This window comes from Zootoca vivipara, chromosome 7 (assembly GCF_963506605.1).
Source record: "Zootoca vivipara chromosome 7, rZooViv1.1, whole genome shotgun sequence".
Lineage (NCBI taxonomy): Eukaryota > Metazoa > Chordata > Lepidosauria > Squamata > Lacertidae > Zootoca > Zootoca vivipara.
In genome coordinates this window covers 95142010-95417321 of record NC_083282.1, presented here as the reverse complement: position 1 = coordinate 95417321, position 275312 = coordinate 95142010, and the positions used below count along the sequence as shown (strand labels likewise).

At 52.2% G+C, this 275312-nt stretch overlaps 17 protein-coding genes, 1 long non-coding RNA gene and 1 pseudogene across 24 annotated transcripts; 9 read left to right on the top strand and 10 right to left on the bottom strand.

Moving 5' to 3' along the window:
• Positions 1-15647: 15647 nt before the first annotated feature.
• Positions 15648-31674, bottom strand: MMP9 (matrix metallopeptidase 9). The gene is made up of 13 exons (XM_035123817.2): positions 31440-31674; positions 29437-29675; positions 28422-28570; positions 28166-28297; positions 27510-27683; positions 25864-26037; positions 24711-24884; positions 24346-24501; positions 23585-23846; positions 20697-20836; positions 18579-18729; positions 17573-17676; positions 15648-16216 (listed from the first exon to the last, which is right to left on the bottom strand). The coding sequence occupies exons 1-13, from the start codon at positions 31590-31592 to the stop codon at positions 16107-16109; spliced, it is 2118 nt and encodes a 705-aa protein (XP_034979708.1). The 5' UTR covers positions 31593-31674; the 3' UTR covers positions 15648-16106.
• A 3926-nt stretch (positions 31675-35600) lies between these two features.
• LOC132592513 (U6 spliceosomal RNA) lies at positions 35601-35692 on the top strand (annotated as a pseudogene).
• A 16635-nt stretch (positions 35693-52327) lies between these two features.
• On the bottom strand, positions 52328-58880 carry LOC118089519 (uncharacterized). Its single transcript, XR_004693121.2, has 2 exons — positions 58582-58880; positions 52328-57465 (listed from the first exon to the last, which is right to left on the bottom strand). It is a non-coding gene; the product is annotated as an uncharacterized LOC118089519 (long non-coding RNA).
• A 224-nt stretch (positions 58881-59104) lies between these two features.
• On the top strand, positions 59105-76514 carry ZNF335 (zinc finger protein 335). Of its 2 annotated transcripts, none has more exons than XM_035123861.2 (29): positions 59105-59214; positions 60876-60974; positions 61567-61781; positions 62147-62420; positions 62576-62653; positions 63013-63279; positions 64112-64252; positions 64345-64500; positions 66127-66376; positions 66493-66670; positions 67463-67575; positions 67844-67862; positions 68156-68272; positions 68602-68678; positions 68807-68967; positions 69620-69852; positions 69952-70045; positions 71182-71279; positions 71367-71578; positions 72319-72427; positions 72573-72938; positions 73372-73514; positions 73625-73767; positions 74527-74615; positions 74749-74829; positions 75169-75252; positions 75345-75410; positions 75582-75663; positions 75980-76514. In XM_035123861.2, exons 3-29 carry the CDS (start codon positions 61575-61577, stop codon positions 76096-76098), a joined length of 3957 nt encoding a protein of 1318 aa, XP_034979752.2. In that variant the 5' UTR covers positions 59105-59214; positions 60876-60974; positions 61567-61574; the 3' UTR covers positions 76099-76514. The 2 variants fall into 2 exon arrangements, with proteins under 2 accessions (XP_034979752.2, XP_060133418.1); XM_060277435.1 differs by having other exon boundaries at positions 69949-70045.
• Positions 76515-80662: 4148 nt separating this feature from the next.
• On the top strand, positions 80663-90792 carry LOC118089458 (ankyrin repeat domain-containing protein 65). The gene is made up of 10 exons (XM_060277506.1): positions 80663-80765; positions 81242-82370; positions 84603-84671; positions 84908-85009; positions 85524-85535; positions 87177-87261; positions 88161-88417; positions 89192-89264; positions 89522-89611; positions 90158-90792. Exons 2-10 carry the CDS (start codon positions 82323-82325, stop codon positions 90355-90357), a joined length of 936 nt encoding a protein of 311 aa, XP_060133489.1. The 5' UTR covers positions 80663-80765; positions 81242-82322; the 3' UTR covers positions 90358-90792.
• A 3471-nt stretch (positions 90793-94263) lies between these two features.
• Positions 94264-95184, top strand: LOC118088390 (iroquois-class homeodomain protein IRX-3-like). The gene has a single exon (XM_035122007.2). The coding sequence runs from the start codon at positions 94328-94330 to the stop codon at positions 94985-94987; it is 660 nt and encodes a 219-aa protein (XP_034977898.2). The 5' UTR covers positions 94264-94327; the 3' UTR covers positions 94988-95184.
• A 736-nt stretch (positions 95185-95920) lies between these two features.
• Positions 95921-100071, bottom strand: LOC118089525 (E3 ubiquitin-protein ligase RNF182-like). Its single transcript, XM_060277433.1, has one exon. The coding sequence runs from the start codon at positions 98757-98759 to the stop codon at positions 97992-97994; it is 768 nt and encodes a 255-aa protein (XP_060133416.1). The 5' UTR covers positions 98760-100071; the 3' UTR covers positions 95921-97991.
• A 622-nt stretch (positions 100072-100693) lies between these two features.
• Positions 100694-124829, bottom strand: PCIF1 (phosphorylated CTD interacting factor 1). Of its 4 annotated transcripts, none has more exons than XM_060277431.1 (17): positions 124700-124829; positions 123881-124061; positions 121169-121307; positions 118723-118847; positions 118354-118545; positions 117109-117236; positions 116810-116964; positions 116559-116706; positions 111743-111826; positions 111321-111420; positions 111043-111205; positions 110481-110653; positions 110288-110374; positions 109925-110109; positions 109620-109713; positions 109273-109448; positions 100695-107913 (listed from the first exon to the last, which is right to left on the bottom strand). In XM_060277431.1, the coding sequence occupies exons 3-17, from the start codon at positions 121290-121292 to the stop codon at positions 107670-107672; spliced, it is 2178 nt and encodes a 725-aa protein (XP_060133414.1). In that variant the 5' UTR covers positions 121293-121307; positions 123881-124061; positions 124700-124829; the 3' UTR covers positions 100695-107669. The 4 variants fall into 4 exon arrangements, with proteins under 4 accessions (XP_034979369.2, XP_034979368.2, XP_060133414.1 ...); XM_060277432.1 differs by having other exon boundaries at positions 123881-124056; XM_035123478.2 differs by lacking the exon at positions 123881-124061 and having other exon boundaries at positions 100694-107913.
• Positions 124830-135588: 10759 nt separating this feature from the next.
• PLTP (phospholipid transfer protein) lies at positions 135589-148202 on the top strand. The gene is made up of 16 exons (XM_035124000.2): positions 135589-135673; positions 138650-138777; positions 139041-139140; positions 139363-139491; positions 140732-140887; positions 141992-142055; positions 142231-142294; positions 143219-143310; positions 143750-143926; positions 144065-144124; positions 144794-144958; positions 146105-146172; positions 146268-146310; positions 146665-146728; positions 147324-147400; positions 147889-148202. Exons 2-16 carry the CDS (start codon positions 138663-138665, stop codon positions 147994-147996), a joined length of 1482 nt encoding a protein of 493 aa, XP_034979891.1. The 5' UTR covers positions 135589-135673; positions 138650-138662; the 3' UTR covers positions 147997-148202.
• Positions 148203-151450: 3248 nt separating this feature from the next.
• CTSA (cathepsin A) lies at positions 151451-160728 on the bottom strand. The gene is made up of 15 exons (XM_035123854.2): positions 160644-160728; positions 160235-160413; positions 160036-160150; positions 158290-158340; positions 157769-157855; positions 157501-157656; positions 156201-156292; positions 155625-155709; positions 155387-155478; positions 154653-154731; positions 154147-154295; positions 153948-154023; positions 153739-153828; positions 152182-152286; positions 151451-152066 (listed from the first exon to the last, which is right to left on the bottom strand). The coding sequence occupies exons 2-15, from the start codon at positions 160411-160413 to the stop codon at positions 151983-151985; spliced, it is 1440 nt and encodes a 479-aa protein (XP_034979745.2). The 5' UTR covers positions 160644-160728; the 3' UTR covers positions 151451-151982.
• A 6525-nt stretch (positions 160729-167253) lies between these two features.
• NEURL2 (neuralized E3 ubiquitin protein ligase 2) lies at positions 167254-174563 on the top strand. Its single transcript, XM_060277430.1, has 2 exons — positions 167254-167947; positions 173542-174563. Exons 1-2 carry the CDS (start codon positions 167260-167262, stop codon positions 173655-173657), a joined length of 804 nt encoding a protein of 267 aa, XP_060133413.1. The 5' UTR covers positions 167254-167259; the 3' UTR covers positions 173658-174563.
• A 1723-nt stretch (positions 174564-176286) lies between these two features.
• On the top strand, positions 176287-177226 carry SPATA25 (spermatogenesis associated 25). The gene has a single exon (XM_035123594.2). It carries the CDS (start codon positions 176438-176440, stop codon positions 177224-177226), a length of 789 nt encoding a protein of 262 aa, XP_034979485.2. The 5' UTR covers positions 176287-176437.
• On the bottom strand, positions 177184-181937 carry ZSWIM1 (zinc finger SWIM-type containing 1). Its single transcript, XM_035123593.2, has 2 exons — positions 181887-181937; positions 177184-179825 (listed from the first exon to the last, which is right to left on the bottom strand). The coding sequence occupies exon 2, from the start codon at positions 179682-179684 to the stop codon at positions 178149-178151; it is 1536 nt and encodes a 511-aa protein (XP_034979484.2). The 5' UTR covers positions 179685-179825; positions 181887-181937; the 3' UTR covers positions 177184-178148.
• Positions 181938-186025: 4088 nt separating this feature from the next.
• On the bottom strand, positions 186026-190023 carry ZSWIM3 (zinc finger SWIM-type containing 3). Its single transcript, XM_035124198.2, has 2 exons — positions 189332-190023; positions 186026-189046 (listed from the first exon to the last, which is right to left on the bottom strand). Exons 1-2 carry the CDS (start codon positions 189484-189486, stop codon positions 186913-186915), a joined length of 2289 nt encoding a protein of 762 aa, XP_034980089.2. The 5' UTR covers positions 189487-190023; the 3' UTR covers positions 186026-186912.
• A 258-nt stretch (positions 190024-190281) lies between these two features.
• On the top strand, positions 190282-194676 carry ACOT8 (acyl-CoA thioesterase 8). The gene is made up of 6 exons (XM_035123451.2): positions 190282-190462; positions 191478-191614; positions 192526-192751; positions 193466-193623; positions 194036-194227; positions 194351-194676. The coding sequence occupies exons 1-6, from the start codon at positions 190308-190310 to the stop codon at positions 194467-194469; spliced, it is 987 nt and encodes a 328-aa protein (XP_034979342.1). The 5' UTR covers positions 190282-190307; the 3' UTR covers positions 194470-194676.
• SNX21 (sorting nexin family member 21) lies at positions 193732-203554 on the bottom strand. 2 transcript variants are annotated; one of them, XM_035123452.2, is made up of 4 exons: positions 203448-203554; positions 198000-198292; positions 196730-196884; positions 193732-195881 (listed from the first exon to the last, which is right to left on the bottom strand). In XM_035123452.2, exons 2-4 carry the CDS (start codon positions 198265-198267, stop codon positions 195210-195212), a joined length of 1095 nt encoding a protein of 364 aa, XP_034979343.2. In that variant the 5' UTR covers positions 198268-198292; positions 203448-203554; the 3' UTR covers positions 193732-195209. The 2 variants fall into 2 exon arrangements, with proteins under 2 accessions (XP_034979343.2, XP_060133412.1); XM_060277429.1 differs by having other exon boundaries at positions 195731-195881; positions 196737-196884; positions 203448-203552.
• Positions 203555-211049: 7495 nt separating this feature from the next.
• TNNC2 (troponin C2, fast skeletal type) lies at positions 211050-217822 on the top strand. 2 transcript variants are annotated; one of them, XM_035122887.2, is made up of 6 exons: positions 211050-211178; positions 212606-212657; positions 214016-214159; positions 214267-214381; positions 216988-217124; positions 217535-217822. In XM_035122887.2, the coding sequence occupies exons 1-6, from the start codon at positions 211176-211178 to the stop codon at positions 217564-217566; spliced, it is 483 nt and encodes a 160-aa protein (XP_034978778.1). In that variant the 5' UTR covers positions 211050-211175; the 3' UTR covers positions 217567-217822. The 2 variants fall into 2 exon arrangements, with proteins under 2 accessions (XP_034978778.1, XP_034978777.1); XM_035122886.2 differs by having other exon boundaries at positions 211069-211187.
• A 1263-nt stretch (positions 217823-219085) lies between these two features.
• Positions 219086-224495, bottom strand: UBE2C (ubiquitin conjugating enzyme E2 C). The gene is made up of 6 exons (XM_035122885.2): positions 224336-224495; positions 223972-223999; positions 222784-222870; positions 220913-221117; positions 219883-219942; positions 219086-219320 (listed from the first exon to the last, which is right to left on the bottom strand). Exons 1-6 carry the CDS (start codon positions 224437-224439, stop codon positions 219262-219264), a joined length of 543 nt encoding a protein of 180 aa, XP_034978776.1. The 5' UTR covers positions 224440-224495; the 3' UTR covers positions 219086-219261.
• A 2168-nt stretch (positions 224496-226663) lies between these two features.
• DNTTIP1 (deoxynucleotidyltransferase terminal interacting protein 1) lies at positions 226664-235217 on the bottom strand. The gene is made up of 13 exons (XM_035123927.2): positions 235030-235217; positions 234843-234913; positions 233235-233331; positions 232836-232934; positions 231341-231409; positions 231062-231118; positions 230145-230206; positions 229563-229608; positions 229150-229208; positions 228676-228736; positions 227847-227918; positions 227240-227295; positions 226664-227022 (listed from the first exon to the last, which is right to left on the bottom strand). Exons 1-13 carry the CDS (start codon positions 235177-235179, stop codon positions 226884-226886), a joined length of 1038 nt encoding a protein of 345 aa, XP_034979818.1. The 5' UTR covers positions 235180-235217; the 3' UTR covers positions 226664-226883.
• Between the last annotated feature and the right edge of the window lie 40095 nt (positions 235218-275312).

Here is a 275312-nt window from a genome sequence, read left to right as displayed (position 1 = left end):
CAGGGCAGCAGAATGGCAAATATGGTTCAATATAAAAGAATATAAAGTGATGGTGTATGTTTTATTTCACATGGAGGCAAATGGGGTCTGAACTGGAGGTGACTGCCAGGAGCAAGACTTTTGGGTGACAGTGAGAGTGCAGTGGAGATCTGAGGCCACATGTAGCAGCTGGGGGAAAGACACATTCTACAGATCATGAGGCAAGGAATTGAAAATAAAAACTGTGGATATCACAATGGCTTTAACCAAATCTGTGGTGCAACCACCTTTGAAATACTGTGTGGAGTTTCTTGTTGACTCAACTCAAAAAGGATATACGTAGCAGAGTTGGAAATGGTTCAGAAGTGAGAGAGCAAGTCAGATGAGAGCAAGTTTCCTCTTTCCCCCAAGAGGAAAGGATGCAACATTTGGGACTTTTTAGAGTAGAGAAAGGGGGAGTAATAGGGGACAGGATAGGTGTGTATAAATCAGGCATCCCCAAACTGCGGCCCTCCAGATGTTTTGGATTACAACTCCCATGATCCCTAGCTGTCACAGTGGCCGGAGTGGACTACTTCAGAGTAACGACGCTACGCAGCTCTGCATTTTATTCTTTTATTGGTGCTGCGTATTTACAGTGCTCAAGTCATTGCTATTTACACGGAGTGATGTTGTCAGTCGGTTTCAGAACCTCCTAATGGCTTTTGGCGCGTCTTTCTCCAACACAAAAGCTTTGGCAGACCCATCCTCTTTCCCCTCCTCTTTCTGCGTAATTCCGGAGTTGGGGGGATGGGTCTCCCGCCCTTATTCGCCCCTTCCTGTCCCACCTGGGACCCTGGCTCCTCTACCTTGCCTGAGCCTCGGACACGACTTCCTGCTTCCCCACTGGAATCGGAACTCTCTCTGCTTCCCCCTGTGCTCGGGGATTGGCTTGAACTTAGGAGGGGAGGGACTTCGCGATATCCCCTGTCCCTCACACTAGCTAAGAAGACCAGTGTTCAGGGATGATGGGAATAGTAGTCCAAAACATCTGGAGGGCATCAGGGGATGCCTGGTATAAATGATGGGGAATGTGGAGAGAGAAAATTTTGTCTCCCTTTCTCACCGTGGACTCTCGTGAAAGTAGTGAAAGGTAGAAGATGGAGGGCAGACACCAAGGATTGTGCTCAGAAGTGAGTGAGCCCAACGATATCTCAAGGACCACAGATTCAGCACCTCTGATCTATATTCCACCATGCAAAACATCAGGAACATGAACATTTCCCAAACACGTTCAACCCCAACATTAAAAATGTCATTGGGAAGCAACCTATTTTAAGGAAAGAAATGGCGGGTTTGAAGAACTGCCCCCGTCCTTCAGCTGCCTTGGGAGGACTGGCACTTATGAATGATTCAAGGTGGAATCTGATAAATAATTTCCCTGAAGGAATTAGAGCCCGCCAGTCAGTCGTGTGAACCTGAGAAAGATGCACAGCTGAAAGGGACTTTGCGTCAGTGAGCCGTCGTTGGTGGTGATTACATGGGATTTTGTCGGTGTAAAAATTCCACACTCAAATTAGTGTGATATATAGATGTCATTTGCATATATCTGGGTCTATTTATTGCGCAGGCTGATGGTAGGCTCCTGCCCTGGGGATCTTGATCACAGCCAGACTCAGCCCTCAGGGCCCTGTGCCCTTATGGAGGGAGAAGCGGACACTGGAAGAGGGAAAATCTCTCAGCCCTGAGATCTCGTGATTTCTAAGTTTGTCTTTTCATTTGCCCATCCCATGTTCACATAGGACTGAAGTGCCAACTTTCTCATGCAGCGCCTGGTCCTTTGGAACAGATATTCAATCACTCCCAACCCCCCTCCCCCGGCCAGGCATCATGTCAAGTTTGGACTATGCGCTTCTGCAAGAGGTCCACCTCAGAGGAAGAGGCCTGCTCTTTCATTCATTGCTCGCCATGCTAGGCACATGGTGGCAAAACATGCCTGGGGAGCGCCTTTCCCAAGAGGTGCATCGTGCACCATGTATTTTGGGCCCGGGAATCTGCACAGTCTGAGAAAAACGGGTGTCAGGAGGCAACCTTTGCAAAAGACAGACAAAACCTTTGGCCACTAGAGGGAGCTCCGTGCCCGGCATTCCTCCACTAGGAATGAAATGCCACCTGTTTGGACCTCTTTGCCAAGCAAAAGTTGTTCCAAAGAAAACAGGGGAGGAAGCAGGAGATACAGGACTGGGGCGGGAGGCTGAGTGACAGTTTAATATTTATATCTCATTTTCCTGTAATAAACAAATAGTTATGGCTAATGATAATAATAATAATACAGTGGTACCTCTACTCACGAATCTAATGCCTTCCGAAGGCATTCGGAAAAATTGTAAGTCGAATCCCATAGGAATGCATTGGGAGAAAAAATTCGTAAGTCGAAGCAACCCTATCTAAAAATTCGTAAGTAGAAAAAATCCTATCTAAACCGCATCCAAGATGGCGGACGGAGCTCTGTTCGTAAGTAGAAACATTCGTAAGTAGAGTTATTCGTAAGTAGAGGTACCGCTGTACTTTTATTCTTTAGACCCCACTCATCTGGCTGGGTTTCCCCAGCCACCTACAGAAAAATAAGAGGGCAAAAACAAACCTAAGAAGAGCAAATCTATATACAGGTGTGCCTCAACTTACTAATTTAATCCGTTCCGAAGGCACCTTCGTAGGTCGAAAAATTCGTAAGTCGAAAAGCGCCATTGGAAACGCAATTTCCCATAGGAATGCATTGGAAACGGAAAAAATCGTAAGTCGAAGCAACCCTATCTAAAAATTCGTAAGTTGAAAAAAACCGCCACAGTTTCCGTTCGGATGTCAAGAAATTCGTAAGCGTGCGGCCATTTGCCCCATTCGTAAGTCAAAAAATTCAGTTGTCGAGTCGTCCGTAAGTCAAGGTACCACTGTATATAAAAATGTTCCCACTGAGTGCGCAGATGTAACAGCCTTTCACTGTAACCGCTGAACCGAATTGCATCAAATTAGGACAAAGCGTACCTTGCCCATCAGGGAGGGATCTGGCATAAATGTTTTCCAAAAAAGCACACCTTTCATACCTAAAATAATGATTAAACACAAAAAAAGTGGCGCGCAAATTATACATCACCAGCTAAAGCTCTGAAGGGTGGCGCCAAATAATGTCATCAACCGAGCAACTGAAACCACCAAGGCGGCCATTACCAGACAACCCACAGAGTCAGGCCGGGGCCAAGGAATGGAGATACAGGGCCGAGGCCTTGGGTCGCATTTAAATACTAGCCCAAGCCAAGGCTGACAGACTAGGCCTCACCTCTACTTTAAAGCCTACAAACTAGGGCTCTGCTCTACAGCCCTTTAAATACTATCCCGAATGGAGCCCTGGGTGGGGGGTGGGGGGAGGAGGGGCCCAAATAGGTCATGGGTTAACGTAGGATGGGGGGAGGGGGACAGGATACCTCATGGGACGCTACAGGATGGGAGTAAACACAAGGATGAGACAAAACCCGGGGGGGGGGGGAGAACACATAATCCAGGGGGAAACGGATACATCCTCCCCCTTTCCTGGGAAACATTGACCCTGAACATAGCTGTTCCTCTAGCGAGGAAGCCTATTCAGCATAAGGGAATTTCCCTTAAAAAAAGGGAGAACAGCAACACGTCATGGATGGTCACAGGGTGGGGGCAGCCACAGGGATAACCCACAGCAAGGTGTGGGAGGGTCAACTAGTATATTATAAAGTGTTAGCAATTAAAATACTAAGCAGAAACATCCTCGCTCCTAATTTGGAGGCATCTCTTAATGACTTTTTTACGCTGACAGGCCTATTCAGCAGTTTATAAACTTTTTAGGTGAGTCCGTCCTTTTTATGATCCTTCTGTATTGTTGTTATGTTTTTTTTTCTGTTTTCTGCATTTGTGGATCTCCCTGTGCAACACACTGATATTTTGTATGAGGAGCATAGCTGCCAAGTTTTCCCTTTTCTCGCGAGGAAGCCTATTCAGCATAAGGGAATTTCCCTTAAAAAAAGGGAGAACTTGGCAGCTATGATGAGGAGCAGTTTATAAATAACTGTGTAAATAAATATGAACCTATTGCAAGCCCACAGGGATACCTCGGGGTCCTAGTTCTGCAGAGGGCAGAGGTGGAGGGAGATGCCCCCCCCAGGAGGGCCACGACAGAGGCAAGGCTGGGTCTCCATGGGGCTGCAAAGCTCTTGGGTCTCCTTCCCGCAAGAGCCTTGCAGGGCTGCTACCCCTCAGGAAATGTGCCCTTCAAGTGCCCTCATCATTTGGGCAAGCAGCTATGAGAAAAGCAAATTCCATGGGCTGTATCCAGTTTTACTTCCAAGTAGACCCACAAGACGTTTAGACCATTCATTTTCTGGAGATGAAGACAACAGGGCAAGTACTTGCAGTCAGTGTGGACTTGCTGCCACTAGAGGGAGCCAGCCTCACTTCCTCAGTTCTCTGGGAGGCAGAATTCTGGTAGCTAAGGAGAATTTAGTAGGATTTCCCCCTGCGTGTTGTCTGTTTTTAATTCCACTTGATTTTTGACACAATTCTTAATGGCATTCTTAAAAGGAGGGGAGGGCTAGTCAATGGAAAAGCCATTCCTAACCAGCAGCAACAAATGTCAAGCTCAGAAGTCATTCTATGGTGGGATCTATTGTGATCTATCAGCACTGCCACGGTTTTTACACAAAGGTGAGTCAAAGGAAAACTGGTTACTCAGTACCTTGGGTAGGTGGATACCCTCTAGCCAAACCTGCCCCATATCTCCTGCTAATTGTTAAAACCAGGAATGGGGGGGGGGGGCAGTCGTCCCCACCACAGCCTCTAAGGCCAGAACAATGACCGTTGACACAGGCGCCAGACATCCACAACAGCAAAGAGGCTCAGAAAAGCAGTCTATGAAATTGAAGCAATAAGCAGATACCATGAACTGTACTGTTTCCTCTGACTATCCAATACAGAATCAAATAATTGCCAAAACTCAACGGTTTGACGGATTTCCTTGGTTCCAAAGGCTAATGACTCCTCTGGAAGAGGGGAATCCAGGGCTTCCCCTGCTTCCATAATCCCTTAAGCATAAAGCCACATATTCCTACCCCCTCCACAAGGTGTGAACTTAGCCACACAACAGGAGGCAGGAGGCAGTTAAGGGCAGCACTTACCCAGACAAGCCCATCGGGATTGCAGCTAGCGGGATGTGCAAATACTCCTATTGTTCTTTGGGGAAGAGGGTAGTTAAAAGGTGTCTGGAAGTGGGGTTAGTGACAGGGGTGGGTGATGGGCTCATGCCAAACAATCAGACTTTGTGACATATTTGTGATGTATTGATGATGCTGTTGAAAAAATGTATGGGAAATGGGGAGAGGTCTTAAAAGTTCCTGCAACCCCGTGCTTGGGGTTCCTGCTCTTTGTGCATTTGAACCTTGTTCAAATAAAGATCAGGTCAACTGACCACTGTTTGCTTCTTCTAACTTGGCTGGAGACTCCTCCTTTTGCTGACCAGAGAGACCCGCAGGGAGTGGCACCGGACAAGCTGGGCAGGGAGTAAATCCGCACACCAGGATTTTTCCTTATCACAATACAAGAGGAAAAGCAGAGATAGCACAGTAGGATTTGGGTCCTGCTCAGTGTTAGAAATTAGCCAGGCTCCAGGTGTGTTTTGCAACCACATGGAGATCTCTGGATGTCAGGTTAGTGACTGGGGAAAGCAAAATGCCACTTAGAAAAGGATCTTAAGTATTTTCCTTGAAGCTCCTGTAGAACTTGGTTGCCTTACATTGAGTCAGGCCATTGGACCACCTAACCCAGCATTTCCAGCACTAACTGGCAGCAGGCTCTGAGAGTATCAGGCACAGAGAACGGGAAGGGAGAGACCCATCTTTGTGCTGAAATCAAAAGTCTGTGTCTCGTCTTTCACACATGCAGGGGGGGGGGAGAGATGTAAAAATGCACATCCATGATACCCCCACCTCTTCTCCGCATTCTCCCCATACCTCTCTGTGTGTGGGAGGGGGGGGCTCTCTGCTTCCATCTCTTCTTTATCTCAGGATTGCAACATCTGGAGAAAGGCAGGAACTGGAACCCTGATCCTAGCCTAGTCATTCAATGGGGCATCGTCTCCATCACACCGCAGGCTGGAGAAAGCTCAGGGCTGGAAGGCATGGAGCCAGTTACTAAATTCAGCTCACTGGGAGATAAGGGCCAAGCGAAGGAGGGAGGGGCCTGGAGATAACCTTCAAAGGCACCCCAGCCCTGGATCAGTAGAGCCAGGCCCTCCCCTCGTGGAACAGATACGTCAGCTACCGGTATTTAATAGCATCACAGAAATGGGAGGATCAGCAGTGTTTGGCAGCTGAACCAGGATGCCCAAGCAAGTTTGAGTCCAGCTGTTCAGGATTCAGTCCAGACTGAGGTTTTTCTTTCAAATTGCAGGTGTTTGTTCCAAAGCTAGGAAGGGCTCCACTATCACACCAATTAGGGACCAATGTCAGGTTCTGCATTTAGGCAGGAAGAACCAAATGCACAAATATAAGATGGGGGGGGGCTGGCTTGATAGCAGTACATGTGAAAAGGATCTTAGTAGACCACAAGCTTAACACGAGTCAACAGTGTAATGCAACAGCAAAAAAAGCTAACACTATTCTAGCTGAGGCTCCAATACTTTGGCCACCTCATGAGAAGAGAAGAATCCTTGGGAAAAACCCTGATGTTGGGAAAGATGGAGGGCACTAGGAGAAGGGGACGACAGAGGACGAGATGGTTGGACAGTGTTCTCGAAGCTACGAACATGAGTTTGACCAAACTGCAGGAGGCAGTGCAAGACAGGAGTGCCTGGCGTGCTATGGTCCATGGGGTCACGAAGTCGGACACGACTAAACAACTAAACAACAACAACATTCTAGGCTGCATCAACAGAAGTCCAGTGTCCAGATCAAGGGAAGTCATAGTCCCACTCTCTTCTGCCTTGGTCAGACCACACCTGGAATACTGTGTCCAGTTCTGGGCACCACAGTTTAAGAAGGATGTTGAGAAGCTGGAATGTGTGCTGAGAAGGGAAACCAAGATGATAATGGGCCTGGAAACAAAGCCTTATGAGGAACAGTTGAAGGAGATGGACATGTTTAGCCTGGGAAAGAGGACACTGAGAGGCAATATGATAGCCACCTTCAAATATGTGAAGGGCTGTCACATGGAAAGAGGGAGCAAGCCTGTTTTCTCCTGCTCTGAGGGTAGGACTCAAACCAATGGCTTCAAGTTACAAGAAAGGAAGTTGAACTTTCTGAAAGTTACAAGATACTAGGAAGAACTTTGGACAGTGGAATGGTCTCCCTCGGGAGGTGGTGAACTCTCCTTCCTTGGAGATTATTTAGCAGAGGTTGGATGGTCATCTGCCAGGGATGCTTTAGTTGAGATTCCTTCACTGTAGGGGGTTGGACTAGATGACCACTGAGGGTTCCTTCCAACTCTATGCTACTATTATAATTAGTGCTATTTTATTGTGAAGTTGTGACCTTTTCTGCTCATGGTAGCATTAGGGCAGTGATGTATGGGTAAAGGTAAAGGACCCCTGGACGGTTAAGTCCAGTCAAAGGAGACTATGGGGTTGCGGCACTCATCTCGCTTTCAGGCCAGGGGAGCTGGCGTTCGTCCACAGACAGACTTCTGGGTCATGAAGCCAGCATGACTAAACTGCTACTGGTCCACGGAGGACCGTAATGAGTGCCAGAGCACATGGAAACACCGTTTACCTTCCCGCTGCAGGGATACCTATTTATCTACTTGCATTGGCATGCTTTCAGACTGCTAGGTTGGCAGAAGCTGGGACAGAGCAACGGGAGCTCACCCCGTCGTGGGGATTCAAACCGTCAACCTTCTGATCAGCAAGTCCAAGAGGCTCAGTGGTTTAGACCAGTGGTCCTCAACCTTGGGCCTCCAGATGTTTTGAGACTACAGTTCCCATCATCCCTGACCACTGGTCCTGCTAGCTAGGGATCATGGGAGTTGTAGGCAAAAAACATCTGGAGGCCCAAGGTTGAGGACCACTGGTTTAGACCACAGCACCACCTGCATGATCCCCCTTTCAATAGTGCTGCAAATGTGTGTGTTTTTTTTGGGGGGGGGGTGATACTCCTTCATCTCTAATCAGTAGCTTCCTTCTGAAATGCTGTACATTTTCATACTGGAAGTGTTCAGGGAAAGGGGGCCTGTCCTGTTTTCATTGAGCTAGAGCCATAGCTGCCAAGTTTTCACTTTTCTCGTGAGGAAGCCTATTCAGCATAAGGGAAAATCCCTGTAAAAAAGGGATAACTTGGCAGCTATGGCTAGAGCACGTGTCTGCCCCTCCAGATGTCAATAATGCTGGAATAATGGGGAAGCAATGCAGAACAATTACTAAAAATGAATGACGTGTGGACGGTTAGATACACCACAAAAGCACTATTGTTGCATCAGTGTTGCAGAACACACCAAAATAAAGCAAAAAACCCACCCACCAGTCTCTAGAAGGACCCCACACATGTGGCCAAGCAAATGCCCATTAGGGAAACCAGCGAGCAACTCTCTCTGCCTGCATTGTCCAGAAGCATCACTGCCGCCAATGTAGAGGGCAGAGCATAGTCGCCCTGGCGAGTAGCTATTGATAGCCCCTCCCTCCACCTCCTCCATGAATTCACCTAACCCTCTTTTCATAAAATCACAGGATTGTAGGGTTGGAAGGGACCCCAAGGGTTATTTAGTCCAACCCCCTGCAATGCAGGAATCACAGCTCAAGAATCCTTGACCACTGGCCATCTGCCCTTTTCTTAAAAACCTCCAGTGAAAGAGTGTCGACCACCTTCTGAGAGAGTCTGTTCTACCACTGAACAGCTCTTACCCTCAAACTGTTTTTAAGTATGTTTAGACAGAATCTCCTTTCTTGTAACTTGAAGCCGTGGGTTCGAGTCCTACCCTCTGGAGCGGCAGAAAACAAGCTTGTTCCCTCTTCCATGTGACTCTCCTTGAGATATTTGAAGATGGCTCTTTTCCAGGCTAAGCATTCCCAACTCCTTCATCTGCTCCTCATAAGGCTTAGTTCCCAGACCCTGGATCATCTTGGCCACCCTCTTCTGCACACCTTCCAGCTTCTCCATATCATCCTTAAATTGTGGCCTTTGGACCTGATCCAGCAACTGCAGGTCTCTTCGGATGCTCAGAAGCTGCCTTCACAAACCTTGTTTCCCCCCCCCAGATGTTTCAGACAGCATCTCCCAGGGGTCCCAGCACCCCACACCCCAACATCTGGGTGGGCAGTGGGCACCCAATTGGCGAAGGCTGTTCTAAAGCCATCTCGGCCAAAGGCCAGCCTCACACTTTAGGGCAGCAAATGCCCCAAGCCCCCTCCCTGCCCTCGTGACCCATAGTCAGATACCCCGAACTTGAGGAACGGCTTAGGGAGCTGGGTATGTTTAGCCTGGAGAAGAGAAGGTTAAGGGGTGATATGATAGCCATGTTCAAATAAAGAAAAGGGTGTCATATAGAAGAGGGTGAAAGGTTGTTTTCTGCTGCTCCAGAGAAGCGGACATGGAGCAATGGATTCAAACTACAAGAAGAAGATTCCACCTAAACATTAGGAAGAACTTCCTGACAGTAAGAGCTGTTCGGCAGTGGAATTTGCTACCAAAGAGTGTGGTGGAGTCTCCTTCTTTGGAGGTCTTTCAGCAGAGGCTTGACAGGCATATGTCAAGAATGCTTTGATGGTGTTTCCTGCTCGGCAGGGGGTTGGACTGGATGGCCCTTGTGGTCTCTTCCAACTCTACGATTTTATGATTCTATGCCTTTGCTCTGACCAATTTTACCTTCACGGTGGCATTCTGTGACTCTTCGCAATAACAAGGCTTGTGGTGTAATCAGAATACATGCTGCTAAAGCAGAGCTGATTGCTTAAAAGCAGAGACCCTTTGCAAGACCTCTGCCTCCCCCTTTTTTGAAGATTTCAAACTTTGCCTTGAGGTGCTAGGTGGCTAGTTCAGATCTATAGCTCAGCAGGCAGAAACTCAATTATCTGCCCGTCAGCTGAGGAGGAGAGGGGAATGTGTCAACAAAGGATGCTGCTGAAGAGAGGGCAGCATGGTGCTGTGGGCGGAGCGCTGGTCTTTAGCTGTAGGAAATCCGAGTTCAAAGGGAGCCTTTGCCATAAGTGGCATTGGAAATGTTGCTCTCTCTCTGTCTTTCCTACCTCATAGGGCTGTTGCAAGGCCAAAGTATGACGCCTAGCTCCTCAGGGATAGAATGTAAACTTCAATAAAAAAACCTCACTAAACACTTTGGAGCTTCTTGGCGGGTTCCAGAGCTCCCTGAGCCTGAGCAGCCAAGGGCCTCCTCCAGGCAGGTGCTGCTTGTTAGAATCATAGGATCGTGGAGTTGGAAGGGACCCCGAGGGTCATTTAGTCCAACCCCTGCAATGGAGGAATCTTTTCCCAACCTTGCCCTGAGCTAAAGAGTCTCCTGCTCTACCAAGCGAGCTGCCCCAGGTATTGTGCTTCCTGCTTCTTCAAGCAGTAGCCCTGAAACCTTTTGCAGGATGAATCCTTCACCCAGCCAGCCCAGAAGAGCAGGGGAGAGGGGGGAAAGGCAGGAGGCCCCAGAAGGGGGTAAATTACAGCTCACACCCCTCCACCCCAAGAAAGCCCAACCCCAGCATGTTCTTGGTCCTACAACACCAACAGCCACGACACACACAACACCTCTGAGCAGGTGCAGAGCGCACTCCCCGTCCCAGGCCTGAGCTGGCTAGACAGGGCCTTTGCAGACACCATCACCACACCTATTCAAGGAATGAACCACCAGGTCCTCCCCCCCCCTTCCCCAACTTAGCCCCTGCATTCCAGGGGGTTGGACTAGATGACCCTCGGATCCCCTTCCAACCCCCCCAACCCCCGTCCCCGCGCGTGCCTCCCTCCACCTTGCCCGCCAGCCAAGCAGCCACTTGCCCTTTCCTGGGGGAGAGAAGGTCGAGGCGGGGAAGTGCTGAAGCGGCTGCCTGGCTTGGATTTCCACGATCGATGCCGCGCCGGTAACGGGAGCCGGAAGCGCAGCCGGGACGGGCCAGCCAGCGCGGCGCGCAGGGGAGCCGGAGCAGGAGGAGAGGGGGCAGCAGCAACCCGGCCGCCTACAGATGTGGGGGCGCAGCTAGGGGGTCCGGCCAGCCCCCGCGTCCCGGAGGCGCTCCAATCTCTGCCGGCCACTACAAGCACCCGGAGCCTCCGCTGCCCGCCCCGTCGGGCTGCAGGGCTCGGCCGTGGGGGGCGTGTCCGTTTCCTCGCCGCGCGGCTCCGGGAAAGAGCGAGCCCGGTCGGGCACGGCGGTGGCGGCGGAGGCAGCCCCCTCTCTCCTCTCTGAGACAAAGCCAGCCTAGATGGATGGGGGGGGGGCCGCTGCCTCGTGGCGGGAAAGCCTCGCTCGACGGGCGACCCAGACGGCGTGCCTCCCTCCGTCCCGCCCGGCCCGGGGTTCAGCCCAAAGGCGGACCGGGGCCGGGTGGGGGGAGAGAAGCACCTGACCTGGCCCAGCGCCCTCCCCACTTTCCCTTCCCCCTCCCCTATACTTGGCCCGCCCTGGCGGGGGGCACACCAGCCCTCGAGAGTGGGGGGGCATAAGCTGCGCCTGTCCCCGCCCCGCCCGCTCTTCTTCCTCCCGCATTGGGGTTTAGGGAAGGGCACCTGGCCTGGCCCCCTCCCCAACTTGACCCGCCTGGTCGGGGGGGACACTAGCCCTTGGTGGTGGGGGGGGCTGAAGCAACCCCTCCTCCCTCCCTCCCTCCCTCCCTCCCTCCCTCCCTCCCTCGGCTTTTTTGCGGGGTTGGAGGCGGCGCGTCCTTACCTTGCCCGCTGTTGCTGCCCGGCGGCAGCGGCGGGGGGGCTTCTGCTCCTCCTCCCCCTCCGGTTGCTGCCGCGGTGCCCGGGCGCGGCTCCTCGCCGGCGGTGACCGTGAAGCGGCGGCTCATGGCCGGGCCGGGCTGGGCTGGGGGCTCGGCGCCGCTCCGCCACAAGTGCCTGCCTGTCCGGGGCGCCGAGGCGATGCTGCTCCCGCCGAGGGTGCGGATGCTCCGGCGGGCGGCGGCGGCGGCGGGCGCGGGGCTGCGCGGTCCTAGCGCCTCCTTGCTCCGCGGAGAAAGAGAGAGAAGGAGCGCGCGAGTGGAAGAGAGATGCTGTTGGGGAGAAGGCGAGCCTTTCGGCTGCGCCGGTGTACGTCACCAAGCACGCTCTTCACCTACGGAACTCACTGTCACGAGATGCGGCAGGGCGAAGCCAATTCTTGGGGTTGGGGAGCGAGCGGGGCAGACACCCTCACCCCTTGGATTGATTGATTGATTGATTGAGCTTATATGCCACCTTTTCCTCCGAGTAAGCTCGTGGCTCTCCCAACCGACAACCCTGTGAGGTGGGGGTAGGCTGAGAGAAGGCAGGACCCAAGATGACCAGTGAGAAGAATTTGAACCCTGGTTTCTCCCAGTCTGACCCTCTAACCCAGGGGTTGTCAACCTGCCCACTAGTGGGCGTTTCAGGATTCTAGGTGGGCAGTTGGGTTTCCAAGGCAGGAGCTGAATCCTCCATCCATCTTAAGGAAATTTTACCATCAAGAAAGATGAATTAGGGGGTGGTAGGTATAAAAAGGTTGACTACCCCTACTCTAACCACTACACCACACTGATTCTCAGTACCCCTTTTGCCAGGATAGAGAGAGGCTTGTGTTCAAATAGTTGCGTTTAAATAGCTTGCTACTTCGAATCATAGAATTCTACCCTTGGATGGGACCCCAAGGGACATCTAGTCCAGTTGCAGCTGTTTGCAGCTTTCACCATGGGACTTTTGCCAAGGGAAATGTGCCTAGGATTGCAGCCAAAAAAGGAGCACTAAAGTTCTCTGCTGGAGGCTATTCCATCATGCTGGCCCCACCACAGAGAAGGCCCTGTTCCTCCTACTCACCAGCACCGACTAACCAGAGGAAGGTGGGGAGCAGAAACTGGACTGTTTGGTGCCTAACTGTGAGGCCAGGAAGGGTCACGTAGCAGAAGGCATAGAGGGTGATTCTCAAGGGCAACGAGCAGCTCCTTGCTGCTAGAGCTGTCAGGCAGGCTTAGAGCCTCAGGAGGATTTCGAAGGGGCAGAGGAACCAGAGACCAAATAGCAAACATTATGGAGAAAGCTAGAGAGTTCCAGAAAAACGTCTACTTCTGCTTCATTGACTACGCAAAAGCCTTTGACTGTGTCGACCACAGCAAACTATGGCAAGTTCTTAAAGAAATGGGAGTGCCTGATCACCTCATCTGTCTCCTGAGAAATCTCTATGTGGGACAAGAAGCTACAGTTAGAACTGGATATGGAATAACTGATTGCTTCAAAATTGGGAAAGGAGTACGACAAGGCTGTATATTGTCTCCCTGCTTATTTAACTTATATGCAGAATTCATCATGCGAAAGGCTGGACTAGATGAATCCCAAGCCGGAATTAAGATTGCCGGAAGAAATATCAACAACCTCAGATATGCTGATGACACAACCTTGATGGCAGAAAGTGAAGAGGAATTAAAGAACCTTTTAATGAGGGTGAAAGAGGAGAGCGCAAAATGTGGTCTGAAGCTCAACATCAAAAAAACCAAGATCATGGCCACTGGTCCCATCACCTCCTGGCAAATAGAAAGGGCTCCATGATCATTGCAGATGGTGACATCAGTCACGAAATTAAAAGACGCTTATTCTTGGGAGAAAAGCAATGACAAACCTAGACAGCATCTTAAAAAGCAGAGACATCACCTTGCCGACAAAGGTCCGTATAGTTAAAGCTATGATTTTCCCAATAGTGATGTATGGAAGTGAGAGCTGGACCATAAAGAAGGCTGATCGCCAAAGAATTGATGCTTTTGAATTATGGTGCTGGAGGAGACTCTTGAGAGTCCCATGGACTGCAAGAAGATCAAACCTATCCATTCTTAAGGAAATCAGCCCTGAGTGCCCACTGGAAGGACAGATCGTGAAGCTGAGGCTCCAATACTTTGGCCACCTCATGAGAAGAGAAGACTCCCTGGAAAAGACCCTGATGTTGGGAAAGATGGAGGGCACAAGGAGAAGGGGACTCCCTGGAAAAGACCCTGATGTTGGGAAAGATGGAGGGCAGAAAGAGAAGGGGACTCCCTGGAAAAGACCCTGATGTTGGGAAAGATGGAGGGCACAAGGTGAAGGGGACTCCCTGGAAAAGACCCTGATGTTGGGAAAGATTGAGGGCACTGGGAGAAGGGGACGACAGAGGACGAGATGGTTGGACAGTGTTCTTGAAGCTACGAACATGAGTTTGACCAAACTGCGGGAGGCAGTGCAAGACAGGAGTGCCTGGCGTGCTCTGGTCCATGGGGTCACGAAGAGTCGGACACGACTAAACGACTAAACAACAACAACACTGCCTCACTGCTCACATAAAAACCCTACATTTGATTTTGTATGGTTGGGTGAAGTGTTGCATGTTTCAGAGCTGAGAAACTGAGGTGAGGCGGCTGCCTTTGCAGGAAAGGCCCCATGCTCTGTGGACATGGGCTTTCTACAGGATAAAGGACTCACTTTTGCTTCGATTGGTCAGAGCGACGGAACACTCTGCCCTGAGTCTATGGACAGATCAGTTGCAGAACACCAGCATCTTGCTATTTCTAAATGATCCATCCTTTTACAATGCATGGCATCCATTCATCTCCTGGATGAGATGAGACGATCAATTGAGACAGCCGCCTCCGACCCACGGAAGCATCTGCAGAGACTTATTGGATTAGAGACTTTAATAGGTATCATAAACTTGTTCTAAGTAATGGTTCTAATTTTAAGCTGGTTACACTTTCCTCCCATTAAATGATGGACTGGCTGCTACCGCTGTTGCTTATTGTATTTTAAATTATGTTTATTATATGTGAAAAAGCAATAAAATATATTCTGATAGGGTGGGGGCTGCTGGATCGGCCAAAGACTCCTTTAGTCCTGTTCTCATAGGGGCCAAGCAGATGCTCAGAAGGAAAAGAGGAGATTGAGAAGAGATAGGATCACCGTTTCCAGATATCTGAAGGGCTGCCACATGGAAGAGGGAACAAGATTGTTTTCTCCTCCATGACCCAAACTGACAGGTTCAAAGGAAAGAGAGTCCGACTAAATATCCGGAAGAACTTTCTGGCCTTAAGAGCTGTTCGACAGGGGAGCAGTCTCCCTGGGGAGGTGGTGGACTCTCCTTCCTTGGGGGTTTCTAAGCAGAGGTTGGATGGCCATCTGTCATGGATGCTTCAGTTGAGATTCCAGCATTGCAGGGGGTTGGAATTAAATGATCCTTGGGGTCCCTTCCAACTCTACCATTCTATGCTTCTATGATTTATTTACACACCCTGTCGGTTAGCAATAGGGAGTTCTTTGCTACCAGCCCACAGAACTGGAAGCTGAGGCAAGCAAGCAGGGCACTCGCCCTTATTCTGATAGGAAATGCTCTGCAGGGGGTTATAAATAAGGGGGGGAACCAGGAGATCTGCTGGCTAGCAGCATTTGCAGCACTGAGCTAGTGTTGCTTCCCAGATGTCCGGAGCCCCTTCCAGCCACACCCACCCACCCCAAATCCCACCCTTTGTACCACTTCATAAGCAGACAAGAGGCTCCAGGTAGAGTTCGAATTTATTATATGGAGTTTCATTTATTCGGAAAGTGCAAAATGTTGGAGGTCCCACAGGTGGCAGAGGTGGTGGGAGGGTTGAGGGCACCCTCCTTCTCTTCCCCAGGGGGGGGGTCTTTGCCACAAGTCCATGATCAAGCAACACACACACACACACACACGAGGCAGGGACCCTCTCTGTGCCAGCAGCCCGGCTGCCTGCACCCAGCGAGACTTTTGCAAGGCACCTGGCTCAGGCTGGCAGAAGGTCTGCGTGCCCCGGGAGCAGCACAGGGTGGCTGGAGAGTCCTCTTCATGCGGCAGTCGAGCAGGGCACCAGCATCTCCTGGGCACAGCCTCCCGGGTTGATCCGCGGGTCCAGGCTGGGGCGACAAAGCTGCTTGAGCGACTGCCCTAAAGTCCCACCGCAGCCACAGGAGGGTCCCAGCAGCCCTCTGGCAACCTTACTCTTCCGGGCATTTCAGCACCTCGTACTTCAGGTAGCCCACTCTGTCCACCTGGTAACGTGGGGTCATTCGCCAACAGAACGGTCCCCGGCAAAAGTGGTATTTTCCTGGAAGCGGGAAGGAAATTGGGGAGGATGGTTATCAAAGGCGTGCCAACGTCACCAGCAAAGGAGGCAATATGCCCAAAAGCTACCCAAGGAGGGGCAGCTGAACTCCTTGCCTACTGAGATCAGGCGGGCGCCTCCTCTATGATGTTTTTTCTGCACCTGCCCAGATGTTTAGAAAGTCAATGCGAGAGTTAATCTGTCTTTTAGACTATTGGTGTTGGTTTTTCTTCTTGACGATGTCATTGCTTTATCTTCATAAACCGCGTTGAGGTTTATTTTACAATCAAGCGGAGTTTAAATTTTATGAAATAAATGAATAAACGAGCAGGGAGTCGAGGGGAAGCTCTCAAACTGACTGGGGTAAAAGGTAAAGGTAAAGGTAAAGGACCTCTGGATGGTTAAGTCCAGTCAAAGGTGGCTATGGGGTTGAGGCGCTCATTTCATTTTCAGGCCGAGGGAGCTGGCGTTTGTCCACAGACAGCTTTCTGGGTCATGTGGCCAGCAGGACTAAACCACTTCTGGTGCAACGGGACAGTGTGACAGAAGCCAAAGCTCATGGAAATGCCATTTACCTTCCCACTGCAGTGGTACCTGTTTATCTACTTGCACTGGTGTGCTTTCGAACTGCTAGGTTGGCAGGAGCTGGGACAGAGCAACAGAGTCGTGGGGATTCGAACTGCCAACCTTTCAGTTGGTAAGCCCAAGAGGCTTAGTGGTTTAGACCACAGTGCCATCCGACTGGGGACAGAGCACTTGGAGGTAGAGCTCTACCCTTCGCCCTACTTCCCCTCCCCCCATGTTAATGGCACCCCCCACCCCAGAGCTGATATTTACCTTTCAGGGTTAAATATACAGATATTTGCCATGGGCACCCCTTTGCCTTCCACCACAGAACATTAACACCTGGTGGGGAGCATGAATTTAATCCCCCTCCCTCCCCCAGTGCCATGATTCCCATGGCTGCGTACAGAAATCCCAGCAAGGAGCCTCCAGCAGCTCGCCTTCTTTAGACCTAGAGCATAAAAGTTTGCTCTGAGCATTGATGGGAAGACAAAGGCTGGACCTTGGGCAGGGGCTCAGGTGAGTGGAGCAATTCCCACCCCCACCTAAAGAGGGAGCTCCTGCAAGGCCATTAAGGCCAGAGTCTACATACCGTAAGGTCAAGAGAGGCAGAGCATCTCAGCCTCTGAGCAGGGACACCAAGGCAAGCTCCGCAGAGCACAGTCTGGGAATTGGGGTGGTGGATTAGACTTGAATCCCCCTCCTGGCAGTGCCCTCCCCCACCCCAACCCCAACCCCCACCCCCCAGGTCAGATGCATTCTAAGCCCATGCCTGCCCCTCTTCACCCTCCTTACCTTTAAAGTGGAAGATATTCTCAGAGTCCAGTGGGACCCCAGGAAAGAGGCTGTCGGTGTAGTGAGGAGAGCCTTTATCCGCTCGCTCCGATTTCACATCCAGCCTGGAGGAGGAAAGCAAGACTCAGGATGGAAGGCTTTTCCCATGGTCCACCCCAGGCCTTCTTCTCCTCCCCCCCCAATGCCCTCTTCACAGGTCTGGTCAGTGCTGGGATGGGCACAGGGCCGTTTCAGTCCTGACAACACGGGGGCAGGAGGATGCCTGATGCCTCAAGGATGACCCATGTTGAGGCCAGAAATGTGCCTTCCCTATTTGTCACTGGCTTTGAAGATGATTGACTCAGTGGCAGGAAGATGGGTGCTTGTCGGGTGGAGCTGCTCATGCTATGGGGCAGGCAGTTTCCCCTTCTCCATGTTCTGGGCCTGGCAGAGAAGCAACCAGCTATTGTGCCCATCAAGTCAGAGCTGAGAAGGGGTGATTCCTCCCTGGCCAAGTCAAACTGCAGGACTGATGGTCCTGGAGAAGAACTGGCCTCTCTCTGATGATCAGGCGTCTGGAGACCTTATGAGGAGCAGTGGGGGGAGCAGTGGGGGGGGGAGTTAAGCCCCAGGGAGAGGACTCAGTCTGAGAGCTGATAGGACAGCCATCTTCAGATAGCCCAAGGGCTGTCGCATGGAAGAGGGACCAAGCTTGTTTTCTCTTGCTGCAGAGAATAAATGGATTCAAATGACAAGAAAGGAGATTCCCACTAAACATTAGGATGGACTTTCTGAGGTCAAGAGCTGTGATTCCTGCATTGCAGGGGACTGAACTAGATGACCTTTGGGGGACCTTCCCATTCTGTGTTCTCCACCAGCCCCTGTCGCTCTCTGATCCTGGCCCCCTGTGACCAGGATTACATCCCCAATGGGGGGAGAGGGGCCTGCAGGCAGAGGTCTGACCAGGTGCCCTCTTTCTGCTTTCTCTCCCCTGCCTTCTCCACTCCCCCAGGATCCTTGGTAGTACCTCCAGAAGTGCTCCCCACTGAAGAGGAGGAGTTTGCCTGGCTTCTCCTGCAGGGCCCCCACAATCTTTGGCACGTCACTCGGGATGCCCAGCTTCTCGATGTTCCGGGGTCCCAAGACTCTCGACTCCTGGTACACCCAGAAGTGCCGACCTGCAGAGGAGAAACAGCTTTTGCAACTTTCCGTGTTCACCCCTCGGCAGGTGTCACAGATGGCATGTTGGCTAGCAAGTCCCAGGCAGGGGACCGTATGAGGCCATATCCTCTGTGGCAGGAAGGAGAACAAGAGAGACACTTAATCTCTACTTCTTTCTGCCACTGCACACTCTTTTTCTGACCTGCGATGGGGGAAGACATTCCTGTGCTCTCCTCCAGAAAGCAATCTCCATTTTGAACTGGACTATGGGTGTTTGCAATGTTTAAGGATTCTTGCCAGCCTGATTTTCATCACTGTATCTGCTGGATCCTGGCAAGACCCTGATGTACGTAAACCTCACCTTTTTATTGTTTACTTATTTGTCTGAAAGTGATGTCTTTGTTAAGAGGGGAAAATAAAAAGGGAGAAGATAATCCGAATCTGCCCAAAGCATCCTTGGATATTATAAGTATTCTGGAAGATTATGCAATCTTGTCCTAATAGCTTTCAGAGGTAAGCTGCGCACAGGTGGTGATTTCAGCTCTGCTGAAATAGATCTTTGCATTCTCACACAAGGTGAGAAAGAGGAAGGATCATTCCTAGATCAAATATCCTCTTGCAGTCATCTAAATCCATCTAGTATGACCGTCAGACTCGTCCTGCTAGCAGGCATCTTGAGTCAGGTGAGAAGAGGACCAGCCACTCTGCCTCAAGAGCTTTCAAGGGGTCCCTTGTGGGCTTCAGCAAGTTCTCTGGGCAGCTTCTTGGGGGGAAGTGAGGGGAGCCACAGTGCTGCTGCTTCTCTCTGCCCAGGCAAATCGCCCACACATCACATTTTGAGCATGGAGCTATGCATAATAATAATAATAATAATAATAATAATAATAATAATAATAATAATAATAATGTGAGCTGAGAGGGTTAATAGCTCAGCAATCGTCCTGCCGCAGGGCCTCTGTGACGTGTCCATGTAAACAGGAAGTAGTACCTGTTGCTGTTGTATACTTTCTGTTATATGAGACTGTATGTTTGTTTTCTGTTCTGTTTGTGTCGCAGTTCCAGCCGAGGATGGAGTTGAACTCTCCTGGCTGTGAGCTGCCCTAAGCAATAAATCTCTTTGTTTTAATGAACAAGGGAGTGGACCTGAGTTATTTCACAGGCACGGAAAGGCATGGAGAGTCGGATAAAGTTTCCGCTGCTACGGACTGTTATCTGAACTCAGAAGGAAAAGTTTCTGGACGTTTTAGAAACAAGGCTGGACATTTGTGACGGAACGTACTGGGTGAGTATTTTTTGCAAGTGTCTGGAACACAGCTAAAGTTGTTCGTAGGCAGATAGATTCCTCTGCTATCCTTCTGTCTCACAAAGCTGTGTTATTGATAATTGCCAATTAGACAATTGGACAATCTAATGAATAATAATATATTTATTTATTTATACCCTGCCCACCTGGCTGGGTTTCACCAGCCACTCTGGGATGGCTCCCAATAGAATATTCAAAACACAATAAATACATCAAACATTAAAAGCTTTCCTAAACAGGGCCACCTTCAGATGTCTTCTGAAAGTCAGATAGTCTGATGGGAGGGTGTTCCACAGGGCAGGCACCACAACCGAGAAGGCCCTCTGCCTGGTTCCCTGTAACTTCACTTCTCACAGGGAGGGAACAGCCAGAAGGCCCTCGGAGCTGGACCTCAGTGTCCGGGCTGAACATTGGGGTGGAGACAGTCCTTGAGGTATACTGGGCGTTTGAAGCCGTTTAGGGCTTGAAAGGTCAGCACCAACACTTTGAATTGTGCTCGGAAACGTACTGGGAGCCAATGTGGGTCTTTCAGGACTGGTGTTTATGGCTAGTGTGGACTCATATACCACCCCACCCCACCCCCAAATCTTCTTTGCCCTTCATTTTTGACCCATTTCCACGCGCAGCCACGATGGTTCCCCAGAGCAGGTGTGGGGTGTGGAACTGGCGGAAGCCACTCACCAGAGAAGAAGTAGATTTTCTTTGTCTGTGCGTCCTGGATAGCAGCATCAATCACATCTGGGAGGGCCGGCCAGCTGTCCTGGATGCGGAATGGGCCCACAATGGCCCCTGTGCCGGACACTGGCTTCTTCCAGTATTGCCTGGGAAGGAGGGAAAGGTCTCTGTGAGCAGGGGCTGGAGCAGGCAGGGAGGGAAGGAAGGAGGGAGGCTCCATCCTGGCTCTCCAGCCTCCACCAGGTTTGGCCAGGTGTGGAGGAAGGCAGGTGGACTCCTGGGTTGGAGTTGGCAAGAGAGGAGAGCAACGGGGGCAGCCCTAGTCATAAGAGCCTAAGAAACCGGGAAACCCAAAAATTAATTAAAACCACGTATAGGAAAAAAGCGGAAGCATATCTATTAGGTATCCTAAATAGTGATATACCCCGAGATAAGGTAGACATATACTTATGTGCAACAACTGCGGCAAGGACGCTTATTGCAAAAACCTGGAAGGAACCAAGAATACCAACAAGAAGCGAATGGGTCGACAAACTTTGCGAATACCTAGAACTAGCAAAGCTAACAGATTTGATACACAATAAGTCCAGAGATAAGATCAGAAAACAGTGGGAGTGCCTCAATGATTATCTAAGGAATATGGGAGTGGGGAACAGAACTTGGCTGTGTTTAGAATAACTATACAGGATTGTTCATAAGAAATTTAGAGTGTTCACTTTTTTTCCCTTATAGTACTTGTGATAAGATGATAATGATTTAGGTTATGGGATCGGGATCAAGTACGAAGGTCAATGAGACTATGAGCGGTAATTAGAGGACGGTATAAGAAATATTGAAGGGTAAACTTCTGTGTATAGCGCGGCGGAAGTGTTAGAGGATGAAATGTATTTAGTTGAGATATGACTGTTGAATCAGTCTGAATCGCCTTTCTTTTCTTCTTTTTCTTTTTACTCTCTGTTCTTTTTTTCTCCCTCTCTTACGACTTTAGCTTCTTATTTCCTTTTTGTATTTTGTTGGCCTTTTTTTTCCTTTTTCTTTCTCTCTCTCTCTCTCTTTTTTTGTTCTTCTGTTTCTTTTTGTATTTTCCTTTCCTGAGATACTTTTTTAAACCTCTTCTATTATAACCAAAAAACATTTTAGGTTAGGCCTTAGCTGCTGTCTAGTTTGTCTATTACTCTTTTCTCTTCCTATCGAAGTTTCCTTATAATTGTCCTATTGGACTTTTAAATTCTGACAAGAAATTTGAATATAATATTAGCAATATAGCTTTATAGGTAGGAATGTAATGTGTAGGTAGGGCATGCTAGTGTAGGCAATTGATTTTCTGTTTATGTCTTGTATGACGAATGGCATGAATGTATGTGTATGTATCATTCTTTGTTTTATTCATGTGCAATAAAAATAAATTTAAAAAAAAGAGAGCCTAAGAACAGTGGAGGAGTCCTGCTGGGCCAGACCAAAGGGGGCCCATCTGGTCCAGCACCCAGTTCTTGCAGATGCCACAAGGAGGTTTTGAGCACAGGAGCAATTCTCCCTTCCTGTGGTTTCCAGCCACTGGGATTCAGAAGTATTGCTGCCTCCAACTGTGGGGGCAGGGCAGAGCCATCCTGACTAGCGGCCATTGATAGTCCTCTCCTCTTCCAGGAATTTGCCCAATTCTCTTTTAAAGCCATCCAAGTTGGCGGCCATCGCTGCCTCCTGTGGCAGGGAGTTCCGCAGTTTAACTATGAACTGCATGAAGAAGGACCTTCCCTGTCTCCGTCCTAAATCTTCCAATGTTCAGCTTCATTGGGGCACAAATGAAAACACTCATAAAACTCATTCTATATCATTTCCCAGAAAGCCTTTACCTCTTTATAAGTCAAATAGAAAATGTTGAAAAACACTTTTGTTAAAAAAAAAAAACAACCAGAAGCCTTTTTACTGGGTATTGTGGGTGAAGAGATACCAAGGGAAGATAAAAGGCTGTTTAAGTATGCAACAACTGCGGCAAGAATTCTTGTAGCCCAAAAATGGAAACAAGAAGAAGTACCAATGAAAGAAGAGGGGCAGATGAAGGTGATGGAAAAATCTGAAACTAGAATGATCAAGTATTCCAAAAGGACTGGAGCAAATTTACACAATACTGTATTTGAAAGATCATTGTAAGCAACTAACATCACTCCTTGGAAAAGACCCTGATGTTGGGAAAGATGGAGGGCACTAGGAGAAGGGGACGACAGAGGACGAGATGGTTGGACAGTGTTCTCGAAGCTACGAACATGAGTTTGACCAAACTGCGGGAGGCAGTGAAAGACAGGAGTGCCTGGCGTGCTCTGGTCCATGGGGTCACGAAGAGTCGGACACGGCTAAACGACTAAACAACAACATCACTAGCAGGGTTATCTGAAGACTTGTAAGGAGAATCCCCCCTTTATATTTATTTAAATTTTGAGGTATTTTGGAATGAGTGTAATTAGAATTGGAAAACGTACAAAAATTCAATGAGATGAAAGTTAATTTTGAAAGCCATGAGGCGGGAGGGAAGGAAGTGGACAGGCTCTAGAGAGCCAGGGCCGTAAAGTGGAGTGTTGTGATGTGAATGTATATTGTAAAATGGAAAATAAATAAAAATTATTTTAAAAAAGAAAACGCTCACAAAATGCCCACTTTTACCTGACAGCCCATCTCGCAATGAGTATGGCCCCTGAAGGGTCATCAGCCCCTCGCAATGCAGGAATCACAACTCATGAAGAGCAGAGCAGCCCTCTCTTCCTCCCTCCCTGGCTGAGTTTGGAAAGGTGCAGAGGGACACAAAGCCCGTGTGTGTGTCCCCCCCCCCCCGTGGGCTCACACAGCCCATTGCCCCATTCCAGCCCCTCCACTGCCCTCCTCCTCCTCCTCCTGCCACTCACCCGTCCTTGAAGAGGTGGAGCTCCTTCTTGATCTCGCTCACCCCGTCAAATTGAGCGACTTTGCAAGCTTCTCCGGAGCGGCCCCCGGGGGTGGTCTCCATGGGAGTGGTGGCCTCTGTGACTGTTGGGGTGGTCTCCGTGACATCCTCATCCGTGCTGGAGCCCTCATCATCGTATTCCTCGGTGGTTTGGTCAGGGTCCTCGGGGCTCTGAGTAGTAGTAGGGAGGGTGCCCGCCGTGGGTTGCACACCTGACCCTCTGCCTAGGAAGGAGTGGGAAGGGCAAAGCATTTTCAAGGGCATGGACCCATTGGAAAGACCAGATCATGCCAGGGGGATGTGCAGGGGAAGGTCAGGCCACAACAGGCACCCAGGCACCCCAGACAGATCTCCTCTATTTTATTGATTGCATGGTTTAGGATTGCCATATTTTGAAGAGCAAAAAAGAGGACACTATGACAGCCACTCAATGCAAGTGAATGCAATTTGTCTCCAATTTTACCCCTGAAAAAGAGGGCGTGTCCTGGAAAAAGAGGACACATGGCAACCCTACATTTGTTATCTACACCTTATAATCTGTTTTATTTATTTATCCACCATTCCTCCCAACCTCCAAGAAGAGGAGCTACTAAGGGGGAGCTGTGGGGCACAGGAAGGCTTTCCCTCTTGACATTCTGGGCCCCCTCCTGCCCACAGTGCCGTGGCACTGGCAGGGGGCTGAGCAGGGGACCCCAGCTAAAGGCGCCCCAGCACCCCACTCACCATAGAGGGACTGGATCCCAGCCACGTCATCGGAGTGCAGCTGGAAATCAGCCAGGTAGCTGTACATGGGATACATCAGGGCCTCCCGCACGTCGGAATGCTCCAGGCCCAGCGAATGCCCAAACTCGTGTGCAGCGACCAGGAAGATGCTGTACCCTGGAAGGCAGGAAGGAGATGCTGGGTGGGGGCTCTGCCTCTCCCTCCTCACTTCTCTGCCCCCCCCCAATTTGGCCCAGCATCAGAACCACCCGCACCCTCACACAGGCATCTGGCTGAACCACCTGAGAACCAGGTGCTGGACCCAAAGGGCCATTAGCCTCCTCCTCTCTCCAGGCTGGCTCATGCGCCAGAGGCTCCGGGGGTACCTTTGTCGGGGCAGAGGCCCCACTTCCTGTCGGTGTCGTAGTTGCCGGTGGTGGCGCACCAGAGTCGCCCGTCCTCACGCCCCTCGGAGGTGCAGCTGCTGTAGGTCTTGCCCAGGAAGACGAAGGGGAAGGCGCAGGGCTCGCCCTGGGAGTTCCCGCCAATCACGGCTGTGTCTGCAGGGAGACGGCCGGTGAGCGTTCTGACATGGTTGCCTTCCTTCCCTGTGGCAGGAAGGGACCCATAGGCAGCCCCACAGCTCAGCCCTGAGGGCAGCTGGCCCCGGGTTCAAGCCATTTTGCCAGACCCGCACCCAGAGTGGCTGGGGAACCCCAGCCAGATGGGCTGGGTATAAATAATAGAATTATTATTATTATTATTATTATTATTATTATTATTAAAGTTCAGTGTGACCCACATGGCCTGCTGGGATATGGGCCCAGCAGCTCCAGGACCCATCAGGGCCAAGGTTGTGATTTCTGCCTTCGGCGAGATGACCCGTGGGGACCCTGTCCAATTATATGAGCCTGAGGCTCTTTAGCTGCGATTGCCGCAAAAACATTCCTTTTCATCCAGGCCCTTGGCTAATTAAACAACCTACGTCCTTTTAAACTGGTGTGTGTGTGTGTGTGTGTGTGTGTGTGTGTGTGTGTTCTTGTTTCTGTTTGTTACAATGTTAGGCATTTTCCTCTTTTTGTATTGTAAACGCCCTTGTGATATTCAGATGAAGGGCAGTATAGAAATTTAATAAATGATAATGAATAAATAAATAAATAACACCATTTAGCTGCGGTTACAGGTAGGTAGCCGTGTTGGTCAGAGTCGAAGCAAAATAAAAAAATTCCTTCAGTAGCACCTTAAAGACCAACTAAGTTTATATTTTGGTATGAGCTTTCGTGTGCATGCACACTTCTTCAGATACCATTTAGCTGCGGTTTCTGCCTTGCAGGGGGCTGGACTAGATGAGCCCAGGGTGCCTCTTTCAACACTTCTGGGATTCTCTGGCTCAGCTCTGCAAGGAAGAGTGCCTCTGAGTGCATCCAGAGTGCCTTTCCCTAACCAGTGAGCCCCCCTGCCCTTAGGGACTAGTGACGGGTATATACAGACAGACCCAGCCCGTGGCACCCTTCTTAAAATGAAACTGCGTGCCTGTACCTCTGTTGGGGCAGAATCCGTACTTCTTGTCGCGGTCGAAGCTCTCTGTGGTGGCGCACCAGCGGTACCCATCGCTGCGCCCCTCGGTGGTGCAGCTGTCGTAGGACTTGCCCAGGAAGGTGAAGGGGAAGACGCACTTCTCCCCGTCTGCGTTGCCTCCGTAGGTGAAGAGCACTAGGCAGAGGCACGGAGAAAGGAGCGTCTTGAGCCGGCCAGGCTGGAGGAGGAGGGGCAGGCTTACATTTGGGGGCCCTGAAAGCTTGAACTGTTACCGGGGGGGGGGGCCTTTTGCAAGCAGCAACGAGGTCTGCAGAGCATGAATTCTCACAGTTAGAAAACGGAAAGGAGATGTAACCCCCAACCAAACTGGAGCGGCAATCGAAACCGTAGAGTCTGCAGATTAGCAAGGATTAGAAAAATTAAGGGATCGGACTGGACAAACATTTATGAGGGAATGGGACATGTACAGAAAGTATCTCAGGGAGCGCTGCAAAAATCTGAACTTGTTGGCAGGCCAGGAGTGACTTCTGTGGGAAAGTAGGGAATTGTAGACGCGTAAGAGAACTAAGATGTATTGCCATTGATAAAGGTAAGCATGACAAACTGAAAATACTAAGGACCCATGATGGGGTGATGGGAAGTCGCCATAGAAGATACCGGTATGTATAAAAAAAACAACTGTTGACTCTTTTCTTTTTGGAATCAATAAAGCATTAAAGCATAAATGGTCCATGGGGTCACGAAGAGTCGGACACGACTAAACGACTAAACAACAACAACACACACACACACACACACACACAGAGAGAGAGAGAGAGAGAGAGAGAGAGAGAGAGAGAGAGAGAGAGCCACCGTCATCTTCTTCAATGGGGTTGTTTACAACAACCTTTACAGCCTCTGAGCTACTGACTCTCAAGCATTGGGATTGTTGAAATATATGCCACACAAAAGATTGATCAAATTGATCTGAGCGAGTCAAATTGGGTCTACTATACCCACAGCATCTTAAAAAGCAGAAACATCACCTTGCCGACAAAGGTCCGTATAGTTAAAGCTATGTTTTTCCCAGTAGTGATGTATGGAAGTGAGAGCTGGACCATCAAGAAGGCTGATCGCCGAAGAATTGATGCTTTTGAATTATGGTGCTGGAGGAGACTCTTGAGATCAAACCTATCCATTCTAAAGGAAATCAGCCCTGAGTGCTCACTGGAAGGACAGATCCTGAAGCTGAGGCTCCAATACTTTGGCCACCTCATGAGAAGAGAAGACTCCCTGGAAAAGACCCTGATGTTGGGAAAGATGGAGGGCACTAGGAGAAGGGGACGACAGAGGACGAGATGGTTGGACAGTGTTCTCAAAGCTACGAACATGAGTTTGACCAAACTGCGGGAGGCAGTGCAAGACAGGAGTGCCTGGCGTGCTCTGGTCCATGGGGTCACGAAGAGTCGGACATGACTAAATGACTAAACCACAACAACAACATACCCACAATTTTTCAAGCAACGTGGAGTAAAGCCACTCCTGGGGCCCCTCTGGGATTAGGGGCCCTGAAGCTTCATTTGCTTCCTAGTAGATCCGCCCTTGGGGGGCCTCCAGCCCCTCTCACTCCTCCCCCCCCGGCCCCCCTTCCTTCCCTGGCCACTCACATTCACTGGGGCAGAATCCATACTTCTTGTCCTGCTCGAAGCTGGCGGTGGTGGAGCACCAGGGCAAGTTGTCCTCCCGCCCCTCGGTGGTGCAAGTAGAGTAGGACTTGCCCTCAAAGGTGAAGGGGAAGTGGCAGGTGGCTCCGTCGGCATTCCCAAAGCGGGTCTTCACCACTGCTCAGGAGAGGGAGAGAGGGCAGAAGCGGGTCAGGAGAGGGCAAGTCACCATGAGATCATAGAACAGCATATACAGCACAAATCCCCCACTGCATTCATATACTGTACAGTAACTATATTGGTTATTATCTTGTACAGGATAGAAATTCACGACTTTGTATTATGCATATATATTATGCAATCTCAGAGTTGTGGGTTCGAGTCCCACGTTAGGCAAAAGATTCCTGCATTGCAGGGGGTTGGAGCAGAGGACCCTCGTGGCACCTTCCCTTCCCACTCAGTTCTGTGATTCAACGATGAGATGAATAGCCCCGAGGGGACAGCCGCAAGGGCGTTTAAGCAGGCATCCGGTGGCCATTGGTCAGGGATCCTTTGACCGGGACTCCTGCACTGCAGGGGGTTGGTCTAGATGACCCCGGGGTCCCCTTCCAACCCAACAATTCTATGTGGGGAAGAGGGGAAAGCAGCGGCCCACTCACCAACGCCCGTGCCCAGGGTCCAGAACTCGTCGTCGTCAAAGTGGGCATCCCCACTGTAGCGGTCCTTGCCAGGTGGGAAGGCGTGTGCCAGGAGGCCGTCCTTGCCGTCGAAGGGATAGCCGTCTCCGTGCTCTGCGGGGGGAGACAGGCAAATCCGTGAAGGACAAGCAAGGGGTCTGAGAGGTGCCCTGCCCTGGGGAGGAGGAGGCAGTTTCCGGGGGGGGGGGTTCCTACGACCCCCGCAGGCAACGCTCACCTTCCGTCCCAAACATAATGAGGATGTCGGCGTCCCCGCTCTCCCGGCGCGTGAAGGTGAGGGGGGTCACATCGCTCCACACTTTGAAGGCCCTCGCAAAGGCGTCTTCGATGATGGAGGCGTCCACGTCGGGCGAGTAGTTCTGCACCCTGGGGAAGGCAGGCAGAGCAAAGTCAGGACCCACGGCCGCCCACGGCATTGCAGGCAGCGGCCCCCCAAGTCCCCCCCTTCCATAAACTCCTCCCCAGCGCCCGCTACCCTATTTTCAGAATAGCGGTTTGCATGACTCACGAAGGTGTGCGCGTTTGTCGTTTTACTATGTTGTGTATCTTGTGTTTTTATACTGTCAACCGCCCTCTTCGGAGGAAGGGCGGTTTATAAATTTAATCGATAAACAAATAACGCAATCAGATTCAAAACGGTAGCATTTAACTGCGCATTGGTTCAAAATGTTCAAAACATTTGTTCGAAACCAGTTAAAACTTTTGAGCTCCACTGCTGATGAACTTCATCCAGCCATACCAGCATAGTTGTCAAGTTCTCCCTTTTTTTAAGGGAAATTCCCTTTTGCTGAATAGGCTTCCTCGCGAGAAAAGGGAAAACTTGACAACTATGGATACCAGTTTCCAAGGGTACCAAGTGGAATAAAATATTGGTTGGGGGGAGATAAGCCCGGCCGCACATCACTCACAAGACGCGGCGGATGCAGACCCTAGGAATGGCAAATATTTTAGGGGGAGTTGGCTCCTAGGGTGGCACCGCCCACTTTGGGAACCAGGGAACGAGGGCAACCCCCGTCCCTTTCTTGCACAGGCTGAGCTCTTCCAGAGACGAGGCAAACGCGGAGTTCCGGCTCAGATCTGCGCAGAGGCGCAGCTGCCCTCGCCAAGGACCAGCCTGCTGCTGCTGCCCGCCAGTCCCTGGAAGAGGGACCCGACTTGCCTCTGCTATGCTTCTGTGCTGAGATTGAGAAAACAACCCTGGGGGGGGGGGAGTGGTCCCCTCCGGGACTCACCGGTAGGTGATGTCATTGTGGTCCCACTTGAGGTTTCCCTCGAAAGTCTGGAAGGTGCCCAGATCCGGCACCCCGCAGCGAGGAGCCCGGATAGCGTCCATGGTGGGGGCGTCCAGCCGCCCTGTCTCCGGCAGGCCCAGGCGCTTCTGCATCTTCTTGAGGGCAGAGTCCAGGGTGACCTGGCCGCCGCTGGACCCCGAGTTGGGGCCTTGCAAGTACCCGAAGCGTTGGAGGTAGAGCTGGGGGAGGAGGAAGGAAAGAGCTGTGAGCTGAGATTGTCTCGGAGGAGAGAGAGAGAGAGAAAGAGAGAAAGAGAGAAAGAGAGAGAGAGAAGACACACGCGCAAAAGCAGTCCAGAGACTGGGGCCACTTCTTAGAATCACAGAATCATAGGCTTGTAGGCTTGGGAGGGACCTCCAGGGCTCATCTAGTCCAACCCCCTGCAATGCTACTCTGTATCCGTTGATATTGAACTCATCCACTTCTAGCAGAACGTGTGGATCTCTTTCCCACTGGAGATGCTCCATGAGCAGAGCATTGCTAGAAAAATGCTCCATGCTCCCCGCCCCCGTAGTGTGGGAAGAGGCTGCTGCTGCTGCTGCTGCTGCTGAGCGTGTGAATGGGTCACTCAAGGAACAGCCTTGCGACCAGCGTCAAGATTTGTCTTAGTTAATGGCGATTTATTTAAAACTGCTCTCTCCCCAGACACACACATGCATATCTTGTAAGGATAGCCCTTTGGGCATCTTGAGGATGATTCAAAGTGGGCTGTGTCCCAGGAAAAGTTTCTTCTGCCACCCCATAGCTATTTGCCATTTGCCTCCCAGGCACCCTTCGTTGTTTCCACTGCTGCAAGCCGCTTGGCACAGCAGCTGCTCCCCTGGGATCAGTCGCCTCCCTGCAGGGGTGCATTTGTGTGTGAAGAAGACCCTTCCAGTAAGAAGGAGCTGCCCTTGCTGGGAGCAGTGGGGAGGGTGCTCAAGGATCCTCTCCCTCACCTAGGTTGCTCCTTTCCCTTCCTCTCCCACAACAAACACTCTGTGAGGTGAGTGAGGCTGAGAGACTTCAGAGAAGTGTGACTAGCCCAAGCTCCACCCAGCAGCTGCATGTGGAGGAGCGGGAACCCGAACCCGGTTCACCAGATTACGAGTCTGCCTCTCTTAACCACTACACCACGCTGGCTCTCTACACCACCACCACACTGGAAGAGAGCCCGAGGGTCATCTAGCCCAACCCCCTGCATTGCAGCAGTCACAGCTACCTTCACATTTACTTTGAAGCTAGCTGTCCTCTGGAACCCCTAAAAACTCCAGTTGGTGAGCCACTGGCAGGTGACTCAGAGAAACCCCATTACTGATAAAGAAAGAGGAACTGGGTGCAGCTGCCCAGATGCATGAAAGGCAAGTTTGCTTAAAACTACCAGGGACACACACACACACACACACGGATCCAGTCTTCCCTCCTCTCCTTTCCCCAGCATATTCCCCCATGATGCCCCCTGTGTTCAGCCAAACTGGTCCTGAGCCACATTTCTCTGCACCCCACCAGCTCCATGGTCTCACCAAGACTACTCCGTCAATCTCTTGGCCAGGGGGTGGGCAGGAATGCCTCATAAGGATCACAAAATTGCAGAGTTGAAAGGGGTCCCAAGGGTCATCTGTTCCAACCCGCTGCAATGCAGGAATCTTATGCCCAACGTGGGGCTCGAACCCACAACCCTGAGATTGCCAGTGCCAACTAAACTCTCCCCCTCACTCAGTTGGATCAGACCATCTAGTCCAGCATCCCTTGGCCAACCAGATGCCTGTCGGAAACCTGCAAGCAGGATCGGAGCACAAGAGCAGAATTCTCCCCTCCTGCAGTTTCCAGCAACTCTTGCCAGGGAGGTGGAGCAGAGCCTAAGGGAAGGCAGCCCTGTCTGGGTTCCTAATTGCCCCAAGCCAGAGCTGAGGTCCCGAGACTCATGCTAGGCGACCCCACTCCCAGGAAGCTCGAGAACTTACAGATGCCAGCTCCCGGTCCGAAGCGTTCTTGACCACATCCCCAGGGAAGGAGATGACCAGGGGGCCCTTGTTCTGGAGCGGAGCAGCCCGGCAGCTGCAATGCAGGGAGATCATCATCAGCCCAAAGAGGGAGGGAGCCAGGAAGGACCCCATGGCGAGTCAGCTGGGCGAGGATCTCTCTCTTTCTCTCTCTCTGCCTGTCTGCCCCTGTTCTCTGGCTCTGGCGACTGCTGCAGCAGAGAGCCCTGCCTGGGCCATTTATATTCTGTAATATGGCAGGTGGGGGGGGGAGGCGGAGAGAGGAAGGGGGTGACTCACCTTCTGCCCCAAGAGTCACTCACTCTGTTTTGGGCAGAGGAGGAAATGCAAAGCCAGGTCCTTGGTGGCCGGGGGGGGGGGGGGGGGGAGGGGGAGGGAGGGTTGCCACTTCCTGGGGTGTCTCAACAGTTTGTTTACTAAGCCCACAGGAAATGTGAAATCCATTGAGGAAAAGCAATGTGGTTTCTGGGGTGGGCGAGGAAATGTCTGGAAGGTGCCCGTCATTTGGGAGGGTGGGGGGCATGTGCCCTCCCTCACCCTGCTCAAGAGTCCCTGAACCCCTTTGCCTCCAGTGGATCCTGCCCTTCCAGAGGCCTGGAAACGATGCCTTGTGAGGAACGGCTTAGGGAGCTGGGTATGTTTAGCCTGGAGAAGAGAAGGTTAAGGGGTGATATGATAGCCATGTTCAAATATATGAAAGGATGTCATATGGAGGAGGGAGAAAGATTGTTTTCTGCTGCTCCAGAGAAGCGGACACGGAGCAATGGATTCAAACTTCAAGAAAGAAGATTCCACCTAAACATTAGGAAGAACTTCCTGACAGTAAGAGCTGTTCGCCAGTGGAATTTGCTGCCAAGGAGTGTGGTGGAGTCTCCTTCTTTGGAGGTCTTTAAGCAGAGGCTTGACAGCCATATGTCAGGAATGCTTTGATGGTGTTTCCTGCTTGGCAGGGGGTTGGACTGGATGGCCCTTGTGGTCTCTTCCAACTCTATGATTCTATGATTCTTCCTTCCACCGCATCCCAAAGGCTTGGTAAAAAAAGCCAAGTACTGTAATCAAACAATAAATCGCATCAGATGGGGGGGGGAGGCATCCCATAATAAGCGGCCTAACAGGAAGGGCCATAGTTCAGTGGTAGAGCCCCTGCTTGGAATGCAGAAGCCCCCAGATGCCATCCTTGGCAGCATCCCCAGGTAGGACTGGGGCATATCACTGAAACCCTGGAGAGCCCCTGCTGCCAGCCAGTGCAGGCAGCGCTGAGCCAGATGGAGCAAAGCAGCTTCCTGAATTCCTTACTTCAGCCGGGGGAGGTGTCCTCACCTGCCCTTCCAAGCAGGAAGGTGGAGCACCCTCTTTTCAGGGTGGGATGCTGCCTCACAAGGAACCCCCATGCTGCTCATGGCAACCCTTTTGGCAGGCTCCCTTGGGCCCCAGGAGAGCTGCCCTGCCCAGCCGTCATTTCTAGCAAGGCTGCCTCTGCTCTGCAGGGAGTCAGACCCATTGCCCATCCAGTTCAGTGTTTTCTCTACTTCAGGGATTCAGAGAATGGGCAATTCCAGCCCTACCAGCAGATAGGGCTGGAATTGTCCATTCTCTGAAACCTTTTCTCCCTCTTGGGAGAAAAGCAATGACAAACCTAGGCAGCATCTTAAAAAGCAGAGACATCACCTTGCCGACAAAGGTCCGTATAGTTAAAGCTATGGTTTTCCCAGTAGTGATGTATGGAAGTGAGAGCTGGACCATAAAGAAGGCTGATCGCCGAAGAATTGAGGCTTTTGAATTATGGTGCTGGAGGAGACTCTTGAGAGTCCCATGGACTGCAAGAAGATCAAACCTATCCATTCTTAAGGAAATCAGCCCTGAGTGCTCCCTGGAAGGACAGATCGTGAAGCTGAGGCTCCAATACTTTGGCCACCTCATGAGAAGAGAAGAATCCTTGGAAAAGACCCTGATGTTGGGAAAGATGGAGGGCACAAGGAGAAGGGGACGACAGAGGACGAGATGGTTGGACAGTGTTATTGAAGCTACGAACATGAGTCTAACGAAACTGCGGAAGGCAGTGCAAGACAGGAGTGCCTGGCGTGCTCTGGTCCTTGGGGTCACGAAGAGTCGGACATGACTAAACGACTAAACAACAACAACCAGCAGATGCCAGATATTGAGCCGCCTGAGATGTCACAGCACCAATAGGCATAGGCATGAGGGATGCATGGATAGAAACTTCTCTTGCACCCACGCAGGACCTGCTTCTTGGTCTTGCCGTGGGTCCTTTGAGCTGCGGATCTGGTCATGGAGACACAGAGCCATGTGCCCTGTCCTGGCATCTCCACAAACAGCCCAGCCACCCAGTCAAATTGTGAGTGGCATGAACAGCCTCCCCCTTTCCCTCCTCCTCCTTACAGGTATATAAGGAATAGTGACATAGCAGCACTCTGCACATGCTCAAGAGTCTCTCCCCACCAATGCCACAGAATGCATGCTCTGGAGCGGAAGGGGCTCGCGATACGTGGGCAAAGTTGGTGAGACACGCAGCTGAGCTCCTCTCCCATCAGGCCTTCCCTTTCATAGAATCACAGAACTGTGGATTTGGAAGGGATCCCCAAGGGTCCTCTAGCCCAACCCCCTGCAATGCAAGAACCCCTGGAGGATTCCCACCCAAAACCTGTGAGGAAGGAGAGTCCACCACCTTCCCAAGTCATCTGTTCCACTGTCAAACAGCTCTCAGAAAGCTTTAACCTAGAGTTCTTCTCTACCAGCAAGAGCTGCCTCGCAGGAGTGATGTGAGGAGACCAATGTGCCAGGGTGAAGCACTGCACTTTGGGGTCCAGCACTGGGCTGGGTCCGTCTGTGGTGGTGGGGGTTTTTCTGGACAAGAGAGCACCATTTTTACCTACGCCCAGGCTCACCCAAAGGTGCTTCGAGTGGCATGAAAGACATTGCTTGGCTTGTGGTGTCTCTGTCCCTTCAGGAAAGGTTCTTGGGGAGCCAAGGGTTGAGCTCTGAGGACAAGGAGCCATGGCCTGCACACATGTCTGTTGAAGGCGGTGGCAGGGGAGGGAGAGTAATCTGTGCTGGGAAACCCTCCCCCTCTTGCTTCACAGCACAAACCTGCAAGAGCAGCAGGAGGACAGAGTGTCCAAGGGAGGGAAGTGGTGTAATAGTAATAACAATAACAACAACAACAACAACAACAACAATAATAATAATAATAATAATAATAATAATAATAATAATAATAATAATTTTTATACCTCACCCTCCCCGGCCCTTAACATCAGGTATAAAAGCAATTGATTAAAATACAACTTAAAAACAGGATTAAAATACAACTTAAAATGCAGCCTCATTTCAGTGGAAGCCCAGAATCAAAACGGTTTTTGGGGGAGAAAACATCAAATCTTCGCCAAGGCCAACTATCCAGACTGGTCCTATATGGGCCAGGAAAAAAGCCATGGAAGTCCCCAAATAAGGGTTCCATCACAGAAGGAAAAGGAAAGAGGGGGAGGGGATCAGGCTGATTCCAAGTCAAAGGCCAGGCGGAACAACTCTGTCTTCCTGCGGAAAGAAATCAGATCCCGCAGGGCCCTGGTCTCATGAAACAGAGTGTTCCACCAGGGTGGAGCCAGTGTTGAAAAGGCCCTGGCCCTGGTAGAGGCTAATCTGACTTCTTTAGGACTTCTCTTCCCTGCTAATCCTGCATACCGGAACAAACCGGCAGATGCAGGCAGGCGGGCAGGCAGCCCCTAGCCCAGCCTCTCCCTGACGCCCTCCGGACCTCTGGGCCTGCAGCATCCTCCAGCCCTGGCCAGCAGGGGCATGGTGGGCACAGCAGGGGCAAAAGAGAGAGCCAGCCTGGTCTGGTGGTTGGAGTGCCAGAATTGGACCTGAGAGAGACCTGAAGCTCACTGGGGTGACCTTGGGCTGGCCAACCTCTTTTGGCCTAACCTACCTCACAGGGCTGTTGTGGGGATTAAATGAGTTGCAGGGGAACCACGGAGGCCACCTTGAGCTGGGATATAAATGTGATAAGCAAATATAATAAATAATAGCTGCTGTGATTCCTGCATTGCAGGGGTTGGACTAGAGGACCCTTGAGGGTCCCTTTCCAGATCTATGATTCTATGCTGCTTCGGCAGCACATCTACTGCAACTGGAATGACACAGAGAAGGCTAGCATGGAGGACATGCAAATTCACAAAGCATTCCATATTTTTATGTTCTTGGGGCTAGATCTGCAGATCCTACGGCTTTGCAGCCTTTGGTCAATTAACATCCTTCACCCTTTTAAATGTGTTTGTGGGAAGGGCCAGGGGAAGGAGGCTACTGCTTTGTCTGTGCTGTTCTTGTTTTTATCATGTATTTTGTGTTTTTATCTTGCATTTCTATGTTGTGACCCGCCCTGAGATGATGAAGGGTGCTATACAAATTCAATAACTAAAACAATCGTCGTTGTCATCATCTATGGAAACCTCTGGAACTGGCTCGATTTCCCCCTGTAACTTCCAAGAGCAAACTCTTCCCCAAGAATCAGCGAGGGAACCTTTGGACCGCACAGATGGAAGCTCCTGCTTCTGGCTGAGGCGGCCATGGATCCCAGAGGGTGCGTCTCTCTGTCAGCAGCGCAGAGCGGACTCCAAGAGCCCAGGCAGCATTCCTTGGCCCCCACGGAGCTGTTTTTGACAGCCATGCTTGTAGCAACAGGCTCCAAGGCCCCGAGATGGACTTCCCCTGCCCTCAGCCTAGACAGCGTGGGTGAGGCTCCTCCATGTGTCAGGGGGGGAATTCCCTTTTTTTTTAATAAAGCAATTTATTAGATTTTCAAATAAACACATTAAACAATAACAAAACATTCAACAACAAACACAACAATACACAACAAACACAAAATTTTCTTCTTTTAGCATCTATTCTACTATCTCATATTCACTATGCTCTGCCGAGCTTTGACCTCCCTCCCTCCCCTCATTCGGTTTTCTTATCCGCTCCTATCTCGCAGTTCCTTTACTTCCTCTACTTAAAGTCATTTTGTAGGATTTATTTCAATCCTGCAAGTGTCTTTAAACTTCTACAGTTCCTTTCCAACTAGTCCACAAATTTACTCCAGTCTTTTTGGAACCTTGTCTCTCCCTGGTTTCGGATCTTGCTAGTCAGTCTTGCTAGTTCCGCATAGTCCATCAATTTCGCCTGCCACTCCTCAATCGTCGGTAACGCCTGAGTTTTCCATTTGGGGGCTAACGAAATCCTAGCCACGGTTGCCGCATACAAAAGTAATACTTGGTCTTCTTTTACAATCTCCTGTCGTGTCAGGGGGGAATTCCCAAGGGGAAGGTGAGGGACACCTGAGAGAGATGCTGCCGGGGGCGTCTTTGCAACAGCATTGCATTCGGAAACATCAGTCCATGAATGTGTGTATTGTAACGAAACAGCAGGTGTTTTATTTCCAGTTTCTTTCCTTCAGTCGGGACACCCAAGAAAGATTTTTAGAAACTTCACTTATTAGCATTCCTAGGAGAGTTTCTGTGATCTAATGTTGTGCCTTTTAAGCACCTATTTGTCTGCATCCACTCAGCATGGGGAAAAGAGATTTGGAGAAATTCATGGAGGAGAGGGATAGCAATGGCTTCCGCTCTCTGCCTCCGCAGTGCGAGGCAGCAAGGCTCCTGTATGTCATTTGCTGCAAACCACAGGAGGACAGAGGGCATCAGAAAGGTTGTTTTCTGCTGCTCCAGAGAAGCGGACACGGAGCAATGGATTCAAACTACAAGAAAGAAGATTCCACCTAAACATTAGGAAGAACTTCCTGACAGTAAGAGCTGTTCGGCAGTGGAATTTGCTACCAAGGAGTGTGGTGGAGTCTCCTTCTTTGGAGGTCTTTAAGCAGAGGCTTGACAGGCATATGTCAAGAATGCTTTGATGGTGTTTCCTGCTCGGCAGGGGGTTGGACTGGATGGCCCTCGTGGTCTCTTCCAACTCTATGATTCTATGATTCTAGCTCAGCTTCTGTGAGAACAGGGCGTTGGACCAGATGGGTTTCCTTGGGCCTGATCCATCCAGGTTGGTGGCCGTCACTGCCTCGGGGGAGTGACTTTCAAAGTTCAACTATATTGGGAAATGATTCATAACGAATGAATTGAAAAAGATGTTTAAAAGTACTTCCCCCCCCCAAAAAAAACCCAGAGTCCTTTCTGTTGGGGATAATTAAGACTGAAATTCCCAGGTGTCAAAAAAGGTTATTTATGTATGCTGCAACCGCGGCCTGTGCTTTGTTAGCCCAAAAATGGAAAACGAGCAATGTCCCAACTAAAGAAGAATGGCAACTTAAACTGATGGAATATGCACAGCTTGCAGACGTAACATATACACTAAGGGAACAAGAAGAACATACATTGAGAGAAGATTGGGAAATAATTGTGTACAGCTGAAAACACTGGCAGCATTCAGATCAATTCAACGGTGTAGATAAGCTTTGATGGAGGCAAGAATGGAATACTGAATGGTCTAGTTTTTGCAAAATATGCAGGGATCATTGAGATGTAAAATGAACCATGGAAAGAGAAGAATGGAACTCATTGATATTTCAAGGATGTAAAAATGAGTGTTTTAAATTGTAAAACAGAAAATGTAATAAAAATTATATACAAAGTTCAGCATGAAAAAGTGCCTCCTTTTCTCCAGAGTTTCTTTCCCGGGTTGCCATTAGCAGTGCCGGCACCAACAACTACCTGTGCACGAAGGCCTGCTGCTTTGCGTTCACTCGGGGGCTTTGCAAAATCTCTCGTGTTCTCAAGAGAGTGTGGGATGAGAAGCCAGGCCTGACTCTGAGCTATTGAGACACCCTTTCGAAGGATTTCCACACTCACTTCCCACATGAGATCACTTGCAACCTCTCAAGCTCCTCAGAGTCTATATATGGTCCCAAAACCAAGGCCCATGGCCCAAGTCTTCTTTGTCACCCTGAGTCCCCTGGAATTAATCACCCTCCCCTGAGCCCCGGAACCACTTTTCTGTTGGGTGGAACAGCAGATGAGGACAGAGTCAGGGAGAGATGGCTGCAGGGGCCCGGTGGGTGGCTCTCTTGCAGACCCTTGCCGGCCGGGGCATGGACAACGTGAAGAATCAGGCCAGATTCATCACAAGCAGGTGATTCCATAAGGTCTCAAGCCACCCTAAGAACGGGCTCAGCCTTTCCTCTCCCCCCTCATGCCAGGTTGTGCATGAGTCTGCAGATTCCCACAGGCCGAAAAAGGGAAGAGGGCCCAAGAAATCAGCACCCACTGCCTCTTGAGTCACGGCAGCCAGTCTCTCTGACACATGGGTGTTCTCTGGGAATCCCCACCCTGCGCTGCTCCCTCTCCGTCTTTGCAGCAGCAGGACCCGTCGAATCCCAGCTGCTCTGGGAGCAGGAGAGGACATGAATGCAGTTGTGCAACAGCCCTTCTCTCCAGCATCAGGGCTGGTCCATTCTGAAACACCGGGCCATCACCCACCGCTTTGTACTGGGCTGGAGAAGGACTCTTAAAACCCTCACACACACACACCCCACACACACCCCACGGCTAGAGAGGTCTAGGCAAGGGTCCAAGAGGTTCTTTTGGGGTCCTCCTGCCACTTTCCCTGGGAAAACCAGGTGTTTTCTGCTGAATCAAAACAAACATCCATTGGGACAAAGAAATAACATCTCGGACCCATGACAAATGGAAATTTGGGGCAATACCATTTGGGGGGCAGCTCCAGTTTCAACATGCAGGAGGCAGTGAAGACGCCCCCTAGGTTGCAAAACCGCCATCATTTTATTTGTATGCCGCCTTTCCATAGTTAAAGCCACGCTCAAGGCGGCTAACAGCACAGCAAGATTTGCATAGTTACAAACATAACAAAAGTCAGAAGCAATAGAGAAAACGCAACAAAAAGTCCGCAGCCAAACTGAAACGATTTCCACATAGATAATAAGATACAAACATAAAGATACAAATAATAATAGCAATAACAAAACCAACACAAATGATCTCTGTGCTGCTGGTGGAGGGGAGAGATGTCAAGTTGCAAAAAGCCTTCACAAGCTATCAAAATTCATAGCACAGAGTAGGGCTGGGGTAGTCCAGTCCGTCCCAGTGGGCAGGAGAAGCTGAGGGATGCCAGCCAGAGGCGTAGCAAGGTCAGGTGGTACCTGGGATGGAAAGTTTTTTGTCATACGCACACACACATATTGACAGCTCAGGGTAGGCTTGGGAGTTGTGGGCGGGCAGCGCGCCAAATGTCACCCCCTCAGCAATGACACCCGGGGCAGTCAGCCCCCCGCCCCCTTCCTATGCCTCTGATCCCAGCATGGCATGTGTGTGTTTGTTCACTGTCAGCTCCCATGGGCCCCAGGCACTGTGACTGAGATTCAGAGCCCCCAAACCTGAGAGCCCCAGCCAGCCCTGAAACTGCAGTGAGGGAGGGGAAGGCTTCAGTCCTTCACATTGTGAGGAGGCCACAGACTCACAACCTGTGAGCCCGATATTCCCTATCCTTGCTCTTTCCCAATTGATTGATTGATTGATTGGCTCCCTGTATGTTTCTGAGGACCATTCCGTGTTGGTGCTGACCTTTAAAGCCCTAAACGGCCTCAGCTCAGTATACCTGAAGGAATGTCTCCACCTCCAAGGGTCTTCTGGTGCTTCCCTCACTGAGAAGCAGGCAGAGGGCCTTCTCGGTGGTGGCGCCCGCCCTGTGGAATGACCTCCCTACAGGTGACAAGGAGATGAGCAAGTATAAAACCTCTGAAGGCATCCCTTTATAGGGAGGCTTTGAATGTTGGACGTTTTATTATGTTTTTATATGTGTTGGAAGCTGTCCAGAGTGGCTGGGGAAACCCAGTGAGATGGGTTTTTATTTTTTTTTACAAATAACACAATTACATTTATAGCCCCTACTTCCTGCAAGGAGGTCAAGGTAGTGTGCAGAGTTCTCCTCCCTCCATTTTATCCTCCCAACAACCCTGTGAGGTAGGTTAGGCTGAGAGGGAGTGACTGGCCCAAGGTCACCCAGTGAGCTTCATGGCTCAGTTTGAACCCTAAGCATCTCTCTCCTCTGCCTCCCCAGCGCAGCATTCATCCTCTGCAAAGCCTGCCTCCTCCCCATTACAAAGTCTGCTCACACACTCTCAAGTCCCCCTGAAGCGTCTGCATGGATGGCTGAGACAGGGAAGGTTGTCTGTGTTGGAGGAGGACAGGAGCAGGCAAGGTGAGCCCTTCCCAAAAAAGGAGGCAGCTGCAGCAGCCCCCTCCTCCTGCTGCCCTCCAGAAACAGGACGGGGAGGGGCCAGCTCCCCCAGAAAGGACATGTTTGCCTCCCTCTGCAGTGGTCAGAACAAGAGGGGAATGAGGCCACCCAGGCCCTCTGGAGCACGGAAGGGCTCACCTACCTGGGGGAGGGGGGGCTGCCTTCCTGGCAGGCAGTGGGGTCCGTTTCCCAGCCAGGGCTGGGCTTGAGCCAAGAGCCAGAGGAAGTCAGCAGAATGTGAAGGTGACGCCAGCCCAGGATGAACATAGCTCCCGTTGCCACATCAAAGCCAGCCTGGGCCAGGAGCAGCTCGTGGGGCAGGAGCCCAGCTGAGGCGCCAGCTCAGCACCAGCCACAAACACAGAAGAGGCCGTGCCTGCCAGGATCCTTCCTCCAGCCTCCCCTTATTCCCAGGTCCAGTTTTCTGTGTCCTGTTTCCGACCTCTAGGAAGAGCCTAAGGAATAGGTGGGGATTGGTGCACCCACCGTGGGGCTGGTGATGTCAGCCTGGTGGGGGGGGGGGAAGGGGCAGCAGTGGACTCCTTCCCATTGCAGAGCAGTGGAGGCACGAGATGCTAACTGCCTACGGCCACAGCGAACCCACCATCGCTTCTGGGGAGAGAGGGAGGCTTCCTGCTTCCATGGATCCTGCCAGGCTTGGCTCTGCTCACAAGGATTCTGAAAGGTGACTTTGCCTCTCACACACCAGGTCATGGGCTCACACCCAGAGAGCCTGATATTCCCTATCTGTGCTCTAGCCCAGCCCCCTTACTGTCCCACTCCAGTGATAGTCCTCCTCAGGTCCACTGAATTGTTTCAGCTCCATCAGAGGCTCCTGGAACACCATCTAATTCCACCGTTTGAGATCAGTTTCAGATGCTGCAGTGTCAGGCTGCCAATCTGCCCACCAAGGCTCATAAAATGCCCTTCATCGCCTTGGAAGGAGCAGTGGTGAAGCTCCTCTTGAAGAATCATAGAATCATAGAATCATAGAATCATAGAGTTGGAAGAGACCCCAAGGGCCATCCAGTCCAACCCCCTGCCAAGCAGGAAACACCATCAAAGCATTCCTGACAGATGGCTGTCAAGCCTCTGCTTAAAGACCTCCAAAGAAGGAGACTCCACCACACTCCTTGGCAGCAAATTCCACTGCCGAACAGCTCTTACTGTCAGGAAGTTCTTCCTAATGTTTAGGTGGAATTTTCTTTCTTGTAGTTTGAATCCGTTGCTCCGTGTCCGCTTCTCTGGAGCAGCAGAAAACAACCTTTCTCCCTCCTTTATATGACATCCTTTTATATATTTGAACATGGTTATCATATCACCCCTTAACCTTCTCTTCTCCAGGCTAAACATACCCAGCTCCCTAAGCCGTTCCTCATAAGGCATCGTTTCCAGGCCTTTGACCATTTTGGTTGCCCTCTTCTGGACACGTTCCAGCTTATCAGTATCCTTCTTGAACTGTGGTGCCCAGAACTGGACACAATACTCCAGGTGAGGTCTGACCAGAGCAGAATACAGTGGTACTCTCTGGAGCGCTCTCTGGATCCATAAGTTCTCAGAAAACTGCTGTCCAGCCTCTAACATTCCCTTCCTGGATGAAGGGAGGTCAAGATATGCCTGGAGGAAGCAGGCAAGCTAGAGCCACTGCAATCTGGTTTCAGGTCCAGCCTTGGCCACGCTGGTTGATTGCCTTTCTTGGGAAACAGGGCGAGTGTTACCCTCTTGGTTCTCCTTGACCTCTCCGTGGCTTTTGGCACCATTGACCACAGACTCCTTCTGGAGCGACTCAGGGAGGTGGGAGCTGAAGGTCCAGTGTTACAGTGGTTCTGTTCCTACCTGTAGTTGCTAGCAGATAGTGCTAGGAAGCTGCTGCTCAGTCCCATGGCTTTTGAGTTGTGGGGTCCCACAGGGGTCTGTCCTGTCTCCTATGCCCTTCCGTATGAGAACACAGGGAACTGTCCTCCTTGGGTGGGGAGCACAGCACCACCAATATGCTAACAGCAAGCAGCTCTCCCTCTCCAGTCCACTAAGATCAGGAGAGGCTGTGAAGATGCTGAGCTGGTGTCTGGGAACAGGATGTAGGCACAGGAGCCTAAGGCTACTCCTGGATCCCAACTTGTCACTGGAGTCTCAAGTGGTTTCTGCGTCCAGAAGTGGCTTGTGCCCAGTTTAGGCTGGCTCACCAGCTCTTTCTGGACCTCCGCCTGTCCATGCTCTGGTGACCTCCCAGCTGGACTACTGTAATACGCTCTTGAAGACGGCCTGGAGGCTGTCACTAGTGCAGACAGCAGCCGCTCGGTTGGCAAACAGGGCTGCCTGATGCAACCGTGTGTCAAGAAGATTCCACCTAAACATTAGGAAGAACTTCCTGACAGTAAGAGCTGTCCGGCAGAGGAATTTGCTACCAAGGAGTGTGGTGGAGTCTCCTTCTTTGGAGGTCTTTAAGCAGAGGCTTGACAGCCATATGTCAAGAATGCTTTGATGGTGTTTCCTGCTTGGCAGGGGGTTGGACTGGGTGGCCCTTGTGGTCTCTTCCAACTCTACGATTCTATGATTCATTGGTTCTCAGAGCAATGGAGTGGCTAATTCAAGGCATTAGTAATAGCGTACACGGCTCATAAGGCTCCTTAAATGGCTTGGGACCCAAGTACTTGAAAACACAACTTCCCCAAAACCATCCATCTCAGACCGCAGGAGCAGCAAAAACAGGGGACTGCCTTTTGTTTGGCACTGACCTGCAACAGGCTTTTCTCAGAGGTGGTGCATTGGTGGAATGCCCTCCTTAGTGAGCCATGTCTCTTCCTCACTGCGAACTCCTGGGAGAAATTTAAAAACACACCTGTCTGCCCAGGGATGTGGTGGTTGAAAGTTCTGTCCCTGGCAACCCTGAAGTCGCCAAGTCTGAGAGCAGGTGACTGCTTTGAGGAGTCCTTAACTGTTTTTAAGCAATTTATTTGTAACTCTTTTCCAGAAGTTTTTGTGGCATTGTTCTAGGATCAACAAGTTTGGCACCCTGGGCTCCGTGGAGGAAAGTGCAGGATCTACGTTTAATGGAAGGGTCCTTCGGCTCAGCCCCTCGCAATGCAGGATGTCATATGGAGGATGTCATATGAAAGGATGTCATATAGAGGAGGGAGAAAGATTGTTTTCTGCTGCTCCAGAGAAGCGGACACGGAGCAATGGATTCAAACTACAAGAAAGAAGATTCTACCTAAACATTAGGAAGAACTTCCTGACAGTAAGAGCTGTTCGGCAGTGGAATTTGCTGCCAAGGAGTGTGGGTGGAGTCTCCTTCTTTGGAGGTCTTTAAGCAGAGGCTTGACAGGCATATGTCAAGAATGCTTTGATGGTGTTTCCTGCTCGGCAGGGGGTTGGACTGGATGGCCCTTGGGGTCTCTTCCAACTCTATGATTCTATGATTCTATGAGTCACAGCTAAGAACCCCAGGCACGAGTAAGACCTTGCAGCCCATCACATTGGCAAGGCTCTCACACATCATGAACAAAAAGCCTGAGGGGAGTCTCGGGGGCACTTTCCCAGACTCACAGAACCGTAGTTGGCGGGAACCCCAAGGGTCATCTAGCCCAACCCCCCGCAGTGCAGGAATCACAGCTCGAGAATCCTCGACTGCTGGCTTTCCAGTCACTGCTTAAAAATCTCCAAGGAGAGTCCACCGCCTTTCCAGGGAGTCCGTTCCACTGCCAGACAGCTCTCCACACCAGAAAGGCCTTCCTGGTGTTTAACATGCACCAACTCTTGCCACCTTCCGCAAGGGCAGGAGCAGGGAAAGGCTTGAGGATTGGGATGGGAGGCAGAGAGAGAGGGAGAGAGCTGCATGGCATGGCATAAAGCAGGAAAAGAGCTCGATGGGCATGGCTGGGCCTGGAGAGATGGAGGGACCATGGAAGAGAGGCAGTGCTGGGATTGCTGCAACAGCCCCGGGGGGTGAATTGGTTAGAGTAGACCAGGATCTGGGAAATGAGGGTCTGCATGCCCACTAGGTCAGCCGCTGCCTCTCACTCTAACCTACCTCGCAGGGTTGTTGTGAGGATAAAAGGAGGGGGAAAGAGAACCGTATAGGCCACCTTGAACTTCTTGGAGAGAAAAAGGTGGGATAGAAATGCAATAACATATATACACTATGCCCATGAGACAGAACTTGCTGCAGGCAGCATACAAATAAAATGGTGATGATGTTGATGGTAGGGGGGGGGGGGAGAAACCAATTCAACATTAACAGAATTAAAACTACACACGCATGAGTACACATTCTATTAAAACATACAAATCATTACAATAAAAACACCACAGTAAGAGCTGTTCGACTGGGATTTGCTACCAAGAAGTGTGGTGGAGTCTCCTTCTTTGGAGGTCTTTAAGCAGAGGCTTGACAGGCATATGTCAAGAATGCTTTGATGGTGTTTCCTGCTTGGCAGGGGGTTGGACTGGATGGCCCTTGTGGTCTCTTCCAACTCTATGATTCTATGATTCTATGAAAACTACACACACATGAGTACACGTTCTATTAAAACATACAAATCATTACAATAAAAACACCACAGCCCCAGCCTTTTCCTTAAAAGCAGTCCCTTCCCAAAGGCCTGTTGGAATAGGAGGTTCTTCACCTGTCGGCAAAAGGACAGCAAGGAGGGAGCCAGTCTATCTTCTCCAGGAAGGGAGTTCCAAAGTTGCCTGGGAGCAGCCACAACCAACTCGCCCTGGGCCCTTAGGTCAAGGCTGGGGAAATGATCAGGGCAAGCCTTTGGCAAGCTCCAAATGTTTCTGCCGCAGCTGATGGGAACTGCAGCTCAAAATATCTGCAGGGCCTCAGCTTGGTGAAGGCTGATGGGGGGCAAACCCTAGGAAAGGGTGGGGGCAACCAGGTCCTCAGGGCAGAGGCCAAAGGGCCAGGGGTCAGCCCCAGAGTAGCCAGGCCCCTCATTCCCAGCCAGCCCTGCAGCTCATGTGACCCAACCGCCCAGGCTCCGTGTCTCCAGCCCAGCCTTGTTGTTCTCGCTCGTTTTGCCACACTCGGCTGGTTTTTCTCCCCCTTTTGTAAACCAATCGGGCTGATGAATCAGCAACCCCTGAGATGTGCTGGAAGCCAGGAAACCTCAACGCTGGGGCTGCAGAAGGCCAAGGAGGAGCCTCCAGGGAAATAACAAAACCCCGAGAGCCTCTCGCTGGAGGTCAGGGAGAGGGCTTGGGGCAAGTTCCAGCCCATAGCTGCCAAGTTCTCCCTTTTTTTAAGGGAAATTCCCTTATGCTGAATAGGCTTCCTCGCGAGAAAAGGGAAAACTTGGCAGCTATGCTCCAGCCTCCAGCAGAAACCATGGGTACGAAGAGCATCTGCTAGAGCAGGTCAATGGCCCACCTAGTCCAGCATCTTCTTCGCACGGTGGATTTAGCCCTCCGTGGACCCTCTCCTCCTTCCAGAGCATCTCCTCCGCCCCGCATCTTGGGCTAAGTGGCCACTTCTGAGCCAGGAGGTGGCACATACCCTGGGCCACATCCTGACTGGCACACAGAGCTGAAAGACTGGCGAGAAGAGCCTCCCAACCCAGAGATATGGTGAACATCAGGGCCATCTTTGGCAGATGCAGCACCGAGTGCAAATATCAGATGCCTTCAGATGTCTGGTAGTTGTTTTTCTCTTTGACATCTGGTGGGTGCCACTACCAAGAAGGCCCTCTGCCTGGTTCCCTGTAACTTGGCTTCTTGCAGTGAGGGAACTGCCAGAAGGCCCTCAGCGCTGGACCTCAGTGTCCGGGCAGAACAATGGGGAGGAGATGCTCCACCCTTCAAGGAAGTCTCTGATCCCAAACCTCTGTTACCTTGCAGGACATCTTTGGGAGAAGAAAGGCCCAGGGGGTAAACCCTACTACACAAATCTGTAGCGGAGTCCCTAAGGTGGTTGGATGGCACCTCGTATGCCTCCCTCCGGCAACTCCTGCAGCCAAGCTGGTGCCAAGTGTATTGCTCTGCTTTCCTTTGGACCCCACCAGCGAGGTCGAGAGGGGGGTTTTGCCATCTGGGCAGCCCATGACCTCTCCACACTGCCAAGGCTGGCGCCCCAGAAAGATTACTTTGGTGCTGCTAACATAGCAAAAACAACACTGCGGGCAACAGTTAGTTAGAAGTTACCAGTCTCTGCATCCACAGCAGCTGCCATGATTCTCTCGTAGTTTCACAGAATCATAGAGTTGGAAGAGACCACAAGGGCCATCCAGTCCAACCCCCTGCCAAGCAGGAAACACCATCAAAGCATTCTTGACATATGCCTGTCAAGCCTCTGCTTAAAGACCTCCAAAGGAGGAGACTCCAACACACTTCTTGGCAGCAAATTCCACTGTCGAACAGCTCTTACTGTCAGGAGCTTACTGTTTGACTTCACCCCTGGAGGCACACTCCATTGTCTCTCAAGACAGACTGTTTTTTGATATTGTAGCGATCACAATGTATCTATATTGGTGTTGTGATTCTTGTGAGCTGCTTTGTTGTTGGAAAATCAGCCAGCGAGTATTAAATTGAATGAAAGCAATTCCTCTGAGGCAACCTAGCTTAGAGAAGCAAACTCAGCGGTTGGCCATTGTGAGAAGAGGATGTTGGACTAGATGGGCCCCTGGCCTGATCCAGCAGATGCTCTTCTGATGTTCTCAACACCCCCCTGACCAGATCATCTGAACCAGTCCCAAGGCCAACACTTTCTTCTTTGGACCAGATCAGTCCAGGGGAGAAGAGAGGGCACTTGGGGAACCAGATTAAGAATAGCACCATAAGCCCAGCAAGCCTCTCTCTCTGGTCAACAGATCTGGAACGGCCTCCAAGGGAAGGAAGCCCCCCTCCGCCCGCCTGTGTGACAAATGTCCCCTCTGAGCAATGTGTCCACTCCCTCCTCTCCGGAAGAGACCAGACAGGGGTGAAGCAACAGGGGTGAAGTAAGGCCCGTTTCTGGCACAGGCAGAGGCAGCTGCTTTGCTCAACCTCTGATGACACAGCTACTCCTGATGCAAGAGCCGCTTGCCCAGCCACATCCACAGAGCGCATGCCCACCCCCCCACCCCCCGCAGGCTCCTAGTAAGGAGGGCATGTTAGTGGGCAGGAGGAATGCCCACTCCCAAAGAAGCCTGGGCACCGGGCCAGGCAGAGGGGACCACAACCCCAGGCTCACTCTGCAGCCCTCTTGCAGGTGGAGAAAGGAGGGGAATCGTAGATTTATGGTTGGAAGGGGGGGTTGGACTAGATGACCCTTGTGGTCCCTTCAAACTCCAAAATTCTGATTCTATGTAGTCCAACTCCCTGCAACCGGAATCACAGCTAAAGAAGCCCTGGCAGATGCCCACCCAACCACTGTCTAAAAGCCTCCCAACGAGGAGAGTCATGAAGAGGCCCATTCCATTGTCAAACAGCTCTTACCCTCAGGAAGTTCTCCCTGATTTTTAGTCCAAAACAAGCTTGCTCCATCTTCCATGAGTCAGTTCTCATATCTCCCCCATCTCCTCTTTTCCAAGCTAAACATACCCAGCTCCTTCAACCATTCCTCATCAGGCTTGGTTCCCAGACCCTGGATCATCTCGTTCGCCCTCCTCTGCACACATCCCGGCTTGTCAACATCTAATCCCAGGTGGGGTCTGACGAAGGCAGAATAGAGCAGGACTACCGGTAGGACTTCCCTTGATCGGGACGCGATGCTTCTGTGGATGCAGCCTTTGAATAGCATTAGCTTTTTGGGGGCTGCTGCATCACAGTTGACTCATTCTAAGCTTTTGGTCCACCAATACCCCTAGATCCTTTTCACATGTACTGCTAGTAAGCCAGGTGTCCCCCATCCTATATTTGTGCATCTGGTTCTTCCTGCTGGAGTATAGAACCTTGCATTTGTCCCTATTGAAATTCATTTTGTTAGCTTGGGCCCAGTTCCCCAATCTGTTAAGGTCATTTTGAATTCTGATTCTATCAGCAAAAAGAGCCCTTTGGAGAAAGTCTATGTGTTACACACACACACAATCACAGCTAACCTGAAAGTTTCAATCTGTGGGGTGGGCCTCACCGGTCACCCTTGTCTTCAAAAGGTGAAATCCTGGTAAAGGGATCTGACAGGAAGTGATCACCTCTCCAAAGACAAGGTTTGGATCCTTGAAGAAGAGGGTCAATGAAGGGCATATGAGGAACTCTGTAACATCACAGGGAGAGGGAATGAGATCTCAACAGTTTCTCAAAATGCAGAAACATCATCCACTTAAAAATCCTGGCAGCAGATTTAAAGGTAAATAAGGACATGTGGGGAACTTTTTAACATTGCTGGGAGTGGAAAGGAAATAAGATGTGACAACAGTTTCTCAAGAACAGAAACATCATTCACTGAGATTCCTGGAAACAAGATTTAAATAAAAAGGGAAGGTTTTTTCTGAACACCATAATTTATCCCAAGGAATTCAACCACAGTGGCTGTTCTCACAAATGGCTTTGAAGATGTGGGGAAGGCATGGATATTGGGGGGGTGGGGTGGAGTTATCAGTAATCACTGGCTTTGAGTGAGAACAGTACTCCTAGTCTCTCTTCTTTGACAGTATAGATGTCACAGCACGACTGACCAACCCAAATATGCTGGGCATAAGCGTCAAATGCACTTTTCCTGAACCTCTTCTTCTTCTTTGGCGATCTCTCGTAGCCAAGTAAGATGGTCTTCCATAAACACGATTTTAACAATGGGTCCGTAAGTGACTGTGGAGGCCAATTCTGGATCCACACGTCCTTCCACAATGGGGACATTGGTTTCCAGGCGGGAGTTGATCTTGGTGTGGGATTTGCCAAGTGTGCCTTCTTCTTAGCACATTTCTCCCTTGCATCCCGAGATCGAGTTTCTTCAAAGCCCATGACACCTTTGGTAAAGGCTGTTCTCCAACTGGAGCACTCGCAGACCAACGTTTCCCAGTTGGCAGTGTTTATATTACATTTTTAAAGATTTGCCTTGAGACAGTCTTTAAACCTCTTTTGTTGACCACTAGCATTACGCTTTCTATTTTTAAGTTTTCACTACAAAGAGTAGTTGCTTTGTAAGACGATCAACAGGCATCAGCACAACATGACCAGTCCAACAAAGTTGATGTTGAAGAATCATTGCTTCAACACTGGTGATCTTTGCTTCTTCCAGTACACTGGCATTAGTTCACCTGTCTTCCCAAGTGATGTGTAAAAAATTTCGGAGACACCGTTGATGGAATCTTTCAAGGAGTTGGTCAATGTTTCACAAGCATATAGTAAGGTTAGTAATATAATAGCTTTGTAAACAAGCACTTTGGTTTCCCTGCGAATGTCCCGGTCCTCAAACACTGTGCACTTCAATCGGGAGAAAGCCGCACTCGCAGAGCTCAGGTGATGCTGGATTTCGGCATCAATGTTGGCCCTTGTGGAAAGGCAACTGCCTAGGTAGGAGAAGTGATCAACTTCCTGAACCTTTGAAGTATCTGGCTGACCCCTGCCTCTATCAGCTGCCCCCAGCCTGGTGCCCCCCCCCAAACCCTGGATTAGACAAATTCATGGAGGACTATTGATGGCCCCTAGCCAGGATGGCTCTGCTCTGCCTTCACACTGGAGGCAGCAATGCCTCTGAATGCCAGTTGCTGGAAACCATAGGAGGGGAGAGTTGCTCTTGTGCTTGAATCCTACCAGCGGGTTTCACTTTCAGGCATCTGGCTGGCCCCTGTGAGAACAAGAGGCTGGACTAGGTGGGCCTTTGGGTTGATGCAGCAGCCAGGCTCTTCTTGTTCGTGTTCTTATGTTCTTGAGCCAGGATTCCTGAAGGTGGGCCACTTCTGCCATCATATTATCATATCACTAGTATCATGAAGCCCGTTAAATTAACGGGTGCTAGAACATATGTGGACTACTTTGGGTCCTCCCTGCTGTGCTAGATTTCCACTTGCAGGGAGTTCTTTACGCAAGGGAGAACGAAAGCGGCCCAACCCATGTCTTTTAGAAACCGGAGAGCGCCAAAAACATAACATCAAAATCATCACAGAAAACAGAAAGAAATAGCAAAGCAGAGGCAAATAAGGGGGCCAAACAGCAATACTTTCAGAATCATAGAAAATGCAGCAAGCCTGTGGGAATTAAAACACCATTAACATGGGTACCGCTTATTTCCCTTGGCTCGTCTTCTAATTAAAAGCGAAACGCCTCAGCGAGCTACTAAAAACTACAACTCCCAGAATGCCAAGCGCTAGCTTCCGCGTTCTAAGCCCTTGTGGGTCCCTCCTTGCTTTGTGGGCGTTGTAGTTTCCCTTTCCCTTCCCCTCCTCCCAGCGTGGTATCTTAGAGACGGCCCTTTGCGGCTGGTTGCTGCAGTTTCTTGTCCCGCAAAGCCGGAAGCTGGAAGGGGGGCTCGTGTCGGGGTGGAGGGCAGGCTTGGCTTGGCATTGCCAGGGGCCGGGCCGTGGGCGGCTATGGGCGGCGGAGCCACCTGGCTGGAGGAGGCACGCGGAGGCGACGTGCATCTTGTGCTCCCTGAGAAGTGGGGACGGCGGTAGCCGGGGGGGGAGGCCGAGAGACGCTGACAAAAGCAGGAGGGTTGCCAACTGATCGGGAAGAGGAGCCGAGCGAGCTGCCTCAGCCTGTACGCCTTTGAGCGGCGTATTGTTCTGCAGAAATCAGCACGTGAAGGAACGCCCCATGTCCCCTTTGTTAAACGTGCGCATGAGAGTGTCCTGGGCACGCGAGCGAGATAATATCCAAGTGTCTCTGCGCTCCAAGTCCCAACGGCTGCCCGTGGGGCACATGCGCAGTAGCGCAAACCCACGGACACAGGGACTGTGTCCTATTATTATATAGGATTATTACCCAGACAGTGGGGAAAGTACCGGTATTAGCTTCAATACCTAAGGTGTTGTTAGATTTAAAATTAAGACTAATACAACAGAAAATAATATTTAGAGTTTATTGGACCCCTTTACGGTTGTATAAAAAAGGGTTAGCTAAGATAGCGGAGTGTTGGAAATGTGGCAAGGGCAATGCCTCTCTGAAACACATTTGTACAGTGTTCTTTACTTAAGTTCTGGGAGAAAGTGCTGGACTGTGTAACCATGACTGTGCAGAAAAAGTTAAATCTTTCAGCTGAGAATATTTTACTGAACTATACCACCTGCAGTATGGAAATTACCAACGGGACAATGGAAATTTTCCATTTTTCGTACCCTAATGGTGGCCAAGAAATTGATATTGAGGAATTGGAAAAATAAATATATGATACCCTTCAATCAATAGACTGACGATATTACATCACTGGCAATTTATGAGCGGACAGCTTACAGGCGCAGACTCTGTATGGATAAATATGGTAACATTTGGAATGAGTTAAACAATATGTAGTAGGCTATCAGCATTTACATAAGCACTAGGACAATAATACTATACCAATTTATACAAGGATGCATGGGAATATTGTTTATTCTTCTTGTTTTGCATATTTTCACTTTTATATGTACAGTATCTTTGTTGTTGTTTTTCTCCCTCACTTTTCCTTCTTTTTTCTGTTTCACTTTATTTCTTTTAACTGAAATCGCCTTAACAAAACATTTTATTTTAAAAAAAAATCCCCTTCCAGCATTTGATTTTGCCACCACACCAAGATGAGCTGTGCCACAAGTCCCAGAAGCCTCAGTGCTGCCTCCTGGTGGCCACCTCCTGCCTGATGACAGCACACCTTCAGGGTGGCTGGGGAGCATGTCGGTCTGAGATCCTGGGCAACTTTCACCACTGCAGATGCCACAGCCTAGGGCTCAAGGAAGACAAAAACAAGCATTTCTTCACACAAAGGGACCCTTCGACCCCCATAAAAATTCTTACCTTTGGAAAATGAGCTTTCAAGTACTCCTGGGGAGCAGGAGCAAGTGATGCTTGCTTGTTTTAATATTGGATTCTTTAAGAACAGGACTTCTGTTATGCCTTGCATAGAACAAAAGGTCCATTTGGGAGAGAAGAGAGCAGATTCAGCTGCATGGGTTCAAGAGAGGATTATTAGACAAACTGATGGCTCCTACCCATCACAGCTATGCTCTGCCCTCCACAGTTGAAGGCAGGGGTGCTTCTGAATACCACTTGCTGGAAACAAGTGGTAGGAGAGGGCTTTGGGGCATGACCCTTGCCCAACTGTTCAGCCACTGTGAAAACAGGATGCTGGACTAGACGGGCCACTGGCCTGGCCTGATCCAGCAGACTCTCCTTATCCTCTTCTGTTCATAGTGCTTGTCATGATGCAAAGCATTAAAGGTAAAGGGACCCCTGACCATTAGGTCCAGTCACGGACGACTCTGGGGTTGCGGCGCTCATCTCGCGTTATTGACCGAGGGAGCCGGCGTACAGCTTCCAGGTCATGTGGCCAGCATGACTAAGCCACTTCTGGCGAACCAGAGCAGCGCACGGAAACGCCGTTTACCTTCCCGCTGTAGTGGTACCTATTTATCTACTTGCACTTCGACGTGATTTCGAACTGCTAGGTTGGCAGGAGCTGGGACCAAGCAACGGGAGCTCACCCCCGTCGCGGGGATTCGAACTGCCGACCTTCTGATCGGCAAGCCCTAGGCTCAGTGGTTTAACCCACAGCGCCACCTGCGTCCAGCAAAGCATTACTGGACAGCAATGAGGAAGGAAACTTCATGAACATCCAGAGAGGCTACATGAAGACCAGACCATTCTGGATCACAGCCACAAACTCCCACCTATGGGCTGAAATAATCTTCTTCTTCTTTGGCAATCACTCGTAGCCGAGTATGATTGTCTTCCATAAACATGGTTTTAACAACAAGTCCGTAAGTGACTGTGGAGGCCAATTCTGGATCCACATGTCCTGCCACAGTGGGGACATTGGTTCCCAGGCAGGAGTTGATCACTGTGTGGATTTGCCAAGTGTGCCTTCCTCTTAGCACGTTTCACCCTTGCGTCCTGAGTTCGAGTGTCTTCAAAGCCCAGGACGCCTTTGGTAAAGGCTGTTCTCCAACTGGCAAACCCAGGCCTGCCGGATCCTTCTGCAATCCCAGCGGAACTGACCTTGGTCATTGGTTTCTTAATGCTATGAGCAAAAGGGTCTTTGAGAAACTTTGGTCACTCCTGGCCCTCCTGGAAATCAGTGAAGATGTCTCCAGAGCTTATGAACATGAAATGCAGAATTGCGTCCTGAATATGCAAAGCCAACTTTTCATTTCCAAGGCATTATCGCATTAGGGGAGGCATTTTCCCTCCCCCGCCCCCCCCCCTTTGAAAAAAAGGGGAAGAGGATTTAGGCAGATATTCAAACTTCAAATGGAGGATTATGCAGCAGATGCAAATATCATCTTCCACTGTGAAACAGGTAGCTGCAGGCACAAGATTAACAATATTAATAAAAGAGGAGGCAGATAAAATAATGAAATGCCGTCAGTGGAACTGGGGCTTGACAGGAATAATAGACCGTTTCCTGCCCAGAGGAGGCTCAGTCCGAAATCCAACGCAGGAGAGGCAGGGAAGAGGGACGGCAGGAGATGCTTGCAGGTCACCTGCTGGTTCTGTAGGGGTTTGCGGATTATGGGGCTGTTCCAAAGGCACTTTGGGAACAGGGGGCTTCTGAGGCAAGACTGGAAGCAGCAGAACGGAGCGTAGGAGGAACTTCTTGCAGGGGTTGAGCAGGAACCACCCTCTCTTCCTTCAGATGTCATTTGAAAACTTCTTTGTTCACATAGGCCTTCACAACAGGACTTTTAACTAGCCAGCAAAATAAAAAAATTCCTTCAGTAGCACCTTAAAGACCAACTAAGTTTTTATTTTGGTATGAGCTTTCGTGTGCATGCACATGAAAGCTCATACCAAAATAAAAACTTAGTTGGTCTTTAAGGTGCTACTGAAGGAATTTTTTTATTTTACTTCGACCCAGACCAACACGGCTACCTACCTGTAACCAGAACTAGCCAGCAATTATTGATATTTTAAAATGTTTTTATGGATCTTTTGTTGATTTTGTAAGTTGTACTTCATGCCCTTTGCTGTTGTTTAGTCGTTTAGTTGTGTCCGACTCTTCATGACCCCATGGACCAGAGCACGCCAGGCATTCCTGTCTTCCACTGCCTCCCGCAGTTTGGTCAAACTCATGTTCGTAGCTTCGAGAACACTGTCCAACCATCTTGTCCTCTGTCGTCCCCTTCTCCTAGTGCCCTCAATCTTTCCCAACATCAGGGTCTTTTCCAGGGAGTCTTCTCTTCTCATGAGGTGGCCAAAGTCTTGGAGCCTCAGCTTCAGGATCTGTCCTTCCAGTGAGCACTCAGGGCTGATTTCCTTCAGAATGGATAGGTTTGATCTTCTTGCAGTCCATGGGACTCTCAAGAGTCTCCTCCAGCACCAGAATTCAAGAGCATCAATCCTTCGGTAATCAGCCTTCTTTATGGTCCAGCTGTCACTTCCATACATCACTACTGGGAAAACCATAGCTTTAACTATACGGACCTTTGTCGGCAAGGTGATGTCTCTGCTTTTTAAGATGCTGATCTTCTCCAATTTTAAAAGATGATTTTGTTAAGGTGCTACACCCAATATGCCAGCAAGTTTGGAAAACTCAGCAATGGCCAGAGGATTGGAGATCAGTCTACATCCCAATCCCAACAACTAAACAACAACACAAGGAGAGACTACAATGCACAGCGCAGAAATCAAAACTATGGAACTCAATTCCACAGGAGGAAGTAATGGCCACCAACTTAAATGGCTTTAAAAGTGGATTAGACAAATTCACGGAGGAAGAGAGGGTTATTGATGGCCACTGGCCAGGATGGCTCTGCTCTGCCTCCACAGCTGGAGGCAGCAAGGCTTCCGAACAACAGTTGCTAGAAGCCACGGGCCTCCTCTGAGCAATAGCATTTGGTATAACTCTGAGTCCTAGCACTTTTGAGTTTTCAGAGCAAGACTTCAGCTGAACCCCAAAGGAACTAAATAAAAAAATTCCTTCCAGTAGCACCTTAGAGACCAACTAAGTTTGTTATTGGTATGAGCTTTCATGTGCATGCACACTTCTTCAGATATCTAACTTAGTTGGTCTCTAAGGTGCTACTGGAATGATTTTTTTTATTTCGTTTTGACTACGGCAGACCAACACGGCTACCTACCTGTACCCAAAGGAACTGTGCACAAATGTCTGCATTTTGAGACTGTTGGTTTTCATTCTCAGGTCACACAGTAGATAAACAGAATCCCCCTTCCCAAAATAATGTTATACCTCTGGCCATGCCAAGCCACCAAGAGCCTCTCCTGGATGTGGCTGCAATTGTTCCATCCACCTTTTTTGAGACACGGAACCTCTGTGCACTATGCAGAAGACTATAAGGTCCAAATATTGTGTCACTTTCTGACAGCATCTCTCCCATTTTATGGAAGCAAGTTAGTTATAAACACTCCAGCTCTTCTGCAGGCATTTTCTGGAGGGACCCTCTTCTCACTTCTCTGAGAAAGCACCCAAGGGGGTGTCATGCAATATCTCCCTGCCAGCCACCCAATCCTGAAGAAGTGCATTAAGTAACCCTTAGGTGACCAAACTACTCAAGACACACAACATTTCCAGCTCAACATGACAATCCTCTGGAGCACTCACAAGACAGGGAAGTGGTGGGTCTAAAACAGAGACCCTGGCAGAAATGGGGGGGGGCAGCAGAGACCCAAACTGAACACTCCAGACCTAACAGGTTTGGTGAGCTTCTGGCCTTTCTGCAGTTTCGAAAAAAGGGTCCGCAGCTTGAGGGTGAGGGAGGGGAGGAAGCAGCACAGCCAGGAAGTCCTGCAAGGTGTCGCTGTTTTCGCTGCCTTTAATCCCAAATTACTGTACTTTTCTGTGTGCAAGACAAGGCATTTTTAATTAAGAAACTAGCTGTATCCAGCCACGCGTTGCTGTGGCTCAGTCTGTAAAATGGAAAAGAAAAGAGAAAGCGTAAGTTTCTAACATGTTTAATTTCACAATGCTTGTGGGTATACAAAATTTTTTGTTGTTTTGCTTGCCAGATATACCGCCGAATCAAAGCATTTCCTATCTAACATCAGGAAATACAACTAATGCTTCCAAATGACGTCATTCGGCGCAGAAATCGTAACAGCTCAATTCATGCCAACTTTCAAAGTGAAAGGACAAATTTATCATAAAGCCGGCTCCCTGCTTCCGTTCCCAGATGGCTCTGGTGGTTCTCCAAGTTGAGGCAGTTTAATTTTTCCAGCGGCGTAAAGCATTGCTTTCATTTCTTCATTCAATTTCAGACCCTTGCAATGAGTACACACTTCACCCATAGTGCTGATGAGAACATGCTGGCTTAAACTATAATCATCAGCTGGGTTGTACTGGAATGCAAGGCAATTGTAATCCCGTGATTGGTGAGCACGGAGTCGTGTTTGATGCTGATCTGCTGTTTCTCGTTGACGTCTTTCAACCACTCTCAGTCTGTCGCGTTCATTCTGCTGATAACGAAGGCGATCTGAAGCTGCAGAACGCACTTGCCGTGCTCGCAACCGTGCATCCTCAAGTCTGGCTGCGTGTCGCTCTGGTGTTTCCTCAGCACGTATTTGAGCCATTCTTTGTCTCTTTTGCTCGTTCACTGATGCCCGTTCTTCCTTAGTTCGTTTTGCAATTACTCGTCGCGTTGCTTGCGCTTTGCGAGTACGGCGACCTAAGTTTGATCTTCTGCGAGACATTATTTTGATTAACTAAAGCAGATCGATTGCACTGAAAAAGAAGAAAGTAACTTATAACAAAAAACATATAAAATTGCAAAACAATAAAAAAGGGAAAAACATGAACTAAAAAACAAAGAAAAAAATACTAACAAAATATTTCAATTCAAATGCAGATCAATCGACAAAGCTCAATTTCACTGCCAATTGCACTGAAAAATAAGAAAAACAGTTTAAAAAAGAAATGAAAAACAATACAACAATAAAAAATAAACTATACAGTACTCACGAAATGAACAGCATGGTAAACGACACAGCTCAATTCCAACGCCATGCCACATGAAATAATTAAATCAAAATTAAAATAAATCAAAATCTATGAAAATTCAATTTAACAATGCAATCAGAAACATTGAAATGGAATCATAAAATTGTAAATTGTAAATGCATCGTAAATCAGAAACATTGAATAGGAATCCTTAAATATTTAGTATAGCGTGTGTTGCTTTTACAGTACATCCAACAGATGGTGCTGTTTTTCAAAAAAAGTACTGTATAAGAGTAGGTACAAAAACACGTGCGTATTCGAATGCAACGTTGTGTCAAAATTTCAAAGCAATTGGTGAAGAACTTTTTGGAGATTTAAAATTTTGAACAAATGAACAGTTACATTTTTATTTATATAGAGAAGATATAGATAGATTAGGTTAAAAATTGGGGGTCATCTTCTACATGGATAGTGCATGGGGTGGGGGGGGATGTGGGATTGGTTGGCGCTGTGAGTCAGAGATTGTCAGTGGCTATTGTGTGTGTTGCTGGTGGCTGCGGCAAGGGCTGGTGTTGATATGCTGTCGCTGCGGCAATCGGGTGGGTGATTGGTGGCGAGGGGAGACGATCTGTGGTTTATGCCACATGTGCAGCGTAGGTCAGGCGGGTGCTCAATTTCTTGCAATCCCCCCTAAAAAAAAGCTCAACAACTCAGGGCAATCTTTTTTTCTTAATTTTGAGTCCCCCAAAACAGGGGGCGTGTTATACACGAAGGTGTATTATACACGGGAAAAGACTCTTATGTCAGCAGTAGTGGAGATTTTTAAATCTAACGTAGAGAAATGCCGCTGCTTTGCAGGGGTTCTTCAGTCTGTTTTCTGGGAATCCTTACACACCGTACCTGAAGCTTTGGGGCGAGGGGGGTGACAGCGGCCTGGGTGCCTCAGAGGCAGAGCCAGCGAAGCCCCTGCTGCTCCCCGTTGCCCCTTCCAAAGGGGGCCACGCGGAAAGACTTCCAGGCCCAACGCCTGAGGCGAGCCATGCTGCCCAAGACGGGGGCTCCGGCTCCCCCGGGGAGGCTCCCCTTGGCCTGGCGCGCCGAGAACAGTCACCAGGCAGCGCGGCTCTGAGGGAGCGGAGACTCTTCCGCCCCGGCACGTGACACCGAGCGATCATGTGACGCGCGCCGCACGCCCTTACTTTCACCTCGCGCACTTACGTAAATGACGCCCTCAAAGCCTTCCGCGGAGAAAAAGTAGTCCCCCACGGGCCGCGAGATTTCCCCGAGAAAACGGCCGGCTTTATGCTTCCCCTGACGAGTGAGCAACCAGGCCCCGGGGGGAAGAAGCGGGAGCAGCGCCGCCGCCCGCCCGGCGCCGCCGCTCGCTCGGAAGTAGTCCCGGCGTCGGCCGGGGTCCGGCGGAAGAATCCCTCCGCCGGGCGAGGGAAGCGGCGATGGCGACTTGGCGGGTGCCGGGCCGGAGGGAGCCGGCGGCTGAGGGGCCACGGGGGTGTCTTGGAGAGGCCCCCGGAGGTAAGGAGGCTGCGGCGGCGCGGAGGGTCCCAACAGCCCTTTGGTCCGTCTCCGGGCGTCGGGCGAGGGGAGGGGGCCTTGCGCAAGATGGCGGCGGGAGGGCCGAGGTGGGGACGGGGGCTCAGGCAGCGCCGAGGGCAGCCTGCCTCGGACAAGGCCCCGCGGGAGGGAAGGAAGAGCGGCGGCAGCCGGAGCCAGAGCGGCGCGCGCACACTCCTCACCCCCCCCCCACGCACATTACGCGAGGGCGCTGGGCCAATGGGGGCGGGGAGCGTGCGCCGGGAGCGCCAATAGGAAGAGGGGAGGAGGGGGAGAGGAGGGGGGCGCCCTGGCCTCTCCAGGTGCATCGTGGGAGAATCTCCCCTTCCCTCCGCGATGGGCGACCCAGGAGCGGGTCCCAAGCAGCGGCTGCCTCCTCGTGGAATCATAGTTGCAAGGGACCCCCGAGGTCATCTAGTCCAACCCGCTGCAAAGCAGGAATCGGCAACATTTGTCCCTCCCCCCCCCCGCACAGCAGGGGGAATGATTGGCCTCCCAACTCCTGCTCAGGGCAAAAACCCTTCTCCGCCCTTGATCTGCTCCAGCCTCAAAGGCTGCCCTACACAACTTTGGTCTTTGCAACCAGCAATTCAGGGAGCCCAGCAAGGAGTGCTCTCGGATGCCTGCTTGCCTGGCTTCCTCCCCCATGGGGTGAATTGTGGGTTGCAAACCCCGACACTGTGCAGGGCAGCCTCCCAGATCCTAGTCTGATACTCTAACCACTATGCCACCACACCAATATGAGCAACTTAGGCGCTCAGCCATAGGAGCACCACTTTTCTTTCTACTTAGATCAAGCTGGACTCTGGGATTTCTGGACAAGCAATATTCCTCTGGCAGCTTGTTCAGTTTTCCATTAAATTTTAGTGGTTAAACTGGGCGGATGCAGAGCTGGGTGTCGGGGGTGGGGGGCAATAAGCAAACCAAGGCACAGGGTCACCCGGACTCCAAACCTAGTGCCTAGCAAGCTAAAGTTTTCCTGCCCAAAGGGACATGTAGGGTGACAAGCAGACTCTGGAGGTGGCAAAGTAATGAGATTGTCATTCAAACATTAGTTACTTTCCTGCTGCCAATATATCACATTAGAGATTAGGGGATACACCAGTTGCTTGCTTCTTTCATCTTTGGTTCCCTGATGGAACAAAGAACCTGGAATTTGGAGCACATCTTGTGTCTTTGAAGACATCCAGGTCAGAGATAAGCCCGATTGTATGAAGCTGTGTTGTGGAACGCAGGGAGAGCCCTGCAGCTGGATCCATGTAGCCCAGCATTTTGCTTTTAAAAGTGGCAGCCAGGTGCCCCAATGAGAAATCCTTCAAGCACAATGCAAGCTCAGCAGTCCTCTCTTGCACCTCAGAATGTCAGAAGAGCCCATCTCGTCCAGCATCCTCTTTGTGGCCAGGTAGATGCCTCTTCTGGGAGGCCCCACAGGCAGGATCTCTCCCTGCCCTTTGGATTCCCAGCAGCTGGTATTTAGAGTCATACAACATCTGATCCCAGGTCCCTCTGATCCAGCAATCATGACTAGTAGCCCCTGGTAGCTTTATTTTCCGTAGGTTTCTTTAAGTCCTCTTATTAAAGCCTTAGGTTTAGTGTCTCCCGTCTCCTCTCTCCTTGCCTAGTCTGAAATGCCCTCGATGTTGGTCGCTTTCTGGCTTCACTCAAGCACAGTTAGAGGAATTGTATCTGGCTCTGGCTGTAGTTGGGATATCCCCATTCAGGTATGTGCCACAAATATGTACCATGCGGCAGACAGGCAAGATAGTTCCTTGGCTTATCATAAGGGGGGCAAGATGGCACACCAAGGAGTGTTGAACTGGCTTGGGTGCTAGGTTTGCAAGAGAGCTTCAGAAATATGACTTGGAAAGAGCTGGCATGGATTAGCATTGATTCCAGTGGGAGCCAGTGTGGTGTAGTGGTTAAGAGCGGGTAATCTGGGGAACCGGGTTCGTGTCTCTGCTCCTCCACATGCAGCTGCTGGGTGACCTTGGGCTAGTCACACTTCTCCGAAGTCTCTCAGCCCCACCCACCTCACAGGGTGTCTGTTGTGGGGGAGGAAGGGAAAGGAGAATGTTAGCCGCTTTGAGACGCCTTCGGGTAGTGATAAAGCAGGGTATCAAATCCAAACTCTTCTTCTTCTTCCATTCCTGATTTTTTTTGCCGGGGAGGTCCTGTTGCCCGGGCTCTTTTGCAGAAGCTTCTGTTTCTGGTTCCACCTTTCACTGATGGGCAGCGTCAAGTGCCACATCCCAGTAGGGGGCGACTGAAGATTGGGGTTTCTTCCCACCATGACACACACCCTCTGCTTTCCAGGCTTGGCCATGGAAGCAGAAAATGAAGTGGAGAGCAGCAGCGACGCTGCCCCTCGGCTGGGACAGCAGGAGGAACCCTCCGAGAGCGGCCTTGGCATGGAGACCTCAGAGACCATGTCTGCAGACAGCAGCGATGCCGCCTCAGTGCCTGTCACCGTCTCGGAGGCAGATGAATCCGGGGTCGGCCAGAGCTCGGACAGTGGAGGGATCTCTTTGGTATGGACCAAGTCTCTCTTGCCTCTTTTGGGCCAGGTTTTTTGCCAGGGTGGGGGACACAGCAGGCCAGGCCCATTCCACAAGAGCGGGAGATAGCAAGTCTGACCTGGTAGAAGTCTCCTCCTGCCTTTCCTCATAGAATGATAGACTTGCCTTTATTTATTTGTGTAGAGTTGGAAAGGGACCCTTAGGGTCATCTAGTCCAACCCCCTGCAATGTAGGAATTGCAACTCAAGAGTCTCTGACAGATGGCCACCTCAACTGTTCTTCAAATCCTCCTATGAAGGAGTGCCCACCACGTTCCCCTCTCTGCCACCTCTGAGTCGAGTCCCAGGCTCTGTCTCTTCCCCCTCTCTGCCTCGCAGGCCGAAATACCGGAGAGCAGCTCCAGCACGGACGCCTTGCCCAGGGCCTACCTGCCGGACTCCTCCTCCATCGCGCCGTCCACCCTGGTCTCCAGCGTCTCCACTGTGAGCCAGTCCGCCCTGGTCTCCCAGTCTCCGCAGGGCCTCGTCCACTCCAGCATCCTCGCAGAAGGGGCTCCCATCGTCTCCAACTCCACGGCCTCCACCTCCTCGGATCTGAGTGCTGCCATTGACAAGATCATAGAGTCCACCATTGGGCCAGACATCATTCAGCGTGAGCAGGGAGAGGGCTGTGCGCAGGGAGTCCGTGATGGGAGGGTGCAGAGGGAGCAAATGGAAGTCGCTTCTCACAGCCATTTTGAGGAGGTGCTTCCAAATATGCCGTTGGGCACAGGAGCTGACGCTGGTCCTATTTATTCCCTGGTTCAGGCTGCATTGCTGTGACAAGTGAGGAGGATGGTGGGGCCCAAACCACCCAGTACCTCATCCTCCAGGGGCCAGATGATGGTAAGGAAAGGGTCTTAGTCATCCATTTCTTTGCCTTTCTAGCCCACCCTTTTCTCCAAGGAGCTGGAGGTGGTGTACGTGATTTTCCCTCTCCTCGTGTGATCCCCACAACAACCCTGTGAGGTTGGCCGAGGTGGGGGATTCAAACCGTCTCCCAGGTCGTATCCCGACACTCTAACCGCTGCACCTCACTGGCTCCAGCTGGTTGTGGTCTACCTGCCTCGCTTCCTTCCTCTCTGGCCGGGAGCAGAATGCGGAGGCAGCCTCAGCCTCTGCCGCTCGCGGACTGCCATGGCCTGAGGGCTCCCTCCTGGCCATCTCCCTTGACCTGGCGCCTACCCTCGCTCCCTCTGCCGCAGGGGCCCCTGTGATATCCCACATGGCCAGCTCTGCCCTGGCCCGCAGCTTGGCCGTCGAAGCCCTTGCGGACGGCCCCACCTCGACATGCGTGGAGCACCCCGGGCCTCTGGAGCCGCTGGACCAGTCGGAGGAGCCTGACCTGGAGAGCCTGGAGGAGCTGATGGAGGTGGTGGTGGTCCAGCAGTTCAAATGCAAGATGTGTCAGCACAAGAGCGCCTCCAAGAGGGTCCTCATCCAGCACATGAGGGAGCGCCACTTCCAGCCAGGTGAGTCGGGCTCGGCCAGGGCTCATCAAGCTCCAGGGGCGGAGTGGAGTTTTTGGAGCCGTTTGTAGAATCAGAGTTGGAAGGGACCCCAAGGGCAATGCAGGATTGGTGCACGAGGGCATGACATCGGCTCTTGCGCAGGCTGGCCAAGAGAACTCTGGCTCTGCACCACGAATGTATCAGCTTCTCTAGTTCGTGTGCAATCCACTTTAGCCATGGGGGGGGGCTAGGGTTAGCAATAGGAGAGGGAGGGGAGGTTCTGTGGCACAAACAGAAGTCCTCGTGTGGCCAGGGCAGCATAAGAACAGAAGAAGAGTCTGTCCGGATCAGGCCAATGGCCCATCTAGTCCAGCATCCTATTTTCACAGTGGCCAAACAGATGCCTCTTTTGGAAACCCACAAGCAGGATTTGAGCACAAGAGCATAACTATCCCTGCTGTGGTTTCCAGCAACTGGCATTCAGAGCAGAGCCATCCTGGCTAGGAGCCCTCGATAGACCCCCCCCCTCCTCCATGAGTTTGTCTAATCCTCTTTTAAAACCCTCCAAGGTGGTGGTCTTCACTGCCTCCTGTGGCAGGGAGTTCCATAGTTTAACTCTGCATGAGGAAAGACTTTATTTCATCCACCCAGAGTCTTCCAATGCTCGGTACTGTTGGGCATCCACAAGTTCTAGCGTCATGAGAGAGCGGGGGAAAGACCTTTCTCTCTCCAATTTCTCGAGACCGGGGAACCTTTTCTAAACTCTGCTGCTTGCAAGTCAAGCTGCTGTACGACGGGAGAGATGGGAGGAGCACAACATATGGACTGAATCGTGCTGTTTCCTCCCCTCTAGCGTCAGCCACCGGGGTGAAGAAAGGGCGCCCCCGGAAGGGGGCTCCTGTGCCCAAGGCCCCAGAAAAGAGGAAGGCAGAAGAAGCAGAGGAGGAGGAGGAAGACGACATTGTGGACGCAGGGGCTATCGATGACCCTGAAGGTATTTCTCACGCAAACCCTCCCCTGGCTCCGCTGCCCTCCCTTTCTCCCCCGCCCAGCTCACCTGGGCCTGCCTTTGCCACTCTTCCGCAGGGGACAGCGATTACAACCCAGCGGAGGACGAGCCCCGAGGGCGCCTGCCCAAGATCGGCAGCCGCCCTGTGCCCACGTCCAGCGAGGAGCGGCTGCGCCGGCGACCAGGACGGCCCCGCAAGTTCCCCTGCCTGGAGGTGGTCCCTCAGCCAGAGGGTAAGCAATGGTGGCGGAGCAGAAATGCACACAGAGGTGCGCTCCGAGGCGCAAGGTCGGCCCCACCGGCACAGCATGGCAGATTCTCCATTTTCCAAGTCATCGCCAAATTGAGGGCCAAAGTGAACTTCCAGTTGCTGTCTGCATATCAGAAACGGAGCTTTTCAGATTCGCCGGGGGATGCTTTGGCGCCCCGTTGGAATTCGGTGGGACTCCTCGCGAGCAAATGTGCGTTGTTGCAAATAAGTGTGATTCACAGTAGGGCCGTTTCTTCTACTCAGCTGCTGGTACGAGGTTGGCAGGGCTTGCTGCCTTTGAGGGAGCCTCGCTCAGATCCCCCTCTGCCCCCTGCGGGTCGAATCACGAGGGGAGCAAGGCAGTGGCACCAAGCAAAGACACGGAGAAGGTCCCCTGGAGCATCAGTTTGTTCCATCTCCCTGTCAGGTTGCATTTCCTGGTGCAGAAAGTATTGATCTGATGTGTAGAGAGATCTTTCCTATTCAGGAAGGTTCTGGAAGTTTCTCTGTGTGAAAGAAGCAAGCAGAAGGTTCCTGATGTTTGGATTATTCCTTCAGAGAAGCTGAGTACAGTTGGTGTAAACTAGTTCTGTTATGTCTTCTGTCAAGGTCAGGCTGACTATAATAATAAGGCCAGAAGGAGCCTGGGCTTCACTTTTTCTTTCTATCTCTTTTCCCTCTGGTATGATGTTTTGTACAGTATGTAGCATTAAAGTTTAGACTTATTGTAAGTTTAAGTTAAGTATGCTGCAACTGGATTTCTTATGGACAGGGCCAATCCTGAATGTATTGCAGGCTCCCTCAACCTCGGCCCTCCAGATGTTTTGAGACTACAGTTCCCATAATCCCTGCCCACTGGTCCTGCTAGCTAGGGATCATGGGAGTTGTAGGCCAAAAACATCTGGAGGGCCGAGGTTGAGGAAGCCTGATGTATTGGATTTCTAACCCTTATGCTCATTTGCCTTCAGTAGCAGTAAAGCTCTGCTGGATGAAATATTCATTGCCTCTGGTCTATTTTTGGGGGGAATCCTGCAGCTATACGTTGGATTTCGGCTCTGGATCAATAGGAGCAGAATTCAATGACACTCCCATGGGATAGCCCTTCACACATTTGGAGATGACTCCTCTGTCACCTGTCAGTCGTCTCTTCTCCAGGCTAAATAGTTCTCATCCTGTTTTTTTATGCTCTCTTTTCCTCCCCCTCGTCCAATTAGCACAATGCTGTTCCTGGATTGGCTATGCGCTTGCTGTGCCTTCAGGCCCCCTCCCCTTCCTTAGAATCATAGAATCGTAGAGTTGGAAGAGACCACAGGGGCCATCCAGTCCAACCCCCTGCCGAGCAGGAAACACCATCAAAGCATTCTTGACAGATGGCTGTCAAGCCTCTGCTTAAAGACCTCCAAAGAAGGAGACTCCACCACACTCCTTGGTAGCAAATTCCACTGCCGAACAGCTCTTACTGTCAGGAAGTTCTTCCTAATGTTTAGGTGGAATCTTCTTTCTTGTAGTTTGAATCCATTGCTCCGTGTCCGCTTCTCTGGAGCAGCAGAAAACAACCTTTCTCCCTCCTCTATATGAACTAAGATGGCTGGCTGTTTCCCTTGGGCAGGTGGCGACGCAGAGCCCGTGGTCTCATCCCAGGGCCTCCCCCAGGGTGACCCCCAAGGCCCCGAGGCGGCCAGCTCCTCGGATCAAGTGCCTGTTGGGGGCGAAAGCCACGTGGAGCCGGCCGTGAGCCAGTCCGACTCTGAAAACAGGGACCCCTCCTCCTGCGAGAAGCTGGAAGCGCTCCCCCGCCGGCGTGGCCGTCCCTCCCACCGCTTCCTGGGCAAGAAATACCGGAAGTACATCGGGCGAAGGTGATTGGTGGGGACAGCAGGTGGGGCTGGTTCTGTGGGCCACCTTGGGGCTCCCTGCAAGAGACCCTTGGGGCTGGGCTCTCTGCGCTGAGCGCCCCTGTGATTTCATGCCGCAGGTACTGCTACAAGTCGGCCAAGCCCTTGATGCGTCCCTACCTGTGCCGGATCTGCGGCTCCCGCTTCCTGACGCCTGAGGACCTGCGCTTCCACGTGAACTCGCACGAGGCCGGAGACCCCCAGCTCTTCCGCTGCCTGCAGTGTAGCTACCGCTCTCGGCGCTGGTCGTCCCTCAAGGTGAGCTGCTGGCCGCCTCCCTTCTCCCGAGCAGGTGGGAGGGAGACAAATAAATGGAGAGCAGGGGACATTTATGTGTTCATTTTCTCTTCCCCACCTGCCTGTGTCTTCTGTCAAGCGACCGTTAAGTTGCAGGTCTGCTGCATAGAAAAGATCTATTAAAACATACGAACAATCAGTTTGTACAATCAGAGCGTCACAGCGCAAGGCCTTTCTTTAAAAGCAATCTGTTCCCCAAAGCCGGTTGGAAGAAGAAAGCCTCTGTCTGCCGGTGGGAGCACAGCAAAGAGGGAGCCAGTATAACTCCTCTAGGCAGGCAGTTCCAAACATATATGAATATATATATTCATTTGAGGTAACAAAATATGATGCAGAACAAAAAATGAATTATAAAAACAGTTCTAACTTAAAAGATGAACTCCTTCGCATGGGGCAGCTCTGTGCTCGATATACCTTTATCTTTTTACCTATATAGAAGAAATGAAGTTATTTGCAGGGGCTACTTTAAAGTGCAATAAGAAATCACAAGTCAAAAGTGAAATATTTATTTCATAAAATCTGCTTTTAGTCTATTGCTCTTTTTAACTTCTCTAAAACTTTGGAGAATTATTGTTGTCAGTTTTTCTCGGTGATAAGTTTGTTAGCATACTGCCCTTCAGCTGAAAATCTCGGGGCTGTTCACGGCATCAAAATCCATTATGAGCACAATCAGGCGGGATATAAACTTTCTGAAATAAGCTAGATGGAAGTGCCTGGCGCTCTGCTCCTCCAGCCTCCTCCTTCCCCTTGCAGGAGCACATGTTCAACCACGTGGGGAGCAAGCCCTACAAGTGCGAGGAGTGCGACTACACCAGCGTCTACAGGAAGGACGTCATCCGCCACTCGGCCGTTCACAATCGCGACAAGTAGGTGCCGCATGGGGCCCCCGGCAGACCCAGGCGGGCACCAGAGGGGTGGCAGCGGCTCCTGCTGCAGCCCTCAGCGGGGCCTCCCCTCCCATGTCCGGGTCCCTGGGTGGCTGTCTGTCAGGGCGTCTTCTTCGGCTGAGATTCCTGCATTGCAGGGCATTGGGCTAGATGTCCCCTGAGGGTCCCTTCCTACTCTACGATTCTGTGATTTCTCGGTGGCCTCACCTGCTGCTTCTTTCCTTCCTTCCTTTGTTTTTGTTTTTAGAAAGAAGCGAGCTGACCCGGTGAGTGTCCTCCTTCGCCTCCACCTGACTCCTGCATTCGAATCTTTCTTGGTTCCCAAAAGGGGCGTTCCTTGCTGTGTGTGCCCTCGTGAACAACCCTGCGAGGGAGGCTGCTTCTCTTTGGGAACCGAGAGGGTGTGACTTGGGCAAAGCCACACACGGAGTCCAGAGCAGGACCAGGAGGGGAGCTTCAGCCCCAAAATCAAGGCCAGCTCTCTGCTTCTCATGGGGTGGGGGGGTCTCTCTCTCACCCGAGCCAGACAGTTCTGATACCTTAATCTCTCTCTGGGCAGCCCCCCAAGAGGAGTTCCTTCCCCTGCCCCGTCTGCAGCCGCGTCTACCCCATGCAGAAGAGGCTCACGCAGCACATGAAGACGCACAGCACTGAGAAGCCCCACATGTGTGACAAGGTGGGTGTCGAAGCGGGGGGGGGCTCTTCGGCTGATGCATTGTGCCTGGACATGGGGGGGGGCAGGGGGCGAGGCCACCCATAGGGGCGGGGCACATCGTGGGTCCTCTGAGGAGTCTGCCTGCCTCCTCCCACTCAGCCGCCCTACAGCTGGGGGGGGGAGGCAGTGGGCGGGCCATTTGGGCAGCACGGAGCCTGTGGGCGCCCAAGCCACTGCGTCACTCCCAGGACTGCCAGCCGGCATTTTGTTGGACCACCCCCCCCCCGCCCACCCCCTTCCTCTGCCCCTGCCCTGCCTTGCGTGACTTGAGCCCTTCCTCTCTCCTGCAGTGCGGGAAATCCTTCAAGAAGCGCTACACCTTCAAAATGCACCTGCTGACCCACATCCAGCCAGTGGCCAACCGCCGGTGAGCACCCCCTTGCGGGGTGGGGGGGGAGGAATAACGGGGAGCGCCAGCTGTGCACATATGCCGCCACCCCCCATAGGCCCACGGTGATGGCCGTCTCCTCCTCCCCCTCCCCTCCTCCCGGGCAGGTTCAAGTGTGAGTTCTGTGACCACGTGTGCGAGGACAAGAAGCTGCTCCTCAAGCACCAGCTGCTGCACATCCACGACAAGCCCTACCGCTGCAGCCTCTGCCCTTACGCCACCGTCCGCGAGGACTTCCTCCTCTCCCACATGGCTGTCAAGCACACAGGTGAGCAGCGCTCTCTCGCGCCATTGATCCAACTCGGCAAAGGGTCTCGGGCTCGCAAGATAAAAGCGCAAGGAAATAGTTAAGCCAGAAGCAACAAAGCCATAACACAAAAGGTATTGAAAAGGCTATGGAATATGAATCGGCCCAAGGCCTGGCTGAGGAGGAACATTTTCACCTGGCGCCTGCAGGCATAGAATGAAGGCACCAGGCAAACCTCAGACGGGGAGCCACTGCAGAAAAGGCCGCCCCCTGGACTTCACTTGGAGGAGGCACACAGAGAAGGGCAGAGGCAGATTGGGGGCAGCAGGACCAGCCCCCCACCCCCCTTGGCTGGCAGACAGCAGAGAGGACATTGCAGGAAGAGGGCTGGTGCTCGCTCTCCCCTCTTCCGGGGAGGGTTCTAAGCAGAGGTTGGACGGCTGTCCTCCAGAGATTCTTCGGCTGAGGTGGGACCCGGTGGCCCTCCTGCAATTCTGTGTTTAGGGCTGTTCAATGGATGTGAACAGTCCCGCTGGGCTTTTTTGGAATCTTGCCTCCCACAAAAAGGAAGGGGGGGGCCCAGACTCTCTCCCCTCCCCCGCTTTCCAAGCTGTCCCACCCCCCCAGCAAGACGGGCTCTGTCCTCACCCCACTGCTGCTGTCTTCCCTGCAGGCGGGAAGCCCTTTGCCTGCGAGTTCTGCCACTTCACCACCAAGCACAAGAAGAACCTGCGCCTCCACATCCAGTGCCGCCACGCGGAGAACTTTGAGGAGTGGGTGCAGCGGCACCCCGAGGAGCCCCCCAGCCGCCGCCGCCCCTTCTTCACCCTCCAGCAGATCGAGGAGCTGAAGCAGCAGCACAGCCAGGGCCAGGCGGCCGCGGAGGCAGCGCCTGCCAGCTCCCCCGTGAGTGCCCGGGCATCGCGCCCCCCCCCCTCTAATTTCTGCTGCCCCTTCCTTCCCACCAGCTCTGAGCTGACCTCGCCGCTTTCTCCCCTCCAGCAGGTTCCCTACCAACCTGCCCCAACCCCGCCTGCTCCAGAGCCCCCCATCCTCACGCAGGAGCCGCTGGAGGCAGCCACCATCATCTACGAGCCAGGTAGGGGCGGGCCCATCGAGTCCAGCATCCTCTTCTCACAGCGGCCAGCCAGGTGCCCCACTGAGAAACCCACAAGCAGGATCCGAGCACAAGAGCAGCCCTCTCCCCTCCTGTGGTTTCCAGCAACTGGAATTCAGAAGCAGATCATTGCCATCGTGGCTAGTAGCCAACAGTGGCCCTCCTCCTCCTCCATGAATTTGCCCAGTTCTCTTCCAAAGCCATCTAAGTTGGTGGCCGTCACTGCCTCCTGTGGGAGGGAGTTCCACAGTTTAACGCTGCACTGCATGAAGAAGGACTTATTCCCTTATTCCCCCCCCCCCACACACACACACATTTGGCTTCACTGGATGTCCACAAGTTCCAGTGTCACAAGAGAGGGAGGACAACTTTCCTCTATCCACTCTTTCCAAGCCTTGCAATGTTGCCTCTTACTTGCCATTCCCCAAAGCTAAAAGGTCCCAAATGCTGCAACATTTCTTCATAGGGGAGTCTGATTTTATTAGTCAACCAAATACCGGTTATAGCCAAAAACAAACATACAAAAAACACACAGGTCTGACTCCACCCCCTTGATAATGTGGGTGGCCCTTTTCTGAAAGCGTGTCCTGGAGCAGCAGGAGGGGGGAGAGAGAGAGAGAGCGCAGAAGGAACACTGCGGAGCTTTGAGCATCGGAGGACCCAGCACTAAAAGAGCTTTTAAGATCATTGCCTTGCTTGGAGGGAACTTGCAGGGTTTTAGCCAGCCTGCCTGCAACCGCATACAGTGGTACCTCGGCTTAAGAACAGTCTGGTTTAAGAACGATTTGGTTGACAAACTCCGCAAAACTGGAAATAGTGTCCCGGTTTGCAAGCTTGACCTTGGTCCAAGAACGGAAGCCGAACGGTGGAAGGGCACTGGCGGCAGGAGGCCTCATTAGGGAAAGCGCACCTCAGTTTAAGAACGGTTTTGGTTTAAGAACGGACTTCCAGAACGGATTAAGTTCGTGGTGGTGAGGTACCACTGTATTGTTTAAATTGCACCCATTGCAATTGTACTGTACTCAAGGAAGCAAACCCTCCCTCCCTCGTGGCTGGCTAAGGGCATAGAAATGTCCGGAGCCAGAGCCCAGCTGACCTCCCTCTTGCTTCCCCCGCAGACGTCGAAGGCTCTGCTGAGCTGGCCACCCAGACGGCGCTGGACCTCTTGCTGAACATGAGCAGCCAGCGGGACCTGCCTGCCAGCAGCACCCTGGAGGTGAGGCTGGGGACCCCTTCGCAAGCCCCAGCTCCCTGCTGGGCCCTTCCAGCTGTGACCCACGGCTGCTTTCTGCACCCCCTGCAGGTGGCCGTGGTGAAGGCCTCCGAGCCCCAGGCGCAGCCGGAGGAAGAGGAGGAGGAGGAAGAGGCCCAGACCAAGGTGCTGACGCTGCACGTCACAGAGGAAGCAGCCCTGGACGGCGCCGAGATCCAGCAAGTCACCATCCCCTTCAGCAGCACGGCGGAGTACAGCATCATTGCCCCAAGCGAGGAGGAGGCCACCAGCACACTCTACGGGTGAGAGCAGAGCAGAGAAGCCAGGCAGAAGGGAGCTGGCCACAGGGAGTCGATAGCGAGAGGCAGCGCGGTGCAGTGCTTAGAGCGCCAGGCTAGGACCTGGGAGACCAGGGTTGGAATCCCCCACTCACACGAAGCTCACACGCCACCTGGCAACTCAGCCAGATGGGCAGGGAATAAATATTTTGTTTCTTTATTTTCTTATTCTTTTGTTAATTACTTGGACCATTCGCAGCCTCTCAGCCTCACCTACCTCACAGGGTGGGTGTGGAGATTAAATGAGGGAGCTTTGAGCTTCTTGCAAGGAAGGTGAGAGATAGGAGGTGGGGCTTGTAGGGCCTTCTCAGACCAAGGCTCGCTCTGCCTTCCTGCTGCCCCCGTGGCTTCAGGGTTTTCTCTGGATCCGCGTGATTTGGAAAGGAAGAGATCTGGGGTAGCTGAAAGACCCCCCTCACCCCCCTGGGCTCGCTCTCCTGCCTCTCTAAGAGCCTGCAGGGTCAGGAAAGTGGCCCACCTGGGCCAGCATCCTGTTCTCGCAGAGGCCAACCAGATGCCCCCAGTGGGAAACCCACAAGCAGGATCCGAGCGCAAGAGCAGCCCTCTCCTCTCCTGGGGCCTCCAGCAACTGGCCTTCCGAAGCATCGCTGCCTCCGGCCGTGAAGACAGAGCCCGGCCCTCCTGGCTAGGTGCCGTCAATAGGCCTCTGCTCCTCCATGAGTTTCTCTGATGTCTCTTGGCAGGGAGGGGGAGAGTCCCAGCGAAGTCGTCCAGGCGGTGGTCAGGAGCTGCACCCTGAAGGATGCTACAACTCCCAGCAGCACTCCAGAGAGCCAGCAGCACACTGTGGAGGTGAGGAGGAGGAGGAGGAGGAGGAGGAGGAGGAGGAGGAGGAGGAGGAGGAAGGGGCCTGTCTGTCGCCCAGGGAGGAGGGAGGCAGGTCCAGGTCCAGGTCCAGGAAGTGCCGCTCTAACCAGCCTCCCTCCTGTCCCTGCAGATGAGTGGGGAGCGGCCAGAGGCCCAGTGCAGCGTCCCGTGGCCTCTGGTCCAGTGCCTGGCCTGGCCGGCCCACAAGGCCGTTTCTCTGGCCCCCGCAGATCAGGAACCGGCCCCCGGCAAGGGCAGGCCTCCCACCAGGCAGGGGGCACCTAAGCAGGCCTCTGGCAACGACACTTCCCCCAAGAAGCTGCCGGAAGCCGCGGCGGGCAAGGTTCCCTCGGCCAAGAAGTTCTCCTGCAAGATCTGCATGGCGACGTTTGCGGGCCGAGCGGAGATGGAGAGCCACAAGCGGGCCCATGTTGGACCCAGCGCCTTCAAGTGCCCCGACTGCCCCTTCACGGCAGCTCTGTGGCCCGACGTCCGGGTAGGTGGAAGGGGGTCCCTTGCAAATGGAGGTGGAGGGGGCAGAATGGCCAGGGGAGAGAGGCCTGGCACAACTGCCCCTCTCCCTGGGTGGCAAGGGGGAGACAGAAGGGGAGGCTGCAGTTGGAGAAGCCCCTGGGCTCCCAAGCTGAGAGGGTATGGGGTGTCACCCTCTGAGTCACCCTTCAACAAGGTCTGAGGGTCCCCACTCAGTGCCACTGGGAAGGAACTGTGCTCTGTGTGGGGTGTGGGGAGGGCTATTTCCTGGGGGGGGAAGAGGCTGGGCATGTGACTCATCCAAATTGTGGGGGTTGATTTACGGAGCTGCCCCATGGGAGGGCGAGGAGGAGGGGCCCCCGTGCTTCTCTCTCGGCTCCCTTCCTCCTCTGACCCGGTTTCTCCCTTCTCCCCCCCCCTCCCCACCCCCAAACCAGAGCCACATGGAGCAGCACGCCAGCCTCCGGCCCCACAAGTGCCAACACTGCAGCTTTGCCTCTAAGAACAAGAAGGACCTCCGGCGCCACACCCTGACGCACACCAACGAGAAGCCTTTCGCGTGCCACGTCTGTGGGCAGAGGTGGGCAAGGGGCGCTGCTGCTGCTGCCGCCAGCATTGGAAGGGGGGCATTTCCTTTCACACAGCAGAGCCACCTCCCCATCTCTCTCTTCACTGCTCTCTTCTCCGCAGGTTCAACCGCAATGGGCACCTGAAGTTCCACATGCAGAGACTGCACAGCACAGAAGGCGGGAAGCAGGTGGCTGAGCTGGCCCCCAGCGCCTCCCAGACCATCATCCTGAACAGCGACGACGAGGCCCTAGCCACACTGCAGAGTGAGCAGAGCAGAGACTCGGGCTCCCTTCCTCTCCCCGCTGCCCATCGGCCACGGGGCGGGCAAAGGGCATCTCTCTGCTCCTCTCGAGAGCCCCAAACTGGGGGCGGGAGGGGGAGGCAGAAGTGCAAAATGGCTCTCTGCACAGTCGAGACCAATGGTTCCCCAAGTGGGGTTACGTAGAGGGGCGCTAAGAGGCAAGGGGCCAGGTGGGAAGGGGGGGCTAGAGCCTTGATTAAAACACCTTTCCTGCGTTGTATTTAAAGTTTTACTGCTCTTTTCACTTGCAAGTGCATTTCCTTTGGCCACAAATGCAGGGGTTTAAAGTTCTGAGTTGTTGCAAGGTGGCCCATAATTGGCAACAGCTCTTGGTTTTCTTATAAATTAGGTGCTGTACACCTGTGGTAGGTGAGAGATTGCACCTGTCGGGCAAGCAGTTGCGTATGCGTTTCCTTCACCCTTACTTTGCCGTTAGTCAGAATGCATACAAATATTTTCCATGCAAGATTTTGGGTTTTTTGTGTTGCTTTCCAGGGGGCACCGGGGTGGGGGTGAGTTTGTGGAATCAAGGGGACGGTGACCCCCAAAAGGTTTGGGGAACTTGCAGCCTCTTGCATGTTGGAGACATTTGTGCCCCTGGGAAGACGGCCGTGGTGTGCCTTCCAACTGCACTCACCGGAGCGCTCTCTCTCTCTCTCTCTCTCTCTCTCTCTCTCTCTCTCTCTCTCTCTCTCTCTCTTCCCCCCCCCCATGCCAACAGCGACCCTGCAGTCCGGCCAGGAGAGGCTCCAGCAGGCCCTGGGGCAGGAGCGCATCCTCATGACGCAGGAGCAGAGCGTCCCCGGCCAGGTGAGGGGGGGCAAGCGGGCCAGAGTCCCGGGTCCCCTCCCTCCAGGCTTCTCCATCCCATGTGAATCTGGGTGTGGGGCGGCAGTGGAGGGTCTTCAGGCTCAGAGCTGAACCGCCTTGTGTCTCTCTTCAGGAGGATGCTGCCTACATCCAGGAGATCGTGACGACGGCAGACGGGCAGATGGTGCAGCACCTGGTGACGGCAGAGAACCAGGTAGGGAAGTGGCGATGGGAGCTGGCAGGAACTCAGAATGCCTTCAGGGTCTTCTTCATGCAGTGCGCAGCTAAACTGTGGAACACTCCTGCCGGATGCAGTGACGGCCAACAGCCTTTGAAAGGCTTCCATGAAATTTAGGAAGAAGAGGGCCCTCGATGAAATTGCTCTGCCTCCACGGAGGAGAGAGGGCTCTTGGTGTCGCATCCTGCTTGCAGGTTTTCCTTTGGAGCCTCCTGTTGGCATTGGCTGTGAGGAGAGGGTGCTGGGTCAGGTGGGGGCCCCTTGGCCTGATCCAGCAGACTCTTCAGACTCCTCTTGCTGTGCCTTCCCTCCCAGGTCCAGTACATCATCACCCAGGATGGCGTTCAGCACCTCCTGCCCCAGGAGTACGTGGTGCTGCCCGGGACGCATCACATCCAGGTGAGACCCAGTTGCCTGCCTGCCTGCCTGCCTGCCTGCCTTCCTCTCCCTGCCCCCTGCTCACCAGGTGAATCCGCATCTTGCTTTTCCAGGTGCAGGACGGCCAGATCACCCACATCCAGTACGAGCAAAGCGGTCAGTTCATGCAGGAGCCCCAGGTAGGAGAGGTGGGGCGTTTGGCAGGCCCTCTTCCCACTCCCTGTGTTTTTAGCAGGAGGGTTTGGAAGCTGATGGGCTTGGGCCCAGGGAAGGGGGCTGGGGTGTCTTTTTGGGGAGGGGCGATGGCTCCCAGGGCTGCTGCCCCACCCTGCCCGCTTCTGCCTCCGCAGATCCAGTATGTCCCCGTGTCGCCAGGACAGCAGCTCCTCACGCAAGCTCAGCTGGAGGCAGCAGCCCATTCGGCAGTGACAGGTGGGTACCGGGAGAGGGGGAAGGGGGGGCTGCACGGCCTCCGCCTCCACCTGCCTCTCTCAAATGTGGGTCCCCTGCTGCTGCTGCTGCTGCTGTTAAACTACAACTCATCCCAATCTAGCAGGACCAGGGGGCAGGGATGAGGGGAGCAAGAATGCCAATGGAGCCTGCTTAGTTTGCACAAGTTGCAGAATTTGGGCTGGGAGGGGGCACATTCAGCCTCTTGCTCAGCTGCCCCCTTCTGCCCCTGGTTTAACTGACCCCCCCCCAACACAGCTTCTTCTTACCTGTTTCCCACCCATCTCTTTCTCTCTAGCGGTGGCTGATGCCGCCATGGCCCAAGCGCAGGGCCCATTCAGCACAGACTGCGCAGCGGACCAGATCCACGAGCTCCAGCCGGGGGTCCACTATGACATCATCACATTGGCAGAGTAGCAAGGGGGACCTCGCCCTTCCCCTACCACCACCACCCCCCAAGCATGGACCTCCGCTTCCCCTTGGCTCTGTGGGGGACGAGAGGGGGCCTGGCTGTATTGGTGAACAGGATCAGCACCCTGTCTGGATTGTGCCTTCGCGCCACGACCAGGAACGCCGCGGGGCCCTGCGCTGCCAGGCTCAGTGTGCACTTGCCTCTTGGAAGGAGCTGCTTCCTGGGGCCTGGCAGGCCCAGCAGCCCCCACCTGCCTGCCTGCCCCCCGGCTGCCAGTAACTGAACTTGAAGCTGTGGGTGCTTGAGCACCAACTGTGGGCCTGTGGGGTGGGGTGGGGGTGCCTTCCCCCATGGTGTGGGGTGTTGCTTTGCTGGCCTTGACGGCGCTTCCCAATAAAGGCACAGGACTGCCTGGAAGCGAGATCTGTGTTGGCGCGGCCTCCCTCCTTCCTTTGTCTTTGCCACCTGCTCAGGTGACCTTGACTCTGGCCAGCCACAGCCCCCCTCCCTCTTCCCCCCACCCCTGGAATTAACCAACTGGTGAACAGGCCAAATCCCGTGTAACTCTCCCTCCAGTACAACCAGTGTCTCCCTGAGCCCGTCGCTTGGCAGTTGTTTACATGGGATTATAACAGCTAATCTGGGGCTTTAAGGAGGGCCATTTTTCATTATACTGATTATCTTCCGGGGGGGGGGGGATGCAGGGTGGCGACCCACCCAACTTCTGCAAGCAGCTTCTCATTCTCTCTTGCAGGAGGGGTGAGCAGGCTGCCAGGCAGGGTAAGAGTCTGTGAGAAAGGTCCCCATCTTCCTGCAAGCCCACAGCCTGGCCTCTCCTCCCTGTGGACTGAAGGGGCAAAGGGGTTTCAGATCAGGGAACCAAGCGGGGCAGAGTATGGCCCATTTCCCCCAGGAAGCTGGACAAGGGGCTTCATGTTCTGCTTGAGCGCCACGGGGAGGGTGCTGGTGCCCCCCAGGATCCTGGAAATGTAGGGCACCCCAGCTGTGGTTTCTGCCCGGCCAGTCGGCTCCAGCTGTGCCCTGGCATTAAAGCAGGTGCTGGGGGCCGGCAGCATTAGGCCCAGCTCCAGCTGTGTTGGGAGAAGCGGAGCTTGCGCCTAGATTACAGACCATTATCTAATAAAGCCAGATTGGCAGACAGCATGTTCATGATCACGGTGGTGGCACTGAGTCCTCTGGGGACAAGGTCATGGCCACCAGATGTGGAGGGTGGCGCAGCAGCCGCAGCCTCCAGGCAAGGCGAGGGTCGGGAGCTGCCACAGCCCCTTCCCAGGCCCCCTCCGAGACGTTGCATCCAGGTAAGCAGAGGGCAGAAGGATGCCCTTTCTGTGCTCAGCGGCCCTTTCTTGTGCCCGGTACCCTGTGGGCACCTGTGCCGGGGTGCAGAGGAGTGCGTTGTAAGGAAACTTGGGTTGGCTTTTACAGGTCCCTGGAGGTCCACTGTTGGTTAGAGACATAAATGGAAGATGGCAAGGGAGGAAGGCAAGCTGCTGACCTCCCTTGGTCTGTTGCAACAGTCTCCCCCAGAGCCCAGAACAAAAGCAGGCTGCAACACCCTGACAAGTCTGTCAATCAAGATGCCTGACAATACCCAACAATGGCTCTTCCCGGCCTGTCATCCCTTTGAAACAGGGAAGACCTTGCCTAAGGAATCCATTGTCAAAGACCTGCTTCATTCATACATGGATATCTGCTCTTTTCACTGGTCACTTAGGCCATTCAACAGCTATTGTTCAAGCTGGTTCAGAGAGGGCGACCTATCAGGGATTTCCTGCTGCGCAACTTGAGGGGGTCGCTGAGGTTGGCTGGGGCTAAACACGGCTGCTGTGTTGCCCTCAGCACTATTTCAGACATGGCTGCTTTGAAATGATTCCTTATATTTTTATACTGCTTTTCTTTCACATTAATTGCAAAGTGGCTTACAAACAATAGTAACTGATAGAGCATCACAAATCCACTTTTGAGCATACATTTTATTTATGACACCTTATAATTCTTACAAGAAGTGCCTGCAACCTTGTGGCTATTTATGGCCTCTTGTGCCCCTGGAGAGCTTGTGTGGCTGCGTGCGCCTTGAGGACTAGAAACTTGGAGGTGATGCACATTTTCTCCCTGCTGCATGCTCCAGCTCAGAGATGTGGGTTGAGTCCCTGCTGCTGCCTGATCGAGGGAGAGTCAGTCCCATTCAGAAAGGTTGAAAAAGGAAGAGGGGTGGAGCAGCTATGTCTGTGGGTGTGCAGGAGTAGTGAATGGCTGCTGGGTGAAGAGGCTTCCACCAAATCTTTCTTTTTTTAATTTTAAAAAGTTCTTTATTTCAATTATTAAAACATTACATGCCATAACATAACACTCAAAAGAAATATAACATAAAATAGTCTGAAAATATAGAGAAAATATCACAAAAAACATAACTTGATCTAATAATACATTAACATAACACAACACAACTCACAATATAACTCGAATAACTCAACTAACAACCAAACGTAAAGGAAATTAGAAACTTAAATAGCAAGAAGAAAGAGGAAAAGGAAAAAAAGCAGAGAAGAAAGAGAAAAAGAAGAGAGAGAAAAGGGGGGAAGGAAAAAAGAAAATTTTAAAAATACAGTTAAAGTTAAAATACTTCCGATTGACGACTAACTGCTTACTCTCTTTACACATTTAACTTGCTTTCTTCTTCCATTAATTTTTAAACCACCTAACATAGGTGGACCTTCTTCATTTATCTAATGAAGTTCCCTCTTTATACATTCTTTAATTTAAGCAGATCACCAAATTCGCTCTTATCCCTTCTTTTTTAAAATAATCCTCTAATGATTTCCATTCATTTTGGGTTTTCTGTTTGGGACTGTTTCTTCTGCCGGGTGCTGGAGGAGTCTGAGGAAGCCAGCTTGGGCCAAGAGGAAGGGCCTTGGCGTAGCTCTTGCAAAAGGTGGTCAGCCTTGTACACAGGAGAAGGTCCCGGGTCCCATCCCTGGAAAAGGTTCCTCTCTCAACCCCAGAGAGCCACGGCTGTGAAGACGGGTAAGGAACCCCTGAGCACAAATACCCTAAGTAGAGATGGCTGAATCAGGCCAGTGGCTCATGTATAAGGGACGCGGGTGGCGCTGTGGTCTAAACCACTGAGCCTCTTGGATTTGCTGATCAGAAGGTTGGTGGTTTGAATCCCCGGGCCAGGATGAGCTCCCGTTGCTCTGTCCCAGCTCCTGCCAACCTAGCAGTTCGAAAGCACACCAGCGCAAGTAGATAAATAGGTACCACTGCGGTAGGAAGGTAAGCGGCATTTCCATGCACTCTGGTTTCCATCACGGTGTCTCGTTGCGCCAGAAGCAGTTTAGTGATGCTGGCCACATGACCCGGAAAGCTGTCTGTGGACAAACGCTGGTTCCCTTGGCCTGAAAGCGAGATGAGCGCTGCAACCCCACAGTTGCCTTTGACTGGACTTAAACTGCCCAGGGATCCTTTACCTTAAGTGGCTCATGTAGCCCAGCCTGCTGTTGACACAATGGCCAACCAGATGCAAGCAGGATCCGAGCAGAAGCCCCTCCCTTTGCGTGGTTTCCAGCAACTGGCATTCAGAAGAATGGCTGCCTGTGACTGGAGGCAGAGCAGAGCCATCTCGCTCTCATCTTCTTTTAAAGCACTCTGCCTCCTGCAGCAGGGAGTTCCTCAGTTTATGCACTGAAGGAAGGACTTCTTTTTATCCGCCCTGAATCTTCCACCTTTCAGCTTCACTGGACGCTCAGGAGTTCTAGTGTTAGGAGAGAGGCAAGAAAACTTGCCTTGCGTAATTTTACAAACTTCTGAGCCTGCAGATCTTGCTGGACTAGTTCCCACCATTCCTGGCTCATGCCCCCCCGCCTCCCCCCTAGACTAAACGAGACTTAATGGGCCAGCGCTCTGAACTAGGTGTCTGGGCAGTTTCCTTTTCTCTTTACTTCCCCCCCCCCGCGCGCGCGCGCCCGCCCAGTAATGCCCGCCCAGCCCTCCTCTGTGAACCCCAGGGCGTGTAGGACTCTGCTTTCATGTCCTCCACCCAAGGCGCATGCAACCGGGTAGTGGGGGGGGGAGCTTTCCTTCCGGCTCAGGGTTCCCCCCCCCCCTGCGTGCGCTTTAGAAGCCCTTCAGGCGCGTTGGCTCTCCTGCGCCGTCCTTCTACTGGGATCTCCTCGGGGCAGCGACACCGGCACTTTCGTAGCCGGACGGTGCCCGGGAATGCGCTGGGTTCAAGCGGACACTTTCTCCTCGTCCCGCCCTTCACGGGTGGGTTGTGCCGCCGGGGTGTCCCCTCCAGCCCCGTCCCAGCTTCTCCAGGCCGGGGAGCCTTTGCGCAGGCGGGCCGCGGCCAGGAAAGGAGACCGGGAATGGAAAAGCCTCGCGCGCGCTCTCGTCCCGCCGCCCCGCCCTGGAGGCCGTCGGGGGTGGATTCGGGATTTCGCAACCGGCGGCACCGGGAGGAGGAGGAGGAGGAGGCTCCCGGGAGTTTGGAAGCGCCGCCTGCTGGGTCCTGTGGCGGATGCACCGCTCCGGAGTGACGCTCCTCCGGGAAGCGCCCCGACGGGCGGGGAAAAGGGCCGGGAAGTCGCCGCCACCCCGCCATCCTCCTCGTGTCCCTCGACGGAGGGACCTTCCCGGGAGCCGCCTTAAGCGGGTGCGTTACTCTTCTTAATATCCGGAGAGAGAGGGCAAATTGATTCGGCAGGGAGCCAAGCGGCGCGCCCCAGGCTCGTCGGCGCCGCTGTGGACCCGCTCCTCCTCCCGCGGCGAACAGCTGCCTGCTGAGACTGCCCGACGGGAGAGCAGCGCGGGGAGGGGGGCTTGGCACGCGGGACCGAAAGGCAGCGGCGGAAGATGGACGGGGCGAGCGCCCTGCCTGCCTGCGTCTTGTGCGCTCCGGCGCTGCGCCTCTTGCTGCGCTCCGCCCCAGAGCGGCATTAGGGCATAGCTGCCAAGTTATCCCTTTTTTTAAGGGATTTTCCCTTATGCTGAATAGGCTTCCTCGCGAGAAAAGGGAAAACTTGGCAGCTATGCATTAGGGGCGGTGAACGGGGTTCGGAAGCTGCCGGCCTGGGCTGGAGACGTGGGGTGGGGAAGGGGCTCGCTCCTTCACCTTCCCCCCCCCCTCAGTGCAGGGAAAGGAAACTGACTGAGTGCCTGGTGCCAAGTCAGAGGGCAGACCCCCACCTCTCCGGAGGGGCCCCAGATTTTTCCGACAGGGCCTCTTCCCCAGCCCTGCCTGGAAATGATTGAACCTCCTGCGTGAAAAGCATTCGGTCTACCCCTGAACTATGACTCTTACCCCAAAAAGTAAGCAAAGATTCTCGTCCTCATTATTCTGAGTAAAGGGTTGAAGCAATGGGAACATAAAACGCTGCCTTGTAGCAAGTCAGTCCTTTGTCTAATGACTGGCAGTGGGGGGTGGCAGGCAGGGGTCTCCCCCCTGGCCCTCCCTGGAGATGCTGCCATTGGGGGTTTAGCCCCAGGCCTCCTGCAAGCAGAGAGAGAGATGCTCTGCAGCTGAACCGTGGTGGCCCCTGCCCTCTTCCTCCGCTGCTGACAAAAACAGGATGCTGCACTAAATGAGGCGACTTCCTTCTCCCCCCCCCCCCCCGCCTTCTGATTATCCCATCCATGGTGCTTCATCCATGGCTCCTGATTCACACATGCACTTGTGAACCCTCTCAGCCTTCTTTCTATATTTTATTTAGCTCGTAAAGTCTGTACAATGCTCAATTGTGAAAGAAAAGCTCAAAGCAGTTCACAAGAAAATGATAAAATGATCAATAAGGGGGAAACCCCCAAAAAACAATAATTTAAAACTTTTGGAAAGTTAAAGCAGCCATAGACTAAAAAACAGATGAACCCCCGCATCAGTGGTCTAAGCACCTTGAGTTCCCAGATGCCACATTCTGACACAATTTGTTTACTTGTTTGTTTGTTTTGTATGACACCCTGATTAGGTAGAAATACCCACAATCCACAAATGAAGTTTTGAAATAAATGATTGTCAATACAAGGAAGAGAGCCAGGGGTCTTAACTGCACAGCAAATTTGTGCCAGGGGTCTTGTTTTGTTTTGCAGGAGAAGAGTCCTACTGTGGAGACTGTTCCAAAGTGGGAGGGTGGCACAGAAGACCAGCCCCCAGTGGGACACCTGTCCAGCCGTCCAGTTGCTGTGAGACTCCTGAGAGTCTCCGTGCCAGTGAGACATGTCCGCCCCTCAGATCCTGGTCACTGTCTGCGATGATGGGGCACCGGTAGGTTTCCTGGGGCCTCTGGTGCTGCTAGTCCTCAGGAACTGAAAGCGGGTAACTGGGGAAGGAGTTGCGGTGGGCTTGCCTCATAACACTGGATGAGGAAGAGCCTGGAGAAGAGAAGGTTAAGATGATAGCCATGTTCAAATATATAAAAGGATGCCATATAGAGGAGGGAGAAAGGTTGTTTTCTGCTGCTCCAGAGAAGCGGACACGGAGCAACGGATTCAAGCTACTAGAAAGAGAATTCCACCTAAACATTAGGAAGAACTTCCTGACAGTAAGAGCTGTTCGGAAGTGGGATTTGTTCCCAAGGAGTGTGGTGGAGTCTCCTTCTTTGGAGGTCTTTAAGCAGAGGCTTGATAGGCATATGTCAAGAATGCTTTAATGGTGTTTCCTGCTTGGCAGGGGGTTGGACTGGGTGGCCCTTGTGGTCTCTTCCAACTCTATGACAGTAAGAGCTGTTCAGCCAGTGTGGCCGAACAGCCACACTGGAGAGCCAGTGTGGTGTAGTGGTTAAGAGTGGTAGACTCATAATCTGGGGAACCGGGTTCGTGTCTCCGCTCCTCCACATGCAGCTGCTGGGTGACCTTGGGCTAGTCACACTTCTCTGAAGTCTCTCAGCCCCACTCACCTCACAGAGTGTTTGTTGTGGGTGAGGAAGGGAAAGGAGAATGTTAGCCGCTTTGAGACTCCTTAGGGTAGTGATAAAGCGGGATATCAAATCCAAACTCCTCCTCCTCCTCCTCCTCCTCCTCCTCCTCCTCCTCCTCCTCCTCCTCCTCCTCTTCCTCCTCTTCTTCTTCTTCTTCTTCTTCTTCTTCTTCTTCTTCTTCTTCTTCTTCTTCTTCTTCTTCTTCTTCTTCTTCTTCTTCTTCTTCTGCAGTGGAATTTGCTGCCAAGGAGTGTGGTGGAGTCTCCTTCTTTGGAGGTATTTAAGCAGAGGCTTGACAGCCATATGTCAAGAATGCTTTAATGGTGTTTCCTGCTTGGCAGGGGGTTGGACTGGATGGCCCTTGTGGTCTCTTCCAACTCTATGATTCTATGAGAATGGCCGCTTGCTCTGCCAAGACACTCACTAACTCAGAGGTTGCATGTTGCCAAAGCCCCCAAACTATAGAATGAATGGTAGAGTTGGAAGGGACACCAAGGGTCCTCTAGCCCAACCCCCTGCAATGCAGGCTTCTCAACTAAAGCATCCATGTGAGATGGCCATCCACCTTCTGCTGAAAAACCTCCAAGGAAGGAGAGTCCACCACCTTCCAAAGAAGTCTGTTCCACTGTCAAACAGCTCTTAAAGGTAAAGGGACCCCTGACCATTAGGTCCAGTCGCAGACAACTCTGGGGTTGTGGCGCTCATCTCGCTTTACTGGCCGAGGGAGCCAGCGTACAGCTTCCGGGTCCTGTGGCCAGCATGACTAAGCCGCTTCTGGTGAACCAGAGCAGCACACGGAAATGCCGTTTACCTTCCCGCCGGAGCGGTACCTATTTATCTACTTGTACTTTGAGGTGCTTTTGAACTGCTAGGTTGGCAGGAGCAGGGACCGAGCAACGGGAGCTCACTCCGTCGTGGGGATTCGAACCGCCGACCTTCTGATCGGCAAGCCCTGGGCTCTGTTGTTTAGACCACAGCACCACCTGCGTCCCACAGCTCTTACCATCTTCCTAATGTTTAGCCTGAATCTCCTTTCATGCAATTTGAATTGCTTGGTTCAAGTCCTGCCCTCCAGAGCAGGAGAAAGCAAGCCAGCTCCATCTCCCATGTGACAAATTCTGATGGAAACTCCAGGAGGAGAGAAGGCTGCTCTTGTGCTCAAGACCTGCTTGCAGGTGACCCTTTGGGTTGGCCACTGTATGAGAACGGAAGGGCCAAGGCCCTGCTCAGCGGGTGCTGGATTGGCCCCCTGCCCAGGGTCCCAGCCTGGAGAGAGGGAAAGCACCTGGCAGGCAGGCAGGAGGGTGCTCAGGACCAGGACTGAGCACCCCCTGGCCTTCAGCCCGCCTCTTTCCAGCTCAGCCCCTCTCATAAGCTCCTTAGCCGCTGGCGGCAATCACTTTCTCGTGTTAATAGGATCATGGCGGATCAGGGAGTCTGCCTCCACGCAGGGAGCAGGCGCAGGGCACCCACATCTGGGGCAGCACCTCTGGGCAGGGGAACTCTGTTTGGGGTGGTGGGGTGGATAGGTGGCAACTCAGCATCTGTGCCCCATTCCCTTGTCTCTTTCCCCCTTGCAGCCCGAGTTGGACCAAGATGCCACAGACGATGGAGGTGGCAGTGGCCCGAGGGTTTCCAGCCCAGAGGTGGTGAGTGATGGGGGCTGGTAACAGATGGGGCCAGAAAGGGTTCAGGTGCTGGGCGCAGTGTGGGGCTTCTGGGGAGAAGGCAGGGGACTCTGCGTGGGGCTGGTGGAGATCCTGCAAGGGGGGGGGACTATTGGATTAAGACAATGGCTTATGACCCAAATCCATAAAGGCAACACAGTCAAAACATACAGAAAACTTAAGAAATGAAGACTGAGAGAGGGTCTTTCTCCTTCCAGCTGGAGCCCCTGGAGAAGGAGTGGCTGCAGGCGGCAGCCGGGGGCCACGTGGCCACCCTCAGCCACCTGCTCCAGCAGGATCCCACCCTCGCCTCCAAGAAGGTAAGATTGCCCGGCGGCTGGACCCCTCAGATTCAATGCCCGACTTTGCCAGCCCAGGCTGGTTCCAAGGGAGGGAGAGCCGAGTGAGAGAGCAAGACTTGTGGCCGGCTGGCTCTCCCTGGCTGGACGTCCGGCTTCAGAGAGTCCAAAGGCCTGCAAGGAAGGGGCAGGTCTGCCCCGGGCATCCAGCGTCCCCTCCCTCTGCCAAGGAGGGCCTGCTGCTAGATTGGGGGGAGGATGAGGGTGCCAGATGCGGATTTAGGGCAGAGCGATCGGTGCGCTGGGTGCTGATCCCGGGGGGCACTGCAGGGCGTTGCAACTCTGCCGTAATGAACTGAGCAGAAGGGGAGATGCAGGGGTCAGGGGTCACTGAGTTTTGGCCTTGCACAGGGCACCCCAGTCCGCCTCTAGCATCGCCCTACATCTGAAGGGGCTCCCTAGTGCTTGCCACCCTCCCCATGCTGACTTGAGCCCCTCTTTTCTCTCCCTCCCGTGACCCTCCCGCTGCTTCCAGGATTTCACCTCGGTGAGTGTGACTGCTGCCCTTGATCTTGTACTCTGGGGCTCAGACCTAGCTTGAGGATTTTCCCACAACGGGCGTCTGGCTGGCTGTCCTGCCAAATGCAAGGTGGTGCTTTTAAAATGAGATTCAGACAAACACAAGCGAGTGAGGAGATGAAAGGTTTTGTTCTAAACAGCAAGCATCATATACATTACCAAGCAAGCACTTCGATCTGCCCCTGGGGAGCCCTCAGGAAGTGGCAAAGCGGCTCCCCCAGGTAGCCTTAGTTTGCACGGCCCTGCGATCGAATCAGTCCGGGCACGAGCTTCTAAGAACTATACCCAAACCATCCATTTTATAGATAGCTAACCTGTTCCTGCCAACCTAGCAGTTCGAAAGCACGTCAAAATGCAAGTAGATAAATAGGAAACGCTACAGCAGGAAGGTAAACGGCATTTCCGTGTGCTGCTCTGGTTTGCCAGAAGCGGCTTTGTCATGCTGGCCACATGACCTGGAAGCTGTACGCCGGCTCCCTCGGCCAATAATGCGAGATGAGCGCGCAACCCCAGAGTCGGTCACGACTGGACCTAATGGTCAGGGGTCCCTTTACCTTTACCTACCCTGTTAGCCTGCATGGCTTGCCTGACTGCCTACGACTAGGTGCTACTAGCTATGTACAGATTGTTTATTAGCCACCTCTCTCAATGCCTTCCTTTCTTCAAACAATGTCTAACATCAAATGAAGGTACCCAGCAATATCACTTCCTTCCCTTCTGACAGCTTAGGGCACTAAAAGGCTGTTCTTCAGCCATCAAAGAGCTAAACAAGAGATAGAGGGGGAAGCAAACAGAGGCAGGAAGGGAACCATGTTAGAGCGCTATCTCCTCGAAATACAATTATCTTCTGGATAGATTGCCCATACACTGGCCCCTGTGAGAACAGGATGCTGGACCAGGTGGGCCACTGGCCTGATCCTGCAGCCTCTTCTCGTGTTCTTCTTTGGGAGCCCAAGACTTCCGGGGGGGGGGGGCTGAGCCCACGCAAACAAAGCTTCAGAGAGAAGCAGCCGGGTCCTGGATCAGCCAGCCAACCCTCCCTCACCTGGAGAGTACAGAATCGGGTCAGTTGCCCCCCCAGCCATGTCTCACCTGGTCAGGAAGGGGGCTGAGGCTGCGAGCCTTCTGCTCTGCAAAGGGTTCAGCACCAGATGGGCTGCTAGAAATTCCCCTTGGGGGGGGTGAGCCTGGCAGACGGGGCCCCGTTCAAGCAGGTGCTCCCACCTGGAATGGGGTCTCCATTGCAGACTGGAGGGGGGGGGGCGCTTTGTGCTTTAATTCTAAGCCGTGTGGCTCTCGGCAGGGTCATGTTGGGGCAGAGTTCCTCCCTGGGCCTCCACATCTTCCTCCTCTCGGGGTCCTTTGTGGGAGGGGGGACCCAAGTCACCTTGCAATGTTTCTGCCCCCCCCCCTCCTGGTGCCACCTCACAGCCATCCCGGGGGGGATCCCTACTGCAGCCCTGGGTGCGTGAGTGCTGGCTGTTGGTGTGACACTCTGCACATGTTCAGAGGGCTTCTGGGTGCATCGTGTGGCTCTAACACTCCCTTCTCTCTGTTTCCCTCCCCCATTGCCAAATCTGCCGCCTTCTCCTCTCCCCACTCTGCTCAGGGGGTAAGTCTAGACCCAAGTGGGTCAGATTGCCTTGGCGTAGCTCTGGGGGGTCCCTGGGGGGGGGTCCCTTCTGCCTCAGGCTGTCTGTCCTCCTGATGGGCACCGTCTCTGAGACCCAGAGCCAATGCCACCCGCCTGCCTGGCACACTGCCCCTCTTTCTCTTTGGAGTGCTCTCTGCTTGTGACCCCCCACCCCACAGCCTCCCACCGTCTGGGGGGGGGGAGGTTCTCCCTGGGAACTGGAGTCTCTCCTGGGTGGGGATTTTAATGACTCTGCTTCTCTTCCACGGTTGCTGCTGCTGCCTGACCCGACGCAGTTTGTAAGTATTTGGTCCCAATTACTACGGTAATTTCCTCCCCTTACCCCTAAATGCCCCCTTCTCTTCCTTTTCTTCCCCAGAATCCTTCATCTCACACTGCAGATTTAAGCTATGGAACTCCCTCCCACTGGATTAAGTGTAGGCCACCTACCGATATGACACAAAGTGACAGGCATGCATAAATTTATTTGCATGCCACTTTCCATCGTTGGAAGCGTGCTCAAGGCGGCTTACAGGGGGCGGGGCGGAAATACAAAAACCGAAGAAGTAGTGTGGAACAATAAATAAAATATCAAAAAGTGCACAACCAAGTTAAACAATCTTCACATAAATCATAATAAGATCTAAAATAAAGATACAAAACAGCAACAACTGCCCCCCAGCAGAAAACCCCCAAGCCCAGCCCAAGGGTCTGCTTTTGCAGCTGGAGTCAGTCCAGGCCCCTTTTGCAGCTGGAGTCAGTCCAGGCCCCTGAAAAGGCCTGCAAGGCAGGGAGCTGCTCTTCCAGGTCTCCCAGCCAAAATTCATGGAGGAGGACCAGAAGGCTTTCAATGGCTCCTAGTGACAGTGGCTCTACAGGGGAGGGCCCTGCTTGTGGGATTCCCCTGACGGGCCCCTGGTTGGCTCCTGTGAGAAGAGGGTCCCGGGCCCTGATCCGGAGACTCTTCTGATGCTGCCCATTGCGACTGGGAGTGTGAAGCAAGCCTCCACCTTTCCTGCCCCTGGGGGGTTCAATGGGTGGGCAGAAGAAGGGCTCCCTTGCTCTTGCTTGGTGGGGGGAGGAAGAGAGGAAGGCTCCCCCCTGGTGACCCCACTGCACTCTCCCCCCAGACAGCCCTCCACTGGGCAGCAAAGCACGGCCAGGAGGAGCTGGTGACCCTCCTCCTGGGGGCCGGGGCCGACGTCAACATGCGAGCGGTGAGTCCCTTGCAGGGCTGGGAGAAGGGGGCTGCAAGGGGGGCTTGCCCCACAAATCCTGGGGAGAGAGGAGGCGTTGGGGGTGCTCGTAAATGGCCCCCTTTTTTCTCCTTCCATGCTGACCCCTCTGCATGAAGCATGTGAGTAGACCTTGTGAGCAGACAAGGGCACCACCACAGGTGGGGTTTTTTTGGGGGGGGGTCCTGCACCACCCAGGGCAGGAATCGCAGCTTCAGCGTGGAGCTGCTTCCCTTAACATGGGGGCTCAAGTGGGAGCAGGGTGGTGGGCACAACTGTTGCACAAAACCAGCCAGATGGGCGGGGGTATAAATATTATTATTATTATTTTCTTTCTTTCTTTCTTTCTTTCTTTCTTTCTTTCTTTCTTTCTTTCTTTCTTTCTTTCTTTCTTTCTTTCTTTCTTTCTTTCTATCCATCCTTCCTTCTCCTCCACCCCCAATTCCCCCTTTTCCTGCCCCTTTTCTCCTTGAACACACCCAGCGGGTGAGTATTCAGATGTGCTGGCCCTGTGGGTGCATCGCTTTGTGGGTGGGCAAGGCCCCCTCAAGTCGGGAGCAGAGCCTGCTGGAGGGTTTCTGGGGACCCCACGGTGGGAGGGTTTGGGTGGCGAGTGGGGCACCCCACTCCCCATAAAGTAGCAAGTCTCCATGCTGGTGAGGGGGCACAGGGCAAAACATGTTTTTTGGGTGGGTCTGGTAGCTCCAGAGTCAGATGCCTCAGGGCCTGTTCTTCCTCCTTCCGCCCCCCAACCAGGGCTACACCCCACTGCACATTGCAGCTCTACACGGCCACCGACGGCTGATGGAGTTGCTTATCTGGACCCACGGTGAGGATGGCATGCTCCCCCCCCCCACATCTACACCCCTCCCTCCCTGCCCTGCTGGTGCTGCTCCTGAGCCAAAGGAGCCAACCAGGGCCGGCCCTAAGGCAAGGCTGGGTGGCGCAATGTGGCAGGCCGCCGGGCCGCCAGGGGGGCGCCGGAGGGATCGTCGCACCACGGCGCCAGGGCGCCAGATATGCTTAAGAAGGCCCTGGGGCCAGCCTTCCTCCCCGATGGCACCTCAGCTCCCTGTCGCCCAGCAGGTGCCAACCAGGACATCCGTGATTACAGCGGTCGCCTGGCCAAGCACTACCTCTGCGTGGAGACCCCGGAGGGAGCCCCCACCCCACGCCGTAAGAACAGCGCACCCCCTTCTTGCCTTTACATGCACCTCCACAGGGAGGGCGGCCTGGGGGGGGCAGGTTCAGGACAGGCCAAAGGACGTGCCTGGTTAGACTGTGGAACTCCCTGCCACAGGAAGCAGGGATGGCCACCGACCTGGATGGCTTTGAAAGAGGATGGGACAAATTCACGGAGGAGGAGGAGGCAGTGATGGTCCTGCTTCCCAGCTGCCAAAAACTACAGCGGGGAGAGTGTGGCTCTTGTGCTCGGATCCTGCTTGTTGCCTTCCCATGTTCTGCTCCCTGTTTGCATGTGGAAAAGGGGAGAGGGGAGGGGACCACAAAAGGGGCACAAAAAGGGAGCCAGAGCCGGCTTGCAGCCCCCCACTCCATGCGGCAGCAAGAATCTGCCCTTCCCAGAGCTTCTAGGTTGTCTGGCGGAAGGGCCTATGGGGAGAGGGGAGTGACTGGGGTTGGACTAGATGACCCTTGGCTGTCCCTTCCAACTCTGCCACCTGTGTGAGTGTGGCCCCCGGGGGTCTGCTGGTGTCTCTCCAGAGCTGAGCCCGATGCGGGGGGAGCGGAGCAGGAACCGGAAGCTGGCCTGCCTCCTCCTGCCCAGGAGCAGCCACCTAGCCCAGCGGAGATGGGGCTCGGCCAACGACTTGGCAGAAGAGGAGGAAGAGGAGCCCCAGGAGACCCCCCAACGCCTGGCACCCCCAGGCAGCTACCGGGCCGTGCGCAAGTTCTCTCGCTAGACAGACAGACAGACAGACAGAAAGACAGAAAGAAAGAGGCCCCAGGACTCGACCAACCTCTCTCTGAGGGAGAGGCAGTGGTGGTGCAGTGGTTAGAGCATTGGACCAGGACCTGGGAGAGACCAGGGTTCCGGTCATTCCACTTGGCCATGAAGCTCCCAGAGTGACATTGGGGCCCAGTCACTGCCTCTCAGCCAAGCCTACCTCACAGGGAGAATGAGGCCAGGCACCTTGAGCTCTGTGCAGAAAATGTTGGGCTATAAATGGAGCAAATGTTTTGAATAACTTTTTATATACATTACAGCTGACAGGTGAAGAATCAGAAGCACTGGCGGAAGGGCCAGTGCTCTCTTTTCTTCTTCCTTTGTATTTGTTTTTATTTAATCAGTTTTTTACCTTTTGCATTCTAAAAAGATATTTTATCGTTGGTATTAATCTTTGTATAGCTCCTTTCAAGCTTTAATAAAATATATTGGGGGAAGAGAAAAGGGTGGGGTATGAATGCAACAGATAAATAAATGAAACCAGCCCCCAGCCCCTTCCTGAGCTGTGAAAAGCCGTAGACTTTGCCCCCCTGCCCCCTCCCTCCCTGGCAGCTAGGTGAGGGGGGTGGAAGAAAGGCCCACCTATTATTCCTGGAGGGTCCCATCCCTTAGTTGCGGCTCCTGCAACCTGGCTCATTCTTTTGGGATGCGGATGAGGACACCTAAGTGGCCAGCCAAGGACACTGTCTTACCAAAATAAAATTGTCTGACTAGTTTAACGATAGAATCCCCCATTCGATTCTAACCCTCACTGCGTCCAGGACCCCAAGGACTGGAAGGAACTCAGCGCATCATGCAGGCGGACCTGCCCAAACCTCCTTCGAAACCAGAAGCGACACAGTTGGGCCCCCAATGCAGCTGTTCCACCAATGAGGGAGTAGCACTCTGTGCATGCTCTTTAGCCAAGACTTTGAAGGGGAACCGCAGCCCAAGCGAGGTTCTCTGCCCACCTCTCCAGGCCTGGAGCACCCAGAGGTTTCCTAGCGCTTGGTTGTGGGGAAGGAGAGCAGCCCCCCACCCCAGTCCTGCTCTGGCTGTAACCAGGCATGAGCTCAGGCATGAGGGGGCTGCGACGGGGGTCCCCAAACCCCTCCCAGGATGTGTGCCAAAGGCAGCCGCTCTGGGCGAGTGAGAATCCGGCTTCTGGCACAAGGCTGGGCTCCTCCAACTGCAGCGTCCTGACGCTGCCCCTTTAAAGTAAGCTGTGCCCGTTGTCTGCTAATGCCCCTAATCAGCTGCCCTTCACCCCTCTGTCCCTATAAATCCCCCAAGCGCAGCATCTCCCGCCCCAGAGCCCCTCTGCCACAGCATGGCCTCGGCACCTTCCCAAGAGACACCTGCGGGCAGCGGGGATACGGAGGGCTTTTGGTGCCCCTTAGGGGCCCCGCCTGCCCCACTGCACCCCGTGCTGCCCCACCTGCCCTGCGCCTACCCTGCTCTCCCTTGCTACAGCCTGATGCAGCCACCGCCCCGTGGGCTCTTCACCCAGCCGGTAAGTGACTCCAGGGGGGGGGTCGGGGAGGGCAGCACTAGGAGTGGCGTGGGGGGGGTCCTGTGTTGCATTGAGGTGAGCCCCTGGGGGCTTGAAAGATGGGTGGGACTGGCTGGGCCAAGCACCTTCTCCAGGCGAGACTCTTCTCTCCCTCTCCCTCTCCCTCTCCTAGTCGCATGGGAGAAGGTGGAACTTTTGGCGCTGAAAAGCTTCCAGGACCACTCCGATCCGGTGTGCTTTGCTGCTTCCAGCAGTCCTCAGGCTAGTGACACACTTGCTTGAATCATAAAAGAATTCACTTGCCTTCCTCATCCTTATTTAACAGCGCCAGCAATCATCACACCCAAAGGCAGGGAGTCCCGCAGATTAACTGCCCACCAGACTTCTTTGGTTCTTTCAGGCAGCCACTGACACCAGATTCCCGGGGGGGGGGGCAAGGGTGAGGTCAGACGACCTCACGAGTTCCCTTCATAGAATCATAGAACGGTACAGTTGGAAGGGACCCCGAGGGGCATCTAATTCCAACCCCCTAAAATGCAGGAATCGCAACTAAAGCATCCATGATGGGTGGCCGTCCAACCTCTGCTTAGAAACCTCCAAAGATAGAGTCTACCACATGGGTAGGCAAACTAAGGCCCGGGGACTGGATCTGACCCAACCGCCTTCTAAATCCGGCCCAGGAATCAGCATGTTTTTACATGAGTAGAAGGTGTCCTGTATTTAAAATGCATCTCTGGGTTATTTGTGGGGCATAGGAATTTGTTCATTTCCCCCCAAAAAAATATAGTCCAGCCCCTCACAAGGTCTGAGGGACAGTGGACCGGCCCTCTGCTGAAAAAGGTTTGCCTACCACCTTCCAAGGGAGACCGCTCCTCTGTCAAATGGCTCTTTCATGTCATTTGAATCTGTTGTTCCTGGTCCTCCTTTTGTCAGCAGAAAAAAATCAAGCTTTCTCTGTCTTGCATGGAACAGCACTTCAGATATTTGGAGATGTCTCTTGTGTCTCCAGCTTCCAGCCGGGCGAGGGGGTGGAGGAACGGCCCAGTGGCCATTTGCCCGATGGCCCAGAGCAGCTTCTTTGCTTATACTAATTGCAATGCTTAACTGGTCCACTACCCAGGCAAAGGCAAGCTTGCTCTCATACCCTTTACCACACACACACACACACACACAGGGTCCGGAGAGCTGGAAGAGAGTATGGGCACCATCCAGACTGACCCAAATTTGTAACACCGCCCCCTCCCAAACCTCCCCATCCTGGCCTCCTCCAGAGATCTTCCTCATGAGTTCTTAGGGATGGGGAGGGAGACCTTCTGCATGCAGCACAGGTGTCCCGTTCCTGAGTCGTGCCTCTGTCTGGGATCCATGTTCTCTGTCCTAATTCTCTTTGTGCCAAGTTCCCCCCATTTGAGGGGCTGTAGGAGGAGGCAAGCGTTCACAGCCTGGCGCAATGGGCAGGCTGGCCTTGGGCTGCATGACAGGCACTCCTCTCTCCAGCCTGGAGATGTTTAAAAAATATCTGCAGAGCGGGAGTCTCTGTGGTGACTTCTCAACCAGAGACGGAAGGGGCCTTCTCTGGGAGGCAGGAGGAACGTTGGGATGGAACTAAAAATAGCAGCAGAAAACAAGAGGAGGCAGCCGAGCTGAAGAAGCAAAGCCCCTGGGGGACACGGTGCCCTCCTTTCGACCTCAGCTAAGGGGGCAGCACCATCCACAAAGCTCTGCCCGCCCCACTCAAGCAGGAGGTGGCCAGCGTGTGAATAACCGGAACTAACTCTGTCCCGGTAGAGTCAGGGTTGGTCCAGTGGTCAAAGCTGATGAAAGGACCCCGAGGTCACTGAGGGCAGCTGCAGCCCCTGGGACAAGGCTGGACCCAAGAGCACCCCAAATCCTTTAGGGGGAGTGGGATGCCCTCCAGGAGAGGTGGACCACCACTCAGGTGGGCAGAGAGAGCTTCCATTAATTTCCGTCATGCCACCTCTTATTCGCCTTTTCTCTATAATGTCCCAAACGCCACAACCTTTCTCTGCCTGCCTCTGCTTTCAGGGTGGACTAGGTTTCCATTGCATGGGCCACATTTAAAGCACACTTCAATTTAGGCTCTCTTTCTCCCGTGCAGGCTTCTGGCTGACGCTTCTGTCGTTGCCTCAGCCTGGGTCCAGGCCTGCGTCTTTCCTCCAGCAGGGACAAGTGTCCCGTTTTAAGTGGGGCGTCCCGGATCACAGAAGCCAGCCCTTTTTTCGGCTTGGATCCCGGAATGTCCTGTTTAAGACTGGCACCCTGGCGCGAGTCAAGAGCGTTGTGCTGATGAGCGCCAGAGTGAAGGGGGCAGGCAGGCAAGGGAGGGGCTGGGTGGGCAGTGGTCTTGGGCATGAGCAGGCGAGTGACAGGGGTGGCAGGATGGTGCGGGTGTCCCCCAAGTTGACCTCCCTAAATGTGGGGGAGTATGCAGGGAGCCGGAGCAGACCAGAGGCGCCAACATTTCCCAGAGTCGTTTGGGGGCTCTGCTGCTCACAGCCGCTCTTGCCTTTGTGTGCTCCAGGTCTCTGCCCCCTGCGAGATGCCTGGCGGACCCCCCCTGCTGTGGCCGGCGCCCTTGCTCTACTCGCCCCTCCTGCGGCCAGGCACCCCCGAGGACCCGTCGCGGGGCAAGGCGGCCGCTTCCCGGGAGAGCACGGCGGCCCTCAAGGCCTGGCTGGGCCAGCACCCCAAGAACCCCTACCCCAGCAAGGGCGAGAAGGTGCTGCTGGCCATCGTCAGCAGAATGAGCCTGACGCAGGTCTCCACCTGGTTTGCCAACGCCCGCCGGCGGCTCAAGAAGGAGAACCGGGCTTGCTGGGCTCCCCGGGCTCCGAAGGCCGAGGGAGAGGCTGAGGAGGAAGAGGAGGACAGTGAGGGAGAGGCCGGCGCAGAAAGAGCAGCACCCAGCACCCCTCCGCCCAGGACAAAGCTCCCCCAGAGTGGCTCTCCTTGGCTGAAGGCCGGGCAGTGGCAAGGCTTGCCTCCGTCTCCTCCGCCTGCCACCGCCAAGCCCAAGATCTGGTGTGTGGCTGAACTGGCCACCAGCACCCAGCCTGGCAGGGGGGCTCTTTGAGGAGCAGCAGGGCATCAAAATGGGGTGAGAGGAACACCCCTTTGTCCAGCTAGGGAAGGAGGAGCCCTGGAAAGGCTTGTCTGGTGGGGAAGCAGAAGATAAGAGCCGCTATTCTCAGTTGTTGTTCTTCACCTGTCCTTCAGCCTAAGGTCCCAGAGGGGCTTGCAAGAATTAAAACATCGTCTTAATACAGTTGGAAGTAGCTTGGATAGTTGACTCTCATTTGTTTTTTAAGCAGAGTTTGGGTGGCCACCTGCCAGGCATTTTTTAGCTGTGAGTCCTGCATGGCAGGAGGTTGCAATGGATAAACCCCTGGGATTCCTTGCAACTCTACAATCCTAGAATTATAGAAATAGAGGGGGTGCCAAGAGTCAACTAGTCCAACTCCTGCAATGCAGGAATCCTTGAGAGATGACTGACCAAACTCTACTTCTAAACCTGCAATGAAGGAGAATCCACCACCTTCCAAGAGAGCCCATTCCACTGCTGAACAACTTGTACCGTCAGAAAGTTTTTCCTCAGTTGGAATCTCTTTTGTTGCAATTTGGATTCCATCTTCCATGTGTCAGCCCTTGAGATATTTGAAGGTGGCTCTCATATCTCCTCTGTCTCCTCTTCTGCAGGCTAAACATGCCTAGCTCCTTTAGCTGTTCCTCATCAGGCTCGTTTTCTGGCCGGGGGTGGTGGGGGGTTAGATTCTGGAAAAGGTGCAAATTTAGAGGACCGAGTGGCACACTTTTTTGTCCTGAGGTGTGACGATGGAGGGGATCTGTTTCGACATTTTGCATCAGTGCTAAAAAAGTGCCCTGCACAGAGCAACTTGTGGGGTTAAACCAAAAGGGAGGGAGGGAAAATTTGCAGACATCCCTTGAGCAAAAGAAAGCCAGCTCTGCGTGGCCTCTACTGGATGAAAGGGTCATGGCAGTTCCAGGTTCCTCTAAGCCCTAAATCACCCTCCATTGTCCTGGCAATCCCCATTTAACTCTGGGAAGAAGCACTTCCTTTTTTGTTTATGTCCCAAAACTTTTCTGCATCCGCTTTCCCCACGCAACACAAGGCATCACTCGCCTTTTAAAACCCCAAGCGCTGTCCCTCATAGGGGAGTCTCTCCGCCCCCTTGATAATTTTGGCGGCCTTTTCCTGAACCTTTCCCAGCCCTTTTGAGGTGAGAGCGAACGGAACTGCACACTTTTTACTCCTAATGCAGTTGCACCATAGATTTGCAGAATGGCATTACAATACTGGCGAGTTTCATTTCATTTCATTTATTTCTGAACCAATGGAGGACACAGACAACAGGAGGTGCTGTTTTGCCAGTTTTTACCAGGCACCAGGACTTGCAAACCAAAATAAGCAGCTTTTCCTTTAACCCTTTGGTGAGTGTAACGAAACGAGTAGACCGGGACTTGGCACTGAGCACTCGGGGGGAGGAGGATGTGGTGAAGGCATGGGGTCTGACTCCCCTAGGTGGGCTACCCTTCCCCCCTTCAGGCTTGCCCCTTGAGCCCGCAGGTTGCTAAGCATGCTCTGCAGAATTTGCGGGGAGTGTCTCTGGCTTTTGAAATGACCTCCTCCCCTGTTTGTAAGAGGTCACCAGCCTCCCTGGACCCACTGGGTGTGGGGTGCTCCCCCCTCTGGGAAAATTGTCCATATGCAGGGGGTTGGACTAGTGGACCTTTTAGATGCCTTCCAACCATACAAGTCTAGGATTCTACGTCAAGGGGCTGGCAGGTTGCCACAGTAGGACATGCGTGGTGCAGTGGTTCGAGTGCTAGACTAGAATCCGGTAGAGACCAGGGTTCAAATCCTCACTTCGGCCATGAAGCTCACAGGGTGACCTTGGGGGGTCAGTCGCATTTCCTCTCAGCCTGACCTGCCTCACAGGGTGGTTGTGGGGATCAAGTGACGATGGGGTGGGAACCATATATGCCCCCTTGATCCCCTGGGAGGAAAAATGTGGCCCCTAAATGCAAGAAATAAAATAAAATAAATATATGAGATGCAGTAGCCAGCAGAAGACTGTTGGCTGTTCCCACATCACCCCCAGGCTCAGTTGCTCAGTGGTGTGGGGCCACATCCTGTCCCCCTGACAATCCCAGTTCCACTAGAGACACGTGGCAGAGGGACCCCCATGGTCCCCACCAACAAGGCAGCTGCTCAACAGGGCAGAATCTGTTTCCCAAAAGAGCGGCGGAGGCCTGCGGCCAGATCAAACAAAGGCGCCCCCCCCCCAGCTCAGCATCCTCAAAGCGTGCTCAGGAAGCTGAAAGGGCAACGCAGGGAGGAAATGGACTTCTTCTGCCCGGACAGGAACACTGCCCTGGCACATGGAGGTTCTACTTAGCCATGTGGCCAACAGCGACTGAAAGTCCCCTCCCTCCTCTTCCTCCTCCATGGAACTGTCTGCTCCTTGCTAAAGGGGGCCGATGAACAATAAATTTGAGCAACCTGCCAGCTATAAATCATCCGGCTGCCTCAATGTGGTTGTACTTGAGAACTCCTAATTTTGTCAGAATTAATCAGATTTGAAGATCTTATGATTTGTGGACCGAGACCTCCGACAAACATCTCCACAAGCATCTATGTTTGAAATTACGGCATTCTTGCCTTTGCAAGGAAATATATCTTTGGAGACAAATAAATTTCTCGAACAGCCAGGTTGCTAGTTCTCATGAAAGCTTGGCCAATCCTTCGCCATCCTAAGAGTCCATCGTTCATGTATGAAGAAGCACACCATCACCTTTCCAGCTCTGAAACACGGGATGGCTCTCTTCCGAGGCTGGCACTGCCCTTGGTTCGGTTGGCGACTGGACCGCAACCAGGCCGTTGCAGGGAGAGGAGGGCGATGCTGCTGAAATCTGCTTCCAGGAAGGTTGGTTGGAATGGCACGAGACTCGGGGAGGGCAGGGAGGGCGAGTTGTCTCTTGGGTGCTGGCAGGAGGCTCCGGGGTGGCTGGCATTGGCCCCTGCCCTCTGGATCTCCCCCTCTCCCCCACGGCCCGACTCAAGAAGGCAAGTCGAAGATCTCGTGGCAGAAGCACTGGCAGAGGCTGTAGAAGACGCAGAGGATGAGGGTGGAGGGCACGAGGCTCACAAGGACGATGCCCAGGTTGAGACGCTCCACCAGCAGGAGGTAGATGCCAAAGGGCAGAGAGCTGAAGTAGACCAGGCAGAGGACACCCACCAGGAAGCGGGGGAAGGCCCTCCACGTGGCGCAGAGCTGGCACTTGCCCAGGGGGCCGTAGCAGGGCAGCGAGGCCAGGCTGGGCGGGCGGTAGAGGCGCATGACGTCCAGGACCCCCACCCCCTCGGGGGCCGCCATGTCCTCGGGCACCTCCAGGAGGGTGATGACCAGGCAGTCCGAGGAGGAGCTGTGCCCGCCCTCCGCAAAGGGCTCCAGGACGCTGGGGCACAGCAGCACCTCCGGGGAAGGAGCCGCCCCCCCGCCCCTGGCGCCCCCTCCTTGCTTCCGGGCCCTCTCGCGGCAGCTGAGCAAAGCCAGGACCTGCCCGTCGTCCTGCAGGCGCCCCACGTCCCTGTCCGGCGGCAGGGGCATCTCCTGGCGGCAGAAGGGGCAGCTGAGGGTCCCGGGCGGCTCGCCCACCTCCACCATCTTGCGCAGGCAGCGGGTGCAGACGCGGTGGCGGCAGCTCAGCAGTTTGGGGCGGCGGCTGCGGCCGTCAAATCGCTCGTAGCAGATCTTGCACTCCATCTCGTGGGCGGCGAAGACCAGCGGCTGGGGGGCCCCCGCTTTGGCCTTGCCGGGGGACATGGCGGCCTTGGAGGAGGGGAGCCTGGCTGGGTTGGGGGGCAGAGAGAGCACAACACAAGAAGATTAGGAGAGCCCCGGTGGGTCAGGCCAATGCCCTGCCTTGTCCCTAAGAATCTAGATGCTATTCCCTGCCTTTTTCCCTGGTGAGACTCAGATAGACTGTCTCTGGGCTTGGAGGTTCCATTAAAGCATAAGACGAACCTGCTGCTTGCTGTGAATGCAGAAGGGCACAGGCTCAGCCCCTGGTGGTCCTAGCATCTCCAGGCAGGCATGGGGATGCCCTCTGCCTGAAACGCCGGAACGCTGCTGCCAGCCTGTGTCTGCAATACTACACTAGACTGCACAGTATAAAGCTGCTGCTGCCTGCATCTCTGTAAGACTTGGCAGGTCTCAGATTGTTGCCATTAACCCTTAGGTCTAGGAATTTTGCAGCATTATTATAGCAAAACATTACTTTTTTTTAAATGGAGGAAATGGCAGCATAAGATATTCTTTTAAAAAAAACACAAAACCCTTGCCCTGTGCCAGGGTGGCATAATAGTTACAGTGTCAGAGTAAGATCAGGGTTCAAATCCCCCATTTGGAAATGAAGCTCACTGGGTGACCTTGGGGGCCAGTCGCTACCTCAGCCTAACCTACCCCAGAGGGTTGTTGTGGGGATTAAACTAGGAGGCGGGGGGAGGGGGGCTGTGAGTCACCTTGACCTCCTTGGAGTAAAAGGTGGGCTGTCAATACACTACAATAAATAAATAAGAAGGGAAATGTCCTTTTTCTCCCCTTGAAGAAACTCTGGGAAGGTACACAAGTGGAAATATATTCTTTATTTCCCCCCGTTTTGTCTCTACTCCTGGGCCTTCCCATCGCTAGTTTGGCTGGGTCACATCCAGGCTCCTGCCTGGGCACCAGGCAGAGCGCTGTCTCAGGGGGCCGTAAGAAGAGCCTGCAGGATCAGGCCCCAGCAGGGGTCCATCTAGTCCCCAATCCTCTTCTCACTGGGCCCGGGGCCAACTAGATGGATTCCAATGCAAGCAGGATCCGAGCCCAAGAGCCGACGTTCTCCCCTCCTGTGGCTTCTTCCAGCAACTGGTATTCCGGCCTCCACTGTGGAGGCAGGCAGGGCAGAGCCATCCTGGCGAGGCGCCACCGAGAGCCCTCTCGTCTTCCTCCTCCTCCCTGAATCCGCCTAACCCCCTTGGAAAGGATGCTGAGCACCATGGCCTCCTCCGGCTGGGCGTCCAGCAATGGCAGGAATCCCCCCCCCGTCTTGGCTGGGCTGCTAAGCGGAACGCAGCTGGCCTCTGGGCGCGCGCGCGCAATTGCGCCCAGGCTGGCTGAGAAGCAGAGCGCCTCACCTGCTGGGGGGGGGAGCGCACCTGTGGCCCTCCAGACGGCATGGGCTCCAGCTCCCATCTCCTGCCCCAGCCAGCGCGCTCAGGAAGGGCCGAGCGCTGTTCAGAACAGAGCCCCCCCCCAAAAAAAACCCCACCATCCATGCAGCCCTGTGAGAAGCTTGCGGCCCTTCCTCCCAGGGTTGGGGGGGGGGTTCTCTCCTGCTTTGCCCCAGGCAGCCCGGGGTGGAGTCCTTCCTCGCCCCTCTCCTCCCGCAGAGTTCAAGGTAACTCATCCTCCCTCTCCCTACCTGGTGCGCGGAAGGGCGGGCGGGGGTCGTCCCGCCGGCCTCCCGGAGAGGCGCTGCCGGCTCCGGCTCCTGCTGCAGCCCCGGGGAGACGCTCGCGCCGGCCGCCGGCAGCCACCGCCTGGCCGTTGCCATGGCAACAGAGCCGGGATGCAGGAGGAGGAGATGGAGAGGATGTTGATGGCTGGTCAGGCTCAGGCGCCCTCCCCGCCTCCCCCACCCCGGATGTACGGCCTGATTCCACCCCCAGCTCCGCGGATATGCGGGGATCAAGGCATCCCCCCCCCACTCAGCAGCACAGCTGGGGTCCCGCCGACCTACCGCACCCCATCCTTTCCCCCAGAGGCCCCCGTTGCTTGGGGAGGGGAGAGGCGACGCAGAAGATGCGATCGCGGCCTTGGATGTCCCGCTTCGCCGTCGTGAGAATGATCAGGGCGCCATGGTGGCGATGCCCGCCGTTGCGCTCCTTCGGGCGTGGAGCGCCTGGGGGCCCTCGGGCCACTCTCTGCTTGCCCTACCTTTGGGTTGGTGCAGGAAATATTGCAGGTCGGGGGAGCGAGCCACGGGCACCCTCCTGATTCTGAGCGCCTCAGAGGAAAGGTAGGAGACCCTCTGAAAGGGGTTGGGTGGTAAGAGAGGATGCTTGAAGACGCCAGAGAAAATACTCCCCCCCCCCAAAAAAAAACACCCCAGCACCTTCTCTCATTATTATCCAAGATAGCACCCCCCTCTAATCTCTTGCCAATTATAGGGAGCACCTAAAGTTGCAAGCCTCGTGCTACTTACCTGGGATTGGGCCCCATTGAAGTCAACAGGACTTGCTTCCTATCAGACCTCTTTCAGATTGCACCATCAACCCACTGAAGCAAATAGTCATGGCAACTTACATCCACTGGTTTCTAGGTACAATAGGTACGGTACCACAATATATTTGTCTGTACCTACATACGCACACACAGAGAAAATCAAAATAGAGATATGTGGGTGATTTGATCTTGAGAGTCAGTGGGAAGTCGTGGCCAGGATGTTGGGTCAGGAAGACCAGAGTTGAAGTCCTCACTTGCGTCCTGAAGCTTCCTGGGTGACCTTGGCTGTTTCCCCCCCCCCAGCCCCCCCAGTCTCACAGCAGAGCCGGCCCACTTATTAGGCAGGGTGAAGCACCAGTCTCAGGCGGCAGAAGGGCATGAGGCGGCACCCCAGCTCTTGCCGAATGCAGGGGGGGCATTCCACCAGTGGCAGAAGGGGGTTCATGGGGCAACACATTTGTTTCAACTCAGGTAGCCAACAGGACAGGCCACCCCTGCTCACAGGGTTGTTGTGAGGAAAGGAAACTGGAGTGAGGATGCATGCAAGGAACCTTGGGTTCCTTGGAAGGGAATCAGAATGTAAATGGAGGAGAATAAAAGAACCAAACCAACAAACCAGGATCTTCTTGTGGGAGCCAATCTGTCAAGAAGTGCCCAAGAGAGATATAAAATTAAGGAAGGGTTCAGGGAGTTTTACTCAAAATGAAATTGAGAAGATGCCAGACTCAGGCTAGACAAGAGGGAGTCCTTCACATACTCAAGGAATTCACCACAGAGACGTAGCAAAGATGACTAGCTGCTTCTGGGCCTCCAAAGAAGGATTGCACAACTATCAGTCAACAACCATTAGCTTTCAGTGAAAATGGGGGAGAGGCAGGTCGTAGCTGACAAGGGAGCAAGGGAACAACAACCCTGCGAAGGTGGACAATGGCTCCCTCTCCATCCCCCATGTGCAAACCCATTGATGCGAGGACCCTTTGCAAAACAAAATCATTCTGCGCTTGCATCATTTCCCACTTGCGTCATTTCTTATTTTCCTAATTTATTCCAGTTTCTGGCATTTGGTATCCTTTGGTTAGTCATGGAGGAAGGATGCTCATTCCACCCCCCCCCCCCAGTATTATTCAGGAACTTCTCTGGCTCCTGAAGCTCCTGCAGGTTTTACCACCCATCTGACAGGTTTCTGCAGGCATACTAAGGGCTAGTAACTTGCTTTATAAATAAAATGGAAGCAGAGGTGCACATGAACTTGCATTTCTGCAGCCTATGGAATTAGGCCACACATATGCCCAGTCATCGTTGCATTCGGTTTACACCGTAGATAAAATGATTTCTGAAATATAGGTGATATAAGAACACAAAATTCTTATTTCCTATGTGGCCTGCAACCTCCACACCAAACAAAACTGGATGGTCCTTGGCTATTTATTTACCCAATTTATACTGCATTACACTTCGGGCACACTCTGTGCTCCTCCCCATTGTGGAACTGACTCCCTCAGAATCCGGTGGATTCTCCACCCTTGGAGGTTTTTCAGCAGAGGCTGGGGCCACTTGGTGGGGAATTCTTCAGCTGTGATGCCTGCATTGCAAGGGGTTGCGCTAGATGACCCTTGGGTGGCCTCAATCAATCCTAGGGGGAGGGGCAAGGGTGGCACAGGGAATGCGGAAGCTGGGCTCAGGCTCATCAGACACAGCCTTTGGCCATTCTCTCCCCCTCCAGGTTCTCATGAAGTCAGAATAAGCCCAGACCATCGCGATGTCTTTGGAGAAAGGATGCGATAAGCAATTCACACGAAGGCACAGCTGGGCAGACCAAGGTTGCGCTGGAAGTGCAGCAACCGTGGTCTGGACTGCTCTGTTCAAAATCATACCAGCGCGAGTAGATAAATAGGTATCGCTGTGGCGGGAAACTAAACGGCATTTCCCTGTGCTCTGGTTTCCATCATGGTGTCCCGTTGCGCCAGAAGAGGTTTAGTTCTGCTGACCACGTAACCCGGAAAGCTGTCTGTGGACAAACACCAGCTCCCCTCGGCCTGAAAGCGAGATGAGTGCAGCAACCCTGTAGTCGCCTTTGACTGGACTTAACCATTCTGCCTTGGTCAGGCCCCCGTCCTCAGAGTTTCGTGCCCACTTAGGATCATAGAATGGTAAGAGTTGAAAGGGACCCACTTCAGGGCACCACAATTTAACAAGTATATTGACACGCTGGAATGTGTGCAGAGGGCAACCAAAATGGTAAAGGGGTCCGGAAAGCATGCTCGATAAGGAACAGTCGAGGGAGGTGGGCATGTTGAGCCTGGAAGACACCGAGACATGATGTTCACCTTCAAGTATCTTCAGGGCTGCCACACAGAGGAAGCACCACCGCCATAAACTCAACAGGAAATTACTTCCCGCATCTTCATAAGACCTCATGGCTCCTTTCCACAACATCCCCACTTCCCACATGTGGAGCAAGCTTCCTCTCTTCTGCTCTGGAGGGGAGGACTCCAACCAATGTCTTCAAGTTACAAGAAAGGAGATTCCGCCTAACAACAGGAAGAACTTTCCGACAGTAAGAGCTGCTGGACAGTGGAATGGACTCCCTCGGAAGGTGGTTGACTCTCCTTCCTTGGAGGTTTCAAAGCTGAAGTTGGGTGGCATGCGTATTTGTGGTATGACAAAGGGGAAGTACTGGTACATGAAGGATTTTATAACCATTTAATTAGGAGATCACTTTTAAAAGATTGGGAAAGATATAAAGATCTATTGGAACAGAAGACCCCGCGGTGGCTGTCACCAATGGAAGCAACATCAATAAGAAAAGTAAACAAGAAATACTTTGGCCACCTCATGAGAAGAGAAGACTCCCTGGAAAAGACCCTGATGTTGGGAAAGATTGAGGGCACAAGGAGAAGGGGACGGCAGAGGACAAGATGGTTGGACAGTGTTCTCGAAGCTACGAACATGAGTTTGACCAAACTGCGGGAGGCAGTGCAAGACAGGAGTTCCTGGCGTGCTATGGTCCATGGGGTCACGAAGAGTCGGACATGACTAAACGACTAAACAACAACAACAAACAAGAAAGAAAAATGGCCTACATATAAAAGGTAAAGGGACCCCATACCATTCGGTCCAGTTGTGACCGACTCTGGGGTTGTGGCGCTCATCTCGCTTTACTGGCCGAGGGAGCCGGCGTACAGCTTCCAAGTCATGTGGCCAGCATGACAAAGCCGCTTCTGGCGAACCAGAGCAGTGCACGGAAATGCCGTTTACCTTCCCGCTGTAGCGGTACCTATTTATCTACTTGCACTTTGACGTGCTTTCAAATTGCTAGGTTGGCAGGAGCTGGGACCGAGCAACGGAAGCTCACCCCGTCACGGGGATTCAAACTGCCAACCTTATGATCGGCAAGCCCTAGGCTCAGTGGTTTAACCCACAGCGCCACCTGCATCCCAGCCTGCATATAGAGATCTTTTAATAGAAAACAGAAGGGAAATTAAAATTGAAAGAGCTTGAGGATATTCGAGAATATGTAAATGATTGTCTGCAGTGTTATCAATTAAATGAGATATTTAAAGAAGATAGTAAGAAAGGGTTTAGCTATACTTGATCCAGATTTCAAAGAGAAATTATTGATGATAACACAAAAACACTGAAGAAGATGTATAGTCTACTGTTAAGAGTGGGAAACCAGACAGAGAGGTTAAATGTGTAATGATTAAATGGGCTCAAGATTTAGGACATAACATACAAATGGAAGATTGGGAAAAGCAATGGAAAGTGAAGTTAAAATTCACTGATTGTATAGCTCTTAAAGAGAATTACATGAAAATGATGTATAGATGGTATATTATTCCTGTAAAAATGGCAAAAATGTATAGAATAAGCTCCAATAAGTGTTGGAAGTGTAAAGAGAAGGAAGGCATGTTTTATCACGTAGTGGACTTGTAAAGTACAGTAATCAAAAGCTATTGGGAAAAGATTTACAATGAAATGAAAAAATGTTTAAGATAACTTTTGTTAAAAGACCAGATTTCTTGCTAGGCATTACAGGCCAAGACTTGCCAAAAGAGTGGAAGAAACCATTCATGTACACTACAACAGCGGCTAGGATATTACTACTCCCAAAATAGAAAGACAACAACACTTCCAGTTTCGCTCGTCGGGAGTATGGCTGACCTTTACCATCTCTCCGACCCCCATGGGGGAATCTGGCGGCTGCTAGGGGAGTAAAGCAGCCTCCCCACCCACCCGGGATGACGGAAGGGGCCGCTGGCCCGCAGATGCCCCTTAACCCACCCCGATCTTTCAAGGGGTGGGGGCCTGGGCCGAGCAAACCACGGGGGCTGGAACTCCCGGAGGCCACCCTGTTCGAGCGCGATCTCCATAATTTAAGAGGAATAATTGGATTTAAATTTATGGACATGCTTCAAAAGACGGGGGAGAAGATACTGCCAGGAATTCCAGAAACACTGTAAAGAAGTAGACTCACTAGTAGGGTTTGACTAAAACTAAACACTTAAAATTGAGAAAATAAGCAAAAGGTTAAGAGGCAATAATTGGGAAAATAATATAGCATAAGATGTAATTTGGGGGAAATGATGTGAATGCAATAATATTTAGCTAAAAGATTACAAATTAAGGGAGAATAAAATAAGCAGAAGAAACGAATATTTAAATAACCAGAAGAGGAAGTTGAGGGAAATCAGGGGTGGGGGTGGGGGAGACTGGGATTTGCATATGGTTTTTTGTGATCATGATTATTTGTGTTGAATATAAAAATGTAAAACTTCATAAAAAATAAAGCAGAAGTTGGATGGCCACCTGTCTTGATGCTTTAGTTGAGATTCCCGCATTGCAGGGGGTTGGACTAAATGACCCTCAGAGGCGCTTCCAACTCTACGATTCTATGATACTATGACTACACCAAAGTGAAAGAGGTGGGATGGGAGGCTATAACCCCCCCCTGCCCTGAAGCACCTCTGGTGCAGCCAGGATTCTATTTCCAGCATTTGGGGGGGGGGGGCAAGGGTTCTTTCGTATCCGGGGAGCAGCTGGCTGAAAAGAAAAATTTGCCGCCTTGCAAAAACATGCCAAAAGTCAGGGCATGCCTTCAGAGGGAAGCACCCGACTGCTCTAGACTGTCACAAAGCCCAGGGCTTGACATTTGCTTTCAAATTATTTTTGCAGGCAACAAGTCTTCCGTCTAGCAATCTCCAAGCAGGGCTTGAGTGGCTGCCCACTAACAGGTTCCAATGGTTCAAGCAAAGAGCAAAACAAAACCTTCCCAAACTTATTGCTGCTGGATGCAGCTGCTGGAGAAGAAGCTGAGCAGAGGAGGAGACATTAGCAACCTTTGCATGTGAAAGAGACTGAAAGAGATCTTGTGTATTGAGCCACTTAGTTTGTTAGTGTCAGTTACACCAACATCCACACTCTTGTCTTTTCTACAAAATCAGCTGAGCAGGAGGAGCAGGAAGAAGATACGGCTTGCCCTCTCACCCAGTAGGCACAAGACACACCTTTTCCAAGCTTCCTGTGGTTTCAACTCTACAGGATCAGCACCTTGTGAGCTAACTTTCTCCAACTCAACCTAACATAGGAAAAGCAGCCAAGGCCTTGGGAGGGGGGGGGAGGGCACCGTGATGCTGGTTTTAATGTTCCTAAGAACTGGGAAACAAAATCAAAAATAGACTTTTCCTTTGCTCTTTTGATAAAAGTAATAAAATGGTTAGCACTGTTAAATTAAAATCCTTTAAAAAACACAAAACCCCTCTGCTGGTCTCCAAGAAAGCCCGGAGCCTCGGATAAAAACTGCGACGACTACAAAAATGGCAGCCAGGACCTCTGTACACACACAAAGGGGGGCGGGCCTCGCCCCACAGGTTACAGTAAACAGCTTCGGTGAAAACACGCAACTGGTACAGCTGGGGGAAAAGAGAGGGGAGGTGGCAGCATGGCCTTTTGGCGCACGGAGCCGCCACACGGACATGTATTTACAGTATAGACACACGGCTGGAGCAGTGCAAAGAACACCGCAGGGCATGGCGCCGCCAGCTTCCCTCCGTTCGTGCTCCTTTCCCCTCGCAAAGGCTGTCCACGTCCAGCTGCAGCACTGGGCCACCCCTTGGCCTCCAACATGGCAGGCCAGGCAGCCAGGCCCTCACCCCGCAGTCCGTCCCACCTGCTCCGGCTCCAGTGGGATCCGTGGGGGAGCTACAACATGGGCGGCAGGCACCTCCTCGCCCAGCGCACCTCAAGGTGGCCAGGAGCCGGTCCTGCTGCTGGGTGGAGCATACAGGGGCAGAGGAACGCCCCCCCCCAGGGAGGGAGGAGGAAGGGCCTGCAGGGCTGGAGAGGAAGGCAGAAGTTGTGGAGGAGCTGATCCCCCGCCTCCAGCAGTGTGGGGCCAGCCCCCTCCCCCTCCCTTGGGAGCACAGTCCTCTCCCACCACCGCTGCCCGACAGCCCAGCCATGAGTGCACTAGTTCGGGGTTGTCTCCCGGCTGGTGCTCTGGTCCTGAACTGTCTCTCTTTCCTTCTCTGAAGCTGAAGAGGAGGACGAGGAGGAGGAGGAGGCAGACGAAGTCAGGGTCCGCCCCGAGTGCTTATAGGCCGTGACGAGCTCCTGCAGTCGCTCTGCGCTGGGCTCCCACTTGGAGAAGCCAGAGTTGTTTTGCAGGAAGAGGACAGCAGTGTTGTGCACAGCTTTGTAGTACATCTCCTCCCTGGAACAGAAGACAGGCAGTAGTCAAAGGAGACTAGGGCCCACCCCAGGTCATAACGCAGCAAGGGAACAGGCAAACAGAGTTGGACTCCAGCTCCCATCAGCCCCGGCCAACAGAATCACAGATTCACTACTCTCCATTTTGCATGGAGAACATCCAGTTCAGTCCCTGAAACCTGCTGTGAAAGGGATCTCAGGTGACAAGGCTGGAGGAGAGAAGGTCAGACTTGGCAGGGGGCTCCTCCTTCTGTCGGTGGCCAACTGGCAGCAGCAGCCACCGCCTTCACCTCAGGGAAGAGAAGAGGTGCTGGGTGAAGCACCCCTGAAAAGAGCCCACATTTGCTATAACAGCCTGCAGCTTGGAAAGATGCTCAAAATCCCCTGCTCTCTGCTTTCTGTGGGTTAACCAGTTTCTGATCCACAAGCTGACTTTGCCTGGTATTCTATGACTTCTAAGCCCTGTTTAGGGAACTTTTTTAATGCATGATGTTTTATTGTGCTTTTAATTCTGTTGGGAGCCACCCAGAGTGGCTGGGGAATAAGTAAAATAATAATAATAATAATAATAATAATAATAATAATAATAACAACAACAACAACAACTATTAGCAAAGAGGCACTTGGTCAAGTTTCCTCAAAGTGCAAGTACACTATGCCAACTGGATCGCCTCTATTTACAGGCCTGTTGACAGTTTTGAACGATTCCAATAGCTTAGTGAGAGAAGACTTGCCCTTGGAGAAGTCATGCTCATTCTTCTTCAGCAAGGCTTGTTCTTCTGTATGCTTGGCAATTCTACCTTTAACGCTTTCCACCAGAACAGATGTAAAGCTAACTCGCCCCTAATTTACCAGATTGCCCCTTTGCAACCCCTTAAAAAAAGGTGTGTCACTGGTAACTCATTTGTCCTCAAGGGACAAGCTTCACAGTTGTTAGAAGAGCAGTGATTTCACACTTGAGTTAAGAACTCTCTGCCACCATCCAGATCTTGCCTCCGAACCCCCCTCCTGTGAAGGTTAGGTTCAGGCCCAGGAGTCTGGCCTGCAGATTCGGCAGAGAAGACGGGTGCAAAGAATGCTTCTCTGCGACCTACTTCTGCCCCCTTCAATGGCCTTTCTTCCGAAGGTCTGAACTGCCTCCCTGACGAGCCTCTTGCTACTAATGTATGTAAAGATTTTTCTTGTTGTTGGTCTTCTATGTTTTTAGCAATGTGCTTCTAGAATTCTTTTCAGATCCTCTACTTCCTGCTTGCGTTTCTTCTGCTAAAGAGATTGCATTCCTTTTTGTTCTCTGATCACTCACCCCATTTTGGTGACGGGGCAGGGGAGAAAAAAAGGGGCAGGTTTGGGATTCTCAGCTTACTTTTTGCAGACGTGCTGGGAGCCGCTGCGATACTCGTGGTCGAAGGCGGGCAGGATGAGCTGGTGGCGCTTGAAGCGGCTCTGCTCCATGCGCGTGAGGGCCGGGGTCGGAGGGTCCCGCCACTCTGGGATGAAGACGATGAAGGACAGGGGCTCATTGGAGGCCTCCAGCAGCTTCTAAGGCAGCGGAGAAGAACAAGCACCCTCAGCCTTGTGGGCAAGGGGCACTCTAGAAGGGGGAGGGAGAAAGGAAGACCCCTCCCAACAGTGAAGCCAGAAGGACAGACCAGGGAGGCAATGTGACCTTGTAGCAAAGGAACATCCCCAAGTGGGGAGGAGGGAGCGTACCTCAAAGTGGGACACCATGGCATCCATCAGCTCCTCACAGAATGGAGGGTTTGCCTCAAACGAGCCACTGATGGGGAAGAAATCCAGGCAGGGACTAAAGAAAAAAGATGCAGCAGGGCCAGTGAGGGAAGGGGAGGCAGAAAGAACTTAGGGGAAGGGATATCCTACCCCCCCAACCCACGCCCAAAGCCACGGGCAACCTCAGTCTAACACAGCAGGCAGGGGCCCGTTTGTCCTTCCTCCTCCTCCCCCTTAGGGCACCCCAAGCCTCTTTGGGCTCCTGCCAGCCCCCTCCTGGCACTCACCCCCTTGAGCCGAAGTAGCCGTCCGTGTCCAGAAAGGCCGAGCAATACTGCTTGAAGTAGCAGTTCAAGGGGGAGGCAAAGCACTCAAAGCTCACCCCAAAGAGCTTGTGCAGGGCTTCGAAGACGTGCACCGGGAGCGCCCCCTGCAGGCCGGTCCCCTCATAGAGCCCGGTGCCAAACATCATCTGGGGGGAGAACAAAGGAACATAGGAGAGGGTTAATTTCTGAATTGCCCTCTGTTGACTGATGCATATGAGCCCCACAAGATCACAGGGCCCGGTGGTCTTGCCAGGCTCAGAAGCATCTGCCCAAGGAAGCTCCTCAGCTGACGGCTCAGCCCAAGCTCAGCAGGGCAGGGCATACCTGGTATCTGCGGAGGAGGCACCACACTCTCGGCAGAAAGCGCTCCAAGGCTGAGTCGTCGATGCAGCTGTAGCGATAAAGCAGCCACTGAGGAAGAGCAGAGGGGGAGAAGGTGATGCCAGGATGCGAGAGGGTGGCCTGACCCTGGTCCTGCCCCCCCCAGTCTCTCTCTCCTCTCCCTGCTGCCACCTACCAGCTTGCTGAAGTAGCTGCGGCTGACTTTCACCATCTCTCCCTTGTAGCGGACGCACACCACGTTGTTCTCCACGTGGAAATCCACGTTCGGCAGCGGGGGGGAAGGGGCGGCCAGCCTCACTGGGTAGCAGTAGACGAGCCGCTCTTGCACCTCTGGAGTCTCTGCCTCCGCTGCCGGTTGAGAGGAGGAGTTAGTGCCACCCAGGCGACGCCCACGGGATGAGGGGCAGCTCCCACCCCAGTCCAAGTGCCCCTGACCCAGTTCCCCCCAACACAACAAGCGGCCGGGAGTCTGCAGCCTCAGTCAGGGCAAGCGGCTGACTGATTGATGACGGATTTGCTGTTATAGTTTATCCCACCAAGGAGTGCAAGGGGGCACACATGGCTCTCCCTCTCGTTACTTAACCCTCACAATAGCAACAGCCCTGCAAGGGAGGTCAGGTTAAGGGATTGCGACTGGCCCAAGGTGACCCAGTGAGCTTCAGGGCCAAGTACGGGATTTGAATCCAGCGCTCTTGACGACACCACCTGGGCTCACACTTCCTCTTGCTTGCGCCTACCAGAGATGTTGTGCTCCTTGAGGATGGCCAGGTGCTTCTCACGAATGCGCTTGACGTACTCCAGAGAGATGTGGTAGATCTTGCTGCAAATGCCCTCCACCGAGTCCTTGGCTGCCGCCGACACGTGGGGCCCACACTGCTTGCGCAGGTGCTCCAGGCGGTCCTGTGGGGGTGGGGTGGGGGGGCTGTTACACACGCTGGAGTGCCCCCAGGCGCAGACAGGGGGAGGGGGACACATATACACAGAGGGGGCTCTGCCCCTGCAAAAGGCAACAGACCATGTAGTCTTCCTTTGAGGCGGAGTGGTCCCGTCGCAGCCAGCTGAAGGTGTCCTCCACGTTCCACTTCACCACCTTCCTGCTGTCTGGGGAGGCACTCCTGCAGCACACAGGGGGCAACATGGCTGAACCCCATGGCCAATAGAGCACCTGACCCTTCTCCCCGCCTTTAAAACTGAACAAGGACTCAGCAACAGCTCTCGGTGCTCCGCCTTTTGGCTACCACACAGTTTCTAATTTCTAGCGAGAGGCCTGACTCTCCTTCCTTTAATCATGCTGCTTGCTTTCCTTAACCTGTGTGTGGCTGGACACACACACACACACAAAGCCTCGCCCATTTAGCACTGCCCCCACCCCCTCTTGCCCTCTTCAGCTTCATACTCCCCTAACGACAACAAGGACAGAAATGCCAACGCTCCCACCTGGACTCAATGAGCCTCTTTGCAGCCTCAGCGTATTTGAAGAGCAGCCGCTTGGCTTCCTCCCGGAACTTGATGCGGGACAATCTGCAGGACATGGAAGAAGGTGGAATCACAGAATTGTAGAGTTGGAAGAAACCCCGAGGTCATCTAGCCCAACCCCCTGCAATGCAGGAACAACAGCTTGTGCTGGTTTTCTAGGGCTTCTGCCTCTTGGATTTGGGTGACTGTCCAGGCTTGTGTGTGTGTTTGTTTCTGGCTGGTGACCTTGCAGTGACCTTCTGGTGAGTCAGGGGAGTCAGGTGATTAGCTGTGGGCGGAGCTAGTCAGTGCTTGGAGTGCAGCGACTGAGTTTGACCCATCTTTTAGATTTAGGGCAGCGAGTCTCACACATTTATTAGGGGGAGAGCCTAGGCTTCTTCTTCTCTCCCCCCCCCCCCGACTTCAAGCTTTTCAAGATGGAGGGGGAGGGAACAACTGTAGTCACTTGCAATTCCTGCGCAATGTTTGTTTTCTTGCCAAAGGATGTAGGCAGCTACACCTGCAGCAATTGCAAGTTGGTTGCCCTACTGGAAGGCAAGGTCCAGCAACTTCAGGCCCGTGTTTCTACACTCCAGAGAATCAAAGAGCTGGAGATTTTCTTGGATGCAGCAGAGCACACTGTCTGCACCAAGGAAGAGGAGACAGGGGACATCCCTGAGGAGGAGGTCAGTTCCCCAAGACAGCAGCCAGATGTATGGAGGAACGTGACTCATAGAAATAGAAGGCCCAGCGATCGCTCTGAGTGTTTAGAACTACACAATCGATTTGAAGTGCTTTCCCTTAACATGGAAGACGAGGAACAGACTCCATTTGAAGATCTCTCCCTTATCACAGTTGATCAGGAATATGAAGATGAGCAGCAAAGTCAGTCCTCCGGGAATATGCAGGTTACCTTGGAAGAGACAGCACATGGAAGAATCCCAACCAAGCCTATGAAGAGGCGTGTAGTGGTGATAGGGGATTCCCTACTGAGGGGTACAGAAGCAGTGATCTGTGGGCCTGACAAGATGTCTCGAGAGGTGTGCTGTCTCCCCGGGGCCAAGATCAAATGTAACAGATGTAACAGAACGGCTGCAAGGAATCATAAAACCCACTGACAAATACCCCTTCCTCTTGGTCCACGTGGGAACCAATGACACTGCAAGCCATAACCTCCAGAAGATCAAAAGTGATTATGAGGCTCTGGGCAGGAAGTTGAAGCAATTAAATGCACAAATTGTCATCTCATCTGTCCTCCCAGTTGAACGACATGGCACAGGGAAAGAGGGGAAAATAGGGGAAGTGAACAACTGGCTTTGCAAATGGTGGAAACAGGAATGGTTTGGATTCTTAGATCACGGTCTGCAGTTTCTTGAAGACGGACTTCTGGCAAGTGATGGGCTGCACCTCACAAGGGTTGGGAGGAATGTTTTTGCCATGAAACTCAAAAACCTCATCAGGAGGGCTTTAAACTGACTTTATGTGGGGGAGGGAGACAGTGGTCCTGAAGGTAGGAGTCTATCAAATGCTGAAGATGAACATCCAAATGTCAAGGACCAAATGGAGGAAACAGCACACAGACCTAGTGGCGGGAGGAAAATATCCTTAAATAAGAGACATGGGGGAATGATCAATGGTCTTCAATGTCTGTATACTAATGCACAGAGCATGGGAAATAAAAAAGATGAACTTGAGCTCTTGGTACAGCAAACTAAATACGGCATAATAGGCATCACTGAAACCTGGTGGGATGAGTCTCATGATTGGAATGTAGTAATAAGAGGGATACAATCTATTTCAGAGAAATAGACCAAACAGGAAAGGAGGAAGAGTAGCGTTATATGTCAAGGATGTGTATACCTGTGAAGAGATCCAGGATTTAAAACTTCAAAGCCAAGTTGAGTGTATCTGGGTATAATTAAGGGAGAGAAAAATAACAGTGATCTCATTGTGGGAGTTTACTATAGATCCCCAAGCCAAACTGAGGACACAGATGATGCCTTCCTGGAACTGATGGCCAAGCATTCAAAAGGAAGTGAGATAGTAGTAATGGAGGATTTCAACTATCCTGATATTTGTTGGATGTCAAACTCAGCCAAGAGCATAAGGTCGAACAGATTCCTCACTGGCCTTGCAGACAACTTCATTGTTCAGAAAGTGGGAGAAGCAACAAGAGGATCAGCCATTTTAGATCTGGTCCTAACCAATAGTGATGACCTGATTAGTGGGGTAGAAGTGGCAGGATCATTAGGTGGGAGTGACCATGCTCTTCTGGAGTTTATTATACAGCGGAAAGGAGCAACCAAGCATACTAAGACTCAAATCCTAGACTTTAAGAAAGCCGACTTCAGAAAACTTAAGAGAAACGCTGGGTGAAATCCCATGGACAGAAATACTAAAACGGAAGGGAATTCATGATGGTTGGGAGTTTGTTAAAAGGGAGATAAAGCACAACTTCAGGCAATACCAATGAGACAGAAACATGGAAGGTGCCTAAAGAAGCCAGGGTGGTTATTTAAAGAACTTTTAACTGAGTTAAGATTTAAAAGGGATATGTACCAAAAATGGAAAAAGGGGGAAATCACCAGAGAGGAATTCAAACAAATAGCCAGCACGTGTAGAGACAAAGTCAGAAAAGTTAAAGCACAGAATGAACCCAGGCTTGCTAGAGAGGTTAAAAGCAACAAAAAGGGCTTTTATGGGTATGTCCGTAGCAAAAGGAAGAACAAGGAAACGGGGTCACTTAGAGGAGAAGATGGTGAAATGCAAACAGGGGACAGAGAAAGGGCAGAACTCCTCAATACCTTCTTTGCCTCAGTCTTCTCCAAAAAAGAAAACAATGCCCGACCTGAAGAATATGGAGCAGATGATTCAGCAGGGGAAACACAGCCCAGAATAAGGAAGGAGGTAATACAAGAATACTTGGCTAATTTAGATGTATTCAAGTCTCCAGGGCCAGATGAACTACATCCAAGAGTATTAAAAGAACTGGCAGAGGTGATTTCAGAACCACTGGCAATAATATTTGTTAATTCCTGGAGAACAGGCGAAGTCCCAGCAGACTGGAGGAGGGCAAATGTTGTCCCTATTTTCAAAAAGGGGAAAAGAGAGGACCCAAACAATTACCGCCCAGTCAGCCTGACATCAATACCAGGAAAGATTCTGGAGCAGATCATTAAGCAAACAGTCTGTGAGCACCTAGAAAGGAACGCTGTGATCACGAAAAGTCAGCATGGGTTTCTGAAAAATAAGTCATGTCAGACTCTGATCACATTTTTTGACAGAATTACAAGCCTGGTAGATGAAGGGAATGCTGTGGATGTAGCCTATCTTGATTTCAGCAAGGCCTTTGACAAGGTGCCCCATGATATTCTCGTAATGAAGCTGGTAAAATGCGGGCTAAACAATGCTACCATTCAGTGGATTTGTAACTGGCTGACTGACCGAAGCCAAAGGGTGCTCATCAATGGCTCCTTCTCATCCTGGAGAGTAGTGACTAGTGGGGTGCCACAGGGTTCTGTCTTGGGCCCAGTTTTATTCAACATCTTTATCAATGACTTGGATGATGGGCTTGAGGGCATCCTGAGCAAGTTTGCAGACGACACCAAATTGCGAGGGGTGGCTAATACCCCAGAGGACAGGATCACACTGCAAAATGACCTTAACAGATTAGACAACTGGGCCAAAGCAAACAAGATGAATTTTAATAAGGAGAGATGTAAAGTACTACACTTCGGCAAAAAAAATGAAAGGCACAAATACAGGATGGGAGACACCTGGCTTGAGAGCAGTACATGTGAAAAGGATCTAAGAGTCCTGGTAGACCACAAACTTGACATGAATCAACAGTGTGATGCAGCAGCTCAAAAAGCCAATGCAATTCTGGGCTGCATCAATAGGAGTATAGCTTCTAGATCAAGGGAAGTGATAGTACCACTGTATTCTGCTCTGGTCAGACCTCGCCTGGAGTACTGTGTCCAGTTCTGGGCACCACAGTTCAAGAAGGATACTGACAAGCTGGAACATGTCCAGAGGAGGGCAACCAAAATGGTCAAAGGCCTGGAAACAATGCCTTATGAGGATTGGCTTAGGGAGCTGGGTATGTTTAGCCTGGAGAAGAGAAGGTTAAGGGGCGATATGATAGCCATGTTCAAATATATCAAAGGATGTCATATAGAGGAGGGTGAAAGGTTGTTTTCTGCTGCTCCAGAGAAGCGGACACGGAGCAATGGATTCAAACTACAAGAAAGAAGATTCCACCTAAACATTAGGAAGAACTTCCTGACAGTAAGAGCTGTTCGACAGTGGAATTTGCTGCCAAGGAGTGTGGTGGAGTCTCCTTCTTTGGAGGTCTTTAAGCAGAGGCTTGACAGGCATATGTCAAGAATGCTTTGACGGTGTTTCCTGCTTGGCAGGGAGTTGGACTGGATGGCCCTTGTGGTCTCTTCCAACTCTATGATTCTATGAGTCCCAGGCAGGGGGCCACCCAACCTCTGCGCAAAGACCTCCAAGGAAAGAGGGTCAATCAGAATCCAATCCCAGAGAGCCACTGAAGACAGAGGTAGGGAACCCCTGAGCACAAATGCCCTAAGTAGAGCCGACTGGATCAGGTCAATGGCCCACCTGGCCTGGCGGCCTCTTCTCATAAGGGCCCACTAGATGCAGGAGCTGAGCAAAACAGCAACTCTCCCCTCCTTCGATTTTCAGCAACTGGCATTTGCATCACCAAGAATTTGGAGGGGACTCCCAGGGACCCTCCTTCTCCCTCCCCCCTAGGAGCACCACCTGCCAGCAGTACCTGATGGGAATGTCATTCATGATTTCTCTGAACATGGAAGGAGACACGACCGGTTCACAGTTGCTCGGCAGCAAAGGATCCGTCCCTCTGTCCACCACTTTTCGCTCCAGCATCCAGCGGTTGAAGGATTCCCGCGGAGGTTCGATCCCTGGGGAGGGGAGGGAGGCAGGCTGTGGGCTCTGGGAAGAAGTGCCCAGCACGGAGCAGGCCTCTGCGGAAAAGGGGGCAGGAAGCTTGCAGGGAGAACTCACCCTCTCGCTGCTGGCAGAGCTCCCGGTAATGCTGGCGCAGCTTCAGCATCAGCTGGGACCGGAGGAGCTCCACTTCCGGGTGGGGGCTCAGCACCTCCGAGGGTGCCCTCTGCTTGATCACGGCGTTGGTCTGGATGTCCAAGTCCCAGTACACTCTGCAGCGGGGGGTGGGGGTGGGGACAGCAAGCCGTGAACTGCCTGGTCGCTGTGGGTGGAGCTCAGCAGCACCCAAGTCCCTTGCCCAAAGCCCACCTCCACGCCAGTCCCCTCTGGGGGCAGAGCAGGCAGACATGACTCACTCAGTGGGTCGCAAAAGAGCCGCCTGCTTGTCTTCAGGAGAGACACCAAACATCTTCAGCAGAGCCGCCCCAGGGGCATTGGAGGAGTTGGCCGTTGGCTGAGTTGGGGCGTTTGCCGGGACATCCACCTGGAAGTGAGAAATGCCAGGTCACGTTGGGAGAGGTGGCAGCGCCAAGGCCAGGCTGGCCAGGGCAACACCCATCTCTCCTCTTATTGCCGGGGACCAAACTCAATCAAAATCACTCCCTGAGATCTCTTGGTTCCTCCCACAAAGAATAAGATGTCCTCCCAAGCAGGACAATAAGGGAGCAGAAAGGGACCTGGCCAATTTGGATGCCAATAAGTATTAAGAAGAGGGGAGTTCACGCCAGGGGTGCCCAGTTCCCCCTGACTGCTACAACCCACAGGGAGACGTGTCTGCAGACAGCTGCTTCCTGCCAAGAAGTTGAACAGCCAGCCCGCCTGCCCGAGTTTCCGGGGAGAAGGTCACACCCATTTGGCCTGGTTCCCTCTGCTCTGAAAGTTTCTGCAAGAAACAGAAGCAGCCCTGCCGGCCACCAAGGGGAGAAACGCCGTTCAAGTTTCAGTTTGGCTGGTGTGGAAATGCTGCCAAAACCATTATCAGGAAGGCAGAAGTGCGGCCTGACCACAAAACTGGCAAGAACCGGTTTAGGAGGAGCCTAACGCAGAGTGTTAGAAGCATGAAAAACAGGCTCCAGGTAAGATGCAAGGAGGGATTTGCATGTACAGCAAAAAAGCTTGGCTTGAATAAGTGTTTTCATGGACTTGGAAGGCTGCATGAGGGGAGGTCCTGGGGTGTCAGAAGGGGGCTGCCGGGAGTATCAAGAGCCAGGATGATGCCCTTTTCCTTTATAGGCTGCGTGTTAATGGAGCCCTTGTGGACGCTGTCCGGTGATGCATTTCTGAAGAGAAGTCGGATCAAGGGGGAATCTCCTTTAAGGCTCTGTCCAGTGGTACCTCTGGTTTCATACTTCACCTGAAACCGTTCTTAACGTGAGGTACCACTTTAGCCAATGGGGCCTTCCGCTGCCGCTGTGCAATTTCTGTTCTCATCCTGAGGTCAAGTTCTTAACCCGAGGTACTACTTCCGGGTTTTTTAGCAGAGTCTGTAACCCACAGTGTTTGTAACCTGAAGTTTTTGTAACCCGAGGTACCACTGTACTAAATCCCCCAAGGCAATCTCCTCTCACACCTGGGGAGCCTTCGGTGCCCACCAGGCCTACCTTGGGCTTCTTCACGCTGTTGCCGCTGGGCTGAACCTCCTCAGAGAGTCTCCGCTTCCGCGTCTTGTTTTCAGAAGTTGTGGGAGCAGCGGCGGCGGCGGCAGCAGCGGCGGCGGCGGCAGCTGCAGCAGCCGCATCGCCAACTCCTCCTTCTGCGGGCATCGGGGTGGCGTTCAGGCCCAGAGGGTCAGACTAGAAAGCCCAGAAAGAGAATAGTTAGGCCGCCAGGAGCCCTCCACCCCCCACCCCATGCAGGTAGCTCTCCTTTCTCGAAACCCTCCGGGTGGCCAGGCCACCAAGCTGCCTGAAGCCTCCCGCTAGCTGTGGACTCCCTTCTCTGCCTGCTTGCTCGCTCGGCAGTCAACTCACAATGACGTCGTGCTGCCCCAAGAGCGGCATCTCCCAGAGCGACTGGTTGGTGAAGCGGTTGAAGAAGTACGGGCGGCTCTCCCGCTTGCTCCAGCACTTCTCCCAGCCGGCCTGCACCAGCTCATCTGAGGGACAGCACAAGAGCTGTTATCACTATGGTTATCTATTTATTTATACCCCGGGTCTCAAGGCTGCTTACAGAGAAAAAGCAAGAATCGCTAAAAACCAAAAAAAAGCAATAAACAAACAAGCTTCCTGTTTCCGGCGGTGAGAAATGGCTGACTCCCAGCCGTGCCAGTAATTCAGGGCTGCTATGGGGGTAATTAGCCCTGGCAGACTCCCCAGGGTGGGGGAGGACTGTCTCATAGACCCACAGATTGTCCACCATCAAGGTGCAAGCAGCAGGACTCTGGGTCCCAGAATACAACACGGCTGGCACTCTCAAAGCCACTCTCATAGCCAGAAATATCTGTTTGATAAAATCATTAGATTTGGACAATAAACAGACATAGTCTGGACCGAAGAAGACTGAGAAAAAAACCCTGCAGAACTGCACAGTCCCTGGTGTTTAAGCTCGGACTTAAAAGAGATTCCCATCATGGTGTTTGGGTTACGGAGGTGATCGGTACATTCTTTTTTCTTCTCAATACCTACAATTGTTTTTCTACGCCAAGCCTCTTTAAGAAACCTACTTTTTTTGAAAAGTACAGATGGACTCCTATTTATAATTGAGCATTCAATTGTACAACTTTACTTAGACATTGCAGTATTGCGGACAGTACGCTTAACATCAAACTACAGGCTTGGACAACAACCCGGCTTGGAATAACTTAACAACATGGGAGTTGCTGCGTCATTAAACTCTAAACGATAGACTTGGACAACAGCCTGGATTGGAAGATTGGAATGAAGTCAGGAAAAGCTGCACTGGCAAATAGACAGTTGGAAAAATACATTTTTACAAATAAAGCTGCATTTGATGGATGAAAGTATATATGATTTCTGACATGATTGAGAATCGTATGGCCAGGGACTGATAACTTTAAAGCGTTGAGATCAGAAAGTGGAACATATGAGAACAACAGAAAGAAGGCAGGAACGAAGATATTGGAGATATGCTTCAAGAGGTCCAGACTATGGGGAGCCCAATAATTTGGACTGTGATAAGGGTTTTTTTTATATTAGTTTATTTTAAATTTGATTATGATTATGGATATGTTAATTGGCTGTTGTTATTGGAAAACAAAAATGATTTTTAAAAAGCAATAAACAAAAAACAATTAAACATTAATAGAACTATATACGTGCATTAAATCTGTTTAAAACGTACAAATAATTGCGATAAAAACAGCATGGCACCGGGCCTTTCAATAAAAAGCTGGCAGACCCCCAAAGCCTGTTGGAACAAGGAGGTCTTTACCTCCCAGCAGAAGGACAGCAAAGAGGGAGCTGGTCTAGCTTCTCCAGGGAGGGAGTCCCAGAATCTTGGATCAGTCGCCACTGAGAAGCCCCCCCCCCCATGACCCCACCAAGGGGGACTGAGAGAAGGGGCCTCTCCTGAAGATCCTAGATCCCAGGCAGGTTCATAGGGGAGAATAAAGTCTTTCAGCTAGCCAGGACCAAAGCCATGTAGGGATTTATAGGTCATAATGAGCACTTTGAATTGTGCCTGGAAACAGGCCCGTGGTTCTGCTCTAGCAAGGGAGTCGTCTGCTCCCTATAATCAGCCCTGGTCAGCAATCTGGTTGCAGCTCTTTGAGCCAGTTGGAAATTTCTGAGCCCTTTTCAAAGGCAGCCCCACATGGAGTACATTATAGCAATCCAAAAGGGACGCCACAGAGGCATGTCTCACGGTGGCCAAATCAGGCACCTCAAGGAACGAGAGCAGCTGGCACCCTGCCTTCAACTGTGCACTCCTGGCTGCAGCACAAACCTGCACATCCATGATGAGGGCCCAGTCCTGGAGCATGCCCAAGCGGCGAAGCTGTGTCCTCAGGGGGAGTGCTACCCCATGCAGCACAGGCTGCATCCCTAGAGCTATGGGTCAGAAAGGCCTGACTGGGGGAGAGGGGGCTGGGCGCCCACATGCAGGCAGCTTCCTTCCTGCTTTCTGCCCCCCACTCCCCAACCCTGTGCCACGTAGGGCTCTCCTAACAGCCAACAAGAATCTGGCAAATCAGAGACCACTGTAAACAGGTGGAAACATGGGCAGGATTTTGATTTCACTTGTAGTGTAACAAGCATCATGGAAAATATGGATTGATATAAGAGAGTTTGGAGAAGATGCAGCATTTTATGATCAAAATGGAACTCCAGGGAAGGGGTGGGTGGAAGTCCCGAAATTCAAAGGAATCTCTTTATATGGATATGTAATTGATTTTCAAAAATAATTTTCTATTGTAAAAACCGAATGAAAATTAATTCAAAAACAAAACAAAACATGTACCTGGCAAATCCTGGACCTGCCAGACAGGTTTGGGGGAGCTGGGCTGGTTCTGGTGGGAGGTGCTGGGAGAGTGGCTCATCAGAGCAGCTTCTTCCCCAGAGCTGCCGTGGTTCTCATTGGCCATTTCTCAGCATTTGCACTGAAGGAGACAGAAGGAAACGCTGTCACAAAATGCCCTGTTCACACAACCACGAGTCCAGACCAGAAGAGCTCTTGCATGCACGGCCCTCTTGGGCCTGCCTGGCAAAACAGGCAGACACACCTGAGTTTTGGGGGTCCAAAGGCAAACCTCACATGCACCCCAAAGACAGGGAACACCAAAAAACCCACAAAAGCCTTTATTTGCCCAGACCCTGCAGACTGAGGTAGCTAAACTCTGGTCCTTTGGATGACGCTGGACTTCAGCTCCCATCAGCCCCAGCCAATGTGGCTGTTGCCCAGGGATGATGGGAAGTACATCTGGAGGGCCACAGGGTCATTCATGACCAATAGGGAAACTAGCACAAAGGTTAGGGGACACCCGTTATAGCTTCCGGGCTGCAAACCCACCTGCCTGTGAGCTGGCTATTTGCGCACAAGCCAGAATGAGAGACCAAGAGAGTGGCTGTAGGACACAAAGCCCCACACAATGAAGCGGGGGAGATCAAGAGAGGTGCCAGCCAGCCCTCCCCAAGCCATCTCCCTTGGGGATGCGCTTCCTGCCCATTCGCTCTCCACTACCAAATTTTGCTGGAGCAGGCGCTGTAGAGCCCTGCGTGCCACGCAAACCCTGACTCCGTTCCCTATTGTTAAGGCATCACCAAGATACCATCTTCTCCACAGAATCCTTTCTACTGAGTCCTGGGCTGGGGCCAACCAAATCTGGAGGCACACGGGGAAAGTGCTCTTGGAAGCCTTAAGAGCTTTTGATCGTTTTAAGCCATGCTCCAGGAACACCAGCCAGACTGTGCGCACACTGCAGGGCATGAGTGTGCATTGCAGGGCACGAGGGCAGGCGGGTGGGCTGTGTGCTGTCTGCATCTGCCTTGCCTGTATGACACTAGGCTCAGTCCGAGAGGGAGCAGGAGTCCCTCAAGGGAGGCCGCTTCTGCTGTCCAAACAGCATCCAAAAGAAAATGACTTAGTATGGCTACCAGCCTGGGCTTCCCTTTCAACTTGCTTGCTCTTGAAGCATGGTTGTAGCAGAACAGAATAAGAGTTCCACTACAGATCTCCAGGCACACTCAATAGCCCTGCTTGGTTGCACAAGACACCTGCTTGGGCAGCTAGGTGATGAGTCAACTTAAGAAGACACAGGCAAGCCCGTGTTGGGCGGGGGGGGGGGGTGAGCATCAGGCTACCTGCACCATTGGTGACCTTATCCTCTCTTGTTTGCCCCCTCCCGTCAACTCACTCAAAGTGTAACAATCAGAACAGAGCCTTGTGCATGAGGAGCTGAATGGGGGTGGCAAAGCTGCTGCAGAGTCCAACCCCCAGCAGCCTCAGGCAGCAAGGTCAACAATGGTCAGCAGTGACAGGAGCTGTGGCCAGAGGGCACCCTTGGACTACCGAAGCACATAGTAAGGTTTCGTCTGATCACATATCTAACGCCAACCATATTCCGCCAGCCAGCACTTTTTGTGCCCAAGTCTGTTATAGCCCTGGCCCCCAGAGGGAATTATGCCAACGGACATCCAGAAGCCCCTGCTCCTTTAGCCCCCAAAGGGATTAGCATAACTCTGTATTTAAAAACTTGCCTGGCAGACATAGGTGAAAAGGAACTGTATGTGGGCAAAGGAGTGTGGCAATAAAAGAGGGGCAAGGCTGGCACTCAGCCCTCCTTTGTGCTAATGGATGAAAGCCTCCCTCCACCCCCTGCACAGAAACGCAGCCGAGAAATGCAGCTCTCTATCCCTCCTCTGCTACACCCCAGCAAGCTAGAATGTGTTTATTTAGAAAGCTCGCAACTTTTGTGGGCTTATTCACAAGGCTGAATTGCCACCAGGGCACAGCTACCTAGTATTGTACATGGCCCATAGTATGGCAAGAGTCTGAAATGTTTTGAAACTCCAGGCCGTGCCCCCAAGGAGCTTACAGCTTAGACTCTGCGGAGGAGCCATTTGGAGTGTGGAAATGGCCACCGGAAACGGCAGCTCACTGGGTGGACCAGGCCCTTGGAGCCCCACCAGTCCAAGGAATGATTTGGGATACAGGATTCCTCCCAGAAACTGAGAAAACTGCTGTTTGGAAAGGGTGCTGGGGCCTTGAACTCCCAGCACCCTTCCCAAACTGGAGGGCCCAGAATTCCTTGGGAGAGGAAGCAAAGGCACCTTGACTTGTGTGTTGGGATGACTCTGTACACCAGGGGGAAATTGGTAAGAGGCTTTAGTTGGGGGCAGCAAATGCCTCTGAAGACCGGCTGCAGGGGGGGTGGTGGTCCCCAAAGCGGGGAGAGTGCTGCTTGTGGTGCTCAGCTGCCCCTTGTGGGGCATCTGGTTGGCCTAACCCTCAATTCCTTGCGCTAACAGCGGAGGGTATGGATCACGATCTGCCGGCAAGAAGGAAAAACAGAACACCGGAGGAGCTTCTCGAGGGTGCAGCACACAGCAGCGCCCCGTTTTAATGGGAGGGCAGCTGCCTGGGAGACACCGCAAACGAGACGCAAGGAAGGTCCATCCGGAGGCGGCGGCCAAGTGGGGCTGCAGAGCAGCAGCAGGAGGAGGAGATACCCACAGGGGGCGGCCTCGGCCAGGCACCAGAAGCTGCGACGACGGCGACGATCCTGGGCTGCTGCCTGGGGCCGGAGAGCAGGCGGACGAGCACCGGGCGGGCGGCTAGTGGCGGCTGGTGCGGGGCGCCGGGGCGAGGTCTCCTTGGGACTCCTTGGGCCCAGGGCCAGCGAGGCGCTGCTGCGCTGCAAGGCAAGAGGCGGCGGTGAGCCAGCGAGGGAGGAAGGGAGGGAGGAGGCGGCGGGGCTGGGCGGGCGAGGAGAAGCCATTGGCTCGGCGGCCCGCGGAGGGGGTGGATCCGGGGCTGGGCCGCCGAGCGCACGACGACTAGCGCAGCGCAGCAGCCAGGCAGAGGAAGGCAGGCAGGCAAGGAGGAAGGAGGAGCGGGAAGGGCGGCCGGCGGAGAAGCCCAGCCGGCGGGACGGAAGGCAGCGGAGCCGGCCCGGCGGTCGCTCGATCGGAGAGGCTCCTGCGTGGCGGCGGCGGCGGCGGCGGCGGCTCAGCGCTCCCTTCCCGGCCATGGCGGGCGAGAGAACCCGGAGCCCCCGACGCTCTACCGGCCGGGGCGCCTCGGAGTCCCCGCCAGGTGGCGCTGTCGCGCCTTCGCCCTCCGCCCAGATAAGGGAGGGGGAGTGAGCTGAACACCCACGCGCGCTCCCGCCCCTCTCGGGCGCGCGTTTCGTCTCCTTCCAAGATGGCGGCAGCGTCGCCCTCGGCGGCCCCTCCTGCCCCTCGGCCGCCGCCCCCTCACGCACGCGCTCTCGCCCCCCCCCCCTCGCGGACCCCAGCGCCGCCTCCCGGAGCCGCGCCGCGCCGCCCTCACCTTGGGCTTCGGCGCCGGGCTCGTGGGGGCCTCTCCGCTGTCCGCCGCCCTCCCGCCGCCGCCTCACCCGGGCAGCCGCGGCCGCCATCTTGTCTTCGGGACCCGCGGCGAGCGGCGCGCAGGCGCCGGACACACCCCGCCGGGAGCAGTGCGCACGCGCCGCTCGGGGGGCGCGGCGCGGCGGCGCAGGCGCACTTCAAGGCTGGCGGCGCAGGCGCGGGGTGGGAAGGAGGCGCAGTCCGTAGACGCGCTCTGGTTCGCTGTTGGTGGCGAGTTCGAATCCCGTCCGGGGTTGCGCAGCTCAGAAAATAATTTGATTTGCGAAAGAGATTGGGACGCGCCCCCCCCAAAGAGTGCGCCCATGGAGCTGCGGTGTTGACGGGGCCACAGCTCTGCCGATTGCATCAGCTGCTGTTGCAAATTCTGGGTCAAGTTCAAAGTGTTGCAACTGGTAGTTGAAGCCCTGAGCAGCTCGGAACGGTTTCCCTGCGAGCTGGCCTGAGCCACCACTGTCCCCTGAGCGCCTCCTTTTGCAGAAGGGGTTCCTTAATTCCCCTTATGCCTGGGCAAGAACTCGTCCTTTCAAGAATAATAGTAATGATAACAATAATAATTTATTATTTGTACCCCGCTCATCTGACTGGGTCATCCCAGCCACTCTGGGCGGCTTCCAACATACTGTATAATAATAATTTATTATTTATACCCCTAAACAGCAGCAGCAACTCCACTTTGGAACTCTCTGCCTCATGACACCAGACCAGACACTCCCTTCGATGCCTGCGAAAAACATTTTTGTTTAGACATGCCTGCCCAAATATTTACAAAGCTAATCCGAGTTTTAATCTGTTTTAGTCCAGTGTTATTTTAACTTTAGCTTTTAGTAAGCCTTACATTAATGTTGTTAGTTTTTCAAGGATCATTTTATGGTGTTTTTTTATAAACTGCATTGAGAGGGGCTTTTACCATTGATGTGTATAAATCTTATGAAATAATAAATAGATGAATACTGTATAGCTGAGCTTTTTCCTAGTGTTACCAGAAATTATGGAAAGGTGGGTTGGGTTATTTTTTTTGCTTTTTTCAGGGATCATTTTATGGGTCCCTCCCAATAAACTGCTTTGAGGGGGCTTTTTTTTACAATCAAAGAGGTGTGTACATTTTATGAAATAATAAATAGATAAAGATGGCCAAATGGCAGTTTCATTTCATTGGGGGCCCTGTTGATTTTAAAAAAAGGTGTTTCCTGCTTGGCAGGGGGTTGGACTGGATGGCCCTTGTGGTCTCTTCCAACTCTATGATTCTATGACCTTTTTATACGTGCATCTCCCTCAGTGTTCAGATGGGGCCATAAACATTTGCTGTGCAGAAGGAAATGCAGTGCAATAGGACATTTTTATGGAACCCTTTGAAGAAGCTGGTTCTGATACCCAAGAGTGTGAACTGTTTTTTCCTCCTCCGCCCTCAGAGGCAGGGCAGTCCCTTAGAAAAAAAAAAGGATTTGGAACTTGCTAACCAAAGCAAAAGTATGGGTGGCTTTTAAATGTTGCAACCCTGGTTGTCCTCGAGGAAAGAGCAGCTGCATGCGGACTGCAAGTTGGCAGAAAGAGCAGAGCTTCCACAGTCTGTTTATATTTGGGTCAGTAAACAGTCCAGGAGTCACTGAGCTCTTGGTTTCCGTTTATTGACGAAAAGAAATCAAGATGCAAGATATGGGCGTGAGTATCACGCAGAGCCTTCCCAGTACCCCCGCCATTGTCACGATAGCTTAAGGCAGGGTCAGGGGTCAACTTTTTCAGCAGGGGGCCGGTCCACTGTCCCTCAGACCTTGTGGGGGGGTCGGACTTTATTTTGAAAAAATAAATGAAATATGAACGAATTCCTATGCCCCACAAATAACCCAGAGATGTATATTAAATAAAAGCACACATTCTACTCATGTAAAAACACGCTGATTCCTGAACCGTCCGCGGGCCAGATTTAGAAAGCGATTGGCCCGGATCCTGCCCCTGCGCCTTAGTTTGCCTACCCATGGCTTGACCTTGCCCTGCGTTGGTCACCTCATGGTTGAATTCCTGCACTGCGCTCTTTGTGGGGCTACTCTTGGGGTCAATTCAGAGGCTGCAGCTGGTGCAGAATGCAACAGCTGGCATGTTGGAACGCTGTGATCACGAAAAGTCAGCATGGGTTTCTGAAAAATAAGTCATGTCAGACTAATCTGATCTCATTTTTTGACAGAATTACAAGCCTGGTAGATGAAGGGAATGCTGTGGATGTAGCCTATCTTGATTTCAGCAAGGCCTTTGACAAGGTGCCCCATGATATTCTTGTAAAGAAGCTGGTAAAATGTGGGCTAGACAATGCTACCATTCAGTGGATTTGTAGCTGGCTTACTGACCGAACCCAAAGGGTGCTCATCAATGGCTCCTTCTCATCCTGGAGAGTAGTGGCTAGTGGGGTGCCACAGGGTTCTGTCTTGGGCCCAGTCTTATTCAACATCTTTATCAATGACTTGGATGATGGGCTTGAGGACATCCTGAGCAAGTTTGCAGATGACACCAAATTGGGAGGGGTGGCTAATACCCCAGAGGACAGGATCACACTGCAAAATGACCTTAGAGCAAAATGACACGGAGCAATGGATTCAAACTACAAGAAAGAAGTTTCCACCTAAACATTAGGAAGAACGTCCTGACAGTAAGAGCTGTTCGGCAGTGGAATTTGCTGCCAAGAAGTGTGGTGGAGTCTCCTCCTTTGGAGGTCTTTAAGCAGAGGCTTGACAGCAATCTGTCAAGAATGCTTTGATGGTGTTTCCTGCTTGGCAGGGGGTTGGACTGGATGGCCCTTGTGGTCTCTTCCAACTCTACGATTCTATGTTGGGGGGGATTACCGCCAGCATAGTCTCTTTTGGCGATCACTTGTAGCCAAGTAAGATTGTCTTCTATGAACACGGTCTTAACAGTGAGTCCGTAAGTGACTGTGGAGGCCAATTTTGGATCCACACGTCCTTCCACAGTGGGGACATTGGTTTCCGGGTGGGAGTTGATCACGGTGTGGATTTGCCAAGTGTGCCTTCCTCTTAGCGCGTTTCTCCCTTGCATCCTGAGATCGAGTTTCTTCAAAGCCCATGACACCTTTGGTAAAGGCTGTTCTCCAACTGGAGCTCTCGCAGGCAAGTGTTTCCCAATTGTTGGTGTTTATACTACATTTTTAAAGATTTATTTGCCTTGAGAGAGTCTTTAAACCTCTTTTGTTGACCACCAGCATTACGCTTTCCATTTTTAAGTTCAGAATAGAGTAGTTTATTTGGAAGACGACTATCAGGCATCCGCACAACATGACCAGTCCAACGAAGTTGATGTTGAAGAATCATTGCTTCAACACTGGTGATCTTTGCTTCTTCCAGGACACTGATATTAGTTTGCCTGTCTTCCCAAGTGATGTGTAAAAAAAAATTGGAGACATTGTTGATGGGATATTTCAAGGCAGATATATAACTCCCTCCTTGCGGTATTTGCAATGGCTGTCAGTGCTCACTACATGTCAAGTAGTTCAAGTGCCTCTACAGCTCAGGACCTTGCCTTGTCCCTTACACATCACTGCAGTCGATGTCAGAAGCCCATTCCTTAGCAGGGCTTGTAGTGTAGCTGCCCCTGTTCCGTGGGGCCATCCACCGGCATCCACAGCCAGCAGTTTCGGGAAACAACTGAAGACATTTTTGTTCCAAAAGTTCTAGTTACAGGTAGGTAGCCGTGTTGGTCTGAGTTGAAGCAAAATAAAAAAATTCCTTCAGTAGCACCTTAAAGACCAACTAAGTTTTTATTTTGGTATGAGCTTTTGTGTGCATGCACAATTCTTCAGATACACTTGAAAAAGAAGTCAGTCCCTTATGCATATACAGAGGGTGGGGGTGGGGTGGGGGGAATGGGTGATGGGCTGATGGGAGTGGTAAACCTGTAGATGGCTGTTAACGACTGCTGATGACTGCAATAGGTCCTGCGGGGAAAAAGCAAGGGCTGAGGCGCTAAAGAAAGCTTGATCATGCATAATGAGATAAGAATCCAATGTCTTTGTTCATCCCAGGTGGCTCCATGGTTTTAAGCTTGGTAATGAGTTCCAATTCAGCAACTTCTCTTTCCAGTCTGTTCCTGAAATTTTTCTGTAATAAAACAGCTGCTTTGAGATCTTGTATAGAATGTCCTGGGAGATTGAAGTGTTCTTCTACTGGTTTCTCTGTCTTGTGGTTCCTGATGTCAGATTTATGTCCATTTATCCTTTGGCTTATGTATTGTTTGCATCTTACTTTATTTATAAAGGCGTTTATATATTGTATTGCTAAATCACAAAACATGTCAAAGCGGTTTACAAGTTTACAAAAAATAAAAGCATGAAAAAATAAAATAATTTAAAAGCAAAAGGGGTTTTGACTGGTTTTCGATGGATGCAAACTGCCTTAGGAGATAGGAGTTTAGAAGGAGATGAATGAATCTTTGGTCACCCCCCAGTAGTAATGAAGTTACTTTGGGAAGAGGGAGAAAATATTGACCCTTCTCAGCCTGCTGTTGCTGCTGCTGGACGCTGTCTTCTCCTGAGTCTGACCTACTGGCCCATCCAGCCCAGTATTGTCTTCTACATGGAGTGGCAGTTGCTCTCCAGGATTTCTTGCCCAGCCCTGTCTGGAGATGCCACGGCCCGGGAGCTGCGGTTGGCAGAGTGGAGGCTTTGCCCCTGAGCGGTGAGGGCCCTTCTTTTAAGGGGGCATTTTGAAAGCATCCAACTTTGGGGCTGCATCCCTCAGTGCGTGGCGCTCTGCAATCTTCTAAAGCTGTTTCCAAAAGAGCTACAACGGATGTGAGTTAGAAATGTCTTATTATTATTATTATTATTATTATTATTATTCCTTGTGGGTTTTGAAATTTGCTTGGGGCAGCCATGAGACAGAGAATCTGCTTAGCCCTCTGCCTAAACTCCATATCCCTAAATTGTATTTAATAATAATAATAATAATAATAATAATAATAATAATAATAGGAGTCCAGTATCTCTTCCACCCCACCATGGGGTGGAAATCGGCTGGCGGGGATTTTGATGGGGGAAATGGCTTCCATTAATTCCTCACTCTTTTGCTCTTGGCCTAGCGGCCTCATCCAAAACATTTCCTCCCTCCCTGTTACTGCATCCAAATGGCCACCAGGGACCCACCTGCATCAAATCTGGCTCAGTCTTGTGGTCAGAGCAAGGCTTTGCCCCTTACAGCCTGGTGAGAATGGGCTGTTCCCCCCACTGGCCCTCCCAGAGTGAGTCATTGCGCCCACAGCTATTTTGGTTTGCAAAGCCTCTCTCATCTCTGCCCTGCTGTGGTCCCTGGCTTGCCCTGGGCTCTCCTTTGCCTCCTGCATCTCTTCCAGCTGGAGGCTGTCTTGCAGAAGGGCAGCCCTCAAACGCTCCAGGCTTGGCCAGTAGTACTTTCCAGGGCGGGGGCCTCTGGCACGCTCAGCCTTGTCCAAACCATAGACCTCCTGGGCTAAATCTGCCACTGGCTGAGCAAAAGCCCAGAGGCAGAAAGGCCATTGAAAAGTTGGAGAGGACAAGAAGTAGTTTTGCTGCAGTGAAAACACAGTGGTGGGAATTTTTACTGTCTGTAATAAGCCGTTGGTGGCGATGGTGTATTTTTGCTTGTAATGAATTAGCAGCAGCGCTTTCCAAAGTGGGCAGTTGTGCCGCTGGTTGGTGGAGGAATTACTGGGGGGGGATGCTAAGTGGCAGGGAGGCCTATCAGACTTGGAAAAAACTCAAGCTCATCAGTTTCCTTGAATTAATTAAATTGCTTTCACTGGATTTTGAATTAACGTACAATTACTTCTTACTGTTTTGAATGTTATTGTCTTCCCTGGTGGGTCGTGCAAACCACTATTCTGAATAATGTTTTTAATAGGGTAGGGGACACTAGGGTTGAGTTTAACCAAGGAGGCGAGGCCAGATAAAGTTTGGGAATCCTTGAATGAGTTGAGCAGACAGTTCAGATGCACAGAAGCAAGCAATGTTAAAGATGTAAAAACCATACAATAAAAGTATCAATAACAATTTTAGAAAGCAAAGTGGCTAAAAGCATCAATAAGCCAATTGTGGGAGATGTGCTCTTAGGCACCTGCACAGGCCTGGAGAAATAGAAGTTTTCAGCAAACATTTAAAAGTTGGCACAGGAAAAAAAAATGAAAGGCACAAATACAGGATGGGTGACACCTGGCTTGAGAGCAGTACATGTGAAAAGGATCTAGGAGTCTTGGTAGACCACAAACTTGACATGAGTCAGCAATGTGATGCAGCAGCTAAAAAAGCCAATGCAATTCTGGGCTGCATCAATAGGAGTATAGCATCTAGATCAAGGGAAGTAATAGTACCACTGTATTCTGCTCTGGTCAGACCTCACCTGGAGTACTGTGTCCAGTTCTGGGCACCACAGTTCAAGAAGGATACTGACAAGCTGGAACGTGTCCAGAGGAGGGCAACCAAAATGGTCAAAGGCCTGGAAATGATGCCTTATGAGGAACGGCTTAGGGAGCTGGGTATGTTTAGCCTGGAGAAGAGAAGGTTAAGGGGTGATATGATAGCCATGTTCAAATATATGAAAGGATGTCATATGGAGGAGGGAGAAAGGTTGTTTTCTGCTGCTCCAGAGAAGCGGACACGGAGCAATGGATTCAAACTACAAGAAAGAAGATTCCACCTAAACATTAGGAAGAACTTCCTGACAGTAAGAGCTGTTTGACAGTGGGATTTGCTGCCAAGGAGTGTGGTGGAGTCTCCTTCTTTGGAGGTCTTTAAGCAGAGGCTTGACAGGCATATGTCAGGAATGCTTTGATGGTGTTTCCTGCTTGGCAGGGGGTTGGATGGGGTGGCCCTTGTGGTCTCTTCCAACTCTGTGATTCTATTATTCTATGTGATGGCTGAATCTCACAGGGGCCAGCCAGATGCCCACATGGGAAGCCCATAAGCAGGACCTGAGCACAAGAGCAACCATCTCCCCGCCCTGTGGTTTCCAGCAACTGGGAATATTCGGAAACATCGCTGCCTCTGACTGTGGAGAGAGAAGCATGGCCATCCTCTCCTCCTCCATTGTTTTGTCCAACCCTCTTTTAAACCCATCCAAATAAGCGGGCATCACTGCCTCCTGTTTCTCTTCAAAACTTAAGTGAAAGGAGCAGGAGAAGTAAAGTGGCAGGGAGGGGAACCTTATAAACTGCCAAACCCATCTCTCTCCTTTCAGAACAATACACCGTTCAAGAGCCCAGGAAGCCCAGGAAGCTGCCTTGCGTTGAGTTGGAGCAGTGGTCCCACCATTTCAGTATTGCCTGCCCCTCTCCCAGGTTTCAGGCAAAGGAGCCCCTTCCAGCCCCCACTGGAGATGCCGTTGGGGACTGGACCGGGGACCACCTGCCTGCAAACCCCACAAACTCTACGGCTGAAGAAAGCAAATGTCATTGTATAACAGCCTTTGCAAGAACAAATTCCAGGGTTGCTTATTAAAGTACTAGTAGAGATTAGCTGATTAGTTGTGGTCGGAGCTGCTGCCGGTCAGAGGCACAGAAAGGAAGAAGGGGCAACTGTTTTCCTGCTGCCATGGAGCCATAGTCCTAAACATGCTAAGAAAGGGATTCCCACCAGCATTAAACCTTCTTAACGTCCCCCCACCCACCCACCCACAGGCTCATTGCAAGTGTCACTGAGGGATGGGGCAGGGGACAAAGGCAACCCCATAGTGGGCAGGATGGAACTGGGACTAGGGACTGGGACTAGGGACGCTGCTCTTTCTTATTTTGTCCCTGGCTGCAAAAAACAAGAAAAAAAGAGAGAGAGGTGTAAGATAAGTCCTGCTGATTTCCCATGCCATCGCCGCCTCCGCCTGCCCTCGCTTCTGACAGTGAATCATACGGTAGGAAAGGTGTGTCGCTCCTGCAAGGACCTGTGCTGGCATTTGGGTGCCAAGAAGGAAGGCGGGCATCGGAGGCTGAGCCTGGGAGCATTTCGGAGGCACTGGATGCTCAGCACAGAAAACTCCAAAGTAGTATCTCTGGAATGCAGAGTCGCCCAGTGGTGCATTTCGCCCCAACCTCCAATCTGGGAGGGATGTTGGGGTTTTCTCGGAAGGTTAGCAGGGAAATGAGGAAGAAGCAGAACAGGGAGAGGTGCTCTTTTCTGTGCCTGGGGAGCTCGCCTGCTTTCTTGCTCTCATTCAATCCCCGCTCGGTCTGATTTGGAGATGATTGGAGTCAGAAAGATGCCTTGCAGTGCGGACCCTTCATGTTTCCCAGCCCAGTTTGCCCCCATGACATCTCCCTCCCTCCCTCCCTCCCTCTCAGGTGGACTATAATGCAGTGGTTATGCAGTGAATTTTTTCGTAGGGGGTCAGTTAGGGCCAGAGGCGCCAGCTTGCGAGGGCAATGGGGGGGGGATGTTGTGCCTGTGACGTTGCAGTCGTGAGCATCCCTCCTCCCTCTCTAAGCCGGCCAGAAGCTTCCCAGGCATTGGGAAGGAGGCGCCAGGCATTAATACTTTAATACTCTAATTTACCGGGAACATTTAGAGGCCTGGCCTAGTCCACAGACCACATGCCACTGCCATAATGGAATCAGCAAAGTCCCTCTTCAAACTCTCCTGCTCCATTTGCTTTGGCTAACTTGACAAGACCGATACCAGCCCAAACAGATCATGGGCACTGGCAGCACTGAACAGACACTTATTTTAAAAAGCAAAACATACTAGTTTTGCCCCTAAGGAAAGAGAGAGTCTTGGCCTCCATGAATTTGTCTGTCAATGGCAACTATTTGTTTGTTTGTGTGCACCTTTATCACCAAGGAACTTTATACGGTGTACAGTATGTGGTTCCTCCTCTCCACATTTAATCCTCACAACAACCTTGTGAGGTAGGCTAGGCTGAGGGGCAATGACAGGCCCCCAGTGAGCTTCGTGGCCAAGTGGGGATTTGACCCTATTCTCTGCGGACCTGAACCCAAGCCTGACACTCTAACCATGACGCCATGTTGGTTTCTAGAAGCAGATGGGCCATTGGCCTGATCCAGCAGGCTCTTCTTCAAGCCTTATGTGCTGACTTGCCGCTGGAAGGCAGAGAGCCGGCCCTTTGCGGGGTTCTTCCATGCAGGGAGACGTGCTTGCAGTCACATCAGAAGCCTGGGAGGCGACAGGAAGGAAGGCAGGGCTGCTTTGATAAGTGGTTTCAATGGCAGGAGGGAAGCAACCTGCTGTGGGGAAACACACAGGGCTCCCCCCCTCCAATGTGGCATTCATCAAAGTGCAGGAGGGCCAAGCCTAGCCAGAGGCGGGGGGGGGGGCACTGCTGAGGTCCCCCTCCTCCCCCAGCAGCAAAACCTGTGGGATCCAGCTTGGAAGCAGGAAAAGGGGTGGGTAGGCAGGAAGCACAGGGACTCAACCCACAAGGACCCTGGCCTTCAATGTCCTCTCTCAGGCCCACCCCAGAGGCCCAAGCTGTAGTCCAGCTCCTCCTAAATAACACCCTCTCCCACCTTGTGTCTGGAACTCCCCATGGCTCCAGGGACCCTTCAAGACCTGCCTCCCTCTGTGGGTCTGCCAGGTCACCTGGGGAGCTCAGCACCCTGGGGAGATGGGGCCAGGAGAGGAGCCTGCTGCTTTTGGAATCCCGATAAGGTTATGGACCCCATCAGGATGGCCGAGTCACACTGATGTCCCCATGTCTGAGCAGTTAGGCCATTCCAGCCCACAAAAGGAAACACAGCCAGCCCCAGCCTTGCAAGCCGACTCAGAAGGCAATTGAAGGGGAGGGAGGAAGGGAAAAAATGAAGGCAGGAATTGGGGTCCAAATGGTGCAAGCTGAACTGGAGAAGCTCAGTGGTTGACCCCGCAGGAGGCTCCGGGTTCAAGCACCTCCAGATTGGGAGGGCAAGAGAAAGACCCATGCCTAAATTCCTGTGGGTGGGGGCCTGATTCTCTGCCATGTGGCTTCCTGTGCTCTAAATGGTTGCCTCTTTGGGCTCTGCTTCTCCGGGCATCAAAAGTGAGACCCAGATTAGGTCCTGGAAGAGACCTGGGTTCAAATCCTCCCTCGGCCATGAAGCTCACTGGGTGTGACCTTGGCCGGCCACTGCCTCTCAGCCCAACCTACCTCACAGAGCTGTTGTGAGGAGGATTGAATGAGGAGAGGAAAAAGAATCATGTAGACGGCCTTGAATAAAAAGTTGGGGTAGGAATGCAAGAAGTACCGTAACTCATTTTTCTCACAGCAAATCTGGTTTATTTCTTTTGTCCAGACAAGGGCTCTCCTGATGGAGCCTTGGGGTGGGGCAGACTAAGGGCCAGTTCCCTGCTCCGTGGGCGAAGGTGGCTCAGTCTAACCCAGCTTACAGGGTTGTTGTGAAGATAACCCAGTCAGAGAAACCCCCAAGGCGCTTTGGGAAGGCAAGGGGCAAGAAGCTCATTGCTCAGCTCCAGTTCAAGCAGGCAGGAGGGCCAGGCGGTGGAAAGGAGGCCCTTCCGGGACCGAGAGGGCGAGGCGAGCTGCTGCCGCTGCCAGCCAGAGCTGACAACGCTGGCTTCCCAGCCGGTGGAGCGCCGCTCATTCTGGGGCGCCCTGGGAGCTACTTGGAAGCAGGCGCCGGTCCAGAGAGCCTCCAGGCCAGCTCCGCCGCTCCTCAAGGTGCGGCGAGGGATGCGCGCAGCAAGGCTCCTGTTCTGCACACCCCGGGGCGCCAACCCCGGAGCAACTGCGCCCCGTTCCCTCGCTTGCCTGCCTGCCTGCCTGCGCCGGCCCCGAGTGGCCTCGCCTCTCCCGCCTGGGCTGTCCCCTCCTCCGCTGGGGCGGGCGGAGAAGCGCCAGGAGGGAGTATAAAGGCGCCGGGCGGGCGCGCAAGCGGGCAAGCCGGGACCCTGGGCGAGGAGAGGCCGGAGCAGACGCCGCCGAGCGAGGAACCAGCGCAGCCGGCAAGTGCGCGGCGCCGCGCGGGGAGGAGGTGCCTCTCTCCCAGTTTGCAGAGAGGGAAGGGCTGGAGAGGGGGACCGCTTCTCCCACTTGCAGGACCCTCCTTGACCAGCCCCCCCCCGGGAAGCCCTGCTTTGGGTGGGGGGCAGGCGAGGACCCCTCGGCCACAGCTGGCCCTGCAAGCAAGCTCCCCTCTCTGTTTTCCGCCGAGATTCCGCTTGCGGGGGGTGGAAACATCGGCTTGGAAGAGACCACCCCCCCCCCGGTCTCCCCTCTCTCTGTCGCGCGCGCTGTGATGCACCGGGAGACTGCTGGCTTGGCCAGGGCTTGGTGGACAGACGGAGGGGAGTTAGCGGGCTTCGTCCGCAAGTCACGAGATATCTGCAGCGGGAGGGGGAGAAAGGAGCGTTGGGTCCCCGCCGCCCCCTTCACACGGTCGCGGGCAACACGTGTGTGGTGGGGGGGAGAGAACCTACCCTTCCCCGCGAGGAAGGAACAAAGCCCGGCGTCGCCCGCGAAGCCGCTGAAAGGGGGAAGCGCGGAGCCGGGGCTCGTGATGCGCGTCTGGCGAGGAGCCTCCGGGCGTCTGGAGCGGGCATGACCGGCCCAGACGTGCCCGCGATGGGGGGGGGGGAAGGAGGAGGCGGCGGAGGCGGCGGGTTTCCAGAGGCGCCTTCCCAGCAGGGGGCATGGAGAGGTGGGGGGGGGGCGTCAAGGAGGTGCGGGAGCCTGGCACCCCGCCCACAGCGCCCGAGGTCTCCCCGGTGCCTTTAGTCTCAGTGCTTTTAGTCCCGGCCGGCGAGGCTGCGCCCGATGCTCAGGCTAAGTGGAGGAGAAGAGAAGCGAGCCCGAAGGGAGCCGCTGGAAAACTCTGGCCCCAGCCTGACCTCAAACTCCTGATCTCCCAGCAGCTCGCCAGATCCCCCCCCCCCGCCATACACACAAAGGACAAGCATAAGAAAGAGGAACGAGGAGAGTCCGCAGGCTGGACTCCCCCCTCTGGGCCAGCGGCCAGATCTCCACAGCCCCGCTGGCCACACGTTTGCGTCCCTGGTGTGTATTGCCCGTCCTATGGAACTTAGGGGATAAGTGCTTCTGAACATGGAGGCTCTGCTCAGGAGTAGCAGCTGTTGGAGGAGGAGGAGGAGGAGGAGGAGGAGGAGGAGGCTTCCCCTTCCTTAGAAGAGACCAAGCACCAAGCTGCGGTTGGTGGGGTCCCGTCTAGAAGCTCTGGCTGGCCGGGGTCAAGAGAGCATCCTTCTTGCTTCCCAGCAAGGACCCCTCTGATCCTCACCCCACGAATTGGGTCTAGCCCAGGCATCCCCAAACTTCGGCCCTCCAGATGTTTTGGACTACAATTCCCATCTTCCCCAACCACTGGTCCTGTTAGCTAGGGATCATGGGAGTTGTAGGCCAAAACATCTGGAGGGCCGCAGTTTGGGGATGCCTGGTCTAGCCTCCTTTCAATCTTTAAAAAACTTAGAATTCTAGAACTGTGATGTTGGAGGGGACCCCAAGGGTCCTGTAGTTCAGCCCCTGCTGCAATGCAGGAGTGTGGACATCTGAAACCTCGCAAGCCACTGCCATGCTCTGAAGAAAACGCCCAGGGAGTCCCCCACCAGCTCTGACCCAAAGGCCTGTCTTCTCCAGCCCTCTCAGCTCTCAGCGTGGACCATCGGACAGGCGCTCTGGGAGGCTCACCAGGCACCTCTGGGTGAAAGGAGCTTTGTGTCTTTCTTCACCTGTCGACTGACTGGTGTCCATCCAGCACTTCACAAAAAATTGTTATAAAAACAAGGCTCCTCCTAGGGGAAGAGTAGGGTACAAAACCCTAGAACCCTAGAATGGTAGAGTCGGAAGGGACCCCCAAGGGTCATCCAGTCCAACCCTCTGCAATGCAGGAATCTCAGCTGAAGCCTCCATGATAGACGGCCATCCAACCTCTGCTTATAAACCTTCAAGGAAGGAGATAAATTCAATAAATAAATAATTTCAATAAATAAATCCTGTAAAAGTGTAATGCGTAAGACATAGAAACATGAAAATTACCAAGCCCCATAAAGAACATCATTCACATACCAGCCTTTAAGAACATGAGAAAAAAAGTTCTTTTTAAAATCAGGCACCTAAAAGAAGATAAAGTTGGCAGGAGAAGCACTTCAGTGGGGAGGTCATTTGACAGGCACAGACCCCCCCCCCCCGCCAAAAAGGTTCTTTCCCAAAGGGCCCCACCCCCAGCTTAGCATGGAGCCCCCAGAAAAGTCAGCTGAGGATCACAGCGCATGAGCAGGTGGGTGCGTGCGGGAGGTGGCGTTCTCTCAGGAATTGGGGACCCGGGTCATTCAGGGACTTTCACTTCCAGCTGAGGACCTTGAATTGGGCCCAGGAAGTTCTCGTCTTAGACTGGCACAGAGCCATTTGCATCCAAATTCGACCCCCCCCCCCTGCGCCGGGGAGGGGAGGTTTCTGTTGCTCTGCCTGTAATGTGGAGGAGGGTTTCCTCAGAAGACTCTGCGCAGTGAATAGTGCTCAAGATGGCCAAGTGCCCATCAGATCACTGGCCCTCAGCACTGTGGGTGGGACTTACGCCACTTCTGCGTCCCGCACAGCCCCTGGCACACATGCCTTGCGGGGGTGGAGAGATGGGGAAGGAGAGGGAGCTGCTGCCCACAGACCATAAGAACATAAGGGGAGCCCTACAGCTGGATCAGGCCAAAGAGGGTCCATCTAGTCCAGCCCCCTGTCCTCACAGTAGCCAATGCGAAACCCACAAGCAGGATTTGAGCACAAGGGAATGGATATTATTAAAGAATACGTGGCATGCATATTTGTGGTATGAAAAGGTTAAAGTACACAGAGCTTTCTTGAATCATGTTGTAAGAAAATCAAGTTTTGTCCAGTCCTGTGGGAGGGAGTTCCACAGTTTAACTCTGTGCCTCTGGGGCCAACGGCTTGCTCTCCTCCTCCACCTCTTGCAGGGCAAGTGCCACCATGGTCCTGTGCCACTCTCTCCTCTTCCTCCTCCTGCTGCCCTTCTTGGGCACAGCGGCTGCCGCTGCCACTCCAGGCTTGAAGATCAGGATCACAGCCAAGGGCTTGGACCTGGGTAAGGAGGCAGGGGAGGGGGGGGAGGGGAGGGGATCCTGCAAAGCAGTTCTCTTTTGGGTACCTGCCTGGTCCCCAGCACTGCTCCTGCCAAGGACACCTCTGGCCTTTGGGTCCTGCCCTGTTCTGCCTGCCAAAGGGGTCTTGGCGGGTCTCTTGGCCGGCATCTCCTGGCCCCAAGGGATATGGGTGGCTGCTTGACCACCCTCCTGGGTTTGCGGGGGGGAGCAGCTGGCGGTGACACCCCTGTGGGGGCTTTTGCAGTGAAGCAGGAGGGGCTCCGCTTTGTGGAGCAGGAGCTGGAGAACATCACCATCGCAGATTTCCACGGCAAGGAGGGCCAGTTCCACTACAACATCAGCAAGTGAGTTTGTTTTAGGGGGGGGCTGCCCCACAGGGGCTTTGCTTCCTAGCTTAGAACACGCTGTGCTTGGCCAGGGACCAATCACCCACCCTGGAATGGTGGCCATCGCTGCCTCCTGTGGCAGGGAGTTCCATAGTTTATTTGCATGCTGTAACTATGCAATTCAGTACCAGGGCCGCCTTCAGAGGCTGCGTCTCTCTCTCTCTCTCCCCCCCCCCCCAGGGTGAGAGTGACCCACCTCCACCTCTCTGCCTCCGACCTGCGCTTTGAGCCCAAACAGCACCTGACCTTCAACATCAACAACGGCTCCATCAGCCTGCGCTTCCGCCGCCAGCTGCTCTACTGGTTCTTGTGAGTCATCTCGCACTCCTCTCTCGCCCCAGTCCAAACAGGGAGCCTTGGAGGAGGCCGGCTTGGGGAGGGGGGCGTTACTAAGCCCCCAGGGAGCCAGCTCCTTCCCACCACAGGCAGAGGGTCTGTGCAAGGGAGCTGTGAGCCTGAAGTGGCAAGCCGCCTTGTTAACTGTGCTTCTTGCATTGCAAAGGGTTGGACTAGATGGCTCTTGGGGTGCCTTCCAGCTCTACAGTTCAATGATTCCACCTGGATAGCATGTATCGTGCATGGGAATGGGGTGAATAGGAATCCCTGTGACCCACATGTGTGGGGTAAATAACAAAAGAATTGTGTGGGTGCCTGGAATCAAAGTGCGGGGCTAAGCTCACCTTCCAGCAAGGGAGAGCCCCAAGTTGCAGAGTTTAAACTCGCCAAGTCAAGCAGCTCAGTGAAGCGAGAGGAATACTGTATAGGCTGCTTGCCTATCTTATTTAGTCTGTTTGCAAAGCACTCCCCTCTTTCGACCCCTTTGCAATGTACAGACCACACACTATTAAGTAAGTTTAAAATGCTTTACTTACAAAATGTTCCAAAAGTCAGATTAATGCATTTATCCAAGCAGTGGCAAAGAGAGCACAGGCAGAATACTTTTGGGCAGAAAATGCCGAAAGATCACTTCAAACGCATGGGCTCTAAGCTTGTTGTTTACTTAGGCATGTCTTCCTTGGTCAGTTATAAGGCACAGAGAGAGAGGGAGCAGGAAGAGAAGGCTTAACTTCCTCCCTTGTCAGAGAAGAGGAGGCGTGGTCTAGCTGAGTCTAGGAAAAGGACTCTGTAGTCTTAACCCCTTCGTGCACTAACTAGTATTTATGCATTATTATATTTGACTGCAATCTCCCACAGAAACCTCTGTCTAATGGGCCAATGGTGCCCTCCCACCCTGGTCCTCAGCGCTCTCTCTGCAGAGACCCTGGTGTGATCCTGGCACTGAAGGCTGGGCCTGGGCTTCCAAGTGCCCTGTGGTGGGCTCCCTTTGTGGCTGAATTGTGTGGCTGCTGGCTTATTATTATTATTATTATTATTATTATTATTATTATTATTATTATTATTATGCCCCACCCATCTGGCTGGGTTTCCCCAGCCACTCTGGGCGGCTTCCAGCAAAATAGGATGTCTTGGGGGTTGGCCTCCTGTGGGACGCAGGGAGAGTCGGCTTGCCCCCTCCCCCCATGCCTACTTTTAACCCTTTCCACCCCAGCTATGACATCGGCTCCATTAACACCTCAGCCGAGGGGGTCCACATCTACACTCAGCTGGAGCTCTCCAAGGACAACAGCGGCCGCCTCAAGATCTCCAACTTCAGCTGCAGTGCCTCCATTGCCCGCATGCATGCGGGATTCAGTGGCACGCTCAGGTACGCCTGGCAGAGGGTGCCCCCTGCTTGGCCCCTGACTCCTCCTTGGTTGCTGCTTTGGGGGAGCTGGGGGGGGCAGAGGAAGTCCCCAGGGGCACCCCTGAGCAGGGCTGGGAAATGTGGCAAGCTGCTTCAGGGACCAGGCTGGACTGCCAAACTGTGCTGGCAACTAAGTTGGCATCTCAGCGGCATGGTTGGAAGGGGCTAGCAGCGACAGAGGAGCCCATGGTCGCCTTTGATAGCTCTTTGCAACCTTCTTTTAAGGCTTCTAGGGTGGTGGCCATCCCTGCCTCCAGTGGGAGGGAGTTCCACAGTTTAACCAGATGCTGTGTGAAGGAGGACTTTCTATTATCTGTCCTGAGTCTTTTTCAGCATCCTTGAAGGTCCACAAAGCCTTGCGTTAGGAGATGCTGTGGCGGGGAGAGGCATTCTGGGACTTCCCCTTAAGAAAGGAACAAGGGCCTCCACCAGGGGGGGATTTGATTTAAATCAAATTGATTTAAATCACCAGTCAGTAAGACTTGATTTTAATCATTTCTTTTACAGAAAGACTCATTCTTGCTGGTATAACCTTAATATTTACAACCAGATGAAGGTTTCATTTTTTTAATAATAAATTTTCAGAGTAGTTTTTACAGTTATATCGGAAATTACTGATTTGGTTATACTGTTAGAGAAATACAAAGACAGGTATTTATGAAATTATTGTTTATATTTGGACAACTTTTCTGCTGTACTTTATTGGAAGGAGAAAAATAATCATTTCCTTAATAACAATCTAAACAATTTATTTAACTAAAACAATAACATTCTAGCATATGTATCCATGTTTGTTAACTGATGTGGTTAAACTTTTTTTTAAAAAAAAAAACTTAAGAGTTTTAGCACACATAGCAAACTTAAAACAAATCCTTATTTCCTGATGAATAGCCTTTGGACTGTAATGTAACTTAAACAGAAACCTATCTTTAGAAAGATTTTTCCTCCCAAAGCATTTTATTTTAAAAATTTGATTTAAATTTTTAAAATCCGATTATTATTTTTTAAACCCATTGAATTTTATCCACCCTGGGCTCCACTCTCACGCTTTTGCGTTCTCTCCAGAAAGGTGTATGAATTCCTTGGCACTTTCCTCACCACGGGGATGCGCTACCTTCTCAACCAGCAGGTAAGGACCACCAAGCCAGAGGTAGGTACCTTTGGCAGCCCCTCTCCCCTGGCAGGGGGCAGGAGGAGGTCTCCAAGAGGAGAGTGGGAGAGACCCCTCCCTTCCCTCCACGTTGCATTGGGGGCTGTTGCTTCCTGCTCCCCGCAGACCCCCCCATTCCCTTTCTCGCTTTCAGATCTGCCCTGTGCTGAACCACGCGGGGCTCGTGCTGCTCAACTCTCTGCTGGACACGGTGCCAGGTGAGGAAGGGCAAGGCAAGGTGACCCACACTCTGCCCCTGCCGCCTGCCTGCCTGTCAACTGAGCTCGAGGGTCTATAGTGGGGGGACGTAGGAGAAGGCCAATGGCCCATCGAGTCCAGCAGCCTGTTCGTACAGGGGCTGACAAGAGGCCTGTGGGAAGCCTGCAGGCAGGATTTGAACACAAAAGCAACTCTCCCCTCCTGCGATTCCCAGCAACTAGGGTTCAGAGGCATCTTCACTCTGACCGTGGAGGTGGAGCATATCCATGTGGCCAGGGACGTAGCCAGGATCAAAATTAGGGGGGGCAAGGGGCGGGGGCAAGGCACGGGGGGAGGGGCCACAGTGGGGCAAGGAAAGCCATGGTTGTTCAGGGGCGAGGGGGCGCCAGGATCAGCCCGAAATCGGGCTGCTCCGACCCCCTCCTCCCCCTCTGCGATCGCCGGGGCAGGTGGAGGGAAAGCTGGCTTTCCCTCCACCCGCCCCACAGCCAGCCAGGGAGAAGGGAGGCGTCCCTTCTAGCCGGCTGGCTGTGGGGCGGGTGGAGGGAAAGCCCCAGAGCCGCGCAAAGCGTTTGGCTGGCTTTCCCTCCACCCGCCCCACAGCCAGCCAGCTAGAAGGGACATCTCCCTTCTCCCTGGCTGGCTGTGGGGCGGGCGGAGGGAAAGCCAGCCAAACGCTTTGCGCGGCTCTGGGGCTTTCCCTCCACCCGCCCCACAGCCAGCCAGGGAGAACGTAGACAGCACCGGGTGGCGGCGGGCAGCGGGGCAGGCTGGCCACCAGCGGCCCTGCTTCTAGGGGGGGCAACTGCCCCCCTGCCTACGCCCATGCATGTGGCTGAGACAGGCAGGCAGGCAAGGGATGCTATGGCCATCAGCGGTGTGCGTTCTCTCTCTTTCATTCTCTCATTCTCCCTGCCCTGCAGTGCGGAACCCAGTGGACGACCATATTGGGATAGACTACTCCCTGCTGAAGAATCCCGTCGTCACGTCTGACACCATGGACCTGGATTTCGAGGTACCTTCTGCAGCAGAGCCCAGGGCTGGGGAACACTGGGTCTTGGGTGGGGGTCCTGGGCAGCGAAGATGACTGGAAACATGGGCTGAAGCAGCTGAACAGGCTGTGCCCAACCTCTGCCCGAGGGGGACAGGAGAAGTCTTGGTTCTCCGGGATGGATAGTAGGCAGAGCCCAAGGAACTGGGGATGGACGTGCGCTCTGGCTGCGCTTCCAGAAGAAGCCTTTGCCCATATTAAAATCCTAGAGGTTTGGTGGGGGGGAGGTATGCAGCTCGCGTCAGAAGGAGCAGCAAGATGCAGGCAAGGGATTGAATATTTGGGGAGTCAAAACCCACCCTGTGGTAGCAGCAGGCAGGTGTGCTTGGGGCATGGGCGACCTGCGAGCAGGTGGCTCCCGGCAGTTGGGTCTGACTGGGGTCGTCACCCCCCCCTCCCACAGGGCAAATTCTTCTATTTGGGGGAGGAGAACAAGACACTCCCCAATCTGGCCGTGGAGCCTGTCGTGCTGGAGACCGAGCGCATGGTGTACCTGGCCGTCTCCGAGTACTTCTTCGATTCCGGCCTCTTCTCCTACTTCCAGGCTGGTGTTCTGAGCATGGAGATTGCCGACGAAAAGGTTTGGTGGCCAGAGAAGCCATGGGGCTGGGGGTGGGGGTGGGGGGAAGAGATGGTCAAAAGCCGTGCCAAGCGGGCACAGGCCAGGGAACCCACAGCTGCTGCTCTGACCCACCGGGACGCTTCGCTCTCGTTCCAGGTGCCAAAGGATTTGGAGGTTCTGCTGAGAGCCACGTTTTTCGGGAGCATCGTCATGATGGTGAGTGGCAGCGGCAGGAAAGGAGCTTGCCCTGGGCCAGCTCCTTCCTTCCTTCATCCAGACTCCATGCTTCTCACCCTCCAGAGTGGCAGCAGGCAGAGCTCTGGGAGAGAAGCTGAGGTGTGGGCAAAGGGGCACAACAGAGGCTTCCATCTCTCTCTCTCTCTCTCTCTCTCTCTCTCTCTCTCTCTCTCTCTCTCTCTCTCTCTCTCTCTCTCTCTCTCTGTGTGTGTGTGTGTGTGAGAGAGAGAGAGAGAGAGAGAAAGAGAGAGAGAGAGATCTGATAGTCTCCCTCAGCTGGGTGGGCTCATGCACAAGCTAGGACTGTGCCCCCCCCCCAAGGGCTGAAGGAAACCCAGGGACTAGCCAAGTCCAGAGGGATGAGGGTCCCCAGCTGGAGAAGCCCATGGCACCTCCAAGCCCATTCCCTGGTCCTCCTTGGCTGAAATGAAAGCCCTTCTTCATGCAGTGCACAGCTAAACTGTGGAACTCCCTCCCACTGGAAGCAGCCTAGATGGCTCCTGAATCCCAGGAGGGGCAGGGGGCTCTTGCGTTCGAATCCTGCCTGCAGGTTTCCCATAGGCAACAGTTCAGCTATTGTGAGAGGAAGATTCTGCACTAGATTTGGCCTGATCCTGCAAACTCTCTGTATCGGATTCTCTGCTCCAGAACCCCTCCGTGGTGGATGCTCCTCTGATGCTGAGGCTCCGGGTCACTTCGCCGCCCAGCTGCGCCATCAAGGCCTCGGGGATGTCCATTTCCGTCACAGCCACCCTCAACATCTTCTTGGCCCCCGTGGATCAGCCCCTGGTCCAGCTTTCCAGTATGACCATGGTGAGTGGGGCAGGCGAGGCCAGAGGTTGGAGGTTGGTGAAAGCGGCCCCCACCAGGCACACAGCTCCTGGGGGTGCACAAAAACCAGACTGGGGGGTGTAGGGCATATATGTTTGTGGCAACATGCCACCACCGTTGCAGCAAGATAAAATGCAGGAGAAGCTTCCTCTCCTTCTCGCACCAAAACACAAGGAGGGGCAATTCTTTTGGGGAAACCCAGTCAGATGGGTGGGGTCAGGGCCGTCTTGAGCAGATCGCATGCCCTGGTGCTGAGGGGTGGAGATCGCTCCGCCGCCCACCCCGCCCTCGCAGGGCGCCCTCCTTAGCAGGCCAGTGCCCAGCTTACCAGCCCCTCGCCCTGGTGCACTGCGCCACCGGGGTTCTACGTAGAGCCGGCCCTGGGTGGGGTATAAATAAATAAATTTATTATTATTATTATGCCTTCCTTCTTGCCTCAACCTCTCTGTGGACCCGGGTCGCATAAAATGCTGTAATTTCTAATGCAGCTATTGCAGTAAAATGATTTTTTCAGGGGTGGTTGTGTGCTGATCCAGCTCTTTGCCAAGGGCACAAGGGACCCTCAGGGCATCTCTGGGTGAGGCCAGAACTACTTCTCCCCAGATTCCCTTGGGCTCACTCGGGTGTTTCCCCCCAGCTCAAAGGCGCCGCTGACTCACCTGCAGCGCCAGTTCTTGCATTGCTGTGGGTTAGACTAGATGGCCCCTGGGGTCCCTTCCAGCTCTGCAATTCTATGATTCCTCCTCCTCCTCCTCCTCCTCCTCCTCCTCCTCCTCCTCCTCCTCCTCCTCCTCCATCTCCTTGTGGCGTGGTTCACCTGTCATCTGCAGCTATTTCCACAGCAAGCTCCTTGCCTGTAAAGCCCAACTCTGGAACCCCAGAGGCTGGGAGGGCGGACTGTCAGGGACCGGGAGCAGTGCTGTTGAGGTGGGTCTGCTGTCATAGACTTAGGGCCGGGCCCTGAGGGTCCCAGTTCATGGTCAAAGAGCTCTTATATGAGGCTGTGACAGTTCTTGGCCACAAACCGCTGCTCCTGTCTCCGTTGGAAAGGCAAAGTGGCAGTTGCCCCCTTCCCAGGCAGGATTTCGGCCTCCTTTGAAAGTGACCTGCCCCTTGTCTCCTTTCCAGGAAGCTCGGCTGAGCGCAAAGGTGCTTTTGCGCAAGAAAGCTTTGCAGGTGCTGATGGATCTGAGAAGGTACTGGAAGATGTCATAGGGTGGGGAGAAGGGGCAGCCATGGCCCAGTACGGACGGCTGTCTCTCACTTCTTCCTCTCTCTTTACCTCGTTCAGGTTCCGGATCTACTCCAACCAGTCGGCGCTGGAATCCCTGGCCGTAAGTGCTGATGGCTGGGCCGGGGGGGGGGGAATTCCCCCCCGAGGTGGCCCCTGCCAATAGCCTGGGAAAGGCAAGGCAGAATGGGGATCGCCTCGCCTGCCTTGCTGCATGCCCAGGAGGGCTGGGGCGCCGATTCCCTGGAAAGAGCTCCCTGCTCCTGCCATCCTGAAGAGCCAGAGGGGAAACTCTCCTTCACTGGGGCTGTTTAAGCAGAGGCTGGGTGACCCCTTCCTTGTCAGGGACTCTTGAGTTGTGATTTCTGTGTTGTAGGGGTTGGGCTAGAGGACCCTTGGGGGTCCCTTCTGACCGTACGATTATTCTATGGCTCTCTCTCTCTCCCTCCCTCCCCAGCTGATCCCTCTGCAAGGGCCCCTGAAGACCCTTCTCCAGCTGACCATCATGCCCATCATCAACGGTAAGAGCCGTCCGGCCTGGAGGCGTCGCCTGGGAAAAGGAGACCCCTTGTTGTGCCGAGTCCCTTGACCTACTTCTGCATTTTGGAGATGATCCAGCCTCCGTCTGGCCACCGCAGCCAAGAACTAGAGCTTCCCTCTCTTCTCTGTTGTAGTGGGGCAGCAGGGGGTGGGATGGGATGGGACACAATGCTTAGTGGTCACTCTCTGCCCCCCCACCAGCTGTAGCTGGGTGGCAAGACCACCCCCCCATCATTTTTGGCCACGGGGGCCTCTGGGAGCCCAGAGACATCTCAAACTCCAGTCCTTCAGCACACAGCCAGCAACTGTTCCTTGGCCCCCGATTTCAGATCAAGCTAAACGTGAGAAAGGTCTGGATGGGGGGGGGGCAGGATCTAGCCCAGCACCCTTTTCTCACAGCGGCCAACCAGATGCCTGTGGGAAACCCGCAAGCAGGATCTGAGCCCAGGAGCCCTCTTCTCTCCTGGTATTTCAGAAGCATGGCTGCCCCCAACTGGGGAGGCAGAGCAGACCACCGAGAGCCCTCTCCTCTCCTCTCCTCCAGGAGTCTGGTCTCAGCTCTTCCTTTTCTTGCAGAGAGAACCAAGAAGGGGGTCCAGATCCCACTCCCTGAAGGCATGGATTTCATGAAGGAAGTGGTCACCTACCACAAGGTAGGCATAAGGATATAAGCAGGATCGGAGCCCTCCCCTCTTCCAGAGGCAGAGCCGAACCAGCTGCCTCCGTCATCAACAGCCTTTCTCCGCCATGCATTTGAGAGCCTCCTTTTGCCAAAAGAGCAAGAGTCCAGCTTCTCTGGCAGGATGCGGCCGTGCTGCTGCTACCTCCTCCGTTTCTTAGAAAGAACTTCCTGACATTAGAAAGAACTTCCTGACAGTAAGAGCTGTTCGGCAGTGGAATTTTCTACCAAGGAGTGTGGTGGAGTCTCCTCCTTTGGAGGTCTTTAAGCAGAGGCTTGACAGCCATCTGTCAGGAATGCTTTGATGGTGTTTCCTGCTTGGCAGGGGGTTGGACTGGATGGCCCTTGTGGTCTCTTCCAACTCTACGATTCTATGATTCTCTTTCCAGGAGCTCCACAGTCCAAGCTCCCATCCCGCCCCAACTTTGCCCACCTCTCTCTCTCTCTCTCCTTCCTTCGCAGGGCTACCTGACCATTGGCGCAGACCTCCATTTCTCCAAAGGCCTGAGAGAGGTGGTAGAGAAGTACAGGACCCCGCGGGGCCCATCGCCGACCTCCGTGGCTGCCTGAGGGGCTCCACCAGCAGCCCCCCCTCGCCCCCCTGAAGGGCAGAGTGCCTGCCAGCCCTGGTTTGCCCTCCGCCCTCCGCCAGCTCACGGCAGGACCAAGCAGGCAGCAGCATCACCAGCAGGGCAGGACAAGGCGGCGGCCGCAGCTGCTGCTTCTGCTTTGGGAAACTGAACCAATAAAACAGGTCAAAACCACTTGCCTTTTGCCACCTGCCTGCTGTCTTCTGTGGGGACCGGGCTGCTCCATTCCCAGTGCGCCAGTCTGTGGAGGCGCTTTGCCCGCTCTGTGGCTCAGCCCGGGACTACTGCTGAGGGCCTTGTGCCAAGGGGCGGCATCTTGCAAGAAGGCGCCAGGCCTCGAGGGGGGCTTTGCCACACAGCAGGCAGTCTGGCCCAAACAGCGTAGCAACATCCTGGGGGGTTGAATTCCCCTCTGGAAAGGCAAAGCCACAGAGATGGATAGTCCTTATTATTTCCCTATGTGGGTCAATATGCAGGGGAGAAAGTCAGTCCCCAGTGGAAGGAAAAGCAGCCCCCCCCCATGCCCACAGCCCTTTAACACTGCTGCCGCCGCTACCCACTTGGCAGCTGCACAGCCCAGCGCATCACCTGCACCATCATGGTGTAAGTTACGACGACCCTAGAAGGTAGGCCAGTATTATGATCTCCATACTACAGATGGGGGCAGTGAGCCTGAGAGAATGTGGCTCCCCCAAGACCACCCAAGGAGGACTTTGAAACGAGTTTCGGCGCAGCAGCAGAGTCAGCCCTCTCTGAAGTGGGGGAAGGACTTCTCCTGGGATGGGAAGCAGGAAGACAAGACAGATTTCCTTCCATAAACAGGTCTTAGAATCCAAATCCTTGTCTACTTCGGCAGATGGATTCCTTTTCCAGAGCCCTTTTCAGAGCTGCAGAGTCCGCCTGTGCGTCCAGACCTTACATACCAGCCTCCCCCCCCCCACCCCCTAATATTCTGGGCTGCCATCCCCATCAGACCCAGCCGGGGGGGGGGTCAGGGATGCTGGGGGTGGTAACCCAGAAGATTGGCAAGGGAAAGACTGGCGAACGCTGGCTGCTTATTTTTAAAATTCCCTTCCTCGTTAATCCTGGCTTGGAGATTTGATGGTCACAACCCAACGTGGCCGTGGGCTTTATTGCTGTCAAGGGAGCCACGGGAATCTGCTTTGTGCCAAGTCAGACAATGGGCCATCTAGCTCAGCCACTGACCCAGGCCGGCAGCAGCAGGAGCCGCCCTAAGGCCTCCCTGGCAAAACCAGGAATGGCACTTTAGACCTTATGAACGCTGGACCTCTTCTGCCGCAGGGCCCCCCCTAGCCCCCCCCCAAGGGCAGACTCCTCACTCCACAGGAGGAAGTGGGCCTGCCAGACCGAGCTGTGATTTAATGGGGAATAAACAAGCATTTCTAAGTTCAGGCACCTGGAACTCTGCAGGGTTATGGCTTGCTTGCAGAAACGGGTGATTTCTGCAAACTTAACATCACTTACTTACCAATGGATTCAAGTTATAAGGGAAGAGATTCTGACTAAACATCAGGAAGAACTTTCCGTCGGTAGCAGCTTTTCAAAAGAGGACCAGACTTTCTGGGAAGGAGGTGGTCTCTCCTTCACTGGGGGGCTTTAAAGAGAGGCTGAGGGGCTATCTGTCAGAGCTTCTATAGCGGAGATTCCTGTGTTGCAGTGGGGGCTGGATTAGATGACACTTAGGAGTCCCTTCCTAACTCTACACTTCTCTGATTAAATTGCACTATTAGTACCTTAAGTAGCAGTGATCACCCCAACAATTTAGAGATTCACTTCTTTCTTTAAGCTGTTACTATGGCCTTATAAAAAAATTACTTCAGTAGTACCTTAAAGACCAACTAAATTTTTATTTTGGTATGAGCTTTCGTGTGCATGCACACTTCGTCAGATACACTGAAACAGAAGCAACAAGACCCTTATATATATTCAGAGGGTGGGTGGTGGTGGGAATGGGTGATGGGCTGATAGGAGTTGTAAACCTGTTGATGGCTGTTAACGACTGCTGTTAACGACTGCTGATTACTGCAATAGGTCCTGCGGGGGGGGGGGGGGGACAAGGGCTGAGGCTAAAGAAAGCTTGATCATGCATAATGAGATAAGAATCCTATGTCTTTATTCATCCCAGGTGGCTCCGTGGTTTTAAGCTTGGTAATGATTTCCATTTCAGCAATTTCTCTTTCCAGTCTGTTTCTGAAATTTTTTTTACAGAAAAGAGAAATTGCTGAAATGGAAATCATTATGCATGATCAAGCTTTCTTTAGCCTCAGCCCTTGTCCCCCCCCCCCCCCGCAGGACCTATTGCAGTAATCACCAGTCGTTAACAGCCATCAACAGGTTTACCACTCTTACAGCCCATCACCCATTCCCATGACAGAAACCCCACCCTCTGAATATATATATAAGGGTCTGGTTGCTTCTGTTTCCAGTGTATCTGAAGAAGTGTGCATGCACACGAAAGCTCATACCAAAATAAAAACTTAGTTGGTCTTTAAGGTGCTACTGAAGGAATTTTTTTATTTTGCTTCGACTCAGACCAACACGGCTACCTACCTGTAACTAGAACTATGGCCTTAGACATGTAGTGGAAGACTTTTGATGTGTGGCTAAAAAATGAAGCTGTTTCATTTCTGAGATTCAACATTTGGTGAATGACCCTAAAGTGTGTTGAGAGGGCAAAGCCGGAAGGTAGGCAGATTCACTGCATTGGATTCAGGATGCCAGGCATTTCCCAGGGCTTGTGGACAGATGAGATTGGGAGACAGGTAGCTGGTGCAAATGCTCCGCCCTCCCAGGGAAAAGATACACCTGCAGCCACCTCTGGGGAGATGCATGCTTGAGCATGCCAGCCCCACCCAAGGCAGCTATTGGAAGGCAAAGCTGGGGAGCCGGGTGGCTGCCTGGCGGCCAGAGCTCAGGGGAAGCTGGCCCAACCTGCCCCGGCTACAAAAGCCATCCCATAATGAGCCTCGGCTGAGTCATCACCTCCTCCAGCATCTGGAAATGGCCAAGGAGCAAGAAGAGAAGGAAGAGAAAGCACATGAATGCGCTTCCTCCTGTTGTGTTTTCGACTAAAGCCACTTAAAAACAGCATTGCCACAGAGGCCTGTAGGAAACCCGCAAGCAGGATCCGACCGCAAGAGAAATCTCCCTTCCTTTGGTTTCGAGCAAGCGGTATTCAGAAGCATTGCTGGCTCCAGCCGTGGGGACGGGGCTTGGCTATCATTGCTGGCAGCCGTCAAGAGCAGGATCTGCCATTTGGGGCAGGGAAAAGAAGGGCAGCCTCTAGCCCCCATCCCTCCCCCCAAAACGCAGAGCAAGAGAGCACCAGGGGGGAGGAAAACGGGAGAGAAGCCGCAGAGCCAGGTGAGCCCCCACCCCCCGGGGCTCCCCCAGAGACAGACGCAGAACTCCAGTCCCCTTAGAAAAATAGTTTTAATCGTGGGCCCCGGCCCAGAGCCGTGAGGGTGCAGCCCAGGAGTGGCTTTTCTTTCACCAGTGATTCGGATCCATTCGTCAAGACTGACCGAGAACTAAGGCTGAGAGAAGTGGTCCCGTTAGGGGTGCAAGGGGGGGGGGGAGAGGGAGGCAGCTCTCCTCCTCCTCCTCCTCCTCCTCAAAGGCAGTGCAAAAACCCTACAGGCAGTGCTGGGGAGGGGAGGGGAGGGGAGGGGAGGGAAGGGAAGGGCTGCCCCAAGAGCAGAGGAGGAGGAGGAGGAGGGAGTCCCTTGTGGAATCTCCCCAACCACCAGGGCAGCCTGGAAGTCCAGGAGAGCGGCCTGCAGGGCGGAGGGTCGGGAGAGTCCTTGTGCCTCCCCAGCGCCTGGCAACGGAGGGCAAGCGGCCCTGTGGGAGGTCCCAGCTGCCATCTTGGCACAGCAGGTGTGGGCGAAAGGGCCCATCGCGCACGGAGGACGCAGTTCCCCTCGGAGGCAGAAGGCTAGAGGGCTAGAAGGGCTGCCCCGTGATGAAGCGCTGGAACATGTTGAAGGCGGGTCTTGGGCGGTCCGAAGGCACCATGTGACCCGCTCCCTGTGGATCAGAGATGGGAGAAGACAGCAGGGTTAGGGGTGGCCGAGGGTTTCCAGGGGGCAGAAATGATGCCCTGGCCAGGAGTCCAGCCACAGACACACCCGGAACCAGTTACCTTGACGGTGAGGAAGGAGATGTTGGTGTATTCCTTCACGAAGCCACCAATCTGGTCCTGCCCGTTCTCATCGGTGTAGATCCAGGGCCGTCGGGCCACTTGCAACTGCCAAGCAGAGACCCTGTTCTTAGAACCAGAAGGGACCCCCAGGGAGCATCTAGTCCAACCCCCTGCTATAAAATCCTCCAGGGAGGAGAGTCCGAGGACTCTAACCTGAGGGAGTCCGCTCTCAAAGAGAAAAACAACTACCAGATTTTTAGAAGACATCTGAAGGCAGCCCTGTTCAGGGAGGCTTTTAATGTTTAATAGATTATTGTATTTTATTTTTCTGTTGGAAGCCGCCCAGAGTGGCTGGGGAAACCCAGCCAGATGGGCGGGGTATAAATAATAAATTATTATTATTATTACTATTACTACTGTCTCAGGTGGGGGTTAGGAGAGGTTCTTGCCAGCTTCCTGGTGGTGCTGAGGTTAAATTACAACCACCCGGCTTCCTCCAAACATGCAAGAAGGGGCTCAGCATTTCGCTGCTCACTTCTGCTGTGTCGGAAAGCAGAAGCGAAAGAGAAAACGTGGAACAGAAAGCAAGTGCAAAGCCTCTGGACCCTTCGCCCCTGGAAACAGGCTGGGCCTAGAGCAACACTTGAATGTTTGGGTTAACAGGAGGAAAGAGGAACAAAGTATTCCCCCCACAAATATGGAAGATGGCAGCCCCCAACTTTCCAGGTTCTTCCATTCCTGGTTTCCCAATTTGGCTCCATAAGAACCTGAGAAGAGCCTGCTGGATCAGACCAACAGGGGGTCCACCCAGTCCAGCACCCTGTCCTCACTGTGGGAAATAGGTGCCAGCTATAGGGGGCCCTGGGGGCCCAGGCACCCACAGCGCGGGGGGGGGGAGTCACCTTGGAGGCGCGAGGCCTCGGAGATCACGCCCAAGGCCCTGCCAGGCCTCAGAAGCACCGCTGGGCACCGTGAAGTCATGGCGTCACATTCTGGCGCGGGTGCCACTGAGCACCCATCATCTGGGGCCAAGTGGGTGTCCCTGCTGTGGGGAAGCAGCAAAAGCAGGATCCAAGCCCAAGAGGACTCTCCCACTCCTGGGGTTTCCAGCGTCTGGGATTCAGAAGCATGGCTGCCTCCTTCCTCCATGAATGTGTCAAACCCTCGTTTCAAGCCATCCAGGTTGGTGGCCTCCCCTGCCTCCTGTGGCAATGAGTTCCACAGTGTGACAAGGCACTGTGCGAAGGACATCGTGGTTCATCGCAGAAGCGGCTGAGGCATATTCTGGGAGGCAGACACATGACTCTGCCTCAGTCCAACCCAGTCCCCAGGCAGCAGTAGCCAGACATCACCCCCCCCAAAAAAACCTCCAGAAGGACAGGGAGTTCACACCAAGGGGACGCCAGCACTGCAAACTGGCTCCCTCCTTTTCTGGAGGAAAGGGGTCCTGCTCTGCTCCCCCTCCCAAAAGACGGCAGGAGCTGAAAGGCACAGGGGTCCGTGGGTGGTGACCTCCTCCAAGCAGACCTCCCCCCACCGGCTCCTGGCTCAACCCACCTTCTGGCGCAAGGAGTCCACGAACCACTCGTCCCCCAGAAAGTTGCAGGCCATGTCTACGTCCCCGTTGTAGAGCAGGATGCGGTATTTCTGCGGGAGGGCCAGTCTGGAGTTAGTGGAGCCCAAGGGTGCCCCTCTGGGGCAGCCCACCCACATCTCCCCCCAGGTCCCAACAGGGGGGGGGGCTCCCTCCACCTCCTCACACTCACCATGGTGCCGAGCAGCTTCAGGTACTGGTCGTTCATCGTCATGTAGATGCGCTTGTAACCACGGCTGACGGGGAAGCTGGAAGGGGCCGGGGGGGGGGGGGAGAAGCGTTAGGAGGGGTGGTCAAGGCCTCCCTCTCCCCTAGAGGCCACCTTTGTCTGTGTCCGTCCCCCCGTTCCCCCCCCCCCAGTCCTCTCTCACCTGCACATCTGCCATTCCGGGGCATTGTCCACAATGTGCAAGGCCTTGCGCACCTGGGGGTCGTTCATGTAGGCGGTGGGGGATGAGGTGTTGATGCAGGGGGGGTCAAGGCGAGCCTTGTTACTTGCGACCGGCAATGTGAGCAGGAACTTGGGGGGGGGGGGGAGAGAGACACACACATTTCAAAAGAAGGATGCTGAAGGGGCCAGGAGCTGCTCTGGTTGCTAGAAGCAGCCTTGTGACACCCCCCCACCCCGGCCAAGACGACACAAGTCTTTCCATGCTCAGGTTTGCTAGGCCACGGAAGGAAGCAATGGCTGAGGGAGGGGGGCAATTTCATGGGGGTAAGGGAGACAGGTGTCCTCTCACAAGTCACCCTCCCCCCCCAAAAAAAGTTCTCTCTCTTCTGGGTCTGCCCAACTGGAAAGCATTGGGCTGGGCCTGTTGCCCCCTCCGCGATGCCAAGCAGAATTGGAGATGGAATCGTGCCCCCCCCCTGCTCTCACCTCCCTCCAAGAGGAACGAAGCGGCTGCCGAATGAAGTTGTTGCCCAGGTCGTAGCTGACCAGCACCCCATCATTGTACCTGGAAGCCAAAGAAGTGTCCCACTTAGAGTCACCTCACTGGAGAGCCGGAAGGGTCCCCAATGGTCATCTAGCCCAACCCCCTGCCACACAGGGACCCCAGCTGAAGAATCTCGGAGCTTCAGCTCTTGCTTGTCATTCCGGCACCTCCTGCCACTCTCACCCACCCAGGGCAGGGCAGCGGGCGCTGAAGTTGGGTGTGGCCGCGTGGCTGCTTAGAATGCTGACCTTTAAAGCCCTAAACAGCCTCGGTACCCTGTATACCTGAAGGAGCGTCTCCACCCCCCATCGTTCAGCCCAGACACTGAGATCCAGCACCGAGGGCCTTCTGGCGGTTCCCTCACTGTGAGAAGCAAAGCTACAGAGAACCAGGCAGAGGGCCTTCTTGGTAGTGGCACCCGCCCTGTGGAACGCCCTCCCAGCAGATGTCAAGGAAATAAGCAGCTATCCTATTTTTAAAAGACATCTGAAGGCAGCCCTGTTTAGGGAAGTTTAAAATATTTAATGCTGTATCCGTTTAACATTCAATTGGGAGCCGCCCAGAGTGGCTGGGGAGCCAGAGGGGCAGGGTACAAATAAATAATAATAATAATAATAGAATGCAGTCCCCCCCCCCAATCTCACTGGGGAGCGAACCTGCCAGGAGCCGAGCCTACCTGTAGCTTCCAGGCACTCCGCCAGCACATGGGGCATACAGGTTGTAGATGTTGAGGCCGGACTCGTCCACAATACGGATCACCTCCGCCATCTGCAATGAGATGAGGGGAAATGCAAGGACCCAGCCAGGAGAATATGGAGAGGGGGGGGCAGCCCCACTCCTCTGCCCAGGCAGTGCCCCACAAGTGGGTTTGGGGGCAGGGGGGGGGATGCCCTGGCCAGCCGCCCTCCACTCACCCCAAGAGTGCAGTTCAGGTTCTTGTTGTCGTGGAAGTTGCACTTCCCACCAGAGCAACACGAGGCCTGCAAGTCCGACCAGAGCCTGCAGGAAGAGGGAGGACCAGAACCATCGTCACACCAAAACCCTGGGCTTTGCCACGGCCCCCACCAGCCAAAGCAGACCCCTGTTTTCCCCCTCCCCTCCCCTCCCCACTGCCCATCTTCCCCCATCAAAAAACAAAAACACGAACCATAAGCTGTTGTCCTCCCAGTATCACATATTCGCATCGCACATTCGTCACGACTAAAACGTTCCGAGTGTGCTCTTATCTCTGCACTCAGGAAATTAATTGCTGAGCTAGCCTCTCCAAAGATCTGTTTGTGCAGCAGGCAATGGGAAATCGCTCCCACGTTCCCCAGTGTAAGAAACAAGAGGGATGCCACTCAGCCTGGTCTTTTGGAAGTTCCTTTTGCAACTCTTGCGTGGCAGGCAAGTCTTCTGATAAGGCTACATCCCCATTGAACAGTAAATCAATGGCTGCCGGTCTTCTGCGCTAAGGACGCAGCCCCCCCCCCAAGCCGGCAGATTCTCACCTGCTCCCCAAGAGGCCGTGGTAGTAGGCAAAGTAAACCAGGGAGTTGTCGTTGGTCTCATAGCAGGAAAGCCCGTTGCCCACTGCGATTCCCTGGAAAACATAGGCACGGCCCCGTCAGCGAGGAAGCCAGAAGGGGCTGCCGTCACAAAACGAAGCACATTTCTCTTACATTTGGAAAGCTGAGCTCTCCTTTGGTGGCAAAACATCAACAGAGAGCTTAGAGTGTTAAAACCACATTCACAGAATTCTAGAATTGTAGCGCTGGAAGGGAGCTGAGGGTCATCTAGTCCAACCCCCTGGAAAATGGTCCCCCAACCTCTGTTTATAAACCTCCAGGGCAGGAGAGTCCACTGTCTTCCCAGGGAGTCCGTCCCACTGCCCAACAACTCTTCCCATCAGAAAGCTCTTCTTGCCCTCCAGAGCAGGAGAAAACAAGCTTGCTCCCGGGGCTGTTGTGAAAAGGAGCCACAAGGTCTTAGGAAGACGAGTGAAGCAATTTCCTGCCGAGTTTCTGGCCCTGATGCTTCTTCCTTCTGTGCCTGAGATGTCCCTTTTTGCTTGGCCAATCAGGCTGTTGCTTAGTTACCTGATGGCAACTCTGCCTTCTTTGTGACTTAATTTCCACAGACGTGTCAAGCTAAGGTGAGAAAATGCCTCTGCGATTTACAGGCCCCACTTTTTGTGGCTGCTGAAGCTCTGACCTACCGGTAGCAAAAGCTGCCTTAAACATCACAACCCTTGCGGTGAACTGAACCACCCAGAGATTCCACTAGGTACCCTTGAATGCCAGCGGTCTGAGAGTCAAACCTTTGTGCACTTTTCTCCATCCTCTTCCCCAAAGATTGGATTGGAAGGGACCCCCCAGGGTCATCTAGCCCAACCCCCTGCAATGCAGGGATCTCAGCTCAAGCATCCATGACAGATGGCCATCCAAACTCTGCTTAGAAACCTCCAAGGAAGGAGAGGCCGCCACCTTCCAAGGGAGTCTGTTCTTGTTCCTCTGGAAGGAGCTGCCAGCTGAGACTGGATTTCCGCCCCTGCTGGTTCCTTTGGAGCTCCCGGGACAGGTGACCCAGGCGGCCTCCGAGGAGCCTCTTCATGCGGCTGCCACCCACGACTCTTTCGAGCGTAGGCTCAGCGCCAGGATCTTGAAATCCTCCAGAGCAGGTGAGTGGCAGCCGCCTCCTTTCTCAAGCAGAGGTTGCAGAGGCACCGATCCCCAGCCCAGCCCTTCTCTCCAGCACCTTGGTGGTCCTCCTCCTCCTCCTAGCACCCTAGAGGACCCCGCAGACACACACCTTCAAGTTGAGGCTGGGGTCCTGCATGACCCACTGCGCCAGCGTGGGGACGTAGATCCCTCCGTAGCTCTCCCCGGTGAGGAAGAGGTCTTTGCTGCTGTATTCCGGGTAGAGGCGCAAGAACTCCTTCAAGGCCAGGTAGTTCACTCGAGCCACCTGCCGTGGGGGGGGGGCGAGGAGAGGCAAAGTGAGCACACAGCAGGCAAAGGAAGGGAAGCCCCCAGAGCCCACCTCCCAGTCCCCCGTCCCCCCCCCCCACCGTACACACCTCGGTGTCGTTGGTCCGGTAGTCTTGGCTATCAGAGTAGGAGTAGCCCACCCCAACCGGGGCCTCCAAGTACAGGATGTGTGCCAGCTGCAAGAGACAATGACAGCAAGTCACTTTTCACCCACAAGGGGGCGACATAGACCTGGTGCTGCCCTCAAGCGCTTGGGTTTCATTCACTTCATTGCATCTGTACCCCACCTTTTTCCTCCACGGAGATCAAGGCAGTGTCCATGATTCTCCCCCCCCCCCTCCTCATTTTATTCCCACCAACAACCCTGTGAGGTAGGCACTGACTGGTCACAGCCAATGGGCCAAGAGGGGATTCGAACTCTGGTCTGCCAGATCCTGTTCCGACACTCCAACCGCTACACCAGACTGGCTCGCTCTCTAGCTGTCCAGAGGCAGGAGACGGTACCCTTTGCTACGACTGCCCTTTCAGAATTTAACACCCTTCTATTTTGATTCCCAACAAGCATTTCTTAGGGACCCCCTTGATGGAGAGGAGAGGAAGGAGGCCTCACCTTGTTCCAGGCATAGTCGTTGTATCCCAGAGTGGCTCCATCAGGCTGAATCTGCCGAGGGAAGGAGGGAGGGAGGGAGAAGCGGCTGTTATTGCGACACAAGGCAAGGGGATTCCCTCTCCTGTGACCCAAATCGCAGCAGGTCCTTGTTTCAAGGCTCTGGGCAGAGCAGGCCTGGGCACATCAGGAGGCAGCCAGCCTCACGGTGAGAAAGTTCACACATTCGGGTTTCGAATCTGAGTCACCCCGTGGTGCATCATCCCAATTAACTTCCAATTTAGATTATTTGTTTTGCAGAGGGAGCTGACAGGCCATGAGTTGCGATGAGCGATACTGGGAAACAACTGCACTTCCAAGCTATCAAGAGATTATCATCCTCGTCACAAGGAGGGTGGCTGATCTCATAAATGCTGGTTGAGTTCTCGTCGCCCACGGCCGGCATGCAGCATCCCACCCTGAAAGGCTAGGCCAATTGTGGCATCAACCTCAAAGATGCAGGCATGGCCACAAACGTGGACAGCTTTAAAAGAGGATTAGACAAATTCATAAGAGGTGAAATAAAAAAATTCCTTCAGTAGCACCTTAAAGACCAACTAAGTTGATATTTTGGTATGAGCTTCCGTGTGCATGCACACTTCTTCAGATCACTTCTTCAGAAGAAGTGTGCATGCACACGAAAGCTCATACCAAAATATCAACTTAGTTGGTCTTTAAGGTGCTACTGAAGGAATTTTTTTATTTTGCTTCGACTCAGACCAACACGGCTACCTACCTGTCATAAGAGGTGAATAAGGCTAGCAATGGCTACTAGTCAGGATAGCTACACAGAATCTCCCCTGTGTGTTTCAAATGAGCCTGCCTGAAACCATCCAGGGATCCTTGGATCTGGACTGTTTTAACACATTATTACCCCACTCTGTAGAATTCAATCCGTTATATTCTAGCTGTACAATCACTAGAACATTCAGGAACCCAAATGCTTTTTCTGTGCAGCCTGAGCAGGATCAGTCCCCATTCAGAGAAAGAGGTCGGAATAGGCCAATATATTGGTGCACTGTCTCTGGATCAAGCGACTTTTCTTTTTTCGGTTCTCAAAGTTCTTAACCTAGCTCAAGAGTTTCCTCTGAACTAGCCGGATGTTTAACTGAGAATTGCAAGTCAGTCCATCCTTAGAGCCGCCTTGGTCCCAAATGGCAACTAGACATTCCGTTGGGGCAATAGCCACTTGGGGCCAACTTATATACCGGTATATCAGATGCTGGAAGCTGCAGGAGGAGAGAGGCCGTGTTGCACTCTGACCCTGCTTGCGGGCTTCTCAAGCCCCTGGGAAAACAGGATGCTGGGTTCTGGGGCCCCTTTGGCCTGATCCAGCTGAACGCTTCTAAATTATTGCTATCGACTGTATCAAATCCATATGCTGCTGTTCTCCCCCCGTCCCCCCAAAGGAGCGCAAGGCAGCAAGCACACCTCCAAAAGCAATTCCAATATGAATGCAGAATTCCCTGCCTCGCTCTCTCCCGCCTTGGCATGGCGAGTGCCAAGAGCAGGCACCCCCAAACTGCAGCCCTCCAGATGTTTTGGCCTACAACTCCCATGATCCCTAGCTAACAGGACCAGTGGTCGGGGAAGATGGGAATTGTAGTCCAAAACATCTGGAGGGCCAAAGTTTGGGGATGCCACTTGCTCCAGGGGAAAGGGATCTCCTGGCACACCAGATTCCCCCCCCCATCCGTCCTGGATACTGACCCTGAAGGGCCCATGCTCCGTCAGGAGGCCTGCGATGGAGCTGCAGCCGGGCCCGCCGTTCAGCCACAGCACCAGCGGCTTGTCCCTGGCGCCGTTGCCCTGCGCCTCGACGAACCTGCAAGCGAGGCGGACGGAGGGTGAGCATCCCCAAGGGTCCGAGGTGCCCTGAGCGAGCCCCCCCCCTCCCCGCAACACCTACCAGTAGTGCAGGTGCTTGTCGCTCTCGGCGTCCAGGTAGCCCGAGTAGTGCTTGAAGGCGGGCTGCTTGGCCAGCCCCGGCAGGTAGGTGACCTCGTGCCCGGCGGGCGCCGCTTGGGCAGCGCAGCAGAATAGCAGCAGCAGCAGCAGCAGCGGAGAAGCAGGAAGAAGAGCCATCATCTGCAAGCGGAGAGAGAGAGGCGCCCCGTCAGACTCAGAGCGCGCCCGGGAGCCGGGACTCGGCACGCCCCGCCCGGGCTGCGCGCAAGGACCCCGCCGCGCCTGCTGCAAGGGCAGCCGGGCCGAGCTCCTCGAGGGCATCCAGCCTGACCCTCCCTCCCACCCTGCCTGCCCCCCTCACTCCCGCGCCCCCGCTTGCCGTGGCTTGACGCCAGCAGCAGAAGCAGCACCTGCAGCAGCGCAGCTCCGGCGGCTCAACTGGGGGAGCGCGCGCGTGACCCGCGCTCATATGGCCCAGGCGGGTCACCTGACGACCGGGAAGAGAGGGGCGGGGCCCCAGGGACAGGCGGCCAATCGGAACCACGCCGCACCCCCCTCCCCGTCTCTCTCTCTCTCCCCCCCCCGTCGCGGGGCCGTATTCACTCGACCCGCCGCGCACTCGACACCGTATTTCCTGCGCGGATCAGCGCGCGCCAGAAACAGGACTTATTATTACTATTATTATTATTATTATCAGTGTTTTTTCTGGGGGGACGCAGGGGGACGCATACCCTTAAACATTATGTAAATCATTGTACTTTTGTCCATTTACTGTAATATTATTATTTACAACATAGTCCACAACAACTCATACAGTACTTACAAACAAACCCACCACCCTTGACAATTTAATTATCAAAATTAAACTCCTCTCCCCCTACGCAAAGAAAACATAACATAAAAATAAAAGGCTTCCTTTATCCTGTAGATGGCCTGCTTATTTACTTCTTGTATACTGTTTCTTTTATATGTGATTATTACAATTTTTCCTAATTAGGACTTTAAAAACTTCAGTCTCCTGTATCCCCCCGATTTGAACTGTAAAATGATGATTTTGTTGACTCAAATTGAAAGCATCCCTAAACATTTTTAAAGAAAAATTACTATTACTATTATTATTAATTCAACTTACACGCCACCCTATATCCAGAGGTCTCAGGGCGATCACAACATATAAAATCAAACCGAAAGCAGTAACCCAGTGTTGGCCAAACTCCGCCCTCCAGCTGTTTTGGGACTACTGTTTTGGCCCCTTAGAGACCTTCTTTGGGGAGCACGCCAGTCACCTCAATTGACTTTAGCTGTCTGAGAGCAGATAGAACAGGCATCCCCAAACTTCGGCCCTCTGGGTGTTTTGGACTACAATTCCCATCATCCCTGACCACTGGTCCTGTTAGCTAGGGATCATGGTAGTTGTAGGCCAAAACATCTGGAGGGCCGCAGTTTGGGGATGCCTGAGATCATAAAATCATAGAATCGTAGAATCATAGAGTTGGAAGAGACCACAAGGGCCATCCAGTCCAACCCCCTGCCAAGCAGGAAACACCATCAAAGCATTCTTGACATATGCCTGTCAAGCCTCTGCTTAAAGACCTCCAAAGAAGGAGACTCCACCACACTCCTTGGCAGCAAATTCCACTGCCGAACAGCTCTTACTGTCAGGAAGTTCTTCCTAATGTTTAGGTGGAATTTTCTTTCTTGTAGTTTGAATCCGTTGCTCCGTGTCCGCTTCTCTGGAGCAGAAGAAAACAATCTTTCTCCCTCCTCAATATGACATCCTTTTATATATTTGAACACGGCTATCATATCACCCCTTAACCTTCTCTTCTCCAGGCTAAACATACCCAGCTCCCTAAGCCGTTCCTCATAAGGCATCGTTTCCAGGCCCTTGACCATTTTCGTTGCCCTCTTCTGGACACGTTCCAGCTTGTCAATATCCTTCTTGAACTGTGGTGCCCAGAACTGGACACAGTACTCCAGGTGAGGTCTGACCAGAGCAGAATACAGTGGTACTATCACTTCCCTTGATCTAGATGCTATACTCCTATTGATGCAGCCCAGAATTGCATTGGCTTTTTGAGCTGCTGCATCACACTGTTGACTCATGTCAAGTTTGTGGTCTACCAAGACTCCTAGATCCTTTTCACATGTATTGCTCTCAAGCCAGAAGGTAGCTTTTTAGGGAAGGATGTTTGCAGGTTTAAACCCCAAGTGTGACGTCTGTTTCCCCTTTGGGTCACAAGCAGCTGATCCCTGTTGTGCAAGCTTCACCCTCCAGATGCAAATGTCGCCATTTCAGGAGCCTCTTCTCCACCCACACAAGAAGCACCTGCTGTTCTTTTTCTTTGGAAGAGTCACTTCCTCATTTGGGCACAGAACTAAAGTCACAAGGTCCCCCAGTGTGTCAGCAGCAAAATTGGAGGGGGGGGGGGACAAGGGATTGTGATGGGGAGACAGACTGGCCATGCCAGTTGGGGTGGCCAAAGGCTTGCTGGGCAAATGGCCCATTTCCTCAGGCCATCTGCTGAAGGGATGCTCTTTACCATCCTGACAAAGCCTCTCCGTTTATCGGGTTCCACAGCACTCTTTGCCCCCACACTCTGAATCATCCATGGCTGATTCTGGGGAGAGCGGCTCATGGACTGCTCACTGAGCAGCTGATGCGCCACAGAACTGTAGAGCATCAGAAGAGCCTGCTGGATCAGGCCGGGGGCCCATTCAGTCCAGCACCCTGTTCTCTTCTCCCCCCCCCCCCGAAAACAAAACAAAACTTCTGACTAGTCCCTTCCTTGGTTCCATTGTTTATCAACATATTGCATGTCCATTATACAGTAAAGTTATAAACCATAGAATTACTTATTGTGCATTCAAAATTAAATTAAAAGCAGTATTAAAACTGTAATGTATTAACCTGAGTACATTGCTTCTGAATATATGCAATAAAGTCCTTCCAATCTTCCTTAAATTCGTTACTGCCTCTTCCTCTTTGTTTCATTGTCAATTTTGCCATTTCAGCATATTCCATCCATTTAACTTGCCATTAAATTTAATCTTCTTTAACTGGGACACCTTCTTCCCTCCAATGTTGTGCTAATAATGTTTGTGCAGCATAGTTGCATAAATAAATAAACAAATTATTTAATGATCTTGGTAAATCCATTCCTGTAATACCTAGTAGAAAAGCTTCTGTTTTTTTTTTAACAAAAGTTTTTTTAAACTGTTGTGTATGGCTTTGCCCAAAAGCCATCACTAATGCAGCTATGGGCATAACGACCCTCCATAGCTAGCAAGCCCGGGAGATAATGGCGTCCAGCAGACTCCCCTGCATTTGCTCTGCTGGCCCCCCTTCTTCTGGGCTCCCAGTAGAGCAGAGTATCTTCACAGAAATTCCTGCACAGCGGACATGTGGTCCGCAGGAGGAATAAGGCAAGGAAACGTTCTTCTAATCTAAGAAGCGTTTATTTACAAAGCAGTAAATATCTCATTCCGGAGAAAGACACGACATTGTGCTTCTCTGTTCGTGGCAAAAACGAAACCAATACAGTTCACAAACAGACAGTGAACACAGACGCTCCCCAGTTTCACAGGACACACTTCCTCAGAGCAGTTACCCCATAAGCTCTGGTTTACACCACATCACATAAACATCTTCTTCATTTCATTATAAATCATTTCCCACAGCAACATGTTCTCACAGGGGCCAACCAGGTGTCTATTATCAGAAGCCCGCAAACAGGATCCGAGGACCAGAGCGACTCTCCCCTCCTGTGGTTTCCAGCAGCTGCTGTTCAGAAGCATGGCTGCCTCCAACACGGCTAGTGGCAAGTGATAGCTGTTAGCCACCGGCCTCTGCCAGGGTAGGGGTGAGAGAATTATAGTTGGAAGGGACACCCCGGGGGTCATCTAGTCCAGCCCCCTGCAATGCAGGAAATGCAGCTAAAGACTACCTGACAGGTGGCCATGCCACCTCTGCTTTAAAAGCTCTGCTTAGAAAGACCCCAGCGGCCCGGCCTTCATGCAGCTCATCATCCAACAGGAACAGCTGTTGCAGCTTCAGAGTCGGAGCCTGGTCTGGAACCGGGCTGGAGCTGTGAGCTCTTCAGTAGCCACTGGGGTGGGACAAGCACAGCCAGGCCTGTCATCCCCCCCCCTGCCGAGCCCCTCCCTGCAGACCCACTTCAGGTCCCAGCTAAACCTTTGCCAGGGGGCAGGAGGCTGAAGAAAGGCAGGCAGGCAGGTTCCCTCCCTCCCTCAGAGAGCTGGAAGGGAACCCCAAGGCAGGGCTGCCATATTGCAAAGAGTGAAAATCCGGAAACACAAGGGTTGCTGGGCTTTTTAAAGTTTTGCCCAAAGTTGTTGAGCTTCCTTTGCCAGATCTAAATAAGGAAGACAGGTTTTTGAGCTGTTTTTAAGGAAATACGCCAAAATCCGGCCAGACACTGTTTCTGGTGGCTGAATCCCAGAAATGTGGGGGAAAGTCCTTTCGTAGGGCAACCAATCCTCAAGGGACATCTAGTCCACCCCCCTGCAATGCCAGAACCACAGCGAAAGCATCCCTGACGAATGGCCACCCGACCCCTGCTTAAAAACCAGGGAGATGGAGACCCCCACCTCTTGTTAAACTTGTGGTCTCCAAAGACACCCCCCCCAACAAAATCTTTTCTACTACTTGAAACAGGTGCCCCCCTCCCTGTATTTGTGCATCAAAGGATTCCTGAGTGCAGAACCTGAGCTTTGATTGTCCCTATCGAAACTCATTTTGTTCATTTTAGTCTTCCCTCCCTCCCCATAGCTCTTCAGGCAGCACGATAAGCTGGGCTTTGGCGAGGAACTCCGAGGGAGGAGGACGGAGGGTCCCTTGCAAGCCAGACTCTCCTCTGTGTGTTCCTGCTATGAGTCTCCCACAAGCCGACCACCGGAAGCCCCCGCCCTCCTGCAGCCATTGCTGCGGAGCTCACGGTCACCAAACAGAAGGTTTGTGGCTGCCAGGAGACCCAGAAACAGTTCCAAGAAACTCTGGTTAATGCCACGGGCTGCTCCTGCAAGTGTGCCCCTCTCCCCTCCTGCAACTGCGGCTGCTTTTATTCTTTCGTTCATTTATGAGCAACTTCCTGGGGTGCACCTCTGGGCAATGTGGCAATTGCTGCATCACCGGCTGGCTGCCCGGCTTGCCCCAAGGCAACCTCATCGCGCCTGGCAAGTTCCTTGGCAGTGCAAAGTACTTCTGCAAAGCAATGGATTCAAACTTCAAGAAAGAAGATTCCACCTAAACATTAGGAAGAACTTCCTGACAGTAAGAGCTGTTCGGCAGTGGAATTTGCTACCAAGGAGTGTGGTAGAGTCTCCTTCTTTGGAGGTCTTTAAGCAGAGGCTTGACAGGCATATGTCAAGAATGCTTTGATGGTGTTTCCTGCTTGGCAGGGGGTTGGACTGGATGGCCCTTGTGGTCTCTTCCAACTCTATGATTCTATGATTCTCGGCTGAAGTTCATGGAGAGCTGGAAGGGAGCCAACGCCTCATCAAGTCCAACCACCGGCAGCGCAGGAATCGCAGCTCATTACGCTGGCAGATTTTTTTCACACACAATTATTTTTCTGAGCCTCTCTTGCTTGTGTATCCTCACAACCAAATGGTGCATTAGGAATAAGACTTTGGAGCCCCCCCCCCGGTTGGATCAGTCCAAAACTCCTGCCTGTGCTTCCCTGAAGCCCACAATAAAGGCAACAAGCTCTCCCCGTCGTAGCTTCCAAGCAAGTGGATTCGCTGATAGACTGCCCCAGAACATGGAAGTTCTGTATAGCTGCCATGGCTAGCTGCTGTTACATCAGCAGAGTCTTCTGGATCAGGCCAACGGCCCATCTAGCCCAACATCCTGTTCTCACAGGGGCCAAGCAGGTGTCCAAAGGGAAACCCACAAGCAGGATCCGAGCCCAAGAGCCTTCTCTCCTTCTGCTGTTTCCTGGAGTTAGTATTCAAAAGCCTTGCTGCCTCTGGCCATGGAGGCAGGAGCAGAGCCATCCTGGCCAGGAGCCCTGGATAGCCTCTCCTCCAGGAATTTTAGCCAATCCTCTTTCAAAGCCACCAAGGTTGGTGGGCGTCACTGCCACCTGCAAGAGGGAGTTCCGTATTTACAGGAGGAGGTGCTCCTGAAACTTCAGCTGGTGTAGAATTCGGCAGCCAGTTGAAGCATAAAGCACCAATCTTTGTCCGACAGCACCAGTTACTTTCCAGGCCCAATTCAAAGTGCTGCTCTTGACTTATAAAGCCTTAAACAGCTCAGGATATGATCCTTCCCCAGACCCTGAGATCATCCTCCGAGGCCCTTCGTTGTGGGTCTCCTTCACGAGAGGTCCAGGGGGTGGCATCATGAGAACGGGCCTTTTCTGCAGTGGCTCCTTGCTTGGGCAATGCTCTCCCCAGGGAGTCCTGCCTGGTGCCTTCATTACATCTCTTTAGGTGCCAGGCAGAAACATCCCTCTTTTCTCAGGCCTTAGGCTGATTAAACCATCTATAGCTTTTTAAGGAGGGAGTAGGTGGCTGTTTTTGTTTGTTATTATGTTACACATTTCTGTGGTTTTTCATACTGTCAACCGCCCTGTGATCCTCGGATCGAAGGGCGGTATACAAATCTAACTACGGTAATTCATTAAATGAATAAAATCTGCTCCGTGTTGATCCTCCCCCCTCTACCACCATTAATTTGTCTGTCCCCCTCCACCCCATCTAAGCTAGTGCCCATTAGCTGCCGTCCATCAAATAATTATATGTTGGGGGAAGCGACCTGGCATTGCCCACACTCAAAAGGAGCACATTACCCTCCGTTGTGCCACCCTGATGCCCAGGGCTTCCATTCTGTAGCAGGCCAGGCTGCCCTTTCCTTGCAACTCCCAGGGCATTAGGACCTGGCTGGCTCCTATCAGCCCACGCCGTTCCCTATTTGGAGACTTCAAGTACCCTGGTGACAGCAGCTGTCCTGACTCGGAGCCCCCTTAAAATAGCCTCAGTCTGCCTGCGAGAAGCCCAGGGATGAGTGCTGCAGGCCACCCGCCCACCCGCTTCCACCGAATCCACGGGGTCAATGTCTGCATCGACCCTTCGGGCACCCAGGCCACCCGCGTGGAGAGCTTTGCCAATGGCGTCTGCTTCAGCCGGGAGCCCCTGGCGCCTGGGCAGATCTTCCTGGTGGAGATCGAGGAGAAGGAGCTGGGCTGGTGTGGCCACCTGCGGGTGGGGCTGACCGCCCATGACCCTCGCAGCCTGGAGATCGTGCCCGAGTACACCCTGCCAGACCTGGTCAACCTGGGCAACAGCTGGGTGTTTGCCATCACCCGCAACCACAACCGGGTCACCCAGGACACTGCCGGGGCAGAGGCCTCCGCCCGGGTGAGGGGCTTCCTCTCTGACCCCTACTTGCTCATCGAGACGGTCAGGATCCCTCGGGACAAGCTGGTGGGTCGCAGCAGGCCAGGCCGCTACAGCCACCTCCTGGACGACCTGTACAGGACCAACGTTCTCCCTGCCACCGCCCGGAGGAGCAGGATCGGGGTGCTGTACGCCCCGCAGCCGGACGGGACAGCCGACATGCACATTGTCATCAACGGCGAGGACATGGGTCCCAGCGCCAGGGGCCTCCCGGCCTCCCGGCCCCTTTACGCCGTGGTCGACATCTTTGCTTCCACCAAGAGCGTCCGCCTCATCCAGGTGGAATACGGATGTAGGTATTCCCAGCTCCTAACTGGCCTGGCCCCCAGACCATGGGGCAAAGGGCCGTAGCTCAAAGGTGGAGCAGCCTCAGTTCAACCCCTCTTCCCCCCCCATGGCAGCCTCTCCTGGAGAGGTATCCTGGAGAGGCACTGCTGCCAGTCAGTGTAGGCCGTACTAAGCCAGACAGACCAATGGGGAGACTGCAAGGCAGCTTCTTAGGGAGATCAGAGCTGGTGGATGGCATTGTCATAAGAAGGGAGACTTTATGGAGGTTCAGATCCTGATGGTCCCAAAGCAACAGCTGGGTGGGAGAGGGAGAGAGGAGGAGGCCAAGCCCAGAGAAGCAGGCAGCCGGCTGATGGGTCATCTTAGGAAGGGGGGGGGCATGAACAGGGAAAGGGAGCCTTGCCCCAAAGGGGTCTGCGGCTGATAGGAGATAAAGAGGCAGGAAGAGAGGGAGGTTGAACATTGTCCATACAAATAAGGCACTTTGAAGAGCGCCTGGCAGGAGAATCCTAGAATTGTGGAGTTGGAAGGGGTCCCAAGGGGTCATCTGGTCCCCCCCCCCCGCCATGCAGGAATCACAGCAGGTTGGTATAGCATAGTGGCAGGAACGAGATGGAGCAATAACTCTCGATGTTCCGGGTGCGATTCTTGTCCCTGGGAGACCTAAGCCCCTGCTCCCTCAGTCCCACACCATGCAAATAATATTGATTTAATTGCCAAAGCTATTCTAAGTATTATGAGAAGACGACAAAGCGCCTTGAACACTCTGAAACACGCTGTCTGAACGTCGAGCACAATCGCTTGGGAGCAGAGGAGACCCGGAGGAAGTGGAGCCATGGAGGCAGGAATCCAGGAGGGAGCCTGACCAAGAGGATCGCAGAATCCTAGGGTAGGGAGGGACCCCAAAGGGTCTTCTAGCCCAGCCCCCTGCAAGGCAGGAAGCACGGCTAAAGAGCGCCAACAACTGTTGCCGCCAGAAAGATCTTCATAAGGAGTAGTCAGGCTCTCCTTTCTCGTAATCTGAATCCAGGGCTAAGGGAGATCCAGGAGGTGTTACTGGCTGCATTATCTGTTGGCAAACAGAGCAGGGGTATAATTAGCAAGCATCCCGCGCTCGCTGCTCTGTTCAGTCCCATGTGCGCAAGGGATCTATTTTTAGGGAGGGTTTGTTTTCTCTGCTGCGCTGCCAAAGCCCTTGCCCATTTGCCTCCCTGCCTTTGTGGCCAGTGGTTCTCCCTCCTGGGCAAGGAGGAACGTGGTGGGCTGGGTCCTGGGTGCGAGGTTCAGGGAGGCCATGGAATGCAGCCGCCCCACGGGGCTTTTCAGGGAGAGGGGCCAGCAAGGGATCCCTTCCTCCTCTTGATGGACTTCTCTCTCTGTCTTCGATAGGAAGCAGGAGGAGTCTCCAGACTTGGGTTTGTGGGCTGCAGAGGCCAGTCGCCCCCCGCCCCCCCTGTGAGCCTTGCCGTGCTTAGCTGTACGTGGCAGCCAGTAGTTAACCTATGGAATGCCCTTCCACAGGAGGCAGTGATAGCCATCAACCTAGATGGTTTTCAAGGAGGATTGGACCAATTTATAGAAGAAAATAAAGCTACTGGTGGCTCCCAGCCACAGTGGGAGGCAGCAATGTTCCTGTGCCTGAATCCTTAGCATTTCTCTGCTCAGCGACTGTGAGAACTGGATGCTGGGCCAGGCGGGCCATGAGCCTGATCCAGTACCCTCTTCCTAAGGAGGCTTGTTGTGATAGCAGAACCTCCATGCCCAGGGACAGTCTATCTCTGAACACCAGATTATGGGGAACAACCATTGGGGAACGCTTTTGTACTCGTGGGCTTCCCTTTGGATCTCTGTGAGGCTGGGATGCTGGACTAGATGGGTCACTGGCCTGATCCAGCAGGCTCTTCTGGCGTTAACAGACCATAGCATGTTAAAAAGAGAGTGAGCCCTGCAGAGGGAAGCTGTGGAAGGGCCAGGCACGAGGGCCCATCATCTGTGCTGCAGAGAAAGCTTAGCTCCACTTCCTCCAGGTTTCGGCCATTCCATGCCCAAGGCCCAATCGAGGAGGTCCTTGGCTGGCTTTGCCAGCTGTGCCCCATGAAGCTGCAAAGAAAGATGAGCTGGGATGTGTGGAAACCCTCCGTCTGTTGCAATGCAAGACCTTCCTTGGCCAGAAAGGACCCTTTCCTTCTCTATCCGACATTCACACAGAGGGGATGCGAGGCAAAAGGCGCTTTCAGCGCCATGTGTGGGAACAATGGGAGGCTCCGCAGATTTGCTGGAACCAGGGAATATAGAATCACAGAATCAGAGCTGCAGAGTTGGAAGGGATCCCCCGGGGTCATCCAGACCAACCCCCAGCCATGCAGGAATCACAGGAATAACAAGCCCCACCCAACCTCTGCTTAAAAACCCTCAAGGAGAGCACATCACCTTCCGAGGAACTTGGAGCGTTTCCTTTCCGCCTTTTATGGTAGTTTTAAAAATATATCTGGAGGTTATATTTCTTCTTCACATGGGGAAGTCAAAAAACTGAGTCTGCCTTTCCGAGCATCTCTTTCTCAAGTTAAATATCTGATGCCTCTTAGCAACAATGTTCTGCTGCAGCGCAGCTTCCTTTGGGCAAGGAGTTTCACCAAAACACGCTGAGAACTGTGTCTAGGTCCACAGAGGCCTCTCTTTTTTTTGTCTCTGGGGTGCCATGCTGTGAACGAACCTCCTTGGAGAGGTGTGCCAATTTCCTCTTTGGCCTTTGCAGTGGAAAGTTGAAAACACCTGCATGCAAATTCCTCCCCTCTCCGCTTCCTGATAACCTGGGAAAGGCATGCAAGCGGTATTAAGCAGATGTCAAGGAAATAAGCAGCTATTCTGTTTTTAAAAGACCTCTGAAGGCAGCCCTCTTTAGGGAAGTTTTCAATATTTAATGCTGTATTGTTTTTAACAATCGATTGGGAGCCGCCCAGAGTGGCTGGGGAGACTCAGCCAGATGGGTGGGATACAAATAGTAGTAGTAGTAGTAGTAATAATAATAATAATTAATAATAGGCAGGGTTGATGCCCACCTCAGTTCAGCCCCCCCCCCACCTCTGGATGAGACCTGTCCAAACAAGAAGGCTTCTGTGGCTGTAGAGACCAATATGGGAGAGACATGTTTTGTTGCAGCTGGGGCAAAGGAAGACGTCCAGTTGTGCTGCTACAGATGCACCAGGGCTCCCCCCCCCTGCACTCCTCCCAGCGGTCATTCCTCCTCTGCTCCCTGCTATGAATGTCCGCCTCCAGTCATCTGCAAAGGATTCCCACACACTGACTGGGGTTGATGTTGCCAGCCTTCGTGTCACAATTGATCCAGCAGACTCTTCTCATGTCCTCATGGTAACCAAACTACAGAGTCTTGCATTGCCATAGGACTCAGCTCGCACTTCAAAAGCACTCCAAGTATATTAGCAGAGTGACAGGCCGCTTGGTATTTTTCAGTCTTCAAGGAGCCTTTAGGGCGTTGAAAGGGAGGCAGCGGCGTTGGCAAAACAAACCCGGTTGTTGTGTTAGTAACATGGAAGTTATGTCTGGAAGCACCAGGGGGTGAAGAGAGATGCTGCCTCTGACAGGGAGCCAAAGGGAGGTTTTCACCCAAGGTGTGAGCACAGCTTGTCTTTGGCATGTACATACTGGCAAAGTGGGTGAGGAATGAAGGGGGAAGTTGGTTCCCCATGCCAAAGTGGCAGCAATTGTTCTGAATCCCAGTGGCTGGAAACCCCAGGAAGGAAGAGAGTTGCTCTTGTGCTCAGATCTTGTTTGCTGGTTTCCCAAAGAGGCATCTGGTGGGCCACTGTGAGGACAGGATGCGGGACTAGATGGGCAATTGGCCTGATCCAGCAGGCTCTGCCTTTGTTCAGGGAATGGATCTGAGGGAAGGTGCCAAGTGGGCTGCACGATGCACAACAGCAACTGCCTTTGGCAACTCTGTCCGGGATGTTTTAGCCCTGATTGCCGTCTTCCCTAAATACGTCACAGGAATGCAATTGATAGGAAGTGTCCCAAAGCACGGCAGGAGAGAAGGCGCTGGCCTGGGATGATGCTCAAGGCCCTTCTCTGAAATGTCAGCAAGGTCAGGCTGTGTCACTCAGAAGCCTGTTTCTGCAAAGGTGGCTTGATTTTCCAAGGACAAACCTGCAAAACAAAGCAAAGAAGGCAGGGAGCTGCCTGCCAAGAACAAATGCTGGTTTGGCAGGTGAAGGGGCCCACAAGCTCCAAGCAGCCTCCCCTCCAAGTTCCAGAATGACACCTCCCCTCCAATTTCTCCCAAGGTTTGTGACATCTTGTGAGTAATTTCGTTGTTCCCGCAAGGGGACAATGACAATAAAGATATCTTATCTTCCAGCCCAGGGTAGCCCTAGTGGCCACAGAGCTCTGCCTTATGACGCACACCTTCCATTCAGATAAGCTGAAAGGAGAAAGGGGTGCAGAGTAGCAGCCAGGAAGGGGATTCCCCTCTGGAGAACAGCTGCATGTCCGGAGGGCCACTGCAGAACAGGGAGAGGGTCCGTCAGAAAGCCAGCTCTGTCATTGCATCTGCCGGACAGGCCTTGCCTCACACTGCTCAGTTCTGATCTTCATGGACTTGGAGCATCCTGGCAAGTTCTGGCGCTGTCACTGCATGTTGAGTGACAAATGTTCTCATTCTTGGATTGGCCCAAGAATGCTCACTGCATGCTCACTGAAGGAGCCCAAGCAAGAGATTTAGGACAGGAATCTGCTGCAAGAACGAGGCCCAGAAATGCTGCCAAGGTGAATCCGTTGGGCGAAAGGCCAGGCAAACCACCGAGGCAGAGGAAATCTCATTACAAACAGGCAGATAGGAAGAGGAATGATGTCCTCACATTGCCCTGCAAGGGTGCAGTCAAAAGGGGGCTTCTATCCCCTCTTGGGTCACTTGGGGGATTTGCAGATGGAGACTTGCAAGGGAAGGAGGTCTTGCCAGGAGAGCAAATTGGGGCACACCCATTAAGATGTGTTGCCAGGCTGAACTACCTGCCTTTCCAAACAACAGCATTGCAGCAGCCCAGGCCCAGCAGCTGCTCCTCTGCCCTTCGTGGGAGCTGGCAAGGCAGCCAGGCTCTTTGATGGTGCTCCTTCCTCCTCATGTGCAAGGAGGAAACATGTCACTCCCACCGAGCCTCAGCTGGAAGGTCTATCCAGAGCTGCAGGGATGCTCCCTCCTGGCTGATGCCCCAGCCTAGGAGGACTTCTAAGGGCTCTCGCAACAGCCAGCGTCCCCTTGAGCTGTTCAGGCATTGAGGGAGCTCTTTCATCAGTGTCATCGAATGATCAATTGTAGAGTTGGATTGGGCCCCTTGCAAGGCAAGAATCGCAGAATCCCTGACAGAGGGCCATCCAACCTGTTTTAAATGCCTCCACTGAAGGATAGTCCACCACCTTCTGAGGTCCTCCATTCCACAGTGGAACCGCTCTTACCTACAGGAGGTTTCTTGTCTTGCTAGGGCTGGGGTGCGTGCTCTCTCCAGACAAGAGGAACGGCTCCCAATCCTCATGCTGAGGTTGTCTCACAGCCAAGTCCCCTTCTTTCTCTTCTTCTCCTCCCAGTCCCCTCCCTGCAGACCCTCTGCCGGCTGGCCATCCAGAAGCATGTTGTCCACCGGCTAGACATAGATGGGCTCGACCTCCCTCCATCGCTGAAGAACTTCTGCAAATACGAGTGAAGTGACCAAGGCTTCTTCTTCGCCTGCACGAGTTGCCCACCCAAGAGACTTGATGGAGAGTCCGCAAGAACAAGCCGAGAGCAGTGAAGCCGCATTTCGTCCTTGCTCTGTCCCCCGAATGCCAGCCTTATGGGCCTCCCTTCCCATGTAGCCGCCGGGGCAGCCACGTATATGGCGAGAGACTCCACCACCACCAGCCCTCCAAACAACAGCAGGACCTTGAAAGAGCAGGAACAGTCCAAGGGAAGATTTGATTTTCAGATGTAGCGGTGAACTGGAAGCACCAGCCCACTGCCCTGTTTCGAGGTATATTGGGAACTACAGAATATGCTCTGACAGACAGCCTACGCGGAAAGAGATTTTAAATGTTTTTTTTAAAGATCACTAGGAGATTCTGCTTACTTCGAACGTGCCAAGAATGTTTCTGCAGGAAAAATTCAGCCTTGAGCGAGTTTGGTAAGCGAGGAAGTGCCCTATTTTTCTCGCTGATCCAGCTCTCGGAACATAGGCATGCTTTCCCTCCGAGAAGGTGACTTAACTTCTACACACGTATAAAGCTAAGGCGAGGGAGCAGCTCTACACAAGCATGTTGTTCTGACCCGACATCACTGTAATGTCAAAACAAAATTTAAAAAATCCTTCCAGTAGCACCTCTTAGAGACCAACTAAGGTGCTACTGGAAGGATTTTTAAATTTTTTTTTAACTGCTTCAGACCAACCCGGCTACCTACCTGTAACTATCACTGTAATGTGTTTACAGGAGAAATGCACTAGGTAGACCTTTCTGTGACGTGAACTCCAAGGCCCAGAGGATGTCGCTGGTGTGGGGAAAGGGTGGCAACACAGCACACTAGGCTTCATGGAAGTCATGCCAGTTTAATAAAAGCTGCCTTAGAACAGCAACAAGTCCTGGGTGTGTCCATTTCCTGCAGCCTCAGCTCCCTTTCTCTCCTGGTTATGCAGCAGGTGAGGGAGGCTTGGTTTTATTGCCCCGATACTGCAGTGCATAAATGGCAGCCTAAATGGCAATGAAACAATCAAGGGGGGTGGAGAACGGCTTCAGTGTTTGGGACTTTTTAGTTTAGAGAAAACGCAGGGAAGAGGCATCGTGCATGAAGAAAAGGAGAGAAAGGTTTCTCCCCATCTCGGCTAACACTAGAATCTGCGAGCATCCCATGAAGATTCAGGACTGGGAAAATAAATAATTTCTTCACACAGCACATAACCTATGGAACTCACTCCCACAGGAGGCAGCGATGCTTCTGAATGCCAGCTGCTGGAAACCGCAAGAGGGGAGAGTTGCTCTTGTGCTCGGATCCTGCTTCCGGGATTCCCATAATGGGCACCTGGTCGGCTGCTGTGAGAACAGGAGGCTGGACTTGATGGGCCCTTGGCCTGATCCAGCAGGCTCTCCTGATGTACTTATGGGGGGCAATGTGGGGGGCCGGAAGAGGCTTAGCAACCTGCCCGCTTCACCAGACTCCCCCCTCCCTCTGCCATTGAGCCAAGGGGTCCCAACTCCTTGGAGCAGTCGAGGGGCAAGGCTGCCCAGGGGCTCTGTGTGAGGTAAGGGCCCAGCCCTGTGATGCTGGTTCTAGAATGGAGAGAGTTCAGGACAGGCACAGCACTGAGGCAACCACAGCAGGCACAGGCCAGCTCTCAGCGGACACCATGTCCTATTATGGGATGGGGAAACCTTCCACAAGCTTCTTTTCATCTCCAAGTCCAGGTAACGGCTCCCCTTTCGTCCCCCGAGGAGGTTTGTGCAGACAACCCCCTGCTCTGGGAGGCCCCTGCCCTCAAGCTCCAATGGGACCGGGTCCCCCAAGCAGAACAAAATGCCTGTGATGAAGAGGGTTGCTTACTCAAGTTGCCAGTTAGTTGTACCATGGAAAATGCAGAGTCCCACTTCCAGCCCCCTTGCCCCCTCCTCTCCCCCCACCCCTTCAGAAGCAGTGCTCCTTGCCTGGGCAGCCCCCTCCCCACAACCCTCATGTGTCCTGCACAAACCGCATTTCGTCTGGGACAGAAGCACAGCTTGAACAAATCTTCCTCTACTTCCACCCGTGTGTTCCCCACCCCCTGAATTGGTGTGTGGAGGGAGCTCTTCATGCCACCCCAGAGATGGGTGGCTGTCCTCTTAGACTCACAGAAGTAGAGTTGGAAGGGACTCCCAATGGTCACCTGCTCCACCCCCCCACCCCCCACAATGCAGGAATCACAGCCCAATAATCCCTGGCAGGTGGACAGGGATGAAAACCTCCAATGGACAAGAGTCCACCACCTTCTGAGGTGGTCCATTCCGCTGCCAAACACCTCTTTGACAAGGCCAGAGAACAGGTCCCAGCGCTACAGGGATGAGGCCCCGAGGGAGAGGCAGGCCGGGGGGGGGTGCAGCTGATATGGGCCACACGGAACCATCTTCTAAGCTCTCTGGTTGCTTCTGGGGTGGAGTGGGAAGCAGGGAACCCATGGAATGAAAATTACAGCTCGATTCTCGCTCCAGTTTATCTTCCTCTTGGGAAATAGATTACTCAGCACCAGGAGGCAGTGAGTGTGTGGGCAAGGGAAATTGGTATCGAGGGCATGGAAGGAATTTAGCAACCTCAATTCACCCCGCCTTCAATTTAGCCTGAGAACCAGAGCCCCCAAGTTGTCCTCCTCACACCCCCTCCTGCCAATCCACCTCTGCAAAGTGCCACAGACACTCCAATTGGTGCCCCCCCCCAACACACACGCCTTTCTTTTGGACAGGAGAATCCGGCAGCAGAGAGGTCGAAATGGCACCGAGTGGCCCGTCGAGCCTCTACCCTGGCATGCCGAGGGAGACCCCGGCTTTGGGGAGCCTCTCCTCTGCCATCGGGCTCCTGAGGAGGAAGCTGCAAGCCAAGCAGGGGGCTCCACACCAGCTCAGCGGCCCCCAGCTGCTTCTGGATCCGGACGCCAAGCCACCTTGTGGAGGAGGAGCCTGCCAGTCCCCGGGCACACCTGGGCAAGGGGCGCCAGAAAGGTGGGAGCCACATCGAGGCCTCTGCTGCAGGAAGCTGTGCCCTCAGGGGCCGGACCGGGAATACCCCGCCGAGCAGACAGGCGACCGGTGGCTCTTCCTCTCCTCTGTGCCGCCCCCGCCCCCGCCCCCTCTCCCTCTCAGCCAGCCACCCAAGGACTTTGCCAGCAGCTCCGGGGGAGACTTTGCGCTGGCCAGGTGGGGATTCTTGCCCAGCGGGGTCTTCCTGATGTCGGCCAAGCTGGGCAAGGACAGAGAGGCCCAGCCACCGCTGCCCCTGCCCCCCAACATCTGCATCCTGACGCTGGCCATGATGATCGCAGGCATTCCCACGGTCCCCGTGCCGGGCGTGCGGGAGGAAGACATGGTCCACGCTGCCCAGTGCTTTGTGGCAGAGAACCTGGAGCCTGGCAACGGCCAAGTGGAGGCAGCACAGAGGAGGAGGAGGAGGTGGGATGCGATGCAGCGCCTGGGGCCTTCCTGCAAGAGAGGGGACAAGCAGAGGAAGAGGGCCACCCACAGGAGCCTCCTGCCTCTGTTCCTGGCGCAGCTGGAGAAGTGAGAGCGGGGGGCGGGGGCGGGGAGAAACACTTAATTCTGCTTTGAAAAGTCAACATAAAGGGTTTGTGAAAAGCAAGGCTCTTTGCTTATGTCTGTGCTTCCGCTTCTGTAAGCAGGTTGTTGGCCAGATCCCCTCCCCAAGCCTCCAAACACCTGTCTGGACTGTACCCCAGGCAGCCCTTCATTCCCATTCCCACACCTCCCAGCCAGGCTCCTTGGGACCAAGCGGAAGGTATAGCCCAGCTCTCCGCCTAACAGCCCAAACTGCAGCTGCTTCCTGGAGCTCTTGCCACCAGAGTTTCCAGTCTGACACAACGCCCACAGAGCGCTTCCACTGAACCCGGTACAGTACCATCCGCCTGGCAGAGCCCCAGCAGAGGAGCCTTGCCCTGTTTCCTAATTAGATTTCGAATGGTATTTCAAGGCTGGTCTTGAGAAACGGCAAACAGGAAAGACTTGTTTATTGACGACCTTGCCTTTACGAAAGAGAAGTCCTGCTCTTGCTGGGAGCAAGGGGCTCCGTTTCAATAATCAAGGGGGGGGGAGGGAGAGGAAAAAAGGACTCAGGGGACACACCTGGCCCCCTTTGACATGGAGAACCAACTGACTTAGAGGAATAGCAATGCAGAGAGACGAGGGGGTGGACTTCACAGGTCTGTAGGTCATGCCAGGCCCCCCCTGAGTTGCCAGCAAAGTCTCAAACAAGAGTACAGGTTTGCAGTTGTGTGCAGAAATCTTGGGCTGCTCATCAAAGCTCCCCCCACAAAGGAGGAGCCCCACAGACACTCGGAGCGGAATGAAATGTAAACCTCAAGTCTCCGGCACTTCTGAGGAGAGCCCTGCCAGGAGGCTGCTCCTGCAGACCAGCAAGGGGCAAGAAGCCGAGCCCAAGGCTCTGCTCCCAGGAGCGCCCCTGAGCTCAGTTACAACTTCACCTGCACGTAAGGCCCAATCCAGCTGTCGGCCAGCTCGCGGAGGGTGCTGTACCTGCGATCAAACTCCTCGTGACTGCACTGGCTCAGAAGCCGGCTGATCTCTGCAGTGAGAAACGACACCGCCAGGTACTTGTCCAACAACTCGTCCCACGAGCAACTCAGGACCTCCAGCAGCCCGTCAGCGCTGCTCTGTCCCTCTTGGGTGACACTGTTCCCCTTGTGCCACCGCGCTGGGATGTTGCCGGGCTCGAAATCCTTCCCTTCGGAGTTCAGCACAGCCAGGACGTGCCGGCAGGGCAGCTGGAAGGTCTGGCTGAAGTGGCACGGGCAGCTGCTGAGGCCCTTGTGGCGCACGGTCTGGGCGTCTTCCAGGATCTGCATGCTGGCAGTCTCTCCGTTGTCCCCCATCAGCTGCACAGAGCTCTGGACAACCGCAAACTCGTTCAAGCACAGCCTGGCCGCCGGCTCTGTGCAAATATCGCTCAAGGACTGCTTGATCCGCTCCTCAGCCTCTCTGGAAGTCACCTCTGCCGCCGCCTCGCGGGCTGGCTCTTCAGCAGCAACCCCTGCCGCCGGCTTCAGGGGAGTCGGCGTGGCGGTCGGAGCAGAATCCCTTGGAAGCAGATGCCTCTGAGAGTCTGCAGCAGAGGAGTGAAGAACCGGCAGGTTCTGGGTGGAGGAGGAGCCGTTCTCACTGAGCAAAGGGCCTGGGCCTGGCGCAGACTCCGTGCAGCTCTTCTGGGCACCCTTCTGGTAAGTCTTTGCTATTTTGGTGATGCAGGATTCCAGGGAGGGCCGTACGCAGAAGATCTGGCTTAAGCTGTGCGTGACCACCTCCAGGTCTTTGAAATACTGGCTGCACTGGCCCCAGGTCCGCCAGCGGTGAAAGGCCCAGATCTTCTCATTGAGCAGCCACTCCTTGTGGGGCTGGGGCAAGCAGCTTGGCTTCACAAAGCCACGCAGGATGGTGTACAGCTTCCTCAAGTTGCTCTCGCTGGGGGCGCACATGGTGGTCCTCAAGGCGCTCAGGACCAGCCTTTCCGTGTGGACTTCCAGGGAGGGATCCTGCTGGATCTTGTACTGCAAGTGTTTGCATATGTGGAAGGCAGACAGCTGGATGTCCACAGAGGGGAAGGCTTCTGACAGCGCCGGCACCCACCGGAAGTGCGGCTCAATGAGGAAGGTCTTGATCTGCTTCCATTCGGGGTTGAAGGCCTTGAAGGTGCGGTACATTTGAGCCAGGCCTTCCGCCGACTCCTTGGCGGGGACTGCGAAGTGGATCACTCTGGTCATCTCCCCTTCCAGCTGCATGAAAGGCTGGTCCACCATGAAGGTGTAGAGGGCCTTGCCCCTTGGGTTGAGGGTTCGATGAATGAGCACCACCTCAGGGTGGTGTAAGAAGACATCCCTCATTTGGCTGGTCTGAAAGCTGATAGAGTCCAGCTGGGAGATGATGTCTACTTGGTAAGCCACCAGCAAGCCACAGTCAAAGCTCAAGAGCTGTTTGACAGTTTCCAGGGCCATCGCTCCCCAGGGGCGGGGTGGCCTCTCTTCTTGAACGTCTGCCTTGGAGAGCTTTTCCCAGGGATGCCTGCCAGGGAAAGAGTTCGAGTTTCTGCTGCTCTTACACCGGGGTCAAGAGTGACCAAGCTTCGTCTGAAGGACCTAGAGTGAAAGAAAAGGGTGAAGCCAAGTCAGTTCTCCCGATTGGTGGTTCTGTTTTGGTGTGTAAAGGGACCTTCTAATGAGATCCAGAAGGTGACAAATTCAACATTTTTAACCCACCAAAGAGTGAAGATGCTGTACCAGTAGCAATGGAAAAGGCACATTGTGTGGTTTTTTAAATGAAGTCTGTTGTGTTTCCCATCCTTTTTTAAAAAATGTATTTTTAGAGTCAAGCTTCACATCTATATTTTTCAGTGTGTTCTACAAACGCAGCTTACAAAGAGTTTTGGTTTACGCAATTATTACTATTATTATCATTATCATCATTATTACACAAGGCAGTTGGAGCTGACAAAAAACCACAGAGAGCCAGGAGAAGGCCCAGTTAGGTCAACTTGTTCTCCCAATGACATCAGAGGCAAGGAGGTGCAATGGGAAGGTGGAGAAAATGTCACCAGAGCCTCATCTATTTCTCCTGCTGAAATACAAAGCTGCTTAGGCAGTCCCTTCAGTTGGGCTATGTTTTTGTTTATTTGCAGGGCTAAGTGTTTTTTTATTTTACATATACGAACGTTTGGGAGCCATACAGAAGAGCACGTACCCTCTTGCACAGAAATTGCACAAAACAGTGGCATCAGCCCAACAGAGGACTCCTCTCTTTCTGGAGGGTCATTCATACGACTGTATTCTTCTACGAAGGAGCACCACACAGGATTTGACTGTCTGGGTGCATCTCTACCAAGAGCCTCAAGAGATGCCATTTGTCCTGGCTGAGCTGCCACACATCCTCCTGCGCCACAAACTGCAGCCAAGCGCCTTCTGCCGTGACACAAGGGCAATGCACACAAGGGGCTTTGCTGCAGCCCAGTGGGAAGAGTGGGTGTGCACGAGACCCTGCCTTTGACCCCAGGGAGGGCTGGGTGGGGATAAAGGCCCCCTGGAAGGCCAGCTTCCTAGGCTCCTACTTAGAACATTATCTTTACTACTCTCTGAATTTGTCTGTGGCTTTATCTTGCCCAGGACAAGCCAAAGCAACTTAGGATGCACTGTATGACTGACCGGCCAGGCCAATGCTGCTGCCACAGAGGCAATAAAAACAAGGGGGGGGGGGAAACCGGGTGGGTGGGGTGTTTTTAAGCTGCTGCCCTTTCCTCTTGGCTTTAATGTCTCGAGGTGAGCAGAGGAGGAAGGGCTGCAGGGAGGAACACAGAGAGGAGGAGGAGAATAAGAAGGAAGAAGCAGAGGGAGGAGGAGGAGAAGAAAGAGGGCCTTATGAGGAACGGCTTAGGGAGCTGGGTATGTTTAGCCTGGAGAAGAGAAGGTTAAGGGGTGATATGATAGCCATGTTCAAATATATGAAAGGATGTCATATGGAGGAGGGAGAAAGATTGTTTTCTGCTGCTCCAGAGAAGCGGACACAGAGCAATGGATTCAAACTACAAGAAAGAAGATTCCACCTAAACATTAGGAAGAACTTCCTGACAGTAAGAGCTGTTCGGCAGTGGAATTTGCTACCAAGGAGTGTGGTGGAGTCTCCTTCTTTGGAGGTCTTTAAGCAGAGGCTTGACAGGCATATGTCAGGAATGCTTTGATGGTGTTTCCTGCTTGGCAGGGGGTTGGACTGGATGGCCCTCGTGGTCTCTTCCAACTCTATGATTCTATGATTCTATGATTCTAAGAAGCAGAGGGAGGAGAGGAAGCAGAGGAGGAGGAGGAGGAGGAAGAGGAAGAAGGAAGCAGAGGAATAAGAAGGAAGAAGCAGCAGAAGGAGAAGAAGAAAAAGAAGAAGGAAGGAGGAGGAGGAGAAACAGCAGCAGCAGCTCCCTGGCGCATCTTCCTCCGCCCGTCCTTCTCCTTCCCCGGCTGCAACGGAGCCTGTTTCTCTCTCTCCGGCCTCTGCAGGCGCCTTTGCGAGAGATGCGTCCCTCGGGCCCCGAAGGTGGGCTTCGAGCGCCAAGAAGAAGCGCCTCGGCTCGGGAGGCCCACTCGCTCGGCCGGCGGGAGGGACACGGGGGCGACCCCCCCCACACACAAGACCCCCGCCCCCGCGCCCCGCCTCACCGTCCCCGGGCGCCGCCATCTTGCCGCCTCCTCCTCCTCCGTCGCTCTCGCCAGGCCCCGCCCCTCGCCTCGCCACCAATAGCAGGAGGGAAGCGCGCCGTGGCGCGGTCGCCAAGGAAACGCGTGACGTTCAGGGGAAGAGGGGCGGGCCCTGAGTGCTCACGTGACCCTCCCGCGATTCCCGCCCCTGGCTGTCGCGCGGCTATGGCCCGGCAGAGGGCGCTGCGTCGGTTTTCTTTCTTGAAGGGGCATCGCGCCCTCCGGCCGGAGAGCTCAGGGCGGCTCCCAGCAGAAAGATGCCAGGTGCGAAAGGCCTGAGCGAAGCAGGGGGGAAAGCAAGCCGCGCATGCAAGGGGGGTGTTATAAGAATTTAAGGTCTCAAATACATAAATTAAATGTTCATAAATTTACAAGGCAAACACAGAAGTACCGGTATGTACTAGTTACAGGTAGTGTGCACGCACACGAAAGCTCATACCTATGACAAACTTAGTTGGTCTCTAAGGCATAGCTGCCAAGTTTTCCCTTTCTTGCGAGGAAGCCTATTCAGCATAAGGGAAAATCCCTGTAAAAAAGGGATAACTTGGCAGCTATGCTCTAAGGTGCGACTGGAAGGAATTTTTTTATTTTTTATTTGACATAAGTACGTAAACCACGTGTCTGAAATAGTACAAGAACAATCCTGAAACCATTTTGACTTTCCCAAATTGACTTCAAATGTTTCTCTGCAAGGAGGAAGCAAATGGGAAATCCCCTCCCTTGTCTTTTGCTTACCTGTCTTTAGGGCGTATTTGTGTATGAATAGGGTCAGCCTGTGACCTGGATTCAAGAATTAAAGTATTTACCTTCACAAAAGAATAGCCAGATTGCCCATGTAATGTAATCAGTGACCATTGTCAGGTATCCTGGCAGACAGGAATTTTGTTGTAAACCGCCTCCTTCTGTGATATATGTATGGTGTTTTGAGGGTGGTCTTGAGCTACAGGGTGGGCAATTTCAAAAGTCTATATAAAGGCTTGCACGCCATTGTTTTGGGTTCCTTCTCCCTCCTGCGTGTGGTGAGTGAGCACCCTGTTGCAACAGTTTAATAAAGATAAGGCTTACTAGCGGCTTTGCTTCTCAATATTCTCTGGTTGGCCTCTTATTATTTTCTCCTAACAATAGCAACCCACTTAAGGACTCTATACAGGCTCTTGGATATTCACACCTACAACCTGAGTGTAGGATGGAGGGGCTCACAGCATTGACCCCCCCCCCCGCCCAGCAGATCTGCCCTCTCCAGGACTCGCAGCTTTGGCTCCGGCACAGACCAAGCTGGTCTCTGGGTCTCCCATAACTCTCTCTGGCTCTTGCTTTCCTACCTAGCAGCCAGGTGAGATGGGGGGGGAGGACAGCCCCCCCTTCTTCAGAGTCACGCCATGGACCCCCAGGACGAAGCTGCGATTTGCGGAGCACAATTCAGGCACCTCTGGCATGTGGCTGTCCAGGATTTCAGATGGGTTGGAGGGGGGCGTGTTTGTCTCCCAGCCCTATGTCCAGATGCTGTGGGTTCCTTTGGGAGGGGAATACATTAGACCAGAGGTCCCCAGACTTACCGGGCTTCGGGCCGGTGCCCGCCGCGCCGGCTGCGCGGCGGGCCGGAGGGTAGGGGAGTGCGCGCCCGTGCGCATGCGCACACGTTCACGGTCGGCAGAAAATCGCCGAAAATCGCTTGTGCGCATGTGTATGGGCCTCCCCCGACCCGGAAGTGCATCGGAAATGACCTCTTCTGGGTCGGGAGAGGCCCATACGCATGCGCACAAAGGATTTTCGGCGATTTTTTGCCGATTTTGAAGATCGCCGTGCGCCGTAAGAGCGGGCGGCGGCAGCGGGCGGCGGGGGTCGTCGCGGGCCGGATTGGGAGGCCAATTGGGCCGCATCCGGCCCGGGGGCCGTAGTTTGGGGGCCCTGCATTAGACAAATAACACTGAACCAGGCACCCTCTGCGTGAAAAGCCTGTGCTCTGCCAACCATCCATAGCCCTTCGCCAGTAAGGCGGAAATGTTCTGGAATGTGTGCAGAGGAGGGCGACCAAGGTGATCCAGGGTCTGGAAACCACGCCTGATGAGGAACCGTCGAGGCAGTTGGATGGGCTTAGGCTAGAGAAGAGATGACTGAGGGGAGATGTGGTAGCCACTTTCAAAGGCCTTGAGGGCTGTCACATGGAAGAGGGGGCACGATCGATTGGTATAAGGGGCAACCTCTAAAAGTCCAGGAGGCTAGAAATTAGCAAGTGAGATGTCCAGAACTGAAGTCCCAAGAAGGGCTTAACTGCTGCTGAGCAGAGAGGAAGGCTCTCGGCACAAGGTGTGAGGACAGTCTCCTCTTTTCACTTGCCTATTCTCTTCAGGCGTTCCTTCATGAAAGAGGGGGCTCCTGTATTTCCCCACACCTCTGCTCTACATTGGGTGCCCCACCCATCTCCCCCTAGCAAACACAAGTGGAAACCCAAGGTGGGTGGGAGAAATACAGCTTCTAAAGGTGCAATTCAGAGCAGAGAAGTATTGTGTACCAAAACACATTCTCATCACCCTCTCCCCAAACCTTTTCCATCCTTCTGGCAAATCAAACGCCGCCGGGTTTGCACGCACTAATTTAGGCCTTTAACTGGACTGTGAGACTTAAACAAAAAGCCTTTGCTCTGTTGCACCAGCTTTCTGAACTAACTACCTTCCCAAAAGGCACACAGAGAAAAAGTGCACTTCACAAACTCACTTTTGGAGTTCTGCTCGGAGTTTTGGCTTCAAGGATATCCTGGCCACCTGGTCTTTTGTATCGCTTTTTAACGGCCAACAGAGAGGAGAGAATTGAAACACAAAATATGCATATTTATGGTACGATAAGAAAAAAACACATAAAGGATTTACGAACCATGTGATAAGAAGATCGCTGTTTGAAGTATGGGAAATAAATAAATTGCTGTTAGAGACTAAGACCCCATGGTAGATTTCACCAGTGGAGGTATTTACAGTAAAAAAGGTCAATATGGAAGGGGAGAGACCAACATATGAAAAAATCTTAAGTAAATCAGAACAAGGATGGAAATTGAAAACGTATGAAGAAATCAAAGACTCTCTGACTAGTTGGTTGCAATACTATCAAATAAATGATATATTCTCAAAAGATAAAAAGATAGGTTTTGAGGATAAAAGGTCCAAATTCCATATAGAGCTGTTAGAAGGCAAAACAAAATTATTGTCCAAAATGTATGATCTGTTGTTAGAATGGTATACAAAAGATGAATTGACAAAAGAGGTGATGATTAAATGGGCAAAAGATTTTGGGCATAATATTGAATATGATATGTGGTTGAAACTATGGAATCAAATATTAAAATTTACCGCATGTACCGCCTTGAAAGAGAATATCTGGAAGATGATATATAGATGGTATTTAACTCCAGTAAAACTATCTAAAATGTATAGGATGGGTAATAGAATGTGCTGGAAATGTAAGGAGAAGGAAGGAGATTTTTATCATATGTGGTGGAAATGCGATAAAGTGAAAGAATTTTGGGAAATGATATATAATGAATTGAAGATTTTTAAATATACTTTCCCTAAAAAACCTGAATCATTCTTGCTAGGAATGATAGGTCAAGAAATTAATAAAGAGGACAATGTATTATTTCTGTATGCAACAACCGCGGCAAGAACATTATTAGCCCAAAAATGGAAGACGCAGGACTTACCGACGATTGGAGAGTGGCAGACAAAGATGACGGATTATGCAGAATTAGCGAGACTGACTAGCGGGATTCGGAACCAGGGGGAAGCAAGGTTCCTAAAAGATTGGAGTAAATATGTGGACTATATGGAAAAGAACTGTAGAAGTTTAAAAACTCTTGCAGGGTTGAAATAAATCCTGCGAATTGACTTTAAAGGGAAGACATAAAGGAACTGCGGGATAAGCTCGGATTAGAAAACCTATTGAGGGGAGGGAGGGAAGTCAAGCTCGGCGGAGCTTGGTAAACAGAGGATAGTGAGAAAGGTCAAAAGAGTAATGTATGTTATTGTGAAGTTTTGAATGCTTGTATGTTTTGGTTGGATGTTTATAAATGTGTGTTAATTGGAAAACCTAATAAATTGTTTTTTTTTAAAAAAGAGAATTGAAACACAAGGCAAACTGAAAAGTACATTCAGGTACCAAAGGAGGACGGTCAGACTTTTATTTCCAACAATAAATTTGGTCTAAGTACATAGCAGCAAAACTAGTCCCTGCTGGGAGAGGCTTCAGGAGAAACAAAGAATGCAACAACTCAGCATCGCCTTTCCCTGCCGCTGAAGCCAGGCGGGGGGGGGGGCCAGCCTCCACCCCAGGAGCATTACAGTAAAAATACAGGTAGAACCAAGACAGCAATTCTTTGCATGCATCAGGTCCAGAGAGTCTTGTCACGTTGAAGCAGCCAAACACAAACACCCCTGGAAGGCGGGCTCTCCTTCCTCAGAGGTCTTTCTGCAGGGGTTGGGTGGCCATCTGCCCTGGAGTAGAGATTCCTGAATAGCAGGAGGTAGGAGGTGATGACCCTCAGGAATCCTTCCAACTCTGCAATCCTATGAAATGACCTGCGTTAAAGAAGGAAAAAGAAGGGAGATGGCAAAAAGGAAAGAGACATGTGAGTCAAGAGCGACGGACGAAGGTTTGGCAAGAAAGATGCCCTGGAGAAGGCCCCCCGTGTGAAGGAGACCTTCCCTGATTGTCAAGCCTGCAGCCGTGCGCTGCAGAACCTGGAGAATGTGTGTGTGCGTCAGAGTCAGTCAACAGGGACCTTTCTTACATACAGGTCAGGAGGAACGGTTGTGCCCGCCACCTGCATGCCAAGTCCTTATAAGGAGCAGCCACCAAGGGAGGACCAGAAGAGAGTCTGCTTTATTGCTGCAAAGCTGAATAGCAACCCTGAGTTTCTTTAGCTGGAAAAAACCACGGTGGGCTTGGAGCACAGTCAAGGTTGCCTCCAGCTGCTCACGACACCACGCTGGCGTGGATTTCAAGCCAGGGAAGTCTGGACATCTTCAACGGCAGGGCCTGGCGTTTCTGAAGTCACCTCAACTTCCTCCATCTCTTCCTTTTTCACCCAGAGCAAGGGGAGGTCCCCTACGTTCCGGACGTTGAGGGGCTTCTTCCCCGGCACCTCCCCGCCCTGCAGCTCGCAACACTTAGTCCAAATGTTCACAATCATCTTGAGGGTGGAGGTGCGCTCCTCCAGCTCCTCCCCCTCGCTCTGCAGCAAGAGGTTCCCAAGTTCCTTGCTGAGAGACTGGATCTTGTCCCCCTGCTCCCCTGAGGCCGCCCCCACTGCCCCCAGCGGGCCTGTGGAGTGCTCTGTAAACTCGAGAAGGTTCTCCCCCAAGATGGAAAGGTGCTGGTATTCCTTCTGCCAGCGCTTGCCCACCATGGCTTCCCCCACCACCTCCCGCTTGGCCAGCAGCATGGACAGGATGTGCCGGCAGGGCAGCTGGTAGCGGCAGTGGAAGTAGCAGCTGCAGCTCTTGCCGTCCCTGCTGACCTGGTGGGTGTCCTCCAGCAGCTGCACCGTGGTGCTGTACCTGGCGCAGCTCAGGAGCTGGACGGACTTCTGCACCACATCCCACTCGTTCAGACACAGCTGGTAGGCCACGTCCGTGCAGCTGTCCCGCAGGGCCGCCAGCATGTTTTCAACAGGCTTGGCTGGGCTGTATTTGGTGACCTTCGGAGGCTCCTCTTCTGCGTCCCCAGGCAATGGCTGCTGCTGCTGCTGCTGCTGTGCGTTCCTGGAGCTGCGCCTCTGCTGCTGTGTGGTCCTGGAGCTGAGTCTCTGCTGCTGTGCGGTCCTGAAGCTGCGTCTCACGGCGGGTCGGGCCAGGACTTTCAGCTCCTGCATGAGGCCGCTGCGGCTATCCTCCAGGCTTGAGAGGCCCTGGGTCAGAGTCTCCAGGCCTTTGGTGTTGAAGCAGTCGGCGTACTCCACAAAGCGAAGGATGCTGGTCTCCAGCGACAGCTGGGTGCCAAAAAGGTGGGACAGCTTTTGAGTGACGAGGTCCAAGCTGTCGATGTAGGTGTTGCAGGAATGGAGGCCCTTTTTGGCGTGCATGTACCAGAGCATCTCGCAGGAGAACCAGTTAGTCTGCAGGTACTTGTACAAGTCCTGGTCCACCAGGTGCCTCACCTGCTGGGACAACGCGTCCAGGTTCGAGGTGGAGGTGGAGAAGACAGCTTCCCTCAGGGCCAGCTTGAAGTTGTGCTTGAAGGAGAAAGAAGCATGGGACTCCTTCAGCTTCTTTTCCAGGAGCAGCACGGTGTGGTAGACGGAGAGGAGGACCTGTGCCGAAGGGAAGAGCTCCTGCAGACTGGCCCGGTGGAGGAAGGACACGTCCATGAAGACCACCTTGACCTTCTGCCACTCAGGATTGAACTCCTTGAAGACGGAGAACATCTTCCGTGTGTTCTCCTGCGTGTCCTCCTTCAAGATGGCAAGGTGGACCAACTTCCCCACCCTCTCCTTGCTCTCCACGAGGAACGCGTACAGGATGTGGCCCCTCTTGCTCTGCATCCGGTGTAGCAGAAGGCTCTCGGGGAACTTAACAAAGAGGCTCCTCATCTTGCTGGTCTGGAAGTTCAGCCTCTCCAGGTCCTGGTCGCTGCCAACGCTGATGGAGGCCAAGGAGCCCCTATCCACCCGCAAGACGTTTTTCATCACTTCGGCGACTTGGAGGAAAGCAGAGTTGGAGGAGCCATCTTCCCCTGCCTGAGGAACCTCGGCTTCCTTGCGAGGGGAAGGCGGGAGGAGTGGAGGCTCGTCAGAGTCCACTTCAACCTCCACGCTCACGTCGCTGTCCCTTTCACAGGCTTCTACCTCCAAAGGCTCCTCCCTGTGCAGCTTAGCTGGGGGGCTGCCGCGAGCTCTGGGGGGGCCAGGCAGCTTCGTTGCCATCCTGGTCCCAGGTGGGGCATGATCATCGGAGCTGATCATGGAAGCCTTGGACTCTGTGTGGATGTGGTTGCCATTCAGCTCGCTGATCACCAGCCGGTCTATTTCCTCGTTGTATTGCAGGACGAAATACGCCGGGCACAAGCTGGCTTGCTGCTTCCTCTTCTTGCTGGAGTCTCTCGATTGGGCGCAGCCAAACTTCACCTGCATAAACCTGGTGAATGGAAGAAGAAAGGGGATGTCAAGGGGGCCAGGCATTGCCCCGGCAGCTTAACTAATGGGATTATCAGGAGAATCCGTGAGATAATGCCACGGTTCCCTGAGATTATCGTTCTAGGATTATTGTAAGTGATTAGCGGTAGAATAAATCTACTGGACCATCAGACCAAACCCTCATAACTGCAACAGAAGTCCTATCCAAAGGTCTCTTTGATGTGGGAATCCTGAAAACGGCAGCCCCCCCACCCCGCCCGAGAGGCTGAAGCGCAGGCATCCTTACGTGACGTCCTCGCGGATGCTGGTCCCGTTCTTGCGGTTGTGGAACCGGATGGAGACGCAGCTCCTCAAGCCGTACTGGAGCCGGTTCTCCTTCTTGTAGGTGCTGAAGCACTCCCGGAAGTCCTCGTAGTTCTTGAAGCAGGAGCCAAGCTCCATGGCTGGTGAGGGCGCCCCCAAAGGGTCAGGATGCTACCCAGAGGCCTGGAGGAGCATCCCTGCACTGGAGCATCTCCCGTAGCTGCCCTTCAGGATAACTGGGGGGTGTAGGGTTGGGGAGAAGGGAGCCCCCTCCTGAGGCCCCTTTCCCAACCCCCCCCAAAGGGAAGACCGTAATGGTTTCGAATGGGGTGGGTGGGTGGGCTTAACCCCTTTCTGCCTGGAAACTCCGAAATCCACCCAGTCTCACCCAAAAGGGATAATGATTTCTTTTTTTCGTGTGGGGAGAGGTGAAAGAATGTTTTGGGGGGAGGGGGGCTTAACCCCTTCCTGCCTGGCCTCCCTCTACCGTGAGCGTGTGGCGCATTAACCCTTCCCGCGCCAGAGCCCCTCTCCCTCTGCTTTTCCCTTCTCCGCTCTCCCGGCCGAGCCACCCCCCCGCTCCGCCCCGCTCTCTCTCCCCACGGCTCCTTCCTTCCACGGCCGCCCTGCAGAAGGAGACCCACTTCGCCCGGCGGCATCCCACAGGGGAGATCCACCAATCAGGGGCCGCGCCGCCGGATGGGCAGCCGCTCGGCCAACGGGGAGGCGGGGCTTCCTTCCACGATACCAGGGACCGGCGAGCGGATTGGCCAGTGGCGAGGCAGGCCCCGCCTCCGCCTCCGGAGAGGAAGCTTCCGGTTTCTGGAAGCCGCGTCAGGAAGCGAGTGAGCAGGGCGACCGCCTTGCCCCCGCAGCCAATGGGAGAGAGCGAGGGAGAGAGCGCTTCCGGCCTCGGCCGCGCGGACTTCCGGCTGTCTCCTGTCACGTGACGGTTCAACATGGCGTCGCCTGCAGACACCGGCCGGCCCGGGGCTCCCGAGCGGAAGGCGAAGGGCGAGGGAGGCGGGGAGGAGGCCTCGCAGGAGGGCGACCTGCGCAGCGTCTTGGTCACGAGCCTCCTCAACCTGGAGCCGCTGGACCTGGACCTCTTTCGGTCAGTGGGGGCGAAGGAGGGCGGCCTGGGGGGGGGAGCGACACAGGCCGGGCCTTTCCGAGAAACTGCCCTCTGTTCGTGTTGGGGGATGTGGACCTAGAATCTCGGAATTGTAGGGGTGGAAGGGACCCCCCCAGGGTCATCTAGCGCAACCCCCTGCGATGCAGGAATCTCAGCTGAAGCATCCCTGGCAGGGGGCCATCCAACCTCTGTTTCAAAACCAATAATAATAATAATAATAATAATAATAATTTATTTTTACCCCGCCCATCAGGCTGAGCTATTGTATTGAGATCTCAATCTTCTCTTCTCCAGGTTTCTGGAAGGTTTCTTCCCGTCTTTCAGCACCAAATGGCACTGAAGCTGTTATGTTTTTGGTTGTTTGGTTTAAAAAAAGCCTCCCTTTAAATTTTTATCTGCAATTAGGATCATAAGACAGCTGCTTATTGGTGCTTCTGCCTGATCCAGCAGCCAGGCTGTACAGCATTATCCCACAGCATTAAGAAAAAAACAAAGGCAACAATGTAATAAAAGTCTCGCTGATGGATTCATATCTGTCTTGCAAACAAATGAAACAACAATGGTCACCTCACACAAAGTGGCAGAGCCCAAGTATGTCTCTGATGGGTGACAACTTGAGTGGGTGGCTTTACCCTTTGAAAGACAGGCCCTTGGGTTTGGAATAACACAAGAAACAAAATGGGCTCTTTTGCTTCACCATCTTTTCTGAAAACAAGCCAAGCTTCATACTGGGAATTGCTTTTGGGAGAAATTCAAATGTCCTGGGCCCTGACCCCAGATAGCTGTGAGAGTGGGCTACAAGGTTCTGATTTGCAGTGCAGAGAACAAGAACTATGTGGGCCTGACATGACTTCATGCTATCCACCTTGTCCCCACAGGCCACCCCATAGAATGCTAAAAACAAAGAAATAAATAAAGAAAAAACAGGAATCAGGGCAGACAGAATGGTGCCATTTTTGGGGGGAATAACCTCACTTTGTTGTCTTTCTCCTAGTGGGAGGCACTACTGGGTGCCAGTCACACAGAGACTCTTCGGTGGGCAGATAGTGGGCCAGGCCTTGGTGGCAGCTGCAAAGGCTGTGAGTGAGGATGTACAAGTCCATTCGTTGCATTGCTACTTCGTAAGAGCAGGTAACGACAGGTTCTGGGAAAGGAGGGGGTGGAAAGGGTGGAGTTCTTGAACAGCACTTTATAAGCAGACCCTGGTAAGCTGCAGAACTGTCAAGAGGTGATGACTCACACAACCACACCCAAAGTGTTGCCAGTGGCCAGGTAAAGATCCAAAGGAAGTTCACAGGCAAGGTTTGATGGACGGAGATGGCCTTTTGTGGCTACTGGGCCTCCACATCTAATCACCCAAGGGAGGCTGTTTCTGGTCACACAGATTCCACTGCTGGAGTAGATGGGCCAATGGCCTGATCCAGCAGACTCTTCTTACATTCTTAGCTCTATTCTCTCTCCTTTCAGCATCCCCCCAAAAACCAGTAAATACAGTTACTCAATGTAGCTGTGATTCCTCAGTGCAGCATCTAAGTACTACCGTACCTACTTTTTTTTTTTTGCCTTAAGCCTGCTGCTTTTAGTGGATGATGGCTTGTGTGTTGTTGGCCACTGGGGGATGCTCCTGCTTCTCCTCCAGGTCCATACAGGCCACATCTTAGCAGGCAGAGTGTCCCAGGAAGCTGCAACAGCAGCTGTAAGGGTGGTGGCATCAGACCCAGTTCATCACCACTTTTGGCCTGACGGGGACTGAAAACAACAGAGGGAGGAAATCCTGCGCCTTGTCCCCTTCCACTTCAGAAGCTGCTGCTGCTCCCACCAGCTCAGCATTGCCCACCCCCAATTCACTGTCATGCTCCTACTGTTATTCCGGGCCACAGCCCAGAAGCTACCTGAGAACTCTTGATCTCTGGGAGGGGGGGGGGAGATAGAGAAGAAACCAAGAGAGCGTGTGCTTGCTCACATAGCAGCCATGATGCTCCCCTCGCTCTCCCTTTCCTGGGGCGGCAAGTGAGCTGACCGAAGGCTCTTCCTGGTTCCAGGGGACCCCACGGTGCCGGTTCTGTACCAGGTGGAGCGCACTCGCACAGGGAGGAGCTTCTCGGTGCGGTCGGTCAAGGCCATCCAGCATGGGAAGCCAATCCTCATTTGCCAGGCCTCCTTCCAGCAGGACCAGGCCAGTCCTGTCAAGCACCAGTTCCACATGCCGGACGTGCCCCTTCCAGAGGAGCTGCTGACCCAGGAAGAGCTCATCCAGAAGTACCTGCAGTGAGTGGCCAGGGGTCCCCTTCCTCACCCTTGGCCCCCCAGCTGGCCCAGGGAGCCTCTGGGGCTGGAACTGACCCACCCAGCTGTGATGTGGGGAAAGTGTGTCTTCCAGGAGGGCAATGGGTTTACCTGGGGCAGGTGCGCTAATGGGCTTAGCTCTGCGTTTGCTTGCAGTTTGAACTCTCTTCTGGCTCTGCTGCAGCTCCAGCAGACTTGGGTTGACCAGGCTAGTTTATGGAACTCCCTCCCACAAGAGGCACTGGTGGCCACCAACTTCGATGGTCTTAAAAGAGGATTAGGAAGTGAGGGCTGAGGATGGCGACCAGCCAGGATGGAAACTGCAGGAGGGGAGAGGGCTCTGCCTCTAGCCCATGACAGCTTCTACCCAGTGCCGGAACTCACCATAAATGCCTCCCTTGTTCTCTTGTAATGGCATCCACTTGAGAGGTGCTGGAATGGAGTTCTAGTGAGTTCCGGCTGGGGAAAAAAGCCCTGCTTGGTTGGTATGCCTGGCTGAGCAAGTGAGAATGAGGCCCAACATTCCAGGAGCCAGACCCTCCCCGCCCCCTTTTCCTCCATACCCTCCTGATGGTCCACCCCTGGACATTGGCCAGGCTGCCTGGGACCAGTGGGCAAAGGCTCCCTGTTCGCCTGCTTTGGCGCCCCCTTCTGCTCCCAGCCTGCTCACTGCTCGTGTCTGCTCTTTTTTCAAAGGGACCCAAATCTTCTGGACAGGTACAGGCAAGGACTCAACAAGATGCTGGCCCAAGAAGTTCCCATTGAGATTAAGCCAGTGAACCCCCCAGACTTCTTCCACCGGAGGCCGCAGGAACCCAAGCAGCTCTTGTGGGTGAGAGCCAGGGGCCACATAGGTAAGCTCTTTGGCGCCTGCCCCCCCCCTTCCCTCGGTTAGCATCCCAGGGATTGGTCTGAGGCCCAGAAAAGTCCTCTAAATCAAGTATCAATGTGAATCTGCATCCTTTCGCTTGAATCAGTATTCAATTTATTTCTTTTACAGAACCTTAAAAAGAAAAAAACAAACACACATTTTGGGGGAAGGATGTGTGGAACAAGCAGGCTCCTGCCCTGGAGCTCTAGAGCTTTGTCTCTGGACAGAGGAACTTGCTTTGGGAGATCGTTTGGGTCTTTCAAGTTGCGCCTCCTCCTCTCCAGCTCATACAGGGGCCGCTGGCACCCCTCTTAGCCCCTCAGCAGGCTCTCTGCTACCCGCCCCCTGCGCCTTGCTCTCTCCTCCGTGTCTTGCATGTTTCGTCTGTTTTCCAGGCGAATGTGACATGAAGCTGCATTGCTGTGTGGCCGCCTACATCTCGGATTACGCTTTCCTGCGGACGGCCCTCTTCCCCCACCAGCACTACAGGGTCAGCTTCCTGGCCTCCCTGGACCACTCCATGTGGTTCCACGCCCCCTTCAGGGCCGACCACTGGATGCTCTATGAGTGCGAGAGCCCCTGGGCAGGTAGGTGCCAGGTAGGGAGAGTGGGTGGGCTGTGCGGGGAGAAGAGACACCTGAGGGCTGTTCTGCGTCACAGCAGACAGTCCTCAGCCACCGCCCTCCTCCTCTTCTCTCTCTGACACGCAGGGGGGTCCCGGGCCCTCGTGCACGGGCGCTTGTGGCGCAGGGACGGCGTCTTGGCTGCCAGCTGCGCCCAGGAAGGCGTCATCCGCGTGAAGGAGCAGCCCTCCAGCAGCAAGCTGTAGCGAGGAAGAGAGCAGCCCTCGTTCACCTGGGCAGGACCTGGAACAGCAGCAGCTCTTGAGCCAGATGGAAGCCAGCTGGTCTGGGCGGCTTTTGCACAGAGACCCACAAACAGAAGCACTCCTTTTTATTGGGTGAAGGGAGTTACAAGACTGGCCCTTGGCTTTCCCTTTCACTAATAAAGGGGCGGCAGCCCCTCCCTCCAAGGCTCTGGTCTCCTGAGGCTGCAAGGGGAGGGAGGGACCTGGTTTCCACCCCATTTCCCTTTGACGCCCTGCCCCATTGCAAGAGGCGGGAGCAGGCAGCCCCTCTTTCCAGGAAACTGCTCCCAAAGCTTCCCTTTTTCAGCTTCGGGGCTGGAACCTCAGCTCCCCTCTCCCCAGTAGGCTGGAACTCCCAACTAGCAGCAACAGCAGCACCCACCTCTGGAGACCCCCAGGCTTCCACTTGGGGCGGGAGCTGTACCCCTCTGCCTACCGGAACAGCTATTAGTGTCAGACAAACATGGCAGGTAGATGCTACTATCCCTTTTTCCCATCAGGCATTCAAGTATTACAAAGGAGTCCCTTTCAGAAGCCAGGGAGGCATCTAATTCCTCTACGGAGCCCCAAATAAACAGCCCCAGCAGCTGTTCCTCGCAGGGGCAGGGTGGTCCTTGGGAGGGACAACAGTCCGATTTCTGCCTGGGCTGCTCCCCTCCCATTTCCCATCCCACGATCCAAAGTGAAGCCAGTTGGCCTCCTCAGGGCAGGGGCTGTTTGATGAGCAGTTCCTTCAGTGTGGGCGGGTGCATCTCCGCCCCGCCAGCCTCCTGCAGTCGCTGCAGCCGGGCCTCGGCCTGGCGCTTGTCCCTGCCCAGCACCCAGGAGAGGCGGATGTGGGCCTGCAGGAAGGGGGCCAGCAGAGGGTGACTGTCCTGGGCCTCCAGGAGACACAGGGCCCGTTCGCAGGCAGCGTGCGCCTCCCCGGCCTGGCCAAGCTCCTGGTGGCAGACAGCCAGGCCGGCCAGCGTCAGCAGGAAGTGGCCCGAGCGGCAGGCGCCCAGCCTCTCCTGCAGCTGGTGGGCGTTGGCCCAGGCTGCCAGGGCCTCTGGGTACCTCCCGGAGCACGTCAGGCACTGCGCCGCCTGCAGGTCGCGCAGGAAGAAGAACTCCAGGTAGTCGGCCGAGCGTCGGATCTCCGGCAGCGAATGCAGGTGGGACAGGAACTGCTCGAAGGCGCGGCTGCGCTTGGCGATGGTCTCGGCCGCAAAGTTGCGCCGAAGCCGCTTCCGGGGGAAGGAGACGCCCGCCATGTCGCCGCAGAAGTGCCGGCGCAGGTGCCGGTTCAGCCGCTCGAAGTCAGAGTAGCGGCGGGAGATGCAGGCAGGCGCCTTGTCGAACTGCCCCGCGCGGATCAAGTAGACGGTGTAGAGCTGTGGGACGGGACAGGGGCAGTGGTGAGGGGCTGCCCGGAAAGGGGCACAATCCCGTAACCCTCTCCCCACCCCGCAGCAAGACAAACAGGGAGGCATGCCCCTCTCCCTGGCTTCCCGCTGCGTGAGCCTACCTCCCCCCTTCCGCAGACAGATCCCCAAGCAGCAAGGGGGGGGGGTGAGAAATCCAGGCAGGGAAAGTTACCTGAGGCTCTTCTGCCCAAACCGTGGCAGCACAAGGAAAAAGAGAAAATAGTCAGGGCTAGGCACCCTACAAGACACCCCCACCCTCCCAATAAGGCATGGTGGGTGCAAGAAGAGGCAACTCCAGTCTTCCTTAGAATAATAATAACAACAACAACAATTTATTTATTTATACCCTGCTCTGGGTAACTCTGGGCGGCTCCCAACAGAATATTAAAAACACGATAAAACGTCACACATTAAAAGCTCCCCTAAACAGGGCTGCCTTCAGATATCTTCTAAAAGTCAGATAGTTGTTTATTTCCCTGACATCTGATGGGAGAGTGTTCCACAGGGCGGGTGCCACCACCAAAAAGACAGAGGAGGGTGGGGCAGGCAAAGTCTGACCGCCCCCTTTTTTCTCCTGGTTATAGAGTTGGAACTGCCTCGGGCAGGGGGGACCCCAAGAACACCTGTACATGGGCATTTGGCTGTCTTAAGGCCAGGAGAGGCAGCTTCTCTCTCTCAAATATCTCCCCCCCGCCCCCAGCCTGCTAGATGTTGGGCCCTTCTCCCTTCTTGTTTTTGCTGCCCCTCCAATCCCAGGTTCTTTCCCAGGCTGGGGGGAGGGTTTCCTTCCTTGGGCCCCCCCCCATCTCACTCACCACGTACTTGGAGTTCCGCTCGCTGACCACGTTGGCGCTGGTGACCTCGAACAGGAGGCGCTGGGGCACGAAGCTGCCCCGCGATTTCCTCCAGAGCTCCTGCAGCTGCCGGGTGAGCAGGTTGCTGCCCCTGCGCTCCGTCGGGGGGCTGTGCTCTGCAGCGGGGGGGGGGGGGCAGAAAAGGAAGAAAGCAGATGTCAAGCTCTGGGAGGGGGGGGGGTCCCTGCTTCCTGGTCTGCCGGAGCTCAAGCTAAAGTCCTGTTTCTGGCTTGGAGAAGAGCTTGGACCAAACACAGAAAAAGAACCTGCAGGATCAGGCCATCTCCTTCTTACAGTGGCCAATCAGATGCCCATTAGAGGAAGCCCACAAGCAGGATCTGAGCACAAGAGCCACACTCTCCACACCTGAGGTTTCCAGCAACTGGGATTCAGAAGCAATTCTTTCTCTGACCGTGGAGGCAGAGCAGAGCTATTGTGGCTAGTTGCCAGCCCTCTCCTCCTCCCTGAATTTGTCTAATCCACTTTTAAAGCCACACAAGTGCTAGTGTTGTGAGAGAGGAAGGCAAACACTTCTATATCTTTCCCAGCGGACACGGAGCAATGGATTCAAACTTCAAGGAAGAAGATTCCACCTAAACATTAGGAAGAACTTCCTGACAGTAAGAGCTGTTCGGCAGTGGAATTTGCTGCCAAGGAGTGTGGGTGGAGTCTCCTTCTTTGGAGGTCTTTAAGCAGAGGCTTGACAGGCATATGTCAAGAATGCTTTGATGGTGTTTCCTGCTTGGCAGGGGGTTGGACTGGATGGCCCTTGTGGTCTCTTCCAACTCTATGATTCTATGATATCAACTTTCCCTGCTCTGCATCATTTCCATAAACTTCCGTCATGTGACCTCTTGCCTTTTCTCTAAAAAGCCCCTTCCCCCGGGATCCTCTTGCTTGCCCGGCCCTTCTCTACAGCATCCTTTGGGGGCGAGGCGACCAGAACTGGACCCAGTGTTCCGCAGCATTGCGCCTGTGAGTGATCGTCCTGCCAAGTGGGCTAATTGCTTCTGAAGGTGCTGAGACGTGGCTGGCACCACGGGGCAGGCGCTGCCCCCTTTGCCCTCCTCTCTCCTGACTCGACACACTTGTGAGGAATGGGAGAGGGTGCCGGCAGTTCCTTAACCGCAAGCCCCTGCCCAATGTACTCTCCTATGCTGTTCAGGGGCCACCTGCACACTGACCATGTGCCCGCAAACCACCCTATCTGCTGCCGGCTCCAGGGCCCTACCTGCGTCCTCCGTGTCTTCGCCCAGCAGGTCCGGCTCTGGGGGCTGCGCTTGCCCAGCCACGCCAATGTCCTCATCCTCCTCTTCCTCCTCATCGTTGCTGGTGAAGCTCAGCGTCCCGCTGAGCCGCGTGGAGAGGCCCTCAGTGTCATCCTCCAGCTCGGAGCTTTCTGGGAACTCTTCCGCTTCCGAGCTGCAGCCGGCTAACCCGTCCCGCTCGCCCTCTCCGGTCAGTGCATGCCTCAGGCGGTGCAGGATGCGGGAGGCCATGGAGATGCTGGGGGGAGGGGGAGCCCTGCAGGGAAGAAGAGGCAGTTAGGTCACTCTCAGCAGGCCTCCCCCCCCCTCTACGCCATGGGGCAGGGATTTCCCCAGTGGAGCCCAGTTTCTCTGCCTCCGCCTTTAGCACTTCCTTATATATATTAATGGCTTCTCGACAAACACACAAAGTGAAAATGTAACAGAAAGATAACGAAGATTTGAACCCATAAAGCACCACACCCCAAAAGGACAAAGTATCAAAGACCCAGCACAGCTTCAAAGGGGGATAGTAAAAGTATTGACACGTACAAAGATTCCCTTCACAAATAACAGAGATTCATAAAAACAAAAGCATTCTCTGCCTGCGAGTTCCATCATTATTGGGAATGAAGGTTCTGCATAGTCCTAAATGAGCCAGACATTTGCATGTACTGATGGCACTGAGCTTCCACATGCTGCAACATCTCTGTAAGAAATAAGACCTTGCCATACATTTTACAAACTGTGATCCAAACTCTGCCTTTTAGATACTCAAGGAGGACAGTTTGCCAAACTCTTGAACACCAGCAATCCAAACTATTAAGATTAAAAGTCTTCCCAGCCTGCTGTTAAGAGATGGGAAATAAGTACTTTTGGAATCCCGTTCTGTTTCCATATGCAGGCTCCAAAGCGCCAGGTGGAAAGATGGGAGTAATAGTTTGTTTAGTTATCCAAGAGAACTTGGCAAACACCTCTTTCCAAAATTCAGCCACGTTTGAGCAGCTCCGCCACATGTGCTTCTAGGTACCAACTACACGGCTGCCCCTCCAACACAGTGAAGACGCACCTGGATGCACAAAGCGGAGAAATTGTGGAGTAAAGGCACCAGCCGTGGACTAACTTCAGAGACAGCTCTCCAGGTTGAGCTGACAAACACCTGGATGGAGTCTTGGCACTTCCTTTGTGACCCACGTCGGCCCTCTTGCTCTCTGGGCCTGGAGGCTGCTGTGGTGGCCAGCAACTAAGGACGAACCCTAACAGATTCCTCAAACTGCCCCCACAAAGCTTAAGAGGCGCCCTTTATGCAGGAAAAGACAGCACAAAATCTCAAAATAAACATATTGAGTATAAACGCTTGCTAAGGGAAGATTGAAACTGCTTTTGTCTTGGGACAAAATTTAGTTCAATTGATTCCACAAAACTGACGAACTTGATCCAGGGAGATCAGCTTTTCAAAGTCTGACAGAGATTAAGAGTCTTAGATTCCACACTGAGTAACGACTTCACTGTTCGGTAAATTCTTAATGTGGTGGATGGCCTTGATAAAGGGATCACAGGTTTAAAGTCTCTTAGCAGGCAGGCATCTTAAACCACCACCTCCAGTGCCTGCTCCCTCGCCTCTTGGCCCCCCTAGGTAACCCTACAGCCCCCCCCAGCAGGCAGTATTGTCCACTTTGGGAGCCAGTGACCTATAGGAAACGGCTGAGTGAGTCATCTGGAGGTTTGATGGGCTGCAGTGTCACCAAGCAGCTCTACCTCGTGTTTCTGCCGTTAAGCCAGGGAGGTGATAGAAGTTCAGAACAAGAAGTTTCTGGAGCTGTTTGGGGATGGATGACCGGGATGGATGTGGGCGGGGAAACCCATTGATGTGGGTGCACTGACCTGGATGGAGTTGTGGAGTTGCATGGGGGGGGGTGTTACATGGTTTGGGGGTGGTCCTGGATTTGTCACTCTCAGGGCAGGAATCAGTGGCCAGGGGTGCTTTTTTACCAGCTTCTGGAGAAAACAGGTCTCTCTCCATGATACCTGCTCTGTCTGCATCCAGGCTGGGTGGCTGTAACACAGGGCTAGGCAGACTTCTGGCTTGTTGGATCTGCTCCGTGGTTTTGCTGGAACTCCACAATCCAACCACCAGAGCCAGCTGCAAAAAGGTCTCTCGGGGAATGGATCCCGTTAGCTACTGTTCTCCATAAGCCATGCACTGGAATTATCTGCGCAGAGAATTGCAGATCTTGCACCTGATTATAGAATCATAGGGTTGGAAGAGACCACAAGGGCCATCCAGTCCAACCCCCTGCCAAGCAGGAAACACCATCAAAGCATTCTTGACATATGGCTGTCAAGCCTCTGCTTAAAGACCTCCAAAGAAGGAGACTCCACCACACTCCTTGGTAGCAAATTCCACTGCCGAACAGCTCTTACTGTCAAGAAGTTCTTCCTAATGTTTAGGTGGAATCTTCTTTCTTGTAGTTTGAATCCATTGCTCCGTGTCCGCTTCTCTGGAGCAGCAGAAAACAACCTTTCACCCTCTTCTATATGAGATCCTTTTATATATTTGAACATGGCTATCATATCACCCCTTAACCTTCTCTTCTCCAGGCTAAACATGCCCAGCTCCCTAATATTCGGAATGCAAAACTCAAGACAAGGCAGCCAGTTAGCACCCATAATTTACGGGAAAGAAACATGGGGTGAAAAGTGAATGGCCCTCATATAGTTTTTACTTGCTATGCTTATATTATTAGAAGTCAGTTAATCCCTCAAAGGTCCACCAGCAGATCCTGATTGACCTTGTGCCCACTCCAGACACTACGATGCCCACTCTGCCTTGGAAGACAGTTTGGAAACACCAACTTCACAGATTCATCAAATCTCAGAATTGCAGAGCTGGAAGGGACCCCCAAGGGTCATCTAGTCCAATCCAGGAATATGGCAGCGAGTGCTGCTTGGGGCCAAGCGCCCCACCAATTCTGTAAAGTTACATGGGCTGCCTCCTTCGTTTGGGGACCCAGTTCAATGCTCAAATTTTGGCTTCTAAAGCCCTAACTGAGAGGTGAGGATCCTGCGGCCCTGCAGATGTTCTTTGGGCTCCCGCTCCCATCAACCCCAGCCAACATCTGGAGGGCTGCCGATGTCCCCTGTCCCACTCTGTGCCCTCTACAAGCCTGACTGGGCTTTGGCATTTGGCCAAGGAGGTCCTGTGCTCTGGCCTGCCTGTAGAAGAAAGAAAGCTGCCAGATGCCAGGGTCAGGGTCTGCGTGTGGCAGCGGCTGCCCTGCACTTAATGGTGCTCTTGTGCACCCCACCCCCCACCCCAGCCTTATTTTGGAAGTTTTTGACAAGAATATGCAAACCGTTTTCATTTCACTCCTCTCTGCCTTAACTGCTGCTTTATTAATAATGGCTGTTGATTGCTGCTCCATTTTAAGGGGGTTTCACGTGGTCTTAACTGGACAATTGCTTAATTTTAAATATTTTGTTACCGTTGTGTTTCTCATGGTGCCTTGTGCACTGTTTTGGAGGGGCAACTGTGCCCTAAAAAGTGGTTTCGAAAGCCCAACGCAGGCATGAAGCTCACCTGGGGCACCAGTTGCTGCCTCTCAGCCTGACCCGCCTCACAGGGTTGTTGCGGGGATTAAACAGGTAAGAGGGGAGGACCACGCACACACACACCCTTGAGCTCCTTGGAGATATAAATGCAATGCAACACAATGAAACAAGAAGGTGACTCTTTAGTTTGTGGGGCTTTTCATATATATATATATATATAATTTTCATTATACTTTCTGCTTGACAATTTAAAATACTCATTTTTACATCCTTAAGATATGAATGACATCTTCTCTTTCCATGGTTCATTTTACGTATTGTAAACTAAAGCATTCAGTATTTCCTTATAGCATCCATCAAAACTTATTTACACTGTTGAATTTCTCTTAATCCTGCCCGTGAGGTTGTGGGGCTTTTCTGCGCCTTCTTTTGAAAGCCAGAGAGAGGGTCACTCTGCAGAGGGTACAGGCTGGATGCAGAAGGGAGGGAGGGTACAGTGGACAATTGGCAGATGAAGCTGATAGAATTTATGGAACTGTCTGAACTAACTGCGAGGGTCCGAGATCGGGGAGAAGAGACGGTGGAAGAAGATTGGAATAAATTTAAGATTTATTTGGAGAAATATAAGATAAAAAATGGACAATAAGGGAAGTGGTAATACAAAGACGCTGAAGAAGCATTTGGATTTAGTAAGAAGGAAATAAGTTATAATTGTAAAACAATGATCGAAAAAATCTATTATAACTATATTAGAAGAAGAAATGGATTAAGAAATAGAGTGCTATAATAGAAATAAATAGAAATGTGGAAGGGGGGAAGGAGGAAGTCAACAGTGTAAGATATCCATTGGATAAATTGTTAAAGAATTTTTTTCTTTTTTCATGTTTTTTGTTTTTCTAGTTTTCTTTTTTCTTTTTTAGGTTTTTGTGTATTTTTTTGTATTTTCTGTATTCTTTTCTTTTTTTGTATTTGTTATAAAATTAATAAAAATATATTATAAAAAAAACAGGAGGGAGGAAGGAAGGAAGAAAGAAAGGGGCAGCCTGGAGAGAAGAGGGAGCAGCTGCAAGCCAGAGCCAGCCTGGGGCATCGTGCCTGGCATGGGAGAATGCCCGCCCCATGCACACCCAGCGAGGAAGAGCAAAACAAGGCCTGCGCTCAGCACCCTCCCATCCCCAGAGGTTTCGTGGTTCTTGTCCCAAGGGAGCAGCTGGACACTGAGCACCCACAGGGGCAACCTGGGGCCTCGACGTGATGCCAAGGTGCCTCAGCCCCAGGGCACCCGCAGGTGAAGGCGAAGCAGGAACACCCGGCTCTTCCAGCCCGCCTTTCCATAGTTAAAACAATGCTCAAGGCGGCTTGCAACGTGACAAGATTTAAATAATTACAAACATAGAAGTCATACGCAATAAATAAAACACATAAATGCCTAGCCCATTTTGCTCTGGGGCGGCAGGCAACCCCCGCCCCACTTTCTTTGAGGGCAGCTCAGGCATTGCCAAAGGCGCAGGGGCGCAGGCCTGCCCCGGACACCCTCCGCCCCAGAGAGCGCGTGCGGTTAGTAGGCAGGGGGCACTCTGCACATGCTCCGGGGCACCTTTCGCGCAGCCCCACCCATTGCAGGCCAGAGCCGCGGCCCCGTCCGGGAAAAGGTCCGGGGGCTTGGCGGGCGAGAACTCCCGAGGGCGCGCGGGCGGCGAGGAAGATTGCGCGCAACGGGATTCGCGCTCTGCACATGCCCCGAGGAAGCGCGTTGCAGTTCGCCCCGCCGCAGATTATTAAACCCGGTTTGGGGGCCCAGGCTGGGGAACCCCCGCCCGGTCCCCCCAGGCTCTTGGCGAGCGGGGGGCGGATCGGGCAGCTCCCCGGGCGCCGCTCACCTGGAGGCAAAGGCGGACTAGGGGCGCCGGCGTCTCCGTCCTCCTCCTTCTCCTCCTCCTCCTCCTGCGATGGCCGCTCGGGCTGCGGCGGCTCCTCCTCCTCCTCCTCCTGGCTCTCGGTGGCCGGCCTCTCCCTCTTCTCCCCCCGCGCGCTGGGAAGGAAGCGCCGCCCCCGCCGAGCTGCCCAGCCGGGAGCCGGGAGAGGCGTCCGCCCCGACGGGCTCCCCCTGCAGCCTTTCCCGGGGCGCCCCTTGGAGACGGCGCAGCGACGGGGGGGGGCTTCCCTCGGGGCGCAAAAACCCCCAGAACCGCCCGGAGATTTGCGGAGGGAGGAGGGCGTAGTAGCGCAAATGCAACAAAGGAATGAAATGGCACGGAGCTGCTGCAGGGTTGGAAGCGCACAGGCGCCAATTCGCTGGGTGCCCCGAGCGAGCCCCCACAAGATTCCCCACGAAGGGGCCGGGCACCCACAAATTCCAGTGCCAGCAGGGCCAGGCACGCTGCCTGAGCAGCCTGGCACCCACGGCCCCGGGGCCAAGCTGGCGCTCCTGATTCGAAGGAACCCCCGGGGGTCATGAACAGGGCTCGAGATGCATTTGCACACCTTCCGTAACTTACCTGCCTTTTCTCCCCAAGATTACTCACTCTCTTGTGACGCCTGAAAAATAGAAGCAGAAGCTTCCTTATGGCTGGAGGCGCCCTGGATGGAGGGCAGGGCAGGAAGCTGTCGTCCACAAAAACCTACGCAGCAATAAATGGTTTTTTCGAAGTGCCCTAAATCTTGGATTGTTTTTCTCTAAATTTATGCATCTTATTGCATTTATATGCCATCTTTTTCTCCAAGGAGATCCAGGAGGGTCTCCCCCTCCTCCTTGAATCCTCACAATAACCCTGTGAAGTAGCAAAAATAAATAAAAATTCTTCAGATACCAATAAGTGTGCATGCACACGAAAGGTCATACCAAAATAAAAACTTAGTTGGTCTTTAAGGTGCTACTGAAGGAATTTTTTTATTTTGCTTCGACTCAGACCAACACGGCTACCTACCTGTACCTGTGAAGTAAGTTAGGCTGAAAGGGAGGAATAATAATTATTTATCATTTATATACCCCACCCATCTGGCTGGGTTTCCAGCAAAATAATTAAATACAATGTTTCATCAAATTTAAAAAAGCTTCATGGTCAGGTGGAGGCTCAAACCCTGGTCTGACGCTCTAACCACTACACCACGTTGCCTCACCAGACTTCAACGGGGTACCTCCCTTTCTCCTGTGTACCCCAGCCAACCTCTATAAATAATATTGTGCTTGGAGAAATAGTTTTTCTCCTCCCAACATTTGAACTTGTGGCCACCCAATGAAGCTGACCTTTGGAAGATTCAGGACAGAGAAAAGAAAGTACAGTGGTACCTCGGTTTATGAACACAATTGGTTCCAGAAGACTGTTCATAAACTGAAGCGAACTTTCCCATTGAAAGTAATGGAAAGTGGATTAATCCGTTCTAGATGGGTCCGCGGCGTTCGTAAACCGAAAATTCGTAAACCGAGGTTCCACTGTAATTGTTCACACAGCTCCTAGTTAACCCATGAAACTCCCTTCCATAGGAGGCATTGATGGCCAACTTGATGGCTTAAAAGAGAACTGGACAAATTCACAGAGGAGGATCAGGCTGCCTAGTGGCTACTAGCAAGGGGAGCTCTTTTCTCCCTTCCCTTCCAGTTGCCGTGTGCACCTTGAATAACAGTTCAGGTCCTGCTTTCGGCTTCCCATAGACGCAGAGTTGGCTGCTGTGAGAACAGAGGGCTGGCTAGAAGGGACTTTGGCCTGATCCAGCAGGCTCTTACACTCGTAAATGACAATGATCTGACTCGCCTCGTACAACTTCCTTTGTGAATGTTGTGGTTCGCTGTTGGTTAAACAACCGTGTCCCTGAGTGGCCTCCTCCTGCCTCCACCTTGTCTTGTCAGGTGTCGCTCAGGTGGTTCCTCCTTCCCACCTTAACTTCTGCCTCCTTTTTGGCTGCTTGTGGAAAGGGTAGAAACTCCTTGAGAGAATATTTGGGGCAATAGGGGTTCAAGGGACTCATGAAAACCAGTGCACGTTAAAAGGTTCTCGGGTGCCATAGAATCATAGAGTTGGAAGAGACCACAAGGGCCATCCAGTCCAACCCCCTGCCAAGCAGGAAACACCATCAAAGCATTCTTGACATATGCCTGTCAAGCCTCTGCTTAAAGACCTCCAAAGAAGGAGACTCCACCACACTCCTTGGCAGCAAATTCCACTGTCGAACAGCTCTTACTGTCAGGAAGTTCTTCCTAATGTTTAAGTGGAATCTTCTTTCTTGAAGTTTGAATCCATTGCTCCATGTCTGCTTCTCTGGAGCAGCAGAAAACAACCTTTCTCCCTCCTCCATATGTCATCCTTTCATATATTTGAACATGGCTATCATATCACCCCTTAACCTTCTCTTCTCCAGGCTAAATATCCCCACCTCCCTAAGCAGTTCCTCATAAGGCATCGTTTCCAGGCCTTTGACCATTTTGGTTGCCCTCCTCTGGACACGTTCCAGTTTGTCAGTATCCTTATTGAACTGTGGTGCCCAGAACTGGACACAGTATTCTAGGTGAGGTCTGACCAGAGCAGAATACAGTGGTACTATTACTTCCCTAGATCTAGATGCTATACTCCTATTGATGCAGCCCAGAATGCATTGACTATTTTAGCTGCTGCATCACAGTGTTGACTCATGTCAAGTTTGTGGTCTACCAAGACTCCTAGATCCTTTTCACACGTACTGCTCTCAAGCCAGGTGTCACCCATCCTGTATTTGTGCCTTTCATTTTTTTTTTTTGCCCAAGTGTAGTACCTTACATTTCTCCTTGTTAAAATTCATCTTGTTTGCTTTGGCCCAGTTGTCTAATCTGTTAAGGTCATTTGGAAGTGTGATCCTGTCCTCTGGGGTATTAGCCACCGCTCCCAATTTGGTGTCGTCTGCAAACTTGCTCAGGATGCCCTTCAAGAAGCGTCTGCCTGCAGATGAGCCTCCATCTGAAGCAGGTGGAGGGGGCGCAGACTTACAGTAGAAGCAGCCCCACGAAGGCCATCTTGCCAAGGGCTCCTCAAACCTGGAGTTGGCCCTGTGGAAAAGGGTGTCTCCATTTCCCATAAAGTCCTCCCCCCCCCTCAATCTTTCTGTGCTGAATAAGGGGATAGAGGGGCTCCTCTTTGCAGAAAGGTTGCCGTTTGGGACTACTGTATTTTGTTTAGGGAAAGGGTGAGCAAGAGGCCACATGATAGAAGTTTCAAATTCCTGCTGTGGATAGAGGGAAGTTTTCCTCCCTCTCTCCTCACACTGGAACTGAGGGGCACCCAGTGAATGTCCAGAGATTCAGGACAGAGAAAAGAAATGGGACTTCTTCACGCAGCACAGAGCTAAACTGTGGAATTTGCTTCCACAAGCAAGTGGTCATGGCCACCAACTTGGATGGCTTTAAAAGAGGATTAGGCAAATTCATTGGTGGGGGGGGGGAGGGCTCTTGAGGGCTCCTGGCCAGGATGGCTCTGTTTTGCCTCCCCAGTTGGTGAGCTGGAAACTGCAGGAAAGGAGAGGGATCTTGTGCTCAATTCCACCGTGAGAACGAGGATGCAGCCAGGAGCTTCTAACATTCTTACATAACTGCAAAACTCCTCATATTGGAGAGACAATATAGAATCGTAGAGTTGGAAGGGACCCCTAAGGGTCCTCTAGTCCAACCCCCTGCAATGCAGGAATCTCAGCTGAAGCATCCATGATGGATGGCCATCCAACCTCTGCTTAAAAACCTCCCAGGAAGGAAGGAAGGAGGGGTGTTTCCAGCTCCCCTCCCCCGCTGCCCTTAGAAGCCTTGCAAAAGCTGCAGGAGAGGGACTCTGAGTAACATGTTGGGAGGGGATGTCTCCAGGCCAAGGGGGAACTGTCAAGCTCCCTTGTTACTTTTGTTACTGGATGCTGAACGTTGTTTATGAAATCTTGTTATATTTATAGTTCTGAAATGTTGTTCCCCCCCATGTTATTATATTTGCTATTGAGTTGTTTTGATATGTCATTAGGAAATTCTTTTTGCACCGTTTGGTGTTGAAATGCATTTCAGTTTTCTTTGCTGCATGCCTCTTTGAGCATTACTTTTTTGCGCATGGAAAAGTAGCAAAGAAATGAAATAAGTATTACCGTATTTTTCTGTGTATAACTTGCCCCCGTATATAAGACGCCCCCTATTTTTTGGGACTCAAACTTAAGAAAGTGCACTGCCCTATCCGTGTATAAAATGACCCCTTATTTTAAACTTCCAAAATTTAGGAAAAAATAGTGTCTTATACACGGAAAAATACGGTATATGCATGGCTGCACTTTGACAAGAGCATCTCGCCTGCGTATGGGAAGAACTCTGAGCTATGTGCAAGTTCCGGTTATGGAAACATAATGTTCCCTGCACATTCTGATCTGATTTCCCTCATGCACAAGAGAAGAGCCCTTCTGCGAGGCCAAGGACCCACCTTCTTCATCAAACTTGCCTGACTGCCTAATTTCCTTTGGCGTTTGTCACTGGGCCAGCCTGGCTTGTTCAAAACATACCTGCAGCCTGCCAAGGAGGTCAGGGGGTGTGGCCCAAATTCCAGGCAATAGGAAGATTTCTTCCTTCCTGTGGAAAAGAAGGGGTGAGGAACAGCTTGGGGCGTGTGCAATAAGGTGGGGCGTGAGCAATGCACAGTAAGAGAGCGGGGGATCAACTCCCTGTGGAAGATTCCTTTCCTCCTGTGGAGTATCCCTTTAAAACAGGGTCCCTAAACTAAGGCCCGGGGGGCCGGATGTAGCCCAATCGCCTTCTCAATCCGGCCCGCGGACGGTCCAGGAATCAGCATGTTTTTACATGAGTAGAATGTGTCCTTTTATTTAAAATGCATCTCTGGGTTATTTATGGGGCCTGCCTGGTGTTTTTACATGAGTAGAATGTGTAGGTCATAGGAATTAATTCATTCATTCCCCCCCCCAAAAAAAATAGTCCGGCCCCCCACAAGGTCTGAGGGACAGTGGACCGGCCCCCTGCTGAAAAAGTTTGCTGACCCCTGCCTTTAAAACAAGAACAACTGCACCGCCCCACAGGTAATTTCTTTTCCAGGAGGAGGATGAGCCATTGGAGAGCACTCTTTGGGTTACAATTATTGATTATTATTGATTAGATTTGCATACCGCCCTTCATGGGCATAGCCAAGCGGGGCAGCTTCCTCCCCATCAAGTAAAACAATAGAAATACTGAACTAACTGACTGGTCACGGCGGTTCTGCCCCCCAGCAACAAAAGTCCTCTCCCCCCTCCAAAAAAAATATCCTGGCTATGCCCATTCCGCCCTTTATCCAAAGTTCCCAGGGCAGATCACAACAGAATTTTTTTTTTAAAAAAAATGAGAACACAAAATACATAATAAGACGAAAACAAACCAATACCCCCCCTTCCCACAAACATATTTTAAAGGGCATGGATTGCTAATCAGCCAAGCACCGCTTAGTTGAAGAAGTCGAGCTGAGCGTCATCTGCATACTGCTGACAACCCTATGGATTGACCTCTCTTCCTCTCTAACTCTGCCATAGCTGCAGGCAGGCTGCACTCAGAAACACGTTTGGCCTGCATCCTAATATAGGTTAAGCTAAGGAAGTTCAAGGAAGAAGAGTTAGCCTCCTCCCAGCGCCCAATACCACTGTGTCCGGGAGGACCCAAGAGCTATTTGATAGTGGAACGGACTCCCTCAGAAGGTGGTGGGCTCTCCTGGGTTGAATTATAGAACTGTAGAGCTGGAAGGGACCCAAGGGTCATCTAGTCCAACCCCGTGATTCAGGAACCAAACCTTCACTTGAGGTTTTTAAGCAGAGGTTGGATGGCCATCCATCAGGGGATTCTTTAGCAGTGACACCTGCATTGCAGAGGGTTGGGCTGGATGATCCTTGGAGCCCCTTCCAACTCTACAGTTCTATGCCCCTCCGAAGAAGCTTTCGGTCGTCCCAGGTGCCTTCAAGGTGGAGGAGAGGACGGGAAACTTTCCTCCTGTGAATTTACTTCAGCAAACTTTTGCGAGGAGCCACATGGGGTAGCTGCCACTGCTTTGACACTTGAGCCCACTGCAATGTGGGGGGCTGCTCTGGGGCACATGGCAGGAACCAGGGGCAGGGGAGGTGGCATTTCCAGAATACAAGGCCTGCACTTGCCAGTCCTGAAAGGGGTGGGGGATCAAACACCTTTCCAAGCCAACAAGTGAATCCCCTTCTTGTGTCAGTACCTTGCAACTCTGCCAGGTCCCTTTCTTGTGCCTTCAATCTGGTGTGGATTCAAGGTGTATTGGGGGGGGGAGAGACTAGACCCCCCTGCCACTTCTCTGCCTTATTTAGGAAGCTGCTCTGCTGGCCTCCTCAGCAGCTTTCCTTAGGAATGTCTATTAATAGGGGAAGCGGACGGGGGGGGGGGAGGGCAGCCAGCTGCTCCCTTCCGTCAGGAGAGGACCATGAGAAGTCTATAACATGATGCACAGTCTGGAGAAATGGGGCAGAGGAAAGCTTTTCTCCCTCTCTCCCATGGAGCTGAATGGTGGACAGATGAAAGGAAGGGCTTCTTCGTGCAGCACGGAAATTAAACTGTGGAACTCCTTGCTGCAGGATGCAGTGGTGACCACCAGGCTGGATGGCTTTAAAAGAGGATCCCTATTGCTGGAAGCCACAGGAGGGGAGAGGGCTCTTAGGCTTGGATCCTGCTTGCTGGTTTCCCATCATAGCCATCTTTAACATTGTGGGGACAGGATGCCGGACTGGGGGGGGGGGGCTCTGGCTCTTCTGATATTCCGATGTGTGTGGCCAGTGACTTTCCATGGACTGAGGCTGAGGAGTTTGGGAAGGAGAGCGAAAGGGTCCAGCAGATAGATTCCTTGCTCTCCAGCCTTTGGCTTGGCCTATTTCACACACGACTTCCCTCAGAGACGTGGAGGAAACGGGATCCCTTTATAAGCAAGCGACAGCAGGGGCGCCTCCACTGCTTGGGTGCCCAGCAGCTTAGCAAAAGAACAAGGGTGCTCTGGGCAGGCCTGGGGGGGGGGGAGCCCCACTCCCAGAACATGTCATTCCTCCACTCAGATGGGCCAGGCTGGGTTTCAAGACTTCCCAACCCTTCCTCCAGCCTCAATATATGGGATGTTTGTGTCTGGAGAGGGGGGGGGCAGGAGGAGGACACCCACTGCTTTGTCCCTGCTATTTTTAACCCCCTGCTGGCCTGGGGCAGGTGTGCTCAGCGGACGGGCATGTACAGTCTGTGGGCAGCCTGCCTCCAGCTCCTTATCCTTCTCTCGGGGAGGTGTTGGGTTTCTCCCCCCAGGGCACCCAGACCCTCCCTGCCTCCTCCTCCTCCTTCAGCCTCCCCTGCTGCTGAGGATGGACGTAGCCAGGAGTGGCTTGGCTAAATTTGGCTAAAATGCCCCCCCGGCCAATGAGCAGGCAGGGAGGGAGGCGATTGGCTGTCTGGAGAACCGCCTCCCGGCAGCGTCCAACCACGAAGGCCTGGGCAAGGCCCCGCCCAGCGGGCAGAGTACAAAAGGCCCTGCCAGGAGCCGCAGAGAAGCTTTCTGCCGTCGTCCGCCGGGGAGTGGAGCGGAGCGGACGCGCCACCGGGTCTCTTTCTCTCTGTGGGTTGCTGTGGGGTCTTTCCTGCCAACATGGTAAGCATGGTAAGACATGGGCACGTGTGCCCATTTTTGACGGCGGCGCCCAGGACGGTGGGAGACTCATCTCCTCCCGGGATGCCGGACCGGGCCGCGGATCGTGCGCAGGTGGTGAGATGGACTGGTTGTTCGCGCGTCCGATGGGACAGGCCGGCGCCGGGGCTCATGACCAGCACAGATCGCGGCAGGAGACGTGGCCAGGACACAAGCACGGCTCCCGGAGGAGCTGCCCTGTGTGGGGCCGAAGGGCAGGAGTGGCCCTTGGGCTGAGGCTGCAGGGGAGACTGGTGGGGCTGGGCGGGGGCAAGGCAAAAGGCAGAGGGCGGGGATGGGGTCTTCTCATGGAAAGAGAGGGCGGAGAGGTCAACCGTGGCTCGGGGTGTTGGGGGAGTAGGGCGGTTTTTGCTGGAAGAGAGATGGGGGCAAATGGGGAATCTCCTTGGATCTGGGCGGGTGGGGGGCTGCCCAGGGGGTCATTGCACCCTTCGCAAAGCCTGGCCAAGGACATGAAGGATGGAGCCGGATGGCCGTGGAGAAAGCCAAGCCGCCCCAGGAACCCTGCCTGCCTGCCTGCCTGTCGGCCGCTGAGCTACAAGACCCGGCTCGAAGGAGTAACCCAATCTGCCAGCCAACAGGTGCTGGAGCAGCTGGCTGGCGGCCTGCTGAGCACCCTAGAAGGAGGCACCCGGCAGGCGCTGCTAAGAATAGCATCCCTCCGTCAAGGACCGCCATCCTCTCCTCTGGCCAGCCACTGTGGGCCCCGTGAGGTCCCTCTCTCTCAGGTCCCAGGAATCCTGGCGAAGTCCAAAGAAGCCTGGGGCTGCTGCGCAACTCTGGGCCAAAGCTGGCTGCCTCTGCAAGATGGACCTTAGGAACCTGCAAGCTGGGACCCACGCAGGGGCTGCTCAGGGACGGATTCTGCCAGCCTTGGTGGAGATGTGCCGCCCAGCCTCTCGAGAGCAAGGGATGCTCTTGCGGAATCGGAAGGGACCCCCGGGGTCGTCCAGTCGAACCCTGCCGCAATGCAGGAGCCACAACAGGAATCCCAGCGCTCCTCCTGCCCACTGCCCCAAGACCCTGGCACTCGCAACCCCGGTCGCAGGGGGCTGGGTTCTGTGAATCCCCTTCTGCTGCACCACCTGCAGAATGCCAGGCGGAGCAAGCCGAGGCCAAGGCGGGGTTGGAGCTCCAGTGGCTAGCAGTCCCCTTTCTGGTGATGCCAAGAGAAGGGGCTTTTCGTGGGCTGGGGAAAGAAAGTCTCGGGAGAGAAGCAACCACCTGAGGAGGAGGTGGCAGAAGCAGCAGCAGCAGTGGCAATGGCAGAGGGGAATGCAGGTAGCCGGGGGTGGGGAGGGCATCCCTGGGCATGGCCCCGGCTGGGCCTGACTCTGCTCCCTTGGTGACTTCCTCCCCTTGCCTTGCAGACGGACCAGCAGGCGGAAGCCCGGTCCTTCCTCACTGAGGAAATGATCGCGGGTGAGTTGAGGGGCATCCTCGGGGGGCACCCGGTTGGGCACAGCAGGCACCCTGACTCGGCCGAGGGGCAAAGTGGCCATTTTGGATGTGGGCCAACTAGGGAGGAAGGCGGGGTAACCACAAAACGTCATAAGCTAATATTTTATTTGCTGGCACCCTGAGAGGCAGTGTGGTATAGTGGTTAGGGTGTTGGATGAGGACAGTCTTGAAGCTCCCTGGGTGTGGTCTTGGGAGCCAGTCACTGCCTCTCAGCTTAACCTACCTCACAGGTTTAGTTACAGGTAGGTAGCCGTGTTGGTCTGCCGTAGTCGAAACAAAATAAAAAAAAAATTCCCTTCTGGTAGCACCTTAGAGACCAACTAAGTTTGTCATTGGTATGAGCTTTCGTGTGCATGCACACTTTATTTTGTTTCGACTACCTCACGGGGTTGTTGTGGAGATAAAAGTGGGAGGCGAAGCCATTTATACCCTCTAGAGCTCTTTGCAAGAATAGTAAGAATATCCATGCCCTGCCCAGCCATTCCACAAGTGGCTTGGGTGGCTTAGAGGCTTAACAGATTCCATGACTGGAGCTTGTACAAAGCCAGGTGGGTGGGTGAGTGGGTGGGTGGGTGGGTGGGGGAGGCACCCCCTCTTCTAGCACCCAAAATATTGCCCAGCCCCTCCAAAATTGACCCCTCTATTGCACCCAAGCAACCATCTTCCTCTCACTCTGGTGGCTCCTGAATCTCCAGCTGCACACACAGAAGGGGAACGCCTGGAATCGGGGAGGTCCAGGGCAGAGGGGCGATTACTTCTGCCGCCTGCAGTTCTGACCGTGTTTAGCAGTTTGTCCCCCCCCCCTAGACCTCCCCTGGCCAAGGACTCCCTACTACCTCTGCGTGTGAGTTGTGTGAGGTTTGAAGCATTATCACTTGGGGAGGGGTTGCCCCAGGAAGGCCTTCTCCATTCCAATCTGCCTGAGCACAGCAGGGATTGTGTGCATGCATGCATTTGGGGGGGGGTTGTTTTGGGGTCCTCCCACACCAAGGAGCTGCTACCACCTGCAGAAGCTCCATGAGGTTTTCCATAGAATGACAGCTTCAGGTGAAAAAGGAGAGGGGCCTGTGTTGTGGGCAGATGGTTTTTCTATTATTCTTTTTAGCCCGTTGGCAAGCCCATTCCCCCCTCCCCTCCTTTGGCCCTTTAGAAAGAATGAAACCAGCTAGAATTGTAGTCAGAAGGGACCCTAGCGGTCATCCATCCCAGCCTCCTGCCACTCAGGGCTTGCGGGATCTGGGAAACCTCTGAGTTGACTTGGCTCTGGTTCCTGCCAGGCTCATCCCCTAGCCCCCCCCCCTACTCTCTCTCTCCTGCAGAGTTCAAAGCCGCCTTTGACATGTTTGACGCGGATGGGGGCGGCGACATCAGCACCAAGGAGTTGGGCACCGTCATGAGGATGCTGGGCCAGACGCCCACCAAAGAGGAGCTGGACGCCATCATAGAGGAGGTGGATGAGGATGGTGAGGAGGGCCTGCATCTTGGGTGGGGGGCGGGCTGGGATGAAGGGAGGCTGGGAGGGGGCTGGAGGGGGCAACCCTCACCCTTGTCCCGGGGACCCTCCCTGCAGGCAGCGGAACCATCGACTTCGAGGAGTTCTTGGTCATGATGGTGCGCCAGATGAAAGAGGATGCCAAGGGAAAAAGCGAGGAGGAGCTGGCTGAGTGCTTCCGCATCTTTGACAGGTGAGGCTGACAAGGGGAGGGGGGGTCAGCAGAAGCCCCTCCTGCCTGGAGGAGGGTTTGTTTTAAGGCTGAACAGCTGGGGGCAATGTTCAGATCACACACAGAGATACTTATGCTCTGCCAAGAGTCTCGACGGGACCCCCATTCAAAGCTCCTTATGGCAGCTGGACTGGTATCGAGCCACAGAACTATAGAACTGCAAGGGTCCCCCAAAGGTCCTCTAGTCCAACCTCCAGCAGCGCAGGAATCACAGCTAAGGCATCCATGGGCAGGTGACCACCCGACCTCTGCGCGAAACCCTCCAGCAAAGGAGTCTGCTCCACTGTCAAACGGCACTTACTGTCAAAACAAATGTGTGGTGTGTAGAGTGTCAGATGAGGACCCGGGAGACCAGGGTTCAAATCCTCCCCCCACTCCACTGGCATTCCTACCCAAAGCCGAAAAAGAGAGTGATTTGCAGTTGTCGCAGAAGCTGCCTCTTCTTCTGTTACCTGGAGGCTAATTCTGTCCAGTCTCCTTTTTCACCTCCTGGCAAACATGGGCAGCTTTTGAGGAAGGAGGAGCCTGAGGTAGGCAAATGCCAGGCACAAAGGATCGGGGCACCTCCTGGCCCTGCAAAGGCAGAGGAGTTGGCTGAGCTAAGTGGGGGCCTCCTTAGCACTTCAGCAACCGTGAACTTCAGGCGGCTTCAGGTGTACCTGGCTGCCCAGACACCATCTCCCTTCTCCGCTTGGACCCTGCCCAGCTGGTGCCAGGCTTGGAAGAGAAGGGGGTCACCAACCCTGGAGTGCTTGTGTGGAATCAGAAGGCCACATGCAGACTCATCCTGACACACCAGCGGGGAGTCTTCCCTCACCACCAGTCTGCCACAGGCCAACCCATGAAAACACACACACTGGGATTCCATTGAGAAGTGGGGCAGGGGGCACCTGCCCGGTTCCACCCCACATGCTGGTTGTGGAGCCAACAAACCAGCTGAATCTAGACAAGACGGAGGCTCTGTGGGTGATCGGCTCTCCGATCTGGGCGCTGGTGGGGCATCTTGTTCTAGACGGGGTGGCACTGCCCTCAAAGGAGTGGGCATGTACTTTGGGGGTGCATCTTGAATCGCCTATGGCACGTGGCCTCTGCCCCATTGATCTTTGCCCTGCTGACTTCAGGGCTTGCTCTTGCAATGCCCTCTGCCGGAGAATATCAACTCTGAGAACAATTGCACCCATTGCCTCTTGTCTTCTGGGCCCGTTTCAGGGCGTTAAGGCTGAAGGAACACCTCTTCCCACACCAAGATCAGCAGGAGGTGCTCTGCTAGGGACTCTTTATTGCCTTTCAAAGACACGGAGCAATGGATTCAAACTACAAGAAAGAAGCTTCCACCTAAACATTAGGAAGAACTTCCCGACAGTAAGAGCTGTCAGACAGTGGGATTTGCTGCCAAGGAGTGTGGTGGAGTCTCCTTCTTTGGAGGTCTTTAAGCAGAGGCTTGACAGGCATATGTCAAGAATCCTTTGATGGCGTTTCCTGCTTGGCAGGGGGTTGGACTGGATGGCCCTTGTGGTCTCTTCCAACTCTATGATCCTTCTCTGGTCTTCCCAACTTTAAGCATTGGAGAGCAGAGAAGCTGTACCCCCTTAGAAGACAATGCCTGCTCACAGAAACCACGTCCCCACAGCTGTTCCCAGAATTGGAAGGGACTCCTTAAACAAGGAGAAATGTAAAGTACTACACTTGGGCAAAAAAAAAAAATTAAAGGCACAAATACAGGATGGGAGACACCTGGCTTGAGAGCAGTACATGTGAAAAGGATCTAGGAGTCCTGGTAGACCACAAACTTGACATGAGTCAGCAGTGTGATGCAGCAGCTAAAAAAGCCAATGCAATTCTGGGCTGCATCAATAGGAGTATAGCATCTAGATCAAGGGAAGCAATAGTACCACTGTATTCTGCTCTGGTCAGACCTCACCTGGAGTACTGTGTCCAGTTCTGGGCACCACAGTTCAAGAAGGATACTGACAAGCTGGAACATGTCCAGAAGAGGGCAACCAAAATGGTCAAAGGCCTGGAAACGATGCCTTACGAGGAATGGCTTAGGGAGCTGGGTATGTTTAGCCTGGAGAAGAGAAGGTTAAGGGGTGATATGATAGCCATGTTCAAATATATAAGAGGAGGAGGGAGAAAGGTTGTTTTCTGCTGCTCCAGAGAAGCGGACACGGAGCAATGGATTCAAACTACAAGAAAGAAGATTCCACCTGAACATTAGGAAGAACTTCCTGACAGTAAGAGCTGTTCGGCAGTGGAATTTGCTACCAAGGAGTGTGGTGGAGTCTCCTTCTTTGGAGGTCTTTAAGCAGAGGCTTGACAGGCATATGTCAAGAATGCTTTGATGGTGTTTCCTGCTCAGCAGGGGGTTGGACTGGATGGCCCTTGTGGTCTCTTCCAACTCTAGGATTCTATTACCCAGCAGGTCACCTGCACCCGTTTCAGCCTCCCAATAGCCTCCTTTAAACTGGGGTGCCCAGACCTGGTTCTGATCAGACTGCAGTGATGGGTTTAAATCAGGAGCTTAGTGCTGCCCCCTCAACACTTCTCCTCCCCCTACCCAAAAACAGGAATGGCGATGGCTTCCTGGATGCAGAGGAGCTGGTTGAGATCTTCCGGATATCTGGAGAGTCTGTCACTGACGAAGAGATTGAGGAGCTCATGAAGGACGGCGACAAAAACAACGATGGCCGGATCGACTTTGACGGTGAGTGGATGAGCCAAGCCTTTCTTTGGAGCTGGAGAGGCAGTTCTGTGACCCTTCCACCAGCCCCACAGGCTCCCTGTCCCACTGGGCAGGGCCCTCAAGGCACACAGCCTCCCCGCTCAAGCGGTATATGAATTTTATATACAAACAAGTAAATCAGTTCTCAGCTTCCATGGAAATAGGCTTCCCTCTTCCTTCCCGGATTTTGGCAGCTGTCGATTCCGGGCTCTTGATGACCTGGCCAGAATCCTTCATCTGGGGGCAGGGGTTTAGAGCCACAGCCAGCCCCAATCTGGGCAAGGTTGCTGCCCCCTCAAGATCCTGCTGCTTAGGCCTGTGGTGTGTGGAGTCAGGGCTCCTTGGCCCCCTCCTGCTTCAGGACTGACCTGTTTTCTGTCTCCCCCCTACAGAGTTCCTGAAGATGATGGAGGGTGTGCAGTAAAGCGACTCAATACATTCCTGCAAAGTTGAGGGCCGCTGCCAGCCGCCAAGCCGGCCCCCTCTTGCCTCTGCTCCAGCCGCCAAGCCTCGCCTTTTGAGCTGCCCCCACCCCTCCAGTCCTGTTCCAGCCTGCTGCTCCAACACAGCTCAGAGACTCGTTTTGGCTCTGCTTTGGGGGGGGCCCACCGACCCCCAAGCCTGTGATGCTCTATTTATAGCACTCAACACGTCAATAAAGAGCAAAGGACTGGAGCTGAGCATCGTCTGCAGTGCGGACCCGACCCAGACTCTGGGAGGGGTGTGAGGTGGATGGGAACAGAGGGTGGGGGCCTCTGGGTGTGGGTGGACCACGAATCCCCCCACCCCCCACATTGCAGGGGTTGGGCTAGATGGCCCTTGAGGTCCCTTTCAAACTGACCTGGCTGGCTCCTGGCAATGAGGGGAGCTGGGCCAGAGGGGGCCACAGAACCCTCTCCCCTCTGGCCCAAATAAGCCCCCTGGAGGGGCTTGTAAATCAGGCAACCAGAAATGGGAGGGGTGGAGTCCTTTGGTGGGGCAGGGCATAGAGAGATCTTTTCCTGGCGTTTAGAACAGGCAGCTGCACACCGTGGGGCAGAGCTCCACTTCCGCAAGAGAGACGGTCCGTTGGTACCAAAGACAAATCAAGGTTCTCCTTTGGTCAGTGCTGCAAAGCAAAGGCTGTTAGCACAATGTCATAGCCATGCAGAAGACTCTAAGCAGGCAGAGGAGGTCTCAGCTGAAGGCTCGAAAAAGGCGAGAGAGAAAAGAAGGCCAGTTTGCTTCAGAAAAGCAACATTCAGGACCAACAACAGGATGGACCCTCATTGGAGGTTTTTAAACAGCGGTTGTTGTGGCCATCGGCTAGGGATTCATTACAGGGGGTGGGGCTAGAGCAGGCACCCCCAAGCTCGGCCCTCCAGATGTCTTGAGACTACAACTCCCATGATCCCTAGCTAACAGGACCAGTGGTCAGGGATGATGGGAATTGTAGTCCCAAAACATCTGGAGGGCCAAGCTTGGGGATGCCTGGGCTAGAGGATGACCTTGGGGGTTCCTTCCTAAGCCTTCTCCCAGCACATCACCAGCTCCTGGAATTCAAAACTGCAAGAGCTGGCTGCCTCCTCAAAGTAACTAGTTCGGGGGGGGGGGAGTAGGAGATCCGGCAGGGCTCTCCCTTAGGTGGCCTCAAGAACCCTTAACAAGCCCCCATTTTTTATTATTACTATTTATTAAATTTGTTAGTCGCTTTATCTTGGCCAAGGCCACTCTCCTGGCTGCCTACAAAACTTCCTCCCCAAGCCAGCAACCCACGTCCGGGCTCCCACATGCAAAATGGGGTGTGCTCCCCGCGGCCCAGTGGCCAGCCCCCTCTTGCGGCGTCCGTAGGGAGAGGTGCTCTGAGCTGACCCCCACACCTCTGGGTTTCAATATAGGGGCCCAGGCGAGCAGCAGAAGCAGAGCAGGAACCAGGCCTCCGTTTAGAAAAAAAAACCCCAAAACGAAAACAGGTTTATTTATACATTAATCCACAGGACAAAATGCCAAATAAATTTAAAAACAAGTCTATAATACAGTGTGACATTCACAGAGAAAGCGCTGCAAAGACAGACATACCACCAGGGTGGAGAGACGGAAGACAGAAATGGGGCGGGGGGGGAGGAGGGAAGGGGGGTCTTCAGGTATCCTGGTTCTTCATATGCTTTGCATAGGATTCGTGAAGGTACTTCTTGTAGGCTGTGGGGGGAAGAGACATGGAAAGGCAGGTCAGGAGGAGGCGGTGGCGGCTGGGGCTTCTGAATGGCTGCTGCCTCCTGAGCAACAGCACCCCCCCCCAAAAAAACCACAAGACACCCCCTTCCCTCCCCCAGGCCATGTCAAATGGGACTGCAATAGCAGTTGGTGGCTGGAGGAAGAGACACACACACCCCCCCCTGGAGGAAGAAACACACACAAAGGACCCAGCGCTGTGGCTTTGATTCCTCCTCCATAGCCCCCCCCCATCCCTTCTGTTGAAGCAACATCCAAGGACTCAAGCGGGGGGCTTCCTTGGGCCTCCAAACTGCCCCCGACACTCCCTCCGGCCCCCCAGTCTCAAGTGTCTCCACCTCCACGTTCCAGAGGACTGTCCCCTGGGCGGGCTGTGTAAAACCTCTGCACATGCTCCAAGGCACGGATCCTCGCAGCATCCTCTGGGGCTCAAAACGAGGTGACTTCAGAGAGTGGGGAGGAGAGAAAAAGAGATCCAGAGAGGACCCCCCCCCCCCCGAATGCATAATCTGAATCTCGAGACTCTCACCTGTCTGGTCCTTCCAGAGCTCTGCAGCTTCCGTGTTCAGCGGACTCTCGACGTTTGGCTCTGAGGGGAAAGATTTGCTGTCAGGGCAGGGGCTGCGGTTGGCAAAGGCCCAAGACTGACTGGGTGTGTGTGTGTGGGGTCCTTTAACTGCACCCCCTATGCTACAAATACAAGCCAGGGGACTCTTCCCAGCCCATAAACACACATCAGCTCCCAGGGCAGAAGTTGCAGCCAGGAAGATCTTCTGAGCACAGCCCCAGGAATTATAAGAAGATTCCACCTGGGCTGCATCAATAGGAGTATAGCATCTAGACCAAGGGAAGTAATAGTAATATAGAGGAGGGTGAAAGGTTGTTTTCTGCTGCTCCAGAGAAGAGGACACGGAGCAATGGATTCAAACTACAAGAAAGAAGATTCCACCTAAACATTAGGAAGAACTTCCTGACAGTAAGAGCTGTTCGGCAGTGGAATTTGCTACCAAGGAGTGTGGTGGAGTCTCCTTCTTTGGAGGTCTTTAAGCAGAGGCTTGACAGGCATATGTCAAGAATGCTTTGATGGTGTTTCCTGCTTGGCAGGGGGTTGGACTGGATGGCCCTTGTGGTCTCTTCCAACTCTATGATTCTATTCTGGGTGGGAGACAAAGGAGGGGCCGTGGGGGCGAACAGATGCAGGTTTTCATAGAAACGAAAAGCCGGAAGGGATCCCCAAGGGTCATCTAGCCCAACCCCCTGCAATGCATGAATTGTGGCTAAATCAGTTTTGGGTCTTCAGTGCCGCCATTGAAGGAAAAAATGAATGAGGTGTGGAGAACGGCTTTCATGGTGGAACAAGCAAGAAAGATCATGCAAGCCCACCTTGAATTCTCAGGACAAGACCGGGTCGGAGTTCTTCAGGCAGAGCAGCAAGCTAGTGCCAGTTGTTTCACTGGGGCTGGAGGGGCCTGGCTGGACCCCAGGCCAGGCTAGGAGTTGGAGGGCAGAAGCAGCCCCCACCCCCCAGCCCAAGGCCCAGAGCACAAATTCTGACTCACCTCCCAGCAGACTCTGGATGGAGAGAAGGATGGTTCGGACGTCGTAGAGAGCAGACCACTTGTCCTTGAGGATATCCAGGCAGATGTTCCCCTGCAGGTCCACGTTGGGGTGGTAGCAGGGGGTCAGGAATTTGACGGTGGGCGCATTGTAAGGGTACCCACTGGGGAACTCCAAGGACAGCTTGTACCTCAGGTCTTCATACACCTTTTTTGGGAAGGGGGCGGCGGAGTTTGGGAGAAGAGCAGAGAGGCATAAATCAGATACTTGAGTGGAATTTCGCATCCCCTGCGTTCCACCTCATTATAAATAATTGCATTTATATTTCACCTTTTCCAAAGGAGCTCAAGGGAGTGGACATAGTTCTTCCTTTCCTCATTTAATCCCCGCAACAACCCTGCGAGGGAGGCTAGGCTAAGAGGCAGGTGACTAGTCCTCAATGTGAGCTTCATGGCCGAGTGGGGATTCAAGCCCTGCTATATCCCCGTCCCAAGCCTGACACACTAACCATTGCACCATGCTGCCTCTCTTTGCCTCATGCCTCAAGGCAAGATACCCAACTCCGCTTGCTTCCGCCTTTTGCCATCACTGTTTGTGGGCTTCTAACTGTTCACTGTGAGAACAGAACGCTGCAGGAGATTCGGGACCCCTTGGACCTCAGGCAGCAGCCATTCCCTCTTGCCTTCTGGAGATCCTGTTAAGCACTTGAAATCTGGCAGCAATTTTCCTAGATGGCTCATTTTCTGGGAGATTGGATTCAATCTCCAAACTGCTCTGCCCTGAGTGGCAGGACCCAAAAGGCTTCTGACGACAGGGGCCTAAACTTTAGCCTCTGCCTTCTAACCACAGGATGCGGGCTAAATACATGGCCATAACAGAATGCACTCTGTTAAATTAGCTAAAATGTATAGAATGAGTGATAAAAGTTGCTGGAAATGTAAAGAGAAAGATGGTGAATTTTATCATATGTGGTGGACATGCGAAAAAGTTAAAAGATTTTGGGAAAGTTTATATAACGAATTGAAAAAGATGTTTAGATATACTTTTCCAAAAAAACCAGAAGCATTTTTGTTAGGAATAATGGGAGGTGAGATTAGAAAAGAAGATCAAACACTGTTTATGTATGCAACAACCGCGGCTAGGACTTTGTTAGCCCAAAAATGGAAATTACAGGAATTACCTACAATTGTGGAGTGGCAGATAAAAATGATGGACTATGCTGAACTTGCTAGATTGACATGCAAGATTCGTGACCAGGGGGAGACAAGGTTTCAAAAGGACTGGAGTAAATATGTGGACTATATGGAGAAAAACTGTAGATCATTAAAAACTCTCGCAGGATTAAAATAAACCTTACGAATTGACCAATATGTCAAAAAAGGAACTGCAAAAAAGGGAATTAACAAGAAACCCGCATGAAGGGAGGGGGGAAGTCATAGCTTGGCGGAGCAAGGTAAAAGATGTGAATATAAGATTTTGTATAAAAGATTGGTTTTGTTAATTTGTTGAATTTGGAAAACTGGAATAAAAAATGTATTTAAAAAAAATAAAATAACAGAATGCACTCTGCATGTGCTCAGAGGTCATGTTGCATTGTATGTTCCCAGGTCTGTACAGCACTCCAGACACTGCCAAGCACCCGGGACCCTCAGATGGACATTTTTGTTCCTAGGACAAACGGATGAGAGCAGCCTGGCTCATTTGGTGACCCACAGGGTGGCTGCAACTTGCGCATGGGGGAAGGCCCCCTCCTCCCGAGACCCTGGAGAGCTGCTGCTGCTGCCTCCGCTGGTGTAGATGAGGCTGACCTCGAGGCCAAAGGCTCGGTGCGAGGGCTTCCGAGGTTCCCAGCGCTCCTGCCGACCCAACTCACCGTCCCAGTGGCTCCATTAATGGTCCCGATCCACTTGAAGAGGTTGTCTGATTCTGGGAAGGCCGAGATCCCTTTATCCCCAGACATCTGTGTGGAGAAACAGGCTAGAGTGGCTGCAGAAAGGGGTTGCTGGGGGACGCTTTGCAGTTGGCTGGAAGCAGCAGGGAAGGTTGCCTCACTGAGGAGGGTGCAGGGTGAGGAGGGTGCCCTGGCCGGCCGGCCCACATTTCTCCCCTGGGGCAACAGGGTGCCCAGCTTCACAAGCTGCCCCTCCATTACTACTGCTTAGGGAAGTTTTTAATGTTTGAAGTTTTATTCTGTTTTTTAGTGTTCTGTTGGGAGCAGGGCAGGGTATAAATAATAAAATTAAGTATTATTATTATTACCGCCCACAAAACCCTCAGCAACAGGGGCCAGTTTACCTAGCAGCTTGCCTTGCCTCCTATCTGCCCACTCATCCGCTTCAGACTGCGAATCGGGCCCTGTCACAGGTGCCCCATGATGCCCATTTTGCATTTGTAAGAACTTGATTTTTCAGGACAGCATCTGCACTTTGGAACTCCCTGCCTCTTGACATGAGGCAAGTGACTTCACTGCATGCTTTATGGTGCCTGGGTGGGATATATATATATTTAATCCCCCTACCTTGTTTTACTGTATCCATGTGGACTTCGTATTTTGTTTGGTTTGCCCTTGGGCAAGATAAAATGACTAACAATTTCAACAAATAATAACGACATAGTTCTTGTTTAGACAAGTGGATGTGTTTTTCCACAGCGCATTGTTCTTGTAACCTTTTGTGTTTTAACTTATTGCTGTATTTTTTGTGGGATCTGTTGTTCTTTTGACTTTTTCCTATACTGCGCTGAGGTTTTGAGCTACAATCAAGTGGGGGTATAAATTTAATGAAGCAAGCAAAGAAATAGATGGAAGGTGATGCCCCAGCCAAGCAGCACCCAGGGGGGCTGGTTCTGTTCTGGGGTGCTCAAGACATTCAATGTGGATCTTTGGCCTTCTCCGGCAAAGCCAAGGCACCCCATCCCCCCTTTACTCCACAGGTGTCGGGACCCTTAAAGGGCATCCATCCTGGGCTGGTCAGAAGGCAGGAAGCTCCCCCTCCCCCCCCCGCCTGGGCTCTCCAGCCAGAAGCAGAGCAGCAGTTAAAGGGCTGCTGAAAGGGCGACTCACCATCAAAGTCATCAGCTCCTGCTGCAGCCTGTGAAGCGGAGACGGGGAAAACAGGGTTAGGCCGGCAGCAACAGGGCGGGGTCCTGCACACGCTCAGGAGCCCCCTTACCCCCGCAAACAGGAAGAAGCACGGAGATACTCTGCACGCGCCCGGGAGCCCGACGGCCTACTCCCTTCCCCCACCGACAGGAAGTGCCGCCGAGGCACTCTGCACGCGCTCAGGAGCCCCTTTACCCCCGCAAACAGGAAGAAGCACGGGGGTACTCTGCACGCGCTCAGGAGCCCGATGGCCAACCTCCTCCCCCCCTTACAGGAAGGGCCGTCGAGGCACTCTGCACGCGCTCAGGAGTCGGCCGCCCCCTACCTGCTCCGGACGGAGCCTCGGGCGGCGGCGCCGCCGGGCTCGGCCGCCTTCCTGGAGGCTGCGGCTGCGGCGGCGGCGCCGGGGTCGGTGTTTTGCGAGGCCATGTCGGGTTGAGCGGTCGTCGCCTGCGCTGCGCCCTCTCGCTCGTCAGCGGCCGAAGTTTGAATGTTGCAAAGCTCCGCCGGCGCGGCCAATCAGCGCCGCGCTCGCGTTCGATTCGCCCAATGAGAGCGCGCGCGCCGTGGGGGGCGTCCTGGAAACGGGCGGCGGGCGCGGCGGGATTGGCCGAGGGGCTCGGCGGGGGAGGCCGCCCATTGGCCGACTCAGAAAGAAAGGAAGCCGGGGGAGGATTTCTTAAAGGGGCCGCGAACATAAATGGAAAGAGCCTCGCCCGCCCAGGACTCCGTGCCCTTCCCCCAAAGGCTCTCGGGAACTGTAGTTCGGATGTGTGCGCGTGGAAGTGATGTGTTTTAAATGCATGGCGTGCGATCCGCCCTTATTCAAGACTTGCACTGGCCTACCTCGCAGGGGTGCACTGTACTGGTTTATTTTTTAAAACCTTGTGCGCAATTCTCGTTGCTTCACCTCCCGAAAGGATTTGAGAGAGCTGGGAAAGGGCAAGCGAAACGATCAAGGGGATGGAGCAACTCCTTGATGAGGAAACATTGCAGCATTTGGGACTTTTTGGTTTAGATTTAGAGGAAAAGGATGAGGTGCTCCGGTGAGATGATGGGGGGGGGGGGCAGAATGGACAGGCCTGTCACATTCCTCCCAAGGCAACTTGGCTGCTCCAGTATCCCCCCCCCTAACTCCCTGCCTTCTCTTCTTCTCTCCAGCCAGTTCCACTCACCTTTCTACTCTCCTCCCTTTTCTTTTCTTTGGCTCCTCCTCTCTCCACCAATAACTTTCCTCTTTCCTGCTTCTGTGTTCCCTGAAACCCAAACTCTGCTTTCCACGCCTTCAAGCACAGCTTCTCCTTCCCGCCGTCCGTTTTCATGGCTTCTTTTTCTTTCTTCCGGGTGTCCTTCGACTCCAGGTCCCATCACCCACAGCCAGCAGGGCCAATGCTTAGGGCTGATGGGAGTTTAGCCCAGCAGGACACAGGTTCCCCAACCCCACCTTCTGACTATACATAAGGGTCTGGGGACTTCTGTTTCAGTGTATCTGAAGAAGTGTGCATGCACACGAAAGCTCATACATATGACAAACTTAAAGGTAAAGGTAAAGGGACCCCTGACCATTAGGTCCAGTCATGACCGACTCTGGGGTTGCACGCTCATCTCGCATTATTGGCCAAGGGAGCCGGCGTATAGCTTCCAGGTCATGTGGCCAGCATGACTAAGCTGCTTCTGGTGAACCAGAGCAGCGCATGGAAACGCTGTTTACCTTCCCGCCAGAGCGATACCTATTTATCTACTTGCACTTTGAGGTGCTTTTGAACTGCTAGGTTGGCAGGAGCTGGGACCGAGCAACGGGAGCTCACCCCGTCACAGGGATTCGAACCGCCGACCTTCTGATCAGCAAGCCCTAGGCTCAGTGGTTTAACCATAGCGCCACCTGGGTCCCTGGGATGACAAACTTAGCTGGTCTCTAAGGTGCTACTGGAAGGAATTTTTAAAATTTTTTTGTTTCGACTACTCAGACCAACACGGCTACCTACCTGTAACTTCTGCTTTACACAGTAAGCCTTGAGAATAGGGTGTGTCATCGCCCGTCCCCCCCCCCTTGATTGGCGGAAGTGGCTGTGTTACAGGTGCACATTAAGACCCCTTTTCTGCATTTGTAAGGACTCAAGTCTTTTCAGGGTGGCAGCCACTTCACTTTGGAACTCCCTGCCTATTGACACCAGGCAGGAGTCTTCACTGTATTCAGCACCTGCTAAAAACATTTTTCTTTAGACATGCCTGTCCAGATGTGTCCAGGTGCTTAGTTAATTGCCAGTCTTAATCTGTTTTCAGTCTAGTGCTATATTAACTTTTTGGAAAGCCTTAAATTATTGTTAATTTTATTGCCTTATAATTTTTGCAAACTGCTTTGAGGTTTTTACAAGCAAGCGCTGTATAAAATTTTATGAAATAATAAATAGTAATAAGTATTATTATTACTCATCAGATTCCCCCTGCCTGCTTCCTTCCTGTGTCCACCCACAAGGGAATTTGCAAAGCTCGTGCTCAGCGGGAGAGAGGAGAAGGGAGCAGCTTCGGCTGCTTTTCCCCTCCCGGAGCTCCACCCCATGGACCTGTGGATCCACCAGCCTGCTGCACATTTGGTTCCGGAACAGCCCTTTCCCTTGCACCCTCCCTGCCTTTCAAGAGAGACACAGTGGGGTCAGGCGGACGTGTTTATTTCCAAACTATTCCTAAGAGCAAGAAGAAGATTAAAGTACAGAAACGGGAAGCAGGTGAGCCCCTGGGAAGGATCCTGTGCTGCATCACTGCCCACGGGTGACCAGGCTGGGCCCGGCGGCTTCTCTCGCCTGCCCTCAGGAAGCACAGTGGGCATCGCAAGCACATCACTGCCAGGCGGCTCGAGGAGGAAGCATGAGGCCCTATGTGTCCTGAGTCCCCTCCAGCGGCTGCGGCTCCCCTTCACTGCGAAGGGTCTCCATGAACCTCCGCATCTTGGCGGTCATCCACGGCGGAGGAGTGAAGGGCTTCAGTTCGTCCATCTTCAGATCCATGGAAGAACTGTGGGAGGAAGGAGGAGAGAAGACGACCCCGTGAAGAGAGGGCAGCTCTTAGGCCACAATGGGACAGGAAAGCCAGCTTAGGACTCTGGCCGGCCTGCCTACCTGCCCCCCAAACACCAGGCACTTGAGACTGTGTAGGTCCTCTGAGACTTGGGGTGCTGGCTCCATGCACAGGGGCAGAATCCGCACCCCAAGCAGGGCCTGCTCTAACTCACCGGTAATCATCGCTCACAGCCAGATCCTGGATGTCTTCTTCCAGGAGGAGATATGCCTTGGGAAGGAGAGAGAGAGAGAGACCGAGGAGTTGCTAGCTACGGCAAGGCTGCAGTTTGCAACCCCCAACTCCCCCTGCAAAGGAGAAGCTAGCCCAGCCCAGCCAGACAGGCCCACCACACAGCTCTCAGGTGCTTGCAAAACAAGCTTGCTTTCTGCTGCTCCAGAGGGGAGGATCCGAACCGGTGGATTCAAAAGACAAGAAGGGAGGTGCCAGCTAAACATTTGGAAGAACTGTCTGAAGCCAAGAGCAGTTCAACAGTGGAACGGACTCCCCCAGAAGGTGGTGGGCTCTCCCTCATCAGAGGTTTTAGAAGCAGAGGTTGGGCAGTCTTCTGTCAGGGATGCATTGGCTGTGGTTGCTGCATTGCAGCTGGGGTTGGGCTGGATGATCCTTGGGTTCCCTTCTGGCTCTAGGAATTCTAGGAAAACTGCATAAAGGAAGCAGCAGAGGCCCTAGATGGCAGAAGATCTCATAAACGCCACTAAATCTGTTGTGCCGTTCAAAGTGCATTCAGTTCTGCTTTCTTCAGGCTTTGGGACGCTCACCATTTTGCCCCCTGTGGCTCTCATGTGCTGCTGTTCGGCCAGCCAGTGCTTGTCTTGAGGATCAGCTGCATACTGGAAGAGAGACGGAAGTCAAGAGGATGCGGGTGATGCATACTGCAATGAAGCAATGCAGGCTGGGCTGTGAGAGACCCCCTAAATGAAAAGCGTGTTCCGTTCTGGGTACCACAATTTAAGGAGGATATTGACAATTGTGGCATTGCAGGGGGTTGGGCTAGATCAGGCACTCCCACACTTCGGCCATCCAGATGTTTTGGGCTACAATTCCCATCTTCCCCGACCACTGGTCCTGTTAGCTAGGAATCATGGGAGTTGTAGGCCAAAACATCTGGAGGGCTGCAGTTTGGGGGTGCCTGGGCTAGATGACCCTTGGGGTCCCTTCCAACTCTACCATTTTGTGATTCTATGAAAAACGGAGAGATGTTGTGCCACCACCCTCAGGGTCTGCTGTGCAAGCGTCTCCTCACATCCTAAGACTTCTCTGCTGCTCAGAGGTGGAAAAGGAGGTCTGAGTTGTGTGTGTGTGTGTGTGTGTGGAAATGAAACACCAAGGTCAATGGTCCGTGTACACACATGTACACACTCAGGGAAGACCACTGAGTTCTACTGCAATCACTCAAAACTCTGTGCACAAAACACAAATACTCAGGAGCCAGAAGGCAGTAATAGGCAGGGAAGGGAAACCACGTCTAGGTGAGGCCTGTCAAAATCGGACAGGTGTGTTTTCTGACAATGCCACCAGCTCACTTCCTCTGTGGTCCAAGGGCAGAGGATGGCGAGGGGCAGAGTCAAGAGGGTTCGAATGACTGACCTTGAACAGGTGGGGGTGCTTGATGTAGAGCCTGCCTCTGGTTCCCCCCATCCCGAGGGCTCTGAATCAGGAACAAAGGGGGGTGGGTTAGAATTCCGAACCTGGTAAATTGCACCCCATCCTTGCCTCCCAGCCATATGCCTAAAGCAGGCCAGTCTAAAGTCCGTTTCAGGGGTCTAATCCGGTTTATCCCGGCGCCTGTGGCAGTTTATCTCCTGGGGTAAAATCCTAAAAATAGCTCCACAACTTTGGTCGGCCCTCACGCATGTTCACTTCATTAAAATCTGGCCCTCTTTGGGGGAAAAATGGACACCCCTGGCCTAAAGCCACCTCAGCCCCCACCTCAAAGAAGCACTGACCAGTCTGTGGTTAACAGCTCAGTACTCTGCTTGTCCCCAAGGGGTGTGTGTGCAAAAATCCACCTGGTTTTCCACCCAGCCCTGTCCTGTGCCCACCTGCCTGGCAAAAGCTTACTTGTTGGCCCTTGACCCAAGGACGAAGGTAGTGGCCTCTGTGATCCGCGAGGGATTCCACTGCAATTCAGCAGCAGGAGGAAAAGGAGAGAAAGTTAGATAGCTCCTGCCTCCCCCCACTACACCCCCACTTCAGGTTTGGCTGCTGACTCTGTCTTACCCTGGCCAAGTCTTAGTGGTAATGGGCACTCAGCACAGGTCCTGAGTGCGAGCAAGATTGTTAAACATGCCCTGCCAAAGGGCCACACAGCAGCCCTCCCCTGCCGTTTGCCTCTGTGTCCCCCCTCCCCCCGGTCCCTGACAGCTGGTATTCAGTAGAACTGGATCTAGCAGAAGAGCTCCCCCCCACCTCCCCCCTTTTCCCCAGGGAGGCTCCGCATAGCAAGGGGCTGGGGGCTGTAGGGCACATCCTACCTTGGGACCATCTCTCTGCACTGGTTCGCAGGACTTGGTTTTCCACCTGAAAGGAGAGAAGGTATCGGAGGTGAGAAACATGCGGCAAAAGGTGGATCTGAAAGGGCTGGACGCTCTTGCTTTGAGAAGACTCAGCCCTGCCCAAAGCCCAACGGGATCAATTGCAGGGCTGATGGCCTAGTCTCTCCGGTGTCCCTCATTTGGGAAGGCCTGTTCCCTCCCCTTCCTGGCTCAATCACGTTTGGGGAAGGGATGCAGCTCAGTGACAGAGCATCTGCCTTGCAAGTTGAAGGTTCTCTGGATCAGCCCCCAGCAGCTCCAGGTACGGCTGGGAGAGACCTCCTGCCTTCTGAGAGCTGCTGCCAGTCAGTGTTGGCAATACTGAGCTAGCTGGACCAATGGCCTGATTCAGCATAAGGCAGCTTCCTTTGAAGGCCTGGCCGCTTTGCTCTCTCTGCTGCTGAACCGACTCCTGCCTTCGTCTCAGCAGGGGCTCTCCAAAGCACTGTGTGTGTGGGGGGGGGGGGAATGGAGGTTGCAGCCTAGATATACCCCTTCAGCCTAGCTGGATGCCACACTTACGTGCTCCCGACTGAAGTCGCTCGGTCGTTTGCCTGGCTCTGTCCTGGAGGCCGCCCTTTCCTCTGAAAAAGGACACCTTTTATTACAGTATCTCTTGGCCAACAGCTGCTCCTCCTGGTGGTGCAAGCGTTGGCCCCACTTGGAGCAGACCTCCCCCCAGCCCACAACAACAGAAGCAGCAAAGCACAGGGAGGGGCCTGAATAATAATAATAATAATAATAATAATAATAATATATTTATACCCCACACTCTGGGCAGCTCCCAACAGAATTAATGATGATGATGATAATGCGATAAAACACCAGACATTAAAAGCTTCCCAAAACAGGGCTGCCTTCAGATAGAATCATAGAGTTGGAAGAGACCACAAGGGCCACAAGGGCCATCCAGTCCAACCCCCTGCCAAGCAGGAAACACCATCAAAGCATTCTTGACATATGCCTGTCAAGCCTCTGCTTAAAGACCTCCAAAGAAGGAGACTCCACCACACTCCTTGGCAGCAAATTCCACTGCCGAACAGCTCTTACTGTCAGGAAGTTCTTCCTAATGTTTAGGTGGAATCTTCTTTCTTGTAGTTTGAATCCATTGCTCCATGTCCGCTTCTCTGGAGCAGCAGAAAACAACCTTTCTCCCTCCTCCATATGACATCCTTTCATATATTTGAACATGGCTATCATATCACCCCTTAACCTTCTCTTCTCCAGGCTAAACATAGATGTTTTCCAAAAGCCAGATAGTTGTTTATTTCCTTGACATTGGATGGGAAGGCATTTCACAGGGCAGGCGCCACCACCGAGAAGGCCCTCTGCCTGGTGACCCTCAGCCCCGGCCTATCTTGAAGGGACTGGAGTTGAGCTCCAGAGTGACCCCCCCCCCGCTGCTTCTGCTTCTCTAACGGCTTCCATGGGTCTCCTACCTTTCTGGGGATGGGGCTTCCCTGCTGGCTCATCTCCTCCTCCATTGGCTTGGCACGCTGGTCAGGGAGAAGAGAGGCTCAGTTGGAAAAGGGGGAAGCATTCACCTCTCCCCACTCTGATGCTCCTGGGCCAGCATTCCTGCTCCCCAAGTCCTCCGCAGGAGGAGGCACAGGGCTGATAGCCGATGGCTGCTCAGAGGCACCCAAAGGTCCCAAGCCCTGGCACGGGAGAGAAAGCACCAGCCCGGTCCCTTGCAGGAGAGCGAAAAGGGCTTCTACCTTCATCGCTGGCACTTCGTGGGGCAGCCTGGCAGCCGACTTCTTGCTGTCGCAGAAGAGGAGCTTGGCCTGCAGGGAGAGGAAAGGGTCAGGCGTGCAGCAGGGGGGGCCAAGGCACCCAGTCTGTGCTTGGCACCCCCTGGAACCCTTAAGATCCTAGGAATTATATGCCAACTGCCAATTGTAGCCGCTTCAAGGCTTCTTAGGGTGCCCACTGGAAAGCAGCAGATGGTTTGGTGGGGCAATGCAAAACTTGGTCATAATATAGATGTGGAAGCATGGGAACGATTGTGGGAAATGGATATAAAATTTATAGCATGTTATAGTCTAAGAGCAAATTATATGAAAAACATATATATCTATGGTGTCTAACACCGAGTAAATTGGCGAAAAATGTGTAAATCTAAATCAAATAAATGTTGGAAATGTAAAGAGAAAGAAGGTTCTTTTTATCATATGTGGTGGTCTTGTAGTAAGGTTAAAGCTTACTGGGAAATGATATATAATGAATTGGAAAGGATGTTTAAAATAACGTTTGTAAAAAAACCGGGAAGCTTGTCTTTTAGAAATTATAGGGGCAGAACTACCAAAACTGTATACTGTAGAAACTTATTCATGTGTGTGACTACAGCGGCAAGAATGTTACTCGCCGCAAAATGGAAAGGAGCAGATGTCCCAGCAAAGGAAGAATGGATAAAAAAACTTATATGCAGAAATGGTGAAACTTACCGGAAGAATAAGAAATCAAGATAACAAACTTTTTATAAAAGAATGGAAATGGTTTATTGAATATTTATAGATAAATGGTAAACAGATTAGAACACTTGCAGGATTGTTGTGATAACCTGCAGTTTTATAACCTGCAGGTTATATTTAAAGTAGATGAATAAATGAGTAAATTAAGTTAATTTGGATATGTAAAAGATATTAAAAATAAATTTAAGGAACCGCATTAAGAAGGGGAAGGAAGTCAAGTTTTGAAATGTGAAAATGATTGTAAATTTAGTGCAATGTATAAACCTGAAAAGAAAGAAAGAATAAATAAATAAAAAGACTAGGGGGGGGGGGGAAATGCAACACACCCCACTCGGCCCTCTGCCAGCAAAACACAAGGACATCAGGACCCTAGTTTTAACAACAGCAGCATGTGGGGAATCAGCAACCTCGAAATGCTGTGGAATTCCTACCCCACAGAGGTGCGTCTGGCACAAAAGAATGGAAGAAGGTCCCCTGCTGGATCAGGGAAGAGTAGGCAGGACTCTCCCCTCCTGGGCCTTCCAGGAAGTGCGATTCGGAAGCATCACTGCCTGCGGCCAGAAGTCATCATCAGCAGTGACGACATGTCTCATTCCCTCTTCAGCATCCTGCTAGGCAGAGGTGGCTTCATCCTGGGATATCCTGAGACCTGCTGGTGTTGCTTTCTGCTCCCGGAGGAGGACCTCCCCCCCCCCCGGGGCACTCATTCCTGAAACTAGGAACACCCTCAGGCACCCACCTGTTCCAGGCAACTCCGGCACGTCTCTTGGATGAGCTGCTCCGTGTCCACATCCTCCCCGACATTCTCTCGCACGTTCCCCGCTGCCTTTTGGAAGAACTTGGGAACAAGAGGGATGGCACAGACCAAATTAGCTGCCCCTCAAAGTGCCACCCACCCCTTCCCTTCCCTCTCTTCCCAAGCTTCACCCGACTCCGCATACTGCGAGGTGGCCCAGCAGCTCCCTCTTACTGCTGCCTCCACAGAAGCGCCAATGGGCTGAGTGGGAGGTGCAGCCCTCGTAGCTGGCAGGGTTTATCCCTCCCTCTCTCCAGGCACCCTGAGGCTGAATGTGGGCAGGACTCCTGCACCACCTCACAAGGCTGGCAGGTCCAGCATGGGCCTTTCCGCTGTTCTTACCTTCATGTATTTGCTGAAGACAGCCTGGATCTCTTCGTTGATGCTGGGCTGCAGGACGGCTCGGAGCAGGTCCATGGAAACCACGGGGTCTGTGAAACTGGACCGAGAGATGGCTGGATGCAGCCAGCAAACACCTGCACACCCCTGGCACAGGCCAGCCCTGGGCTCTGCAGCAGAACGTAAGCAGAACCTGCTGGATCAGGCCAATGGCCCATCCAGTCCAGCATCCTGTTTTCACAGGGGCCAAACAGGTACCTATTAGAGGGGTCCCTCATGCAGGATCTGAGCACAAGAGCAACTCTCCCCTCCTGTGGTTTCCTGCAACTGGTATTCATAAGTGTTGCTGCCTCTGACCACAGAGGCAGAGCAGAGCCATCCTGGCTAGGAGCCCTTGATAGACTCTCCTCCGTTAATCAGTCCCAAGCAGGTGGTTTATTGTTTTGTTCTTCTTTTTATTATGTATTTTGTGTTTTCATCTTGCATTTACATGCAGTGAACCTCCCTGAGATCTCTGGATGAAGGGTGACATACAAATCTCAATAATAATTCATAATAGTAATTATGTGAAGCCATCTGGTTTGGCAGCCATCTCTTCCCTTCTGCAGGAGTGAATTCTGCAGTTCAACACTGTGTCATGTGAAGAAGGACTTTGCTTTACCTGTTCCAAACCTTCCCACCTGCAGCTTCATTGTTAATCTGTCCTGCAGGAAGTGCAGCACCTTGGGCAAAGCAAAGGAGGGGAGGGCAGGATAATGACCTTTCCTTCTTTTGCATAGCGCACGTGCAGAGTTTTTGTGTCATGTGGACAGGTTCCTAATTTGCTTGTTCATTTTTGTTGGCAAGACCAGAGCCTGGAGGCTTGCCTTTGGTTACTTGCAGTGGTGTGTGTGTGTGAGGTCCTTCTCTTGTTCTCCCTTCTTCCGCCAGGTGATCAGCATCCTCGGCCCAGGGGGGATGGAGCTGGTAGCGAAGGGCAGGTGCCGGGGGAGAGACCGGCTTGGTCAGGGCTTCTCCTGCCGCTGTCGCATGTGGGGTGTGTCTAGGGCCGGATTTAGGTTTGATGAGGCTCTAAGCTCCTGAAGGTAATGGGGCCCTTTCTATGTCCAGCTGTCCTTTGTCAACAACAAATTGTCGCTGTTTTTGTGTTGAATAGATGCTATATGGTCATTTATGGACCTAACAGGTATCTCAAGCCATTTGCACATAACAAAATATGTGATATTTTAGGGAGCAGGCTAGAAGGCTATTACTTACATCAGGCCTAGGCAAACTCGGCCCTCCAGGTGTTTTTGGCATACAACTCCCATCATCCCTAGCTAACAGGACCAGTGGTCAGGGATGATGGGAATTGTAGTCCCAAAACATCTGGAGGGCCGAGTTTGCCTAGGCCTGACTTACATCATAGGAGCCTACACAACACTGTTGCTGTAGGTAGGTTTTATTATATTTCCTTTTTATCTTATATTTTGGAAATGTACATCCAGTTTTTTTGGGGGGCGCAGAGAGTGGGGCAAATCCGGCACTGTGTGTGTGTGTGTGTCTTTGTGGGGGGGAAGTTTCTCCCCTCCACCCCCCTTTTCTCTCCCCTCCCCCCTTCCTCCCGCTCACCTGGTCATCACCTGCGACCTCCGTCCCCTCCGCTGCACCAGCCGGTGCTTGATCATGATGTTCCAGGGGCTCTGGGGGACGAGAGGCGCCTCAGTCGGGGGGGTCTCTCTCTCCCCCCCCGGACACCCGGGAATGGGCCCCCCTCCCCTTCTCTCCCCCCCCGGCCTCCCCTTCCGCAGCCCCTCACCGCGGCGCCAGACCCCCCGGGCCAGGCCTCCTCCTCGGCCTCCTCCTGCCCCGCCGCCGCCGCCGCCTCTTCGTCTTCCTCGTCCTCCTCGTCGCCCCGCTCGGGCTCCGGCGGCGGCGGCTGCTGCTCGGTCTCCCGGGCGGCCCCCATCCTCCAGGGAGAAGCTCGCGGGAAGGAGAGGCGCCCGGCAACACGTCATCGCCAGGCGCCGGAACCCGGAAGCGGAGCGGCGTCGCCTTGGCAACAGCGTCCAGGGGGAGGGAGGGGGGGATACAGGGCGCTCCTGAGCTTGGGCAGAGTGCCTCCCCACCTAGACCCACCCCCTCACCTCCAGGGGGATACTTTTATTTGCTTCTCTGGAATTGGAACCCGGAAGGGACCCCCAGGGGCCATCTAGTCTCCCACTCCCTGCCTTGTTTAGGGAAGCTTTTAATATTTGATGAATTATTGTATTTTAATATTTTGTTGGAAGTATAAAGTATGTTGTTGTTGTTGTTGTTGTTGTTGTTGTTGTTATGTTGTTGTTGTTGTTGTTGTTGTTGTTGTTGTTGTTGGAATGGTAGATGCAGACCGTCCACTTGTGCGTCCGCAGCAGTGAGCAGAGGAGGAATGGCCGCTGGGAGGAGCGTGGAGAGAAGCAATGCCATGGTGGCATCTGCAGCAGCCCAACAGGACGCTATCCTCTGCCCCGGCTGCAGCAAAACATGTTTCTCCCACATCGGTCTCCGCAGCCACAGCAGGCGCCACAACCACCCGGGGTTTGACTTCACCCCAGAAGGTTCCCTCCTGCATTGGCTCCCAAGATGGATGGATGCCCACAAGAACTGTCAGATGATGAAGAAGAAGAGTTTGGATTTGATATCCCGCTTTATCACTACCCTAAGGAGTCTCAAAGCGGCTAACAATCTCCTTTCCCTTCCTCCCCCACAACAAACACTCTGTGAGGTGAGTGAGGCTGAGAGACTTCAGAGAAGTGTGACTAGCCCAAGGTCACCCAGCAGCTGCATGGGGAGGAGCCGAGACACAAACCCGGTTCCCCAGATTAGGAGTCTACCGCTCTTAACCACTACACCACAGCTTTCCATGGAAGAAGAAGAAGAAGAAGAAGAAGAAGAAGAAGAAGAAGAAGAAGAAGAAGAAGAAGAAGAAGAAGAGGAGGAGGAGGAGGAGGAGGAGGAGGAAAAAGAGTTTGGATTTGATATCCTGCTTTATCCCTACCCGAAGGAGTCCCAAAGCGGCTAACAATCTCCTTTCCCCTCCTCCCCACAAGAAACCCTCTGTGAGGTGGGTGGGGCTGAGAGACTTCAAAGAAGTGTGACTAGCCCAGGGTCACCCAGCAGCTGCATGTGGAGGATCGGAGATGCGAACCCGGTTCCCCAGATTACGAGTCTACCGCTCTTAACCACTACACCACACTGGCTCTGGTGTTATTTGCCAAACTCCACCTTAAGATATGGTGTATGTGTGGTTCTGCGGATGGAATCATTGAGTTGTAGAGTTGGAGGGGACCCCAAGGGTCATCTACTCCAGACCCCTGCAATGCAGGAAGAAGAGGAGGAGGAGGAGTTTGGATTTGATAACCCGCTTTATCACTACCCAAAGGAGTCTCAAAGCGACTAACAAACACTCTGTGAGGTGAGTGGGGCTGAGAGACTTCAAAGGAGTCATAGAATCCTAGAATCATAGAGTTGGAAGAGACCACAAGGGCCATCCAGTCCAACCCCTGCGAAGCAGGAAACACCATCAAAGCATTCCTGACAGATGGCCGTCAAGCCTCTGCTTAAAGACCTCCAAAGAAGGAGACTTCACCACACTCCTTGGCAGCAAAGAGTCATAGTTGTGGAGGCGGAAGGGACACCCAGGGGTCATCCAGTCCAACTCAATGGTATCCTGCAATACAGGAATCTGAGCTAAAGCATGGCCAGGACAGATGACCATCCATCCTCTGCTAAGAACCCTCCAAGGAAGGAGACTCCACCACCTCCCCAGGGAAACCCTTCCACTGTCAAACGGCTCTTACAGACAGGCAGTTTCCCCTAAGCCGGTTTAGTCAGAATCTCCTTTCTTGTGACTCAAAGAGCAGGAGAAAACAGGCTTGCTCCATCTTCTATGGGACAGCCCTTCATATACTGTATTTGAATTTGGCTATCAAGTCACCCGTCAGCCTCCTCTTTTCCAGGCTAAACATGCCCAACTCCCTCAACCACTCCTCCTAAGGGCTGGTTTCCAAACCCTTGGCCATCTCAGTCACCCTCCTCTGCTCACCTTCTAGCCTGTCCACATCCTTCTTAAACTGCAGTGTCCAGAACTGGACACCTGGGCTGGAGGTGGGCAAATGTTGTCTCCATCTTCAAAAAGGAGGGGGGAGGAGACCCCGTCAGCCTTCTGGATAGGAGGGCAGCTGCCCCCACATCCCCCATGATTTGGCCCCTCCATTATAAAACCACCCTTCCTGCATAGGGTATATGATTGTTACTCAGAGTAGGCCCACTGAAATTAATGGGCCAAAGTTAGCCATGACCATTAATTTAAGTAGGTCTGCTCTTAGTAACAAGCAGTTAACAGCATCCCATTGTCTTGCAGCATAAAGAATGGACATTAATGAGACATCTGTGAATACTGACATCAAATTTGCTTTAAAAAACCCGTTTCAACGAAGCGTTTCTGTTATGAAATGGCAGAAACAGACGTAACTGGGCCAGAAGCTCTTTCTGCCCTGCATATTGTACAATTTGCTTATGAGACATTGTTCTGCATTTTGTCCTTGGGGGAAGAATGTGACATGGATTTGATTTGACATGTGGCGCCCAAATGTTGCAAGCCTTGTGAGGGATAAACCAGGGCAGGAAGCAGCAGGCTCACATCAGCCCTGCAGAAACCGCCTCCAGCACCTCCTCGTCCTCCAGTTCTCCAGACATGTCTTTGCGCCCTTAGAATCCTAGAACTGGGGGGATGGAGGGACCCAAGGATCATCTAGTCCAATGCCTGCAATGCAGGAACCCTTGTTTCATGCAAGGACGATGCCTGGGTTTTGATGTGCTGCTCCGTGTCCAGGTTTTGCATGTGCTGAAAGGTTTGGGTGTCAGTGATTTCTTTGTTTACGTCATTTATATAGTGCCTGTTCAACAAAGTCCTCTGGCACAACCGGTTATTTTGGGCAAGGTACAAGAAAGGAGACTGTGGCGTCTTTAGGATATACCGGTATGGTTTTATTTGCACAGATATACAACCTGAGCATAGGATGGAGGGGCTCACAGCATCGACGCCCCAGGAGATCTTGCTTCTCTACTAGTCACCGCTTTGGATCCAGCACAGAGCAAGCAGGTCTCCATCTCCCAGATTTACTTCCAGCCCAGCTCTCTCACACCACCCTGGCCATTGTTCTCCTACCTAATGGAGGTGAGGGGGTGGAGGCAAGGCTCACCCATTTGCCCTCTGGCACAGAGCAACTTCCTTGGCTATGTTATTTGAGGTGATGACTCTTCGTGACCCCATGGACCAGAGCATGCAAGGCACTCCTGTCTTCCACTGCCTCCCGCAGCTTGGTCAAACTCATGTTCGTAGCTTCGAGAACACTGTCCAACCATCTCGTCCTCTGTCGTCCCCTTAGCTAGTCAGCCACAGCCATTACCTAGACAAAGGGACTGGTTGGGCAACCTTGCTCCATTCAACCCCCACAGATACAGGATCCCAAGCATTGGAAGGGACTTGGGGCAGACAGACCCCCTCCCCAAACCCACAACAATATTTAGTGGTGAATGCTAAAGTTTTGCAGCTCCAGCAGGCTTCTGAAAGTGGCGGATGGGGCATTTGGGGCTGTGCTGCTACCACCTTCCTGCTTTGCTTTGGGTGGAGTTTGTTGTTTTTGATTTTATCTTCATGTTGTTATGAGAATTATAAGGTCTAAGACAGGGGTGGCCAACTCCCAAGAGACTGCGATCTACTCACAGAGTTAAAAATTGGCAGTGATCTACCCCCCTTTTTGGGGTTCAGGTCAAGGTGGTTGAGCTTTTTTTAGGGAGGAAAGCCACATTTTTGGGGGGTGCAGGGCAAAAATGTTGAGCTTTTTTAGGGGAGCCAAAGTTGTTGAGTTTCTTTGGGGGAGCCAGTGATCTGCCATTGATCTGCCACAGACGTCCAGTGATCTACCAGATCCAGGATTTAAAACTTCAAAGCCAAGTTGAGAGTATCTGGGTCAAAATTAAGGGAGAGAAAAATAACTGTGATCTCATTGTGGGAGTTTACTATAGATCCCCAAGCCAAACTGAGGACACAGATGATGCCTTCCTGGAACTGATGGCCAAACATTCAAAAGGAAGTGAGATAGTAGTAATGGGGGATTTAAATTATCCTGATATTTGTTGGATGTCAAACTCAGCCAAGGGGGAAATCACCAGAGAGGAATTCAAGCATATAGCCAGCACATGTAGAGACAAAGTCAGAAAAGCTAAAGCACAGAATGAACTCAGGCTTGCTAGAGAGGTTAAAAGCAACAAAAAGGGCTTTTATGGGTATGTTGGTAGCAAAAGGAAGAACAAGGAAACGGTGTCACTTAGAGGAGGAGAAGATGGTGAAATGCGAACAGGGGACAAAGAAAGGGCAGAACTCAATGCCTTTTTTGCCTCAGTCTTCTCCAAAAAAGAAAACAATGCCCAACCTGAAGAATATGGAGCAGATGATTCAGCAGGGGAAACACAGCCCAGAATAAGTAAGGAGGTAATACAAGAATACTTGGCTAATTTAGATGTATTCAAGTCTCCAGGGCCAGATGAACTACATCCAAGAGTATTAAAAGAACTGGCAGAGGTGATTTCAGAACCACTGGCAATAATCTTTGAGAATTCCTGGAGAACAGGCGAAGTCCCAGAAGACTGGAGGAGGGCAAATGTCCCTATTTTCAAAATGGGGAAAAGAGAGGACCCAAACAATTACCGCCCAGTCAGTCTGACATCAATACCAGGAAAGATTCTAGAGCAGATCATTAAGCAAACGGTCTGTGAGCACCTAGAAAGGAACGCTGTGATCACTAAAAGTCAGCTTGGCTTCTGAAAAATAGGTCATGTCAGACTAATCTGATCTCATTTTTTGACAGAATTACAAGCCTGGTAGATGAAGGGAATGCTGTGGATATAGCCTATCTTGATTTCAGCAAGGCCTTTGACAAGGTGCCCCATGATATTCTTGTAAAGAAGCTGGTAAAATGCAGGCTAGACAATGCTACCATTCAGTGGATTTGTAACTGGCTGACTGACCGAACCCAAAGGGTGCTCATCAATGGCTCCTCTTCATCCTGGAGAGTAGTGACTAGTGGGGTGCCACAGGGTTCTGTCTTGGGCCCAGTCTTATTCAACATCTTTATCAATGACTTGGATGATGGGCTTGAGGGCATCGTGATCACACTTCCGGTTTGTCGCCCGATCTGGCCGGCGGGGTTTGTCTCGAGCGCTGAGACAGCCCGGCTTTGCTGAGGGGGGGGGGGAAGGCTGCGAAAGCGCTGCAGCGCCCCAAAAGAGTTCCAGATAGAGAGTTCTGGAAACAAAGCTCCAGCGGTGCCCCATTTTTTAGCGATTCCCCGATCCTCTGGTGAGCTCTAATAAGAGCCCCGGAGCGAAAGGGTTGTAGTCGCGGGGGCCATTTTGGAGAACAGCGTTACCTCAGCAAAGTGAAGCTTCGAGTCCGGTGGTGGTGAGCGGCAGATTCTTCCAAATTCGCTGATTCGGAAAAATTGGAACCCGTGAGTAAAGCTTGAAAATATTATACCACGATATTGGACTATAATTTGGCAAACGGGAGTAAGGGAAAAAACGGAAGCCACCTTCTCCCACTGATTGATTTAAGAAGCAGTGTAATAAAAAGGGAGACCAGTGTCGACGAAAAGCAGTATATTATCTGAACTCCCTCAGAGACTATTTTAAAGAGTTACCTTCGGAGGCAGGGTACAGGGGGGAGAGTTATTTTAAGGCTAATATTCCCTGCATTCCAAGAAAGGGAGAGCCTCTCTCCACCCCGAAATCGGCAGCCCGGAGAGGACAGTAAGCTGTTTGCGAAGATGGATGTTAACAAGGATTTGATACTTAAAAACTTTCTGACTGACTGCTTGAAATAATTTTAAAGTTGAAGTTACATATTGCGGATTATATACAGTTTCCAGTTTGGATTTGTGACAATATATGTCTTTTGTAACCATCTCCTGGTTTTCAAGCCTCACTCCACCCACAGTAAGCTGGAAAAATGGCAACGAAAGAACATACATCAGCGTTCAAGGACAAAGTGATAAGATTCTTATGGGAACTCAGAATAGAGACGTACAAGACTCAGCAACAACTATTGGAAATAAACCAAGACTTACAGGAGCTCAGAGAACGGGACTTACCAAATGGAAAGAAGCAAGATTTGCAAAAAGAGGATTTGTTTAAAGAAAGAACACAAGAATTACAGGAAAAGGTCTTAACTGGAAAAAGGGTACAGGATGGGGAATGGCTGTATGATCTGAGCGACGGGAAAAAGGAAAATCAAAAGAATAAAGATGGATCACAGGAGTCAACAACGCAAGAGTCACAGGAGAGACAGAACACCCATGAGAAAAATGGATGGCAAAGAAGAAAAGGAGACTGGGGAGGGGGAGATAGAGGAGCTTGGATTTTGAATCAGGTTAGGAAGGGGGTGGGCTGAAGGAAGATTGAATATTTAACTATTCAGGACAGACAAAAAGGACTAATAACTGGACTGACGACTTTGGAACTTGCTGGACTGGAAGGGAAAGGCCGTGACCGGGGTGGGGAGGGGATGATAACGATGTTTAAAAATTTGTGAAAGTAAGAATAATAAAGAGGTTCTTTGGAGGGGGAAAAAAAAGATAGGCTGGTCAAAAAAAAAAGGTAATGAGTAGATTTGATTATGAAAAGATTCGGAAATATAAATTTAGTTTGATTAAGAGGATTTAAAAATTGGGATAGCTTTTATAATATAAGGTAATTTTTCTTTTTTTCTGTAGTAACAGAATGGGATTAAGAATACTGTTGAATAAGAATTGAAAATGGAAGTCGGGATAGGGGGGAGGTTTGGGGAGGTCCTTTTTCTTTTACTTTTACTTTTTCTTTTCTTTTATTTTTTATTTCTTTTCAGTTTTTAGCTTTATTTTTTCTTTTTTTCTTTTTCTTTTTTAGGGGGATCTTTTCCTTTTTGCCCCCCCTCTATTTTTTCTTTTGGTTTTCTTTTTTTTCTTTTTCTTTCTTTTCCTTTTTCTTCTTTCTCTGTTTGGAAACTGGTTGGACGGATGCCCCCCATTCGTTCCCTCTCTTAGAGCCTCTCGGTGGCAGGGGGGGGGGTTCTGGGGAGGGGAGGGAGGGGTGGGAGAGAAATTCAACTACAAAAGGAAACACTGCCGGCTGCCTGCCTTTCGAGGGTCCCTCTGATGGGAGGAGAGGGCTCTGGAAGGGTGGGCGGAAGCCAGTGGTAAATATGTTATGTAGTAGTTCTTTTGTATGTCTGTCTTTTTTTTCTTTTTTCCTCTTTTTTATACTATAAAATCAATAAAATATAATTTAAAAAAAAATGAGGGCATCGTGATCAAGTTTGCATATGACACCAAATTGGGAGGGGTGGCTTCACACCAGGACAGGATCACACCAGAATGACCTTAACAGATTAGACAACTGGGCCAAAGCAAAGAAGATGAATTTTAGTTACAGGTAGGTAGTCGTGTTGGTCTGAGTCGAAGCAAAATAAAAAAATTCCTTCAGTAGCACCTTAAAGACCAACTATGTTTATATTTTGGTATGAGCTTTCGTGTGCATGCACACTTCTTCAGATACACTAGAAACAGAAGTGTCAGACCCTATATATATACAGAGGGTGGTGGGGGTGGGTGGGAATGGGTGATGGGCTGATGGGAGTGGTAAACCTGTAGATGGCTGTTAATGGCTGCTGATGGCTGCAATTAGTCCTGGGGGGGGGAAAGCAAGGGCTGAGGTGCTAAAGAAAGCTTGATCATGCATAATGAGATAAGAATCTGATGTCTTTATTCATCCCAGGTGGTTCCATGGTTTTAAGCTTGGTAATGATTTCCAATTCAGCAACTTCTCTTTCCAGTCTGTTCCTGAAATTTCTCTGTAATAAAACAGCTGCTTTGAGATCTTGTATAGAATGTCCTGGGAGATTGAAGTGTTCTCCTACTGGTTTTTCAGTCTTATGGTTCCTGATGTCAGATTTATGTCCATTTATCCTTTGGCGTAGGGTTTGGCCTGTTTGTCCAATATAGAGAGCTGAAGGGCACTGTTGGCATTTGATGGCATACACAATGTTAGAAGATGAACAATTAAATAGTCCTGAGATGGTATGTTGGGTGTTGTTGGGGCCAGTAATGGTGTGGTCCGGGTGTATGTGGCAGCAAAGCTGGCATCTGGGTTTATTGCAGGCTCTGGTACCAGTGTCCATGTTAAGTCTGGTGGTTGTATTATTGTAGGTGAGGAGTTGTTTAAGATTGGGTGGCTGTAGGCAATGAAAGGTCTTCCTCCCAGAGCTTGAGAAAGGGAGCTGTCATTGTCCAGGAGAGGCTGTAGATCTCTGATGATGCGTTGTACTGTTTTAACTTGGGAGCTGTATGTGATGACTAGTGGTGTTCTGTTATTTTCTTTTTTGGGTCTGTCTTGCAGCAGGTTCTCTCTAGGTATCAGTCTGGCTCTGTTGATCTGTTGTTTAACTTCATCAGGTGGATATTTTAGTTCTAAAAAGGTTTGCTGTAGATCTCTTAGGTGAGATTCTCTGTCTGTAGAGTTGGAACAGATGCGGTTGTAACGTAGGGCCTGGCTGTATACGATGGATTGTTTGGTATGTTTGGGATGGTAGCTAGAAGCATGTAGATATGTTTGTTGGTCAGTTGGTTTTCTGTATAAGGTGGTGTCTATACGTCCATCCTGTATTTTTATAGTAGTGTCCAAAAAATGTATTTATTGCATAGATTGGTTCATTGTTAGGTTGATGGTGGGGTGAAAGTCATTGAATGTCTGGTGGAAGGTTTCCAGGGTCTGTTGTCCATGTGTCCAGATAATAAAAAATATTGTCAATGTATCGTAGGTACAAGAGAGGTTTGAGTGGGTAGGAGTCTAGGAAACGATGTTCTAAATCTGCCATGAAGATGTTGGCATACTGTGGGGCCATGCGGGTGCCCATGGCTGTGCCGCTGATCTGGAGGAACAGGTCATCACCAAATTTGAAGTGGTTGTGGGTAAGGACAAAGTGGCAGAGTTTGGTAGCAAAGTCTGCTGTGGTTTTATATGAAATGGTGTTCCTTATAGCTTGTAAACCATCATTGTGTGGGATGTTGGTGTATAGAGATTCCACATCCATAGTGGCTAGTATAGTATTGTTAGGAAGATTGTTCAAAGATTGTATTTTCCTCAGAAAATCTGTGGTGTCACGTACGTAGCTGGGAGCACTGATAGCATATGGTTTCAGAACAGAGTCCATATAGCCGGAAACACCCACTGTAATGGTGCCAATACCTGAGATGATGGGGCGTCCTGGATTTCCTGGTTTGTGTATTTTAGGTAGAAGGTAGAAAGTTCCTGGTCGAGGTTCCGCTGGTGTGTTTGTGAGGATCTGTTCTTGGATGTGTAGGGGTAGCTCCTTGACAATCTTGTTCAGTTCTTTTTTGTATGCTTGTGTGGGGTCTGAGTCCAATTTCATGTAAAAGGCGGTATTGGAAAGTTGTCTGGGGGCCTCTTGGATGTAATCAGTTTTGTTCATGATGACGACAGCTCCACCCTTGTCCGCCTCTTTAATTATAATGTCTGGGTTGTTCCTGAGATTTTCTATGGCTCTCCTTTCAGCGTGGTTTAGATTTTGTTGTAAGTGATGGTGTTTTCTGGCCACATCCGTTTGGATTCTGTGGCGGAAGCAGTCGATGTACAGATCTAGTGTGGTATCGCGTCCATCAGGAGGGGTCCACGTGGAGTCCCTTTTTGTGTAACATCTTTTCGGTGGTAGTTGGTGGTCAACGTTCTGTTCATTAATGCGTTTGGAGGGTGATGGTTGTTCCCCAGTAAGTTGAGAGGTGTTGTGTTGTGGGGATGTAGTTTGTTCTACTTTGTCTTGTTCTTGTTTGTGATGAAAATACTCTTTCAGGCGTAAACGGCGGAAAAATGCTTCCAGGTCCCCGCAGAACTGAATCATGTGTGGGGATTTGGCAGGGCAGAATGATAGACCCCGTGAGAGGACGGATTCCTCAGCTGGGCTGAGTGTTTGCTGTGAAAGATTGACAATGTTGTTGATCTTGTTTTGGTTAGTGGCTTGTAGGTTGGAAAGGTTGCAGAGTTTTTTATTTTTCCGGTTCTTCAGTAACTCCAGTTGAGAGTGGTAAATGGTTTGTTTTTCCTTGTGGAACTCCTGCCAGGCTGGGTGATTCCTGATAGAGTTGTGCAGTGCAGAGAGTTCCTCCTTTATAAGCTTCTGTTTTGAATAAAGAACGCCGATAAGATGTTTGAGCAGCTTCTTGGATAAAGTGTGGCAAAGTTTCCTAGCATATTCTGTGGGATAAGTTGATTGAAGGAGGGTTCTTAATTCTAAGACCCTTAGGAACAATATCCAGGTTCTTGCATTTGGTCAGAAATATTATGTCAGTTTGTACCTGTGCAAGTTTCTTGGTGAGGTTGATGGACTTCCATTTCATGCGGCTCAATGTGGCTCAATCTTATTGGCGTTCTTTATTCAAAACAGAAGCTTATAAAGGAGGAACTCTCTGCACTGGACAACTCTATCAGGAATCACCTATGCTGGGTGTTAAAAACAAAAACAAAACAGCACCACCCTCTTTCTCCTGTAGGAAGCTGCCCCTTCACCAGGGCTGGCCTGCCCAGGAGGCAGACTGAGGAGGGGGAGGGTGCCTCTGGTGGTGCCATCTCAAGGGGCAGCATCTCGTAGGTGTCCTGCCCGCTTCTGTTGGCCACTGCTGGAGAAGCAAGGCGGAGCGATGGCTGCTTTTGGCGAGAACTCACAATCTTTTGGCAAATATTTTTAGCAGCAGATGAATATAAAACCCACTCTCTTTGTAATATGTGCTTTATTTTCAGGCATGCAACAGCTTCAGTGGAGGGAAATGTTCTTGCAAGGCAGTGGATCCCTCTCCTTGCTTTGGGACCCCAGAGTGAGACCTTCACCCCTTCAGTCTGGAGAAGGGAAGACTTGAGAGGGGACATGAGAGCCATCTTCAAATACCTAAAGGGCTGTCAGATGGAAGACAAAATATGCTTGTTTTCTGCTGCTCCAGACGGCAGGACCTGAACCAACAAATTCAAATGACAAAAAAGGAGATTCCAGCAAAACTTTCCGATAGTAGTAGCCGTTTGACAGTGGAACAGATTTTCCCGGAAGGTGGTGGACTCTCCTTCCTTGGAGGTTTTTAAGCTGAGGTTGGATGGCTACCTCACAGGACTTCTTCAGCTGTTATTCCTGCATCTCAGGGGGTTGGACTAGATGGCCCTTGGGGTTCCTTCCAACTCTAGGATTCTATGAATCCTTAGCTGTGTTTCTTGTACTGCTGGGGGTCAAAGTAGGGGACCTCGAGGACCCTTCCAACTCTGCGATTCTGCACTTGGCTAGGGAGACACTAGACCAACTCTCTGCTTCTATGACCCGCTGCATTCTGTGCAATTCTCTCTCTCGCCCGAGAGCTGGTATGGATGACTCAGTGTGCAAAACAAGAGTGGAAAAATCCATAGCACATGTTACCGGCAGGTGGAACGCACCGGCACAGGATGTGGCTAAATCCAGGAATGTACTGTACTGGATGAAAACAATGGGCAGGGGATTTCCAGAGATTACATTTCTAGTGCTACCGGTTAGAGTTATCAATGCTATTTTGGCGGAAGGAGCTGGGCAGGCCTGTGAATGGGGAGTTTCCTGGGGTGAGAATACACCATGGAAGACTTCCTGCAAGAATTCCACCTGGTGATGCTAGATATGGAGTCTGTGAAGGGGAAAACATGTAGGAATACTCTTTTGGGGCTCCTCCAGACACATGAGGAACATGATCTCTAGAGGTCCCAAAGCAAGGCAAGGCTCGCATCCTCTAAAATATCGCTGAATCAGCTGCTGGTACCCAGGAGGAAGTGGACCCTGGGATCCTGCATCCCAAGTGGGTTGGACTACTAGATGATTCTTGGGGTCTCTTCCAACCCTCTGATTCTATGGATTCTAGTTGTGAGGCCCCTGGGAACTGCCTGATCTAGGCTCTTCCTGTTGGCAGCCAACAAATCCTTGCCTTGTCTCTCAGGACTGCCTTGAAACAAATCTCCCCACACCTTTAAAACACCATGCCAAAATATATAAAATATAGATGTTGTAAAGTTAGAATTTTAGAATAGGTAGGGACCTGGGTGTGTGTGTGTGTGCTCTAGTCAACCATTCTGCTCAGCGGAGGAATTTTCCAGCTGCATCACCCCTTACAGGGGGACCAAACCAGCCATGTGCATGGAACTGGGTTATAGCTCCAGTGGAACTCCAGGCCAGACAGTCTCCGCATGGCTTTCTTCTCCCTAGAATATTATCCCTTCTAACTACGGTGTTCCTCTATCTGCCTCGATTTACAAATGAGGAAATCCCATTATTTCCTCGATGGATCGCACAGTTTCTGGTTCCAGAGGACACCCTTTGTTTCTTGCCATAGTCTTTTTTTCACTTGCCAACAAATCCACCACCAACCGCCGCTCAAAAATTAATCCTGCCCGCAGTTCTATTTAACATCTAATATTTCAAGATGCCCAAATAGGGAGTTTACTCTTCCAAGTCCATTTCACCCCTTCAACTCTTCTTTGCCATGTCCACACAGGTTTGAATAATCCTTCTCATGTTGTTATTCTTTTTTCTTTCATTCGTCGTGCACAAGATGCTGCCTGCTGGTATGCAGACATCCCTAGATCAATCCTTTTCTTTAAAACGTCCATTCCTGTTGTTTTACAAGATAGAAGTTTATAAAATGATGTCTGCCATGGGGAAAGTGGACCGACAAAAGTTTCTCTCTCTCTCTGCGCTGACACAGACAAATCATGAAGCAGAACGTTGAAAGGTTTGGGGCAGACAAAAGGGAAAAAAATATCCACGCATCACATAGTTGTGTTTTTTAAAATGTATTTTTATTAAAGATTATTTGGTTTACAAAAGTATGTGCAATGTCTCTTTCTTCAGGTTACATTTTCTACAGGTCAGTTTCATTTGCTGAGACATTAGTGTTCCATTAGGAAGGAAAGGGGGGAAGAGGTGGAGGGGGCCCTGGTGGGTGGGGGTGGGGGTGGGGTGGGGATGTTTCTATTTTACTTAATGTATGTGCAGGGTTTTGTGTCAGCGTCATTTGTGCAGGTTCTCTTTGCTATTCACTTGTGTTCCTTTGGTGGTGAGAGAAGTTGGCGTTGGCCGAGGGTGCGGTTGCTTGTTTGTGATCGGCTGTGGTGAACTTTGTTTTCATGTGTGAATGGGGTGTGTGTATGTGTTTAAATCAGGTTAGCCATATTGATTTGTATGCTGTTGGTGGATTATTGCCATCTTGTTGGGCTGGGTATGTGAATAATAATAATAATAATAATAATAATAATAATAATAATAATAATAATAATTAATTTGTACCCCACCCATCTGGCTGGGTTTTCCCAGCCACTCTGGGCGGCTTCCAACAGAATATTCAAATACAATAGTATATTAAACATTAAAAGCTTCCCTAAACAGGGCTGCCTTCAGATGTCTTCTAAAAGTCTGGTAGTTGTTTTTCTCTTTGACATCTGATGGGAGGGCATTCCACAGGGCAGGTGCCACTACCGAGAAGGCCCTCTGCCTGGTTCCCTGTAACTTGGCTTCTCGCAATGAGGGAACCACCAGAAGGCCCTCAGTACTGGACCTCAGTGTCTGGGCAGAAAGGGGAGCCATACCAAGGTGAAGGCATCTTCTTCTATTTGTCCCCGTGTCAATTTCATTTTATTGGTTAGTTTTTCTAATAACGCTGTTTCCCATACTATTTGGTACCACTGGTCCATGCTTACTCCTGACAGGTCTCTCCAGTGTCTGGCTATGATGTTTCTGGTTGCTGAGAGTAGGTGGGTTATGAGTTGTTTGTGATGCGAGTGGGATTCAATGTGTTTAGTAGGGTCAGTTCTGGGTGATTTCTAATACTTGCTTAGTTACAGGTAGGTAGCCGTGTTGGTCTGAGTCGAAGCAAAATAAAAAAATTCCTTCAGTAGCACCTTAAAGACCAACTAAGTTTTTATTTTGGTATGAGCTTTCGTGTGCATACACACTTCGTCAGTGTATCCGACGAAGTGTGCATGCACACGGAAGCTCATACCAAAATAAAAAGTTAGTTGGTCTTTAAGGTGCTACTGAAGGAATTTTTTTATAATACTTGCTTAGTTACTTTACATATTTCTTGTATGGCTGTTGTCCAGAATAGTTGGATTTTGGGGCATTCCCACCACATGTAGAGGTTTGTGCCTGTAGACGTGCACCCTCTCCAGCATTTTAGTAAGGTTCCTGGGCATATTAGCGCTAATTTCCTTGGTGTTAGATACCACCTGTAGGTGAGTTTCAGAGTGAGTTCTTTTCTTTTCATTGATATGGATTCTGGTCCACTGAGTGGGTTAATTTCATAGCCTATGTCGTTTTTCCATTGTTTTTTGATTACGTCTAGGGGGTTTGTGGGATTTCGGAGTAGCATTTTGTATATTGCGGATACCATCCCTTTGTCGTGTCCCTTTGTTATTAGGAGGAGGTTTTCAAAGGGACGCATCACATCATATCACATCGTTAAGCCCCAAGACGTGGTGATGCCCTTAGTTTGGATGGTTTGCAAAGAGGGAAAGACAAATTCATTGGCTATGTTCTGCCTCAACTGCTGGAGGCAGCAAATGCTTCTGAATACTAGCTTCTGGGAAGGACAAGAGGGAAGAGTTTATCCCGCAGGGCCTATCTGACACCTGGGGGCTTGTGGTGGTGGGTCCTGGCTGTGGTTTGGCAGACTTAGGCAGGCTCAGGCAGGCTCAGAAGGCTCTTGCTCATGGGAATGAGGGTGAGGGTTCGCCCAGGTTCTCAGCTTTGAGCTCAGCCCCTTCACCCTTCTCCTCTGATCCTGTGCCTCGATGCAGGGCCCTGACATAGGCTTTTCAAGGTGGCTATGAAGAAAGAATATAACAAATTAAGATCAGGCACAGGATTTAAAAAAAATGAAGGCAGCAATAGGAGCAGCAATAAAAGATATGTTTAGCACCCTTAGAGAGATTACCAAAATTATTTGCTTCTTCTATACGTACTTACCTTACTTCTGACTTTCCTCACTCATCTTATTTTCTTCTTTAGTGTTCTAGTCTATATCAATACTGAGCAGCTCTGGTTTTCTTAATCTTTTGGTTAATCTTCCTGCTTAATGATATACTTTTTAAATTTGTTGGAAGCCTCCAAGAGTGGCCAGAGCAACTCAGTCAGACGATAATAATAATAATAATAATAATAAAAAAAACAACAACAACAACAATAATGGGAAAATAGAACATCTTCAGTATAAATGGGGAACTTAACATTTGTATCCTTTGTTCATTGTTTACTTCTATAGCACCACAGTACAGTCGGTCCAACCCAACCTTACTCCAATAGCAAACATCTTCAGATACCTATTTACGAGTATTCTTACCTACTACAATGTCTACTATATACAGACCCAAGAAATCTAACCAGGGCGGAGAAGGTGAAGTAGCTGCTGTTACTGAGGACTCTGTGACTTATAAAGTGGCTCTCTGTACTTTGGCAGCTAGGAAGATTATGAAGAAAGAACGGGATGGGCTAGCGGTCAGTTGCAAAGGGGACTCTGAGATCTAATTTGCACATTTTATTTGAGAATTACTTTTTATTCTGTGTAATAAGAAATGTTGGTGGCTCTGACCATGGTTTTAGTGCATATGTAGCAACTGTGTGTGTTTTGCCTCCCCCCCCCTTTTTCTTTTCCTTCTTTGGATGTTGCCACGGTCTTTGGCTAGCACAATAAAATCCAATACACCTGAAAGAGTATTCTCCTGGAGAAAGAGAATATCCTTGTTTTGCTCCTCTTTTAAAAACTACATGTCACGATAGCTGTCCATTTGCTACAGATCTTATATGCTGTTGGGTTAAAATAATTGGTCTGAGACAGCAAGCCTTTTGAAGCTTTCTTTGTAAGTGGCCACCCTATCCTGCCAAAAAACTTCTCACCACCAACAGAAGGCAGGAAGGCCCCAACTCCTTCATTCTGTGCCGAATATGTCATACTGGGTACATTTCAGCTATCCAGCTTGTGTTAGTAATCTGTTAGAAACCTGGCTTTGCCTTACAAATTTATCTACCAAGAATTCCAATTTCTCTGCAAATAGAAATGTGGCAACCTTGCGATCAAGATCAAAACATTGCTAGATACGATTGTGTTCCAGGTAAAACGCAGGTTCCCTGTAGTTGACATATTAGGAAATGGGATTTGGCTGTCAACGAGATGTTCTCTTAAGTCACCATGAAAAGTATTTCCGGCTCCACCCAGAGAGGGTATATAAACCAGGATAGTTCAGTCCTGGTCCAAAGGAGCTGCCTCTCAGCGCCACCATGAAGTCGGGTGGCCTCTTGCTCCTTGTGGGGTCCTTGGTCCTCTCGACTGCCCTGCTGGCTGCATCACACACAGGTAAGGAAAGGTATCTGTTGGGGTGCAAAGCCAGGGGCCTCAGGGGCTGGGACCATCCAGGTGGGGAAGGGATGTGGGTTTTTTTTTCCGGGTGGAGAAAATCAGGGAATGGTTTTGCAACGAGGAAGAGTAGATATGCAGTTCTTGGACTTGCATGTCAAAGGCAGGTTTCAAATTTGGAAATGGGCGGTGGGTGGGTGGGGATTTTGGGATGGGAAGGAAGAGCAGCTGGAGGGAACTGCAGGGCTTAGAATGAGCTGCTCAGCTACTGCAGCAAGAAAGCGAATCCACAGGATTTCATCGTTCACATTTCCCTCACCATTCTGTGAACTGAAATGCCTGTGTCCTTCAAAAGTCACACCTCTCTGAATTTGGTGGTGCAGTACCCCACCCCAAAAATTTATAGAATCATAGAAGTGTCGAGTTGGAAGGTACTCAGAAGATTGTCTAGTCCAAGCCTTTGAACATGAATGCACAAAGGGCATTCATGTGATGTGAGGGGAAATTGCTTGCAAAAATGTGTATACAAAATCTATACAGTATCTTACGAGAAATGTGCTTGAAATACGGACATTTAGTTTTGTGCAGTTTCTCAAACACATGTTTCTAAAACAAAATTTGCAGACTGATGCAGAAATCTCTGTGTGTGAGAGAGCCAAAATCAAGACTGAAAAATGAGAAGCTGAATTGTCCCCAGGGCTCTGTGGGCAGAAGTGGCTTCACAGAGAACAAGGGGAGCCTGGTTGTTGCATGGAGGTTGAGGGGGAGAAGCAAAGGGGACCCAGGGACTGAGGTGGGCTAGAACTGGCACAATCTCCAGGGGCCACAATGTGCAAAGAACTACAGAGCCAATGGACTTGGGCTGGATGGCCACTCGGGGTGCAAGCCAGAGATTTTGTGCTGATGTGCCCATGATTATTTGGGAGGGGGGGGGAGAAGGACGGGGGAGAAGGACCCAATAGTACAAATCAATACTAGCAGGTGAACATGTGAGATGCAATAAGAGGAACAGTGGAGGGAGTTGGAGAATCAAAGACTGAAAGGTGACCTGAGACCCGTTTTCAAATATCTGAAGGAGATTCCAGCTAAACATTGAGAAGAGCTTTCTGGTGGTAATAGTTGTTTGACCGTGGAACAGACTACCTTGGGGAGGTGGTGGACTCTCCTTCCACTGGAGGTTTTCAAAGAGAGGTTGGGTGGCCATCTGTCAGGGATTCTTTAGCTGCAATTCTGCACTGCAGGGGGCTAGACTAGATGATCCTTGGAGTCCCTTCCAGCTCTAGGATTCTATGATTCTTTAATTATGATTCCTGCATTGCTGGGAGTTGAAGTAGGGGACTTTGAAGACCCTTCCAACTCTACGATTCTGCACTTGGCGAGGGAGAGACCTTGATGCCCCTGTCTGGTCAGCCGCCCTGAGCCCGGTTTTTGACTGGGAAGGGCGGGGTATAACTAAAAATTTATTATTATTATTATTATTATTATTATTATTATTATTGGTCCCCTCTTGCCCTGTGGCTTCCCACCAGTGAGCAGAACCTGGCAGAGGAGGCCATAGCCAAAGTCTCAGCCAGTGGGAGAGATTCTGTTACTCTCTGTGGCTAGACAGGAGGAGGAATGCGGTGGCTGGAGCCCATCCAGGCTAAACAGAAATAGCTGGGGAGCTAATTGCTGCCACAGCTCCTGGAATTGCTTCATGCCCAACGATGCCCGGGGCCAAGATACAGAGAAGGAAGAAGCTTCATGCTCACCTGCCTGAGCCTTGGTTTCTGGTCCATCACAAGCCACTCTGGGGCAAAGGTTTTCTGCAGCGTGGTCGAGGGGCTCTGGCCGCCCCAAACCCTCCTGCAGCCACCCTTCCTCCCTGAGCACCAGCTCCAAAGTTGTACACCTCCCTCACCTCACACCACCTCGTTGTCACAAACAGGAGCCACACCCGCGGCAGAAGGAAGGAAGGCACAGGGCGGAGGTTGTTACCTCGCTCACCTCGCCCAAGCTGCTGCACCTCCTGCAGATCAGATCAGCATTTGAAGCTGAAGGTTGGAAGATGAAGGGAAGTCCTCCTTCACACAGCTCAGAGTTAGACTGTGGAACTCGCTCCTGCAGGAGGCAGGGGTGGGCACCAACCTAGATGGCTTTAGAAGAGGGTTGGACAATTTCAGGGAGGAGGAGGAGGAGGAGAGGGCTGTCGATGGCTCCAAGCCAAGATGGCTCGGCTCGGCCTCTGCAGTTGGAGACAGCAAGGCTTCCGAATCCCAGCGGCTGGAAACCGCAGGATGAGGGAGCTGCTGTGATGCTTGGATCCTGCTTGTGGGTTGGCCACTGTGAGAAGAGGATGCTGGGCCGCTGGCCTGATCCAGCAAGCTCTTCTTAGGTTCTTTTGTTCTTGGACTGGTCTCTGAATTCAGCAGTGGGCTGGATGAAGGTCAACAAAGTGACCTTGAATCCTGGCAAGATGGAGGTGCTGGGGGTGGGCAGTTGGTCAGCTGCCTCCTTCGGATGGGGGTTGTCCTCTCCTAGAAGAGCAGGCTCCTTGTTTCCTCAAATCCATCTCCAGAGGTGCAGGTGACCTCAGTGGCCAGGAGTGCCTTTCCCCAACTTTGGCCGTTTCTGGACCAGGATAACCAGGTTGGATTATTGAAGGAGCGTCTCCACCCCCATCGTTCAGCCCGGACACTGAGGTCCAGCTCCGAGGGCCTTCTGGCAGTTCCCTCACTGCGGGAAGTGAAGTTGCAGGGCACCAGGCAGAGGGCCTTCTCGGTAGTGGCTCCCGCCCTGTGGAATGCCCTCCCATCAGATGTCAAGGAAATAAACAACTACATGACTTTCTGAAGATATCTTAAGGCAGCCCTGTATTGGGAAGGTTTTAATGTTTGATGTCTCACTGTGTTTCTGGTATGCTGGAAGCTGCCAAGAGTCAGATGGGTGGGTTATGTAATAGATAATAATAATAATAATAATAATAATACAGTGGTATCTCTACTTACGAATTTAATGCGTTCCGAACACACATTTGTAAGTCGAAAAAAATTGTAAGTCGAATCCCATAGGAATGCATTGGGATAAAAAATTCATAAGTCGAAGCAACCCTATCTAAAAATTCGTAAGTAGAAAAAATCCTATCTAAACCGCATCCAAGATGGCGGACGGAGCTCCATTTGTAAGTAGAAAAATTTGTAAGTAGAGTTATTTGTAAGTAGAGGTACCACTGTAATAATAATATGGTCTATGTGGGGCTGCCCCTGAAGCTGGTGCACAAACTCCTGCTAGTGCAAAATGGGGCATCTTGGCTGCTCATGTTTTACCCATCTCTACTTGGCTCTTCTGAGTCAAGAGGCCTTTGTTTGTGCCTGGGCAGCAGCTCAGACCCCTCCAAGGAGGGCGGCACCCTGCATTTCCCATGCCCAAACTTCCCTGACACACGCACACATTATGATGATGTCAGGGGCCTGGGAATAGCTGCTGGGGGAGCTGAGAGGAGGTGAACTAACTGCATGCCCTTCCTATTTTCTGTCTTTAGAGACTCCAGGAAGGGCATCTCTTGCCCCCCGCTGCGCCCAGGTGGAAGCCACACCTGAGTGCAAAGAAGCCGAGGGAAGAAAGGAAGAGGAGCTGGCCCAGAATAGCCCTGTGTCTGAGGAGCTGCAAGGCTCCCTTACGGAACCCATCTCTGATGAAAAGTCAGTGAGGGGAGAAGCCACTGGGAAGCCACCGGCCAAAGCGGGACGTGTCGCCCAGGATGGGCCGGCTGCCTCTGGGGGGCAGCCAGGAAACGGCAAAGGGGAAGGGGCTGGGGTTGAACTGGGCAGACTCCCCAGTGGGGAAAAGCCAGCAAAGCTTGCAAGGCTACCCCCCCTCGAGGAACTGGACGACAGTGACGACGATGATGACGACGACGATGACAAAGACGATGACGACGACGATGACGACGATGACGACGACGATGATGACGACGACGATGATGACGATGATGACGATGATGATGATGACGACGACGATGATGACGATGATGACGATGATGATGATGACGACGACGATGACGACGATGATGACGATGATGATGACGACGATGACGACGATGACGATAGTGGTGATGGCGATTGACCCCTGCCTGCATCCTTGGGGTCCATGGCCAGCCTGAAGGAAGCAGCGCAGGCAAAGATAGAAAGATAGATAGATAGACAGAGATAGATAAGATGAGCAGACTAGCTAGCTCAGCCTCCTGTTCCCATAGATTGGACCCCCCAGATACCCTCATGGGAAAGCCCACAGCCAGCCAGGCAGGCGGGGGTCCCCTTCTAGCACTGCTCCCTCTGTAATTGGTTGTTGTTTAGTCATTTAGTCACGTCTGACTCTTCGTGACCCCATGGACCAGAGCACGCCAGGGACTCCTGTCTTGCACTGCCTCCCGCAGTTTGGTCAGACTCATGTTCGTAGCTTCGAGAACACTGCCCAACCATCTCGTCCTCTGTTGTCCTTGTGCCCTCAATCTTTCCCAGCATCAGGGTCTTTTCCAGGGAGACTTCTCTTCTCATGAGGTGGCCAGAGTCTTGGAGCCTCAGCTTCAGGACCTGTCCTTCCAGTGAGCACTCAGGGCTGATTTCCTTAAGAAAGGATAGGTTTGATCTTCTTGCAGTCCATGGGACTCTCAAGAGTCTCCTCCAGCACCATAATTCAAAAGCATCAATTCTTCGGCGATCTACCTTCTTGATGGTCCAGCTTTCACTTCCATACATCACTATGGTGGGAGGGTATCCCTTTGGATTTCAAGAGGCAGCTCTGTGGGACCTCCAGCATGAAGCAAGGTTCAGAGCAAACACTGGAACACTTCCCCCTGGGAAGTTCATAGAATTGTAGAGTTGGAGGTGACCCCAAGGGTCAACTAGTCCAACCCCACCCCCTTGCAACACAGGAACCACGGCTGAAGTTCTCCAGCACAATCCCTGCTGAAATGAATGTGAGCAGAGAGTTTCCCAAAGGATGAGGCTCTGGGCCTACAGGCAAGGATCAGAGGCAGTTTTGCCTCCGGATACCTTTGGAATTCTTTGGAATACCTTTGGATTCTTTGGAAAAGACCTTGATGTTGGGAAAGATGGAGGGCACTAGGAGAAGGGGACGACAGAGGATGAGATGGTTGGACAGTGTTCTTGAAGCTACGAACATGAGTTTGACCAAACTGCGGGAGGCAGTGGAAGACAGGAGTGCCTGGCGTGCTATGGTCCATGGGGTCACGAAGAGTCGGACACGACTAAACGACTAAACAACAACCAGTTGCAGATACCAGGGACCCAGGTGGCGCTGTGGTTAAACCACTGAGCCTAGGGCTTGCTGATCAGAAGGTTGGCGGTTCGAATCCCTGTGACGGGGTGAGCTCCCGTTGCTTGGTCCCAGCTCCTGCCAACCTAGCAGTTCGAAAGCACGCCAAAATGCAAGTAGATAAATAGGAATCGCTATAGCGGGAAGGTAAACGGCGTTTCCATGTGCTGCTCTGGTTTGCCAGAAGCGGCTTTGTCATGCTGGCCACATGACCTGGAAGCTATACGCCGGCTCCCTCGGCCAATAATGCGAGATGAGCGGGCAACCCCAGAGTCTGTCACGACTGGACCTAATGGTCAGGGGTCCCTTTACCTTTACCTTTTTACCAGTTGCAGAAGAGAAGAACCCTTGGAAAAGACCCGAATGTTGGGAAAGATTGAGGGCACTAGGAGAAGGGGACGCCAGAGGACGAGATGGTTGGACAGTGTTCTCGAAGTTACGAACATGAATTTGACCAAACTGCGGGAGGCAATGCAAGACAGGAGTGCCTGGCATGCTCTGGTCCAGGGGGTCACAAAGAGTCGGACACGACTAAACAACAACCCTCCCACCCGCTGGGGGTGCAGGACTCAGGTGCTCCAGTGTGGTGTAGTGGTTAGGAGCAATGGACTCGTAATCTGGGGAACCGGGTTCGCGTCTCTGCTCCTCCACATGCAGCCGCTGGGTGACCTTGGGCTAGTCACACTTCTCTGAAGTCTCTCAGCCCCCCTCACCTCACAGAGGGTTTCTTGTGGGGAGGAAGGGAAAGGAGATTGTTAGCCGCTTTGAGACTCCTTAGGGTAGTGATAAAGCAGGGTATCAAATCCAAACACCTCCTCCTCCTCCCCCTCCTCCTCCCCCTCCCCCTCCTCCCTGTGTGGATTTTATGAACCATCAAGCCTTCCTGGCCTGTTGTGCAGCTCATGGCCACCAGAGGGGAGCACAGGCAGGCCTTTCGCAAAACTCAGAAGCAAACCTTCCAGCTGCTCTCAAAGCTACACCTGAGAGACCTCTCTCTCCCTTTGCATGGCAAATAGCAGCTCCCTTGCTTTGGTGCTGCAAAGGTTGATCTAATCCACCTTCCCGAAGGCCTCGGTTGTCTTCCTCTTCAGATGATGATGAGTTGGATGAAGAGGATTTTGGCCCTTCAAAGTTCCTGCCGACTTAGTTTTGAGATTCAGTAAAATTACACATTGTTGTTGTTTAGTCGCTTAGTCGTGTCCGACTCTTTGTGACCCCATGGACCAGAGCACGCCAGGCACTCCTGTCTTCCACTGCCTCCCGCAGTTTGGTCAAACTCATGTTGGTAGCTTCGAGAACACTGTCCATAAAATTACACATACCTTTTAAAAAATACCTGTCTGGCATCATATAATCATGCAATTGTAGAGCTGGAAGGGGCCTCAAGGGGCCATAAGTCCAACCCCCTGCAAGGCAGGAAATACCGGTCAAGGAACCCGGACTGCTGGTCATCCATCCTCTGCTTTAAAACCGCCAATGAAGCAGAGAAGCATAGCTCTCTCTGTAGGGTTGGAAGGCACCCCACAATTAATTATGTTTATATTCGCTTGCTTTGATATAAGCTAATTGTCTTGCTTTGATGGTGCCCTTATGTAGGGGCCTGGGATACTGGGCTCAGAGCCCAGGAGGTAAAGTATCTGCAATGTTTGGTGTGTGTGTATAATTTTCTGTTTAATACTCATTGAAATGAGTTTAAATACTCATTTAAACATCCTTAAAATATCAATAACTTCCCTTCCTCTCTTTCCATGGCTCATTTTGCATATCATAAATCCCTGCATATTTTACAAAAACTAAAGCGTTCAGTAATCCATTATTACATCCATCAAAACTTATTTACACTGTTGAATTCATCTTAATGCTGCCAACATTTTCAAGTGCACACAATTTCCCCTCCCCATGTATTCAATAAACGGTTTCCAAGCTTCTCTATTCGTATGTTCTTCCTGTTCTCTTATTCTACAGTATATGTTAAGTCTGCAAGCTGCGCATTGCTTGGGTATTTGTCATGTGCAACCTCTTGGTCAGGTGGCGAACATACCGGTACATTGCTCTGTTCTGTGAAGAATGTTTGCACGTTTGCACGGGCACAGATAATCCGTCTCCTGGCTGCGGAGGCCGTCCCAGGTCTGTAAAGAACTGGCAGGCTGACTTGCTAGAAGTCTATACTTTTCTTCAATAAAGTGTTAGAACTGATCACTCTGATGTCTTCAGCATCATTCTTTTGGAATCCTGCACTCCATGGCTCCCATGACCCTGACTCTGGCTCTTATATATATATATGTACAAGGCAAACACATCCACGAGTATATAAACCACGTATCTGAAAGAGTACAGGAAAAAAATCCTGAAGCCATTTTGACTCTCCCAAATTGACCTCAAATACTGTATTTCTCTGCAAGGAGGAAGGAAATGGGAAAAGCTTTCCAATGGTCTTTGGACTGTGGGGCTTACACCTCCCTTTTCAAATGCAGTCTGGCAAGGATCTGTTAAGCTGAGCACACTCAATATGCATAAGAGATTCAGGAACTAAGTATTGACCATTTCCAAGGAATGGCCAGGCTACCCAGAAAGGCAATCAGATAATAATAAGGCATTATCAGGTATCCTGGCAGACAGGAGAGAAGCAACACACTCAAAGAGCCAGTGTGGTGTAGTGGTTAAGAGCGGGTAATCTGGGGAACCGGGTTTGAGTCTCTGTTCCTCCACATGCAGCTGCTGGGTGACCTTGGGCTAGTCACACTTCTTTGAAGTCTCTCGGCCTTACTCACCTCGCAGAGTGTTTGTTGTGGGGGAGGAAGGGAAAGGAGAATGTTAGCCGCTTTGAGACTCCTTAGGGTAGGGATAAAGCGGGATATCAAATCCAAACTCCTCCTCCTCCTCCTCCTCTTCTTCTTCTTCTTCTTCTTCTTCTTCTTCTTCTTCTTCTTCTTCTTCTTCTTCTTCTTCTTCTTCTTCTTCTTCTTCTTCTTCCTGCTGGGGACCACCTCTTTCTGTGATGTATGTATGATGTGCTGTGGGGTGGTCTAGACTCTAGAGCTACAGGGCAGGCAATTTCAAAAGTCTATACAAGGGCTTGCACACCATTGTTCGAAGTTCCTCTTCCGTCCTGCGTGGGGGGGGGGAGTGGGGGACCCTGTTGCAACAGTTTAGTAAAGATCAGGCTGACTAGCTTCTTTGCTTCTCAATATTCTCTGGTTGGCCTCTGTTATTTTCTCCTACTGATAGAGAACCTACATAAGGACTCTAGACGGGCTCTTGGGTATTCCATAAGGGGGAAAGGAGCCGTTTTTTCTTATAACAGGGCGCAACAAAGGATTAACCTAGTCCAGCCCCCTGCAATGCAGGAATCACACCTAAAGCATCCCTGGACCCTGGCAGAGGGCCACCCAATCTCTGCTCAAAAACTCCAAGGAAGGAGAGTCTGCCAGGGGAGTTGCCAGGGACAGCTTGGAAACCAACCTCTGCGCTGGAGTCAAATGTTCAGCTGACAGAATCCCAATCGCACCTCTGCTTGCAGCAAACATCCACCTGAGCATAGCTGCCAATTCCAGTGGCCTGAAGTGTTTTCAATATTGAGGGGGCAGAGGAGGCCGAGCACTGAGTGGAGCGCTGCCCATGCCAGCCTGCTGCCCATGCAGCTGCTACTGCTGCTTTCATAGAATCATAGAGTTGGAAGAGACCACAAGGGCCATCCAGTCCAACCCCCTGCCGAGCAGGAAACACCATCAAAGCATTCTTGACATATGCCTGTCAAGCCTCTGCTTAAAGACCTCCAAAGAAGGAGACTCCACCACACTCCTTGGTAGCAAATTCCACTGCCGAACAGCTCTTACTGTCAGGAAGTTCTTCCTAATGTTGAGGTGGAATCTTCTTTCTTGTAGTTTGAATCCATTGCTCTGTGTTCTCTGGAGCAGCAGAAAACAACCTTTCTCCCTCCTCTATATGACATCCTTTCATATATTTGAACATGGCTATCATATCACCCCTTAACCTTCTCTTCTCCAGGCTAAACATACCCAGCTCCCTAAGCCGTTCCTCATAAGGCATCGTTTCCAGGCCTTTGACCATTTTCGTTGTCCAATCCTCCTCCATTTTCGTTCCACATCCTCCTCCTCCTGCTACCACGAGGTGCTTGGGAGAAGCGGCTGCAGCTTGGGCAGCTCGGCAAGTGGCCTGCCCTCCCAGGCTTGGGGAGCCCAGCTGCAGGGCTCCATTGCTGCTGCCACTCCCCTCGCCGCCAACCGCAACTGCTGTGGTGGACACAGGGGCGGCTCCCACTCTGCCCACACCAGCCTTAGCCATGCCACAGCCCAGATGGCAGGAGGTTCGCCTGGCCCGCTGCCAGGCTGGGCTAGGCACCCGGCCCATGGCATTCCCTCGCAGGTATGTCCAAAGTCCGTTTCGGGGGCCTAATCCGGCCCACTGGTCAGTTTAATCTGGCCCCTGTGGCAGTAATCCTTCAATCCTAAAAAAGGTCAACAACTTACTTTGGTTGGCCCTTACGGCTCTTCACTTCATCAAATCTGGCCCTCTTTGAAGAAAGTTTGGACACCACTGTCAGGGGTGCCTCAGGGCTCCATCCTCTCCCCCATGCTTTTTAATGCTTACAGGTACCAATTTTTGATGCATTTTGATTTATTTTTGATGCCTCAGGAGTTGCTTTGCCTTCTCACCTCTTCTGCTGTTCTCTCTGTTTTCTGCATGATTGCGATGATGTCTGCTGAAAATCTCACGCAAAGCATTCACTTGTAATAGCCATAATAATAATAATAATAATAATAATAATAATAATAATAAAGCCACTCTGGGCGGCTTCCAACCGAATATTAAAAACAGTACAGCATCAAACATTAAAAACTTCCATAAAAGTAAAATAGTTGCTTATTGCCTTGACATCTGATGGGAGGGCGTTCCACAGGGTAGGTGCCACTACTGAGAAAGCCCTCTGCCTGGTTCCCTGTAACTTGGCTTCCCTCAACGAGGGAACCGCCAGAAGGCCCTCGGCGCTGGACCTCAGTGTCCGGGCAGAACGATGGGGGTGGAGACGCTCCTTCAGGTATACAGGACCGAGGCCATTTAGGGCTTTAAAGGTCAGTACCAACACTTTGAATTGTGCTTGGAAACGTACTGGGAGCCAATGTAGGTCTTTCAGGACCGGTGTTATGTGGTCTCGGCGGCCGCTCCCAGTCACCAGTCTAGCTGACGCATTCTGGATTAGTTGCAGTTTCCGGGTCACCTTCAAGGGTAGCCCCACGTAGAGCGCATTGCAGTGGTCCAAGCGGGAGATAACCAGAACATGCACCACTCTGGCGAGACAGTCTGCGGGCAGGTAGGGTCTCAGCCTGCGTACCAGATGGAGCTGATAAACAGCTGCCCTGGACACAGAATTGACCTGTGCCTCCATGGACAGCTGTGAGTCCAGAATGACTCCCAGGCTGTGCCCCTGGTCCTTCAAGCACAGTTACCCCATTCAGAACTAGGGAGTTCTCCACACCTGCCCGCCTCCTGTCCCCCCAAAACAGTACTTCTGTCTTGTCAGGATTCAACCTCAATCCGTTAGCTGCCATCCATCCTCCAACCGCCTCCAGGCACTCCACCTCCTCCTACATAATAGCTATTATATAAGGTTTCTACTGTCTGCATCCTGATAACATACATTGATAATGCAACACGGGAGCAAAGAGGACACACCTGTCACTCTGAGCTGCGTCTCATCAGCAAAGATTGTGTAGGTGGCAATCCTTACACAATCTTTTGGAAACCACTCTCTGTCAGACTACGGCACCAGCGCCTGAAATGTTGCAACCGTAGAATAGAGTTGTCGTAACTCCGCACGATGGCCATGGACTGCCTCGCAAGGTTACTCATTCTCAACCCATCCTCCCCGCAGAACCTGCAATGGGAAGACTAGAACACTGGACTGCACTGCAAGGCTCTTGTAAGCGACTCCCTGTCTCAGCTTCCTTCTGCAGCAAGGCTGAGTGTTACCTTTGCCTCTCCCCATTGCAAGATGGAGGCAGGAACAGTGGACCATTCGTTTATTTAGCCCCCCCCCCCCAAGTCAGGGAAAAAAAACAAAAAACCTGGAGAGCAAATTTATGCTGCTGTTCTCATGCCCTGCCCCACATTTCCCCCAGTGATTGCCTGGGCTTATAACAGGGGAGGCTGCCTCTTGGTTATCCTGGTCCCAGGCTACAGAGAGTTTTGCCAAGCAGGACCCACCTTGAATTCAGCCCTGCAGCTTATTGGCAGCCAGTGAGATTCTTTCAGCAGCGGAGTCACATGATGCCCCTGTGAGCAATTGAGTTGGCGCGCGCACGCACACAGACACAGACACACAAATATATGTTATTAAGTTTTCTGTTTTACAATTTTAAATACTCATTCAAACATCCTTACAATATCAATGACCAGCCTTCCATTATTACATCTATCAAAACTTATTTACACTGTTGAATTTATCTTAATGCTGCCAGCATTTTCAGCTGTACACAATTTCCTCCCATATATTCAATAAACATTTTCCAATCTTCTTTAAACTTATGCTCTTGTTCTCTTATTCTAGATGTTAAGTCTGCAATCTGTGCAGATTCCATCAGTTGCCATTCTTCTTTAGCACACATTCTACTCATGTGAAAACATGCTGATTCCCAGACCGTCCGCTGGCCAGATTTAGAAGGTGATTGGACTGGATCCCACCCCCAGAACTTACCGTAGTTTGCCTACCCTTGGGTTATGACAACACGTTATATGCAGGGCTGCCTTTGAAGATGGCTCAGATGCTTCAGCTCCCTGGGGCAAGGTGTCTTGAGCATCTCACACCGATCCTGGCCCAGCTGCACTAGCTGCCAGTGAGTTTCCAGGCCCAATTCAAAGTGCTGGTTTGGACCCCAAGGACCCCCTCTCCCTGTGTGAACCGACCTGGACCCTATGATCACGACCTGAGGCCCTTCTCCATGAGAGGCCCGGAGGGTGGCAGAAAAAGAACGGGCCTTTTCTGTGGTGGCTCCCCGCTTGTGTGATGCTTTCCCCAGGGAGTCCCTCCTGGGGCCTTCATTACATCTCTTTAGGTGCCAGGAAAAAACATTCCTCTTCTTTCATGCCTTTGGCGGATTAAACAATTGATGGCCTTTTTAAACTGGGGGCAGGGTCTTGTTTTTGTTTGTTACTAGATTATGCATTTTGTGTTTTTATATTGTAAACTGTCCTTTGATCTTCGAATAGGAGGAGGAGGAGTAGTAGTTCGGGTTCTCATTTTCTCAATCTTCAGTTCTCCACATTTCCTACAGCAGTCTGAGAAAGAAATCCACATAACCAGCATTTCAGTGCAAATTTCTCCTCATATCCAAGTGTGCATGCTGTTTAGCCCAATGTGCATGTTTTTGCAAAACCACCCCCCCTAATTTAATGTAATTTTGCATGTTATAGGGGTTATTGTTTGTTACTATATTATGTTTTCTTGTGATTTTTATATTGTAAATCGCCTTGTGATCCTCGAATGCAGGGCAGTAAAGAAAATTTAATAATAACGATGATAACTATGACGACGACAACAACAATGCATTTCAACGCACACTTTATCCTGGCATTTGCATATTTGTATACTTGACTTGGATGGAGAACTGCAATGAAAATTCGGAGAAGTGAGTATTTCAAAGGATGGCTGTGTTTCAGTTCTTGTTTTGTTTTGGAAAGTGTGGATTTGGTAGGTTTCGGGTGAAAAAGAAACAGAGAAGGAAATGAAAACAAGAGTGTGGTCAGAGCTGACCATGGGCTGTGGGCCGTGGGTGGTGCTTTCTTGAAAGTTTCAGGGAAGCGTGGATGAGTTGTCCGGGAGGGCCTTCCTTCCGTTGCCTCAGCCTCTGTGCCTTGTGAGCAGCTTCTTCATTCGGGAGGCCAAGGAAGGAACAAGGCAATCCGCTGGCCTGGGCTTGCCAGTGTTAGCCAAGAGGGAAGTGTGGCTCTGCAAAAAGCTTTGGGAACTGATGAGGAGCTCAATTGACAAAGGAAGAAAGGGAGGAAGGAGATCAAGGATGAACACAGAGGAGTAGCCTGCAGCTTTCAGGATCATGTCAGGAAAGCAAAAGGGTCAGAGAGGGCATGGAGCAGGGGTTGGCAAGGCTGACCTTGCCTGGGCCGGTTCACTGCTGCGGAGCCCCCCCTCCAAGGGCCGGAACGCGGGCATGTGGGAGAGCGCCCGCCTGTGATATCTGGTGTCTGTGTCTGCACAGACACAATTTCCAGCACTGGTTTAGCGCAGTGCGTGGGGACTTGCCAAGTGGGCGGCTTGGTTCGGGGGCAGCTCATGGGCCAGTTAAACGACCCCCCCATGGGCCACTTGTGGTTGCCGACCCCTGGCATGGAGGCTGGCAAGGCAGAGGATGAGGAAGGGTGTGTGTGAAATGGTCCCAGGTGGGGCAGCTCAACTCCTCAAGGGAGAGGTGGAAGCAGATGTTTTGGGAAACCCAGCCAGATGGGCGGGGTGTTGTTGTTTAGTCGTTTAGTCGTGTCCGACTCTTCGTGACCCCATGGACCATAGCACGCCAGGCACTCCTGTCTTGCACTGCCTCCCGCAGTTTGGTCAAACTCATGTTCGTAGCTTCGAGAACACTGTCCAACCATCTCGTCCTCTGTCGTCCCCTTCTCCTAGTGCCCTCAATCTTTCCCAACATCAGGGTCTTTTCCAAGGATTCTTCTCTTCTCATGATGGGCGGGGTATAAATAATAATAATAATAATAAATAATAATAATAATAATAATAATAATAATAATAATTAGCAGCATGAGTGCAATTCATGCTGAATAAGGAATGGGTCCCGTGGATCAAACTTAACAGCGAAAAACGAAATTACTGGTTAAGAATATGGGAATCCAGCAAGAAAGGAACTAGAAAGCTAGGAGAATGAATGGGGACACATTTCCGCTGTCTTTCTTTCTAGGTGGTTGGAAAACTGTACTCCGGGCATTCATCAGCCGTTCCTCAAACGAGCTTTCAGAGCTTTGTGTGAGGCCTGCCACTCCTCAACACTTTTGTCAGTGGGGACTTAAGAAGAAGGGGTGCATGGAATCCTTATCAATTTTGCAGATGACCCTGAACTTGGAGGGACCTCAGAAGACAGGAAAAATATTCAAAATGATTTTTGTAGAATGGAAAATGAAGCAAAGAAACCCTAACAAAATGAAATTCAAGAGAGACAAATGCAAATTTCCACGCGTAGGCATAAACAGATAAACATTTGTAGGAGGAAGATGCCTGAATTGTCAGAAGTAAATGCGGAAAGTATCTCAGGATTGTCATCAACCATAAAGTGAGCCGTGAGTCAGCTGTGTGATGCAGCTGCAAGAAAGGCTAACATGATTTTATGCTGCAGAACCAGTTTTTACAAGTCATAAAAATAATAGTTCCACTTTATTGTAAACCAGGCAGATGTCATTTGCAGTTCTGGGCACTCACTGTATTTGAAGTTGGATACAGACAAATTATATGCCTGTTGTCTTTGTCCATAGAGTTTTCTTGGCAGGGATACTGGAGTGGCTTGCCAATTCCTTCTCCAGGTGGATCACGTTTGGTCAGAACATAACTTCTCTAAGTTATTTAAACCCCTTCGCCACGACAAGGCAGTGATCCATGAAGGGGTGAGTGCTCATTGGAAGGACAGATCGTGAAGCTGAGGCTCCAAGACTTTGGCCACCTCATGAGAAGAGAAGAATCCTTGGAAAAGACCTTGATGTTGGGAAAGATTGAGGGCAAAAGGAGAAGGGGGCGACAGAGGACAAGATGGTTGGACAGTGTTCTCGAAGCTACGAACATGAGTTTGACCAAACTGCGGGAGGCAGTGGAAGACAGGAGTGCCTGGCGTGCTCTGGTCCATGGGGTCACGAAGAGTCGGACACGACTAAACGACTAAACAACAACAACAACAACAGACAAATTAGAACGGGCTGAGAGGAGATCAGTGAAATTGAAGGACAGCAAGTTCATTTATTTGTTTACTACTGCTTGAAGGACAGCAAGTTCATTTATTTGTTTACTACTGCTGCTGCTACTACTACAACAAATTTTATTATTTATTCCCTGCCCATATGGCTGAGTTTCTCCAGCCACTCTGGGCAGCTTCCAGAATATATGTAGTCAAACATTAAAAATGTATCATTATTAAAATTTGTATATCGTTCTTCATCCGGAGAACTCAGGGTGGTTCACAGTATAAAAATACAAGATTGTTGTTTGTTGTTGTTTAGTCGTTTAGTCGTGTCCGAGAACACTGTCCAACCATCTCGTCCTCTGTCGCCCCCTTCTCCTTGTGCCCTCCATCTTTCCCAACATCAAGGTCTTTTCCAAGGATTCTTCTCTTCTCATGAGGTGGCCAAAGTATTGGAGCCTCAGCTCCAAAATACAAGATAAGAACACAAAATGCATAATAAGAACAAGAACAAGAACAAACCAAACCAAACCAGTAAGCCCCCCCCTTTCAGCAGAAGTGTACAAAAGTGTGAATAGAAACCAATTTACATAAAACATATGGGCACCATTTGAGGCAACAAACGGGCACAGCAAAACACAAGAAGAGCAAAGGCAAATTCAAACCCCTAAAACTAAGAGGAAGAATTAAGCAAACCAAACCTGGGCAAAGAGGAAAGTCTTCACATGTTGCCAAAGAACCTTCCAACACCGGCCGGCTGTCGGATTCAGGATGCTCAGAACCAAGACCTGGCTGCTCACCGTTTGCCATCAGGCTCAGAAGAGAACAGGCAGTGAATGTCGGTCTTCCAAGGAAGGCAGAATACAAACCACTTTGGCTGTACTCACCCAAATGCCAGGAGCTGAGTTTGGCCATCTTCCAGGGCTGCCCCACACAGAATGCATTGCAGCAATCCAACTGGTGGCAGGTGGCAGGGAGGTTAGTAGACCATGGATCCTCACTCACTGGATCATCCCCTTGTCGTGGTGAGTGGGCTTGCATGTTCCTTTGACTCTTGTGAGCGAAGCCGTCGGGACTCTCGTACTCCCAGCAGGGTCACCCAAAGCGGTAAGGACAAAGGGAAGGAGCTAGACAAAGAATGATCCAAGAAGTCCTCAATGGCAGAACAGGCGGATGATAACAAGTGGTATGTTACAACGGCTGTGAAGGCGGATGAAGGCTGCAGCAGATAGGAATCTACCGGTTTGTCGTGACTACTTCATGCCATCGGAACAGAGCCCTACTGCGAAGATTGTGCGTTGGTCAGCGTGCACTGATCTACACACATAAAACAAATTCATGCACAGGTGTCTTCCAAAAACCCAACCCAAACCCCAAAAGTCCCATGGCAATCGGCAAATGGTAACGGGCAGGATCGTGAAATCTGGAAGCCCCTAGTCATGAACTGGCACATGGGCGGTGGATACAGATTCAGTCGTTCTGACTCAAGGAACAAGGCAGTTGAGCAGCTCGGCAGCTGTATCCAGGACTGAGCAGCCCTTTTTAGGATCCACTCTGCTCACCCCAAAAACGGGGAGGGCCTAGAAAAGGTTCCCTAAACATAGTCTGCCTCCCTTTTCCCCTGACTGGATTACCACGCCCAGTGGGGTCACCGCCTAGCGGTCGTAAAAGACAATTGAACTTTGGAACATGGAATACAAGGAACATGGAATACATGGAAACAAGAAAAAGGAGGCTACACATTCTTCTGGAAAGGTCTATCTGAACAAGAACATCAAAAACATGGGGGAGGCTTCACTATCAAAAACGATCTTGTGAAGCTCCTGTCAGAAGTCCCTACCAGCATTAATGAGCGACTCTCAACCCTTCGAACAAAGCTCTCCAAAACCCAACAGGCTACTATTATAAGCGCTTATGCACCAACACTGGATGTCGATTGTTATGGAAGATGAAGACATTAAAGAAAATTTTTACTCTCAGCTGGATACTATCAGAGACACCTAAGGAAGATAAAATTATCCTCCTGGGTGATTTTAATGCAAGAGTTGGGCGAGATTTCGATCTGTGGTCTGGAGTCGACTATTGGGAAAGAAGGAATTGGCAACAGCAACTGGAACGGAATCTTACTTTTGACGATATGTGCAGCACACAACCTTGTTATTACCAACACACTCTTTCAACAGGAAAATAAATTTAAAACTTCATGGAGGCACCCTCGGTCAAACCACTGGCACCTCTTAGACTATGTTATTGTCCGTGCTAAAGATCGCTGTGATGTGCTCCTTACCAGAGCTATGACAAGCGCTGACGACTGCTGGACAGATCACTGACTAATACGCTCCACGATGGCTATCAAGATTATACCTCAATGCAGGCTTCAAGGAAGGAAACCAAGGCGCAAAATGAACACTCAAGCCCTTCAAGACCCCATTAAGCGGGATTGCTTCGAAACGACTCTTAAGGACCATCTGCTTTCAGAATTCCCTGATAAAACCGAGGAACACTGGACCAAGCTAAAAACATCCATTATTGCAGCCTGTGAACAAACTATTGGATACCAAACCAAGAAACACCAGGACTGGTTTGACGAGAATGACAGTGAGATTGAATGCATGATTGACGAGAAAAGGAAGGCCTTTCAGATCTGGCAAAGAGATAGAAACTGTGCCACTAAGAAAAAAAACCTATGCCAACGCTAAGGCTGAGGTTCAAAGAAGAACCAGAGAACTAAAAAACACCTGGTGGATAGAATCATAGAGTTGGAAGAGACCACAAGGGCCATCCAGTCCAACCCCCTGCCAAGCAGGAAACACCATCAAAGCATTCTTGACATATGGCTGTCAAGCCTCTGCTTAAAGACCTCCAAAGAAGGAGACTCCACCACACTTCTTGGCAGCAAATTCCACTGTCGAACAGCTCTTATTGTCAGGAAGTTCTTCCTAATGTTTAGGTGGAATCTTCTTTCTTGTAGTTTGAATCCATTGCCCCGTGTCCGCTTCTCTGGAGCAGCAGAAAACAACCTTTCGCCCTCCTCTATATGACATCCTTTTATCTATTTGAACATGGCTATCATATCACCCCTTAACCTTCCCTTCTCCAGGCGAAACATACCCAGCTCCCTAAGCCGTTCCTCATAAGGCATTGTTTCCAGGACTTTGACCATTTTGGTTGCCCTCCTCTGGACACGTTCCAGCTTGTCAGCATCCTTCTTGAACTGTGGTGCCCAGAACTGGACACAGTACTCCAGGAGAGGTCTGACCAGAGCAGAATACAGTGGTACTATTACTTCCCTTGATCTAGATGCTATACTCCTATCGATGCAGCCCAGAATTGCATTGGCTTTTTTAGCTGCTGCATCACACTGTTGACTCATGTCAAGTTTGTATATTGAGTGTGCTCAAGACTCCTAGATCCTTTTCACATGTACTGCTCTCAAGCCAGGTGTCTCCTATCCTGTATTTGTGCCTTTCATTTTTTTGGCCCAAGTGTAGTACTTTACATTTCTCCTTGTTAAAATTCATCTTGTTTGCTTTGGCCCAGTTGTCTAATCTATTAAGGTCATTTTGAAGTGTGATCCTGTCCTCTGGGGTATTAGTCACCCCTCCTAATTTGGTGTCATCTGCAAACTTGCTCAGGATTCCCTCAAGCCCATCATCCAAGTCATTGATAAAGATGTTGAATAAGACTGGGCCCAAGACAGAACCCTGTGGCACCCCACTAGTCACTACTCTCCAGGATGAGGAGGAGCCAATGATGAGCACCCGTTGGGTTCGGTCAGTCAGCCAGTTACAAATAAAAAAAGCTTAAGAGATGCAGCACTTAGCCGACACTCATAATGCACAGAGTTTCTTTAAAGCCACAAAGACCATCTATGGGTCAGTAAATCATGGCATATGCCCCCTAGGCTGAGCAGACAGTACCACACTTCTAAAAGATAAAGAAGCTATTGCACTGTGCTGGAAAGAACATGACCAACATCTCCTTAACCACAAGTCCCCTGTAGCTGCTAAGGTCTTCTCACAAATTCCGCAAAACCAAGTTAGAGATGGACTTGCAGTATCTCCAAATCTGGGAGAGTTGTGTACAGCTATTAACCAAATTAAAAACAACAAAGCCAACAGACCTGATTGGATACCTGCCAAAATCTTCAAAGTGGGCGGAATTGAACTTATACAACAACTTCACAAGCTCATCGAAAAAATCTGGGAAAGAGAAGATATCTCAGCAGACTTTAGGGATGCCAAAATTTTCAATCTCTTAAAAAAAGGTGACAGAACTGATTGCAGAAACTATCAAGGCATTGGGGCCGGCAAAATTCTTGCAAGGATATTAGCAAACCGTCTGGTAACACTATCCGAGGTGACCCTTCCTGAATCCCAAAACGGTTTTCGGCCTTCTAGGGGGACAGTGGACATTATTTTCACCGCTCGACAGTTTCAAGAAAAATGCAGAGAGCAAAACCAACCCCTGTATATGGTGTTTACTGACCTGACTAAGGCTTTCGGGTCTTAGGATGCGGGTGGTGCTGTGGGTTAAACCACATAGCCTAGGGCTTGCTGATCAGAAGGTCAGCGATTCGAATCCCCGCAACAGGGTGAGCTCCCATTGCTCGGTCCCAGCTCCTGCCAACCTAGCAGTTCGAAAGCACGTCAAAGTGCAAATAGATAAATAGGTACCGCTACAGCGGGAAGGTAAACAGTGCTGCTCTGGTTCGCCAGAAGCGGCTTTGTCATGCTGGGCACATGACCTGGAAGCTCCCTCGGCCAATAACGCGAGATGAGCACCGCAACCCCAGAGTCGGTCACGACTGGACCTAATGGTCAGGGGTCCCTTTACCTTTAAGGCTTTCATCACTGTAGAAGAGAAGAAGAAGAAGAAGAAGAGTTTGGATTTGATATCCTGCTTTATGACTCCCCGAAGGAGTCTCAAAGCTGCTAACATTCTCCTTTCCCTTCCTCCCCCACAACAAACACTCTGTGAGGTGAGTGGGGCTGAGAGACTTCAGAGAAGTGTGACTAGCCCAAGGTCACCCAGCAGCTGCACGGGGAGGAGCGGAGACGCGAACCCGAACCCGGTTCCCCAGATTACGAGTCTACCACTCTTAACCACTACACCACACTGGCTCTGTAAATCATAATGCCCTGTGGCCTGTCCTTCTGAAAATTGGCTGCCCATATAAATTTGTGAACATCATTCGGCTCCTCCATGATAATATGACAGCAACAATTGCAGATAACAATGGCTCTCAAAATGAACCATTCACAGTGGGATCAGGTGTTAAACAGGGTTGTGTTATTGCCCCAACTCTATTCATTATTTTCATTGCCATGATCCTACACTTTGTTGAAGGGAAACTCCCCACTGGAGTAGAAATCATATATCGAACAGGTGAAGAGCTCTTCAATCTGAACAGGCTGAAAGCAAAAAGTAAGGTTACTGTAACTTCTGTCATAGAGCTTCAGTATGCTGATGACAACGTAGTGTGCTCACGCTCAGAGGATGACCTCCAAACCATCCTAAATCTCTTTGCAGAAGCTTACGAAAAGCTTGGCCTATCGCTCAACATCCAAAAAACCAAAGTGCTGCACCAATAAGTACAAAATAACCCCTCTGCAGCGCCACAAATCCAACTCAGTGGTGTAACGTTGGAAAATGTTGATCACTTCTCCTACCTAGGCAGTTACCTTTCCACAAGGGCCAACATTGATGCCGAAATCCAGCATCGCCCGAGCTCTGCGAGTGAGGCTTTCTCTCGATTGACGTGCAGAGTGTTTGAGGGAAACCAAACATTCACAGGGAAACCAAAGTGCTTGTTTACAAAGCTATTGTACTACCAACCTTACTATATGCTTGTGAAACATGGACCACTTATAAACGCCATCTCCAACTCCTCGAAAGATTCCATCAACGGTATCTCCAAAAATTTTTACACATCACTTGGGAAGACAGGCGAACTAATATCAGTGTCCTGGAAGAAGCAGAGATCACCAGTGTTGAAGCAATGATTCTTCAACATCAACTTCGTAGGACTGGTCATGTTGTGCGGATGCCTACTCTATTCCAAACTTGGAAAGTGTAATGCTGGTGGTCAACAAAAGAGGTTTAATGACACTCTCAAGGTACGGTAAATCTTAAAAAATGTAGCATAAACACGGATAACTGGGAAACACTGGCCTGCGAGCACTCCAATAGGAGAACAGCTTTTACCAAAGGTGTCATGGACTTTGAAGACACTCAAACTCAGGACGCAAGGGAGAAACGTGCTAAGAGGAAGGCATGCTTGGCAAATCCACGCTGGGATCGACTCCTGCCCAGAAAACAGTGTCCCCACTGTGGAAGGACGTGTGGATCCAGAATTGGCCTCCACAGTCACTTACGGACTCACTGTGAAGACTGTGTTTATGGAAACAATCTTACTCGGCTACGAGGGATGAGAAGAAGAAGAAGAAGAAGCCGACTGTTGTGTAGTGGGTCTTCAGTCTTCAGTGATTTCAGCTCAGTGCAAATAAGAAACAGGAGGCGAGGATCTGGTACAACATCTCTTTACTTCAAAGAACAAGGAAGAGTCGGAACCTGGGGAATGGGGAAAACTGGGGCTTATATAGTAACAGAGAACTAGCAGGGAAAAGATACATTTTGGCGGGAACCAATGGCAAGGATTCCCTCCAGCGTAAACCAATCCAGCAGTGGATCCAAATCCTGCACTCTGAACTAGCAAATGATAGACATTCCCGCTGGAACTTAAGCTAGATGGGCAGGGTATAAACAATAAACAATAAATGATGATGATGATGATGGCATGGCCAGGCCAGCAAAAATGCCTGCACACATGTCTACTGTGCAGCTAGAGCAGGAAGAACCACAGCTTTTTTGAGCACCATTTGGTGGAAAAGGGGGATTAGACTATAATAGATCAAGTCAATAATTAAAGGATTATAGAATTTTGCAGCTGGTTCAGGCCTTGTAGGCCACCTAGGGGAGGCTCTGGCTTGATGGAGGGTATTTACTTATTTATTTACTTACTTACACAACGTATACACCACCCTTCAAAGTAACCACACAGCAGTTTTCATCACAATAGCTAAAAAGGGCAACACAACCTGACTCCTTCATCTGCCCCAGATGCAACAATACATGTTGGTCTCTAGAGCCCCAAAGGCCCAGTTGTCCATTGTCCTCCAAGACAGATGGATGCCAATGACAACATCGAAAAACACAACACAAATAAATCAAACAGGGTATAATCCTAATAAACGGGATCCAAGATTGCTAAATTGGGGAGAAGTACAACTAGGAGATCTGAAAAAGACCAAGACCTCAGGCAGATGGTCCTCAAATGTCTCCCTCCCTCCCCTCCACCCCCTCCCCAGGAAATGAGTTGACCTGCTCTTGCTATTAAGACATCTCTCTGAAGATGCTCAGGTGCATTACCTGAAAGGTAACAATGCAGAAATGCAACCTGGCTTCTAGCACTGCACTGACCAGTCATGCAACATTATCAAGAAACATATAATTCTGGAGATGGATGAGTTTGCACTCGGAGTGCGGGTGACTCAGCATGCATCACAAGCGCGAAAATATCCGCAGCACATGTTACCAGCCGGTGCACCTCAGTGGTGCAGGATGCGGTTAAATCTAGGAATGTAGGAATGCAGAACTAGGGCATGAGACTCTTGACCTCAGGGTTTGATAGTTCAAGCTCCAGGCTGGGCAAAAGATTCCTAAATTTCCAGGGGTTTAGACTAGCTGGTCCTTGCGGTCCCTTCCAACCCACAATTCTGTGATCAGAACGATGGGCATGGCATTTCCAGGAGGGACATGAGCATCCCCATGTGCTTTAGTTCCTGCATTGCTGGGGGTTGGACTAGATGACCCCCCCGGGGTCCCATCCCATGCAACAGTTCTAGGATCTTAAGTTATAGCGCTGTCAGGTTTTGAGGAAGGGGCTGAGCAGGCTTGACAACGGGGACTTTCCCACAGGAGGCAGGCATGACCCCCAACTCTGCCCTGCCTCCACAGTTGGGGGCAGCAAGGCTTCTGAATCCCAGTTGCTGGAAACCATGGAAGGGGAGAGTTGTCTTGGGCTCGGATCCTGCTTGCTGGTTTCCCTTTGGGGCTTTTGTCTGACCACTGTGAGAACAGGATCCCGGGCTAGATTGGCCCCTGGCCTGATCTTACGCTCTTGTGTTTTGGGATTGGTGACTCAAGGCAGATAACTGAAGGCAGGCAAAACCCCTCTTTTTCATGGAATCGTAGCATTGCCAAGATGGAAGGGACCCCAAGGGAGTCCCCTACAAATCAGGAATCACACCGGTGGCCTGGATGCAGAACGTGATTTCTGGAGGCCCCAGGAGCTCCCTTCC

Excerpts from the sequence above, each read along its gene's own strand:
- LOC118088390 (XM_035122007.2), top strand. The coding sequence starts at position 94,328 with ATGTGGGGGAGTATGCAGGGAGCCGGAGCAGACCAGAGGCGCCAACAT.
- PCIF1 (XM_035123478.2), bottom strand. The coding sequence starts at position 121,292 with ATGGCCAATGAGAACCACGGCAGCTCTGGGGAAGAAGCTGCTCTGATG. Across the intron at positions 111,827-116,558 it reads ATGAATGACATTCCCATCAG|ATTGTCCCGCATCAAGTTCC; the intron begins GTACTGCTGGCA and ends CATGTCCTGCAG. Across the intron at positions 109,714-109,924 it reads GGCTACTTCGGCTCAAGGGG|TCCCTGCCTGGATTTCTTCC; the intron begins GTGAGTGCCAGG and ends TTTTTTCTTTAG.
- ZSWIM3 (XM_035124198.2), bottom strand. The coding sequence starts at position 189,486 with ATGGAGCTTGGCTCCTGCTTCAAGAACTACGAGGACTTCCGGGAGTGC. Across the intron at positions 189,047-189,331 it reads AGCATCCGCGAGGACGTCAC|GTTTATGCAGGTGAAGTTTG; the intron begins GTAAGGATGCCT and ends TCCATTCACCAG.
- NEURL2 (XM_060277430.1), top strand. The coding sequence starts at position 167,260 with ATGAGTGCTGCAGGCCACCCGCCCACCCGCTTCCACCGAATCCACGGG. Across the intron at positions 167,948-173,541 it reads CATCCAGGTGGAATACGGAT|TCCCCTCCCTGCAGACCCTC; the intron begins GTAGGTATTCCC and ends TTCTCCTCCCAG.
- ZSWIM1 (XM_035123593.2), bottom strand. The coding sequence starts at position 179,684 with ATGGCCCTGGAAACTGTCAAACAGCTCTTGAGCTTTGACTGTGGCTTG.
- DNTTIP1 (XM_035123927.2), bottom strand. The coding sequence starts at position 235,179 with ATGGGGGCCGCCCGGGAGACCGAGCAGCAGCCGCCGCCGCCGGAGCCC. Across the intron at positions 230,207-231,061 it reads GAAGCCCCATCCCCAGAAAG|AGGAAAGGGCGGCCTCCAGG; the intron begins GTAGGAGACCCA and ends GTCCTTTTTCAG. Across the intron at positions 227,023-227,239 it reads GCTGTGAGCGATGATTACCG|TTCTTCCATGGATCTGAAGA; the intron begins GTGAGTTAGAGC and ends TTCCTCCCACAG.
- PLTP (XM_035124000.2), top strand. The coding sequence starts at position 138,663 with ATGGTCCTGTGCCACTCTCTCCTCTTCCTCCTCCTGCTGCCCTTCTTG. Across the intron at positions 144,959-146,104 it reads AGCTTTCCAGTATGACCATG|GAAGCTCGGCTGAGCGCAAA; the intron begins GTGAGTGGGGCA and ends TCTCCTTTCCAG. Across the intron at positions 147,401-147,888 it reads AAGTGGTCACCTACCACAAG|GGCTACCTGACCATTGGCGC; the intron begins GTAGGCATAAGG and ends CTTCCTTCGCAG.
- LOC118089525 (XM_060277433.1), bottom strand. The coding sequence starts at position 98,759 with ATGTCCCCCGGCAAGGCCAAAGCGGGGGCCCCCCAGCCGCTGGTCTTC.
- TNNC2 (XM_035122886.2), top strand. Across the intron at positions 212,658-214,015 it reads CACTGAGGAAATGATCGCGG|AGTTCAAAGCCGCCTTTGAC; the intron begins GTGAGTTGAGGG and ends TCTCTCCTGCAG. Across the intron at positions 214,160-214,266 it reads AGAGGAGGTGGATGAGGATG|GCAGCGGAACCATCGACTTC; the intron begins GTGAGGAGGGCC and ends CCCTCCCTGCAG.
- SNX21 (XM_035123452.2), bottom strand. The coding sequence starts at position 198,267 with ATGGCCTCCCGCATCCTGCACCGCCTGAGGCATGCACTGACCGGAGAG. Across the intron at positions 196,885-197,999 it reads CGAAGACACGGAGGACGCAG|AGCACAGCCCCCCGACGGAG; the intron begins GTAGGGCCCTGG and ends CCCCCGCTGCAG. Across the intron at positions 195,882-196,729 it reads AGCGGAACTCCAAGTACGTG|CTCTACACCGTCTACTTGAT; the intron begins GTGAGTGAGATG and ends CCCGTCCCACAG.
- CTSA (XM_035123854.2), bottom strand. The coding sequence starts at position 160,413 with ATGATGGCTCTTCTTCCTGCTTCTCCGCTGCTGCTGCTGCTGCTGCTA. Across the intron at positions 158,341-160,035 it reads CGGAGCATGGGCCCTTCAGG|ATTCAGCCTGATGGAGCCAC; the intron begins GTCAGTATCCAG and ends TTCCCTCGGCAG. Across the intron at positions 152,067-152,181 it reads TCTCCTTCCTCACCGTCAAG|GGAGCGGGTCACATGGTGCC; the intron begins GTAACTGGTTCC and ends TCTGATCCACAG.
- ACOT8 (XM_035123451.2), top strand. The coding sequence starts at position 190,308 with ATGGCGTCGCCTGCAGACACCGGCCGGCCCGGGGCTCCCGAGCGGAAG. Across the intron at positions 191,615-192,525 it reads TTGCTACTTCGTAAGAGCAG|GGGACCCCACGGTGCCGGTT; the intron begins GTAACGACAGGT and ends TCCTGGTTCCAG. Across the intron at positions 193,624-194,035 it reads GAGAGCCAGGGGCCACATAG|GCGAATGTGACATGAAGCTG; the intron begins GTAAGCTCTTTG and ends TCTGTTTTCCAG.
- LOC118089458 (XM_060277506.1), top strand. The coding sequence starts at position 82,323 with ATGTCCGCCCCTCAGATCCTGGTCACTGTCTGCGATGATGGGGCACCG. Across the intron at positions 87,262-88,160 it reads GGTCCCTTCTGCCTCAGGCT|ACTCTTCTGATGCTGCCCAT; the intron begins GTCTGTCCTCCT and ends CCTGATCCGGAG. Across the intron at positions 89,612-90,157 it reads GGGAGCCCCCACCCCACGCC|AGCTGAGCCCGATGCGGGGG; the intron begins GTAAGAACAGCG and ends GTGTCTCTCCAG.
- UBE2C (XM_035122885.2), bottom strand. The coding sequence starts at position 224,439 with ATGGCCTCGCAAAACACCGACCCCGGCGCCGCCGCCGCAGCCGCAGCC. Across the intron at positions 219,943-220,912 it reads CATCCAGAGTCTGCTGGGAG|AGCCAAACGTCGAGAGTCCG; the intron begins GTGAGTCAGAAT and ends CTTTCCCCTCAG. Across the intron at positions 219,321-219,882 it reads GCTCTGGAAGGACCAGACAG|CCTACAAGAAGTACCTTCAC; the intron begins GTGAGAGTCTCG and ends TTCCCCCCACAG.
- SPATA25 (XM_035123594.2), top strand. The coding sequence starts at position 176,438 with ATGGCACCGAGTGGCCCGTCGAGCCTCTACCCTGGCATGCCGAGGGAG.
- ZNF335 (XM_060277435.1), top strand. The coding sequence starts at position 61,575 with ATGGAAGCAGAAAATGAAGTGGAGAGCAGCAGCGACGCTGCCCCTCGG. Across the intron at positions 71,280-71,366 it reads CTGCCAGCAGCACCCTGGAG|GTGGCCGTGGTGAAGGCCTC; the intron begins GTGAGGCTGGGG and ends CACCCCCTGCAG. Across the intron at positions 72,939-73,371 it reads CTCTGTGGCCCGACGTCCGG|AGCCACATGGAGCAGCACGC; the intron begins GTAGGTGGAAGG and ends CCCCCAAACCAG.
- MMP9 (XM_035123817.2), bottom strand. The coding sequence starts at position 31,592 with ATGGGGTCCTTCCTGGCTCCCTCCCTCTTTGGGCTGATGATGATCTCC. Across the intron at positions 27,684-28,165 it reads GACCCTGGGCACGGGCGTTG|TGGTGAAGACCCGCTTTGGG; the intron begins GTGAGTGGGCCG and ends TCTCCTGAGCAG. Across the intron at positions 24,885-25,863 it reads CGGATTCTGCCCCAACAGAG|ACACAGCCGTGATTGGCGGG; the intron begins GTACAGGCACGC and ends GTCTCCCTGCAG.